General features: G+C 43.9%; 3 protein-coding genes across 4 annotated transcripts in view; 1 reads left to right on the forward strand and 2 right to left on the reverse strand.

Annotated features, from left to right (window-relative positions):
* GLMN (glomulin, FKBP associated protein) overlaps window positions 1-412 on the forward strand; it is a 52,041-nt gene extending 51,629 nt beyond the window's left edge. Inside the window, exons 18-19 of the mRNA XM_068242612.1 lie at window positions 1-53; window positions 150-412. The exon at window positions 1-53 is cut by the window's left edge and continues 30 nt beyond it. Coding sequence (XP_068098713.1) covers window positions 1-53; window positions 150-275 — 179 coding nt within the window. The 3' untranslated portion in view covers window positions 276-412. The remainder of the gene's footprint in view (window positions 54-149) is intronic.
* A 1,076-nt stretch (window positions 413-1,488) lies between these two features.
* Window positions 1,489-31,279, reverse strand: C6H1orf146 (chromosome 6 C1orf146 homolog). Of its 2 annotated transcripts, none has more exons than XM_068242614.1 (6): window positions 31,163-31,279; window positions 27,311-27,392; window positions 21,503-21,596; window positions 7,016-7,184; window positions 3,475-3,553; window positions 1,489-2,034 (listed from the first exon to the last, which is right to left on the reverse strand). In XM_068242614.1, exons 2-6 carry the CDS (start codon window positions 27,377-27,379, stop codon window positions 1,930-1,932), a joined length of 516 nt encoding a protein of 171 aa, XP_068098715.1. In that variant the 5' UTR covers window positions 27,380-27,392; window positions 31,163-31,279; the 3' UTR covers window positions 1,489-1,929. The 2 variants fall into 2 exon arrangements, with proteins under 2 accessions (XP_068098715.1, XP_068098716.1); XM_068242615.1 differs by having other exon boundaries at window positions 31,179-31,277.
* Window positions 31,280-49,452: 18,173 nt separating this feature from the next.
* BTBD8 (BTB domain containing 8) lies at window positions 49,453-184,190 on the reverse strand. The gene is given in 23 exon segments (XM_068239802.1): window positions 49,453-50,076; window positions 50,079-50,162; window positions 50,165-50,375; window positions 50,377-50,456; window positions 50,459-50,479; window positions 58,061-60,130; window positions 65,759-65,889; window positions 81,799-81,886; window positions 95,308-95,950; window positions 108,799-108,860; window positions 109,976-110,105; window positions 128,364-128,501; window positions 135,157-135,339; window positions 147,560-147,662; window positions 149,118-149,206; window positions 153,823-153,919; window positions 159,947-160,027; window positions 168,081-168,170; window positions 170,388-170,505; window positions 174,895-174,921; window positions 177,024-177,235; window positions 180,159-180,341; window positions 183,676-184,190. Coding segments are annotated over 23 exon segments (4,992 nt in total). The 5' UTR covers window positions 183,786-184,190; the 3' UTR covers window positions 49,453-50,035.
* Window positions 184,191-206,236: the final 22,046 nt, after the last annotated feature.

A 206,236-nucleotide genomic window follows, 5' to 3' on the forward strand; every position in this document is an offset into this window, starting at 1 on the left:
TGACTGCCGGGGGCACTAGGTTACCTGACATGACTCCTGAAATGCAGCTTCAGGTATGTACAGCTAGCTGTGCAGCAGTCTGTGATTTGCCCCCCCATCCCTTGTCACTGTGCTTAGCTAAACATCATTAACCATGCTTGACATTTTAGGTTCTACAGTCAGCTATTTTCACATTCGATTTAATGGAAAGCGTCCTCGCCAGAGTTGAAGAGCTCATTGAAGTGAAACTAAAATCTGCGCCAGAGGAGAAAATTGGGTCAAGCAAAGATGTTTAGCGTGTTCTGTTCTATATTTATGAAGATATTTTAGGCCATAAAACATTTACAAGGTGCAGATTTGGTTGATTTTTACTGAACTTGTACAAGCTTTCTGCGATTTTTGCCTGACATTAAATGCAATTTATTATATAAGATTTGTCTGCATGGAGCGCCTTTGTTTTACTGAACAATGAAAGTGAAGTAAAACGTTTTTGCCGATGATGCTAAGTTATGCAGGTGTTTTTAAAGGGAAGCAGAAGTGAGAGACATATGGAGGCTGACCTATTTCCTTTTAAACATTGCACATTGCCTGGCCATCCTGTTGATCCGCTGCCTCTAATGCTTTTAGCCATAGACCCTGAACAAGCATACGGCAGATCAGGTGTTTGACAAAAATCTGACAAGGTTAGCTGCATGCATGCTTCATGTGAGTGACCCTACCAATTCCAGAAAGATAGCCAGGCAACTGGCATGGGTTAAATGGAAATAAATATGGCAGCCTTCTTATTTCTCTCACCTCCAGTTACTTTTAAAGTTCAAACACTGCTTCAGTTTCTAGACTTGCAAATGCTGAAGGCTAAACAAAACTTGTTTAAAAATGGGGGTTAATTACAAAAAAACAAAACTGCTCAACAGGAAAAATAAAGCAAAATTTTGCACAATGTGAAAGCATGCAAGCAAATAAGTATACATCACTTAAAGAGATCCTGTAAGGAATAAAGTGCCCTTACCTCGGGAGGGGGAAGCCTCTGAATACTAATGAAGCTTCCCTCTTCATCTTCGGGGATCCAGCATTGTCAGTCCCCAAAATAGCAGAGCTCAATCGGATTCGCTCTACTGTGCAGGCATGAGTCGCTCGGCTATTTCTGGCACGAGCTTGTATTGCACCTGCGCAGGAGCGCGGATAGGTAAAGGTGAGTTTGTTTTCCATGGGGGGCTCAGCGCATCTCTGTTGGTACCCCTAGACAGCCTGGTGATGTTTTTGTAATCCTAGTATTTTATTTAGTTACAGCTCTGCACCATCACAGTGTTGGAAACCACTGTTTCAACATGGTCACCAGATGGAATTTGTTCTTTCTATTATCTGGTAACCAATCAGATTATTCTTTTCCTTCTCCCATAGTGCTCTGGGAAAATGAAGAGAAGTTTGCTCATTTGAAATCGGCTTTGTGTAGTGTTCAGATAATAAAGCAATGTCACCCAGATCAGTGTTTAGGAAAGGAACAGACCATTTCGTTCTTAACTTTGTTTATTTGTAAAATGGGCTCTCCATTTCAAAGAATGTCTCGATGCAAATACAAAATGCAAGCATTGGGTAAGTAGCTCTTCACATTCTTGAATAACCCTTGTGAAGTAGGACATTTTATTGTCGGCCATTTTGTTATTCTACCAGAAAAGCTACAGAGAGACATGGTTTTACTTGATAGACTGAACTACAACAATCACATTTGATGTGCAGCTGCATGAATTAGATAGAGTCAGCGCTGACCTGTAGTTGAGCTAATGAAGCATGCTGCAGGAATTACGCTGCTGGTGGAAAGCTATTTAGAAAACCACTGGCATGCTGCCAGCCTGTAAATGAATCTGACATTCACTTATTATCTAAGCATGTAACAAACAAAATGACGTATAACGGCAACAGGTAATGACAGTGATTCCAGCAGCCCCGGCATCAGATCTGCTCCAGTGTTTTCCACACTGGACTGTTTTCAGTAATGCGCATCTTAGCCTGACAAAGTCGCTCTTGTATGTTTTCAATGTGGGGTTTGCATGTGGCCTGTAAAAAATAAAGGAATAAAAGATGACCAGAGTTCATATCAAACATGCTTCCCAGTGGGCCGAAATTGAACACTGAGCCTAATGGTGTGTACACACTTGAAAGATAAATGAAAGATATCAGACCAATTTTACCCCCTTCCATGTAGTATGAGATCCATACTCTACACAGTGTTTTCCATTGAGCTGAACTCCCCATCAGATAAAATCTTTGGCAGATGCTGTACACATTAAAAAGATCAGTATCTGCAAAAGATCCGTTCCTGCAAAATGCATTCATAGTCTAGGTTATCTGCAGATCCTCATACACACCTTGTTTAACAGACATTCATCTGCAGATCAGATCCACCAGGATGGATTTTTAGATCTTCAGATGATTGTCAGATATGCAGATGAAGTCTGTTAAACAAGGTGTGTATTAGGATCTGCAGATATCATAGACTATGAATGCATTTTGCCGGAACAAATCTTTTGCAGATACTGATCTTTTGAAAGTGTGCAGCATCTGTGTGTGCAGCATCTTGCAAAGAGTTTTATCTGATGGGGAGTTCAGCTCAATAGAATAGACTGTGTAGAGTATGGCTCTCATACTACATGGAAGGGGGTAAAATTGGTCTGATATCTTTCATTTATCTTTCAAGTGTGTACACACCATAAGGGTGCATACACACCTCCAACTTTGATTGGCCAATCACTGGCCAATTTTACCACCTCCATTTAGTACGAGGGCCTACAGACTAAATACTCTGAACAGATTGTGCAGGTAAAATTGGCCAATGATTGCCCAATAAACATTAAAAAGTGTGTACCAGGCTTTAGTTGCAGCCAACCTCAATGTCTAGTGGCCACCTCCCTCCCTTAAAAGGTTCCCTGGTGTCTAATGGCTCCCTCCCTCCCCTATACAGTTCCCTGGTGTCTAATGACTCCTCCCTCCCCTATACAGTTACCTGGTGTCTAGTGGTCCTTCATTGCCTATACAGTTTCCTGGTGTTGTCTAGTGCTTTCCCGATCCCCATATGGCTTCCCTGGTGATATAGGACTTCACCCCCAATATAGTTTCCCTGATTATCTACAGTGGGCCAAACATAATGCAAAGTAGGGAGTTCACTAGCAGGCCAAATTTGATGGCTTTGCGGGCCAGATGTTGACATCTATGTGCTAGGGCTAGCTATAACCTGACCAAAATGATTACATGCTTCTCTATGAGTTATTGTCCAGATTTGTATATAGTGGGGGAGGCTTATAACCTGTTAAACATTTACCTCTGTGTCCCCATTTGATAGATTCCCTCACATATGCCATGCTGAAAACAGTGGAAATGCTCTATATCTGCATAACATTGGCATCAGCTCAGGATTATTAGCATCTCATTGACCATTCCTAATGCTTACTGTATCTGTTTTACATATTCATATAAAAATGACAGAGATGCTGTACTTGCCTTGGCCACTGTTAACATACTTTTGACAACATCTGCACCGTTATGGGCAGGAATGATTTGCAAATTGCTTCCTAGAAACCTGCAAAATTCATAAATAAGCAGCATTAAAAGTGGACCTCATCTTCTGACACAAGCAGGAAAATGCTGGCTATTGCTGAAGCCAAACGTACACCTCCTAACCCTAACTGATAAGAATAGCTTTCACCTTCCCCATAACCCTTTCTAACATCTAACCCTAGACAGTAAACCTAACCAATTCATTGCCTTTACCTACAGTCCCAAATAAAACCACTGTCTGGTCAAAATCTTCACTGCCAGCATTTCAGTTGTGTAATGACCAAATGCTGCTGTTAATATTATTTGTTCTGCCCCAACAAGGCTCACAGGAAAACATCAAAAGGGAAATTTGGGTCGCAGGGTGAAGATGAAAGATGGTTGACCCGGCTCTAGCTAATCTTTTTCTAAACTACCACCCTACTGATTACCTAATTGTTTTGTCCCCAACATAATTAAAGTTCCAGCTATTGCTAGCGCCCGAATGACACCGCTTTTTATTGGTAATTTGGGTTCCGGCTATTGCCGGCGTCCAAATTACTCAGAGCCACTGTAATTCACATTACGGCCTATGGCAGCCCCCAAATTACCTGGCTCGAGCACAGTAGTCATTTCACAGATGGGTAAGTAATGGTGAGCAGTCATAGGGCTGGGGCACACCGAGCGGCGGTTTGAGCATTTTTGCAGCCGCTGGCGGCTGCGGATATGCTAGGGTAATGTATTTCAATGGGGGTGTGCACACCACAGTGGGAGGCGTTTTGCAGAAACGAATCCTCCCGGGGTGAGGCATTTTTTGGATTGCGGATGCGTTTCTGCCTCAATGTTAAGTATAGGAAAAACGCAAACCGCTCTGAAAAACGGCAGATCAGAGCGGTTTGCCAGGCGGTTTTGTTACAGAAGCTGTTCAGTAACAGCTTTACTGTAACAATATATGAAATATGCTACACTGAAATCCGCAGCAGCAATCCGCAAAACGCCTCATAAAAATAAAAAGCGTTTAAAAATCTGCTGCATTTTGCGGATCTGCTAGCTGGTTTTGGTGTGCACCGGGCCTTATTGTTTCTTGCAGGATTTAGATGGTGAGACATGAAGTTTGTGTAGCACCTATAGGCAGAGTTATACAGTGTCTGAAGACAAGACTGGTAATTTGTGTGTCGGGAACGATCTTTCAATTAGGTGCCGCCTTAGACCGTAATGTCAATTTGTGGCTATGTTGTGACAAGAGATTACATTGAGTGCCAAAGTTTGGCTATTGCACAGATACCTAGGTGCCTGTGTAATAGCCATAGGTGCCTGTAGCCAAACTTTGGCACCCAATGTAGGTTTTGATGCGCTGACTGCGTGCATGTTTGTACTATGCATGTTACAGGGCTAGAGTTAGGACACATACGACAATAGGCTACCTTTACATGGTGAATGTGACTGCACAAGAGACTTTAATCTTGTAACGAAGATCCCAGCTTTTAAATTAGCTGTAGGGACAGCATTGATAGCGGCATGTTTGTGTGTGGAAGTTCATTTTGACTTTGCAGTCATTATTAGTGAATTCCCTCTTGATGCAACTGACTTAGGGCCTGTTCAGACTATCTGCGTATGAAGAATGCGTTTAAAATCAAAGAAACGCAAGTTGAAAAACGCATGCGTTTTTCTTGCGTTCTAATGCGTATTCTATTGCGTTTTGCACACACACGTGACCCAGGGGAAAAAAAAGAATTATGGGAACCGCAGAGGGAAACGGACGCTAAAAACGCAATAGTACGCGTTTTTGATACGCGTCCATAGACTTTCATTGCGTCCGTTTCTATGCGTGACGCACAGAACTGTGTGCAGCAATGCGGATGAGAAACGTATGCGTCTCATACGCATGCATGTGAACTAGCCCATTCAAAAGCATTAGGAGCCGTTTCTATGCGTTTTTGGTACCCAGACACGTTCCCTGAAAAGTCTAGGAACGCACATAGTCTGAACAGGCCCTTACACCAAACCATCAGTAGACTAAAAACCATCAGTAGACTAGTCTAAACTGCTTAGTGAATTGAAGGCTAGTATAATTTATTTTTTTTTTTACGTTTATTTTTGCCGGGGAAGGTAGGTAAGATGCAAGTAATTCTGATGTGCATGCAAAGTAAATGCAAATTGAATGCAGTATGGAATTGGTCCTTTCAGAAATGTAGGGAAGTGCCCACATTTTCCATGCAAGTTAAACTTTTGTGCATCTCATTGACCAGTCTGAGTCACTACTTGTCTCTAAAGCTATAAGTCTGTTCAGTGTTCTCCCCAGAATTTTTTTCCAGCCGGGTGGCATGAAATAGTAGCCGAGTGGCATGAAAAAGCAGCCAGGTGGGGCGAGATGAAAATGCAGGGCAACTCTGCTTACAGCATAGGAGGAGGTGAGCCGATGACAGCCGGGTGGCCACCAAATCTAGCCGGGTGCAGCACCCGGCTAAAAAAGCCTGGGGAGAACACTGCTGTTCATTTATCTCCAGAAGTTGCCAATGTATCATTCTAAGGCTGGATTTACACTGCCCGGGATGAAAACCCGATCCTGTAAAAATGTATGTGTTGCCTGTTTAAACTTATCTGTTTCTTAGTTGCATCTGGTTACGTCTGATCCGTTTTTGCAATGCCACACGCTTGATACCTGTCGCCATGACCTTTGCGTTCCTCCCCTGCCGCCGTTTGAGTACTCTGCATGCTAGAAACGTCAGTATGCCAATCCATGAGCCCCATCAGAGGCATCAGGCTGTCATTGGTTTGCAATGGACCAATGGAATCCTCCATAAGCTCCAGGGAGGATATTCATTGGTCCACTACTTTGTGAACCAATAAGAATCCTCCTTGGGGAGGGACAATGCACATTAGTCTTTTGCAAACCAATGGAAGCCTGATGCTTGTGGTAGGGCTCTGGGAACTGCATACCAACGTTTCTTCTATCAGGGACCAGAATGGTCGGCGGCATCAGCATTGGCGGAGGATCAGAATGGATGGTGGCAGGCGATTATTGTGCAAAACCTACATGGCAACAAGGCTAGTGAGAAAGGACACCTTCAATTCTCATAGGCTAGCATTGATTCCATCACGATTTGCATAATTCAACTGATCCGGGAAAATTATGCAGAACCCAAACTTGTGTTCCACTTGTTGGAACGGAACAAACAGATCCATTCCAAATGGACTGATATGTATGGATCCACTTGGTTTGCATAGGATCCATTCACATCCTTTCCGTAAACTGTAACATTTTCAGTGTCAGTGTGAGAGGAGCCTTAATCGTTTTGCCACATGCTGAAATGATCTTTTGGACGCCTAATTGTATGTTGTGTTTCCTAGAGAAGCTGGTTGAGCTGCTGCAGAAGTCCATGTAGTTATCCTTGCTCTGTATTCATGATTTTCTCTGGCTTCACAGTTGAATGCACTCACACTCAGAGCTGGTCATGTTTACAAGAAGCAAAGCAAATGGAAAGTCAAATGAAATATAAATCTATACCTCAGCTGGATATTGAACATCAGGTGCCATTCCTCCGGTCCGTGGAAATCTGCCACTATCGCCAAGAAGCTGTTGCGATGAACAGATATAAATCGCTTGATTTTATCATCTAGAGTTTCTCTGGGAGTATTAAACAGCTCCTGACTATTAACCAACAAAAAGGCAATACCTAATACAGAAGGGAAAAAAATTGTAAATATAAATGAGATGTGTCTTATGGGACAAAAAGGGGAAGTTCTTCAAAAACCACTTTAAAGATGAACTGTATTTAAAAGAACATTTTTATAATTATTTATGCATTATTTAGTCAGTGGTTTCCCATTATAAATACCTTCCCTGAATTACTTTTTGAATTTCACCACAGATGGTGACATATTTAGTCCTGTCAGGTGATCAGTAGTAGTGATTCCACAAAGCTAATCACCCTAGGCTTAAAGGGAACCTAAACTGAGAAGGATGTGGCATTTTCCTTTTAAAATACTACCAGTTGCCTGACTCTCCTGCTGATCCTGTGTCTCTAATACTTTCAGCCACAGTCCCTGAACAAGCATGCAGATCAGGTACTCTGACTGGAGTCAGACTGGATTAGCTGCATGCTTGTTTTAGGTGTGTGATGCAGCCACTACTGCAGCCAAAGAGATCAGCAGGATAGCCAGGCAACTGGTAATGTTTAAAAGTAAAAATCTATCTCTCACTTCAGGTACCCTTTAACCCCAGTAGGACTATAGGGATACAATCAATACACAGCAATATGTAGATACAAAAAGTGTCTCTGATACTGAAACCAGTAAAATTACCATAATAGTGGGTATCCTGAATAATTTACTGCATTCTACTATATGTCACTACAGTGGATGTCAAAACAGCGCATTTAAGGTTTAGCTGCTCAAATGCCAGGAGGTAGTGCCTTCCAGTTCAACGATATTGCAACCTAGTAGGAGTTTTTGTAACCATATGCGAGTCATCAGCTGACACACAGTGTGGTGTGTGGACCATGCGGTGAAAGATATAAAAGTGTGTTCATGCATGCCTTTTATTGCTTGCGTGACATTCTTACTGTACCTGTTGTGTAGGTACATAATGTAAGATGTGGGCATGAAGCAGAAAGTCAGGATACTAGTCTCTCTTGTAGGTTGAGAGTTAGGGCAGTCTCAACTGAGAGTTTACAATACAAAGTACTCTGTATCTCAAAATATAGAATATCAACAAGTTGAATCTATGGCTTAAAAGATAACTAAATTTCCCTAAAAAGAACCCCAATCATCATAATATCTCTTTATATTTCAACAGAGTAACCAAGCAGCTCAGGGTGACACAAACTACTAGGAATGTATAGGGGGATGAAAGGAACCAAAAAGCCCTCCTACTAAAAAAGCAAAGCTTGGTGTAATTGCCTTCTTAAAACATTTGATATGGGTTTGATATGGCTGCGTAAAACTTAAAGCTATAGGCTTGCTATAAACCAGCGGTTCTGGATGCTTGCTTGGCTTAACAAGGGCGGAAAGGGATAATTTGCATATTTAGTAGGTGTGCATTGTGGGTAACCACAAATGTTCATTTATATTTCAAGTACCGGTATTTCACAAACTACATTTATACAATTTTTTTTTTACTGTATATTTCTTTTAAATTCTAAAATTGCAATCAATTTTTATGATTAAATAGTGGCCCACTAGTTTATTTCAGGCAGCTCCAGCACCAATTTTACAGTTGTAGTTGCTATTTGCGGCTTTATGAAGACATTTTATCCTCTCAGTAGTGGAATTTCTGTAAGATTGTGGTGGGAGAGCTGCCAGGACTCCTTATATAAGATTGAGGACTCATTATATAATATTATCCCCCTGGATAGCACAAAAAAGGACCAAATGCTGAAAATTGTGTCTCTTTATCTCTTTGTATATTATATTCTGAATGGACCGTGTCCTAATTTTGCAATAGGATCCTGTTGCATAGTTACAACTTTAGCAATTACCTCATGGCCTATGCATACTAATCATTATCATCTAAGACTGGCAAGCCAGACAAAGGAGGCTGATGTACTGAGGTGTAATAAAAGCGCCCACATGAATCAGCTGTATAACCTGAAAACACTGAAATATACTGTGTACAGCTGACACCGTCTATCACCATCTCCTGCCCGAGGTGAACATCGATGACTGTCAGGCAAGTGAACTCGTTCACTGCCGACCTGTTGTGAACAGTAAAGTGCACACGTCTCATCTCATCGCTCCTGAACAGAACACCTCTGGTGTTCCATCGAAGACAAAATAACAGAGTGCCAATATGGTTGGTTAGCAAACAGTTCCCACAGGAAGAATTCCCTTAATACAATGGAATAAAAAACAGCAAAATGGACCTTAGAAAAAGACCCTTACAGTACAGTGGAACACAGAACATGGCCTTCAGAACAATCACTCTCACCATATGAAATTCAGAGCAGTACATGGCCTTTAGGACCCTCTAGGGACTGCGATTCAGCAAGTCCCTAATTTTTTTCCCGCGATTGTGATTTTGCTATGCATGCAGTGCTAAAAATCGTTTCGCAGCACGATTGCGCTTGGTAAAAATAGAATCGTGGTAGTGGAAAAAGCCTACCGTGATTCTTATGTTATTTAGCAAACCTAGCAATTTAAAAATCGCTAGCGATTTGCGATTCAGCATCGCAATCGCCACAAGTGGAAAAGGGCCCTAAGAGCAAGGTCCATACACAACTTAATTAAACAGCCAAGCCGAAGCAGCCACGCAAGAACGCCTTGGGTGAGTGCCCAGTGTGTGTACAGCAGCCCCGATACATCGACTACAGATCCAGCATAGTGGATCATCTCACCTGAATGCATCCTGCCCAGGCCGGATTTGTACTCTTTTCTGCCCAAGGCCACTGTCACCAGCCGCCCTCGTTCATAATAGGTAGGGAGATGACCCCTCCCCCTTCCCTCCGGTATAGGTAGCCTGATGACCTCCCTCCAGAATAGGTAGCCAGATGACTCCCTTAGTCCCTCCTTTTCCCATCCCCTTTTCAGTATAGGTAGCCAGCTCACCTTCACGCCGCAGCAGCCATCAGTGTCACTCATTTCTCCACTCCTCTCCAATGCAGAAGCTTCCTCTTCCTTTCCGTCTCCAATGCTGCCCAAGTCCATAGCTGATGGCCACAATGCAAATGTACACAGAGAGCAAGGTGGCTGTTAAACAGGCAGCTAGCAGCGCTAGCCTGATCTCCCTGCATTGCAGCATTTGCAAGCTGCAACAGTTTAGCCTGCTGCTTTGGTGCCCTTGCTCCTTACATAGTTACATAGTTATTTTGGTTGAAAAAAGACATACGTCCATCGAGTTCAACCAGTACAAAGTACAACTCCAGCCTGCTCCCTCACATATCCCTGTTGATCCAGAGGAAGGCGAAAAAACCCTTACAAGGCATGGTCCAATTAGCCCCAAAAGGGAAAAATTCTATACAGACTCCAGATGGCAATAAGATAAAATCCCTGGATCAACATCATTAGGCATCACCTAGTAATTGTAGCCATGGATGCCTTTCAACGCAAGGAAAGCATCTACGCCCCCTTTAAATGCAGGTATAGAGTTTGCATAACTTTTTCCTGTGGCAATGCATTCCACATCTTAATCACTCTTACTGTAAAGAACCCTTTCCTAAATAAATGGCTAAAACGTTTTTCCTCTATGCGCAGATCATGTCCTCTAGTCCTTTGAGAAGGCCTAGGGACAAAAAGCTCATCCGCCAAGCTTTTAAATTGCCCTCTGATGTATTTATACATGTTAATTAGATCCCCTCTAAGGCGTCTTTTCTCTAGACTAAATAAACCTAGTTTATCTAACCTTTCTTGGTAAGCGAGACCTTCCATCCCACGTATCAATTTAGTTGCTCGTCTCTGCACCTGCTCTAAAACTGCAATATCTTTTTTGTAATGTGGTGCCCGGAACGGAATTCCATATTCCAGATGTGGCCTTACTAGAGAGTTAAACAGGGACAATATTATGCTAGCATCTAGAGTTTTTATTTCCCTTTTAATGCATCCCAAAATTTTGTTAGCTTTAGCTGCAGCGGCTTGACATTGAGTACGATTATTTAACTTGTTGTCGATGAGTACACCTAAGTCCTTCTCCAAGTTTGATGTCCCCAACTGTATCCCATTTATTTTGTATGGTGCTAGACCATTGGTACGATCAAAATGCATGACTTTCCATTTTTCAACATTGAATTTCATATGCCATTTATGTGCCCATATAGCCATCCTATCCAGATCCTGTTGCAATATGACACTATCTTCCTGAGAGTTGATGATTCTGCACAATTTTGTATCATCTGCAAAAATAGCAACATTGCTCACTACTGCATCTACTAGGTCATTAATAAATAAATTGAAGAGCACTGGACCCAGAACAGACCCCTGTGGTACCCCACTGCTAACAGTCTCCCATTTTGAGTATGATCCATTGACCACAACTCTTTGTTTTCTGTCCATTAGCCAGTTCCCTATCCATGCACACAGACTCTTCCCCAGTCCTTGCATCCTCAACTTTTGCACCACACTTTTGTGGGGAACAGTGATGAAAGCCTTTGCAAAGTCCAAGTATATCACATCTACAGCATTCCCAATATCCATATTAGCATTCACTACCTCATAAAAGCTGAGCATGTTAGTCAAACAGGACCTGTCTTTAGTAAACCCATGTTGATGCTGAGAAATAAGATTATTTTCTACTATGAAGTCATGTATAGTATCTCTTAGTAACCCCTCAAATAGTTTGCATACAACTGATGTTAAGCTTACAGGTCTATAATTTCCTGGATCTGATTTTTTTGCCCTTCTTAAATAATGGGAAAACGTGGGCTGTACACCAATCCACTGGGACTCTGCCAGCTGAAAGAGAGTCACAAAAGATAAGATAAAGGGGTTTATCTATAACTGAACTTAAAGGTAGCCATACACTGGTCGATGTGCCATTAGATCGACCAGCTGACAGATCCCTATCTGATCGAATCTGATCAGAGAGGGATCGTATGGCTGCCTTTACTGCAAACAGATTGTGAATCGATTTCAGCCTGAAACTGATTCACCATCTGCTGAGCTGCTCCTGCCGCCTGTCCCCCCCCCGTATACATTACCTGACGCTGGCTCCCGGGCATCTTCTTCGCATTGCACGGCTCTGTTCCGGATCCATTACGGCGCTTCCTGTGTTACTCCGTGACCAGGAAGTTCAAATAGAGCGCCCTCTATTAGAACTTCCTGGTCACTGCAGTGACACAGGAAGCGCCGGGATGGATGGAGCCGGAACAGAGCCGTGCAGCACGGAGAAGACGCCCAGGAGCCAGCCTCAGGTAATGTATACCTGATCAGATCGGCCGCCGCTAGCGACGCGCACTTTACCCGCGGACGATCGAGGGTAATTTCCCACACGGCGCGATCGACGGACCGATCCGATTCCGGGAGGGAATCGGATCGGCGGCTGCGTTTACCGCGAACGATTGGCAGCAGATTCGATCCCAGGATCAAATCTGCTGTCGAAACGGCCGGGAATCGAGCCAGTGTATGGCTACCTTAATTCCCTTAGGACCCGAGGATGCATGCCATCCAGGCCAGGTGCCTTGTCTATTTTTAATTTATTTAGTCTTGCCTTCACTTCTTCCTGCGTTAAGTATTTAATATTACAGTTAGAAGATTGAGACTCTTCTGCCTCTGTAATTTGCAACAGTGCTGTTTCCTTTGTGAAGACAGAAGCAAAGAAAGCATTTAATAACTCTGCCTTACCTTGGTCATCCACCATTGAGTTCCCACCCTCATCCTTTAGGAGTCCTATACAGTCAACCTTTCTTTTTTTTAGAGTTGATGTACTTGTAAAACTTTTTGGGGTTAGATTTGATATCCCTAGCGATTTGATTTTCAGCTTCGATCTTTGCCAGCCTAATTTCTTTTTTACAATTTTTATTGCACTGCTTATAATTGCTTAGTGCAGCCTCGGTCCCCTCCTGTTTTAGGACCTTATAGGCATTCCTTTTCCTCTTCATTTTATCTCTAACCTTTCTATTCATCCATAGAGGCCTTTTTTTTATTCCTAGACATTTTGTTTCCATATGGGATATACATACTACAATATTGATTGAGAATAAGTTTAAAAGCTTGCCATTTCCCTTCAGTGTCCTCCCCTTGTAGTACATTATCCCAGTTCACCAAACTTAGTGCCTGCCTAATTTGATTGAACTTTGCTTTTCTAAAATTCATAGTTTTAGTGGTCCCGCTGCCCCGTGGCCTATCAGTCACCAGATCAAACGTTATCATGTTGTGATCACTATTTCCCAAATGTTCTTGAACCTGCACATTTGATACATTATCTGGTCTATTAGAAATGATCAGATCCAGTAACGTATTTCCCCTAGTTGGTTCTGTTACCATTTGAGTCAAGTAATTGTCCTGTAGTGCTGCCAGAAATCTGCTGCTTTTACCAGAATGGGTAGCCTCAATACCCCAGTCAATGTCTGGAAAGTTAAAGTCGCCCATAACCATGACCTCATTTTTACTTGCAGCTTTTTCAATCTGCTGTAGTAATCGCAGTTCTGCAGCTTCATTAATATGAGGTGGTCTGTAGCATACCCCAATAAGCAATTGGCAACTTTTATTTCCACCATGAATATTTACCCAAACGGACTCCACATCTTCGCAATCTTCTTCCATCTCATCAATGAGGAAAGCTGTAAAAGAATTCTTAAAGAGACAAACCCCTCCACCTTTTTCCCTTTTCTATCCCTCCTAAACACATTGTATCCTTTTAAATTAGCTATCCAGTCATGGCTTTCATCCATCCATGTCTCGGTTATTCCCACAATGTCATAGCCTTTGTCATTCAGAATGAACTCTAGTTTGTCTATTTTATTTGCAAGGCTCTGAGCATTGGTTACCATGCACTTTATATTTTTACCACCACATTTACCAATTTTTTTTTACATGAAATGGGCTACTTGAAGTTTTACCAACCTCCTTAATCTTTACACTGTCCCCACCCCCCTCTCCACCCCCCATAATATTAGGCTCCCACTGTCTTTTTACCTTATCTTGTCTACATATTAAGACTTTATCTTCCCGCCTCCCCCCAGATCCTAGTTTAAAATCTCCTCCAACCGTTTAGCCATCTTCTCCCCCAATGCAGCTGCACCCTCCCCATTAAGGTGCAGCCCATCCCTGCTGTAGAACCTGTAGCCGACTGCAAAGTCTGCCCAGTTCTCCAGGAACCCAAACCCTTCCTACACCAATTTCTCAGCCACTTATTCAACTCCCTAAGCTCCTATTGTCTCTCAGATGTAGCACGTGGCACTGGCAGTATTTCAGAGAACACCACCTTGGAGGTCCTTGCTTTATCTCCAAGTACCTGAAAAACATTTTTGAGGACCTTCCATCTCCCACTAACTTTGTCATTGGTGCAAATGTGTACCATGACAGCTGAGTCTTCCCCAGCCCCACCCAATAATGTCAATTCTTTCCGCTACATGCCGAACCCGAGCACCCGGGAGGCAACAGACTGTACGGCATTCACGGTTTCTTCGACAGATTACCCTATCTTTGCGCCTAATAATTGAATCCCCTACCACCAGTACCTGTCTAGCCTTAGTTGCACTCCTATTCCCTTTCTCGTTACAGCAGTCTGCCCCTTGGTTGCTAAGGAGCACATCCTGCTACAGCATTGCTACTCTTGAATCATCCTCCCCAATATTACGCAAACAAGCATACTTATTAGTGAGGGACAACTCGGGACTAGCCTCCCTGCCACTTTTTACCCTACCCCTTCTAACTGCTCCTGTGGTGCCCTAAGTCAAGGCCTAGTGACCTTGTCCGAAATCCGGCCCTGATCCCGCCTCGGTTGTTCCTCTCCCCCGGGCTCCTCCGCCTCCGTCGTGTGCTGCACATTATCCATTTGCTGCTCTCCACTAGCGATGCGTCTGTATAGCCTGTGTCCTGAACCGAGATCATGTCCCGATCCCTGAGGGCGACAGTAGTCGGAAGTGTGTGCGAGGCTTTACAATACAGTGGCATTCCGAACAGCACATAGCCCTCAGAGCAAACATTCTCACAACACAATGTAATACAGAACAGCACACAGTTCTCCGAGCAAGCTCTCTCACAATACAGTGGAATACAGAACAGCACATGACCCTCAGAGCAAGTACTCTCACAATACAATGGAATACAGAACAGCACATGGCACTCAGAGCACATGGCACTCAGAGCAAGCACTCTCACAATACAGTGGAATACAGAACAGCACATGGCAACAGAGCAAGCACTCTCACAATACAATGGAATACAGAACAGCACATAGCAACAGAGCAAGCACTCTCACAATACAGCTGAATACAGAACAGCACACGGCCCTCAAAACAAGTACTCTCACAATACAGTGGAATACAGAACAGCACATGGCACTCAGAGCAAGCACTCTCACAATACAATGGAATACCGAACAGCACATGGCAACAGAGCAAGCACTCTCACAATACAGCTGAATACAGAACAGCACACGGCCCTCAGGGCAAGTACTCTCAAAATACAATGGAATACAGAACAGAACATGGCAACAGAGCAAGCACTCTCACAATACAATGGAATACAGAACAGCACATGGCAACAGAGCAAGCACTCTCACAATACAATGGAATACAGAACAGCACATGGCAACAGAGCAAGCACTCTCACAATACAGTGGAATACAGAACAGCACATGGCCCTCAGAGCAAGCACTCTCACAATACAATGGAATACAGAACAGCACATGGCAACAGAGCAAGCACTCTCACAATACAATGGAATACAGAACAGCACATGGCAACAGAGCAAGCACTCTCATACTACAGTGGAATACAGAACAGCACACGGCCCTCAGAGCAAGTACTCTCACAATACAATGGAATACAGAACAGCACATGGCAACAGAGCAAGCACTCTCACAATACAATGGAATACAGAACAGCACATGGCAACAGAGCAAGCACTCTCACAATACAGTGGAATACAGAACAGCACGTGGCAACAGAGCAAGCACTCTCATACTACAGTGGAATACAGAACAGCACACGGCCCTCAGAGCAAGTACTCTCACAATACAATGGAATACAGAACAGCACATGGCAACAGAGCAAGCTCTCTCACAATACTATGGAATACAGAACAGCACACGGCCCTTGAGAGGAAGCACTCTCACACTACAATGGAATACAGAACAGCACATGGACGGCCCTCAAAGTAAGGACTCAGTACAGTTGACCGCAGAATGACACATGTGGAACAGCTAAAAGTAGCACAAACAAATTTGGGCGCCCACTAGGCAAACTGCAGCTACAAGTAGCGGTGCACAAATTAGCTTGAGAGTTATAGTTAGGTGGGGTGGGTGTGGGAGGGGTTGGGAGGTCAAGCTTAGTTGCCAAGAGGGAGGGTTGTTAAGTTTAGGTGCCACCAGGGGGTCCTATGTGAGAGTAAGGAGAGGTTAGGTCATAGTAAAATATCGGCAGATATAACCGATATTTCACTATTTGAATTAAGTAGTAGAATATCTGTAAAATTACTGATTATCTACTTTCGACTATTTCCTGCAACCTTAAACCCCGCACCCAAATCAGGTTGCGGCACTTCTGAATGTACGTAGCACATAGCCCTCAGGGCAAGCAATCTCGCATTACAATGGGATCCAGCAGTGGCATACCTAGGAAATTTGACACTGCTGATTATTTACAGACAACCTATCCCCCCCTCCCCGCCGCAAAAAAAAAAAAGCCAATTTTTTTCATGGGAGGGTTGACTGGTTGGGGCACCGAGCGTGTTGCTGCAAATTGGGGATTTTGGGGGAAAAAAGGAGTCACATTTTGGGGGAAAAGTAAGACGTCAGCATGTGGACAGAGCTAACCATTATGAATCTCTGTATGCTATACAGTCAGGGCCGGATTTACCATAAGGCACACTAGGCACGTGCCTACAGGCGCCTGATTGGTTAAAGGGCGGGTTTGTGTCATGTCCCCTTTAAATTGAAATTAGTGAAAGTGCAATAGCGGCCGCTCGCGCCCTCATTTACATGACAATGGTGTGGCCGTGGCTGCAACTACAGAGAGGGGCGGGCTGCGGGTGGCTAGTGACAACACATGCACACACACACATTCATTACCCTGCTCTTCCCGCCCACCGGCCGCCGTTTCCATGCCTGCACGCAGCGCTATAACTTGTTTGAACAACAGCTAGCTGCGTGCATAGGCGGTGGGGGGCGGTGAGATTGTCCGTCTGCTGCTGGCTGGGAGTTTGAGGAACCACTGCCCGCCTCGGCTGCACTGCTTACATTACAACTCCGCCCCCCGCCCCGTGTATATTCTATTGGGGGACAGTGAGATGTAGACAGTGTGAGAGCGGTGCCATGGACGGGGGTGTCGGGGAGATGAGAGCAGCGTACACTGTCCTCCGGCTGGCTTTATTTATTTTTTCACTCTAGCCGCCGGGGGTTATAAGGGGAGAAAGTTGCCGAAGTCACTAGAGGGGGAGGGAGGAAGAGGAAGTGGAGCTTGGCCAAATACATAAAGCTCCGTCCCCCCTTCCATTTCTCATCGTGCAGGCAAAGGTAAAGTGACAGGCGAGTGGTGGGGAGAGCAGCAGGGAATGATGTTACATGTGGCTTTAGGATGATTGCTGCACAGCGTGATGGGCTACAGCTCTGCCCTTATCCCCCCTCCCTGTGTCTATTGGTTCAGCCTGTGCCCGGGACTTTTGAAGATGCCATTCCTTCCTGCTCCATGACATCACAGTTACAGGACCAGCGTGCATTTACACAGACTACCTGCATTGCAGCCAGGACATCTGCAGGCAGTTACAGGGACAGTAAGTGGCTAATCTTTTATGCAGAGAGGCTTGGGACCTTTGATTCTCTCCCCCCCCCCCTCCTTTTCCTACCTGAGACTATAATGCTCCCCCCTCCCCTCCTGAACAGTCCCCCCTGCTGAGACAACCCTGTGAAGTTTCCATAGGGTGACAGGCAGCTCTGTCCAGATATCACCTGACCTGATCAGATGTATTTGCTGCTCTGATCAGATCAGGTGACAGCTGGTCAGTGCTGAGGTGTCACTCTGTGAAAACACTGCTGGAGGCCAGGACTAGGTGTAAAATGGGGAGGGGAACCACATGAAAGAGTAAGGGGAAGCATAGGATTGCCTCAGAAGGGGACATGTTTAGAAGGAGGAAGTAATGTAGTCTCTCAGCTACAGATCAGTGAGGGTTAAAGGAAATATGTATTTTAAAGAAAATGCAATCTACTTACCTGTTGCTTCCTCCAGCCCCGGAAAGCTATGTGTCCCTTGCTACAGTTCTGCTCCCAGCTGGTCTCCGCAGGTCCCCTCTGTTGCAGATGCCAACCCAGCGATGTCAGTATCTTCTGCTCCTGCAGGATCACGCTCACGTAGCCGGGAGTGTTCTGTGCAGGAGCAGAAGTGCTGCATCTGCACACAAATCTCCCGGCTACGTGATCACGAGCAGCCGCACACTGGCGCAGAAAATAACGACCTTGCCAGGTCAGCATCTGCAACAGAGGGGACCTTTGGAGACCAGCTGGGAGCAGAACTGTAGCAAGGGACACATAGCTTTCCGGGGCTGGAGGAAGCAACAAGTAAGTACATCGCATTTTCCACATTTTCGTGAATGCCTGATATTTCTTTTAAAGGATATCTTAGTCCTAAACATATCCTCAAATTGTCTGTGTGTGAGGGGAGCTGTACATATTCTTACTGCACCTCCCGTGGGCCGGTGTCTGCCTCCGTTTGCCTATTTTCCTCCCCATTCTAAGGGTCCTGTTGGCACTCTCAAGCCCAGACATACTACACTGTGCATGCGCAGTATGTCCACTTGGGCGCCTTGTGACCGCACTTGCTGGGAACCTCCAAGTGCTTTACGTGCGCACTCTCGCACCAAGACGTACCCGTCGGACAAACTGCGCGTGCACAGCATAGTATGTGAGGGTCACAGGGTGCCGACCAGGACTCTGAACGGGAGGAAAACGGGCAAACGGACGCAGATGCTTGGACACGGGAAACACAGTAAGCACATGCACAACCCCCCCCCCCCCCACACACACACACACACACGGGGCATCAATTTGATGATATGTTTAGGATTAAGGTATCCGTTGAGGACTGATGAGGCGCCTATTATAATAAGTGTCACCTGTAAGGATTGAGCTCAGTCCTTAGTGTGACATCACTTGGATATACCCAAACAGTGTGCTGCTTCCCACAAGCAGACTAATTGCAACCAAATTTGGATCAACTCACAGACCATCCATATTGCTTACCTAAACCTTCCTATAAATAGAATCTACCCATCACTAAAATCTACTCATTAGTACCTGCCTGCAATTAGAAACTGTGTTATGTGTATTAATGCCTTGTGATTAGTATTATCTTCTTGTTGTTGGTAATATCATATATTTGGTAAATTCTGCCTGTCATTGGCAATATCTGCATACTGTTAGTGTTCTCTAATGGCCTTTGGTAATATCTACATTAGTTTTCGTAAGAAAAGGTGGCGTGAGTTGGGGGTGTGGCCTGTGCTGATAGGCGGGGCTTAGGGCGCCAGAACTTCTGTGCCTATAGGCTCCTGAACTGTAAATCCGGCCCTGTATACAGTGCTACAGAAGATGTCAATGCTATATACTGTAAATTCACAATAATAATATGGTAGGACTTAAGACTATGATTATGGTACGGTTAGATTGTGAGCTTCTCTGAGAAAAAACGGGGACATACGAAAGAGGGGGATGCATAGGAGGAGGGGTGGGATAAAGAGGTAGAGGCACAATACAGAGAGCCTGGTGAGACCAGAGAAATGGCAGGAAGGACTCATCAGGACTGCAGACTTCACCAGTGCTGTTTGGCAGGCACATGCTGCTAAAATAAGCCACTTAAATTTGAAGAGGAAAGGGTCGTGGGGGAGGACAACAGGGTGGGAGGGGGCGCTGGAAAAAGAGATAAGATTACCTGCAATCAAGCTAATCTAAATTGCCCAGAGCTTGCTTCTCTTCTCACTACAGAAGTCAGCTGTCAGCAGCTTTATTACTGGCTTCTGCAACAGCAGACTGCCTGTAATGATCTGCTCTGCTGTCTGCACAGGCAGGCAACTTTTTGACCATTTTTCAGATCTGCATGCTGCAAGTCCCTGGAAAGGAGACCTGTTTTCACTCTGCAAGTTTCAGACTTGCTGTTCTGGTGAGGGATTTGCATTCACTCATCTGGTTATTGATAGCTCTGCCTCTTTTGAAGGCTTGCAGTATAAATGCCATTTCCTCCCAGAATTCCCTGCTGGTCATAAAGGTTTGGTTCTGCTGGACTTACCTTGAGTTTCAGCCCCTCTGCTGATTGTTTGCTAATATTGTTAGAGTTGTTATCCTTGGGAGTGCACTAGCATTCCTTCTAGTGCAGTCAGATTGTTAATTATCTGTATGGCCTGGTTCTGTCTTGTCTTATCTGTTGCGATTGCACTTTCTCCAACGGCAGCTGATAGTGAATCACTCTGTTTGTTTGGATCGCATTCGCCCTAGCAGTAGAGGCGGTGAATCTCCCTTGTCTGACTCTTGGAGTATAACCTTAGCTGCGGTTGCTACTGGTTACTCCTGTTTGTCTTGTCTAGCACGAACGCTTGCTGTTGTCTGGGGTGAGGCAACCGATTAGCAAGCGTTCGCGTTATTTGTCTGTCGTCTTTTTTTGTGTTCAATAGTTAGGGTTGGTACGCTTTGTCGCTGTTGCGCTTAACATGCGGCGACCGTGCCTTGAACGCGCTTAACGTGTGGCGACCACGTTTAGCTAGCCCTGTCTGTTCCTTCGTGTTGGATTGCAGTTTGTTAATTGGTTCTGTCTTCATTCATTTTATGATCTGTCTTTACTCAGTCTGGTGTCTCTATTAGCAATCGCCATTCTTGCGATTGCTTTCTCACTTTGGTCTTCGCTGTTGTATGTCAACCGTCGCCGGGTGGCCACTAGATTGGTGGACATACATACATTCTGTCCCTGTGCTCACTCTCTCTCTCTCTTGAGAGAGAGAGAGGCTATCTTGCCCTGTATTGCTTTACTTCGTACAATCTCCATCTGGCATCTGTGGCTGTGCAGAGGGTTTATTCCTCTGCACTCCACAGCTCCACCTGCCGGTTGGAATTCCTCTCTACAGGTGCATTTGCACCAAAGCTAGGTTCCTTTATCTAAACGCTTGTGGAGAGTTTCCGCAGTGTCAGCGCACATGTTGTGCACTGACCACGGAGATAATTCCACATTCGTTACACTGCCCTACATTATGAAATACTCTGAGGATAAATAATCAATAGTCCAGGGCACTCTGGTATTACAACAGCCAGTGCACATGGCTAATAATGACAGGCAACTTCTGAAGCGCTAAACACACTCTGCCACCTCTCCCTGCTAATGTCCCAGCTGCTGCATAGTACACCACCTCTTCTATATTTACTTACCAGAGAGAGGGAAAATGACTGAGGCACTTAGCACAGTTTCCGAAAACCGTATTTTATGCTGTTGGCTTTGCAAAGCAGTGGCTATCTCATGATCCTGTAAGAAGTATCAGATGTTTACTGCACCATTGAAAAATACATGTAAAGCAAAACAGTACACGCCAAAGTTATAGCAACACAGGAGTTAGGGCATTTCTACAACCCTACACCTGTGGCCAGAGCAGCTCTGATATTCCGGAAGGCTCTCCCTGGCCTCCAGCCCTCCTGACTTCAGTGGGTCTCCACTCCCTCAGAGTCAGAAGTGGAGACCCTGTGGATGTTGTGTTGCCCAAGATAGCCCCAGTCCTACCCTTCCTTGTACTTCTCTCTATGGTAAAAGATTGCCTTTGATTGATAGGACTGCTGCTGACACATCCAAATTTTGATTGACTAATGATTAGCCAATGTTACCACCTCCATGTAGTATGAGAGCTTATGAACACAATCTGTTCACAGTACTCCACATCTGTCCCTGATACTACAGAGAATTGGTCAAATTGACCAATCAAAACTGGATGTGAGTATGCATCCTAAAGCCTGGCATACACACCCAATTTTGATCGGCCAATGATCTGCCAGTTTTACCACTCCATGTAGTATGAAGGCCAATCAGAATTTGATGTGTGTACCAAGCTGTACAGTTGCCATGCTGGGAAGCTATGGGACAGACTGACATCACTTGCTAAAGACTTTGTTGCCACAACCGGTCAGAGGGAACCTGAAGACCAAGAAGAAGATGGCTGGAGGCTAGAGGGAACCGTCCTGAGGATTTATGGAAAAACACATATCACTTGAACCAGGTCACGATCCTCCACTTTCCACTGCTGTTTTCACTCTTTTTTTTTTTTTAAACATTTTTCTGTAATCCAAAATGGGCTCTACCCAGGGCTCACAAGAGGACCTGAGCACCAGGCATGCTCAGTTGATCCTTCTGTGCAGGGCCGAATTTACCATAAGGCACTCTACGCACGTGCCTACATATGTGAACCCAGGTCTTGATGATGGAAAGGCGGCCCTTTTCCCACCCCAAGTAACTCTCTCCCTCTTTTCTATGTAGAGTCTTGAGCAGAGTGTAAATGAGCGGTTACTCACCCTGCTCAGCATTTCTCTGGGGCCCCTCCAGCAACATAATACTAAGGGGCACCTGTAGCTACCTACATACACCGGGCAGGGGAAATAGGGGCCAGCCAGAACAATTGTGGTGCAGTTCTGCGGATGTTTGTAGGTCCATGGAGGGCGAAGTCTAAGGTGCCAGGACATCTGTGCCTATAGGCTCCTGTGAGGTAAATCCAGGCCTGCTTCTATGCATTTTGTGGGGAGGTAGCGAGCTTGCAGCAGGCGGGAAACAGGCGTCTCAGAGGCTGAAATGGGCATGCTGCAGGAGTGCCAGTCCAGCAAAGGACTCCCCTTCCGGTTTCATGTATATGTTACGGCCAGAACCCGAAGTTTGGCCACCTCGCGATCTGGCTGGCCACTTTGGGTTCTGGCCGGCCAATGTGCGAAGTGGCCGCTGCGCGGCGGCCAATGTTAGAAATGACATTTATTCCTGAAAGATTCATGTCTTTTCCTGCGGGCAAATGTAACAAAAACGTAGTTAATTGAATGGAATTAAGCCGGCGGCAATGTAACAGATCAAGCCGCCGGCTTCTGCTCTGCCTCCTCGCCTCCCCCCCCCTCTCTCCTACGGGCACCTGGGGGACACGCGTGTCCCCGAGAGTCGTTCGTGGCTGCAGGGAAGCAGAGCGGGGAGGCTGCAGACATCGCTTCTGCCAGTACCCGCTCTGCAGGAGCGAACGGCAGGATTGCCTGCTGCGACGAACGATTCTGGGGGGACACGCATGTCCCCGCCGCCTGCCCAGTATACGAGAGAGGCAGGGGGGAGGAGAGCGAGCTAAAGCCGGCGGCTTGATCTGTTACATTGCTGCGGCTTAAAGAGACTCTGTAACCTCAAAAACATTCCCTGGGGGGTACTCACCTCGGGTGGGTCAAGCCTCCGGATCCTAATGAGGCTTCCCACGCCGTCCTCTGTCCCACGGGGGTCTCGCTGCAGCCCTCCAAACAGCCGGCGACAGACCCGACTGTAAATTCAATATTTACCTTTGCTGGCTCCAGCAGGGGCGCTGTGGCTGCTTTCGGCTCCGAACTACACAGAAATACCAGATCTCAGTTGGGTCCGCTCTACTGCGCAGGCGCCGGAAACTTGCGCCTGCGCAGTAGAGCAGACCCGACGGCGATCGGGTATTTCCGCCTACTTCGGAGCCGACAGCCGTCAGAGCGCCTGCGCAGGAGCCGGGAAGGTAAATATTGACGTCCTCTTTCACGGAGGGCTGCAGCGAGACCCCTGAAGGACGGAGGACGGTGTGGGAAGCCTCATTAGGATCCAGAGGCTTCCCCCACCCGAGGTGAGTACCCCCCAGGGGACGTTTTGACGTTACAGATCCTCTTTAAAGCGGTTTAACACCCAGCATTACAACTTTGCTTTAAAAGATTGCTTACAGCTTAGAAATTATTATGCCAGATTTTTTTTTAAAGGGGAACTGAAGAGAGAGGTATATGGAGGCTGTCATGTTTATTTCCTTTTAAGCAATACCAGTTGCCTGGCAGCCCTGCTGATCCTCTGCCTCTAATACTATTAGCCATAACCCCTGAACAAGCATGCAGCAGATCAGGTGTTTCAGTGGTTCAGACTTATAAGTCTGATCTGACAAGACTAGCTGCATGCTTGTTTCTGGTTTTAATCAGATACTACTGCAGAGAAATAGACCAGCAGGGCTGCCAGGCAACTGATATTGATTAAAAGGAAATAAACATGATAGCCTCCATATACCTCTCTCTTCAGTTCCCCTTTAAAGGATACCACAACTGACATGTGGCATAATGAGATAGACATGGGTATGTACAGTGCCTAGCACACAAATAACTATGCTGTGTTCCTTTTTTTCTTTCTCTGCCTGAAAGAGGTAAATATCAGGTATGTAAGTGGCTGACTCAGTCCTGACTCAGACAGGAAGTGACTACAGTGTGACCTTCATTGATAAGAAATTCCAACTATAAAACACTTTCCTAGAAGAAAATGGCTTCTGAGAGCAAGAAAGAGATAAAAAAGGGGGAAATTCTTATCAGTGAGGGTCACACTGTAGTCACTTCCTGTCTGAGTCAGGACTGAGTCAGCCACTTACATACCTGATATTTACCTCTTTCAGGCAGAGAAAGAAAAAAAGGAACACAGCATAGTTATTTGTGTGCTAGGCACTGTACATACCCATGTCTATCTCACTATGCCACATGTCAGTTGTGGTATCCTTTAAAGGGAACCAGAGAGGAAGCACCCTTGTGTATTTTACCATGTATATCAGTAAGAACATTAGAGAAAACACTTACCATGCTCTCTGTTTCCTCCTCACTGCTAAAAGTGTCTGTTAACAGCAGTCACAAGAATCCCAGACTGAGCAATTAAATCTGGCTTTGCTGGGAATGATTATTGCTGAGTCATTATAGCAAAGCCACAAGGGGGCAGGCTTGGGCTTGAAATAACACCACAGAAGACAGACTTAGCTATAATCTTTCTGTAGCAAAGCTAGACGGAGCAGCCTGACTTCTCAGTCGGGATTTCTTATCAGACGTGATAACAGTCAGATTACACAGAGAACAATGAAACAAAGGGCAGATTAGGTGTTTACTGTCATGTTCCCACTGATTTATAAGGTAAAATACAAGAGGGTGCTTCATCTCTGGTTCTCTTTAAGCAGAAATTCACTGAATGGGTTAAACATGACATTTTAGTGTTGGATTTAACTAGGAATCCGCATCCATTCTTATCTTTAGTTACAAATGTATCTTTGTTTGGAATGCAATTAGACCTCTGAAAAGCCTGCCAGGGAAGCCCTCTTTGTTCTCTCAGAGCAGTGTTTGTTTATTACTTTGTAAATAGATACATTTGTAACTAAACCTAAGCCCGGAGGAGGATTTCTAGCTAAATGCAGCACTAAAATGTCATGTTTAATCCATTCAGTGAATTTCTGCTAAAAAAAAAATCTGGCATAATCGTTTCTAAGCTGTAAGCAATCTTTTAAAGCAAAGTTGAAATGCTGGGTGTTAGACCACTTTAATTCCATACAATTAACTAAGTTTTTGTTACATCTGCCCGCAGGAAAAGACCTTAATCTTTCAGGACTAAATGTCACTTCTAACATTGGCCGCCGCGCAGCGGCCACTTCGCACATTGGCCGGCCAGAACGCAAAGTGGCCAGCCAGATCGCGAAGTGGCCAAACTTCGTGTTCTGGCCGTAGCATATACAAGCTGCTTGTTGGAGATTTCGGGGGGACAATGCAGCCACCTGTGGGGACAGAGAGCGGTGCCAAGGGGACACAGAGGTATATGAATACTGTCAGTACTTACCTCTGTGTCCCATTAACAGACTTCAGTGTGTCTTGGGTTCACAGCAAGCATTATATTTCCCCCCCTACAGACATTGGCATAGGAATTAGAGGTGCGGACGCTGCCACTGCCCACGGGCAATGTATTCAAGACTTTCCTTTAACCCTTTACATTCTCTCTTTTTTTTTAAAGCCAAACAGTTCTAAACATATATTGTACTGGTTAATTTACTAAAGGCATATCCAGTGATCTCCAGTTATGATTCCATAGGAGATCTAGAAAACCTGGACTGGACAGTTTAAAATTGTCAGCTATTTTATGATGAAAAAAAATTAATGCCAGCCCTTGCCCGCACTGGAACCACTGGCGTAGGGTCCGTGGTCGCAACGGTCGCTGTAGCGACTGGGCTCGCCTCCTGAACTGAAGAGGCGGGGAGGGGCCCGGGGGCCTAGACCCCCCAGGTGTTAAAATCCCCGCAGTGACTGGCTCCCGGAGGCAGAGCAGGGCTACGAGAAGATGGCTGCCGAAGCCCTGCACTGGAGACTATTTGTGTCTCCAGTACAGGGCTTCGGGCGCCATCTTCCCGTAGCCCTGCACTCTGCCTGTCAGCGCGGGAGAAACTGGCTGCAGGAGAGGATCGTCGCTAGAGGAGATGCACGGGGGAGGCTGGCTGCACGTCGGGGAACTCACGTCAGAGGCTGGCCAGGTGAGTGAATTTTCTTTTTTATTTGTAGGTTTTTTTCCTGGTGACTGCTCCCCACATAGCGTTTTTTTTCTGGTGACTGCTCCCCACATAGCGTTTTTTTTCTGGTGACTGCTCTCCACATAGCTTTTATTTTCTGGTGAATGCTCCCACATAGCATTTATTTTCTGGCGAATGCTTCCACATAGCGTTTACTTTCTGGCGAATGCTCCCACATAACGATTATTTTCTGGCGAATGCTCCCACATAACGATTATTTTCTGGTGAATGCTCCCACATAGCGATTATTTTCTGGTGAATGCTGCGCACATAATGATTATTATCTGGTGAATGCTGCGCACATAATGATTATTTTCCTTCAGACTGGCATCTTGCTACTAATTGCCCTATTTCCTCTGGGTGCTGCGTATGTTTGCAAATTGAACGTGGCACCCATGCTGCTGGAAAGCTGAATTGATATAGCCATGCCATGCACAGCTATAGGGATTCGGATATGTGTGTGTTGCGGGGGGGGGGGGGGCTGTTATTGCCGGGAGGGGGGGCACATCCAGATTCCACATCAGGGCCCAGAGGTTTGTAGCTACGCCACTGACTGGAACATAGTGGAGGCTGCTGAAACGCTGGCCGGTCTTATGCAGGTGTGATCGACAGTTTAAATGCTTCAATATTAAGCATAGACAGTGAACCCTACCTTCAGAGTGTTACTCAGGATTACAGTTGTGCTCCAGCAGTCAGTCTCCTGTACACTTTGTGCAGCCATTTCTAAACAATTCCTAACCAAGAAGACGTAAAAGTTAGAAACACTAAAAACTATGAAGCTAACAGACACTTGTACAAATCTGATTCCCTCTCAGAATCTGTTTCAGCAGCAACTTCTTACCCTCTGGGAATAGATGTCTTATTTAAAAGGTAGGGCTGCTAGCTCGGATGTCGCGGAACTGAAATTTCCACATTTCCGATCGGAACTTGGAAACCGCAATTCCACGGCAATCCAATTTACTGCAACTTGGTAATTTTAGCCCCATCACATAACTCAGAAGGATTGGACCAATTAGATATTGCAGTAATTTTAGACCAATCACAAGACTGATTTTCCGATTTTTTTTGTCATTTTTTGCATTCTCTGAGGCAAGGAAAAAATAAAAAAAAAAACCTCGGAAATTGGAAAACTGAAATTGGAATTCCCGCAAAATCGAAAATGGGCATTTCCAACCACCCCTAATTAATTACCCTGGCGGTATGATTCTTTCCAGATTTTAGGGTCTAAAAGTGGTGGAATGTTTTGCAGGCTTTTAGACCCTAAAACCGGGGGGGGGGGGGGGGGGGAGAATCACACAGCAGAGAGATCTACAGCAGCCCCAGCACTTACTCACCTCCCTGGGATCTGGTGCTGCAGTTCTCCCTCTGTCCTCTGGTTGGCGCTGTAACCCTATAGTGAGGACGCCGGCTGTCATGACGACAAACGGCAATCTCACCCGAGGGATGCAGAGACTCGGAGGACAGGAAGGAGAATGGCTGCCGGGGTCTGGATCTCCCGGAAGGTGAGTGAAAACACACCCTGCGCGCTATGCCCTACACAGTTCTGCTGGCAGCTACCACGAGTCACACTCGGGATAACCGCACCTGGCTTGTTTTTTCCAACCCGAACCTGACTTATGATAACCACCAAGGAGGTTAAAGAGAAACTGTAACCAAGAATCGAACTTCTTTCCAATCAGTAGCTAATACCCCCTTTCCCATGAGAACTCTTTTCCTTTTTCTCAAACAGATCATCAGGGGGCTCTCTATGGCTGATATTGTGGTAAAATCCATCCCACGCTGTGATGCCAGCACCTAGGTACTGACATCACAATGTGGGAGGCTTGTTGCATTGTGGAAAATAACAGCTGCTTCCAACTGCCAAAAAAGCAGCATCGCCTTCCACAAAGATTACCTGCCAGCCGTAAAGATGATGCCATGTGATACATTTCAGAATGTAAATCAGGAAGAGGAAAGATTTTACAATGTGCAAACACTGACTAAATCTGACTAAATCATTTATAAATAATTATTGTAAAATTAAAAAATTAAAGAGACTCAGAGATGAGTAAAGGGGACGTTTTTTTTTTTTACTTACCTGGGGCTTCCTCCAGCCCCATAAACATGGATGCGTCCCTCGCTGTACTCCCACAATACTCCGTTCAGCTACAATCAACCCCCAGTACTCGGCTCAGTCGGGCTCAGTCAGACTGAGCGACGTCAGCCGGGGGCTTCTGCGTTTGCGCAGAAGGCTCCCTGCTGACCTCACTGAGCCGAATAACAGAGAAGACTGCGGGTTATTGGAGGCACGTGGGAGGAATGGCGAAGGACACATCCATGCTTATGGGGCTGGAGGAAGCCCCGGGTAAGTAAAAAAAAAAAGTATCCTTTACTCATCTCTGGGCCTCTTTAAGCACTTTTTTTCTTTATGTTATTTTCACTGCAAGTCCTCTTTATCTATCTGAGGACCGCCTAACGCCGATGGGCGTGGCGGCAGCTGATTGGCGTCAAGTCCTGGGGCTGCAGTTTCCCAGGAACGGCCACGCGCATGCGCATTAGTTCCCTGCTACTTCACGGAATGTAGTTCCGTGATTAGCCTGCTAGCCGCCGATCGCGACTAGCAGGCTGTTTGTAAACGAAAGAAGAAAGAAATCCCTTGTTTAAAAGCGTACAGCGATGCGGTCCCCGGCAGAGCTGTACGAGATCGGCGATCCCCGGCCTCTGATTGGCCGGGGAGCACCGTCCTCTCATAGGCTGAGACACGGATCGCCCTCCTGTTCCATAAAGATTACGGAGAGGAGGAGGGAAGGGGAGGGAGGAGGGAATGTGGGAGAGCGTCAGAGGCTGAGAAAAAACAAAAAGGGCCACAGCGATCAGGCACCTCAGGCAAGTGGAGAGAATCGGATGTGAAAAACATACTTTCGGTTTTATACATACCCATGTAGAGGTACTAATAAACAGTATGTTATTTTCACACTGCATACCATAACATCCACCCATCCAGGGTTGTTATCTGTAGATGCCATAGCAGAGGACTGGCATACAGTTTGGAGTCATGAAGACTGCCGTGCCCCTTGGATTTGGCCAAGCTATAGACATAACCTTATCATGTGGGTTGTTTCCGGCTGGAAAGCCTTAAAGAGAATCTGTAAATGTAAAAACGTCCCCCGGGGGGGTACTTACCTCTGGAGGGAGAAGCCTCGGGATCCTATCGAGGCTTCCCCTGTCCTCCTCCATCCCACTGTGGCAACGCTAGAAGCCCCCTAACAGCGGACATGTAACAAGTTCGGCTTTTTCTGCCTGAGCCCATCGGAAAGCAGCTGGAACTGGAGAAGGTAAATATTACATTGTCTTTTTAACTCCTATATTCGTTGATGGTGGTCATGTGTTTATCTAATGTGTGAAGCGGATGTATGATGAATTAACCTGCAATTGAGGAGACCTGTGCTGATAGATTTATATATTTTATCTGAACTTTGGACATTGATTGCTCACAGCAGAGGTCTCCTATCAAAAACTTGCTGGCATCGATTGTTTTAACTTTTTTCTTTTCTTCAGGTTTACTTACTGCATGTTATATTATTATGCAGCGTATCACAGGAGCCTTTCTGAGGTGTCCATGTTTTTATAAACAAATCCCTCTGTCCGGTTTAGATTTGGGACACACTGAATTTTGTACTGAATCATTGTGAACGTTGGCTGTGCTGTAAAGCAGTGTAATTTGATGGCAATTATATAAATACAGTGAGAACAGGGGCGTAGCAATAGGGGATGCAGAGGTTGCGACCGCATCGGGGCCCTTGGGCCAGAGGGGCCCCGTAGGGCCCTCCCTGAACTGCAGTATTAGCTCTCTATTGGTCCTGTGCTCATAATAATCACTTCTACAGATACTTTGAATAGTGGTAATCATTAAAGCTGGCCACTAACGGTCCAATTTCTAGTGAAAAATCGTTCGAGCGATCAGAAATTCTGATCGGATTGGTTGTAAATAATCTCCATTGGTGAACACAATCGATTATGAACGAGTGAAAAAAATGTCGCCCGAATGAATTTTCGTCGGACGAAAATTTGGATTTTCTCGGTGGTCGTGATAGATAGGAAGTAAAGATTGGTTAGTTGATGGTGTAGTGAACGATTTTTCGTCCGATCAGAATTTCTGATCGCTCGAACGATTTTTCGCTAGAAATTGGACCGTTAGTGGCCAGCTTTACAAACTGTTCCCCATCCCCTTCTTGCACCTCTGACACTGTAGTTGGCATTGGCAGGTTTTGGTGCGCCGCATCATTTGTTATGAATCGAGTGTTTAAAGGGGCCCCATGTAAAACTTGCATCGGGGCCCACAGCTCCTAAGCTACGCCACTGAGTGAGAACTAAGAAAAAGGCTATACATAAAAGTTAAATCCTGTTAAAGTGAACTTCGGGGGGGCGTGTGCGTTCATTATGGAGTAAGTGGTTTCAAGCCAATAACGTAGTACATTTGCGGCATTCAAAGATACTACCAGTAATCACAAAAGAATAATCTTACTGTAGGAATAGATTACTAGTATGTTATGCTGTTTGGCCAGCCTATTCCTGTCAGCAGTAGAAGCCTTTGTTTCTGTGGTAACCGGAGCTGAGAGCTGCTTCATGATGGTCACATGGTGTCTGTGGGAGGAGACAGAGCCATACCTGTAAACAATCATTCTCAGATCTAATACCCAGTATACACGATGCAGCTTCCCATCACATCAGAGGTTTAAACTGATTATTTCCAAATTGTCCAATCTGCTCCCCAGTCAATAATGGGATGGATTTTGTGAAGTAATGAAAAGAAAATCAATCCCGTTAACAATCGGAAGCAGTATGGGCATATACACATGATGCAACTTCCCGTCGATTACCTGTCAATCTGATGGGAAATTGCATTGTGTGTACATAGCATAGCACTTCTCTTTACAGATTGGTACAGACTGGTAGTACACAGGGATTTTTTTATGCTGTCCACCGTATTCTAGCATATGACTTGAACACTGCCAATGAACCACCAAGCCCTCTCAAGATGGCCATTAACGATACAATGCCCCACATTTATTGTCCAATTCAATTGTTATGATCATTCGAAAACGATTGTTCAGGCCCAATAATGAAAGGAAAACGGCTAACCAATTTGATAAGATTAATGGAATCGATTTGGTTTTCAGATCAATTCCATCAATCTGATCTGATTAATTATCAGGTTTTCTCCCATTAGCAGACCAAAAGTGATCATTTTCGATCAAGAAAAAGAAGATTTGTTATGTAAAAAGGGGCTATTAGCTACTGGTAGGGATGAAGTTCAATCCTCAGTTAAAAATTAGTCTTAGGCTCCCTGCACACTACAAATCCGATTTACGATTAGATTCAGTTTCCGATTTGCAATTCTGATTTTCCCTGAATGCTATTAACCACTTGATGACCCACCCTTTACCCCCCCTTAAGGACCAGCGCTGTGTTTAGTGATCTGTGCTGGGTGGGCTCTGCAGCCCCCAGCACAGATCAGGTAGCAGGCAGAGAGATCAGATTGCCCCCCTTTTTTCCCCACTAGGGGGATGATGTGCTGGGGGGGGGGGGTCCGATCTCTCCTGCCTGCGTGTGGCTGGCGGGGGGGCACCTCAAAACCCCCCTCCGCGGCGAAATTCCCCCCTCCCTCTCCTACCTGCTCCCCCCCGGAGATCGGGGCTGCACAGGACGCTATCCGTCCTGTGCAGCCAGTGACAGGCTGTCCCCTGTCACATGGCGGCGATCCCCTGCCGCTGATTGGCCGGGGATCGCCGATCTGCCTTACGGCGCTGCTGCTCAGCAGCGCCGTACAATGTAAACAAAGCGGATTATTTCCGCTTGTGTTTACATTTAGCCTGCGAGCCGCGATCGGCGGCCCGCAGGCTATTCACGGAGCCCCCCCGCCGTGAATTGACAGGAAGCAGCCGCTCGCGCGAGCGGCTGCTTCCTGATTAATCAGCCTGCAGCTGGCGACACAGTACTGCGTCGCTGGTCCTGCAGCTGCCACTTTGCCGACGCGCGTTATGAGTGCGCGGTCGGCAAGTGGTTAAAATGAACCTTAAGTTGGAAATAAAAAAAAAATATGAGTTTTACTCACCTGGGGCTTCCCTCAGCCCCCTGCAGCTGATCGGTGCCCACGTAGAGTCGCTCTGATGCTCCTGGACCCGCCGGCGGCTACTTCCGGTTTCGCCATCACCGGCCGTCAGGCTGGGAACGCAAGTGATTCTTCGCGTTCCCAGCTACAATAGCACCCCCTATACTGCTATTGCGGCCTTCCTTGCTGCAGGGGGCTGAGGGAAGCCCCAGGTGAGTAAAACTAGTTTTTTATTTCTGACTTAAAGTTACCTTTAAAGCGGACCCAAACCAAACATTTTTTTAATTCAAAATATTTAGTTGCACCACTCTGACACATACAAAGAAAAATAAACACTCCTTCAAGCCTAGGAGCATTTCAGTGCATACTTTTCACCCTTCTCTTTTCATAACTAGGGTTATACAGATGGCAGCCATTAGCAATTCCTCCTTTGCCCGGACACCACCTAATCCACCAGTCTACTGGATTCTGTCCCGGCAATATGAAAGCAAGGGAGGGGTTCCTCCAATAAGGCTACTTACACACTAAGACGTTGCGTTTTAGGGGACGTTATGGTCGCATAACGTGCCCCTAACGCAACGCATGGTGGTGCGGGAGAGGACGTTAGAGTGATCCGCGTTAGGCGGCTCTATCCACATAAGGTCTCCCAGAGTGGCGCTGATTGGCCGGCGGGACCACGTGATGCAGAGCGAGACACTCCGCATCACGTGGTCCCGCCGGCCAATCAGCGGCCGCCAGTGCATATTAAGTAGCCATGTGCGCGGCTACTGTAGCGGCATCTCCCCGCCTCCTCTCCGCCCCCCACTGAGCATGTGCAAACAGTCTAACGTAGAACGCACAGCATGCTGCACTTTCACTACAACATGCAGCGTTACATGTAACGCAACGTGGGCACTGTGAGAAGCCCACTTGTGTTACATTGCTGTGTGTTGGGGGAGCGTTACAGGCTGCACTAACGTGCACCTGTAACGTCCCACTGTGAAAGCAGCCTAAATGTAAAATATTTTATATTTGTCATCATGCAGCTGAAAAAAGGTGGCTATTTATTATTATAATTTAGAAAATAGATTTCTGAAATCTTGTATTTTTAATTTGGGTCCACTTTAACAGAAAAACGCAGCATACAGGAACGATTAAATTTTTTTTTAAATAAATCAGAATCACATGTAAAAAAGATTAAAAATCGGAATCGCGTGCAGGGAGCCTTTTGGTGTGCATACACGGTACAATTAAAAAGTAAAATTTTCCCATTTATTCAACCAAAACTATCAAATAGAGTGAAAATCAAAAACAATTTTTTTTCAAATAGTGGAAAAATAAACCATGATTCATTCAGTTTTTTTGATAAAAATCTGATTTATTGTGAAATTGTATGGTATATTGTATAAGAAAATACTAAGATAAACCAACTTTTTCTTCATATTCGATCGTTTTTAACTATTCGACCAAACAGAATAATTGATCAAATTTCTCTGTTCGGAAAAAAAAAATATGAAAAGAATTGTACCGTGTATGGGCACCATTATAAAAAGTAGGAATAAAGTAGCCTGTCCAATTTCCCATTTTTTTTTATAGCTAGTCTGTTATTTTTTTTTCTACTGGTTCTGTAGATTTGAATGTTAATACTTCAATGGTTTTCAACCTCCTGCTATTCATTACTTAAAGGGACACTTAAGTCAAACAAAAAAAATGAGTTTTACTCACCTGGGGCTTCCAATAGCCCCCTGCAGCTGTCCGGTGCCCTCGCCGTCTCCCTCCGATCCTCCTGGCCCCGCTGGCAGCCACTTCCTGTTTTGGTGACAGGAGCTGACAGGCTGGGGACGCGAGTGATTCTTCGCGTTCCTGGTCACAATAGCGCCATCTATGCTGCTATAGCATATATCATATACCATATAGCAGCATAGAGAGTGCTAATGTGTCTGGGAACACGAAGAATCACTCGCGTCCCCAGCCTGTCAGCTCCTGTCACCAAAACAGGAAGTGGCTGCCAGCGGGGCCAGGAGGATCGGAGGGAGACGGCAAGGGCACCGGACAGCTGCAGGGGGCTATTGGAAGCCCTAGGTGAGTAAAACTCATTTTTTTTGTTTGACTTAAGTGTCCCTTTAAAGGGATACTGTAGGGGGTCGGGGGAAAATGAGCTGAACTTACCCGGGGCTTCTAATGGTCCCCCGCAGACATCCTGTGCCCGCGCAGCCGCTCCCCAATGCTCCGGCCCCGCCTCCGGTTCACTTCTGGAATTTCTGACTTTAAAGTCAGAAAACCACTGCGCCTGCGTTGCCGTGTCCTCGATCCCGCTGATATCATCAAGAGCGCACAGCGCAGGCGCAGTATGGTCTGTGTCCGCGCAGTACACTCCTGGTGACATCAGCGGGAGCGGGGACACGGGCGTGCAGGCGCAGTGGTTTTCTGACTTTAAAGTCAGAAATTCCAGAAGTGAACCGGAGGCGGGGCCAGAGCATTGGGGAGTGGCTGCGCCAACACAGGATGTCTGCGGGGGACCATTAGAAGCCCCTGGTAAGTTCAGCTCATTTTCCCCCGTCCCCCCTACAGTATCCCTTTAAGCATTTGTTACAGCAGGGAGCACCACTTGTCTGTCAGTTTTCTGCACACCGCGTGTGTCTGTATGTGTGAAAACATGCACATTTTATCACAGAAGCTAATGTAATTGATAAAGAAAATGCACACAGTGCTTCACTGCCGTCAATTTTGTTTCTGCGTGGGAATAACGCATTCAGGTGTGGACTAGCCCATTGATTAACATTGGTTCTCCGTTTTCCAGTGCAGAAAACGCAAACAAGAACAGACAAGTGTACTCCCAGCCTGAAAACAGATCTATAGCGCCTGTTTGAATAACTACGTGCAAATGTACAGTATTTGCACATCTAGCTATTAGTTTAAAGAGGACCTCTAGAGTAAATACTACAATCTGGCAGCCTGCAAGTAAAAGAAAGTTATATTTACCCGAGAAGCCTTGAGAAAGGAGGCGGAGCCAGGCACCAGAAGTCGGGTGATGCAGGGACTTAGGGACAGCATCGCGGGACAAGACTTCTCGGGTAAATATAACTTTCTTATACTTGCAGACTGCCGGATTGTAGTATTTACTCTGGAGGTCCTCTTTAAAGGTCCTTTTCCACGAGCAGTTGCAGTGACAAGACTGTCAAACTCTATAGCAGTGAGCAGGTACCACGCAGCAGCAAGCAGTTGTGGGAGAGAGGCATTTCACTACCCATCAACTGCCTGTGGAAAAGAGGCCTCAACAAAATTGTGTGCTATTAGGCCAGTTTTCCATGGATGGCTAAACTGCTCACTTGCTCAGTCCTGCATCAGCAATCCTGATGCACTTGATAAAAGACATGCGCACCTAAAGCTTGCCTCTCTGTGAATCTGATGCTTCAAGCTTTACACTAGACTGAGTACATATGCAGGGCCGGCGCTACCATAGAGGCAAAGGAGGCAGCTGCCCCAGGGCCCCAGAGCTTGTAGGGGCCCCCAGTGGCTACAAGAGGGAAAAAAATTCAAATCGGCCTTATAGTTTTTGAGAAAATCGATTTTAAAGTTTCAAAGGAAAAAAAATACACATTTAAAAACCTGCCGACTTTAATGGTTAATAGCAAATCCACCTTAGATGCTAGAAACCCTAAATTTGCAGCATATGTTAAGGAATAAGAGGAAAAAACAATTTTTCAAAAAGACCTTATAGTTTTTGAGAAAATCGATTTTAAAGTTTTGAAGGAAAAAAGTATACTTTTAAATGCGGTAAATGTCACTTTTAGTAGCAAACCTAACGGTAGTGTAATTTTACATGCATCAAATGAAAGCGCAATACATTTCCTGACGGGGTTTCCTGGGGGTCTATACGCAGCCGCATCGCTTTGTCCAGGGATCGCTATACAGCCGCAATATGGCTGTATGAAGATCCCTGGCATTTTTTCCTATTTTCCCAATTTTTTTTTATGTTTAGAGTGTGGGAATTTAAAAAAAAATAAAAAATGATGTGGGGTCCCCCCTCCTGAAACTTTTCAACCCCTTGTCCCCATACAGGCTGGGATAGCCAGAATGTGGAACTCCGACAGATTGGGACTTCACACCCGGACTATACCAGCTGCAAAAAAGGTCCCCTAATGCCGATTTTTGTTCAGGGGTATATGTTTGGGGGGCCCCCCCAGGTTTATTTTGCCCTGGGGCCCCATTGTTGCTTAAACCGACCCTGTACATATGAAAAGCTGAACTGGTCACCCTCTCTTCAGACATTTTACCTTTGGAGATGTAAGGACACAATGCTTGCGTTCCTAAAGATAAAAACCTGGGCGACTCCTGATGGCAAGCAGCTCAGCAACAGATTCATAGAAAAGTGTGTAAACGTTCATTTCTATTCAGCAACCACTGCAGTAGCTCAGCCAAAGTACGGTATGTGCTTATATAACACTGTAATGTGATTTTGTTGAACTGATTTCAGGCCAAAGGCTCTGGTCCCTTTAACCACTTCACAACTGAGGGGTTTTACCCCTTCAGCATCCAAGCAATTTTCACTTTTCAGCTCTCCTTCCAATTATTTGCCAATAACTTTATCTCTACTTATCAGAATGAAATGTGTTAAATGTGTTTTTTTCATCACTAATTAGGCTTACTTTGGGTGGTACATTATGCCAAGAATTATTTTATTCTAAATGTTTTTTAATGGAAAAATAAGAAAAAATTGAAAAAATCCTTATTTACCAGTTTTGGGCCATTATAATTTTTAAATAATGTATGCTACCGTAATTAAAATCCATGTAATTTATTTGCCCATTTGTACCGGTTATTACACCATTTAAATGATGTCCCTATCACAATGTTTGTTACCAATATTTTATTAGGAAATAAAGATACATTTTTTTCAGTTTTGCATCCATCACTAATAAAAAGCCCATGATTTATAAAGTAACAGTATTATACCCTCTTGACATACATATTAACCACTTGCCGACCGCGCACTCATACCGCGCGTCGGCAAAGTGGCAGCTGCAGGACCAGCGACGCAGTTCTGCGTCGCCGGCTGCAGGCTAATTAATCAGGAAGCAGCCGCTCGCGCGAGCGGCTGCTTCCTGTCAATTCACGGCGGGGGGGGGGGGGGGGGGGGGGCTCCGTGAATAGCCTGCGGGCCGCCGATCGCGGCTCGCAGGCTAAATGTAAACACAAGCGGAAATAATCTGCTTTGTTTACATTGTACGGTGCTGCTGCGCAGCAGCGCCGTAAGGCAGATCGGCGATCCCCGGCCAATCAGAGGCCGGGGATCGCCGCCATGTGACAGGGGACAGCCTGTCACTGGCTGCACAGGACAGATAGTGTCCTGTGCAGCCCAGATCACCAGAGGGGACAGGGAGGAGGGGAATCTCGCCGTGGAGGGGGGCTTTGAGGTGCCCCCCCCCCCCCGCAACACCCATCAGGCAGGAGCGTCAGACCCCCCCAGCACATCATCCCCCTAGTGGAGAAAAAAGGGGGGCGATCTGGTCGCTCTGCCTGCACCCTGATCTGTGCTGAGGGCTGTAGAGCCCACCCAGCACTGATCAGCTAAAACAGCGCTGGTCCTTATGGGGGGGTAAAGGGTGGGTCCTCAAGTGGTTAAAAAAGTTCAGTCCCTAAGAAAAACTATTTATGTATTTTTTATAATTGTAAATTTTTTTATTTTTTTTTTTGCAAAAAAAAAACAAAAAACTTTAGTAACTATTGGGGAGTGTGGGAGGTAAGGGGTTAATTTAAAAAGTAAAAACAGGTCTTTACATCTAAAAGCATTTTTAAAATGCAGTTTTACTATTTGGCCACAAGATGGCCTCAGTCTTTTTTTTATGCGTCCTGTAAGCGAAATATGTGTGCTTACAGGAAGTGTACTGAGGATGGGAAACGTTTATTTATTAGAATGATCGTGCAGCTTCTCATAAAAGGCGCCGATCATTGCTACGGGGACTTAGATCAAGGATTAGGAATTGCTTCCCTAATCATTGATCTCCTGGCGGGCAGATGGCAACATGAACGAGCGCACAAATAAGCGGGAGCGTGTACAGCAGTGGTAGCAGCGGGAGTACGTATATTTACTCCCCTGGGCGGTTAAATGAAGTCTGCAGGGGAGTAGATATACTGTACTGAAGCTGTGAAGTGGTTTTAACCACTTGAGGACCCACCCTTTACCCCCCCCCCCCTTAAGGACCAGCGCTGTTTTAGGTGATCTGTGCTGGGTGGGCTGTGCAGCCCCCAGCACAGATCAGGGTGCAGGCAGAGCGACCAGATCGCCCCCCCTTTTTTCCCCACTAAGGGGATGATGTGCTGGGGGGGGTCTGATCGCTCCTGCCTGATGGGTGTTGCGGGGGGGGGGGCACCTCAAAGCCCCCCTCCGCGGCGACATTCTCCCCCTCCCTCTCCTATCTGTCTCCTCTGGGGATCGGGGCTGCACAGGACGCTATCCGTCCTGTGCAGCCAGTGACGGACTGTCCGCTGTCACACGGCGGCGATCCCCGGCCGCTGATTGGCCGGGGATCGCCGATCTGCCTTACGGCGCTGCTGCACAGCAGCACCGTACAATGTAAACAAAGCGGATTATTTCCGCTTGTGTTTACATTTAGCCTGCGAGCCACCATCGGCGGCCCGCAGGCTATTCACGGAGCCCCCCGCCGTGAATTGACAGGAAGCAGCCGCTCGCGCGAGCGGCTGCTTCCTGATTAATCAGCCTGCAGCTGGCGACGCAGTACTGCGTCGCTGGTCCTGCAGCTGCCACTTTGCCGACGCGCAGTATGAGTGGTTAAAGTGTACCAGAAACAACTAATAATAAAAAGATGTATACATACAGTGGGATGCGAAAGTTTGGGCAACCTTGTTTGTTGTCATGATTTTCCTGTATAAATCGTTGGTTGTTACGATAAAAAATGTCAGTTAAATATATGATCTAGGAGACACACACAGTGATATTTGAGAGGTGAAATGAAGTTTATTGGATTTACAGTGCGCAATAATTGTTTAAACAAAATTAGGCAGGTTCATAAATTTGGGCACCACAAAAAAGAAATGAAATCAGTATTTAGTAGATCCTCCTTTTGCAGAAATTACAGCCTCTAAACGCTTCCTGTAGGTTCCAATGAGAATCTGAATTCCGGTTAAAGGTATTTTGGACCATTCCTCTTTACAAAACATCTCTAGTTCATTCAGGTTTGATGGCTTCTGAGCATGGACAGCTCTAATTTAACTCACACCACAGATTTTCAATTATATTCAGGTCTGGGGACTGAGATGGCCATTCCAGAACGTTATACTTGTTCCTCTGCATGAATGCCTTAGTGGATTTTGAGCAGTGTTTAGGGTCGTTGTCTTGTTGAAAGATCCAGCCACTGCACAGCTTTAGCTTTGTCACTGATTCCTTTACATTGGTCTCCAGAATCTGCTGATTTGGAGTGGAATCCATGCCGTCACTCAACTTTGACAAGATCCCAGTCCCTGCACTGGCCACACAGCCCACAGCATGATGGAACCACCAACATATTTTACTGTAGGTAGCAGGTGTTTTTCTTGGAGTGCTGTGTGATGCTAACGCCCCTTGTTTATGCCCAAATAACTCAATTTGTTTCATCACTCCACAGCACCTTATTTCAAAATGAAGCTGGCTTGTCCAAATGTGCTTTAGCATACCACTCAAGCGGCTCTGTTTATGCTGAGGGCTTTCTCTGCATCACTCTCCCATACACATCTCCTTGTGTAAAGTACGCGGAATGGTTGAACGATGCACAGTGACTCCCTCTGCAGCAAGATGATGTTGTAGGTCTTTGGCGCTAGTCTGTGTGTTGACTGACTGTTCTCACCATTCGTCCTTTTCGGTTTATCTGAGATTTTTCTTGGTCTGCCACTTCGAGCCTTAACTTGAACTGAGCATGTGGTCTTCCATTTTCTCAATATGTTCCTAACTGTGAAACAGACAGCTAAAATATCTGAGACAGCTTTCTGTATCCTACCCCTACACCTTGATAGTGAACAATCTTTGTTTTCAGGTAATTTAAGAGTTGTTTGAGACCTCCATCTTGCTACTCTTCAGAGAAAATTAAAAGTGGAGGGAAACTTACAATTGACCCCCTTAAATACGCTTTCTCATAATTGGATTCATCTGTGTACGTAGGTCAGGGGTAACAGCTTACCAAGCCAATTTGAGTTCCAATAATTAGTTCTAAAGCTTTTTAGAATCAATAAAATGACAACAGTGCCCAAATGTATGCACCTGCCTAATTTTGTTTATACAATTATTGCGCACTTTCCTGTAAATCCAATAAACTTCATTTCACTTCTCAGATAACACTGGGTGCGTCTCCTTTATGATATACTTAACTGACATTTTTTATCATTTCAACCACCGATTTATACAGGAAAATCATGACAATTTACAAGGTTGCCCAAACTTTCGCATCCCACTGTACCTGGGGCTTCCTCCAGCTCCCTTCGCACCAATCGCTCCCATGCCATCTTCCTTTGCCTTCTCCTTCTCCTTTTATCAGCCCCGCAAGTTTGGCCAATTGCAGCCAGTTGGTGTATGCAGTGTGAATGCATGCGCCCATCTCACTCCCGCAGCTGGGAGCATTCTGTGCCTCTGCAGTGCGCTCCCGGCTACAGGAGCACAGCGGGGCGCGCACACACGGCCAGGCTGCGCATGCGCAGTGTGCTCCGACTTGCCAAACGTACGGTGCTTTTAACAAGTGGAGGAAGATGGCGTGGGAGCGATCGTTGCAAAGGGTGCTGGGGGAAGCCCCAGGTATGTATAAATATTTTATTATTAGTCGTCTCAGGGTCACTTTAAGGACCAGAGCCTTTTTTTTTTTCCTTATCACTGTAAGTGGCTCCTTAATCCCGGCTCAGAACACCCTTTGGCACTTTATTCAGCTTAAGGAAGTGGCACAGACTCACAAAACGTGCTTCAGTGCATAATAAAATTAAATTATATGAATTTTCTTCATTTAGGTAAGACACCATTTTTTTTTTCATATTTTACTTGTTTTTAATAAAGTTTTATCACACTTTGGGCACACCTTCTGCTACTGACAAGGTACGGAACTCAGCTGTCTTTAGTTCTGTGCTGGTGGGGATGCATTATTGCATAACATGCGCGGGATTGGGTGGTGTTGAAACTACGCCATGAAAACACAACAAATCCTTCAAACACAAAACCCTGCCTCTTGCTCTCCCCTCAAATTGCCCCCCCCCCCCCCCCCCCTCAAAGGTAATAGTACTCCCCCTTTGGCCCCCTGCAGAGTCTAGCAGAAGCTGAGTGCACGCACATGTCCACCTGGCATGCTGCTTCCTGTGTTCTCCTCTCTAAATCCTTATTGGCGCCCACTCTCCATGACCCGGAAGCATGTACTCACAGACCATGCCGCTAGGTCACAGAGAGGGGCGCCAGTGTAGATGAAGTTAGAAGGACATGGACAGGAGAGAAGCACGCTGGCTGGATAGGTCAGTGCGCTCTGCTGCAGGGATCACTGTAAGCTTAGGGTGGTGGCGGTGGGGCAGTTTGGGTAGAAACACTCCAGAAGATGCCCCTGTTAAGTATTTATTTTGGGTGGGGGGGGGGGGGGGGGAGCTTTGCTCCTGTAAACCTGGGTGTGGCTAATGCTCAGGTGTGGCTATTGAAGCAAAAAATACAGTAATTTGCTGAACAGAGATTTCCGGTATGTTTAGCAAAGTTTCAATCTAAGCAGTTAAGTCGAGCAATACACAGTTGGTTTCCTAAAGTTATCAATACTTCAGTCAGAGCACCAAACTCCTCCACAAATCTCACCTATCAAAAGATTTGGGAAAAATGTATACATTTCTAACAAAATCGCTTTCTTACCAAACCACGGTTCATTTCCTTTCTTCAGCTTCAAAAAGAAATGTATTCGTGTTCATCAATCAAAAATGCAGTATTTGCATACAAACCCACATAGGGGCAATACGTAAATAAATAGAGAACAGACAATTAAATTCAAGAATAAAAATACATAGTAACAACATGAACCAAAGATAAACTATAATACGAAGGTCTTACTACATTTGTATAAGAATGACAAATCTAGAAATAAAAAAAAAAAAGAAAAAGAATGCAGATATGATTTAGGTTTAGGCTATAATTTTCCAACCATGAGATTCAAGGCGTCCAAGTGTTATGAAATTCTCTCATACTGTCTAAAAGGCAGCAACATGTTAAGCTAAAATGTTAGATCATTACAGGACCACTACAGCAAAAAATAATAATAAATAAATAATAAAAAATAGTAAGCAGTTAAAGGTTAAAGAGAAACCGTAACCAAGAATTGAACTTCATCATCCCAATCAGTAGCTGATGACCCCTTTCCCATGAGAAATCTATTCCTTTCCTCAAACAGTTCATCAGGGGGCTCTGTATGGCTGATTTTGTGGTGAAACCCCTCCCACAAATGATGTCAGCATCTCACAGCACTGAGGTAATGATATCACACTGTGGGAGCCTTGTTGCATTGTGGGAAATAACAGCTATTTTCAACTGCCATAAAAGCAAGCAGCATCTCCTCCCAGTGACATCAAATACCAGCAGTAAAAATGTCACCATGTGATACTGTAAATGTCATAATGTAAATCAGGTAGAGGAAAGATTTTACAATGAGCAAACACTGAGAATGAGCAAACATTTATACATAATTATTGTAAAAACAAAGCACTTTATTTCATTATTTCCACTGGAGTTCCGCTTTAAAATCTGACCAAATCAACAGGTTTTGGACTAGTCCATCTCTTTATGGGGAATTTTCAGGGTTTTGTTTTCAAATGCATTCCCTGAATGGCAGTTGCTAAGTCTAACTGCCAGATTAGTGTGCAAGCAAGTAGGGAGGCTGGCTGATATCTTATTGGCAGTTAGACTTAGCAACTGACATTCAGGGAATGCTTTTAAAAATAAAGGAAACCCTGAAAATCCCCCATGAGCAGATGGACTAGTCCAAAACCTGTCGGTTCTTTCAGATTTTAAATGCTAAATTTTTTTCCCCTATCGTTGTCCTTTAACAAGTCAAAAGACATCCCCACTGGTAAGTGTGAAGAGCTCCAACTTTTTTCTTTCTTCAAACTGACATGGGCTTTTATTGCCCGAGAACAGATAGCAGGCATCTTGGCACTTATAGTACAGGCAAGCCATGATTCCTAAAGCTATGCCTGATAAAGAAAACCATCCCCGAATGGGATTTACCACTAGAACTGGGTTATTTCTTCTCTCCATTGGCTTCATCTGGAACCTAACCCTAAAGACTACTTTTCTGGTTGCTATTACTTTGGGCAGATGACTACCAGAGATTCAGGCTCTAGTACATGCATAACAATCAACAACTTTTTATAATTTTATAACAGAGTAGTGTTAAATCCCCTTCTACATTTCTGAAAGTAGTTACCAAACAACATTAGAAATAATGAATGGACTCTTCACATTTCTCATAGACTCAGACCCCCCTGCAATTCACCTATAGATGTTGGGAAAAGTTTGGTTGCGTATCTTTTTGAGTACTAAGCCCTTCCATTCTTCAGAATATCTGTTCATTTTCCCAGCAGAATCCAGAAAAAAAAAAACTCTTCTAGAAACATTTTTCCTGGATCCAAGAGTAATCCGGAGTGCTTACAGAGCCAGAGGTCTTCGATTCCTTCAGCTATCCCTTGAGTTCACTTGCAAGACAACTCTGTGGAGTTCCAATAATACATTATTTATCACTAGTGATCCTAGCACGTGTAAAAACATGCTAGGTATGTCACTAATCCGCTGTGCGCATGCACACCGCGCGCACACGCCCGCCCCTTCTGGCCCCATCCTCCTCCGGCTCTTTGTTTCATTCTTCACTGCTCAGTCTGCCTGTTACCAGCGCTGATAAAATCTCCGACTGAGCATTCAGTCTAGCTTTGCCCCATAATGACTATAGCTGAACTAGTCTTCTGTGATGTTTTTTCAAGCCCAAGCCTGCCCGCTCCTGGCTCTGCTTTCCTGTTACGAGGACACATAGCAGCAAAGTAGAGCCAGGAGGGGGCGGGCTTGGGCTTGAATAGACACCACAGAAGACTGACTCAGCTATAATCATTATGGGGCAAAGCTAGACTGAATGCTCAGTTGGAGATTGAGCAGTGAAAAATGAAACAAAGAGCAGAGTAGGCATTTACTGTCATGTACCCATTAATATATATGGCAACATACATGAGGGTGCTTAGTCTCTGGTTCTCTTTAAGAGAAGGGAGAAAACATTTAGGGTTCAAACAAACCAGTGGCTCCTTCTTGACATTTCTTCTGGTATGTATCTGCATTGCATAGACAAATATCTCAAGAATTATACTTGTTCTTATTGACATATTTGAAATAAGAAATCACTGATAAGAAATTCCAACTATAAAACACTTTCCTAGCAGAAAATGGCTTCTGACAGCAAGAAAGAGATAAAAAGCGGAATTTATCAGTGAGGGTCACACTGTAATCACTTCCTGTCTGAGTCAGGACTGAGTCAGCCATTTACATACCTGATATTTAAACTATTTCAGACAGAGAAAGAAAAAAAAGGAACACAGCATAGTTATTTGTGTGCTTGGTACTGTACATACACATGTCTATCTCATTATGTCACGTCAGTTTGGGTATCCTTTAAAGCCTAGGTTCTCAACGTGTGGTACGCGTACCCCAGGGGGTACTTCTGATGGTTCCAGGGGGTACTCAGGCTTGATATACTTAACCAAGAATAACAAATTTAGAAAATGATAAATCTTATTTAAACAACACCAAGTTAACATTCTAGCTAGTTAAAAGCAATAGTAAATGCTTGGAAATTGTTTAGAACCAATTATCATGTACTACAATCAAATATATATTTGTCAAGGGGTACTTGTGATAATTTTTACTATGCTAGGGGGTACTTGGTGATTACTGGGTTTTAAAAGGGGTACATACCAATAAAATGTTGAGAAACACTGCTTTAAACAAACTTGAACTGCAAATAAACTTATGAGATAATGGTGTATATGGTAAATAGAACATTAGTAACATGGAACAGAGTGTCATGCAGTAGAGTCCTGGTTACCTGCTAACTGCCACTTATGGGGGTGTGCCTATCTCTCACTAATGCAGAGCAGCACGCAGCAGAAAACACTTACCAGAGCTCCAGGTGCCGGTCGTCTTCACTTCTCAGGGAGGAAACTCACTGGCAGGGCAGTTTTCCTCTACACTTTTGCGATTGCCTTTTCCACAAACGTTTAGTTGTGATTGTTCCGCAATTTTTTGTTTGCTTTGGCATATAATGTAATTGTGAGCGCACGCATCATACGGGAAAAACAGATGGAAAATGGTAAATGCAAATGAACGGTCACAACTGCATGGCAACTACTCACTGCCGCCTGGAAACTGCTTCCTTAGCACACAGTTCAACTGCCCATGGAAATGGGCCCTAAAGCAATGAACCAATGATTGTTTTGGTCAATCCAAATTGCAAATGTGTATGAGCCTTAAAGGACCACTATCGCAAAAATAGTAAAATTTAAACTACATCCCCATGAAGAGATGGACTTGTTCAAAACCTGTCGGTTCTGTCAGATTTCTACTACCTACTGTAAGGGACAGCAACATAGTTAAAAAGTAATTTATGGCTCATTTTACTCTGGAAGAAGCATACTCCTTATTCGTATAGGTTTACATGTATCTTAAACTGTGCAATTTTTCACACTAGTGGTCCTTAAAGCTATACATAACACACATGGTAGCAGTCATAATTGACTTTCTCATAACAAAACATGTCCTAGTTTCCAGCTGGTAAAATAGATTGAATTGCCATCACACTTTCTAAAATATCTGGAACACATTATCAGATCTGGCATTATAACACTCCTAAATCAGCATAACAGACGACTTACATCTTCAGAATGGAGTCGCCAATCCTGGCTTCATTATTTCCATAAGAACAGGTGTACTCTAAGGGCCCAACTAATGGCTGAAAGCAAACATGAGCATCAACTTAAAACAATAAGTAAAACAAAAACCTCAGATATTTGCCTAACAAAAGGGATGGCTCTAGATCCCATACCCCTTGACAAATATATATTTGATTGTAGTACATGATAATTGGTTCTAAACAATTTCCAAGCATTTACTATTGCTTTTAACTAGCTAGAATGTTAACTTAGTGTGGTTTAAATAAGATTTATCATTTTCTAAATTTGTTATTCTTGGTTAAGTATATCAAGCCTGAGTACCCCCTGGAACCATCAGAAGTACCCCCTGGGGTACGCGTACCACACGTTGAGAACCTAGGCTTTAAAGGATACCCAAACTGACGTGACATAATGAGATAGACATGTGTATGTACAGTACCAAGCACACAAATAACTATGCTGTGTTCCTTTTTTTCTTTCTCTGTCTGAAATAGTTTAAATATCAGGTATGTAAATGGATGACTCAGTCCTGACTCAGACAGGAAGTGATTACAGTGTGACCCTCACTGATAAATTCCGCTTTTTATCTCTTTCTTGCTGTCAGAAGCCATTTTCTGCTAGGAAAGTGTTTTATAGTTGGAATTTCTTATCAGTGATTTCTTATTTCAAATATGTCAATAAGAACAAGTATAATTCTTGAGATATTTGTCTATGCAATGCAGATACATACCAGAAGAAAAGTCAAGAAGGAGCCACTGGTTTGTTTGAACCCTAAATGTTTTCTCCCTTCTCGCGGTATGGGATCTAGAGCCTTCCCTTTTGTTAGGCAAATATCTGAGGTTTTTGTTTTACTTATTGTTTTTAGTTGTTGCTCATGTTTGCTTTCAGCCATTAGTTGGGCCCTTAGAGTAACCTGTTCTTATGGAAATAATGAAGCCAGGATTGGCGACTCCATTCTGAAGATGTAAGTCGTCTGTTATGCTGATTTAGGAGTGTTATAATGCCAGATCTGATAATGTGTTCCAGATATTTTAGAAAGTGTGATGGCAATTCAATCCATTTTACCAGCTGGAAACTAGGCCCTCTCTCACTGCCCTCATTCCACCGCTGTTCCCTTTTCAAAATTCCAAAATTCATAGAGCATGCGTGAGCACAGACTTGTGCATGTGCAGTATGGATTTGCTCATCTACAGAAGTACTCTGGGGCAGGAGTACTTCTGAAGCCTGCAGGAGGAGTCCTGCAGGGTCCCAAAGAGTTAGTCAACCAAGTCGGTCACATAACTTCATCTGGGTACATCGGTGGAACAAGAGCATGAAAAAAAGAACAGGGGAGGCTCTAAGAGTTCCAGAACCTTCCTTCTTCTTAGGCAAGTATGTAGAGCTTTTACTTTTTTTACTTGCTTCAGGACCAACCAGAAACCTTACCTCACTAAGCAAAAGGAGGTTTCCATCGTTATTCTCATTTTAAAAATTTGACATGTCCACCTGAGGAACCATAGCTGAAGTATATAACATATATTTATGATGGGAATAAGATTGTGAGCCCTTCTGAGGACAGTTAGTGAAAAATACTATATACTGTACTCTAATCTGTAAGCATGGCTACTGCTTGGCTCAGCATTACTATAATGTTCAGAATGCAAAGTGATGGGTTACATGCATGGGCGTAAATAGAAATCTCTGGGCCCACCTGCAAAACCTGAGGGGGGAGGGCCTTGTACACAAGACCATGCTGCACACTGAATAGTGACTGTCTACAAACCTTTGTATAATTCCTTATCAGTGGCTGAGCAGATACAGTCATTAGAACAATTGTGCAGAGAGCAGACAGCTTTTCTCTACGCCACCCTTAGTTGTCAGTCTCTCAGGACAGGAAAATAAACTTTTTTTTCCCCTGGACTGCAATTTACAGTGCCTTTCTAAACAGCTCTGCTCAGGACCCTCCCCAGGATCACCCCACCCTCCTGTCCCCACATCCCTTGCAGGGGTGATTGTTACGCCACTGGGTACAAGCAAAGTACATCTAGACCTTTGGAACTCTGAGCTGCAGGAAATGGCTGGTAAAGCAACTCCAGACAAGGGGATTTAAACATTTTTTTGTTTTGTTTTTACATCAAAAATAAGCTCTGCCAGCATACAAAAGCACTAGGAAAAGATTTTCTTGCAGTTGGGTCATAAAGGAAACCCATCATGCAAAATCATGAAGACCACCATTGATAACACCCTGTAAATGCTGATTCACAGAGCCTGCTGGCTTCAACATGGAGTCAGTAACTCATTTATGTAGAAAAGGTGTAATGACATCACTTGCAGCAAATGTACTCATACTGGGGCGTAACTAGAGGGGAGCAGCCCTTGCGATCGCAGGAGGGCCCAGAGCTGTGAGGGGCCAAAACTACTAACCTTCCTTCCTCTGATTCAGGGACTCTACTTCAGATCAGGTGTTTTTGTGGCTACACTTGTTATGGGTGTGAAGATCATGGAGGCTAAACCTGTTTTATGACCCTTGTAAGATGGGCTCCAAGGCCGTCAAGGGCACCAAGGGGAGGCAAGGAAAGGGTATAACCATTGGGGGCCCCCATAAATCGTAGTTATGCCACTGTATTAATAGTCAGCAATTCAGCAAGTAATAAAGCCACAGTGTCAGTGTGAGAGCTAGATAACTAGTACATTAGTAAGTCAATATGGCAGCCTTTATACTGTATTTGTATTTTGCTCATTTAGTTTTTTTGCGTTTCAAAGAAAAATGTATAATGCACACAGACACCAAACCCAGTGGTAATATCAATTTCATTTTATTTACATTGTCTCCTATTAAGAGCCTCTGAGAAGCAAAGCAATCATCATGTTTATAATATACAGCATTCATACTAAATTCAAATTTTCTCAAGACAAACTCCCCCCCCCCCCCCTTCATTATCAATTATCACACAAATTGGCATGCCCAAGTCTTCCTCAAGCAATAAAGACATGGTCGGTATAAAACGTGCCCTTGGCACAAACTGTTATAATCAACCCAACTATTGTAGTCATCTGGAAAAACTCTGTATCCACTGGAAGAAAAAGAAAGCCAAGGCTTTTCCCCCCTAGAAATATGGGTTTATAGATAGTTTTTAAATTTTATATATATATTATATACACTCTCCTAGTAAAGGAATTTGCATGTTGATATATACTGTCTAGAGAAAACCTCTATATGTTGTGAGGAAATAAAGAACACAACTTTAAGTCTCACTGATAGGACTATAAAGATGTACAGCACTTATAAACCGCTTCTTACAAAATGATCTGACTGCTTATTGATCATTACTCAGTTGTTACCAATAACCAACCCTGGGAAGATTGTTGGAGGAGAACCAAAACAAAACAAAATGCTGGAACTTAGTGATGAGTTTCTAATTCAAGGATAGTCCATTCTCCATGGGGGAAGAACACTCGTCAGGAGAGAAACTAGTCACTGTAACACTTGTAGAATCCTCAAACGGAGATGACAAATCCCCCATGCTTTGCCCTGAGATTTAGAATTCTCTCTAGCTAAAACCAATGTCTGATTGATCAGGTACTGTGCTAGGCTCAGATCCTCAGGGACGGAGTTTATGATGTCAACATCTGATCCGTGATCAGCTAACAGCTGTCTTAGCAGTGTCCAGTCCCTTTCTACAAACTGTTGATCTTCAATCTCAATGTCCAAGATTCTACCTTCGGTCTTCAATGTCTGTTCAAATTCCTTCACCGGGATCCATCTCATATATAGGAGAAAGGGACTTTGGAGGACGATGGTCATACATGCAGGTTTGTGCAATGAGTCATTATCATCTATGTGTCCTGAAATAATTCATAATACTGTACATTGTAAAATAGTTATGCTCTCCCCCCCAGACTCACCCGAAGACGAACATACAGTCATTAAAAACACTGTGGTACATAGACATTTCACAGCACACATATTTTGATTTCTATACAGTGATAAAGATCACGGTTTAGAAATTCAAGTCAAGCAGCAGAATGCCCTAAAGAAGCAAACATCTGAAATTTCTGATACAGAAAATGGGTAAATCATGAATCCATTTACATTATGCAGAGGAGACGGGCACCAAAAGATTGTTGCTGCTCCTCATATTGAAAGTAAACAAAGCATATGACAAATGTGCCAATTGATCACTGAAACTAGATTATGAAAACCTGGCTGAATCATGGCCAGGGAAATGTGACCTTGCCACTGGATTACTATATGGGTATAAACGTAGATAAGCAGCAGGCTAACAATAACTATGGTTTCAGGTGGGATGAATAAATGGCAGGAACTATTAGAAAACACCAGTTACGACCATCTGGGAGCATGAGTTGTGGTGAGTGCAGGTAGTTTCTGTCTTGCCCGACTAGCTGCCGTTGCTGGATTTAGTCCTTTAAGCTAACGTATAGAGATGGTTAATGAGATGCTAATAGTTTTGGGTTATTGTAAAGGCTATATTAATTTGCATTTAATTTGTCCAATTCCAAACTGCAAAAAATTCCATAAAATGTGCATAATTATTAGAATCCTGTTAACCATGTGTATAAACCAGGACTCTGACCATCTCAAATGGTAGGTTTGGTGTGTGAATTCAGAACATCATTACAAATTCACCTCAGCACAATTCAGCACTGAACCTACAGACAGAAAGGGGGAGGCTAGTTCACTTACTTACGCTCCATAGGGCGTTTCATGTGATTCCAAACTTCCTATTCCCAAAGCCAAAAGGGGGAAATAAAAGAGTCACGTGAAACGCACCATGAAGAGCAAGTAAGTAAGCAGTGCTGAAGTAAGGTGCTTGAGTGAATTCAAAATGATTTTCTGAATTTGCACACCGGCACTATCGAACAGTAAATATTGCAGATGTATGTGCAATGGACATCTCTTCAAGCAGCTCGATCCAGTAGCGGCCACCAGACAGGTATTGTAGGACACACACACACACACACACATTCACCACCATCCACACTGTTAAATGGTTGTAGATGGGGTTCTCTTTTCGTTTACTGCAACTAAGCTGACCATTGGCTACTGACATTTCCTGGCATCTCAATGTATATTTCATTTCATATACAACTTTTTTTTTTTACTTTATCATTCTAAAAAGCTGGAAAAATATGGATTCCTTTTTGAGGCTTTCCAACCTCCTTGACAATAAATAAGGGTCATGCCACACAGGAGATTTTATTCAATTAACATACATGCAGCTGTGTATATGCTGGCCATGGCATTTGCTAATGGATGGCCGCATATAACCATCCATGCAAACTGAGCCTTAGTTTCTGCAACTAATATCTGGGACAAACATTAGGAATATCATGACATGCTAGTATATTACTCAATTGGTTTAAATCACATGTTGCAACATTAACACTTTAGGTGTTGAAATGTGATACCTTTATCCAGTCAGAGGTTCTACTCTAGTGGCTCACTGGATTGAGGCATAGTGAGGCTCAAAAGGTTGAACTTGACGGACAAGTGTTTTTTCAAGTGTACTTTTCAAGTAACAAAGCAGGTGTTGCTAATGCAGCATCTTGTTGCTGCAGCTGTAGTGTAATATGTGGTACTGCACTACATAATATTAGCTGCATCTCCTTGCCAGCTTGTCACAGGTACCAAATCTCATGTGGCATGACCCTGGGGGCGAATCTCAACAGGGACAGAACAATAAAAACAGGTAGAGGTTTTAAAACTTGTCCAGTGGCTCTGCATATCTCCTTAACTTCAGTGTCAAGACCTAATTTTACAAATAAAGGTTCAATGTAAAATGTAGCATTGTTACTCAATAGGCAAACAGTTATGGTGATCAAGCAAAGCACTGCAGGTGCTGAAGGCTTTAAGGCAGGTCTTTTAGAAAACAGTAAATTCAATCTCATTTGTTTAGAGTAACACTGGCTGGATTAATTGATTAATATGCGAGTTTCAAAAGGTAATACTTCCTATATATTAAATTAAAGTGAATCAAATAGACAAAAACCTAATTCACTATCGAAGCCAATAAATAGATTATAACAAACCAGATCTAGAGCAAAGTCTACTACTAAAGGGTAATTCCATGGCCGTTCAACATAGTTCTGTACTTGACCTCTCCGATTTTGACCAATTTTTTTTTCCTGTGATCAGTGACACCCCCCCCCCCCCCCCCCCCCCATATTGAATAATTACGATTTGAAGTTTTCAAATTTAAAAAAAAAGAATTTTCAAAAACTTATTTTATTTTTTTCCCCATTATAAAACTTTAAATACCTTTCCAACAAGCTCAAACTGCCATCTGTGCAATGATTTTTGACGAAGCTATGATTTTATTGAAAATTGGTCTACGTCAAAATTGGCCATTTTGACTGAGCCACAGTTCGGCCAAATTTCGGTCAGGGGTCGGTTAGGGGTCACTGATCACAGGAAAAATAGATTTGGTCGAAATCTGAGAGGTCAAGTGCAGAAGTATGTTGAACGGCCATGGAATTAAACTAAACAAAAAGGCTGCGGCACACTAATGGCTTGCACTTTTAGCAATGAGTACTGGAGTTCATCGCCAGTGTTGGTGTTCATGGTATTGAAACCTGAATTCGCCCGTCCCTAACACTTTAGCATCCAAAAATATGGAAAGGGTTAGCACTTCAGATGAGTCATATCAAGCATAACATGAAGCTCAAACAGGTAGACTCCCCCGATCCTGTCCACTCTTCTGGCTGCTGAAGTGTGGTGATGGGTGGATTAAAGTTTCTGAATTTCAATAACCCGAATTCAAACAACAACACTACTCATAACTTTCCATGTTTTGGGCATGGATGACAACTGATGAAGGGCCTGTGCCTGAAACATGCAGTGTGATGGCGTCTAGTACACTTTGCTACTGCAAGCCTTTTGTGTGTCTCCCTTTTCTCTCGTGTTCTCTGAATTTAAGTGACCCTGTCTCGCTAAATATCTATTCTCACTAAATGAGGCTCAGTTGATCCTTGGACAGTGCTGATATTTGGCTGTACTACTTGTTTCAGAAGTCCTGCCATGCCCTCCTACCCCAGCCATGCCTCCTATTCAGCTTTACTGCTAGATCAAGTAGCTGTAACCCACTACAAGGTCACTGTAAATAAATATATATTTTACAAATACATTTTAATTAAGGATATAATAAATAAATATATTAACCATTATGGTTTCTCTTTAAAACATCAAGTCAACTCCCATGTAGAAGTACAGCTATAATTGGGCTATTTTGGTTATACATTTCTGTGGAGCTCCATTGAAAGTAAAGGGTTCTCTGGTAAAGGGCAAAGAATAAAGCCCTGATGGGCATATTGTATTAGTGTTGTGAAAGGAATCTTTCACAACACTAATACAACACTGAAAGGAATCTTACCCAGCTTAAAGTAAATCTTCACCCAGTGGCAAGTTAGCCTGTTTGGACTTGAATGAGTCTTTGCATTTAATACCAACCAGGTCTAACTGCACATGAAAATGTGCAGTCTGGAGGATTTTGCAGACAACCATGACCTAGTAAATAATGAATAGATACTTCTTATTGAGATCCTCTCAAGCCATCATATGCTGCTGGGTGGGTTCTTCTTTAATGAATTATTCTTGCAAGGACAGTGAGAACCCTGATAATGGCTGAAGAACCATATCTAGAAAAATATGTACCCAATGATTCAAACAGCTGGCTCCTACTCCTCCCTAACCTGCTAGATGCAACCTCACAATCCCTGTATTATCCTAAAAGACTGCTTGCTATATCAGTATCTGCATCTGCAGTACACTAATGTCAGGGATGTGGCCGCTAACTCATAAGATCAGCAAAGACACATGGGAAGAAAATGGTGTAGAAAAAGACGCATTCTGATAAACAAGGAGCTGGATTTGATGTTGAGATAGATTTGTGTTTTACTTACAGCAAACCCAAGGTGAAGGGGAGAAGGAGGATGCCATATTTATTTCCTTTTAGATAATACGAATTGCCTGGCTTTCCTGCTGATCCTCTGCCTCTACATAGCCATAGACCCTGAACAAGCATGCAAATCAGATGTATCTGACAAATCGGACAAGTTTAGCTACATGCTTCTTTCAGGTGTGCGATTCAGATGCTGCTGATGTATGAAAGATCGGCAGGATGTCAGGCAACTGATATTGTTTAAAAGGAAATAAATACAACAGCCTCCATATCCCCCTTGCTTAGTATACCAGACCTGGGGCAAGGCAACCTGTGGTAAGCACAGAGGTAAATTCATGCTGGATTCACATACCTCTGTGCATTATTGTTGTTTCCCCCCCCCCCCCCCCCCCCACTACCTTCTTCGTAAACGCTCCTTGAGAAATGTAACTTTTGGTGAAAGTTACATTTTCAGACAGGAAGAGGCAGGCTTGCCTTGATGTTGTTCCCTCTTATCTATATGGGAAGGTGATAAGAGGGAACATTGTGGCAAGCCTGCTACTTCCTGCTACTTCCGTTCTGAAAATTTGACTTAAGCGGCAATTCACAATTTTCAAGGAATGATTATCGGAAAAGGAAGGAGGATAGTGCACATAGGTATGTAGATCCAGCATGAATATACCTCTGTGTTTCTGTTAAGAAGCTTTGCCTCAAGTCAGGTATACTTAAAATAGAAGCTTTTATGATTATCTCTGTAAGATAAACAAAATTCTAAACCTTATGAACAATAAAATCTCTCTATACTACACACACAAGGAAAATGGAATGCATAAAGCAAAAAACTAAATTACACTTATTGACGTATAATACAAATGAAGGTTCAACCAAGTTTAAATAAACCACTACACACGTGCAATTGCAGCTACTTACCTGTAGTGGCTATTACAGGCTTCTACAATGTTCAAGATCATTGACCTGTTCAACAGCCAATACTTCTCAATAAATATGAAAAGCAGAACCATGTTGCAATAAAGTGCATTACCGTAAAAAAAGGAAAATCTTGAACAATTTACAAGTTTGCAGGATGTGCAATTAAAGTGAAAGCATAGAACGCCAAGATGTGCATACAAAATGATGGACATAAAAAAATTACCTGAATCTTGTAACCTGTAACAAGATTTTGACCCATAAAAAACAAAAACAGTTCTGCCATTCTTGCTATACATGTAGAATACAGTGAGAGGGAGTGTTGCAATTGCACCAAAAACTTTTCACTTTATCCATTCCATGCTCCTCCTTAAAAATACATATTTAAAGCCATTTTACTGTTCTAGATCAGCAGCTGTTCTTAAGGCCCTATCTTGGCTTCCCATTTTTTAAACGCATTTGAGAAGTAAATTTCACAAATTATCACTGCACAAAGCTTTAAGCATTGCGTAACTGTAACTAGCTGGTGGCGCCTATCTTGTTCCTCTAGCTCCTTGTCGCGGGCAGATGGGAAGTTGCATCCCCAGCACAGAACTATTTGCCTGACCACACCCAACTCCTCCTGCGCTGAAAGAGACTAAGGTCCCTTCCCCAGAGGTTCCTTACCCAGATAATGGAGCTGGAGGACCCAGTTAGTCAGCCAGACATTTTAAATAAATGTATTACAAGTAGTACTAATGCAATGAACAAAACATTGTGCATCGCTAATCACTGCAAATTTACTTCTTTAAATTGGAACTAGGGCTTTGAACAACTTCTGGCATTACCAAAACACAAAACAGGATGAACGTTTCAAAGACCAACTGAGCCAAATGTAGTTAATGGTCTAACCAATCAAATACTATTACAGTCCCAACAATACTATTTAGAAAAATATTGTGTGCCGGAACATAATTACAACAGATGTTTCATATGAAGTCAAAATACAAAGATGTAAGGCCACCCCTTATAGAGTTATGCATTACTAGATTAAACTGGGGGGTGCTGTGGCCAAATTCTAGAAACCACACTTCATTAAATCTTCACTCTTTTATTCCATACGAAACAAACCCTTGCACAGCAAAAAAAAAAAAAAAAAAACGTTCATGCAAAATTCTGTATCTGTTCCTAAACTAAATGAAAGTAATAAGTTCGCAAAAACAAATATTTCAGTGTAGATAGCAAAATCATATAAAGGCTCCTCTGTTTGTCTGCGGTCAAATACAAACACTGGCAAATGTATAATAATATTGCAGGCAAAAATAATATTTATCAACCGCACTGGTAGCATCCATACATACAGTATATCCAGATGCATAGCCTGATGGAGATACAAGAACACATCTTAACCAACTGGTGCAGCATAAACAGAGGAGACTTTGGATGAAATGCTTGACTACACAGAATCACGCATGTTTTTGTAAGCTATTATTTAGTTGAGGGCCAAATGCAGATCATTGAATGGACTGCATTTTTTTGGCCGTCAGCTTTGCCCTGCAAACATCTTCTGGTTATAAAGATATTGCCTCATTGGAAAACATCAATTTCGAGTGTGCATATTTTTTACTTGCAATATTTATCATGTTACAGGGTTAATGTTAGGACTTGAACTCACAAAGCAGCCAACTTGTGCCTTTTGCAACTACATAGAATAATGCATTCTTTTTATGAACTAATATCTCTGTATAGTTTTGGGACAAATGCTGCATTTTGAATGGACAGTCTTTTTGTGGCTGCAGGTTTGTTTTTAATAAGGTCATATGGAATAAGTCTCTGTGACTGTATGAGAATATGAAGGGTTAAGGAAATGAGTCAAATGAACTCTAGGCATTTGAATTTTTTTTTAAATATTAATAGAACTTCGCTGCTTTTGATTAGTACATGACCACTTATGAAACCAGTCCATATAAAAACTACACTTGGGTATAAGCAGAATTGGGAGCAGGCACCCAGTGAAGATGAGCCTGTTAAAATTGCATTCTGGGAGATGATATGCCAATCCCTGATTTAACAGTACATATGTCATGAGAAGTTATGAGAGCAGCCACTGCTAACCTCCTGAAAAAGCTGGTCACCTGACTGTTAAGCTGATCCTCTGGCTGTAAAGATTTAATTATGTAAACGCGTGGGACACATATGGGGGCAAAGACTGTCAGAACATGATCTGCATACGCATTTCACGTACTTAATTTAGAAAACGTTACTATAAGATATTTATTATAGCCAGAAAACCTTGATCAGGTCATCTTGGCGCCTGATTTGCACCGTGCTGTGCTTGACTTGGGCGCCACCATAGACGTACACAGAAAACCAGCTTCTCAGCTTCCTTTAGGAGGTCAACAATGGCAGATGCCATGTCTTTGTAATGACAGCTGTACTTAAAAGAGCATTAAACCACCGGAGTTAAATGGCATAAAAGTAATTATCCACGTGAGTGTAAAATTCCATAAGTATCTCTGAAATCTTAAAGATCTGCTATATGCTCATTTCTGTACTAGTAGAACACTGCATTGGAAATAAGTAAATTATACAATTCTATTGTGTGATAGCTATTGTTCATTACCTGCAGATAAAGCAGTGTTGGAGCTTTCAGTAGATGGTGCATGGTTGTCTCTGCCTTGATAGTCAAGAAACTGACTCTTACATGCATTACCAGTTTTAGTACAGGAAAACCTTTGTGTATCAGAAGGTGATTCTGTGTACAGATCCAAATGGCATGGCCTTGCCTGAGACTTAAATTCATTTTCAGTAGATGTATAGTAGCCCTTACATGCATCAGATTCTTCAAAGTTCTTGTCAGGCAAGGAATCTTCAAGCACCAGTTGATTTCCACTCATAGGTACATCGTTAGTCTTGTCTGCCATGGGTTCATGGTTTTGAGGACATGCAGGATCATTTCTCTCAAACACATCAGATGGCGTAAGAGGAGCAGACTTTCGCACTTGTGAAGAATGAAGATCTCCTTCATCAGATCCTAGTTCTTCACACTCATCCACAGACAGGAGCACAGATCTCTTAAAACCTTTATTTCCTGTACCCTGCTGAGCTTCATTCTCTGTATCAGCAATATCATCGAAGGCTAAATTAACTATTCCCTGAAAGGGCTGAGGTGCTACATCTTCTACAGCTTTGAGTCCAGCACTTTCGGTTTCTGAACGTTCATCTTCAGTTTCATCAGCTGAAGAGGAAAGGTGTTCCACTTCCTGAGAAAACTGTACACTACTGCAAACTGCTATGTGATTGGAGCTATGTCTGGGCACATCCCTCTGCTGCCATGGCTCCATTTTTCTCCGAGGTACTTCATCGTCACTGGTTGAATTGACTCGGAACAACTCCGTACTCTCTTTTTTAATTTTTACATCAACTCTTAGGCTGCCATCATAACCTTTTAGTTCTTCGGGAGTACTGGTGTCACTACTGCTTCTACCTAGAAAATCATGGCACCGCATAGTGCTACACTTAGAAATTCCTCTTTCATTTGAACCATCATCGTCTTGAGAACCACCAGCATCATAGTCCTCTGACCTTGGCTTGATATCATCAGAAGAGGTACTGGCACTGCCACTTTCTGATTCTGGGCTCTCATGCTCAAGTAACATACCCGAATGTTTATTCCACTGGCCTATGAACTCAAAGTTCTCATGATCCACCGTCTGTAAAATATTCATATCAGCTTGAAAATCAGACAACCGCCTTTCTGAGCAGCTCATAAAATGATCACCACCATTCACAACAGCTTGGCAGTTGGCAGGGCTGCCCTGTGCAGGTAATTCACCAGCATCAGAACTATGTGCTAATCTGCTACTGTTCTCAGAGGACTGGAATAATGACATATCTTCTCTCTCTTTCTGTTTTGGAACTCTTTCAACTTCTTTCACAGAACATAACTCGCTTTCGCTTGAACTGTCAGCGCATTTAGAATTCTCTGAATCACAGACTGTTTTACAGTCTGGCTTCTTTTCGCCCGAAATACTTTGAACGTGCACTTCTCCTGACCCTGCATTGTCAACATTTGCCAGCTTTATTTTATTCGTCACTTCTGTCAAACTATCATTTGAATTAGATGCGTAATGAAGAACAGATGCTGCTGGAAGATACTCTTGGCATTGGCACTGATCTATATTAGGCTTCTGTATTACAGAGTCTTGATTGCCCATTGAGTTTTCCTGAGAATGGTTATGTGCAGTGAATGGCTTGGCCCCTGAAGACTTCTGCTCAGATTTGTCTTCTCCCTCTACCAAATGAGAGGAGGAAGATTGCTTAGCTTCACCTGCATCAGACCCTGGGCTGTGGCTACCGTTTGCAGGCGGGTTATGGCATTTTTTCAGTGCAGCAGGAGAACTCTTTTGAGAGGTCTTCTGGTTTGAGCTCAGTGCTTTAGAACTACCTTGAACTTTGGGTTTGGAGTCCTTATGGTTTGCTGAGACTTTACTGCTACTTAAACTGTTTTTATTTGTTGGCACAGCTGGATGCACCTTTTGCGCTGAAACAAGTGTTGTTTTAGTACCTTTTCTGTGCACCGATGCTTGCTTATCTACAGAAGTAGGCTGGTTTACCAATTTAGTGTCCGTTTTAACATCAGTTTGCTTGGAAGAAGCAGATTTAGGCAAGTCTGATCCATCGCCTGAAACACCTAGAAGGAGACAGTGAGAGGGAAAAGTTGAAACAAGTATCGCCAGCTGCCAAAATTATTTATCATAAGATCTACTTGCAATTGGATCACAAAACAAAATAGATTTCATTTGCACAGTCAATGTATAGTTTGGATAGTCAATGTATAGTTATACAATTATCTAAATGAACAAGTAAAATTTGGTATGTGGTATGGGAAATGTTGGTCTTATTAAAAATAAAACCCTTTCATATCATGCAGCTAAATTCCACAGTGCACAGGCAGCATGCAGAAAGCATGAAAATTATACCATGAGTTAATTACAGGAAGATCCCCTATCCATTTAAAAAGGCCTTAAAGTGAACCTTAAAGTGAACCTCCGGACTAAAAATCGACTCAGCAGCACTGAAAAGGCTTTGTGTTTCTTTAACAGTTTCACAGCATCAGAACTTTGTTTCTCTTATCCAAGCCTCATTTTTAGCTGCACAGAAGAAAACTGCCCGGGCATTTTTCCCCTGATGCTGTGCAAAGCATGATGGGATTTCTGTTGTTGTTCTCCTTCTGCTGTTTTGGTGCAATTTTTTTTTTTTTACAATTTAAATTTGACATTTGAAGCCTAGCGCGTGTAGCTGGGAGGGGTGATCAGGACACAGGACAGTTGGAACTGTGTCTTATGCTCCCTGTCACCTCCTTTCAACCAAAAAGATGGCTGCCCCCATGACAAAGATGGCAGCCCCCATGAATCACAAACATTTGCCTGTTCTTTTAAAACAGGGTGGGTAAAAAATTATATTACCTATCTATTCTAATTAACATGACTAATGTAACTTGATGACAGTATGTTTGTTTAGGCTGAAGTTCCCCTTTAAGTCAGAAAAAAAAATGTTTTACTCACCTGGGGCTTCCACCAGCTCCCTGCAGCAGTCCTGTGCCCTCGCAGCCACTCAATAATCCTCTGGTCCCCCGCTGCCAGCTAGTTTCGTTTTTGCCGACAGGCCCGTCAGGACTGGCCATGCGTAGCTTTTTCCGCATTCCCGACTGTAATTAGCGATATTGTGGGCCCCAACGCGTAGCAAAAATACGCGTTGCCGCATATCTATGTGTTCGTAATGCGGCAACGCGTATTTTTGCACGCGTTGCGGCCCGTAATAGTTACTACGCTAATTACAGTCGGTAATGCGGAAAAAGCTACGCGTGGCCAGTCCTGACGGGCCTGTCGGCAAAAACGAAACTAGCTGGCAGCAGGGGACCAGAGGATTAGTGAGTGGCTGCGAGGGCACAGGACTGCTGCAGGGGGCTGGTAGAAGCCCCAGGTGAGTAAAACTCTTTTTTTCTGACTTAAGTGTCTCTTTAATCCCAGGGCTGTGGAGTCAGTACAAAAATCATCTGACTCAGACTCCCCATATTATGATTCCACAGAATCCGCCTCCCCTAATTTACATATAACAATCTTGTTGATTTAAAGTATGTAACAAGACATTTTGTCACTGCACTGCCAAAGCTTAGGCAGCTATATTAACCACTTTAGTACCAGTGGTCTCTGCCCCCTTAAGGACCAGAGACCGCTGGTACAAGAAACGGCGGAATCCTGACTAATCGCCGCACACACCCGCCGCAAGTCGGGATCCTGGGCCACCCACTCTGCCATCTCTATGACACAGAATTCCTGTGAGCCGGTCAATAGCCGCTTTCATTGGCTCCTGACCCTGCCCATCAATGTAAGCCAATGGGAGCGGTTTACATTGATAGACAGGGTCAGGAGCCAATGAAATTGGCTCCTGACCTGCACACAGGGTCATAGAGCAAGTGAGCTGCGGCGGGGAAACAACACCGAAATCATCGGGAGCGACGAAAGTGGCAAGAATGCACAGTGTCAGTTGATGGAAATCTATGCCCTGCCAGCCAGATAGCCATCAAAACAGGGCGTAGATTTAAATCAGCGCGGTCCGTAAAGCGAAATATAACCCTGCATTTGAACTTTGCTCTAAAACATTATTTACAGCATATTACATGCAGCCAGCATTTTTTTTTTACTAGACCAGCATTGGAAGGGGTACACACAGAGCTTTAAAGTTCCATGGAGAGAAATGCTGCCGCAGCCGAAGTTTAACAAGTGTGGAATGTGACACACTGACTGTGCAGGAGCTCCCGGACACAGAGAGAGAGTGAGTCACATTCCTCACTTGTTACATTGTGTTTACTTAAATGTATCTATCTAAACTTCGGCTGCAGCAGCATTTCTCTCCACGGAACTTTAAAGCTCTGTGTGTAACCCTTCCAATGCTGGTCTAGTAAAAAAAAAAATGCTGGCTGCATGTAATATGCTGTAAATAATGTTTTAGAGCAAAGTTGAAATGCAGGGTTATATTTCGCTTTACGGACCGCGCTGATTTAAATCTACGCCCTGTTTTGATGGCTATCTGGCTGGCAGGGCATAGATTTCCATCAACTGACACTGTGCATTCTTGCCACTTTCGTCGCTGAAATGCAGGGTTATATTCCGCTTTAAGTAGTTAAAGCGAGTCTGAAGCTAAAATAAAAAAACAAAACAGATACTTAAGGAGAGGGAAGGCTCTGGGTCCTATTGAACCTTTGCGGTCCTCTCCTTGTCCCCTTGTTCCAGCAGGGAGTGCGAGTGCTTCTGAAGACTGGCCGCTCCATACTGCGCATGAGCAAACAAGCTCTCTCGTGCAGTCGTGCATGTGCAGTATGGAGCCGCCCATGTTCAGGAGCACTCGCAAAGACTTCTGAAGCCTCCTGTGGTGGAAGATTTGAACAGGAGAGCCAGCGTTCAATTAATTATCCCATTTCTAGCATTATAAACACTTCCTATCTGTATATTAGTATGTAAAACCCCAACTTCCCAGTGATGTCATAGCCTAAGCTTTTAAGCTACGTGGAACTCTCCTCCCAGAGCATTCTGGGAAACCATTACTTCTATTCACTAAAGAGAAAAAAAAAAACTAAAGAGAAAAAAAACCCGAGAGCCCAATATAGTGTAGTATGTCAGGAATGTTGATAAATGGTAAAGTGAGAATAATTATACTCACAAACATGGGTTACCGTCCAGGTAACCACTATAAAGGCAGGTGAGGAGATTAAGCCTGTCCTCACTCAGGGCTAAGAAGTCGCTCTCTGTAGAAGTAGGAAAGTGGAGATGACACTCCCATCCACCAGGAGTGGACGCAATGTATTAGTATGCAGTACAGAGGCGCCAGCAGGATAAAAATTCATAAAAGCTTTAAAATTGCTGGGAGGAAGTGGTGGACTTGCCTCCCAAAAGCAAAACAGACTACCTGTTTTTAAATAAATAACACGTTTATTATACAATACCCCAGTAGGAAATGCAACGCGTTTCGCGGGTCAAGCCCGCTTCATCAGGCAAACAAGGGGTTAACAGGGAATCTGTAGTAGCAGGGTTAGCGCCTCAGTGAGGCGCTAACCCTGCTACTACAGATTCCCTGTTAACCCCTTGTTTGCCTGATGAAGCGGGCTTGACCCGCGAAACGCGTTGCATTTCCTACTGGGGTATTGTATAATAAACGTGTTATTTATTTAAAAACAGGTAGTCTGTTTTGCTTTTGGGAGGCAAGTCCACCACTTCCTCCCAGCAATTTTAAAGCTTTTATGAATTTTTATCCTGCTGGCGCCTCTGTACTGCATACTATTACTTCTATTCAGTTCGGAACACTGAGTATACAAACATTCCACAGACAGCACTCAATATTTTAACCATTGCAAAATGTAAATCAGGGTGAGGAAAGATTTAACAATAGACAAACATGGACTCATTTATAAAGTAATGTCCCCCCCCCCCCCCCATTTTTTTGTATTACGTCATTTTCAGTACAGTTCCTCTTTAAAAGGAAGATGAAGAGAAATAGCACTGCTGCTTTTGCAGCTCTCCATCTCTTAGCTGGAAGTAATTTTACTGTGGAACTCCTGAAACCATCACTGTATTGACTTCTGGGCTCTGATTACAGTAAATTACACTCATTCTTTTGCCCTCTTTGTATGCGGATTCTGTGTATTATTGAAGAATATGAAGAAATAACTAAGATAAATGGATTCATCAGCAGAAATGTAGCCAAAGGTTTAAAAGAGAAGATAAACATGAACCTAACAGACCAAAATTCAGTGGAATGTGTTGGTTTTGAGGCTCTTATCACAATTGCAAAGCAGATCATGTAAAAGTAATGTAAGTGTACGTATGGCAAGCGATGTATTTCACATAATGTCTGCAAGACATTCAGGGAGGAAATATAATCCATTAGAAAGAAAAAAAAAACACATTAAAATTAACTAGTAGCTAAATCACTGCAGACTACCACGTCAAATGTGTACACAACTGTAGCAATACTACCGTGTATGGAGTAAAGGTGTCCTGGAAGCTAGAGCATGACCTATACTTCTTTTAAAGCAGATCCGAGATGAAAAACTAACTATAACAAGTAACTTGTCTATATATCTTATCTAAAGTTTAGATAGTTTACACAGCAAATCTAGCTTCAAATAGCTTCAATAGAATATGATAATTTCTTCCTGTGATGCAATGACAGCAGCCATGTTGTTTGTAAACATTACACAGAGGCAGGCTTATCTGCATCTTGAGCACTCAGCCTGTGAAAAAAACCTAATCCTCCCTCCTCCTCTGAAATCAATGGCTAGTAACACCTCCTCCTCCTCCTGCCCAGACTGAGCTCCCATGAGCCCTTGCTACTGTCTGAAAATGCCTTGGCTCTCTGAAAACCTGTGGGCGTGGCTTGTTTAGTTTATAGGGAATTCGAGTATTAAAACAAACAAAAAAGTATTTGGCTTGAGGACTGCCCTATAAACAAAAGGAAAGGAACCCAATTATGCAATGTGTAAAAGTTCATCTCGGATCCACTTTAACAACTAGGCCAAGGATTTTGCGCCATCTAGGTACAGCAAACCCCATTAACATGTACAATAGCTCCCCATTTTATATGTAGGCCCTTATTCACCACGCACTGGTAAGACTCCCAAACACAGGCAATACATGCCAATTTTACCGGTACTAGCACTGGGGGAACACCGGTCATTAACCCATTAGTGCCATTCGCATTACCAGGTTAACACATGTCGTCTCAACACATGCATTACCCTGGCGACGTGTGTGGTGTTAATGGGTGGTGCTGAAAAGTTACCCCCATTGCCTTATATGCGAGTCAGTGGAGCAGAATGGATGGTGAAGCAGATTTTGGTACTGGCAGTGGAGCGTAAGGATCTTACATTAGTGATCCTACTCCTGCCAGCTGGCTTCCTTCTGTGTCCATGCCCTGCATTCACTGCAACATGGTGTGCAGAGTGTACTACTCAAGAGTACCTGTGTCCCCTGGCTTGTGGAGTGGAGCGTGCAAGTAACGTGTCAGCGGTGCTATGATCAGGTGTTCTTCCTGTGTGGCAATCACTGTCTCATATCTATGATGCCATCTAGTGGCATCTTGAGACACAACTGTATCATTCTTGGGACACATCTGGCTATGTGGAGAAGGAATGACTTGTACTGGGGGCACATCTAGCTACTGTGAAAGGGGGCTATACAGGGGAGGGGGGGGGGGAGAATTTAGTTCACTGTGTACAAGGATTATTCTCAGATTGAAGGATCACACTTCTACAAGAGCTTACCTGGCTTTTTTGTCAGTGCAGCTGGGGCACTCTTTGGCCTTTGCAGAAGAGCACTTCCCATTTTAATCCCCCTCTTTCTATGAAGCTCTGTGTCATTTCCTCCATCAATCGGTAATTTTTTTGCTGAAGCGCTACAAATCGTAACATAAAAAAAGAAAGAAAAAACAAAAAATAAAACAAAACAGAGACAGACAGAAAAAAAGAATAATGCAAACATGGCATTCACAAGTAAAATATTTAAAGAATAAGTTGGGTACCTTCACAGAAAACAGCAACATGTAAATATGTACATCATCCCTTTGTTGTCCCTGAAAGCTAAACACACATCCAGAACTGCTGGAATGCAATGATATGTCAGCTTTTTAATTGTACAAAGGGGTGTGTTTAGTTTTCAGGGACAACAATAAGACGATTTGCATATTCAGCAGTGATGCATTGTGGGCCACCTTATATGCTGCGTGCATGAATGAAGGGCCCGGCTGGATAACAAAATGGCGCCGGTGGATAACGAAATATGATAACGATAAACATCGTTGTCAAACTCTGAACTATTAATACCATTGTAAAAGCAGATGGGAAATAATAACGAATATATATTAAGGTTAAAAATTGTTATGTAATTCAACAATACAGCTTAATCCAACCATACTCTCACACAGAACAATCCCCTGGTGGTGCCTAAAACTAACCACTCCCCTGATGGCGCCTAACCCTAACCACCACCCCCGGGGGTGCCCAACTCTAACCACCCCCCGGTGTTGCCTAAAACTAACTGCCGCCCGGGTGGTGCCTCACCCTAACCACTCCCACTGGTGGTGCCGAACCCTTACCACTACCTCTGCAGAAACACCCTTTTAAACATAGAAACGATAATCTCTTTGATAATGTAAAATCTGTACATACAAACAAAATATGAAAAAAACTATAACGCTGCAAGTTTCTAAAACGATAACATACCGGTACTTCAAAATGTTCTAACGTCAAAGAGGAGAAAAAAAACCCCACATAAGTAGATAAATACTTGCTCTACTTACTCTCAGCATGAGAAATACTGGCCAGTCAGAGAGGAACAGAGGTGTGGGAGGGGAAAACAGGAGGGAAAGAGGCTTCAGGCTGCATTAGTTAAGTCTGAGGGGAAGTAGAGAAGCAAAAAAGGACAACTTCCTTTGTGTGTACCAAATATGAGTAAACTGGGGAATGATCATTTATCAACAAGAAAAGTAATAGTGATTTTAACTTTTGGATTGCCTGGTTAGCATTCTTATAACTTGTTTACCAGATAAAAATAAAGAATCGATTTTTGAGTTTATGCCCGACAGTTACACCTAACTATATTTATTGTGGCGCCTTTTTTTCACCATATCAACGATAATTGCACTAGAGTCTATGGCGGCACCCTTTTCGTCCACCCTCAGCCAGCGCCCTTTTTTCCTGCTACCCATATGCTCACTCCAACCTGAATAATCACAAATATGGTACCTTCTGTTTTAAGAAGGCAAGCTTCTGTCTTGCATATCATTTTAGTAAGGAGGCTTTTTGGTCTCTTTCAGCCCCTTACACACTCGTAGGAGTTCTGATTCACCATGAGCTTGCTGGGCAATCTGTAACTCTGGGTGTTTCAAGTCCTACCCCATAGAGCCATATTAATTCATGCTGTGCACTGAGGAGGATCATCCAATCTGAAACAGTCTGTATGCATGCTGGATTAGTTTGGCTCTGTAATATTAACAGCTGACACCTGATTGCATTCCAGCGGCTGAGTTGCGTTTAGCCATCATGGACAACAAAGAATGATTTGCATATTCAGCAGTGGTGCATTGTGGGACACCTCAGAGCTCACTCCAACCTGAATAATCGCAAATACCTTCTGTTTTAAGAAGGCAAACTTCTGTTTTGAACTGACAAGGGAGGTTAGTTTCACAAGATAAACCACTTTTTCTTTTAAATCTGAAATGCTGTTTAGAGGCAGGAAAGCTATAGCTCTCTCAGATCTCAGGCCCCTGGCATTTCCATATGGAAGCAACTAATTACCCACATTGTGGGTCATCCCAGAAATGTAATAAAGCTGGAACAGATGGCCATCTACTAGTCAGCCTCTGTAATAATGTTTCCAGATACACCTTTCAGCTGCAGTGATATGAATGATATCCTGACCTGTTACTGCATTGTTGTGTATTGATTACATTGCATTTGTTGTAGAATACATTTGACATCCGCACTGTGCTATAAAAGTCACTATACATCACTGACTTTGTTCTGACCAATTGCTCATTTATTAATTCATTTGTTAAATAGAATGAGCTTTATTGAAAGGAAGAAATTAGGATAAGGACGAGGCAAAAGAGGTTCTGAGCTACTTATATGTTGGATGTAATGTACTATTATAGTTCTAGTATTGAAAAACAAATTTACATACTTAAAGGGAACCTTAACTGAACGGGGGTAAAGAGTTTCACTTACCTGGGGCTATTACCAGCCCCCTGCAGCAGTCCTGTGCCCTCGGCGCCGCTCTGGAATCCTCTGGTCCCCCGCTGTCACTTAGTTTCGTTTTTGACGACTCACCAGTCGCCGGCCGCCATGCGTATTATTGGACGCATTCACCAATGCAATTAGCGCTAATGCGGACCGCAACGCGTACAAAAATATGCGTTGCCGCATTCCGCACGCGTAGATATGCAGCAACGCGTATTTTTGTATGCGTTGCGGTCCGCAATAGCGCTAATTGCAGTGGTGAATGCGTCCAATAATACGCATGGCGGCCGGCGACTGGTGAGTCGTCAAAAACAAAACTAAGTGACAGTGGGGGACCAGAGGATTCCAGAGCGGCGCCGAGGGCACAGGACTGCTCCAGGGGGCTGGTAATAGCCCCAGGTAAGTAAAACTCTTTACCCCCCGTTCAGTTAAGGTTCCCTTTAAAGAGAATCTGTACTCTAATATTCTTACACTAAAAAGCATACAGTTCTATTCCTTATTTTCTCCTGTGCTGTTTCTGCCACTCTCTGCTGCAATCCTGGCTTGTAATTAACAGTTTTAGGCAGTGTTTACAAACAAACTAACCAGCTTGTAATAGGCTCACATAAACAGAGTGTGTGAGTCATACAGAGTGTGCAGGGGGCCTGCAGAGGGTGTGTATCGCTCCTATGCAATCACAAGCAGCCCTGCACATTCCACACATTCAAGCCTTAGCCCGACAGACACGACAGAGGAAAGGAGATAAGATTTATTACAGAGACAGTGCAATTAGGAAAGGCTGCAGTAAGCCAGAGCACATTAGAACAGGCATAGGAACTTATAGGATAGAAGAACTAAGGCTGAAAAATGTGTTACAGAGTCTCTTTAAAGAGGAACTCCAGTGAAAATAATGTAATAAAAAAGTGCTTCATTTTTACAATAATTATGTATAGAGGATTTAGTCAGTGTTTGCCCATTGTGAAAGCTTTCCTCTCCCCGATTTACATTCTGACATTTATCACATGGTGACATTTTTACAGCTGGCAGGTGATGTCACTGGAAGTAGCTGCTGATTGCTTTTTTGGCAGTTGGACCCAACTGTAAACCGCGGTTTACCACAATTCAACGAGGTTCACAGACAGGAAACTGCCAGGACTATGGTCCTCACAGTTTCTTGTGGGAGGGGTTTCACCATAATATCAGCCATACAGAGCCCCCTGATCTGTTTGAGAAAAGGTAAAGTTTTATCATGGGAAATGGGGTATCAGCTACTGATTGGGATGAAGTTCAATTTTTGGTTACGGTTTCTCTTTAAAACAGAAGGGATTTGTGATTATTCAGGTTTGAGAGAGCATATTATTATCGATTTATAAAGTGCCAACATGCATCACTGCCGAATATGCAAATCCTCCTCTTTTGGCCCTGAAACTTAAAGCGGACCCAAACCAAACATTTTTTTAATTCAAAATATTTAGTTGCACCACTCTGACACATACAAATATAAATAAACGCTCCTTCAAGCCTATGAGCATTTCAGTGCATGCTTTTCACCCTCCTCTTTGCATAACTAGGGTTATACAGGTGGCAGCCATTAGCAATTCCTCCTTTGCTGGACACCGTCTACTCCACCAGTTTGCCGGATTATTTGCCGGCACTATGAAAGAAAGGGAGGGGTTCCTCCAATAAAAGTAAAATATTTTATATTTGTCATCATGCAGCTGAAAAGAGGCTGCTATTTATTATTATAATTTAGAAAATAGATTTTATTTCTGAAATCTTGTATTTTTTAGTTTAGGTCCACTTTAAACACACTTATAGAACTTCTGGAATGCAATGATGTGTCAGCTTGTTAACATTACAGAGCTACACTAATCCAACATGTATACAGACTGTTTCGGATTGGTGGATCCTCATCAGTGCATGACATGGATTAATATGGCTTTATGGGGTAAGATTTGAAACACCCAGAGTTACAGATTGCCCAGCAAGCTCGTGGAGAACCAGAACTCCTAGGAGTGTGTAAGGGGCAAAAAAGGACCAAAAGGCATTCTTACCAAAAATGCTAAGTAAAACAGAGATTTGCATAGGAGGTGTCCCACAATGCATTACTGCTGAATATGCAAATCGTTCCTTTGTTGTCCCTGAAAGCTAAACACACCTCCAGAACTTCTGGAATGTGATAATGTGTTAGCTTGTTAGTTGCACAGAGGTGTGTTTAGTTTTCCGGGACAATAATGGGACAATTTGCATACTCCGCAGCAATGCATTGTGGGACACCTCATGTGTAAATTTCTGTTTGCATAGTGTTTCTAGTAAGAAGGCTTTTTGGTCCTTTTTAAACCCTTACACACTCTTAGGAGTTCTTGTTGATCATGATATTGCTGGGCAATCTGTAGTTCTAGCATTGTGAGCAAGTACAAGGTAGGTGCAAACAAGGCTTAGTGGTGTAGATGTATGGAAACAGCATTCTTCCTTCTTTTCATTTACCTTCAAAATTTACATTATCAATCAGTGGCTACTTTGCATACTTGTACACAGAAAGCTTCCAAAGGGAAATCTATAGTATTTTTCATTTTTTATGTAGTGGGATTACAACTAAAGATTGGTAATATGATAATATGCAAGTTTTTTGTTTATTTAATCAGGAAAATGCAAAGTAACAGAAATAATACTTTAGAGCTCTGCCTGGCGGGTTGATAGCAAGCTTTCTAAGAAATTACAATAAGCTTAGAAAAACACAAGAAGGGCTGCTCCCCCTTCCCTCCTTTTCAGCAATGTAGAAACACTATCCTTCACCAAGTCTGGGGACTTTGCCTTGGGCTATGGAAGTTTGCATGCTTTCCTCATAATTTTTTTTTTTTTTTTGCTGCATGCCATCTGATTTATTTTCCCCCTGCATGTGAATCAGATGGCAGCCTATCGATGTAACTTGGCTGTGTTCCCTATGCAAATTCACATGCAGGGAAATGCAGCATATCGTCCCTAGCAGAATAGGCCCTTACAGATCTTTTTTGGCTGCACCACTAAAATAATACCCTTCTGCCAAAAATATTACCAGACTGCACACCGAAAACATGAACAATTCTTAATACAGACTGTCCCCTACATAAAAACCACTGGAGTTACAAACGTCTCATACATACAAAGTTGTCTCCATGTACTTAACATACTGTACAGTTTTATTACATATATTTTGTTGATATGAATTGTATAAACTATTGTAAAGAGCGTTAAAAACAACTCAAAATCCAGAATTGTTCATAGGTATTAAAGTAAATTTGTATCTTATGTTCCCTTGTGTATAATACAGGGCTGTGGAGTCGGTACAAAAATCCACCGACTCCGACGTTTAGGATTCCACAGACTCTTCGACTCCAACTCCTCTAATTGGCATATTACAATCTTGTTGACTGAAAGTATGCAACATGAAATTCGTCTCTTAACTGCCAATGCTTAGGAATTTGAAAAGACAACTGAAGTGAGAAGGATATGGAGACTGCCATATGTATTCCCTTTAGTCATAAACTAAAACTAGTCCTTGGTAAGAGTACTTGTAAAAGGTACAGACCGGAACAAAGACCATCTATCAGGCCCTAGGCAATGTAACTGTGGGTACATGTAAGAGTGATGTGCAGGTACTCTGCAGGGGAATGAGGAGATTCTTCCTCTATTACAGTTTTCAAAATTATTCAACCCCCAATGCTGTAAAGGGTTTTAGGGAATTTAGTGTACATTTGTAATTGTGTTCAGAATGAAATCTTACAAGGACTTTTTAAAGAACCAAATGCAACTAAAATGACATCAATTGTTTTTTGTAATACAGTATTAAATTTGTTTTGGGATTTCTTCATTGACACAATTATTCAACCCCTTAACCACTTAAGTACTGTAGTCTTAAAACCTCTTAAACAGAACCTGAAGCGAATAAAATTATTTAAAATAAACACGATGTAACTGAAAATGAATACTACATACTAACCTCAGCGTCAGTTCCTCTCAGAAGCTCACCATCTTCTTCTTACAGTGATCTCTTCCAGTTCTGACAATATTTTGTCAGAACTCATATATACCAGTTGCTGACAGTTATTTATCAGCAGCTGTCAGTTATAACTGAATGTGCAAGGTAATGTCCATGTTCCTCTATGGCTCAAGTGATTGATTACAATTTAACAGTGTACTGACCAGGAAGCGGTTAGGGGGGTAATGGCCATTAAAATAGAGGACGGAAAAATCCATTGATAACAGTGGACAAATGGGATGCAGGAAAAGAGAAACAGACTGAGTAGTATACTACACAGGAGGTAAGTATGACCTGTGTATGGTTATTTTGACTTTTTATTTTCAGTACAGGTTCTCTTGTCATGCCCATTTTTGTTAGCTACCTATACTGAGGCCAACTTTGGGGGGGGGGGGAGGGGAAGCCTACACCTGGCATTAACCGCCGTGTCGCGTTTAGCATGCTACAGTCACTTTTTTTTATGGGGGCGGGGGGGGGGGTGTTTTAATATTCAGCACCGGGGTGTCAAATGCCCTAGGTATGCCACTGGGTATGTATAAAAAAAAAAAAAAAAAAAAACTTTTCTTTTCATCCGTCTCAGGTACCATTTAATTCGTAGTCACCAAACCAAAGAGTGCATACATTTGCATAAATCAGCATCAACGCAGAATTATTTCCATCTCATTCACCATCTTTATTAGTGACATGCTACACATCAGGCTTTATTCTTACAGCATAGATGCAGTGGCTGAATAGAGTACTGGTTAAGAACACCACCTTCGACATGGGAGACCAGAGTTCGACTCCTGGCTAGGTCAAGTAGCTATTCAGTAAGGAGTTCAAGGCAAGACTCCCTAACACTGCAGGGTGGCCTCCTGAGCGCGTCCCAGTGGCTGCAGCTCTTGAGCGCTTTGAGTCCGACAGGAGAAAAGCGCTATATAAATGTTCGGATTATTATTATTATTATTATTATAAGAGATTCCTGTGTACACATCATATAATCTGTACAATCAGACTTTAAAAATACGGGAACTGCTTTACTTGAAGCACCATAAGTAACTAATTTTGATGGTTTATTTCATTTTTGTGGACCAAGCACAGCTATTACTGTATGTATAAATTATTTATGATGACTATTATCTGAGAAATAGAACTTTTTATCATATTTTCTATTTTAATTACAGTTTAAATTCATTAGGAGTCAGAGTCGGTGCATTTTTACTCTGACTCAGACTCCAGGTACCCAAAGAGACTCCGACTCCACAGCCCTGGTAGAATACATGACTTAATTTACAAACAATCTCCCAAAATGGAACCTGTTTGCAAGTGGGGATCACCTGTAATTTACATTAACAGCACAAAAACAAACAAGCAGGCTAAAACCACTAAACAAGCATTCATGTTAAAAGTATAATTATTCGTTAATGCATTAGTAAAGTAATAAACCAAAACAATAGAAAACATTCAATTGTTTAGGCATTTTGCTGCGTCATAAAATAAAATGACTGCTGACTGAGTATAGGAGGCTCATATGTACCACACATCATATTATTAATCCCCACTGATCTTTTTAGGCACGCAAGTGACACGGCAACTGGAACCACGCCAGAATAGTTTTCTTGGCTTTATTAAGATTAGTAGTAATTCTAAAGAACAGAGTAATAGGTGTGGCACATCCCCTTCAGTGAGTGAGGAACACAAATATAACCCTCACAGTCCAGCAGGCCTGCACTAGCTGCACTTGAATCCACTGCCACTGGACGTGTGCTCCGCCAAACAAATGGGGAAAACAGTTCAAACATGAATGAAAGAAAGCAGAAGCGTGCACCTTCCGTCCAGGGTTTTAATCTCAAATCGTGACAGTGGTATAGATCAAAAGTACATTTCAGCGTATCAATGTGCAAAATCCAGCATGATGGGTGAACGTTGATGTGAAGCTTACGTGTCCATCCAGATGGCTGGTCTGTGGGAAGGAGGTGGGTGGGAGGCACTGAGGTGGCGAGCGACGGCCGTTTCGCGTCTCCTGACGCTTGGTCACGCTATGTGCCACTTCCCACAGACCAGCCATCTGGATGGACACGTAAGCTTCACATCAACGTTCACCCATCATGCTGGATTTTGCACATTGATACGCTGAAATGTACTTTTGATCTATACCACTGTCACGATTTGAGATTAAAACCCTGGACGGAAGGTGCACGCTTCTGCTTTCTTTCATTCATGTTTATTAAGATTAGGCCACCAAATTATGAACCGAAAAATAATATCTATGTATATGGCTGTAGTTACATAGTTACATAGTTACATACCAGTAGTTATTTTGGTTGAAAAAAGACATACGTCCATCGAGTTCAACCAGTACAAAGTACAACTCCAGCCCGTCCCCCACATACCCCTGTTGATCCAGAGGAAGGCGAAAAAACCCCCACAAGGCATGGTCCAATTAGCCCCAAAAGGGAAAAATTCCTTCCTGACTCCAGATGGCAATCAGATAAAATCCCTGGATCAACATCATTAGGCATTACCTAGTAATTGTAGCCATGGATGTCTTTCAACGCAAGGAAAGCATCTAAGCCCCCTTTAAATGCAGGTATAGAGTTTGCCATAACGACTTCCTGTGGCAATGCATTCCACATCTTAATCACTCTTACTGTAAAGAACCCTTTCCTAAATAAATGGCTAAAACGGTTTTCCTCCATGCGCAGCTCATGTCCTCTAGTCCTTTGAGAAGGCCTAGGGACAAAACGCTCATCCGCCAAGCTTTTATATTGCCCTCTGATGTATTTATACATGTTAATTAGATCTCCTCTAAGGCGTCTTTTCTCTAGACTAAATAAACCCAGTTTATCTAACCTTTCTTGGTAAGCGAGACCTTCCATCCCACGTATCAATTTTGTAGCTCGTCTCTGCACCTCCTCTAAAACTGCAATATCTTTTTTGTAATGTGGTGCCCAGAACTGAATTCCATATTCCAGATGTGGCCTTACTAGAGAGTTAAACAGGGGCAATATTATGCTAGCATCTCGAGTTTTTATTTCCCTTTTAATGCATCCCAAAATTTTGTTCGCTTTAGCTGCAGCGGCTTGGCATTGAGTACGATTATTTAACTTGTTGTCGATGAGTACTCCTAAGTCCTTCTCCAAGTTTGATGTTCCCAACTGTATCCCATTTATTTTGTATGGTGCTAGACCATTGGTATGACCAAAATGCATGACTTTACATTTGTCAACATTGAATTTCATCTGCCATGTATGTGCCCATATAGCCATCCTATCCAGATCCTGTTGCAATATGACACTATCTTCCTGAGAGTTGATGATTCTGCACAATTTTGTATCATCTGCCAAAATAGCAACATTGCTCACTACTGCATCTACTAGGTCATTAATAAATTGAAGAGCACTGGACCCAGTACAGACCCCTGTGGGACCCCACTGCTAACAGTCTCCCATTTTGAGTACGATCCATTGACCACAACTCTTTGTTTTCTGTCCATTAGCCAGTTTCCTATCCATGCACACAAACTCTTCCCCAGTCCTTGCATCCTCAACTTTTGCACCAGACTTCTGTGGGGAACAGTGTCGAAGGCCTTTGCAAAGTCCAAGTATATCACATCTACAGCATTCCCAATATCCATATTAGCATTCACTACCTCATAAAAGCTGAGCATGTTAGTCAAACAGGACCTGTCTTTAGTAAACCCACGGTGATGCTCAGAAATAAGATTTTTTTCTACTATGAAGTCATGTATAGTATCTCTTAGTAACCCCTCAAATAGTTTGCATACAACTGATGTTAAGCTTACAGGTCTATAATTTCCTGGATCAGATTTTTTGCCCTTCTTTAATAATGGGAAAACGTGGGCTGTACGCCAATCCACTGGGACTCTGCTAGTTGCAAGAGAGTCACAAAAGATAAGATAAAGGGGCTTAGCTATAACTGAACTTAATTCTCTTAGGACCCGAGGATGCATGCCATCCGGGCCAGGTGCCTTGTCTATTTTTAATTTATTTAGTCTTGCCTTTACTTCTTCCTGCGTTAAGTATTTAATATTACAGTTAGAAGATTGAGACTCTTCTGCCTCTGTAATTTGCAACAGTGCTGTTTCCTTTGTGAAGACAGAAGCAAAGAAAGCATTTAATAACTCTGCCTTACCTTGGTCATCCACCATTGAGTTCCCACCCTCATCCTTTAGGATTCCTATACGGTCAACCTTTCTTTTTTTAGAGTTGATGTACTTGTAAAACTTTTTTGGGTTAAATTTGATATCCCTAGCGATTTGATTTTCAGCTTCGATCTTTGCCAGCCTAATTTCTTTTTTACAATTTTTATTGCACTCCTTATAATTGCTTAGTGCAGCCTCAGTCCCCTCCTGTTTTAGGACCTTATAGGCATTCTTTTTCCTCTTCATTTTATCCCTAACCTTTCTATTCATCCATAGAGGCCTTTTTTTATTCCTAGACATTTTGTTTCCATATGGGATATACATACTACAATATTGATTGAGAATACGTTTAAAAGCTTTCTATTTCCCTTCAGTGTCCTTCCCTTGTAGTACATTATCCCAGTTCACCAAACTTAGTGCCTGCCTAATTTGATTGAACTTTGCTTTTCTAAAATTCATAGTTTTAGTGGTCCCGCTGCCCCGTGGCCTATCAGTCACCAGATCAAACGTTATCATGTTGTGATCACTATTTCCCAAATGTTCTTGAACCTGCACATTTGATACATTATCTGGTCTATTAGAAATGATCAGATCCAGTAACGCATTCCCCCTAGTTGGTTCCGTTACCATTTGAGTCAAGTAATTGTCCTGTAGTGCTGCCAGAAATCTGCTGCTTTTACCAGAATGGGTAGCCTCAATACCCCAGTCAATGTCTGGAAAGTTGAAGTCGCCCATAATTATGACCTCATTTTTACTTGCAGCTTTTTCAATCTGCTGTAGTAATCGCAGTTCTGCAGCTTCATTAATAAGAGGTGGTCTGTAGCATACCCCAATAAGCAATTGGCAACTCTTATTTCCACCATGAATATTTACCCAAACGGACTCCACATCTTCGCAATCTTCCTCCATCTCATCGTTGAGGACAGCTGTAAAAGAATTCTTAACAAAGAGACAAACCCCTCCACCTTTTTCCCTGTTCTATCCCTCCTAAACACATTGTATCCTTTTAAATTAGCTATCCAGTCATGGCTTTCATCCATCCATGTCTCGGTTATTCCCACAATGTCATAGCCTTTGTCATTCAGAATGAACTCTAGTTCGTCTATTTTATTTGCAAGGCTCCGAGCATTGGTTACCATGCACTTTATATTTTTACCAACACATTTACCAATTTTGTTTACACGAAATGGGCTACTTGAAGTTTTACCAACCTCCTTAATCTTTACACTGTCCCCACCCCCCTCTCCACCCCCCATAATGTTAGGCTCCCACTGTCTTTTTACCTTATCTTGTCTACATATTGAGACTTTATCCTTCCGCCTCCCCCCAGATCCTAGTTTAAAATCTCCTCCAACCGTTTAGCCATCTTCTCCCCCAATGCAGCTGCACCCTCCCCATTAAGGTGCAGCCCATCCCTGCTGTAGAACCTGTAGCCGACTGCAAAGTCTGCCCAGTTCTCCAGGAACCCAAACCCTTCCTTCCTACACCAATTTCTCAGCCACTTATTTAACTCCCTAAGCTCCCTCTGTCTCTCAGGATGTAGCGCGTGGCACTGGCAGTATTTCAGAGAACACCACCTTGGAGGTCCTTGCTTTAAGTTTATCTCCAAGTACCTGAAAATCATTTTTGAGGACCTTCCATCTCCCACTAACTTTGTCATTGGTGCCAATGTGTACCATGACAGCTGGGTCTTCCCCAGCCTCACCCAATAATCTGTCAATTCTTTCCGCTACATGCCGAACCCGAGCACCCGGGAGGCAACAGACTGTACGGCATTCACGGTTTCTTCGACAGATTACCCTATCTGTGCGCCTAATAATTGAATCCCCTACCACCAGTACCTGTCTAGCCTTAGCTGCACTCCTATTCCCTTTCTCGTTACAGCAGTCTGCCCCTTGGTTGCTAAGGAGCACATCCTGCTGCAGCATTGCTACTCCTGAATCATCCTCCCCAATATTACGCAAACAAGCATACTTATTAGTGAGGGACAACTCGGGACTAGCCTCCCTGCCACTTTTTCCCCTACCCTTACTAACTGTGACCCAACTAGCGGCTACCTCTGCTTCTTGCTCCAGCTTTACTCCACCCACCTCATCTTCACCGATTCCATCCAGTGTCTGGATCGTGAGATCCAAGCTCATCTCCATGTTGTGTATGCGTCTCAGTGTTGCGAGATGCGTATTTAGCTCTGCGACTTCCGCCTCTAACTGAGCAACACGCACACACCCAGGGCAACAGTAAACACCCTCAATCCACTGATCAAGGCATGCATACATGTCACAGGATGTACACTGTACAGCATAGTCCAACATGATGACTATTGTGTGGGGAAATTTTATTTAAAGTAAACTGTGGCGGTAAAAGTTGAAACGGGAGAGGGAGTGAAGTTCGGGAGTGAGTGCAGCTGGGGTGGAAGAGGGGGAGGGGTGGAGGGGGAGTGAGTGAAGTTGGAGTGGAGGAGGGGAAGTGAGTAAGGTTGGGGTGGAGGAGGGGGAGTGAGTAAAGTTGGGGTGGAGGAGGGGGAGTGGAGGAGGGGGAGTGAGTGAAGTTGGAGTGGAGGAGGGGGAGTGAGTGAAGCTGGGGTGGAGTCCTCAAAACTTAAAGACTACACCACAACGTGTTAGCACATCCTAACCAATGCAAAGAACCGCAATATTGTTTAAATTTAAATTTTTATTTTTTTTTACCTGCTTCCTCTCACCTCTCCGTTTGTGCCTGTGTTGTAACGCCTGTTTTTAACACCTATGCCACTTGTGTCGAAGCCACTTAGTGAGCAAGCCACAGACTGAGCAAGCTCAGTACTGAGTCCTGAAGCTGACCAAATACCTCCTGTTACAGCTAATCCCTCCCCCTAGCTAATTACCTGCCTGTTGCAAGCACACTAGAGGAAAAAAATGTACTTTTAAAAACTTTAAAAACTAACACTTGCGGCTAGATATCTGATGAACTGCAATGCACAAGCCTACCAGATATCAAAGCAGCAAAACACAAATTTACAAACAACAGCAATATAATATAATCAGAGCTCACAATTCCCAGCAGTGAAGTGAAACAGCCCTCCACCAAGTAACTGGCAAGCTTTATGAACACAGTACAGCATAAGGCTCCCTGCACACTACAAATCCGTTTTGCGATTCCGATTTTCCCTGAATGCAATCAACAGAAAAACTGAGGAAAAAACGCAGCATGCAGTAACGATTAAAAATCGGAATCGGATGCAGTGTGCAGGGAGCCTAAAACATGCTCAAAAACAGCTATTAACTACTACTAACTTATCCGTTAAAGAAAAATAAAGTAAAGTTTTGTTGTGACTACTTCAGTCATCCAGCTGTGTACTTAAGTATTCCTATTTGTTTTTTATTTGCAATGTTTCCACTTGGATGTTGACATTTCCTTTAGGCTGCTTTCAGAGTGGGACGTTACAAGCGCACGTTAGTGCAGCCTGTAACGCAGCCCAACTCACAGTAATGAAAAATCAATGTGCTGTTCACAGTGCCCACGTTGCGTTACATTGTAACGCTACACGTTGAATGAAAGTGCAGCATGCTGTGCGTTATAGTGGTTTTAGCCGCGTTAGACTGTTTGCACATGCTCAGTAATGTGTTTTTTTTTTATTTACTCGTGCAGGAGAGGAGGAGGGGAGAGTCCGCTATTGTGGCCAGCCACATGGCTAATTAGTATTCACTGCACTGCAGTGTAGTGATGGGAAGTTCTGCTCTTTTCAATGAATCGATTCATTGAAAAAGAGCCGGACTTCCAATCACTACTGTTCAGAATCGATTCATTGAAAAGAGCCAGACTTCCCATCATTAAGTTCAGTCCTGCTGCTCTGCCTCTGAATCGATTCTGAACAGTAGTGATGAGAAGTCCAGCGCTTTTCAATGAATCGATTCATTGAAAAGAGCCAGACTTCCCATCACTACTGCAGTGTTTACTTCCTGGAGCGGCCACTTATTGGCTGGCGGGACCACGTGATGCGGAGTGTTCCGATCACGTGGTCTCCACAGTCATTTTAACGGCGCACTGAGAGCCGCATAACGCGGCTTTATATAGCGTCCACCTTTGCCACCAGCAAGCATTGCGTTAGGGGACGTTATGCAACCTTAACGTCCCCTGCAACGCAACGTCTAAGTCTGAAAGAGCCCTAAGTGAATCAACCCCAAAGTGATTTAAATATACAATCAGGTGCATAGAGTATTAATTGCCCATTTGCATCTAATGTAAACCTTAAAGAAAACATAGCCAGTGATCTCAGCATTTAAAAATGAACATGATCACTTAAAGGAGGGAAAACTGTGCCCTGTATTTGCTTGCCTTAGCATATGTGAGTTCTCCCAGAAGGCTTGCTCTGCTTTTAGCTGTCATTTTACAGTGTAGATTTGGGTGGCATGGTGGATAGTGCTCTTGCCCTGCAGCGTAGGGCCCCCCGTTCTATTCCAGGACACGATCTGCATGGAGTTTGTTTGCTCTTACCAGGTTAGTGTGGGTTTCCTTTCACATGCCAAAAACAAAGATAACTGAAAGTAGTATGAAACTCAGCATTTCTTCTTTGCTCTAAAATATTATTTACAGTATAAAATTTACTACCACAAAAAAATAATAATAATTGTAATAGAACAGCATTCAAACAGTTAAACAGCACTTTCTTATTCAATGGAAAGCTTGCTGCCACATCTAAAGAGGTGATAACATTATCTTTGGTTTACATTTCCTTTGTCTGCTACAATTAGTATACATTCCAAGCTGTAATGAAAAGGAGCTCTCTCTGCTGTAGAAGCAGAGAGCTGAGAATTGATCACTAGATAGGTTTTAATATATAAATACAGCAGCAATAAAATGCAATGGCTGCTTTCAGAGCAGATAAATTGTACTTTGGGAACTTGTAATTTGTAAACAGACAATATTACTTGCGCACAATAACCAAATATGATATTGTATGGGTAATAAAAAGTAGGAAAACATTTAATTGAATGTTATGACATTTTATTGAACTATATCCCACTTTAACTGGATGGATAGATTAGATAGATAGAGAATATGTTTGTGTTTGCTTCTGTGGTACAAGCACTACCTAGTAACATATTTTATCTCACTATAGATTCACCATAATGCCCCCACTATACTAAACTCGGCTGCTCATGGCTGCCTTGGCCAAGAATTGAGGGTTTGTACAGCTGTCCTCCGACCTCGTTTAAGGATCTGGAATGTTGAATCTTTAGAGGTCAGTTTCAGCAACCCTGGAACACACTGTACTCCCCCCTCACTCCACCCACCATACACAGCCCCATCCAGCCCTGCGCCAGCATCCCTTTGCCCACAGAAACAGACATGTTGCTATGCTGTAGCATAGGGACACATCTGTACAGCACTTGAACTGTGACAACCATTGTGTGTGTGTATGCTAGAATGATGTGCATTTGAACAGACCTGCTTGGCTCTCGACTATCAGCTTCATTAATCCTTTTTTTTGCCGATAAACCATTGGATACCTTTGCTGCAGTTTTCGATTTTGCTCCTGTAAAACAAAAAAAACAAAAAAAAAGTCAGCATCATTTACTCTTCTTGTCAAGACATAATACTATGAATGCAGCACAGCTATAAATACAAACATTGACAACTCAAATGCACATTAAAGTGATATTCCCTTTTTAGTGTAAATATCAATTTCTTATATGTGACTACAATGTCTTGAAATATAAATGTAGAGAAAAAAATATCTGCAGTGCATGCAATCTGGTCCCAGGCCGGACACCGAAATACTAGCATCATTCATTCAGACGTGGCGTCTACACAGGAAGTATGGAGTGACACTGCGGCACATCACTGGCCCCAGGCCAGACACTGAAACACTAGCATCATTCAGAGGTGGAGTCTACACAATATGTATGGAGTGACACTGCGGCACATCGCTGGCCCCAGGCCAGACACCGAAAAACTAGCATCAGAGGTTGAGTCTACACAGGAAGTATGGAGAGACACTGCGGCACATCACTGGCCCCAGGCCAGACACAGAAACACTAGCATCATTCAGAGGTGGAGTCTACACAGGAAGTATGGAGAGACACTGCGGCACATCACTGGCCCCAGGCCAGACACCGAAACACTAGCATCATTCAGAGGTGGAGTCTACACAGGAAGTATGGAGTGACACTGCGGCACATCACTGGCCCCAGGCCAGACCCCGAAACACTAGCATCATTCAGAGGTGGAGTCTACACATGAAGTATGAAGAGACACTGTGGCACATCACTGTGGCCCCAGGCCAGACACTGAAACACTAGCATCATTCAGAGGTGGAGTCTACACAGGAAGTATGAAGAGACACTGTGGCACATCACTGGCCCCAGGCCAGACACCGAAACACTAGCATCATTCAGAGGTGGAGTCTACACAGGAAGTATGGAGTGACACTGCGGCACATCACTGGCCCCAGGCCAGACACTGAAACACTAGCATCATTCAGAGGTGGAGTCTACACAATATGTATGGAGTGACACTGCGGCACATCGCTGGCCCCAGGCCAGACACCGAAAAACTAGCATCAGAGGTTGAGTCTACACAGGAAGTATGGAGAGACACTGCGGCACATCACTGGCCCCAGGCCAGACACCGAAAAACTAGCATCAGAGGTGGAGTCTACACAATATGTATGGAGTGACACTGCGGCACATCGCTGGCCCCAGGCCAGACACCGAAAAACTAGCATCAGAGGTGGAGTCTACACAGGAAGTATGAAGAGACACTGCGGCACATCACTGGCCCCAGGCCAGACACCGAAACACTAGCATCATTCAGAGGTGGAGTCGACACAGGAAGTATGGAGTGACACTGCGGCACATCACTGGCCCCAGGCCAGACACCGAAAAACTAGCATCAGAGGTGGAGTCTACACAGGAAGTATGAAGAGACACTGTGGCACATCACTGGCCCCAGGCCAGACACCGAAACACTAGCATCATTCAGAGGTGGAGTCTACACAGGAAGTATGGAGTGACATTGCGGCACATCACTGGCCCCAGGCCAGACACTGAAACACTAGCATCATTCAGAGGTGGAGGAGTCTACACAGGAAGTATGAAGAGACACTGTGACATCACTGGCCCCAGGCCAGACACCGAAACACTGGCATCATTCAGAAGTGGAGTCTACACAGGAAGTATGGAGTGACATTGCGGCACATCACCTGAGGCTGCATTTGTGCACAAACTGCTATGTTAAAGGGAACCTGAAGTGAAAGGTATATAGAGGCTGCTATAATTATTTCCTTTTAAACAAGACTAGCTGTCTGGCTGCCCTGCTGATCCTCTGCCTCTAATACTTTGTCAGAAATACCTGATCTGCTGCATGCTTGTTCAGGATCTGTGGCTTAAACAAAACATAGCTGCATGTATCAGGTGTGTGATTCAAACACTACTGCTGCCGAAGAGATCACCGATTATCCGTACTACACAACCAATTCATTAGATCATACATTTGTCTTGGCTTCAGTGTCTCTTTAAGGCCCACTTTCTATCTACAATGTTTTCAGTCTAGATGGAACCATGATATCTTCGGGAGATCAAAGGTGCCCACAGAGTGCAGAAACAGTCATGAGTTAATGTTAGGGATCGTGGATAAGGATACAAAACTCCCCCAGGGCACAATTGGCACCTGTCTTTTTACTGCATTAATTACCGAGAACTATGAGAAAGCGGATGAATAGTTCAACACAACGGATCACTGGTTTTTCTGTACACTCCTGTCCTGAGGTTAAACGATGTGATAGTTTGTAACTCACAGCTGTTCATTTATAGAACAAATGTGTCAAAAAGCCTAGTGTCAGAAGACTGTCATAATGACAAGTATATCAGTTCCATAAGAAAAAGCCTGCAGCTGCTATGGGTTGGTGCGGTGATGTCTGCATAAATAATACATTTAAAGAACCAGTTTCAAGAGTGATTAGGTTTTAGATCAGGGGTCCTCAAACTTTTTAAACCGGGGGCCAGTTCACGGACCCTCAAACTGCTGGGGGGCCGAATCAGGAGCGTAGCAATAGGGGTTGCAAAGGTTGCGACCGCATCAGGTCCCTTGGACCAGAGGGGCACCAAAGGGCCCACCCTCAACTACAGTTTTAGCTTTCTATTGGTCCTGTGCTCATAATAATCACTTCTATAAATACTTTGAATAGTAGTAAACAAACTGCTCCCCATCCCCTTCTTGCACCTCTGACACTGTAGTTGCTATTGGCAGGTTTTGGTGCGTCGCATCAATTGTTAGGTATAGAGTGCTTGGGGGGGCCCATTTTAAAACTCACACCGGGGCCCACAGCTCCTTAGCTATGCCACTGGGCCGAATCTATCATTTGGTAAGAAAAAAAAACATTTCATAGTACCCATCTTGTTTTTTCCCCAGCTATATGAAAAGATTGATAATACAACATAGGAGACAGGTGTCCAGCACTGCTGTTTTATTTGCATAGTTGTGCATACATCTTGAACTGCTTGCAACAGAAGATAATGGTGCACAAACCTGGTGGCCAGTGGTGTGGTGGGTACAGGGCACTGAATTCCTGAATGCCACCAGGTTTGTGCACCCTTTTCTTCTGTTGCAAGCAGTTCAAGATGTATGCACAACTATGCGAATAAAACAGCAGTGCAGGACACCTGTCTCCTACTGTGTATAAACATCACTTCAACTTGGTCCAAAACAGGCAGTGAGACTCAGCCTCATTAGGGGAAATCACATGTTAGTGCTGATAACCATTCGTTGTTCTCCCACATGTTTAATAAGAGATTGGCCTGCAACTGCCCCCCACTTCAGAGACACCTGTGCTGCACATCTGCTCGTCCCTACCTCCCCTTATGTCCTCTCTACCCGCGCTGTGTTCAGCGTTGTACTCTGCAGTGAAGATATGAGCCACGGGTTGCCATAGTGACGTCAAAATAAGCGGTGACGCGATGTGCCGTGCGGAGCTGGCGCCTCCTTCCCTCACTACTTCATGGAGGAGAGGAAGCATAAGCTCTGCACGGCACATCGCGTCACCGCCCCTTTGGACGTCACCATGGCAACCCGTGGCGGCTGCTATCTTTACTGCAGAGGACGCTGGACGCAGCGCGGTGGGAGGGACGGATGGACAGGAAGATGTAGCACAGGTCTCTGATGTGACGGGGAAGCGAAAACGCAAACCAATATTTTGATTGCGCTGGAGCAGCACAGGGCGGCGGGCCGGTCATTTTGATGTGGGGGGCCGGATTTGGCCCGCGGGCCGTAGTTTGAGGACCCATGTTTTAGATGGTTGTAATATAAATCCAGCCACAGTTTTTAGGTTAAGATGACAGTGGGGCGTTGTATAGGACAATATAATTCATTGGTAATGCAATGCAGTTATATTGTAATGGTACCATCACATTTGCATGTTGGAAGTGTGGTGCGACAGACCCGTCGGGTATAACTCAATGCATGCAGTGCATTTCCGCATAATGAAAGCCTTAAAGAGGAACTACAGTGAAAATAACATAATGAACAAAAGTGCTTAATTTTTACAATAATTATGTATAAATGATTTAGTCAGTGTTCGCCCATTGTAAAATATTTCCTCTCCCTCTATTACATTGACATTTATCACATGGTGACATTTTTACAGCTGGCAGGCAATGTGAGTGGCTGCTGCTTGCTTTTTTGGCAGTTAGAAACAGCTGTTATTTCCCACAGTGCAACAAGGCTCCCACAGTGTGATGTCAGCACCATGGTCCTGACATCACACTGTGGGAGGGGTTTTAACACAATATCAGCCATAAAGAGCCCCCTGATGATCCGTTTGAGAAAAGGGATAGATTTCTCATGTAAAAGGGGGCATCAGCTACTGATTGGGATGAAGTTAAATTCTTGGTCACGGTTTCTCTAACAGTGGCAGTGAAGCATACATTCGATGTACTGTATGCACTGTATGCATAACGTGCAATAAGACTTTTCCCCTCCTTTGCGTTCCAGTTTTTACAGGGAAGGCAGCACACATCACATCAATGTAAACGTAGTCTTAAGGTAAAAATTCTAAAGGGGGGGGGGGGGGGGGGGGGGGGGGGGGGAATGCAGAACTTCATATTTAACTTATGTTGGCACATCAATGATTACATTTCCTGCTGTGATGTAGACTTGTGGAGATTTAGAACCTTTATCAGTATCATGTACAAAATAACAGATAGCAGCTTTCTCTACATAAGGGGTGTCAAACAATCACGTAAGGGGCCAAAATCTAAAACCTGGTCTAAGTCATGGGACAAATGGTTTACGATTTAACATTTCTTTAACAATCTTAAACGGAGAGAAAAGCATCAAGATAAAATGTGGCTCAATTCAAGGTGCTAGCCTTCCCTTCTCCGTAGTCTGTTTGGTAAGGGGAGGTGTACCATATAAGGGCGCGTTAAGATGAAAGGCAGAGTTTTAGATCACACAGAAGACTCCAATCAGGAGCTGTTGGTACCAGCTCTTTGTTTGGAAAAGGTGAAGGAGGGTCCGCGCATTCAATATAGCATTAATAAGACATTTATTCTTCATAGCAGTCTGTGTGTAGTACAAAGTACACAATCATTTCAGTGTTGCTCAAATATAATCTTTATCAACAATGTGTAGAACAGTTTATGTTTAACCACTTAAGAACCACGGGCTTACGCGCCCCCCCCCCCCCCCCCCCCCCAGTGACCAGGCTATTTTTTACAATTAAATGCTCTGCCGCTTCAAAAGCTCGCTGCAGTGCCGTACAACTTAGCCCACAAATTAATCTTGGCTCCCTAGGGGACAGCCAAGAGACAGGGCTGTCCCCAGTACAGCACTGCAGTAGATTGCAGCGCTGTACAACAAAAAGAAACAGCCGCTTCTTTTCTGTTCAGTCTGCTAGCGGCGATCGCCGCTGGCAGACTGTTGATGGAGCTCTGCTAATCTCCTTCCTCTCCTCCTGGGGGAGCCACCTCGTGGCTGCCAATCGGCGTTAGGTGGCGGGAAGGTGGTTAAACCATTGTTCACATTGATAAAGGGGATAGGCTCAGACCTGGAACAATCATTTGATGTGTACTAGGGATCAGAAAAGTAATTTACTTATTTACATTATATTGCATGCGCACATTCTCCTTAGCATTCCTGTGAGTTGCATTTTACAGGAAAGCCAGAGGCCTGGTTCACACTGGAAGGTTACAAAACAGATCAGTGTAAAAAGTGATCCACGAAACCGATCAGTTTTTATTGGGCGTCAGTTTTTGATCCATTCTGTTAAGGCGCAGTCAATGCGTCTCATCAGCCGCTCTGGAATTTTCACAGCCTCCCTAAACTTGCGGTCCACTCGGTGCCAAACTTATCTGTTCGAACGGAGCAATGTGAGCAGATCCTATTAATTAATATAGAACCCATTCACCTCTGTTAGGATCTAGTCCTTTTAGCTCCGCTAAATGGGCCTTTTTTATGCCCCATCACTTCCACCACAAATCTGCTACAAATCTGTGTAGTGAACAGTAACATCAGTTGATTTCCCCCAGTGTTCTGGGGGAGAAGACTGTGTGACATCAAGTCTACACCATAGTGAAGGCAGAAGTATATACACCAATAAACAATATATAATTATAAGAGGCATTCTTGATGCTGAAACCAGGATAATTAATGTAAAATGCTGTGTATTTCAAGTAACAAAATGAATAGGCAAATCCCATGGCAGCTCACTATAGGGTTGATTCACTGTAAAAGCAGCACAGCTTAATATGAGGAGCGCGAGTTGTACGCACGGTAGTACAGCACAGCATGCGCTGGCAACTTATGGGTCCAATGGCTTCATAGGACTTGATCCCCGCATTTTGATTGGCCCAATAGCCTGCCTGTCACTGAGTTGATGCTGCTGCGTGGCCGTGCTTGTTCGGCTACTGCATGGCCGCGTTGATGGCAAAGAAGGTGCACAGCCCTGACGTGGAGGGGGGTGCGCTCGTGCGTGGCATGACAGAGGATGCTGAGGGAAGAGTCAGTAGGATCCTAAGGCTTTCCCTCTCTTTAGGCAATTAGGTTACCTTTAATGCAGGGGTCCCCAACTCCTGGTCTGCGGCCCACTGCCGATCCCATAGTCTGGTCTATTCTCTCTTTCTTTTAGCATGCAGCACCGTGTCAGTAGGTGGCGCTGTTCTCTCATTACAGCATCAGCTGTGCTCCTTCATCCTCTGTAGGGCCCTGATGCTGAGCTGTACAAGTATGGTGCAGCACCACCTGCTGACACTATGCTACATGCTGCTCTGCTTAAAAACTGTCACGGACGGTTGCGGGGCCGCAGGCGCGTCCTGGAACCGCCCGTGAAGAAAAGAACGATCGCACTCGATTCTCTGCATCGATTGCGCTTTAGATCAATAGAACCAAGATTTGATGTGTAGTATCCCTCTGCCTAGAAACAGCTGGGGGATCGGTCTTAGCTGAAGTGAAAGCCTGGGGGGGAGGTGTTAATTAGCTTGGACATATCCCTGTGGAAGGCACAATTCCCCTTTCTGTTCTGAGAACCAGGTGACACCTAGCTGATCTCATGTAGATGTTAATTAACCAAAGGGTGATCAGGATGCCTAGGTGCAGCCAGGCAGGCTACGAATCCTCGGGAGGTCTTGACACCTTGCTCTCTGGTAAAGATCAAAGGGAAGTCAGCTGTTAGCAGCTAGAACACATCCTGAATAACCTGAGTCTCATAGCATAATCCATAACTTCCCAGATCTATCATATTTCTGGGGTTCCTGAGATGGCAGCTTCGCCAAACGTGGGGGAAGTGTAGCATGAGTCCCGATGCTGGTTCTGAGGAAGTTTCAGAACGTTCTGCGGTAAGGACTGCCAGTTAGGCAGTTTGAAAGTGCCCTGATGATACCACAGGGGTCCCACCCCTCATGTCTGGTATCAGGGCGCTGGGTAAATCGAGACAGACCTGAAAATGTTAATAAATCTGCCCTGACCTGTACGGTTCTGTGAGATAGAGCCCATATATGGGTAGATATGATTTATGGTCCCCAGGACAAGGGGAGGGCTCATCTCATCTTCTAGGGGGGTGTGTGGCTCCCCGCCCTCACTCCCTCCTACTGAATCAGGGGCATAAGAATGGCAGAGGAGCCAAACTCAGTGTCCTCCACCCTGAAACATCTTGAACTCATCTATGCCAGCTTGAGGATATGCTGGCATCCACCTGGTCTGAACTCTGAACATTGATTGAAACCCAGAACTCTGATTTTTCCCACAAAAAGGACATCTTTCCAGGAACTAAGTATTTTTCTCCCTTCTTTTATGTTTTATACTGGCTATTACTGTTTTAATAATTGTCTGTATATATTAATTATTTATATTGCTGTGAATAAAAGGACTTCCTCCAAGTCATTCACTGTTCCGCTACCCTGCTTATCAGCACACACAGAACTGATTCCGGGTCTCTGAAGATACGCTACTGTTTGTTTGTTGTTGGCTAGACAGAATACCGTGTGTTTAACCGTTTTATTCGCAGGACTAGTCAGTCAGTAAATCGGGTCCACTGGCCCATACCAGTGGTGGTGGCAGATACCGTGGAATCGTGTGTACGTTGTAATTACCCGTGTCTCACAGGCTCCCTTCTGAGTTGTCTGCGGCTAATTCTTAACGGTTCCTGCGCATTGACTGCGACCAGAGTTCGCACGATCCGTGCGCTGGCACCGTTTAGAAGGCTAAGTGCGGTCAGCCACTAGGGCTCCTGTGACAGTGTTAGGCAGCGGTGGGATCTGTGTTGTGCTGAAAGTATCTAAGATAGCGCTAGCGCTATCAAGAAACGAACTAATTCGTTGGTGTAGCTGGAAGGCAATATATTTTTTATATATACAGAGAGACTGTGTAGCCAGTACCCCTCCCCAAAAGTTTTATTTTATTTGGCGTGAAAAATGTCCGGGAACTACAAGAAAATGTGCCTGGCGGACCTGCAAAATCTTTGCCAAGAGAGGCGCATTGATGTCGGCCGCAAGAAACAAGGGGACCTGGTAACGGAATTGTTTCAATGGGATACCCAGCAACTGCAGGAGCTGGATGTGTCTGCTGAGGTAGACGCTGACCCATCTGACTCAAGGCAAGGGGAACCAGAAACTGAGACTCCTGACCGTACAGAGGTTGTGCATCCTGAGGGCCCTGCATCAACAGTTACGCAGGAGAATGTCAGTGTGGACCCCAATCCCAGAGTTTCTGAAGGTACTCGCCTGGAACCGGCCAGTACTGGACTGTCCGTTTGTGCTGACCCGGTAATGCAGCAGGCATTGCGAAAGCTGATGGAGACTGACCTGGACAAGTACATGCAGTACATGCAAGCGCAGTTGGAGCGCCAATCCGCAGAAGCACGTGAGGCGCGCCAATCTGCAGAACGCCACGCAGAGAGGGATGCCGCTGAGCGAGAACGGGAGCGCCAACGACAGCATGAGCTAAACATGGCAAAAGTGCAACAGGATAGCCGGAGTTCTTCGCCCAACCTCCCTGCGGAAGGAGCTGCACCACCCGTAAGTGCAAAATTTAAATTTGCTAATATTGAAAAAGACACAGACATTGACTTGTTTTTGCGGTCTTTTGAAAAAGCATGCCGTCAGTATCGTCTGTCCCAAGACCAGTGGGTCAGACATCTGACACCTTTGCTGCGCTACAAAGCACTTGATGCCTTCGCAGAATTGCCTGCGGAGAAGGATAATGATTATGCTGCTATAAAAGACGCTATCATTACTAAGTACCAGCTGACGCCAGAAGCCTATCGGAAAAAGTTCAGGGCCTGGCAGAAAAAGTCTTCTGATTCGTACCGAGATGTGGTCAGCAGCTTGCTCACCACACTCCGCCAGTGGACTCGAGGCCTCACCAAAGGGTCTTATGATGTCCTGGAGGACTTGATAGTCCTGGAACAATTGCTGAACATTTGCCCTGCTGATGTACAACAGTTTGTGTTAGAACGCAGGCCGGCTTCAGCCACTGTCGCTGCAGACCTTGCTGAGACTTTTGCAACTACCCGGGTGGCTGATACCCGCAGAACTGTCCCATCCAGCTGGAGAGGAGGTCAGCCCAATACCTCGGCAGACTCTCCTGCCCCTGTGAGCTGTCAGCCACAGAGGCCACCCAGCACAGCTTCTGCGCCCAGGGCTGCAGCGCCTGGAGAGGTCACCTGTCACTACTGCCGCCAGCCCGGACACATGAAATTCGACTGTCCGGAGCGGAGACAGACACCACCAGCACCTGGATCATCTGCATCACCTGTACCGCACCCACAGCAGAGGCAACCCGCCAGCGAACCACAGCCTGGATCATCAGATTTTGTCCTGTTTGCCCGCGGAAAGGAAATCCGCGACCGAACCGACCAGCAGCAACTTGTTAGAGTGAACGGCAAAGTTGTCACCGGATTTCGAGACACCGGAGCTGACATCACGTTAGTTCACTTACACCTTGTGCCAAAGGAGAGCATGAGCTCCAGCCGATCCCTTGCCCTTACTGGAGTAGAGGGCACCCTTTTTCACATAGCCCACGCGAGAGTGAAGCTGGATTGGGGAGGAGGGGTCCACGAAAGGGTTGTTGGGGTTATGAAGGATCTCCCAGTCCCTGTGTTGCTGGGGACTGATTTGGGCAAGCTTGTGTCCTACTATGAACCTGCCACGACCGCCTTGTCGCTCACGGAAGGAGACGGACTCTCCACCCACCACCAGGTACTTTATACACTTGGGGGAGCACCAGGGGGAGGTGGGTTGAATGTGCCCAGTTCAAGGGTACCAGGTTCAATAGTGCCTGCTTCAAAGGCACCTGAGTTTGATGTAGACTGTCTGTTGTGATGATGCTGTAACTGTACCTGAGTTTACTGTACAACCTGTCTGTAATGAAAAAATGTCTATACCGGTCAATGTCATTACTGCATGCAACGATGATTTGAGTAATGTCCGTCTGTGCCATTCTGACAGTGTACCTGTGCTAGCAGTACAGCGCAGCTGCACTGCTCAGAACCCGAGCTCAGAACAGGTGGAGGGGGTTCCGGCCTCCTCCCCCTCCTCTGACCGCAGGGATGAGACCTTTCAGCCGCTGGCCTCGTGTGACATGAGCCAGTTGGCTGAAACTGACAGCGCTGTACTCACAGCAGCACTACAAAGCGACCCAAGCCTGGAGATGCTCAGGCAGCAAGCCGCTGAGCCCCTCGCAGACGGGGCCGCTTTCAAGGTGTACTGGGAAGGTGGGAGACTGTACAGTGAGTCTGTACAGCCCCCTACAGGTAGATCCCACGCGAATACCAAATGGCTTGTGGTCCCGAGTGCGTTCAGGAGACATGTGCTGAAATCCGCACATGGTAATCCTCTGACAGGGCACTCGGGTGTCCGCAAGACACTTGCCGGTATTCGGAACCAGCTTTATTGGCCCCGGATGAACAGGGATGTAGCAAACTACTGCAGGGCATGTGCCGTCTGTCAGGAGCTGGGAAGGTCCAGGGATTCCCGCGGGGTTCCCTTAGGTCCACAGCCACTTAGCAGGGGAACCCTGCGTGGGCTGGCTGTTGACCTAACCAACCCACTGCCCGTTGTCAGCAGTCCCGGCAGACACCACGTCCGACTGCAGTGGCGCAAACGCCCTGTCCAGAACGGTCCATGTCGGGTCAACCCTGAGGGTAGCAGACCGCGACCGGTCCCGGGGGAACCGAGCCACAGGCTCCAATAGGTTTTCCCGCCGTACCGGCAACTCGAGGCCCGTCAGCCAGGTTAGCGGCGCCGACACACATCTTGCGGATGTGTGGCTAAGCCGCAGACAAGGGGGAGGGCTGTCACGGACGGTTGCGGGGCCGCAGGCGCGTCCTGGAACCGCCCGTGAAGAAAAGAACGATCGCACTCGATTCCCTGCATCGATTGCGCTTTAGATCAATAGAACCAAGATTTGATGTGTAGTATCCCTCTGCCTAGGAACAGCTGGGGGATCTGTCTTAGCTGAAGTGAAAGCCTGGGGGGGAGGTGTCAATTAGCATGGACATATTCCTGTGGAAGGCACAATTCCCCTTTCTGTTCTGGGAACCAGGTGACACCTAGCTGATCTCATGTAGATGTTAATTAACCAAAGGGTGATCAGGATGCCTAGGTGCAGCCAGGCAGGCTACGAATCCTCGGGAGGTCTTGACACCTTGCTCTCTGGTAAAGATCAAAGGGAAGTCAGCTGTTAGCAGCTAGAACACATCCTGAATAACCTGAGTCTCATAGCATAATCCATAACTTCCCAGATCTGTCATATTTCTGGGGTTCCTGAGATGGCAGCTTCGCCAAACGTGGGGGAAGTGTAGCATGAGTCCCGATGCTGGTTCTGAGGAAGTTTCAGAACGTTCTGCGGTAAGGACTGCCAGTTAGGCAGTTTGAAAGTGCCCTGATGATACCACAGGGGTCCCACCCCTCATGTCTGGTATCAGGGCGCTGGGTAAATCGAGACAGACCTGAAAATGTTAATAAATCTGCCCTGACCTGTACGGTTCTGTGAGATAGAGCCCATATATGGGTAGATATGATTTATGGTCCCCAGGACAAGGGGAGGGCTCATCTCATCTTCTAAGGGGGGGGGGGGGGGGGTGGCTCCTCGCCCTCACTCCCTCCTACTGAATCAGGGGCATAAGAATGGCAGAGGAGCCAAACTCAGTGTCCTCCACCCTGAAACATCTTGAACTCATCTATGCCAGCTTGAGGATATGCTGGCATCCACCTGGTCTGAACTCTGAACTTTGATTGAAACCCAGAACTCTGATTTTTCCCACAAAAAGGACATCTTTCCAGGAACTAAGTATTTTTCTCCCTTCTTTTATTTTTTATACTGGCTATTACTGTTTTAATAATTGTTGATTTTAATAATTGTCTGTATATATTAATTATTTATATTGCTGTGAATAAAAGACTTCCTCCAAGTCATTCACTGTTCCGCTACCCTGCTTATCAGCACACACAGAACTGATCCCGGGTCTCTGAAGATACGCTACTGTTTGTTTGTTGTTGGCAAGACAGAATACCGTGTGTTTAACCGTTTTATTCGCAGGACTAGTCAGTCAGTAAATCGGGTCCACTGGCCCATACCAGTGGTGGTGGCAGATACCGTGGAATCGTGTGTACGTTGTAATTACCCGTGTCTCACAGGCTCCCTTCTGAGTTGTCTGCGGCTAATTCTTAACGGTTCCTGCGCATTGACTGCGACCAGAGTTCGCACGATCCGTGCGCTGGCACCGTTTAGAAGGCTAAGTGCGGTCAGCCACTAGGGCTCCTGTGACAGTGTTAGGCAGCGGAAGAGGTCAGACCGGCGGACCTGGTCATAAGGCTGACATCTAGCTACCTAACCTGGGACAGGGGCTACCGAATACTGGGGGAATATCTGTGCCTATATGAGGATGCTCTGGATCGCAATGGTTTTCCACGCGGCCGCACCATAGCCCCGGTCCCTGTCCAATCAGCCAAACACCCCCCTCGCCCATCCAATCCCTGAAGCAATGTGTGGACTGGAAAGCGGTCCACAGGTCAAAAAAAGTTGGGGACTCCTGCTTTAATGGGTCTGGATGGCACCTTTTCTGATCCCAATCTTACTTTATCAAAGACCCAAGGTGGCCAGCAAGGGAGACTAAATTTGTTATCTAGCCCAGTTTCATGATAATCCTTTTCTGGGGTAATCTGACCCGAAGCAGCTTTGACAGATTATTTTTAAGATGTGGACCCCTCTGTCATTGAACAACAGCAACATTTACGCATACTAATTTCCTCTTTACAAGAGATTATATTTACGTCTGTGCCTGCTAAAATCTAGCGAAATTGAGTTTGCCATATGATGTGGGAATTTATCACTGTTCAATCGAATTCCAATCAGACAGGGATCAATCAGCTATAATCAACCAATGTATGTTTAGCTTAAAGATGAGATTCATCAACAAGATAGTGGAAAAACCAGAAGATCTTATGGTTGGGCGAGGTTTCTCACCTGCTGCTAAATCTTTGGAATGATCTAGGTTGCTTTTCAAGGTTTTATTCAACTGTGGCGAGCCCACTGTGGAACTTGAATGACCATCTGCTATCTGGTCATGGTTCTGCTCACCAGGAGATGGACTTGAATTTGAAAGGGCTCCATTGCAGTTTGTAGATTTGATACTTGGCATAGTACTTTTCACAGGAGAAGCAGGATCTTTACCAGTTTTTTTCAGGGTCTTTACTTTTGGTGGTGGATTAACAGTCCCATTTGTTGCTTTGGGCCTAGCCCCTGTTCTTCCAGAGGATGCAGGCTTTGAAGAACTGGTAGAATCACCTTTGGAAGCGCAGCTTTCAGTCTTTGCATGGTCATTATTTTCAGATTTGGTCTTCACAATGATTTTTGGTCTGGCCACAGTCGTCTTTTCTGTTTGTTTTACATCTTTAGCTAACTTGGTGGTCGATTTCTTCACATCCTTTCCTTTTACATCATCATCTTTCCCCTTTCCAGAGGAACTTCTGGTTAAATTTGTTGTATGACCAGAAGCACCCAATGAATCAGATTTCATCTTCCTCCGATCAAGCAAGTGACTGTCTGAAGATCTTTTCGTTTCTGCTAATTGGGTGTCTTTAGAGTTCACAATTTTAGGCCGATTTTGCTGCAAGGAAAAAGAAAGATACAACATGTATTTATTATATCTATTATAATTGTTTTTTGTTTGTTTGTTTTTCAAAGTGAATTTAGAAAACACACAGCAAGCATAACATTTTGAAAGATTCCCATTAAAATTTAAATAAAACCAGTGAGAGGGATGGTGCACACCAGAGCGGTTCTGGATCGTTTTTTTAAAACGCTTGCAGGGGGAAAACTGCTTGGCTAATGTATTTCAATGGGATGGTGTACACCAGAGCGGCTCGTTTTTTCCACAAACGCAAACTCGGGGGCTGCAGCATTTTTTAGATTTCTGAGGCGTTTTTGCCTCAATGTTAAAGTATAGGAAAGTGGAAAACCGCTCTGAAAAACGCTAGATCAGAGCGGTTTTCCAGGCGTTTTTGTTACAGAAGCTGTTCAGTAACAGCTTTACTGTAACAAAATATGACATCTGCTACACAAAAACACTCCAAAAAGTGCTGGTCAGGTTTAGAAAACCTCTCTATACATGCCTAGGAGTCGCTCTGAAAATCTGCTTCAAAAACCTCTAGCGTTTTGCGGATCTGTTAGAGGTTTTTGGTGTGCACTGGGCCTTAGTTGGGAGTATGGGTGGAAAATACAATAAGGAGCTGAATGTTTTTCACATATAAGGTAAAAAGAAATAGGAAGATGTGTAGTGGGAGGAAACCAGTGAGAGGCAAGAAGTATAAAGAAAACGTGACAGAGAAAGGCAAAAAGGTGTTGCTGTGTGTATTTCGGCAACATTTATGGCGTGGGCCTTGCAAGTACATCAGTAGCGACACCATCAATAATGTAAAAAAAGAGACATGAGGTAAAGAGAAACAGTCAGGAATGGAAAAATAAAAAAAATAAAAAAAATGGGCATTTTTATTAAAAAAAAAATAAATAAAAATAGTAAAAAAAAAAAAAAAAAAAAAAAAAAAACATCGGGGGAGCGATCAGACCCCACCAACAGAGAGCTCTGAAGAAAATGGGGGGGGGGGGGGGGGGGGGAAATCACTTGTGTGCTGAGTTGTGCAGCCCTGCAGCTTGGCCTTAAGCTGCAGTGGCCCAATTTATGAAAAATGGCCTGGTCCTTAGGGGGGTTTAACACCGCGGTCCTCAAGTGGTTAAAGGACATCTGAAATGAGGAGAATATGGAGGCTGACATATTTATTTCCTTTTAAACAATACCAGCTGCCTGGAAGCCCTGTTGGTCTGTCTGGCTGCAGTGGTGTCTGAATCCCTCAAGAAACAAGCATGCAGCTAATCTTGTCAAATCTGACAATAATATCAGAAACACCTGATCTGCTGCATGCTTGTTCAGGGTCTATGGCTAAAAGTGTTAGAGGCACAGGACCAGCAGGGCAGCCAGGCAACTGGTATTACTTAAAGGGAAGGAGGTAAAAAAAATAAAAATCAATATCCACTTACCTGGGGCTTCCTCCAGCCCGTGGCAGGCAGGAGGTGCCCTCGCCGCCGCTCTGCAGGCTCCCGGTGGTCTCCGGTGGCCGACCTCCTGCCTGCCACGGGCTGGAGGAAGCCCCAGGTAAGTGGATATTGATTTTTATTTTTTTTACCCCCCTCCCTGAACCTTCCCTTTAAAGAAAACCTGTATTGAGAAAAACCTCCCCTGGGGGGTACTCGCCTCGGGAGGGAGAAGCCTCCGGATCCTCGGTTCCACAGCGGCGGAAATAAAGCTCCCCAAACAGCTGGGATGTAAATATTTACCTTTCCGGCTCCAGCACAGGCGCAGTATCGGCTCTCCGCCTCAGAGATAGGCGGAAATAGCCAATCGCTGTCAGGCCACTCTACTGCGCAGGCGCAAGTCTCCAGCGCAGTAGAGCGGATCCGACGGAGATCGGCTATTTTCGCCTATCTCCGTGTGCGGAAAGCCGCAACAGCGCCCCCACTGGATCCAGGAAAGGTAAATAAATCACCGCTTGTCAGGTTTGTCGAGGGAGGATTCCGGGACACTTCGGGGGAGCCAGCGCTGGACTGCCTGCAGCTACAGGGGAGGGGAAAGCCTCATTGGGACCCTGAGGCTTCCCCCTCCCGAGGTAAGTACCTCCCAGGGGAACTTTGTTAGAGGTTCTCTTTAAAAGGAAAGAAATATGGCAGCCTCTATATCCCTCTCACTTCAGTTGTCCTTTAAGTAATGTGGCGGTCAGTGGAAAATAATGCCACCTTTCAATTTAGTCACCACTTTTGCGGCAATGACCCCTTTACTGTTATTTAACCATAGGCTCTCTTCCCCCTTTTGTATTTTGGAATGTTACACATTTATTCATAGAGGTACAGACTAACCAGCAAGCTCATGGTGAACAAGAACTCATTGGAGTGTGTAAGGGGCTACAATGGTCCTAAAAGCCCCCTTACTAAAATACTAAGGAAAACAAGAGTTTGCTTTCTTAAAACAAAAATAATTTGCGATAATTCAGGTTGGAGTGAGCTTGAGATGTCTCCCAGTGCATCACTGCTGAATACATGAAAATTAACCATTGTTGCCCTTAGAAGCTACACAACTCCAGAGCCGCTGGAATGCAATGATGTGTCAGCTTGTTAATTTGTACAGAGCTAGAATAATCAAACATGCATACAGACTGTTTCGGATTGTTTGATCCTCATCAGTGCATGGCATGGATTAATTTGGCTGTATGGAATGCCACGCACTGATGAGGATCAAACAATCCGAAACATTCTGTATGCATGTTGGATTATTATGGCTCCGTACAACTTAACAAGCTGACACATCATTGCATTCCAGCGGTTCTGGAGGTGTGTTTAGCTTCTAAGGGTACAATGGTTAATTTGCATATATTCAGCAGTGTTGCTCTGGGAGACATCTCAAGCTCACTCCAACCTGAATTATCGCAAATTCTTTCTGTTTTAAGAAAGCAAACTCTTGTTTTACATTTATTCATATTCATTTAGTCACTGTTATTACCAATTCTGTACTTTGTACAGATTCTGTATTTTGTACTAACTCTGCATTTTGTATATTGGTGTATATTATTGGCTGTATTATTTTGTACCCCTAGTTTGTTTCTTACTTTGTACATCGACGCAGAATATGTTGGCGCTTAATTAATCAATAATAATATGTAACTGCCAATTGCAAATGGAGCAAGAGGACCCAAGCAATGTAAATGGGAAGGTGAACTAGAGCTTTACAAATCACTTAAAACGCTCTTTAAACCAGCCATGATTTACAGGAAATAACTCTTAGCATACTTTTCTATAGTCAGTAGCAATATTAAATTATTTCAACAAATACTACTCTGGTCTAGTTTCATGCAATATTGCCCCCAAATGCTTTGCTTGGAGTCCAATAGAGAGGCAAGGAGACAACTAGTAATGCTAGCTAAACAGATAATAAAAATGGCACTAGCCCAGCTTTCATGGCATTCTTTTCTGCAGAGCGAGTTAAGCTACCCCGATCCATCTTACACTATAAACCTGGGATGGCACAAGTTATCTATAGGATTTTATGCAATTAAAATGGAATTAACTTGGTTTTAATTACATTTAAATGGATGTTAGGACACAGAATAGGTCAGCAATCACTTGCATGTTTTGATCAATGGGCATTTAATTAATACACCCTAACTTGCACACAGCAAGAGCAGCAATCTGATGTTAATAAACGAGAGACGGAAACCCACCAATGTCAGCAGTCGATAAATTAACAAGCTTTACGTTTATCATAACGGGGTCCCTTAGTCACATGGAGAACTATTAAAAAAAAAAAACTCACTTAATCTGCACTATATCTATTTTAAGAAGTCCAATCTGAATGAATGAATGAATACATTAAGGGCCTTTTTCCACTACCCTGCAATTTGCGATTGGATTCTCATCGCAAATCGCAAGGTACATTAAACTAATGGAAACTGCAGCAGCAATTTCCATTAGTGCCACCCGATTGTGATGCGATTTTGGTCAAAATGCAATCATCATCCTCCTGCCGCGTTTTGGATGCGATTGAGCTGTACTATACTGAGTATAGTAGCTCAATCGCATGGTGGAAATTGAAACGCGATTGAGATCACATTTCATAGTGGAAAAGAGCCCTAAGGCTAGGTTCATAGTGGTAAGTTGCAGAACACGTGTTACAGGTAGTCCTTGGTTAACGAACGAGATAGGGACTGTAGGTTCATTCTTAACCTGAATCTGTGAATCTGTTCTTAAGTCGGAACACTGTGCCATCCCTGCCCCCTGTACCTCCTCTGTGCCCCCTTGTGCCTTCAGTGTCCCCTTCTGTGTCACCTCTGCCTACTGTACTTGCTTATACAAGTTTAAAACCCATTTTTTCTTGTAAGTCGGGCATTCCTAAGTCGGGGACGACCTGTATAATAAAAACTGCACTGCAATGGAGACAGGACAGACTGTAATAGAAAGCCTGCATGCAGTGTTAGAATAATGTGATCCGTTACTGTAAACAGACTCACAGAATTGTATGGGCAGTGAGTTGACATGCAGAAATATTCTGCAACTCAACTGCCTCTTTTTTTTTTTTTTTTTTTTTACTTTTATAACTGCACTATCAGGATTGCTAAACACATACAAAACAACATTCAGAACAAGTAATCAAGGTAGTGCCAGGCACGCACATCTTTTATCAAAAGCTATAAACATATTACTGAATACAAGATTTGTAAAACTCAGGCTAAGTTCACAGTGGGACGTTAAAGTCGCACGTTAAAACAACATTTAACGCAGAATAACTCACTGCAATGAAAAATTAATGCCCTGTTCACAGTGCACACGTTGCGTTGGTGTCTAACGCTGCACGTTAAGTAAAAGTACTGCATGCAGTGCGTTATACACGTTATTAGCTGCGTTGGACTGTTTGCACATGCTCAGTAATGACTTGGAAGCATACTTTTCATTGCCTGTATTTTTTACTGTATCTGCTGTATGCGACGGTAACGATGCGTTGCCACTTTTTGGGTGCGTTGCGCTGTAAGCTTGCGGTGCGACTTTAACGTGGCATCAAAACGCAACGTCCCACTGTGAATCTAGCCTAAAACTACGGTCATCTACACATTTGGTGAGTCACATTCCATATGGGCGAGAGCACTTGAGTGGTAGATGCATTTTGAAAGTCACAAATGGATGTTGAAGCGAAGCTTTAAACAGTGCTGCTGCTGCTATATCTACCATGGGTCTGTCCGAGTGTAAAGGAAGAATAGTAAACAAAGATGTGGCGGATTTATAAAAATGGCTAGTGCTAAAACTAAACCCTACCACTAATGTCTGTCAAAGTAATTCAAAGCCTGATGGTTAGTATACAAAATAATTTCACTTTCAAAGGTATGTGGAGGCAATACCTAATTTAATAAGGCTCACTGCTGCCAGCAGTGTAAGATGTGATTATGGATGTGTGTTAACATGTTCCTAAAAAACATTTCTTTGCATTTTATAACACATACATTTCTGCAAATTAGCTTAGGAAATTGCAGATTGCTCTAAAAAAGGCAAACTAACTAATTTAATGCATATTTTCAAGTATCTACCCATATCATGAAACTGCACAATATTGCACCATAACCTACAGCAGGTAGTTCATAAAAAATGAAAAGAAAAGCAAAATGTGCTGAGCTACATTACCTGCAGAAATAAATTAGAATTACTACAGGAAATACATTTTTGCCTTTTTACAGGAATTCGGTTTTATTATTGTAAATCTAACTATCTATAAACAACCAGGACAATTATGTGAACATGCAAATCTCTATGGGAAATGGGTGTCTTATGCTGGGAATACACGATTAGATTTTTCAGCATATTTATTGTCCAATCGATTTTCCGATGGTTTTTCTGATCGATTTCCATTCACTTCTATGAGAAATTGATCAGAAAAATGATCAAAAATCAGATCGGACATGTTGGAAATTATCTATCGAACCATCTATCTGCCAAAAAATCTCATGGTATATTCCCACAGCATTAACAAATGTACTTTAAATTCCCCACTCAGGTACAATTTTGCATTGCATTTAATGAGACATTGAAGCGAAAAAAAAAATTATGATATAATGATTTGTATGTGCAGTACAGCTAAGAAATAAAATATTAGGAGCAGAGACATAAGTGAAAAACTCCAGTTATCTATGCAAGAGCCATTGAGCTCCACGACTTTCAAAAGCTCTGTCTTCTGAAGCTTGTTATCTCAATTGTCAGTAACTGTGTCAATAGTTCACTGGCCTGCTCTGTAAAATCATTTAGAATGCTGAGTAGTGTGTAAGCTGCAAATATTAGAGAATGATGCAAGGTTATAAAAAACACTATATACCGGAAAATAAAAATATGAGACTATTTTCTTTGCTACAAATGTTCTAGTAATTTTCCGTACTAGACAACCAATTTTTTTATATCATAATTTTTTTGCTTCAGTGTCTCTTTAAAAAGGAACCCAAGGTGAGAGGGTCATGGAGGCTGACATTATTATTGTTTATTTCCTTTTATTTCCTGGCTGTCCTGCTGATCACCTGCCTCGAATACTTTAACCTCCCTGGCATTCAGTTTCTGCATGATTTCTGTGCAAAAAGTGATCCAATTAAGTATCAAACTTTTTTCCTGTAACTTACCAAAATGTGTCAAGCAAGGGTCTAGTATACATTTTGAGTTTAATAAAAGCTTAAAGCACAAAACCTAAACTAAATTTCAAAATTTCTCCCAAAAATCTCTGATTTACACTTCCAAGCTGCAGCTGCTCAACCTGCGCTAATGGGAATGTAAAGGTGGCCATACATCTAGCGATGATGGGCAGATTCGACCTAGAGACAAATCTCTCTAATCGAATTCTAATATATTGCCCCCGTTTAACTCTCTAGTAAGGCCACATCTGGAATATGGAATTCAGTTCTGGGCACCACATTACAAAAAAGATATTGCAGTTTTAGAGCAGGTTCAGAGACGAGCAACAAAATTGATACGTGGGATGGAAGGTCTCACTTACCAAGAAAGGTTAGATAAACTGGGTTTTTTTTGTCTAGAGAAAAGACGCCTTAGAGGGGATCTAATTAACATGTATAAATACATCAGAGGGCAATATAAAAGCTTGGCGGATGAGCGTTTTGTCCCTAGGCCTTCTCAAAGGACTAGAGGACATGATCTGCGCATGGAGGAAAAACGTTTTAGCCATTTATTTAGGAAAGGGTTCTTTACAGTAAGAGTGATTAAGATGTGGAATGCATTGCCACAGGAAGTCATTATGGCAAACTCTATGCCTGCATTTAAAGGGGGCTTAGATGTGTTCCTTGCGTTGAAAGACATCCATGGCTACAATTACTAGGTAATGCCTAATGATGTTGATCCAGGGATTTTATCTGATTGCCATCTGGAGTCGGGAAGGAATTTTTACCTTTTGGGGCTAATTGGACCATGCCTTGTAAGGGTTTTTTCGCCTTCCTCTGGATCAACAGGGATATGTGAGGGAGCAGGCTGGAGTCGTACTTTGTACTGGTTGAACTCGATGGACGTATGTCTTTTTTCAACCAAAATAACTATGCAACTATATAGTCAGCTGCCCATAACTCCGCAGGCCGATTCCCGATCGATTTAAACATGAAATCGCTTGGGAATCAGTTACGTCTGTTGCCTGGCAACTGCCCCCGCCCCCCATGTATAAAATGTACCCCCGGTGTGTGCATTTATACATTACCTTTCCTGTATCGCTCACCACGTGGTGCCCATGTAGCCCCCAGGCAGCCAGGACTAGGTGCCCCAGTATAGGCTAGGTAGGTACAGATGTCTCCCAGTATAGGCTAGCTAGGTACAGGTGTCCCCAGTACAGGCTAGCCAAGTACAGGTGGCCCCCAGTGTAGGCTAAGTAGGTGCAGGTGCCACACAGTATAGGCTAGCTAGGTACAAGTGTCCCCCAGTATAGGCTAGCTAGGTGCAGGTGTCCCCCAGTATAGGCTAGCTAGGTGCAGGTGTCCCCCAGTCAAGGCTAGCTATGTGCAGGTGTCCCCCAGTCAAGGCTAGCTAGGTGCAGGTGTCCCCCAGTCAAGGCTAGCTAGGTGCAGGTGTCCCCCAGTATAGGCTAGCTAGGTGCAGGTGTCCCCCAGTATAGGCTAGCTAGGTGCAGGTGTCCCCCAGTATAAGCTAGCTAGGTGCAGGTGTCCCCCAGTATAGGCTAGCTAGGTGCAGGTGTCCCCCAGTATAGGCTAGCTAGGTGCAGGTGTCCCCCAGTATAGGCTAGCTAGGTGCAGGTGTCCCCCAGTATAGGCTAGCTAGGTGCAGGTGTCCCCCAGTATAAGCTAGCTAGGTGCAGGTGTCCCCCAGTATAAGCTAGCTAGGTGCAGGTGTCCCCCAGTATAGGCTAGCTAGGTGCAGGTGTCCCCCAGTCAAGGCTAGCTAGGTGCAGGTGTCCCCCAGTCAAGGCTAGCTAGGTGCAGGTGTCCCCCAGTATAGGCTAGCTAGGTGCAGGTGTCCCCCAGTATAAGCTAGCTAGGTGCAGGTGTCCCCCAGTATAGGCTAGCTAGGTGCAGGTGTCCCCCAGTATAGGCTAGCTAGGTGCAGGTGTCCCCCAGTATAGGCTAGCTAGGTGCAGGTGTCCCCCAGTATAGGCTAGCTAGGTGCAGGTGTCCCCCAGTATAGGTTAGCTAGGTACAGGTGTCCCTGTAGTGGATGAATCACACACTAGAAACAAGCATGCAGCTAATCCAGTCTGACTTCAGTCAGAGCTCTTGATCTGCTTGTTGAGGGGTTGTGACTAAAAGTATTAGATACACAGGATCAGCAGGAGAGAGTTAGGCAACTGGTATTATTTTAAAATGAAAAATCCATATCCTTCTCAGTTTAGGCTCCCTTTAATGTAGTCTCTTTATGATCCTCACACCATTTTTGAGCTGCTTACATGCACACTTCCACTGGTCAAATGGGGCCCTTAGCCATTCACCAAGCTACTCTGGTGTACTAATCCCCCCATGAAACTGGTGCCCTAGCCACTGCGGTCCCCTCCCCATAGATCCTGGGGTTAATCTGATCCCAAACAGTCCCCTCATCACTGGACTTCCACATAAGAAGCATGGGGGAAGCTTCAGCACTATCCATAAGCTTTCCTCTACTGAGGTATCTTAACTTTTATGAAAAAATATCCCTTCAGGTTCATGTAAAAGGACAACTAAAGTGAGAAGAGTATGGAGGCTGCCATATTAATTTCCTCTTAAAGTGACACTGAAGCGAAGAAAAAAAACAAAAAAACAAAACAAAAACTTATGACATAATGAATTGTATGTGTAGTCTCATTTTATTTTCAGTTAAATAGCGTTTTTTTTTATAACATTGCATCATTCTCTAATATTTGCAGTTTACACACTACACTCAGCATTTTAAAAGATTTCACAGAGCAGAGCTAATGACCTTTTCAACTTTCCTCTGTTGTAAACTTTACACAAACAAAATACAGTGAGAGACAGTTGAAATAAAAGCTTCAGAAGACAGAGCTCTCTGCGACTTTGCAAGTCGCAGAGCTCAGATAAGCTCTTTTGCATAGATAACAACTGAAGTTTCAGTTAACTCTTCCTGTACTGGAAACAAAACGAGACTCGCATCTGTGCTGCTAATATTGTATTTCTTAGCTGTAATACACATACAAATCATATCAAGTTTATTTTAACTTCAGATTCCCTTTAAACAATACCAGTTATCTGGCAGCCCTGTTGATCTATTTGGCTGCTGTAGTGTCTGAAAAACACAAGGAACAAGCATGCAGTTAATCTTGTCAGATCTAACAATAATGTAAGATACGCCTCATCTGCTGCATGCTTGTTCAGGGGTTATGGCTAAAAGCATTAGAGGTAAAGTATCAGCGGGGGGTGCTAGGCAACTGGTATTGCTTAAAAAGAAAATAATATGTCAGCCTCCACATACCTCTCCTTATAGTTGTCCTTTAAGATTTCATGCAAGAGCTTCTTGCATGCCTTAGGGCCCATTTCCACTGGCTGTGTTTGCACTAGGTTTGTGTTTTTTTAAAAGCATATTTCAATGAGAAGTGCTCAAGAAAAGGCAAATACAGCCAGTGGAAATGGGCCTAAGGGCCCATTCACACTAGAGCGTTTTGCCGTGATTTCGGCAAAACGCTTAAACGCTAGCGCTTTTTAAAAGCGCTAGCGTAACGAAACCCTATGGGCCCGTTCTTATTTGGGCGATTTGCGCTAATCGGCGCAAATCACCCAGAAAAGGGCAAAAACGCAAACGCGTCGTCTGCACCATTTTCAGGCGATTTCAGTGCTATAGAAGCGCTAAATGCGATCGCGGCAAAATCGCAAAAGTGTTCAGTGATTTTTCCGCATGAAATCTCGGAAAAATCACTCCTGCAAAACGCCGGAAAAAAATCTCCGGCGTTTTGCATTTCTAAGTGTGAATGGGGCCTTAAAGTTTACCCGAGATGGTACATTCTTACCTGGGGCTTCCTCCAGATCCATCTGGTCCGTGGGCTGCCCCGCCTTTACAAAAATGGACTGATTGAAGAGAAAAACTAAGTGTATTTGTTTTTTAATTTATTTATTTTTTTAGCAAGAAGAAACAAATGTACTATTTTTTTTTATCTATTAGCCCACAGTGGGAAATTCTGATCAATTTCAAGGAAAAATAGTTTATGGTGGTGTGATTTGAGTTTTCAAACAATACAAATAAAGGACCACTATTACAAAAAACATTGTAAAACTTAAAATCCATACATATAAAATGTATATTTCACCCAGAGTAAAATGCACAATAAATCACGTTTGCCCACATTGCTGTCGCTTACAGTAGGAAGTAAAAATCTGACATATCTGACAGGTTTTGGACTAGCCCATTTCCTCATAAAAGATTTTCAGTATTACCGTTTTATTCTTTACAAAAAAGCACTCCCTGGAAAAGATCCATACAGAGATATCAGCCTGCTTAGACAAAGTAACTCCAGCTAAGCAAGTGCTTTTGTAAATAAACAACTCCATGGCCTAGTGCACACCAGAGCGGTTCGGCTGCGGTTTGCGATCCGCTTGCGGCTGCGGATACGCTTGGGTAATGAATTTCAATGGGCTGGTGCACACCAGAGCGGGAGGCGTTTTGCTGAAACGCATACTCCCGGGCTGCTGCAGATTTTGGATTGCAGATGCGTTTCTGCCTCAATGTTAAGTATAGGAAAAACGCAAACCGCTCTGAAAAACGGCACTTCAGAGCGGTTTGCCAGGCGTTTTTTGTTACAGTGGCTGTTCAGTAACAGCTTTACTGTAACAATACATGAAATCTACTACACCAAAAACGCTTCCCAAAACCGCAAAACGCTAGCTGAAACGCTGCAGAAAAAGAAAAAGAGTTTCAAAATCTGCTAGCATTTTGCGGATCTGCTAGCGGTTTTTGGTGTGCACCAGGCCCATGAGGAGAATGACTAATCCAAAACGTGACAGATCTGTCAGATTTGGACCATCTACTACAAGTGACAGCGACATAGGAGAAAAGTGATTTATTGCACATTTTACTTGGGTGACATGTACATGTATGAATTTTAACATTTTTTTTTTTTTTTTTTTGCAATAGTTATCCTATAAGAAAATTGATTGAATTTAAAAGATCTAAAGGAAAAAAAAAAAAGAAACAAAATATATGGTATATGACCACCTTAAAAGTGTAAATCATATAAAAATAATCAAAGAAGCACAAATCATAAAGCCAGTTGTAATTACCAACCAGTTTTCCCAATCATTTCCATTCCCTACATGAGAGGAAGCTTCCAGGATAAATTTGCCATTGGGTACAGAGTATTATTATTATTATTTATTATTATTAAGTATTTATATAGCGCCGACATATTACGCAGCGCTGTACAATGTGTATATATATAGTCTTGTCACTAACTGTCCCTCAAAGGAGCTCACAATCTAATCCCTACCATTGCCATATGTCTATATTATGTAGTGTAAGTACTGTAGTCTAGGGCCAATTTTAGAGGGAGCCAATTAACTTATCCGTATGTTTTTGGAATGTGGGAGGAAACCGGAGGGCCCGGAGGAAACCCACACAGACACGGAGTGAACATACAAACTCTTTGCAGATAGTGCCCTGGCTGGGATTCGAACCAGGGACCCAGCGCTGCAAGGCGAGAGAGCTAACCACTACGCCACCGTGCTGCCCAGTGCTTTCCTTTGCATTTCTGCCTGACTCCTAAGCCTACCTGCAATGTTACCTGGAGGCCAGTGTCAGGTTGTGGCAGTAGGAAGGGATGCAGCCAGCACGTCATTAATAGAGCAGAAAATCCAGAAATGCCCTGGAGTACTACAATGTCCTTTCTAATACACTGGCTGCGCTGCCTTCTTCAGCATGAATCAAAAACTTGCTCCCGGCTGCTTGGAGGCACAAATGATGTTTATGTATGGGAGCTTTTTTATAGAACAGCCATAATAATCTGGGGACAGTCTGTACGAATCAGGAAGCTTTGTTAGTCTAACCTACAGGATCAAATTCTGAAAAATAAAAGGAATTTAAAGATGTATTCTATAAAGAAGCTTCCAAAGGTTGTGTATGTACATGATAGCCATTTATCCTTCACATAATTCTAGAAGCGTTACATAACCTGTGCGATTATGAATGATCAGCACAAATTTCCATCTGTACCTTGTCATCACATAACAAAGACTTCCCCCCTCCATACAATAATCCTTCATTGACCTTTTATTTTATATAAATTCTCTGATCTCATTCTCAATTCTAAGGAATCATTTTGTCCAGTGAAAATTATGTATGGATAGCTTTGTTTGTGTGATATGAAGATACCAAATACATTTGTTTTTATTATTTTAACTTCATCTAAAACAGGATATAAAAAAAACTGAAGGGGGGGGGGGGGGGAATCATATTTACCTGGGAACTAGTGAACGTGGGTTTCTTAGCAAGTCTTCGATCATCCCCTTTATCAAAGGCAGCTGCAGGGTAAAACAACCATACAGGTTAATAATATCTTTGGGAGGTAACAAGCTAACAAAGAGCAATAGAGAAGCCACAGATAAACTGTAACATAACTATACAACATCATCAGACAAAAAAATGGGATCTGTATGATGTCTCCCCTCACCAAGCATAACCTCTATGTAGCAGTAGTGCTGCTGGAAATCGGTGGGAACATTATGCACCTGTGTTTCCACACAATGCTGGGCTGCAGATGATTTTCCTCAGCAGAGGAGTCTGGGAGCCAGCATCAGCAGCCACTGCAGCAAGAGTGCTTTACTACACTAGATTAGTGGGTAAGATTTCTTCTGGGAAATATGTGCATACACGGAAGTGCTAACATGGGAGGGCTGATTTATGAAGAAAGCTTTTCCTAATGAGCGTGACATGTAAATAATTTAAAATTAAAGCAGCTTTAAAAGCATTTCTGAAAAATAAAGTCTGAATCACGCCGGTGTATTATGTGCTATGATAAACAACAGCTATGCATTACATAGATTACAACATGCGTGCACAGGATTGTGTCCAGGGGCTGAAATTCTATCCATGTAAAATCAGAACTGCACAGTGATCTATTTACATTACAATGAAGATGAGAGGCCACTACTAGCTTGTACTTGAGGTGCATGAGCCACCATTCAGAATACATTTACACAGCACTGGCTAGATATACACATGGCAATATCACTGCACCTGGAAGGGTTACAGCATCTGAAAACAGCAGTTCCATTCATGGCTGTAAAAATGGGCGATTTTGCGGATGCTTCATATGCTTGGATTATGCACAGGCTCCCATTCCTCCATGCTAGTACTAATGTGCAAAACACTATATACATTTACAAAGGGATAACCAGCTGGCAGGCAGATGATACCACTTTGATCAGGAGGCAGATAATTACTGCAGCCTGTGATTCCCAGCGACTGTATGCAAACAAACATGAAAATGATGGCAAACAATGCTCATGCTTGCTATATGTATAAGAGAAATGTAATGCAATCGATAATCAACAACTAAACTGGACCTTACAGTCGCATCATTAGAAGCACAATGCAGCCATGAAAACACCTGTATAGAGAGAGAAAGGAGACGTACCTGCTTGGATTTGGTCCTGATCGCTTGGCCTCATCAATTTCCAGCCCTGTGTGTGCCGTACAGCATAAAAGGACTGGACCAGGAAGCTCCACAGCTTATCACGTAGAGCCTGGATCTTGCACGTAAAAACCTGTGTTGAAGTAACAAATCAGCAGCTGTTCAGAGGAACATTTCTATGGCAACCAGTCATTATATTCCTCTCTCTCTCTCTTCCCGAATCTACTTACTCCCTAAGCAATGTCAGTGATGTCATCACACAGACTGTATGACTGCCTGCTGGAGAGAGAGAGCTTTACGAATGGCTTTCAGTTCTGCAGCGTTAGATTAGACAAGCCGTGTGAAGGTGAAGCTGCTTTGTGACAGACGGCAGAAAAACGCCATCTTAAACAAACATGCTGACTGACTTCTTTGCAGTCAGCTGGCACAATGACACCAGCAAAGGGTGTCTGGGGAGCAATTGTGAATGTGATTAAGCAAGGCAGCATTTGTTTGTTTCATGTGTGATACTGCAGGCTGGCTGGCTACGCCTTCTCATCATGTTTGCATAGTAAACACAGCAGCACAGAGATGTCACGTTACACATTTAAAAAGGAAGATGCTGGATTTATTTATATTGATACTTTCACAAAGCGGCTGATCTAATGCCCTGCGTTACAACTGTATGTTCACATCTGCCAGTGCAGGTCATTTGATTTAATGTGATCAGAGTAGTAAGACAGTCTTGTTCTAATGGCTTTCCATAAATCCCATAATCCCTTTACTTGGTGAGGCCTTGGGACTGCAATGCAATTTGTTCCAGTGCTGCAGTCATAGTAGTCTTGCTCCAGTGCAGAGCTGTTTAGCATGCCTCTGCAGAGCCAGTAGTGGTCATGCTCTGCAAACCCCCTTAAAAGGGAACGCTTTCAATTGCTTTGCTCAACAGCAGCCATGTCATTCTTTGCCTCATGAGAAATATACTGGCAGTTCAGATTATAATGCTATGCCACAGCAAAGAACAGGTGACTCACAAATTATGTGGCTCACCCAGATAGGTTTACCTTCACGTACCAGCCTAATACCACAGCTGTTATCATAAAGGGAGCCTTATCTAATGCAGTCAGAAACACACAGCTGTTGTCCTATCTAATGAAACTGCAGGTTCCTGCGTCAGTGTTTGCCAAAAGCCTTACAGCACAGGCGGGAAGGCACGCGCAATATGGGTGGGCGGGCATGCATGGCACTGTGCAACCTAGCACCCATTATTAAATGGGCCTCATGACTAGTTTTGTATATCATTCATGATGCAGAGAATTCAAAGTCAAACTAAATATCCCAAACTTCCACGGTTTGCAGCTTGCAAATTAGACAATGAGCGCTTCCATCAAGTATGAATTTCTTTAGGTCTGCTGCCCCCTTTTTCTATACACTATATTAGACTAGCCCGTGATGTAAAGCATGCACAAATGTCTGGGCATTCAGACAAGATTCCCCGCAGCCCCCTATCGCGTAATCTGTATCTTAAAAACTTTAGCAGCTTTGAAATCCTCAGAACTGGTGTATAACAAAACTGGAGTATAAATGTAACATGCATATTGTTTATGTTGTATGAAAATTGGTTGTTGATAATAAGTAGGATTGAGCTCGAATTTCGTCACTTGCATTTTTACCGGACTTTTTATTTTTGCAAAACAAAGATTGTTCCGCAAGATACAAATTTTCGTGAGTATTTGATTTTTTTTTTAAATTTTTTTTTTTTTTTTAAACTTTGGTTTTTACATCCATTGTCTTGAATGTACAGTATATGGTAGAAATGTGTTCTCAAATGCACATCCATAAACTTTTGTGCACCTGTGCAAAAATGTGTTCTCATGCCCTTCAACTCCTAAGGAAGCATTCTGAAAAAACATATGGGCTACTCTAGAAGCCCATGCTCCATCCCTTTCTGCAGACCTTTCGATTTGATGGCTTTTTTGAGGGGTGGGTACCCTATCTGGCACATCATGAACCTTCAACAAATGCTTAACAATAATAATAACAACAATAACAATAATATAACCCATCCTTTTCCCTGGTTATGCCCAATACAAACCTTTATTCCAGCTGCGTATATGCCTACTGTTAACATCAGGCCCAGATTTAGCTCACAGGAGCCTATAGGCACAAATGTCTTGGCACCTTAGATTTCGCTCTCCATGAACCTCCAACCCCCCCACTAAACCGCACCGCAAGTGTGCTGGCTGTCCCAGCTGTCACTTCTCCCTTACTTTCCTTGCCTGTCTTGGGTAGCTACCGGTGCCCCTTAGTTAGCCAGATGTACCCTCAATATTAAGTAGCTAGAGGTGCCCCTGACAGAAGGGAGATCTCATCAGTGGAATGCCAAGAACAGAGTGAGTAACCTCTCATCAGGACTATGCAAAGGGAAGGAGGGAGGGAGGAACTCAGGGAGGGAAGTGAGCCGCCTTTACATCATCAAGCACCTGTAGGCAAGTGCCTATAGTGCCTTATGATAAATCCAGCCCTGGTTAACATGTAAACCCTCCCAAGATAACACTTATCTCTCACCTAAAAGCCCCATCTACACGATACGATTCTTTGTACGATTCCATTACGATTCTATTTATGATCCGATTAAATCCGACATGTCCGATCATGATTCGATTCAATTCGATTTGCCATTGTTTTGCAAAGGCAAATCGAATTGCATCGAATCGAATCATGATCGGACATGTCGGATTTAATCGGATCGTAAATAGAATCGTAATTGAATCGTACAAAGAATCGTATAGTGTAGATGGGGCTTAACTCATCTACAATTGGGTCAATAATGTTAGGCTTGCAGTAACATGAACTTACACTTTGTGCACCTAAATATCCAACCCAAATTTCTATAATTCTCAATATGATTGTTAAAAAGGTTTAGATTATATGACAGGATAACACTTATGAAAGGTTAAAAATTCAGAACAAAAACATATCTATTTATAATTAGGTTTAGATTTGTTAGGAGACGCTGGAAAAATAAACTGCTTTAAGTGAATTGCTTCAACTATTCTCAAGATCAACTGTGGCCGCTATATTAATGAACCCAACCTGCAGCGACTTCCCCATGGCAGCAGCCCTGTCATAGATCATCTACTGCTGGATTTGTCTGCACTGCAGTCTAGGCTGTACAAAGAGTCGCCTTTTAGTTGTGCCTTTCAAATGACACTGTACAAAAACAATGACTGCTTCAGTGGAGCCCTGGGCCCTGTTATGGCAGGAATCATGCTAATCATAGGACCAGCATGCCACAGCATCAGTCAGGTATACAGTGACACCACAATTGGAATCATACGGGCTCAGTGGTTCTCCTCAGGTCAGGCAGGCTATATTTGCTCTATGAATACATAGGTGAGGCATAACTATAAAAGGATTGGAACTACAACAAAAAGGATTGCCTGACCTTTGTATGCTGATAATGACAAACTAAAAGTTATGCTGGGAATACACCATGAGTTTTTTCGGCAGATAGATGGCTCAACAGATAATTTCTGAAAAGTCCAAACTGATTTCGATAGTTTTTCTGTTCGATTCTCTCATAGAAGTGAATGGAAATTGATCAGAAAAATGATCGAAAAAACGATAGGAAAGTAAATCTGCCCGAAAAAAAACAAATTCCCAGCATTAAACTCCTGGTGCAAATGTTTAAGCTAGGTGCACATGCTCATGAGTGTCACCTGTCAAGATCAGGCTTAATCTTTCAGGCAACACTATGGTGTAGCAGCTGTATACAGACATATCCCACGCTATAGCTGAGGGATGTGTCTGCGTCTATGGAGAAAGGAGGCGGGACAACGGCACAGCGAATGATGGGGAGGCTTTTGTCGGGCAGAATGAGGAGGAGAAGAACAATGGAATCGGGCTTTACTGCCGCTAAAGAGCCAAGAGTACTACCTGTTCATAAGCTAGATTCTGAGCAGAGATGGTCTTGAACCTCAGCCAATTGTTACCGTGTCTCCCCTAAAGTAAGACATCCCCTGAGAATAAGCCCTAGCAGGAATTCCTAGCATGCTTGAAATATTATACATCCCCCAAATGTAAGCCCTACCTGGAAGCAGCTCACATAACAAAAGTAAGTCACGCTCAATACAAAGCTTGGATACAGGAGAGCAGCAGGATAATGTGAGTTCTACAGTCCTGTATATGTTTCAGGCAATTTGTGTTTTTGTTGGAGCCAGCGCTCCTAATCTGTGGTGATAAGCATCAGCAGCACTTCACCTCTTCCCAGGACACACCGCTTACCCTATTCATAGTTCTGGGAAGCAGTATATACATTTTGTATAGGAAAACTACCAGCGTTTCCCCCCAAAATAAGACATCCTCTGAAAATAAGCCCTAGCACATCTTTTGGAGCAAAAAATGAGTATAAGACAGTGTCTTATTTTTGGGGAAACACAGTATCTAGCATGTGTGCATAGCTTGCATAGACTTGTGTAGCACTCACTGGCAATTCTTGCTTTGTGTATAAGCACCTTGATGCATAGATGTCAAATAACTAACTACCTAGTTAGGAGCCGGGATGAGAGAGAACATCCTGCAGTGTATGGGAGGCGAGAGAAAGGCATGCAGGGGTTAACTCACCTGGCCACCACCTGCATTCTATGCTGCGTTCCATCTTCTTACACTTCTGCCTTCTAAGCTGCAATTTCTGCTCTGAAGGCGTAAGTGTAAGGAGATGGAATGCATTGGAATGAAGGCAGTGGCCAGGTGAGTTAACCCCTCGCATACCTTGCTTTCCTCTCCTGCACACTGCAGAACAGTCTCGCTTTTTGCAAGAATCTTCTCCCACATTCCTAGTTAGGAGTCCCTCAGCAGCCACATCATGCTGCACACACTTTTGCTATTGCCTCAGACAGTTGTCAGTGCTCTACCTCATTGTAGCCCGATGATATAGAGCCAAGCAGAAGCTTTGCCACCAGAATCCTCTATTTGTTCTTTTATTCAGATCATGATGTAACTATTTTATAGCTAGATTATTAGCTGTCAGACGGCGCATTTAGATCTCTGCTTGGATTTGGATTGATTGACAATGCATACTACATGTAAACCCATTTTGGTGAAGGAGTTTAAATCATTTTCAGGAAAGCCTAAAGTAAAACACAATTATACATTTAATCACAGATTCTCTGTAGATTCAAATAGCAACTACAAACAATTAGGCCATAAAACCCCCTGTAAAACAGCTGATGTAGATTTGTTATTCCAATGTCCCTCCATTTAATAAACAGCTAGTATTAGAAGGCATTGCTGCACAACTGAAATTCCATATCACATATTGTCATTAAAAGTCCAATTAAAATTCAAGATGTTTCCATGAGCAACTTGTTACAATCTTCATATAAAAGACACAGATGTTCCACCACCACACCTGATGTAAATTAACTCACCAGAACAAAAGGACCTATATGTAGGTCAGCATACACCTTGGAACACTAGGCTGTCCCCACCACACTAGCTTAACCGGTAACAACAGATTTCAGCTATAGTATTACCTTTACAATACAAAACCAGATATCAGATTTTGTAGAGATAGGAGCGGCCGGGCACATCCAGTAAAAAAAGACCTTTATTTGAAAATGCATTAAAAGTCGGTGCATACAAACAAGGCAACAGTCAGCCAGAAGAGAGAGGGGCAAGCATGTAACCTCCTATCTCTACAGCATCTGACTTGGTGGAACTATTTTGGGCTTTGAGCACTCCGGAGTGACCCAGGCAAGTGGTCCTGTGCACCTCTTTCTCTATTTCCAGATATCAGATTTCGTAGACATAAATCCGCATAGAACGGGCTCTTCCGTTTTTTTCAAGCGGTAGCCATACTAAATGCAAAACCCTGCTAGAGCTGCTAGGACTTGAAAGTAATCAGCACAGAACTGTAAATTAACAATTCTCACATTGCTTACTGCCACTACACTTGCATAATGTCCTTGACTTGTAATTTACACACGGTCTGTCCTTGTATTGTTTTTGTTTGTGTTAAAGTGAATGTGTACCACTTTAAAAATAAAAAAGTCAGATACTCACATAAGGAGAGGGAAGGCTCGGTCCTAATGAGCCTTCCCTCTCCTCTCCTGGTGCACGGTCCCACGCAGGATCCCCCATAGCAGTATTTGACCAGTTCGGTCAAATACTGCCACCGCCACCGAAGGGAGGTTTCGGAAGCCTTCGGGAGCACTCGGGCTTCCGAAGACTGGCCGCTACATACTACGCATGCGCGAGCGCCCCTCTATGACGCACTCGCGCGTGCGTAGTATGGAGCTGCCAGTCTTCGGAAGCCCGAGTGCTCCCGAAGACCTCCGAAGTCCCTGCGGCGGCGGCGGACACGAACGGGGGAGCCAGCGCAGCACCGAGGGCACCCGGGAGAGGAGAGGTAAGGCTCATTAGGACCGAGCCTTCCCTCTCCTTAGGTGAGTATCTGACTTTTATTTTTAAAGTGGTACCCATTGGCTTTAAGCAACTGCCAAAACAAATTCCTTGTAGGTGCAAACTTACTTGGCGAAATAAAATGGATTCTGATTGTGATTGAGCACTGGCTGGCTCTGTAGGTTTTCCTCTATGTGGCTGAGGCACTACAGCCTTCAGGACACCGCTGGAACCGCTCTAATCCCCTTCTCCTCGTATTGCAAGCTCTCACTTCCGCAAAAGGTGGATCAGCGCAACACCAGGCTGCCTCCGAATGGCCTCCAATCAGAGATGCGCTGAGCCCCCCCAGAAACTACAAACGCACCTTGAACCCAAACAGAAGCTCTGCATATACACCAAAAGCATCGCTGTTAAGTGGGAGCAGCTGACCAAAAACAAAATAAATTAGTACATAGCAAGGAAATGAACAGCGCTACTTAAAAACAGGCAAGTGCCTACCTGCAAAAGAGTGCGAGCCCCACTTGTGGGATATAATACACACCGAGCATACACATGACCTGTCTACCACTGGAGGAGGATGTTAGTTTCCTGTAACAGCTTGCATGCAACCTATTAAGTACTCGTCCCTCCCACTGCGAAGAAGTCGATCCTCCATGGGAGGGGCCTAACACTAACTAAATCCTAACCTATGTAGAATATATATATATATATATATATATATATATATATATATATATATATATATATATATATATATATATATATATATATATATATATATATATATACACACACATATATAAAATTGCTGCAGTATTGTGAATTTTAAACTTGTTTCTTTCCAGTCTTCACAGTATCTACAACCTTGACATTTCAGAGAGGCTTCTAGCATAACAAGAACGTTTTAGTTTCTGTAACTAAAATAATCTTATAACTATCACCGCCTTGAATATGCTGAGATGTCTCAGAGCAATATTTTAAAAAGTCCTCTAACTTTACAGTTTACAATGAAATTTTGCATAGAACATTAAAACTTAAAACATACACTTATGACAGCTTTTCCTGCATACATAAAACCGCTAGAATTCTGATACAGGGAATGGAAGAGAAGCAAATCAACAATTTTTCTGGAACAAACATCAGATGGTCAGCCAGAACATTCACTAAGGTGTCTTTCACACGGGAAGCTGATGGTGGTGAATTCACTGCCCTTCGCCTGCTCCCATGCCCTTAGTACTGGCTGTGAAGAGGTGCTCCCCTGCCATGGAGTCACATCTGAGTGCAGCCGTGCTCAGAGGCAACATGTTTTAGTTTTTCTGCAGCAGCTGGGTAACAAATACTGCCCTTTGGCTCCATTTTCATTACACCCAAATGGTGCTTGTGGATGGCAGCTGGTAGGGGCCTTACAATCTTATCTGTCAAAACCCTTATGTCTGTATGGGCTTTTATGGAAACAGGGCTAAGGGCTCTTTCACATCAGAGCTTGCGTTGGAGAACGCTCAAAGCATACGTTTTGTTGTATGCGTTTTAATGCGTTTTGATATGCGTTGCACTGCAGTGAGTGTGCGTTACAGCACATAGGAAAACGCAGGTAATTTTTTTTTCTTTTTAGTTTTCAAATTTTTACATTGTTACTCTGTTGCATTCTGGGACTGATTGCCTGTGTTAACGGTTTAAAAACGCGCATAGTGTGCGTTTTACATTGACTAACATTGTAACGCATAAAGCTAGCGCCGGCCGAAAAACTGCGCCTGGGTGCAGTGTAACGCAACGCACAAAAACGCTGCGTTATATGTGAAAGCTAAAATTGTGAAAGCTAAAATGAAAGTCTATGGACTTTCATTTTACCTTGGGTAACGCAAACTTTACCCGTTGCGTTGAAACGCAGAAAATCTGCCCTAATGTGAAAGAGCCCTAATAGATTTTAGGTTTTCCTCAGTCCCTGAATCTCTAATCCATTGTGACAGAAGTGTAAACATCAGAGAGATATACAGCACAGACAGACTGCAGAAAATAACAATGCTGTGCCATTTTCCACAAAGCATCCTGAATAAAAATGCCATGCTAGGTACAGTATATACTGTATGATACAGAGTCCAGAGCACATTAGATGCGCTGCATGTCGTCTCTGGTAGATAACAGGAGGGGTGGACACTTCACCACCTATGTAAAATGGCAGTGTTAACCAATGCTAGCTGTGCTGAGTGTTTAAGGTAAGGTTTATATGGGATTTAACACTTCTTGCAGATTTTACAACCGTGGGAGCACTACAAAAATACATGATATTTTGCCCATGAGAAAGGCCGCTGCTACTTTAGTCTTGGTTCACACAGGCTTTCAGAAGTGTCGCGTTTAGCCGATGCTAAGCGATTCTCTGATAATGAGCAGTGAAGCGGTTGGCAGCAGTTCCCGTTTTTGGTAAACGTGATGGGTTTTGACCCCCATGGGGTGAAACGGGAGCACTGCACTTAGCAGATCCTGGACACTGCATGTAGTGTCCAGAATGAAACAAGATAAGGGGTGTTGGCAGGATCAAGTGCAGCATTGCACGAATGACAGGAAAAACCGGTACCAGCATTTAAAAAATGCAGTCCATTCATTTAGATTATCGCCAGTTCAACGCCTGTGTGATACTAGCCCCTACACTTGTGTTTCAATTTTGAATCAACCTTGTAGTACAAATAATAAATTCTACTTTACTGTCCCCGGAGTCCTACTTTATCCATGCATTTGTAACATGGACACTTGCATCTAATCACAAATGATTATTGCTTAAACAATTTAAATTCCATTAACATCTAGGTATTAAATCAACAGATGCAGTTATGATTACATTGTACCTCATTACATTCAATGCTGACATTTCTTGAATGTATAAATTAGATTTCCTTTTGACAGTTTCAAAAGAAAAATGTATACAATTAAAAACACAAACAATGGTTGCAATGTAACCCACAGATTGCGCATTACAATTCTCACACCCTCTATCTAATCTTATGGGCCCTCTCAGATGCGTTAGGTTTAACTAAGGTAAAAGGATAAACATGACTGATTTCTGATTGCCATAGCAACACAGCTCATCAACATCTGTCATTTTTCTTCTTCAGTTGTACATTAACGCTGCAGCAAGAAATCACAATTTTAGAGTCTCCTTGTTACTTCTGGATGCATAGCTTGGAATGCAATCTAACTAAATTATTAGGCCTATAGCAATGCACAATGGCACATAAATAGTGCAAAGCAGGTGCTAAAGGGCATGTTTACAGTATGACTACTGCTCTCACAAAATGGCTGTTATACTGGGAATACACGGGTCGTTTCTGGCGCTCGATTCTGCGCCCAATCGTTTTTGCTTGATTCCCACTCAATTCTCTTATCTTCCGCTCCTTTTTCTTATCTTTTTCAATTCACTTCAATGACAAATTGAGCGGCAAACTGCGATCGGACATGTCGGAAATGATCTAACAGTGTATTCCCAGCATTAGGGTTCATGCTTGTAGGCATACAATATTTGTGCTCACACAGACTACAAATCCAAAATCAATAAACCGGCACTGTTAATCCAATTATCCCCGTCACAGAGTTAAAGTAGGATTACCATAAAAGCAACAATAAAAATTGCGCGAAGAGCTTAATACTTGTTTTTTAAACACACTGCCAGTTTGTTCAGCACTCTACCGCAACGTGCCAATCACAAGGGTATAATGCTGGGTACACACAATGCGATTTGCCGCTTGATCAGCGGGGTCGATCGATTATTTCCGACATGTTCGATCGGGTTTCGATTGATACAGCCGTCAATTTTGCATACTTAACATGCAAAATAGTGGGCTGTATCGATTGAAACCCGATCGAACATGTTGGAAATAATCAATCCCAATGATTGAGCGGGAGATCACATCGTGTGTACCCAGCATAAGAGAACACACCAGACTCTACCCCTTTGTGAATTCCCTCACCCAGGGGCTTCTTATCTCATAGAGCATCAATAGTGTAGTCTCTGTTTGTTAATGAACTCCTGGCATCAACCACCCATAAAGGGTGCAGATAAAAGGCTTTATTTATTTTAACCATACTACGCACACAATAAGCGGACCTGAATTCAGATCTTCCTCACTGCACTAAACAGATAAGCAACAGCATAATAACCTTTAGGGCCCTTTTCCACCAGCGCGTTTGCGCTGGCTGAATCGCAAAACCGCAAACCGCTAGCGATTTTACAATCGCTACGGTTTGCTTTTTAACATAGGAATCGCGGTAGGTCATTTCCACTACCGCGATTCGTTTTTTACTTGATCGCGATCGCGCCGCGGAGCGACTTTTGCCGCGATTTTGCTATGCAGTGCATAGCATAGCAAAATCGCGGCCGCAAACGTCGGGAAAACGGCGGAATTGCGATTCAGCAATCGCTAGCGTTCAGCGCGAACGCTAGCGACTGCTAGTGGAAAAGGGCCCTTACAGAAAAGCATTTTTTCTTACACCCGATACAAATCCTGCAATACAGCTGCAGTTTGTCTGCTTCCTGCTTTCAAACTTCATGAAGCAGACATAGGATTAACATCCTGTGTTGAACAATTAGCTCTCTGCCGTGGCAGCAAGCTGACTCAAATTACAATTTAGTCCCAGATGATGGGGAATTAGACAGGCTAAACTATCTAAATACATACAGGGTGCATTTCTACACAGTTTCCTTCTGTCCTGTGCAAGAGTTCAGGTCCACTTTAAGCACTATGTGCAATTTTTATTGCTGCTTTTAAGGTAATCCCACTTTACCTATGTGACAGGGGATAATTGGATTAAGAGCGCAGTATGATAGATTTTGGATTTGGAGAAGCAAGGACAAGGTGACTTTGGTGGGAACTGTGAGCCCCTAGATTTCCTAATCTCTGGTCTATTGCAGCACACAGTCTTTCCTACAGACCACAGCCACTTTGTTCAGGTTTGTATTTGTAACAGTTGGGTGTAGCAACTCCAGGGTCTGATTATTTGGTGATCTGCAGAATCACCAATAATGCAGACGCTTTACCTGATTATGTGTGATCTGCAGAATCACCAATAATACCAGTATAGCAACACAAAGAGCTGAGTGTGTAGTGTTTGGTGCAACCGTAACTTTAATAGTTTTATGAGACCTCACCAGAGGGGCTGGTGAGGTACTATCGGTACACTGACCGTGTAATAGGGTTCAAGCTCCAGCAAGCTGGAGATACAATACTGGAGAGACCGAATCTCCCGGTGAGCGGGTGACTCAGAGTGTACTGCAGCCTAGGAGTAGGGGATACAAACAGTATTGCACTAATGATCGCCTGAGAAGCAGGCGATTCAGACTGAACTGCAGCCTAGGAGCAGAAAACGCAAACCGTACTGCACTAAAGAATAACTTCACCAGAGGAGCTGGTGAAGCTAGCACCTCACCAGTGGCGAGAGCCCACTGGTGAGTAGAATGGTCTGACAGGCAAGGTTCGGCAACAGAGAGGTAAGTATCGGTACAGAATCGTGAGGCAGGAGAGTAATCAGTTATCAGGCAGAGGTTCAGCAGCAGAGAGGTAAGTATCGGTACAGAATCGTGAGGCAGGAGAGGAGTCGGTAATCAGGCAAAGGTTCAGCAACTTTAAGGCAGATAGGCAGAAGTACAGAATCAGAAAGCGAGATCAGAGTCAGAGTTTAGCCAACAGTCATACACAGGTAATCAGTACAATATCAACAATATCCTAGTCTAGGTGTGAAGTCCTCGATATCAACACCTGGGATCTAGTCTAAGGTCTGAGCGCTAACACACGAGGTATTCACGACAACAGACAACCTCTGAATGAAGCCCGGAGGCTTAAGAAGCAGAGGAGACCTCACTGGCACGCCCCCTTGCGCACAGTCAATCCTGGGCGCCGTGAGTCTCCTCTGCGATCAGCTGACCAGCAGGTCAGCTGACCGGCTTCCTCCCAGCATAAAGGATCGTCTGTGCGCATGCCCGCGCGAGACAGTGACCCCCCTACCAAATTTCTGTTCTGTCCTCGGCGTCCTGGACGCCGGGAGGACGGGTGGCGGCATGGAGGCAGCCGCAGCTGCCTCGTCTGTTACAGTATTCTAATTTGCTCTAACTTTAACTACAGAAATACAAATAGAAAATATCCCAATCATTGGGAGAGAACATCAGATATATATATCTTATGGAGAAGCATCGCTTGACAGCTCAGGGTACCAGAGCAATAACCAAAAGTAAAGTCACTGATGTGGGGTACGATAATCAAGAAAATGCTTATAAATATGGTCCTCAAAAGACTCCAGAGCAGGGGTGCCCACACTTTTTCGGCTCGCAAGCTACTTTAAAATTCGCAGAGGCCAGGAGATCTACCAACATTTCAAATACTGAACTTAGCATTAATAATGCTGGTATATTACTATACAAGTCTTGTATAGTCATATAACAACATTATAAATGCTAAGTTTAGCATGGGTCGACCACAAAATGCAATCTCATTGGCAGAAGATTTCCCCACACATGCAATCTCATTGGCAGAAGATTTCCCCACAAATGCAATCTCGTTGGCAGAAGATTTCCCCACAAATGCAATCTCGTTGGCAGAAGATTTCCCCACAAATGCAATCTCGTTGGCAGAAGATTTCCCCACAAATGCAATCTCGTTGGCAGAAGATTTCCCCACAAATGCAATCTCATTGGCAGAAGATTTCCCCACAAATGCAATCTCATTGGCAGAAGATTTCCCCACAAATGCAATCTCATTGGCGGAAGATTTCCCCACACATGCAATCTCATTGGCAGAGGATTTCCCCACAAATGCAATCTCATTGGCAGAGGATTTCCCTACAAATGCAATCTCATTGGCAGAGGATTTCCCCACAAATGCAATCTCATTGGCAGAAGATTTCCCCACAAATGCAATCTCATTGGCAGAAGATTTCCCCACAAATGCAAGCTCGTTGGCAGAAGATTTCCCCACAAATGCAATCTCGTTGGCGGAAGATTTCCCCACAAATGCAATCTCATTGGCAGAGGATTTCCCCACAAATGCAATCTCATTGGCAGAGGATTTCCCCACAAATGCAATCTCATTGGCAGAAGATTTCCCCACAAATGCAATCTCGTTGGCAGAAGATTTCCCCACAAATGCAATCTCATTGGCAGAGGATTTCCCCACAAATGCAATCTCATTGGCAGAGGATTTCCCTACAAATGCAATCTCATGGGCAGAGGATTTCCCCACAAATGCAATCTCATTGGCAGAAGATTTCCCCACAAATGCAATCTCATTGGCAGAAGATTTCCCCACAAATGCAAGCTCGTTGGCAGAAGATTTCCCCACAAATGCAATCTCGTTGGCGGAAGATTTCCCCACAAATGCAATCTCATTGGCAGAAGATTTCCCCACAAATGCAATCTCATTGGCGGAAGATTTCCCCACAAATGCAATCTCATTGGCAGAAGATTTCCCCACAAATGCAATCTCATTGGCAGAAGATTTCCCCACAAATGCAATCTCATTGGCAGAAGATTTCCCCACAAATGCAATCTCATTGGCAGATTTCCCCACAAATGCAATCTCATTGGCAGATTTCCCCACAAATGCACCCCCACACAGTGACATTATCCCCCCTCCCCACCCCAGCATATTTGGCAGCAATCCTTCCCTCAACTAGGGGTGCCCACATTAAGCTCAGTTAAATCCCCTGCCACCCCCCAATGCATCCCCAACCCTCTCTCCCTCCCCTCCTCTCCGCATGGCTTCTATGGATAATAACTAAATCCCCTTCCCCCTGCAGCCCCACAGTAAACTAATTGGCCCCGACCTGCAGCGCGACCCGACCCACCAGCACCATAATTCTAGTCCCCACCTTTGCAGCAATGCAATTCCTCCGCTCTCCAGTCTCCAGTCCAGTCCTTCCAAAGATGGATGCGGTGGTTGATAGAAGCCCGCAGGACCTGGGGGAGGCGTGGCCACAACGCTTGACCATCACACAGGAGGGAGAGAAGACGCTCACAATTGGCTCCTCTCCACCTCCAGCCACGCCTCTCTTTTTAGCCGCGCCTCTCCCATCAGCGCTGCTTCGCTCGGAAGCAGATTCTGACAGCCGCAGCACGACACAGAGAACACGCGCGGCTATATTTAACAAGACGCGGCCAAGAGGCCGCTATCTACCAAATAGGCGGTCGCGATCTACCGGTAGATCGCGATCGACCTATTGAGCACCCCTGCTCCAGAGTGTTTCAGGTGAAAGAGTTGCAGAGACGGAGAAAGACAATGGGGAAGAGGATTGGTAATAGACCAGCACTAAGGTTGATATTATTTGATTGATTATGCTGTTGGTATGCATGAATCATGTCACAATGGCCCCAACCCTGCTTCATCAGATGTCACCTAAATCTTCAGCGATGTCCCCGAGCACATAATTTGTCTCCTCGCCCCACCTGCTGGAAAATGTGCGCTCATTCCTCCTCCCCTCCATAGCAACAGATGCACTGCCAACCTCTCGGCAAGTTTGTACAGCACTTGGCCTAAACTGTTGCCCAACAGATAGAATCCCGTCCAGTGGTGGGGCAATAGGGGAGGCAGAGGTTGCGACCACATCAGGGCCCCTGGACAACAGCGGCCCACTAGGGGCCCTCCATCCATCTTATTGGCTTTTCATTGGTGCTCTGCTGGTAATTAACACCTCTATATGGCACTGCAGAATGGTGATCCTTAAACTGTTTTCTTACTCGGATTACGCCTCTCATACACAGCAGCTGCTCTTGGTAGGGATTGGGGCTCAATATAAAAAACCAAACAAAAAAAACCCTCACACTGGGCTCCAAGCTCCTTAGTTACACCACTGATCCCATCCCTGCAGATGACAGTACCCATACATATGTATGAGGCTTAAGACAGTAAGGAACACTTCCAGGCTCTTTATGACTGCAATAAATGGTATGGTGCTTTCTAGTTGCATGCATGTGTTCTTCAATGGACAGTTACAGTCACCAACGCTGCTGTAACTTCCTATAGGAGCTAAAATCTTTCACACCCTTAACAGTTAATGAATAGCACATTCAAAACTTGGCAATCAATTCATTTGCACTGAATATTTTACAGTTACAGATCTTAGCATCATAAGGCAACAAAGCATTCTATTTATTTATAAGGGCAAACATATTGCACAGTGCTAGACAAAAAAACAGGTTGCAGACATCAACAAATAAGTTAAAGATGACACTAGATCATAACAAGAATACAAGATCATGCAGCACAGGAGAATGGTATGAGTGGTACGAGTATGAGGCAAAGTTGTGCAGACAGTGGAGTGATGGTCTTAAAGACCAGGGGCCATATGCAATTCACTTTTTCACCTGAGTTTTCCTAGGTGATATTTTGAAGCTAGTCAATAAAATGCGTTTTAAACCACCAGCAAGCAATAAAAAATACTCAAAATACTTTTGATAGTACCTTTTCTCCTATTTTTGGTACTTTTTCCTTTGCAAATTGCTGAACACTTATTCTAAATTGAAGATGAAAAATGATCTCCTAGGAGAAAAGCCAGGTGAAAAAGTTTATTGCATATGGCCCCAGGTAGTTCAAGTCAGTCAATAGAATGGTTTTATGATGCATGATCAAGTAGGATACACAAGGAAGGGGAGGACTCTGCCAAAGGTTTACAATGTAAAGGGAGGGGGGTAGGGACACACTAGGTGGGGGAACAATGAATGGGTACTCGGAAGAGAGAGTTAGGGCATAGGCGAGGGAGGGAAGGCCAACAAGTACATTTTGAGTGCTTGCTTAAAAATGTGGAAGGAGGGGGAAGTCTAATAGGGGGCTGAAGGGGGTTGCAGAGAATCAGAGCAGCCTAAAAGAATTCCTGGAGTTGCGCATAATGCAAGGGGTGGTCAGGTGTACATCATTGGAGGATTGCGGTGGGCGGACAGGTGCTTACATGTGGACGAGTTCAGAAAAGTAGGTCGGGCATGATTTGTGGATGGATTAGTAGGTTAAACACAGTAGCTTTACCCGGATTCTGAATGGGATAGGAAAGCCAATGGAAGGATTTAGAGGGAAGCTACAGAGGCTGTGTGGTGGGAGAAATGAATAATTTTGGTTGCCGCATTCATGATGCACTGAAAGGTGGGGCCGATTCGGATCATAGGGAGGTCAGACAGAAGATCACAAATCTTGTTATTTGTTGTTTATGTACATGATGGAGCACATTACAAGAGGGTAGAGTGACGTGGGCATATTAACAGGATATTGTACACAGCAGAGAAAGGCAGCGCTATTCAGGACAAACGGTCTTCCAAATGACTTGCTGCATGAGTGTGCAGAGCCTACTTATAGGCAACATGCACACCCTGCATTCAAATCAGATGCACCAAATTAACATTGTTGAAGGCTATTGGTTTTCATAATAGTTTGCATGCAAATTACGAAGTACTTGACCCTCCCACCACAATGAGGTTATCCTCTGCAGGAGGGGCCCTACCTCTAACTTGATTAAAAATATGCATATGCATAACCTGGGTGCAACTAGAAATAAAGTTTAGGAACAGGATAAGCAATACAAAAGTTTGCCTTATTAAAACAGAAGGAATTTGCGATAATTCAGGTTGGAGTGAGCATATGATGTCTCCCACGATGCATCACTGGAGTCCGGAGCACGCCATGTGGAGGGGACACCGGGCACACATTCGGACCATAAGAGACGCACTGACTCCCCACACCACAATACATATCTCCCAACTTTTTGACATAAAAGAGGGACACTTTAGCCACACCCCTAATCATGCCACTGGTATGGGGGGAATGATTAGGGGGGGGGGGGTGTCAAAAAGTTGGAAGGTACGTATTGTGGTTGAATTTAAACCTAATTAGAACTGAAAAACTCTGCAGTAAAATTATACTGCAGATAACTTGTATTTGTATATAAACCACTGTTTAAACCACTGTACCTTATGTGGGGGGACAGGCCATAGCAGCCACCCCTAGTCACCCATAAACATTTTGTAAGAAAAATATGTTTTAATGGACTCTAAACTTTATTCCCATCCTTTAAATTGATATATTTCTTAATTTCAAATATGAAGGTGAAAGAACCAGGATAGAAAGGACCAGTGTGGTTTGAAAATATTTTTGTTACAAAATTTTTATGGCAAGTCAAACCACACTGGTCCTTTCTATCCTGGTTCATTTTCCTTCATATAAACGTTTGAAATTAATAAATCAATTTAAAGGATGGGAATAAAGTTTATTAGAGTCAATTAAATGCATTTTTCAGTAGATAAACATAATGACACAAATCTGTACATCGGTCCTAAAAGAGGGACAAATGAGGAAGAAAGAGGGACAGAGGGATTGGGTTCCCAAAGAGGGACAGTTGGGAGCTATGCCAATAGTTGGGATTCCATCTGCCATGGCAAGCAGGTAAGGAGTAGAGTGAAGCAGACTGTTTAGGGCACCTTTTCTAGCCCCTTCCTCAGGCCATAGAGGGGAGCAGAGCAATCCAGGGAGCAGTAAGAAGTGCAGGACTGTTTAAAGGGACACTTAAGTCAAACAAAAAAAATAAGTTTTAGTCACCTGGGGCTTCCAATAGCCCGCTGCAGCTGTCCGGTGCCCTCGCCATCTCCCTCTGATCCTCCTCGCCCCGCCGGCTGCCACTTCCTGTTTCGGTGACAGGAGCTGACAGGCTGGGGACGCGAGTGATTCTTCGCGTTCCTGGCCACAATAGCGCCATCTATGCTGCTATAGCATATATCATGTACCATATAGCAGAATAGAGGGTGCTAATGTGTCTGGGAACGCGAAGAATCACTCGCGCCCCCAGCCTGTCAGCCCCTGTCACCGAAACAGGAAGTGGCTGCCGGCGGGGCCAGGAGGATCGGAGGGAGACAGCGAGGGCACCGGACAGCTGCAGGGGGCTATTGGAAGCCCTAGGTGAGTAAAACTCGTTTTTTTTGTTTGAGTTAAGTGTCCCTTTAAGATTGACTTCATTATGGCTTTTATTGTAATAAAAAAAGCACAAGTACACTTACCATGTCCTTTTCCAATGCTAAATTTAATAATTCATCCAGTGCAATAAACAGAGATGATCCATTTTCAATTGAAATACTTTTTTCTATTTCATTAAAAATTTGTTCTAAAAGGTAAGATCGGCTGCTCATCCCCTGGGCCTGCAATGCACAAGAAGAAATGCAGAACTGTTACTTTACTTCTGATTACAGAAACATAATACACCTAGGACAAAACAGCAGCAAGCACTAAGAATGGTATTACTGCTGAGCGGAAACTTTATCGACAAGTACAAAGAGGAACAAGTACAGAACATATTTCTGCTTATACTGGTGAGTACTAATGTTTGCTGTACACTGACATAGGATACTTGGCCATGGAAAGAACTAGGTAACTGTAGTGCCTTCAGCTGAGAAGATTCTCAATTGGTTAGTCTGTTTTTTAGGGCAATCTACATTAATGTGTGAAGTACAGTAACCAAACACACTAAAATGAACACATTCTGTATATGGGAACATTTGTCTCAATTCACAAAGATCAGGTATATTTTGTACTGGCTTCAGAATGCTCGATAAACATTCAGCAGTAGTGATGGTCAATGAGATGCAAATAATTTAGAGTTGTGTCAGCATTATGAAAATTTTGCATGCAAATTTGTGCAGCTTGAAAATTGACCAATCGAGTTTTACCTTAGCAGGATTTGATTGGTTCATTTTCAAGTTGCATGAATTTGCAGATGAAAAACTCCACTAGTCAATTTTCAAACGGCATAAATCTGCATACAAAATCTGCATAATCCTGCAACAACTCAAAATTATTTGCATCTCATTGATCATCACTATTCAGCAGAGATCCCCTGACGGGACTAAAAACATTGCAACTTGTGAAAAATTTTAGAATGTACATCAAGGTGAGAAAAAGGTGTTACCAGGGTCGGACTGGGACACTAATGGCCCACCGGGAGAGTTTCAGCTTGGGGACCACCCCCACCCCATCCCCCCTGCGGCACATTTTGAGATCACATATGCATGTACTCCAGAAATTTAACACTATATAAATACATCAATTGGTAGGACATTAGATTATGGTAGTGTGAGAGATCGCGGAAAAGCCGCCGCATGTGCTACTGAGCAGGCGGCTGATTCCGCAACCAGTGCGGCGGTTTGCACGCGGAAGCGTGTGTTTGGTAGCAGGGTAGAACGCGGAAAAGCCGCCGCATGCAACAACAGTAAGGCGGCTGGTTCCGCGTCCAGCGCGGCGGTTTGCACACGGCAGCGTGTGTCGTGTGGCTGAGTCGGTTAGTGCACATAGGCTTAGGAATACACGCGCGCGCGCTGAGAGGCAGAATTCTTATACTAAGCAGGAAGAGTCAGCTGACCACACCGATCAGCTGACTCCAGAGCAGGATACTATTGGTTGAGCAATTAGGGGTGGTGCTGGAGAGCACTACTCCATATATAGTTCCTGCTGGTCACTTGCAAGTTGTCTGCCGTTGCGATCACTACGTGGAAGCACTCAGACCTAGTCAGATCCTCAGTGTGTTTGAAACAGGTGGACCTGGGAATTCACACCTAGCCAGATTATTTGAATTGTATTCTGTTTATGCTTAAGATAGTTCCAGGGTGTAGAGACCAAGGACCTCACACCCAGCTTAGGGAACTGTGTTATCATCTGTGTTATACCTCAAGCTAGTTCCAGGGTGTAGAGACCAAGGACCTCACACCCAGCTTAGGGAACTGTGTTATCATCTGTGTTATACCTCAAGCTAGTTCCAGGGTGTGGAGACCAAGGACCTCGCACCCAGCTTAGGGAACTGTACTACCATCTGTGTTATCTTTCAGACTAGTTCCAGGGTGCTGAGACTACGGACCTCGCACCCAGTCTAGGGAACTGTATTATCATCTGTGTATACTTCAGACTAGTTCCGGGGTGCTGAGACCAAGGACCTCGCACCCAGATTAGGCATTGTTTGATATAGGTTATGACTTCTAGCTTTTCTGACTACTCCTCTGTCTTCTGATTCGGTACCTCGCATATCTGATATTCCGTTGCCAGACCCTGCTTGACTTGGATACCGAATCAGCCTTCTGTCTTTGTACTTTATCTGTCAGTGTGTTGCTGACCCGGCGTGCCCGACCTCGAGAGCTATCTCTCCCCTTAAGAGCTAGTCTCCAGATCAGATAGTGACATCCACCTTAGGTGTCACTCACTCTCTGGCCCTTCCTGTCTCCAGCCTGACTCCTCCCCTTGGAGAGCCTCAAGCTGCTGGAAGGTTCCTGTGCTCCCAGAGCAGTGTCTCTTTGTTGTCTATTATCACCTGCTCAGCAGGTGCATTACTCAAAGTACTACTGTTGCACCAAACACTCACATACCAAAAGGTGTCCAGAGGTTAGCAATATATCTGTATTATCAGTGATTCTGCAGATCATCAATAATCAGGTATATATCTGCATTCTTGGTGATACTGCAGATCACCAATAATCAGATTCTCTCTGCGTGCGGACACCGATCGTTACAGGTAGGGAATAGATTGTGACCACTTCTGAGGACAGTCCAGGGAGACAGACGTGCGCCGCATCAAAAAAAAGAGTGGGTGTCACCATGCACTGGAACATTAAAAAGTGGTCATGATGGGTCATTGGCAAATCTAAAAATACACAAAATAACAAAAAAATACACAAAATAAGTAGCGGTGCTATTGACAGAGAGTGGCTCTGCCCAGATAAACTTAAAGTGAACCTCCGGACTAAAAATCTACTTAGCAGAACTGAAAAGGCTTGGTGTTTCTTTAACAGTTTCATAGCATCAGAACTTTGTTTTTCTTACCAAACCATAATTTTTAGCTGCATTTTTAGTTTAGCTCCACCCATTAAAGAAAAAAAGCCCGGGCTTTTTTTCCCTGATGCTGTGCAGAGCATGATGGGATTTCCTATGTTGTTGTTTACGTTGGCTAGCAACTGGGAGAGGTGCTCAGGACAGAGGACAGTTGGAATTGTGATCTGTTTCATGCTGAAATCGATTCACAATCTGTTTGCAGTAAAGGCAGCCATACGATCCCTCTCGGATCAGATTCGATCAGAGAGGGATCTATCTGTTGGTCGAATCTGATGGCAAATCGACCAGTTTATGGCCACCTTTAGAGTATGCAGGGCCTGAGGCGAAAGTCATATGAAGGGCCTAGAGCCTGAGTATAGTTGCCCCCAGTATAGGTAGCCAGCTATAAGTGTCCCCTGCACAGGTAATTAGATATAGGTGTCCCCAGTATAGGTAGCCAGGTAGTTGTCCCCAGTTTAGGTGGCCAGGTCGATAGGTGTCCCCAGTTTACATAGCCAGGTGTATAGGTGTCCCCAGTAAAGAGTATCCAGGTCTATAGGTGTCCCCAGTTTAGCCAGGTCTATAGGTGTCCCCAGTTTAGCCAGGTCTATAGGTGTCCCCAGTTTAGCCAGGTCTATAGGTGTCCCCAGTTTAGCCAGGTCTATAGGTGTCCCCAGTTTAGCCAGGTCTATAGGTGTCCCCAGTTTAGCCAGGACCATAGGTGTCCAGCCTGGAAGGAGGGACAGCGCCGAGCACAGAGCAATGGGGAGGGGGCAGTCTCCACCCCCTCCTCACCTGGGACCCCCCCTTCGCCGCTCCTCCTTCCAAGCTAGAATGTGCAGCGCAGCGAGCAACAACTTACTACTGTCTACCTGCATCCCGCTCTACCTTCTGCTGATCTGGTCTTCTTGCTCGTCCAATCATGCTCTCACAGGAAGCACAGTGAGAGCGTGATTGGACAAGCAAGAAGACCAGACCAGAGGCAGGCAGAGCGGGATCATGCAGATAGTAGTAAATAGTAAGTTGTTGCCCGCTCGCTGCCGCTGCTCATTCTAGCTTGGAGGGGAAAGCGGCGAAGGTGGGCCCACAGGTGAGGAGGGGGAGGGGGACTGTCCCTCCCTCCCCGCTGCTCTGTGCCCGCTGCTGCTCCTCCTTCCTGCGCTGTGCCCCCTCTTGCAGTGCTCGGGGCCCCCGGGGGGGCCACTAAAAGGGAGGCCTACCGGGCAGAATCCCGAGATACCGCCGGCTCTGTCCGACGCTGGGTGTTACAATGGACAAACACTGACTAAACAATTTATGAATGAATATTGTAAAAACAAAAAAATAAAATAAACAATTTTATTAATGACATTATTTTCACTATAGTTCCTCTTTAAGCATTTTTCCTTACTTTATCAAATTCGTTTTTTAGCACGCGTCTTAAAAATTCCCCAAAAATCTGTACCAAAAGCCATTATACCACAAAAAATTGTGATGGCAAATACAAAGCAATGCAAATTTTCTCTTTTTCCACTTAGCGTTTTCATCCCTTTCAGCTTCATTTCAATGCAATAATTAATTTTTATTGTGCTATTGTCCAATGATTCGTTGCTTAGGAAAAAAATGTTTTAATTAATAACAGGGAAATTGCATGCAGGATTTGGTATGCAATGTTCTTGTGCTCCTATTAACTTTAACCAAAACACAAATGTAAGAAAAAAATACAAGCTGCAATAATTGGAGAAAATTCAGATCACATCAGTGGAAAATGGGCACGCTAAGTGCGGGGCCTGAATGTTGGATGGAAATGTGTACAGTGGAAAACAGCCCCAATATAATGTTTGTTTTGCTTCAATTAACTTTGAGAAGGACATGTGAGAAACCTGAGCATGTTTTCTCTTGCTCTCAGAAACTAGTAACATTTTAACAGCTTTTTTTTTTATTCCCATCTTATTAAAGGTAGGTTTGTATAAAAACATGGAATGTAAGATTTACCAAGTTGGTCCAAAGCTCAATGGTGGGTACGGTGGTACTATTTTAGAATCTAAGGATTGGTTTCCCACCATAAAAAAAGCATTATGCCATTTTTATAAAAATGTATGCAGCTTTAATAACAGACCAATTGAAGGAGACCGAGGTGGCATTTGAAACCAAGGAAAAAAGAAAGTAAAAGGGATCATCAAACCAATCCAATCAAATCCAAATCATCAACTGCTGTTTAATACTTCGTTAACAACTTGTTCATTAAACAGCTAGAGGCTTTGATTGGCTATGTTCCTGTTGCTTACAGCACTGGTTTTGGTCTCTTCTCAGTATCTCCTTTAGGACTGGTTCACATGGGTGTTAAACATGGCAGTTGCAGCGTCCAAGTGCAGTCCATTCAAATGAGTGGAAATCGCTCTTTAGGCCGCATTCACATTACAAAAACACAGATGGCAATGCGTGCAGAATGCAACGCATGCGAACGCACGCCATCCGCGTTTGTGTGCATTGCGTGGCTGATCCCATCACTGAAAAGTGAATGGGACAGCCACGCCTTGCTGCAAAAAATGCGTGCAGCATGCGTTCCCGGACCTTACAGGTCCGGAACACATGCAGTGTGAACATCAGACAGTGCACTCTATGCACTGTCTGATGTCGTGCGTGTCGGCCTCCCGCACGCATTTCCAAAACTCAGCTGGAAACGCGTGCAGTGTGAACGGGGCCTTAAAGGACACCTGAGGTGAGAGGGATATGGAGGCGGCCATATTTCCTTGTAAACAATGCCAATTGCCTGGCAGCCCTGCTGATCTTCTGGCATAAGTAGTGCCGGAGTCAAAACCCTGGAATAAGCATATGGCTAATCTAGGAAAATTTGAGTCAGCTGAATCAGAGGACCTGATCTGCTGCATGCTTGTTCAGGGTCTATGGCTAAAAGTATTAGAGACACATAGGAACAGGAGGACTGCCAGGCAAATGGTATTGTTTAAAATGAAATAAAATATGTCAGCCTCCATATCCCTTTCACCTCAGGTTTCCTTTAAACGACAGTTCTAGCTTTTCCGTTCATTCACGTAAATGCCATGGTAGATCCCTTTGTCTGGTCCTGGAGGCTCTGTGTAGCATCCAGGATCAGCTACGTTTGGCACTTTTGTGTCTCCCTAGTTGTGCTATAAACCCCTCAAGATGGAACGAAAGCTGAGGGTCACTGCTTAAAGCTTCTCTACTCGTTTGAAGAAAAAAGTTTCTAGCATCGCCTGAGTGAGACGCAGCCAGAAGCACATGTTACCGGCTCCAAGTCTTTACAAAAGTACTCCCTGGGAAGGATCTCCACAAAGATGCAGACCGGCCTTCCTATTGGCTTGCATACTATTTTGGCAGTTGGGACAGCGCAATTGCCTTTCAAGTAAGCCCTTTTGTAAATAAAAAAAGCAAACCCAGAGAATATTCCATGTGTCAGATTTTTACTACCTACTGTATGTGCCAACAACCCAGGGAAAAATAAAAATGTATAGCGACACACATATTATGATAGGACCACTAGCTTCAAAAATTGTAACATTTAAATGTATGCAAGATTCTATGGGAAACTAATGCCCCACATGAAAGGCTCTGTCTAAATGATGATGGATCGGGGGAGGGGGGGGGGGGGTGTTAGGGCTAAATACTCATCTTATCCATCATCTTCAGGTCAGAGGAGATGCTCCACCCCCTCCTCAGCAGTACGGTAGCGGACAGGTTTCTGAAAACTGCAGAAGCTCTTCGGAGACCTCTGTTTGTGTGGCCGCAGCCTGCCCCCAACTTAGCAGCCACCAATCAGGCCACAGCTGCAGAGCTGGGGGCAGGCTTTGGCCACACAGGTGGGCTTGGCCAGAGTCTCAGCAGCCAGTTTGAAAAAAACAAAAACTGCCGGGGCCCAAATTCAAGGGGAGCGGATCACCTGCCTGAAGGGATAAGGGCCCCAATCCTCATTTTGACAGAGCCTGTCATGACCGGTTCTATCAATATTACCACAGATACAAACGTTGACATAAAGATAGTTACCTGCAACAAATGTGCAAAGCTTTCAGTTCTTATGATTTCGAGGAAGTTTGTCACCATAAATCTCACAGATGATTCTTGGAGTTCAGATGCTAAACTCCTCACCCTTTCTGTGGACTTCACAGCAGGAAGGCCACTGATCAGCCTGTCACTTTCCATCAGCAGAAATGCAGCATTCCTGTAGGACTGGAGAACAAAGGTTATTGTGTCAGGGAGAACAGATAGGGGATTCTGAATGCTTTATAAAAGGAAATCACCCAGCCATGCTAGGTTTATTCACAGCACTGGAGTTTGGTTCGGAAGAGAAAAGCTCCTGATTGTATTCACTGTCTGCTCACTGCACAGACTGTGACGTTATAAATGGATAATTGGGGATGTCTGTCACCGCACAGACTGTGCCAGACGGATTAAAGTGATCCTCCTGACACAATGCACTGCTATTAACGCCTCTTAACCATGTTTATATATTTTTTATGTACATCCTGCTGTAGTTCTAAGCTAAGATTATACAGACGGCACACTGAGCAAACAGCACTGACTTGAAGCATAGTAAAGAGATAATATTTTATCCGCATATTCTATTATGACAGGGTACTTCAAGGATTACGGTTACTGCTGAGCTTTGCTCTCTGGAAAGGTATGAAGAGTTGGGGCTGGTTCAGACGGACGCTTGCGCAGCGTTTACCGCAAGCGTTCGGAACGTCGCGATAAACGATCCCATTCAAGTGAATGGGAGTGTTTACACCGAGCTTTTGCGCGCGTTTGCACGATCGCGGCGTTCAGGTCGATTTTTGCGAGCGTTCGAGCTGCTCCTGGAAGCGACATGTAGCTTCCAGGGGGCGGCCAACCGCGGCGGCTAATGTCCCCCTAGGGGAACAAAAAACGCGACCGCATCAGAACGAGACGCGAAGGCTACTGAAAGCCTGACCGCGCAGCCGCCGCAATGCCCCCAGACGCGAAGCCACGCAGACGTCCGTCTGAACCAGCCCTAACAAACGGAGTTCCATGACTGGAAATTGTAGCAATAGAACTCCTGGCACTAAATTCAAACCACACAGGTGAGGGGAAACTGTATACTTACCCCCTAGTGAGTGTCCCTTTATTTCCCAGGCTTCTCTTTATTGATTAACATTTCCCTCCCCTCTAAAATAACTAATATGCCCTGCTCATTTCAGGCACTAGCACATTACATGCTACCTATTTACCAGGAAGCTGCATGGCAAATAGGCCTGAAGATTCTCAGTCGCCTGTCAAAGGGTGAAAGCGGCATGGAGGAAGATGAAGGGCCCCATGGAAAAAGAGCCATTTACTAGGAAACGGGTGTGTGTAAACGAAAAAAAGTTTACAACCCTCTGTAAGTATAACAGCATATCTTGGTCAAGATTTTAAGGATGCCACATTGCCAATGTGCTAGGACTCAATTGCTTATTGGAGGTCATTTTGGATCCTGCTGCATGTTGATGCTAAGATCTTACACCCCCAAAAGCTGATCTATATACCTCTTGTTTAGAGGGAAAAGGCGTGAGTGAGGGCTGAATGGGGTGTGCCAGTCAATTACCCGATGGTCTGTTATATGTGAAGAAAAAAAGTTTTTGGTTCACAGGTGGAATGGTGATGGGACTCTGATCTTTTGCAGTACTACCCCATGCATATTTTTTGTCTAGTGCACACCAAGCGGTTTTGGTAGCGTTTTTAGAACCGCTTGCGGATGTGGAAACGCTTGGGTAATGTATTTCAATGGGCTGGTGCACACCAGAGCGGTAGGAGTTTTGCAAAAAACACATACTCCCGGGCTGCAGCATTTCTTGGATTTCAGAGGAGTTTCTGCCTCCAATGTTAAGTATAGGAAAACCGCAAAACGCTTGATAAAACGCCATGTCAGAGCGGTTTTCCAGGCGTTTGTTACAGTAGCTGTTCAGTAACAGCTTTACTGTAACAATATCTGTAATCTGCTACACAAAAAACGCTACACAAAACGCTTCATGATAAGAAAAAAAAAGCTTCAAAAACCGCTAGCGTTTTGCAGATCTGCTAGCGGTTTTTTGGTGTGCACTAGGCCTTTAAATGAAATGTCTGATCCTGAATGATATCTGTTGGTCTTTGCGTCATTTGAAATCGGCTTGGGAGCTTGAAGCTTGGTGAACTTTATAAATGAATTTAGTTGGCGAAGTATTTTTCATCACACTCCTTATCTTTAAAGGAAACCAAAGATGGTGTGTAACAAAAGTATTCTACTTACACGGGGCTTCCTCCCGCAGTCCTCCGCTTAGTGCAATTAGCCCTGGTAACTGGCTCAGTCGGGGTCTTCTGCGCGGTATGTATAAAAAAAAAAAAATCTCTGTTTCACACAGTCTCTGGTACACTTTAAGGCTGCTTCCACACAGGGACGTTACAGGCGCACGTTAGTGCGCCTGTAACGCTCCCCCAACGCACAGCAATGTAACACAAGTGGGCTGTTCACACAGCCCACGTTGCGTTACATGTAACGCTGCACGTTGTGGGGAAAGTGCAGCATGCTACGGCGTTAGAGCGGCTATAGCCGCGTTAGACTGTTTGCACATGCGCAGTGGGGGGCGGAGAGGAGGCGGGGAGAGCCAGCTACAGTAGTCACGCACATGGCTACTTAATATTCACTGCACTGGCGGCCGCTGATTGGCCGGCGGGACCATGTGATGCGGAGTGTCTCGCTCCGCATCACGTGGTCCCGCCGGCCAATCAGCGCCACTCTGGGAGACCTTATAGGGATAGAGCCGCCTAACGCGGCTCACTCTACCGTCCTCTCTTGCAGCACCATACGATGCGTTAGGTGCACGTTATGCGACCTTAACGTGGCACCTAATGCAACGTCTTGGTCTGCAAGTAGCCTAAGAGACTGTGCTGTAACCAATTTAACTGATTCTCTTAACACGGTAATGTTTTTTAGCACACAAATTAAGCTTACAAAAGTCAGACTTTTCTCCACTCTATATCAAAAGCATGTACCATAATTTGCTGATGTTGGAAAATTTTCCCACTTTCTGTCTGGACAGGAAATGACAGTAAATAAGTTCAAAAATCGTTCTAACCTCTGTTATCACATTATCCAAAACTAAAGTATCCAGTTCCTGAAATTGGCAATTAAATTCACGGTTTGATTTTGGATAGACACAGTCCTTTTTGCGTGATACTGTCTCTATGTGAGTTAGCAGGACAGGATTTTGTTAGTGCTCTAACTTTTGTGTAGGGGTGAAACATCTCTGCACTAAAAATGTAAGTGACAAAATGGCTCCTTCAGAATTACAAACTTCTATTAGAGTACACATAAGCTGGGACTAGAGTTGTGCTGCAAATAGTAAAATATTGGTAATTGTAATACTTGTAATACTAATATTTTGGTGTATACTACCCTAAACCTAAGCTTTCCTACCCCTTTGTAGATGAGCTTAGGATTAGGCATCCAGAACATTTGGTTGAAACCATTAAAAGCTATGTAGTAGCCTATCAGCTACTTGCGACACCCAAAAGACCTCTTGGATGCTCGATTGCAGTGCTCAAGTGACCTGATCCACATCTATTGGGCCTTTGCTTTGCTAACCCTGAGCTCTTTTTCCAGATCTTTCTGCCAAGCCGGAGCATGGTTTTCCTACAGCTTGGATGGGTGGAGCACCTCTTCCTACCTATAGAGAATCCCCCTTTTCTCAGGTTCTTTGCAACTATGACGAAGTGCACATTGTAGGCCCGATACACACCAGTTGATCCTGTAGATGATTAGGTCTTCTGTGTCCATTTGCTTTAAATAAATGGTACCAACCTTTACTACTCCACAGAGGCTGCGGATATCTTCGTTCCTATTTTCATACAACTCTGTAGCATCTGCACATTAGAGTGTCAACACTCTTTTTGCAGCCATTATTATTACACTCAGGCAGAGATTCTTAGTTTTCACACTAATCTCAAAGTCTACATTGTAAGAGAGAAATAGTATTTGGCAACTCATTCCCTCCTAGATACCTCAGACCAAATGAGAGAAGAAACATGCAGTTACAACTGTTCAGTATTCCACCATTGTTCTACCACTTGAATGCAGGCAGGTTCATTGAAATCCCTGCCAAAATGTGCTCCACTTTTCTATATATCCCTCACCTGCTTTTCATACTTATGAATGAACAAAACTGGGACAAGTTAATTGGCTGATATAACAGACTTCCATTACATAAATTAATTAGTTATGGCTCAGGTTAATTCACTCAGCACGCTAGTGCTAAATGTGTTCAGGCGTGAAATGGGACAGATTATTTTAAAGAATGAGTTGTATAAACATGGTTATTGGTGTATTTACATATTGCTGTACACGCCACAAGCAAATCTGACATAAATGCTCAGAGACAGCACAGCCAGTTTGTTCTCTCTTCTCTTTCCTCTAATCCACAGACTACCTACTTGTTAAGTCTCGTTTCCATTGGCGCAGTGCGATTCCAGTGCGATTTTGCATGCGGATGCGTTTTTCCATGCAATTTCGCATGCGTTTTGTGCCCAAGCGTTTTTAACCATGTCAATGCTGGTGTGCTTTTTACATTACATTGTATGTGATTTGCACACTGCTTTGTGGTGTACGAATTCTGATGGCTCTGCCGTGCAGATTTTTTCTGCACAGAAAACGCCAAGAAATCCTGACAAGTGGAAACAGTCCCATCCACTTGTATTGGTTATGCGAATCTGCATGCAGAAAACGCATGCAGATTCGCTCTAGTGGAAACGGGCCCTAAATCAAAACTGTTATTTTTATATTTTGTACAAAGGGTTTTTGTGTACATTTTTCATGTTCTCTATTGTTTATGTCTTTGTATGTGTACTTTATTTACTGCTTAGACTGGGCATAGAAGGTACGTTTATGCGCTGGAATAGAGCCAGCGGCTCGATGGCGGCGCGTCACTGTGCGGACCGATTCCCGCTTGGCCCCGCGGGCACTTCCTTATCAGCGCTTCGTTTTTGCCCATTGTCCGCCCGCGGGGATCGAGCCGGGAATCAAACCACGCGGTGATCGGACACGCGCATAATTATCAATCGAGCCATCAGCGGCTCGCTTGATAAGAAAAAAACGTACCGTCTATGCCCAGCATTAGAGCCCTTGCTTCAAAACACAAAGACCTATATTTTACCTTTTGGTGTGATTTACCTTCTTAAAACAGAAGGAAACTTGCAATAATTCAGCTTTAAGTTAACATTTGTGGTTACCCACAATTCACCACTACTGAATATGCAAATTATCTCTTTATGACCCTGTAGCCAGGCTAGCATCCAGAACCGCAGGTGTATAGCAAGCCTATAGCTTTACATTTTACAAAGCCACATCAACCCCATATGCAGACAGCCTGTTTTTGGATAATTTACCTTTTCTAAACCCCCAATTGTGAATTGCTGCCCCACTGGGCTGTGCCTGTGATTCTCACCAATTGTGAATTGCTGCCCCACTGGGCTGTGCCTGCGATTCTCACAAATTTTGAATTGCTGCCCTACTGGGCTGTGCCTGCGATTCTCACCAATTGTGAATTGCTGCCCTACTGGGCTGTGCCTGTGATTCTCACCAATTGTGAATTGCTGCTCCACTGGGCTGTGCTTGTGATTCTCACCAATTGTGAATTGCTGCCCCACTGGGCTGTGCCTGTGATTCTCACCAATTGTGAATTGCTGCCCCACTGGGTTGTGCCTGTGATTCTCACCAATTGTGAATAAGTGCCCCACTGGGCTGTGCCTGTGATTCTCACCAATTGTGAATAAGTGCCCCACTGGGCTGTGCCTGTGATTCTCGCTAATTGTGAATAACTGTCCCACTGGGCTGTGCCTGTGATTCTCACCAATTGTGAATAGCTGCCCCACTGGGCTGTGCCTGTGATTCTCACCAATTATGAATAACTGCCCCACTGGGCTGTGCCTGTGATTCTCACCAATTGTGAATTGCTGCCCCACTGGGCTGTGCCTATGATTCTCGCCAATTGTGAATAACTGCCCCACTGGGCTGTGCCTGTGATTCTCGCCAATTGTGAAAGGCTGCCCCACTGGGCTGTGCCTGTGATTCTCACCAATTGTGAATTGCTGCCCTACTGGGCTGTGCCTGTGATTCTCGCCAATTGTGAAAGGCTGCCCCACTGGGCTGTGCCTGTGATTCTCACCAATTGTGAATTGCTGCCCTACTGGGCTGTGCCTGTGATTCTCACCAATTGTGAATAACTGCCCCACTGGGCTGTGCCTGTGATTTTCAGTCATTGTTAAGTGCTGCTCAGTATTGGTAGCACATTTTAGCCATAAGAATGGACATTTGAACTTTTCATTCTACATTAATATTACCATAGGTCTCCATTACAATTTAGAAAAAGAAAAAAAACAACAAGGCTCAATCAACACTACAGAGTAATAACTAAATGTATCTACTGTAGAGTCAAAAAGCATTAGAACCCTATAGAAATAAGGCAAGATTTACTGTAGCACATTAGAAGACATGTCAGTCATCTGATGACATTGGTTTAAACAAGTGGGGTGAAGGGAATGAATTGTGATCCTAGAGGCACTGACCTACATAAAGTCATGTGAAGTCACAAAATGAATCACTGAATTAGCAACCCATTTTATATTTGGTTTAAATAGATTAAAAATGAGTTAATCAAATAAACAACACAGCTGGGACAGAAGCGTAGCTTACAATTAGCAATGCAGCATTCCCTTTTTGATAGATATTTCAAACACGCGGCATTGCCTTAGATCTCCACATAAAAAAAAAGGCACATAAAGGATTAGCTGGTGTTTATAAATGCAGGGCATATCTTTCATATCGTTTCAGCAAGATTTATGCGGAAGGCCACCCGTGCCCAATTTTTTTTTTTTGGATTAATCAAAAGTGTTTATTGAAAAAAAATCGCAATGTTACAGCACATTACAGTGTCCCAAAGAGGACAAAATTACATCATATCACATCCGTTGCAAGAATGTACAGTAATGTTATACGCATATGGTAAGATATGATGCATAATATGACGCAAAACGCAAGGTGTAGGTGAGTAATAGGACACAGAATTCTAACATCAAAAGACTGTAAAAAATACAAGCACAGATATCTTAAACCACATAACGACCACCTAACGCCGATAGGCGGCGGCTGGTCGTTTGTGGTTTTACATGGAAACCATGTCAGTTCACGGAGGGTGTCTCCGTGAACAGCCTGCGAGCCTCCGATCGCGGCTCGCAGGCTAATTGTAAACACGCGGGTAAGAAATCCCCGCTGTTTACATCATACGGCGCGGCTGCGCAGCAGCGCCGTAAAGGAGATCGGCGATCCCCGGCCTCTGATTGACCGAGGATCGCCGGCATCTCAGAGGCGGCGCAGGACGGATCGCCGTCCTGTGTCGCCCATGGAGCGAAGGGGAGGGAGGGAAGGAGTGGGAGGGAGGAATAGCACTGCGGAGGGGGGCTTTGAGGAGCCCCCCCGCTTGGCCACACGGAGCGGCGGCGATCAGACCCCCCCCCCCCCAGCAGGTCATCGCCCTAGTGGGAGAAAAAAAAAAAAGGGGGGGTTGGGGAGTCTTGTCACCCTGCCTCACTGCTGATCTGTGCTGTGGGCTGGAGAGCCCACGCAGCACAGATCAGCAAAAAAACAGCCCGGTCCTTAAGTGGTTAAAATATAAAGGGCTTCAACACAAATGGGGGTTTGTTAGATAACTGTCCCAAATCTCATGAAATTTACTAAGGTAGCAGCTGTGTTTTAATTACGCACTCCCTGTACATATACTGTATACTTCCCCCCTCTTGTTTCCACGCCATTCCTTTAGATTGTAAGCTCGCAAGGGCAGGGCTCTCACCCTTTTGTGTCATGGAATGTTATTAATTTAATTGCTTGCACTCTGTTAGAGATTTATACATTTTAGTCATCATGTTAAATTTGCTATTGTAATCAGCAGTTCTGTATTTTGTATCAGTGTTTATATTTGATGTACAGTGGGTTGCAAAAGTATTTGGCCCCCTTGAAGTTTTCCACATTGTCACATTACTGCAACAAACATGAATCAATTTTATTGGAATTCCACGTGAAAGACCAATACAAAGTGGTGTACATGTGAGAAGTGGATCGAAAATCATACATCATTCCAAACATTTTTTACAAATAAATAACTGCAAAGTGGGGTGTGCGTAATTATTCGGCCCCCTGAGTCAATACTTTGTAGAACCACCTTTTGCTGCAATTACAGCTGCCAGTCTTTTAGGGTATGTCTCTACCAGCTTTGCACATCTAGAGACTGAAATCCTTGCCCATTCTTCTTTGCAAAACAGATCCAGCTCAGTCAGATTAGATGGACAGCGTTTGTGAACAGCAGTTTTCAGATCTTGCCACAGATTCTCGATTGGATTTAGGTCTGGACTTTGACTGGGCCATTCTAACACATGGATAGGTTTTGTTTTAAACCATTCCACTGTTGCCCTGGCTTTATGTTTAGGGTCATTGTCCTGCTGGAAGGTGAACCTCCGCCCAAGTCTTTTGAAGTCTCCAAGAGGTTTTCTTCCAAGTTTGCCCTGTATTTGGCTCCATCCATCTTCCCATCAACTCTGACCAGCTTCCCTGTCCCTGCTGAAGAGATGCACCCCCCGAGCATGATGCTGCCACCACCATATTTGACAGTGGGGATGGTGTGTTCAGAGTGATGTGCAGTGTTAGTTTTCTGCCACACATAGCGTTTTGCATTTTGGCCAAAAAGTTCGATTTTTGTCTCAACTGACCAGAGCACCTTCTTCCACATGGTTGCTGTGTCCCCCACATGGCTTGTGGCAAACTGCAAACGGGACTTCTTATGCTTTCTGTTAACAATGCCTTTCTTCTTGCCACTCTTCCATAAAGGCCAACTTTGTACAGTGCATGACTAATAGTTGTCCTATGGACAGTCTCCCACCTGAGCTGTAGGTCTCTGCAGCTCGTCCAGAGTCACCATGGGCCTCTTGACTGCATTTCTGATCAGCGCTCTCCTTGTTCGGCCTGTGAGTTTAGGTGAATGGCCTGGTCCATTTCTGAATGATCGCTTGAACAGTACTCCTTGGGATGTTCAAGGCTTTTGAAATCTTTTTGTAGCCTAAGCCTGCTTTAAATTTCTCAAAAACTTGATCCCTGACCTGTCTTGTGTGTTCTTTGGACTTCACTGTGTCGTTGCTCCCAATATTCTCTTAGACAACCTCTGAGGCCCTCACAGAGCAGCTGTATTTGTACTGACATTAGATTACACACAGGCGCACTCTATTTAGTCATTAGCACTCATCAGGTAATGTCTATAGGCAACTGACTGCACTTAGATCAAAGGGAGCTGAATAATTATGCACACACCACTTTGCAGTTATTTATTTGCAAAAAATGTTTGGAATCATGTATGATTTTTGTTCCACTTCTCATGTGTACACCACTTTGTGTTGGTCTTTCATGCGGAATTCCAATAAAATTGATTCATGTTTGTGGCAGTAATATGACAAAATGTCGAAAACTTCAATTGGGCCAAATACTTTTGCAACCCACCGTATATCATTGTCTGTATCATTATGTATCCCTTGTTTGTTTTCTTACATTGTACAGCGCCACGGAATATGTTGGCGCTTTATAAATAAATAATTTCTTCTCACCTTTGACTTCCAGTCCTCCAAGATAGGACAAATTGGGGACAACCACGTAACGGCTATGCATTGTTTAGCAGCGAAAAAGGGTATTTTTAATAAAAGTTGTATCAGATTGGGGAATGACTTCTTAAGTAATATTTAAAACAGCCCATGGCATCCTCCAAGAACTTGACTATTTGTTTCTAAAGTCAGCAACAGGAAGGGTTGTAAGAAGGAAGGGTTAGGGGCGGAGCACTTTGGGCATAGTGGAGGCAGAGGGGGAAAGTTTAGAAAGATAGGATGGAGTGAGACGGTGTTCAATTTAATGTTATAATCCCTCATCTTAAAGTACACCTGTAACAAAAAAACAAAACCAGCCCCTTTGGGGTACTTACCTCGGGAGGGGGAAGCCTTATGATCCTAATGAGGCTTCCCCTGTCCTCTGTAGCCTTGAAGAACAAGTGCTTGCTCTCTGAAAATTCCCCCAACAAGCACTGATAAGCACTACACAGACGCAGCAGTGCGCGCCAATATTTATCTTCCCTCGCTCCAGCGCTGGTGCAGTAGAGGCTTTTCGATGGGCTCCGGTGGAAATAGCAGAGCCTGATCGAGTCCACTCTACTGCGCAGGCGTGAGTTGCCTGCGCAGTACAGCGGACCAGATCGGGCTCGGCTACTGCGCTGGATCGCAGTAGGTAAATATTTACTGTGACATTTGAGGGCATTCCAGCACTGGATGCCCAAGGCTACAGAGGATGGGGAAAGCCTCATTAGGATCTAGAGGCTTCTCCCCTACTGAGGCAAGTACCCCATAGGGCTTGTTTTTTTCATTTCTGGTTTCCTTTAAAGAGACTCTGTAACAAAATTTTAAGCCTTATTTCTTCTATTCTATAAGTTCCTATACCTGTTCTAATGTGGTCTGTCTTACTGCAGCCTTTCCTACTTGCACTGTCTCTGTAATAAATCTTATCTCCTTTCCTCTGTCATGTCTATCGGGCGGAGGCTGGAATGTGTGGAATGTGCAGCACTGCTTGTCATTGGCAGAAGCTTTACACACACCCTCCAAGCTCTGCATGAGTCACACAGTAAGCTAGTTCTCAGCCTATGATACTGTGGTTAGAAGCCAGTCTTTTGTTTGTAAACACTGCCTAAAACTGTTCATTACAAACCAGGATTGCAGCAGAAAGTGGCAGAAACAGCACAGAGGGGCACAGGAGAGAATAAGGAATAAAATGGTATGCTTTTTATTGTAAGAATATTAGAGTACAGATTCTCTTTAAGGAGGTGGATAAAAACCTCTGTTCACCAGTGCAATAACAATAATGCCTGGCTGGTACATGCGTTACCAGATACTGGGGGAACCAAGAAATCAGGGCTGTGGAGTCGGAGTCGGAGTCATGGAGTCGGAGTCGTGAAGTCAGGCAATTTTGGGTGCCTGGAGTCGGGAAAAAATGCACCGACTCCGACTCCTAATGAATTTGTAACTGTAATTAAAATAGAAAATATGATAAAATGTTCTATTTCTCAGATAATAGTCATTAAAAATAATGTATATATATATATATATATATATATACAGTATATATACAGTAATAGCTGTGCTTAGTCCACAAAAATGAAATAAACCAATCAAAATTAGTTACTTGCACTGCTTCAAAAAAAGCAGTCCCCGTATTTTTAAGGACAGATATACATATCTGATTGTGACTGTATATATGATGTGTACACAGGAACGTCTTATATATACTAAATAACATCTATGCTGTAAGAATAAAGCCTGATGTGTAGCTGTGTCACTAGTAGAGATGGTCAACGAGATGGAAATAATTCTGCATTGATGCTGATTTATGCAAATGTATGCACTCCCTTTGCTGATGAAATCAAATAATTTGATATGTTATTAAAATTTTGGTTTGGTGACTACAAATTAAAGGGTAACTGAGACGGATGAAAAGTAAAGTTTTATACATACCTGGGGCTTCCTCCAGCCCCCTTCAGGCTAATCAGTCCCTCACTGTCCTCCACCACCCGGATCTTCTGCTATGAGTCCTGGTAATTCAGCCAGTCAGCGCTGTCCGGCCGCATGCCGCTCCCACAGCCAGGAACATTCTGCACCTGCGCAATACTGCTGCACAGGTGTAGTATGCTCCTGGCGGCAGAGTGTGTGCATGCGCACTACGCCTGACTGGCTCAAGTACCTGGACTCATAGCAGAAGATCCAGGTGGTGGAGGAGGACGAGGGACTGATTATCCTGAAGGCGGCTGGAGGAGGCCCCAGGTATGTATAAAACTTTAATTTCATCTGTCTCAGGTTTACTTTGTTACACAGTAGTACTATACTCTACATATGCACTCCCCACAGAGCTGCAGGGAATCCACTGAGAATGCTGCGCACATTGAACACAGAGGTGTTGTCTGTTTACAATTTCCTCCTTCCCCTGCAGAGTACCTGCACATCATTCTTACATGTACCCACACTTACATTGCCTAGGGCCTGATAGATGCTCTTTGTTCCGGTTTGTACCTTTTTACAAGTACTCTTACCAAGGACTAGTTTTAGTCTAAAGGGAATAAATATAGTAGTCTACATATCCTTCTCACTTCAGTTGTTTTGTAAAATTCCTAAGCGTTGGCAGTTAAGAGACGAATTTCATGTTACATACTTTTAATCAACAAAATTGTAATATGCAAATTAGAGGAGTCGGAGTCGTGGAGTCGGTGGAATCCTAAACTGAGGAGTCGGAGTCGGTGGATTTTTGGACCGACTCCACAGCCCTGCAAGAAATAATGAACTCATTTATACTTACAAGTGACTGAAGCAAGGCAGAAAGACAGCGCCTCTGTAGATCTGTGGGCAAGCTGGCAAAACTTCTTTCAGACCAACTTTTCACAAAATACTTCTCCATCCACCTAAAAAAAGCAGAGAAGGTTTAAAAATAAATAAATAAAATCAAGCAAATAATCCACGGGTCTGATTTATTAATGCTCTACAGGCAGACCTGTTCCTCAATTAGGAAAAAGATATTGGATTGTGCATAAATGAAAGAAAAAGTGCCCAACACCCTAGATGGCACATCAGGAATTTACCAAGTGACTCCCAGCCATCACTATAGAGCTTCATGCTCCAGACAAGGGCTGCAGAAATCACCACATGGCTGGTAATGTCACTTTTCAAACATGGTCTTTATCAATGCCATGTAAAAGGAAAAAAAATTCCAACCGATACGAACGGACCGAAAATGTATTTTTTTTTTTAAAAAAAAGAACTTGTGGTTTTTAGGAGACAGATCCACAAAATAACTAAACCAACTTGCCAAAAAAAAAAAAAAAAAAAGTAAAATACTAGTCAGTAAAAGCTGTAAAAACCAAAAAAAAAACCAAAACCCTACCTCTGCAGAAAGCAGAAGTTTTCCACAATATACCAAAATTAATAAAAAAAAAAAAAAAAAAAAAAAAAAAAAAGGGAGGGAAGAAGGAGAGATCCACAAAATGCCTAAAACCACTTTGCTTTATTGGAACATCAAGATATCAAAGCAGGTCAGCTGATTTTTGCTGCTGGTTGTTGGCGACCTACCGGTAAGTCCTAAGAGCCCAGTCCAGAAAGGGAATTGCAAAAAAGACGATCAGAATAGCCTGGCAATTGTGTTCACAATTTTGCATTGCGAAGTTCTGCGATTTTGCCACAACTGTGTTTTGCAATTCTCATTCATCTCATTCATTTCAGTGAATGGGAATTTAATTGTAGTTGCCTGGAAAATGCTGCATGCATCATGTATGCAATTGGAGGAAATTGCAATTGTGTGAGTAATCACAGAGGATTACATGTGTTACAGCGCTTTGCTGATCGCCGGCAGTAAGCACAGTGCAAAACGTTGCCAGAAAGCTCCAGGTGTGAATGTGGCCTGAACTAAGCTGAACTACAAAAAGGCACTGACACTTCTAAACTGTCCACACCACAACAGGGGTAACACCAACATAAATCTGGCTGGGGCGGAATCCAAAATGAACAATACCAGAGTATAAGAAAAACAATGCAAAATTAAAAAAGAATACAAGCGGTATTTGCTTGTAGTGGAAACGGGCCTTAAATTAATGCATTAGTTTGCAAAGAATACTCATGTGCAGTTACAGAACAACTACAACTTGCCTTTTATCCATACAAATAATCCAAGTAAAAAAAAAAAAAAAAAAAAAAAAAAAAAACCACACATGGTGGCTGATTTTCACAATAGCTTTACACGCTTTCTTCTATCATTAGAACTAGACTCTGTATTCATTGCTAGGAGCATACAAAACCGCAAAAGCAAGATGCAAACACAGCCATAAACGTAATGCTAAACATATGTAAATGGTATGTGTACTTACCTCATACATGAGGTGTATAATGGCTCATCCCCCACAGTATAAGCAATAGAGAGGCATTCCAACACAGACTGCTGCATCCCCACTACAGGCTGCAAGAGAAGAAAATGGACGATTCCTTGATACAGACACTACAAATACATCAATCATATCCTCTATTATTTCTTCTGTAGATGTTCATGAAATAGAAAACAGCAAAAATCAATACTTTAGATTATCTGCAGTAAGTGTTTTGTTCCCCGGACTGGTTCACCAAGGGTTTGTGTGAAGAATCTCATCCCACAAGTTTTATTTCAGAAACAGAATTATTGTCAGGAAGAAACAAAAGGCCATCTATAGTTTGAAAAGGCTGACACTCCTACGGTGATGTTTACTAGACGGGCAAAGATCAGACCATGCAGATGCCAGCTCCATCTTTACACACTATTACAGCAGAAACAATGGGAGTCTACCAGCTTCAGGGCTGTCTTTACTTTACTGTTTACCACCTCACAAGTTTGGAACAAGCACACAGCCACTAAGGCCTCAATCACACTATGCAGGATGTAAGGGCCAGACTCACAGGAGAGTGTTCAGCTGCGGTTTAGAGTCACCAGCGATTCCAAAAGTGCTAGGCCAGTGAAAATGAATGCAAGTGGGTCCACAAAAGTGACTTATTTCCCCAAATCGCAACTGCGAGTCCTGCAGCAGTTTTAGAATGACTGCAATCCAATACAAAGTATAGGATCGGAATAGGAAAATCACTATTTTGCAGCGATTTTGCAGCAATTTTAATATGGAGAAACAAAGTAAAAAATAAATAAAAAAAAAGCGGAAATTGCGATCCCCATACAAAATGTCATTACAGTTGCATCACAAAGCACACTTAAATCACCCAAAATAGCTCTGTAAAACGGTGCAAAAAAAAAAAAAAAAAAGAAAGAAAATATATATATACCTCAACCAATATTGAAAGATGAAACAGGTTCAAACAAGGAGGAGTAAAAAGGACTTTTTAGGGAGCATTCTGAGTAAAATCTTGAAAAGAAGGCAATTTTGGGCAGAAGCAATATCAATTTCTAATAGACTATTGCATTTTATACCTGCCATGTGGAATATAAGAATATCCTATTTTTGTTGCCATAGATAAACAATTCTGTCATGTAGCAAGTGTGGCCTTAAAATGTCTTCTGAGGCGATACAACAAAACAACAACATAGATCGGGGAGGACAAACTAACTTGTAGGCCCCAAAAGGGTCTTAAATTAAATTTGACAAAGGGGTTGGAGCAGTATAGGTAGCCAAAGTGCCCCTCCCTTTTACTGGAAGCCAAATGTGCCCCTAGTCTTAAGGCTCATACACACATCAGACCATAGTCTTTGGAAAATGAAAGCTCACAGACCAATTTTACCCCCTTCCATGTAGTATGAGAGCCATACCTACACAGTCTAGTCTATGGAGCTGAACTCCCCATCAGAACAAAATCTTTGCAAGATGCTGCACACACAGATGCTGTACAGACACAAAAGATCAGTATCTGCAAAAGATCTGTTCCTGCAAATTGCATTCATAGTCTATGATATCTGCAGATCATCATACACACCTTGTTTAATTGACATTCATCTGCAGATCAGACAATCATCTGCAGATCTGAAAATCCATCCTGGTGGATCTGATCTGCAGATGAATGTCTGTTAAACAAGGTGTGTATGGGGATCTGCAGATATCATAGACTATGAATGCATTTTGAAGGAACGGATCTTTTGCAGGAACAGATCTTTTGCAGATACTGATCTTTTGAATGTCTACAGCATCTTTGTGTGCAGCTTCTTGCAAAGATTTCTGTCTGAGGGGGAGTTCAGCTCCATAGAATAGACTGTGTAGGTATGGCTCTCATACTACATGGAAGGGGGTAAAATTGGTCTGTGATCTTTCATTTTCAAAAGACTATGGTCTGATGTGTGTATGTGGCCTTAGTTTGGGCCTGAGGTCAGGTAGCCAATGAGCCAGGTTTGCTCCCTGGTATAGATAGCAAGATATGCCTCCAGTATTAGGCAGCACCCACCTCAGTTTAGGTAACCAGGTGTGCCCCCAGTATTAGGCAGCCCCTTCCCCAGTATAAAGTAGTCAGGTGTGCCCCCAGTATAAGTAGCCAGGTGTGCCCCCAGTATTAGGCAGCTCCCTCCCAAGTTTAGGTAGCCAGTTGTGCTTCCAGTACTAGGCAGCCCCCTCCACAATGTAGGTAGCCACGTGTGCCCCCAGTATTAGGCAGCCCCCTCCCAAGTGTAGGTAGCCAGGTTTGCCCCCAGTATTAGGCAGCCCTCTCCCCAGTGTAGGTAGCAAGGTGTTTCCCCAGTATTGGGCAGCCCCTTCACCACTGTAGGTAGCCAGATGTGCCTCCAGTACTAGGCAGCCCCATCCTCAGTGTAGGTAGCCAGGTGTGCCCCCAGTATTAGCATACTTCCCAACTTTTTGAGATGAGAAAGAGGGACACTTAAGCCACACCCCTGATCACGCCCCCATCACAACCCTAGTCACGCATACCATAAAGAGTTCATAAGAAAAATATGTTTTATAATTCAAACCACACTGGTCCTCTCTATCCTGGTTAATTTTCCTTCGTATTAACATTTTAAAATTAGTAATATATCAATTTAAAGCATGGGAATAAAGTTTTTTTTAAGTACAGAAATACATACTGTATATTTACATAGAAAGAGGGACAAAGTCCTGAAAGAGGGACAAATGAGGAGGAAAGAGAGACAGGGCTCCCAAAGAGGGACTGTCCCCACAAAAGAGGGACAGTTGGCAGCATGGTATTAGGCAGCCCCCTCCCCAGTTAAGGTTGCCAGGTGTGCCCCCAGTATTAGGCAGCCCCCTCCCCGGTATAGGTAGAATATGACTCTCCCATCTCTATGCAGTTGTTCCTTGCCTGCTCTCAGCTTCCAGAACCGCTCTCCCTTCAGCAGTGCAACCAGCGCTCTCACTATGGCCACAGCTTGGTCACTTTTCATGTGACCAGCTGGCACGTACTGGCTGTAGTCATGGAGATGGGGCACTGGACACACAGCTGCAGGCAGATCGGCACCAAGTGCAGTTGAGGTACCGCATTTACAGTCTGCTTGTGACTTTGCATAAAAGAGGGAGTGAAGAGGTGGCAGGAGGGAGAAAAGAGGAAAGAATGCACAGCAGCTGTAAATCCTGCCCTTGTATCGGCGGGCCAGATTAAAGAATACTAAAACAGGCCTGATACAGCAGCAGGTTGTACTTTGCCCATGACTCTCTTTCCTCCTAATAAAACATTTTATAGAATCACCTCTGGCTAAGCACCCCTTTCCAGTCACAAGATAAATATGAAAAAATAATGGGTTAATCAGGGACAAGTAAATTCATTCGCACAATTGGAGGTTGATGTACTAAGCTGCGCTGCTATAGCAGAAAGAGTTAAAATCAGCAGCGCGAGTTAAGAAATCAACATGCGCACGCTACGCACGGCAGTGCACGTAGCATGCGCTCCTATGTTACCCACGCTACTTTCAAGTACCGGCACTCCTTTGATCTGCTGCGAGATGTGAAAGAACGCAACTGCGGTACTTAATCAGCGCATAGTAATGGATCACGGGTTCTTCACATCTCTCGGCAGATCAAAGGAGCACCAGGTACTTGAAAGCAGCGCAGGTAACATAGGAGCACACGCTATCCGCAGTAGTGTTTGTAGCGTGCACTCCTACCTGTGTTGATTTCGTAACCTGCGCTGCTACAGTAGCGCAGCTTCGTGCATCAGCCCTTTAGTCACAAATCGACCCCTTTCTATAGTGGTGAGAGACATTAGGAATGTCTGTGGAAGGTGCTTTAACCTGTGCAAAGCACATCTGGGCGATGGCAGGACGATAAATCTCTAGTGAGAGTGTTAAGGTAGCCACACACAATACAATAAAAAGATTCGATTTTCCTGTTTTCTGATAAAAATTATCAGTTGTACAGAAAAATGTAAAGTTATTTCTTTTTCAAGCAAAAAATGTGATCAAAATTCCAGTAGGGAATAGTGAAAAATTCTGATCAATCTTTTAAGAAGATTGATTGGTGTAGGATAGATTGTCAATTAATTTATGGACCAAAGCAATTTTTTTCAGAGTTTTACATTTTTTTCCCCATAAATCGGGGAGAAATGTAACGTGTGCAAGACATTGATCAGATGTTTCAAAAGTTACAATCAATCAGAAAAATCAATAGCCAATTCTCAAATTTAAAAACCGACAAACAAAATTTTTTTCAAAAAGTTGTATGTTGCATGGCTACTTTTAGCTAGACTTAGTTAGCCTCTAAAGTACCTTAGCTAAAAATGTCCCGACTTGGCGTAGGGGGTGTGTCATGGGGGTTAAATACTCCTTCCTCCAGGAAGGTGATCGCTTCACCCTCTCGGAGAATGAACCTTAGCGATTTTTTTCTAAAATGGCCGCCGAGGCTCTGTCTACACCTATCTGCATTGCTACAGCCCGCTCCCAGCTCGGTGGCGTCTAATTGGTGGCTGCTGAGCTGGGGCATAAGTGGTCTTGTAGAGGTGAAGGACCCACTCTGAAGAGTAATGTATATCCTGTAGTTGTTCACATGATGATGATGATGGTACCCTTAAGGAAAGCTGTAAAGACGCACAGCAAAAAGGGAGGGGAGGGCTAATGTCACTTTCAAATAATTAATAGTTTGCCTTAATTCAAAGCACAAGTTGTACCTTCATAAAGAATTTGCAGTAGTCTCTTTTCAAAACATGGATAGCAACTTCTCTCAGCCCTTCCATCCCATACATGTCAGCAATAGAAAGAATCTGGCTGCAAGCGAAATTAAAGCATAGTTAAAATGTTAGATTACGGTCAATAAGAAGAGAGAAGAATATAGATCAGCAATAAAGCATTCATCCTTCTTACACTAAACCAAAAAAAATTATATTGAGACGTTCTCCTGGCGGACTCAAAGCACCAAAGCTGCAGCCACTTAAGGCTGGTTGACTCTACCAGCCCTTTTTAAGCGCAAGTGATTTGAAAAGCTCTTGCTAATGCAACGCTATGTGTGATTTTAAAAATAAATAAATAAGATAAAATCACATCACCTAAGTGAGAACACACACACATAACATTAACAAGAGCTATTTTTTAAAGCTTTTAAATTAGCAAAAAGCTCTTGCAGTGTGAACCAGCCCTAAGGGCACGGTCAGTAGCAGTGTTAGGGAGTCTTGCCCAAGGTCTCCTACTGAATAGGTGCTGACTAACTGAACAGGACGAGCCAAAATTAGAACCCTGGTTGCCTGTGTCAGAGGCAGAGCCCTTACCCAGAGCACTATCCAGCCACCCCTATATTACATCACATAAACCGTGGACCTGAACTCTTCCTCTCTGCTCTAAAAGAGACGCAACAGTATAATAACCTTTAAAGAAAAAAATTATTTGTTACAGCTGATTCAAATGCCGCAATAAATCTGTAGTGTGTCTACTTCCCACTTTCACGGAAGCAAATACTATATTGTTAACATCCTGTATTTACCAATTAGCTGCTCTGCAGTGGCAGAAAAGATTCCCGAGCTGACATGGCTGAGAGATCAAATTACAGTCGTGAGATAAGGGGGAATAAGTTTTTTTTTTTATACTGGACTGGAATATTGCATACTACATAAAAAAAGAAGTTTTCCTTACATGATCTGTCTTAGCGGATACCGTATAGACACACATGGATATGGAGTCCCACGCATAAGCCTACTCCCCTACTTTTGGACTAAAAATTGGCCAAAGCTATAACCGACGAAAGAATGATCTCACAACGTGCTGCTGAAGCCCCCCCTTGCAGAGCGTGCATTAGAATGTACTGGCAGATGCGGAGTGCGATTTGAAGCATGCTACAGTCCTTGATCCAGTTCCCATAACTCCCCAGCAGCTTCTGAATTGTTTGATAGAGCTCCAAGCTCAACGTCATGTGACTGCTAGTGGCTAGTTTAGAAGTTACCGTGTAGATGCGTGGAAGCAAGCTGGGGCGAGGACAAGTAGATGCAGATGATGCAGTACGCTCAAACGCCAGCCCTGCAAACGTCACCCACGGTATATTATCAACCCCTCCCAATTTACATCCAAAATTTGGGCATCAAAAAGCTGTCCTACCTTGCCTGTATGGATAACAGTAGATAAAGAACAATATTCAGTCTAACTGCTGAGATAGGTGTAAAAAGCTTATGGCCTACACTGAAGCACGAGTAGCACTTGGACAGGGGACATCTTTGTGGCTTCAGTATGACCACATGTGGTACAGTTAAAGAATGGTTTTATGTATTTCTTGAACTCTGCAATTTTTTTCATCATAAATCTCACAAAAGCCATCAGGTCCTGGTGCCTTTTGCATGCTAATGGAACATCTTTATTATAAAGAGGTCATTTACTTAGATTTCTCAATTTAGTAGAGAACTACTTCTAGATAGCTGGTTATTGCTTGATAATAATGATAATGATTAGGGTGGTCGTGTCATCCCAGTTTTCAGTAATGATTTTGAAAACTAATGTATATTTGCTTTGGGTAGCTTCCCTCTTATTAGTAATACTCCATTAATAGATGCCTGGTTGCTAAGCTTGGCTGCCGGCCACCGGTCTGGTTTGTTTGAACATTCTGGGCTTCATCCAGTGGACGCTCTTAAAATTTACATTAAAATTAAATGAATGCATAAGAAATGGATAAATTCTCTTAACAATTCCAAAATGGCTCATTAAAGTGATTTTATAGCAGTGCCCGTTATGTAGATAAACAATATTTTTTGTTACATTACAAGGTTAGGTTATTGTTTTATTGTAAAACAGTATAATCCCATTATAATAAAAACTGTGATATAGTAAACATTTAGTTATAGTAAACTACCTCTCCAGGTCCCGGCCAATCTCCATTATAAAGTCTATGGGAGCAATGCCTGGTATAGTAAACTGATATAATAAAACTTAATGCACGCAAGCCTGCTGCACACTCTTCTCTACAATTCTGGCCGCTCAGTGTTACAACTTATAGCGAGTGGCTTGATCTATTCTATCTGCTCCTTGCTGGAACACAAATGCAGAGCACCTATCTGTGGGACAGCTTAAGCCACTAGCCACCGCAGCGCTGAGTGTCCTCCCTGCTAGCGCGCCAGCTCTTTGACTACATCTCCTTGCGTGGCCTTCCCCCTCTTCCACTTTCAACAACAACAGTAAAGCTGCGCAGGTGTTCCCAGTCGGCCAGAACGCCGCTCTCACTATACCACAAGTGAGGCGGCTAATGTGACTGATGTTCAGGGACACTGGGCGCATAGTTAGCTGAGTTGCTCTGCATTCTGCCTCCTCCTTTACTCTCCATTCCTATACTCCTCACACCTTACATCAATCCACCCCCATATTGGGAGGACTACAAGTACAATCCAGCCCGGCCATCCTATTTAGGAGGATCAGCACGGAGCTATTTGTGGAGTACGGAGTATCCTGTGGACCTAAGGAGACACTTTGCGGAGGAAGGTGACATCCATAGCCTGCGTCCCACGGCTGTTGGAGGGATGAAAGCCTCATCACTGTCCAATCCATATGGGCAAGTCAGCCACTGAGAGGTGAGAACACTCCACGGAGATGCCTTTTTATTATGTCTTATTGAAATGGAGTGTGCACTTCCCCTTTTATTGCTTCACATGATTGTTTAACTGTGGTTATAAAATTGACTAGCAGCAATTTTACTTCATACCGCTCTCAACATCATACATTCCTCCTGATGTGTGTATATTAGAGTAGGGACAACACCGCATTAAAAAAAAAACAACAAAAAAAACGCTGTATTTTGGGTCTAATGTATTATATGCAATGTGCAATAAGTATTTAAGTGCATGCTGTGCTGTGATTTTAAAAGAAACTCTTGTTATTGGGTTTTTAAGCATTTACAGTAAAATCCCATTATAGTAAACTTCAAGGGACCAGGAAAAGTAGTTTGTTATATCAAAAGTTTACTATATCAGAATTGGTCATACATTGGATATTTATACAGACATTTGCTGGGACCTAGGGAAGGAGTTTACTAGATCCAGAGGTTTACTATGAGATTCTACTGTATTTAGTGTTTATATATCGCTAACATCTTTTGCAAGGCTTTTCATCCTATACAGTCTTGTCACTAGCTGACACTCATAGGGGCTCACAATCTAATCCCTACCATACTCATAGATCACTATAATAGTCTAATGTTGGGGGTACATGGTACGTTTCTGTACCGTGTATCGAGCAGCTGATGCCGGGAGCTGATAATATTCAGCAGGTCCGATGAACCCGCTCAATCCCCGCCCAGTCGATCCCAGCTGGCGGACAATAGAGCGGCTGATAAGGAGCGCCGGCGGGGACGAGCGGGGATTGATGCGCAGGGACCCGCTGGCTCGATACCGGCCCATTATCGCGCCGTGTATGCCCAGCATTAGGCCAATCTGTGTAAAGCCAATTCAATTATCTGTATTATTTGGAATGTGGGAGGTAAACTGAGTGCTCAGAGCAAACACAGGGAGACCACAAACTCCATGCAGATAGTGGAATCTCTTTATAAAAGCCATCCAATCTAGTCTACAGTTCTGTTTAAAGCATGCATTTATAGTGGCATGCTGTGCATTAACTGTGTTAAGCACGCTTTTACAGTGGCAGTGAAGCATGTTTTTATTGTGCTGTATGCTTCACTGGATAAAAGTAGCAAAGTAGAATGAACTTCCGGAAGATCCGGAGGAGTGATCATAGTTGTACTGTGTATAGTTGGTGCAGCTCTCAATTTCCGTGCAGGACGGCTAGGATATATGAAGACAAAAGTAGGAGGAAGCGCACTCAGTGTGTGAATTATGAAAAGTGGCCAGCCGACTATAGAATGATCTCACCTCGGTGTAGTGCTGGTTAGCCCGTATGGGTGTACCAGATCGCAGGCTTTGTCCCTTTGAGCCAGAGACCAGGCTAGTGGCAGTCAGGATTCCTTCGTTCCTCTCCTCTCGCAGCTGTGGATAGCAGCACTCGTCTTGCAGTCACCAGCGTTCTGCACTATGCAGGTGCTCAATGGCCATGGCGGGCGATAATTGTATGAGTATATTCCCTTTTGTGGAGGGATCAGTGTGCAAGCTGTCTTCCACCTTCCAGCGCAAGCGGTACATGCACTCTGCCATGGCCATTGAGCATAGTGCAGAATGCTGGTAATTGCATGGCAAGTGGTGCTATCCACAGCTGCGAGAGGAGAGGAACAAAGGAATCCAGACTGCCACTAGCCTGGTCCCTGGCTCAAAAAGGGACAAAGCCTGCAAGCTGGTACACCCATACGGGCTAACCAGCACTACACCGAGGTGAGATCATTCTACGGTCGGCTGGCCACTTTTCATAATTCACACACTGAGTGCGCTCACTGGATAAAAGTGCACTTTCACTGTATGAAAGTAACACATGGTGTGACTTTTCTGCAGCACAACCTGCACAGTGTTCTTTAATAAGAAATGTAACTAAAGGAAGTTCAGTTGTTTTACAATTTATTAAACGTAAATAAACAAGCTAGAAAAAAAAAAAAAATATATATAGTGTAACACCCTCCCCCCCCCCCCAAAAAAAACAAAAAAAACAAAAAGGGAAGCTGGTAGAACTCAGGACTGCTGAGCTGGCAAATGGGGGTTTCCACCATCTTAAACCTCTGCACTCGTATTTTTGAAATCCCACAGGCAAGTTGGCTTTCAAGCCACATATTAGTGGTAGGGCCCTTTTCGACGTGCAGGGACCTCATCACGGTGAAAGGGTCTAGTACGGCATGTCTTTGCATGTAAAGCATTTTGGAGTTTGGAAGCGAATATCCTCCATTAGGGCAGTGGAATGCAAATAATGCAGATAGAGCAACTGAAGGTACAATTTTGCAAAGTTGTTTTCATTCATTACAAGAATTCCACCTAGCAAGTGTAGTTGAGGGTCTCCCTTAAAATATGAGGCGATAGTGGGGTCAGTTCAGACCTTGCATAAATTGGTACTGCAGTTTGAATGCACATACTGTGTCTTCAAATTGCTGACTAGCTTCTGCGGACTATTCAAAAAGGTAGGTGCTGCTTGGAAGTTATCCCTTACCTTTATATGCCTGCATGTGGGGGGAGGTTTTGTGAGTGATCTCCCTAGTGGTGGGAGAGCAGTTTGTGGGCTGTCTGCACCGCTCCTGACAACCCCCCCCCCACACACACACACACACACAGTGTAGAATGCAGAGTGTGTTCCTCGTCAATGTGAGTGCCCAGGACCCCGCCTGGTTTGCACTTCCTACATTCTTAACATTACTAGCCCAAATAATTCTTGACATCAAGGGTACTCTGCAAGCAAAGAACTCTAGTGTGTAGTGGAAGAGCAACTACCTTCAAACCTGTAGGAGTACCGGTAAGTCCTGGGACTGTCGCATAGTGGAATGTGAAAGCCTCTTTTAAACACCTGAGAGGAATATGAAGGCTGCCATACTACTTTCCTTTTAAACAATGCACATTGCCTGGATGTTCCTCTACTTCTAATACTTTTAGTCACAGACCCTGAACAAATGATGCAAATCAGTTGTTTGACTGCTTTTGCTGCATGCTTGTTTCAGGTGTGTGATTCAGGCACTACTGATGCATGAAAAGATTAACAGGATGCCAGGCAACCAGTATTGTTGAAAAGAAAAGAAATATGGCAGCTTCTATATACCTCTCATTTCAGATGTCCTTTAACCTGCAGACCTTGGGAAATGAAAGTCACAGTTGGTTTTAGTAAACGGTACTGCACCTTATGGGCATTCCGCTCATTCTGATTACATAAGTGCCCTTACACAGCTGATATAAAGAAATGACTTACCCTGCATCAGTGCTTTTAGGAAGATCCACAATCCCTCCATAAATAAAATGCATGACAACTGTCATATCTGATTGTTTCACACTGGAAAATAAACATATTCCAACATCAGAAGAGAAGTGGTTAAATGGTATGAAACTCTGCATTTCTTCTTTGCTTAAACTGATTATTTACAGCATAAAATCTACTGCCACAAAAAAAAATTGTAGTGGTAGAGAGCTTTGAAATGATCACTAAATGGATTTTAATATATAAATACGGCAGCTATGCAAAAAAATTCGATGGCAGCTTTCAAGACAGATAAACTGTACTTTGAGAACTTTTAATTTGTAAACAGACAACATTACTTGTGCACAAAAGCAAACATGATAACTGTATGGGTAACAAAAAGTAGGTAAACACAGTTTTATTGGAAAACACATTTTTATTGAATGCTACGTCAGAGTTTTATTCCACTTTAATATAGAGATGTTAGCCTTGTACATCAGTTCATTAAAATGCACTTCACTGGCACAAAAGCTAACACCAGGAGGACATGTTCTATGCCGCTTTCATAGAAGGTTCGCACATTTCATGTTTTGTCAGCAAAATGACACAGCTGCCATCTTGCCTTCTTACAGGAGGGCTTCATACAAATTAAAATGTCCTTATGAAATAGCCTCACTGTACAGTATTACAAAAATATTAATGCAGCTAAAACACAATGTACTAGAATAAGGCTACTTACACACTAAGACGTTGCGTTTTAGGGGACATTATGGTCGCATAATGTGCCCCTAACGCAACGCATGGTGGTGCGGGAGAGGACGTTAGAGTGAGCCGCGTTAGGCGGCTCAATCTGCATAAGGTCTCCCAGAGTGGCGCCGCTTGGCCGGCGGGACCACGTGATGCGGAGCGAGACACTCCGCATCACGTGGTCCCGCCGGCCAATCAGCAGCCGCCAGTGCAGTGCATATTAAGTAGCCATGTGCGCAGCTACTGTAGCGGCATCTCCCCGCCAACTGAGCATGTGCAAACAGTCTAACGCAGAACGCACAGCATGCTGCACTTGCACTACAACGTGCAGCGTTACATGTAACGCAACGTGGGCACTGTGAACAGCCCACTTGTCTTACATTGCTGTGCGTTGGGGGAGCGTTACAGGCTGCACTAACGTGCACCTGTAACGTCCCACTGTGAAAGCAGCCTAAATAAAGACATTTTATCTAGAGATCAAGTTGCAAAAGTAGTTAACCTCTTGACGACCAGCTAACGCAGATTGGCTTAAACTGGTTGTCTGTGGGTTTCCATGGAAACGGCCGTTCCATGTCAGTTCACAGAGGGTGTCTACGTGAACTGCCGACGAGCCTCCGATCGCAGCTCGCAGGCGAAATGTAAACACGCGGGGAAGAAATCCCGGGAGTTTACACTGCACGGCACTGCAGCAGCGCCGTAAAGGAGATCGGCGATCCCCGGCCTCTGATAGGCCTGGGATCACCGCCGTCTGATAGGCTGAAGCCTATCAGAGGCGGTACAGGACGTATCGCCGTCCTGTACCGCCTACAGAGCCAGGGAGAGGGAGGGAAGGAGAGGGAAGGGGGAATAGCGCTGCGGAGGGGGGCTTTGAGGAGCCCCCCCCCCCCCGCAAGGCACAGCAGAGCGGCGGCAATCAGACCCCCCAGCAGGACATCCCCCTAGTGGGGGAAAAAGGGGGGGGGGGGGGGGGGGGGGGAGTCTGATCGCCCTGCCTGCAATACGATCTGTGCTGGGGGCTGAAGAGCCCACCCAGCGCAGATCAATAGGAATCCACTTGCTCGGCAAGGGGGTAAAGGACAACTGTAGTGAGAGGTATATGGAGGCTGCAATATTTAATTCCTTTTGAAAACAATATAGGGGCCCATACACTGGTCGATTTTAGCCATCTATTGACGGCCTATTCGACGGTTTTGATCGAATCAGCTAGAAAATCGATGCAGCGCAAAGCATGATCGATCGATTTTCGGGCAAAATCTGGGTCTATCGGCTACTGGCAGGCGATCGATGGCCCATAGGGTTGCAATGGATCGAATGGTGCAACACTGCATTTCGATCGAATCTCAATAGATTTCATTCTGAAATCTATTGAAATTCGATTCCTACTGTGTGGCACACATCAGATACATTCCTGTTAGATTCGACCTGAAAGGCATCTGACAGAAATCTGGTGGTTGAATCTGTTGCAAATCTATAAGTGTATGGCCACCTTATCAGTTGCCTGGCTATCCTGCTGATCCTCTGTTTCTGAAGGCAGCCAAACTCTGGTCGATTGCCACCAGATCGACCAGCAGATAGATCCCTCTGATCGAATCTGATCAAAGAGGGATCTATTGGCGGCCTACACTGCAAACATATTTTGAATCGATTTCACTATGAAACCGATTCACACTCTGTGGAGCTGCCGCTGCCGATGCCCCCTCCCCCCCTGCATACATTGTCTGATCCGGCCGGCGTGAATCCCCCGGTCTCCGCTGTCTCTTCTCCGCTCAGGGCTCCAGCTTTACTTTACTTCCTGTCGGGGGAAGTTTAAACAGTAGAAGGCGCTCTACTGCTTAAACTTCCTGTCGGGACAGGAAGTAAGTGAAGCCAGCCGGAGCCCAGTGCAGAGAAGGGACCGCGGTGACACACGCCGGCGGAACAGGTGATGTATTGCCGCTAGCGTCGGTCGTCGGACATTCGAACATCACTATCGATGCACTCCCAACCCGCCGGCAATTGAGCGAAATTTTCCGCGCGGACAGATCGTCGGGAATGATCGATTTCGGATGGAAATCGATCAGCGTTTGCGCAACGATTTCACAGCAGATTCAACCACAGTGATTGAATCTGCTGTATATCGGCAGGAAATCGTGTAAGTGTATGGGCCCCTTAATACTTTTAGCCATAGACCCTGAGCAAGCATGTAGATCAGACCATGTGTTTCTGACATTATTGTCAGAACTGACAAGATTAGCTGCATGCTTTTTTCTGGTGTTATTCAGACACTACAGCAGCCGGGCTAGATCACTAGATTAGCAGGGCTGCCAGGCAACTGGCATTGCTTAAAAGGAAATAAATATGGCAGCCTCCATATCCCTGTCACTACAGTTGTCCTTTAAGTTGCCTTGAAAAGACATTTTTCCATACAAGTTAATCTGGCTTTTAGTACACGTGAACTTTACATAATGCTTTATTTTTTATTTTTTATCTTTTTTTAAATTACATTTTATTAACATATGGAAACTGTCCTGGGCCAAGGCACTATCCCATATTCCATGTGTGGTCCTATCTGAATGGTTAGAGCAGGGAGCAAAGAGTGGACTCTCTCCAAAGGAACACAGGATTAACTGGATGGTGTCGTTTTCTGAAGAAACCACATGTTGGCTTTGTGTCTGATTGGCTGTGTGTAGCTCTGCTCACCTTTCCCAAATTTTAACCCTAGTCTCACTCTGGCTTTAAAACTGAGAATTACAGCGGTTTACATTTTCTCATTGAAGTCAATAGGGAAAATCTGGGTTGTTGTTTTTTTTAGCTCTGCCTACTCTTTTGGATCCCCAAAAAGTGACAGAATTTTTCAGCTTCACCCCATGACTAAGTGACCCAAGTTTGGAGAGTGTAACTTTAAAGCTGTATGAGTGGCAAAAGTTTCAAATTTTCCAATAAAAGTCTATGGGAAAAAAAATGGGGTTTTTGGGGGCCGCCATAGGGGCGGGGAGGGGGGGGGGGAAGATTGCTGAACAGAGCACAAGCAACAAGTGTGCACAGTTTCATAATTGTACTTCTAAAACTCTGGTAGGAGTAGCGTATAGAAAATTGCTAAATATTCATTGGCCGTTGGTAGCTCTGCCCACTTTTGGATGCGCCCCCCCCATACATATTTTTATTTGGGGTGACTAACAATATGTGGTTGGAGTATGGGGAGTGTAGCTTCAAAACTGTACGAGTGGCAGCGATCTGAAAAATTTCCCTGTCAAAGTCAATATGAAAAAAAGGGGTGTTCGGTGCATGTATGATCCTACCTGAATGGTTATCAAAGCAGGGAGCAAAGAGTGGGCTCTCTCCAAAGGAACACAGGATTAATCAATTACTAGCCTTAATTCTTCCTCATGAAACTAATGTTACACTTTATTTAGTATTAGCTGAAGACTCATAGTCCGGGTATGTATGTGGTTGTGGTTCGGTCCAGCCACTTTTTTTTAACCCTGACACACGGTCACTCAATGACCAAGTTTGTGAGCTTTGGGGTCCTTGGCATCAATAATGTGAGAATGGAAGCAGTTTATCAGAGACAAATCTGATTGGCAGTTTGTTGCTCCACCCCTTTTCTAAATTTGAACCACAGGTACCCAATGACCGACTATAGCAGGTTTGAGGCCTCTGCCCTTAACAGTGCAAGAATGGAAGAGATTTAAATATTCCACTTGTAAATTCAATAGGGGAATTTTCCTGAATATTAATTATAGTCATCAATTGTGCCAAGTTTGGGAACCCTGTCATTAACAGTCCAAGAATGGCTGCTGCTTACATTTCTCCCTTTAAAATGAATGGCTGAAAGTTGATTGGCTGTTTTATGCTACGCCCACTTGCCCTGACTTTTTAACTTCGGTCATCAAGTGACCAACTGTGCCAAGCTTGTGGAATTTTCATACTGACACAAATGAGTGAAATGTGATTGGCGGCAGAGCCGGATTAAGTCTAAATGGGGCCCTAAGCAAAGTAACTGATTTGGGCCGCCCCATCATGTCGTAATAGAAGAAAATGCAGCTGCACAGCAGCTTGGGCCCCCCCATCATGTCGTAATCAGAAGATGCAGCTGCACAGCAACATGCCGCACACACCGGGGCAGCCGAGCTACTGGTTGCTACGGGCAACAGCCCGCTTTCCTCTGTGGGTGCACAATGCAGGGAATAGCAGCGGCAAAATGCAGAGTGAGAGATGAATGGCTGGGTCACCCCTGTGAAGAGGGCACCAGATATCACAGCAGCAGCACTTTCCCCCAGCATCTCCAGCCTGGCAATAGCAGAAAGCTCTGGCCCCGGCCAAACCGGAAGCCGTTCCCCAGACAGAATTACATAACCACCCCCACCTCCGAACAACCGATTTCCTCCCAAACTAGACAGCCACCATGCAGCCTTCATCCCAGTGAATACGATAGTCCAGCAGAGAAGGCAGCCGCAGCGGGGGAGAATGACGGCACCAGACTCACATTCACCTATTGCGATCCAAGCAATAGAGGTCCCGTCATCCGGAGCCCATCTGTCTCCTCTAGAGTGCTGCTGCTCTGTTACTACTACTATTACTACTTCCTACTTCCTGTCTGATCTGAGAATCAGGAAGTTCAGAGCGAGTGGCTGCACTGTAGAAGAGACAGATGGGTTTCAGATGACGGGATCTCTATCGCTTGGATCATGGATAGGTGAGTGAGCGTTTGCCATCTGCTGCTATCATTCTTGCTGCAGCTGTGGTTCTCTGTGGGAAGGGAGGGAGGAGTGGGCAGTGGCAGAACGCACAGTAGCAGGAGGGGGACCTAGGAGGAGAGCCTGGCTCTGAAGACAATCAGCAGCGCACGGCAGCATTTGACAAGACAAGACAAATAACATTTATATCGTGCTTTTCTCCTGGCGGACTCAAAGTGCCAGAGCTGCAGCCACTACGACGCACCCTATAGGCAATAGCAGTGTTAGAGATACTTGCCTAAGGTCTCCAACTGAATAGGTGCTGGCTTACTGAACAAGCAGAGCAGAGATTCGAACCCTGGTCTCCTGTGTCAGAGGCAGAGACCTTAAAGGGACTCCGAGCAGTGCCTGTGGGTATGCCTTTAAGGATACCCACAACTAATTAATTACATCCTCACACCTACAAGCATGATGTTTGTAATTCTATCCCCCTAGGTTCCTTATATTTCATTGCATTGTGCTGAATCGAGCTGCCGACTTTGGAGAAAGTCGTCCTGTGGCCGCGATTTCGATCGCGAAAATAGCGAAAACTAAAAGGCATAGGGCGGCCGTTTATATATCATTGGAAAGAGGAGAAAGAAAGAGAGCTTTAAAATGATATGCATCTTTCCATAGTTACTGCACTGCTCAGAGTCCCTTTAACCATTATACCATCCAGCCACCGCTGACAGGATGGCGAGGGCTGGTTTATGTGCTGATGGGGCCCCTTTGACTCTGAATGGGGCCCCAAGTGACTGCTTTTGTTGCCTGGTCGGTAATCCGGCCCTGATTGGCGGTCTGTTGTCTCCACCCAAATGTGAGAAGGGGGGGGGGGGGGTTGAAGGGTTAAGAGACCCCAAGAACATATCTTCCCAGGTAGTAAGGGTTCTTCTGTATACCAGGTTTATACATCACTTACATATGCCGCACTCCTTAACAGAATATATAATTTGGTCACAAACTGTTCCTTATAGTGCCCATACAATTTTTTTTCATCCAATCTTACCATTTCTATGTAGTATAAGGGTAAATTAAGTAAATGTACTGAAAGGATAATTTAGGCAGTTACCTTATATTGCATTGAAATTTTAAGATTGGGTGAAAAAAAAAATTGTACCATGTATGGGCACCATTAGAGAGGTTTACAATCTAATCCCTTCTTGTAGGGCAGATCAAGTAACAGTCAGCAGGTGGACGTATCAGCAAATCAAGGTGCAATGGTAGGTAAAGCTGACCATACACGTTTAGATATGGAATGCAGACCAATCTTTTCCTGATCTGAGGGAGATCAGAGAGAGTGTTCAACCAATGCAGAGATGCATTTTAATTAAACTTAGGCCATAGCTGTAGAGTAGCTGTCGAATATTCTTACAGGAGATATGAGATATCTATCTATCTATCTATCTTACGGCCAGAACCCCAAGTGTGGCCACGCGTTCTGGCCGGTCAATGTGCAAAGCCAATGTTAGAAATGGAATGTTTCCTTTTAAGATTAATGTATTATCTTGGCCGTCTCTGGCCAAATGTAGCAAAAGTTAGTCAATTTAATGAAATGAAGCCAGCGGCAATGTAACGGATGAAGCCGCTGGCTTCAGCTCTCTCGCTCTCCTCCCCCCTGCCTCTCTCTCTCCCATGGGCAGCCGGCAGGGACACGCGTGTCCCCGAGAGTCGTTCGTGGCTGCAGGAAAGCAGAGCGGGGAGGCTGCAGACATTGCTTCTGCCAGCACCTGCTCTGCAGGGACGAACAGCAGGATTGCCTGCTGCGACGAACGACTCTTGGAGACACGCCAGCTGCCAGTATTGGGGAGGAGAGCAGGCAGGGGGTGGGGGGTGGGGGTAGGTCAGGAGAGAGAGCTGAAGCCGGCGGCTTCATCCGTTACATTGCCGCCGGCTTCATTTCATTAAATTAACTAACATTTGCTACATTTGGCCAGAGACGGCCAAGAAAATACATTAATCTTAACAGGAATCATTCCATTTCTAACATTGGCCACATTGACCAGCCAGAACCCGAAGTGGCCGGCCAGAACGCGAAGTGGTCACACTTCGGGTTCTGGCCGTAACATATGTAAAAGATTCATGTGTACACATCAGATATGCAGTCACAATCAGATATGTATAGCGGACTTTAAAAATACGGGGACTGCTTTATTGCAGCAGCACAAATAACGTGTTGACTAAGCACTGCCATTTCTATACATCTATCTTTTTTATTCTATTTTCACTTCTTCGCAGTTCAAATTTATTAAGAGTCAGAGTTGGTGCATTTTTTTTTCCACAACTCCGACTCCAGGTACTAAAAAATTGCTCCGACTCCAAAGCCCTGAGTAATGGTACAATTTTTTCATCAGATGCAATCTTTCAATTCGATTATTACAATCTAAATTGTACAGAAAACTGCACAGTGTGTGCCAAAAATATTTTCAAAACGATTCTATGGTTAATTGGATCAGAAAATTGAATCGGTCCGAAAATTGGATTTTACGATCGAATTGGAAGAGAGAAAATGACCTATTCGACTAGTTTATGGGAACAATTAATGATTACCTTCTGATTACTTTTGATCCTAAAAATTGCGTTTTATCAGGCATCTGATGAAAAAAAAAGAATTGTACTGTTAACGGACACCATAAAAGTGACTGGATGGTTTTAAAGATCCACCAATCTGCATCTAAAAGTATAAAAAGACACCTTGAAGACTGACTTACTTATGAATCTGAATGAGGTCTCGTGAGGTCTCCACCCAGCACCCACTCAGCATAGCAGAGAAATAACTGGACCGTGCACAGAGAATAGCCCTAAAATATTTAAAGCAGACAACAATTGTATGAAAAGAAAAAAATTACTGTTTTATGAGGCAAACAACATTTTAAATTACCCATACATCCTATTATAAAAAGGTAAGGTGAACATCATTAAAATCTGGACACCAGAAAGTCAAAGCACGATACCTGGGACACCAGATGGAAGGACCCTGGAAAGCCAGAACAAACCCTTGAGTTCTATGGAAAGCAAGAACCGGCCACAGGGGACTGAAGAGCTAGTACTCTGCCATGGAGGACCCTGGAGAGCCAGAACCCTGCCATGGGGGACTCTGCAAAGCCAGAACCCCACCACAGGTGGGGCCCTGGAGAGTCAAAACCTGCCGCTGGGAACCCTGGAGAGCCATAACCCTGCCACAGGGGGACCCCGGAGAAGAAGAACCCCACCACAGGGGGACCCAGAAGAGCCAGAAACCCGCCACAGGGGGACCCTGGAGAGCCAGAACCCCGCCACAGGGGGACCCTGGAGAGCCACAGGGGGACTCTGGAGAGCCAGAACCCCGCCACGGGAGACCCTGGAGAGCCACAGGGGGACTCTGGAGAGCCAGAAAACGCTACAGAAGATTCTGGAAAGCCTGAATCTATTGTATTAAATGACTCATACATCCCATTACATAGGGTGAAGCGAACGTTTTTAAAAACTGGACACCAAATTCAAAGCACGCTACCTGGGAGACAGAACACGCTATAGGATACTATGCAAAGCCAGAATGTATTACTGGAGCTACAGAGACACTGCAACACTGTAGCATATTATGAAGGGGGCATTGTAATTCTGAAACACTTTGGCTATCATTCATAGAAGTGCTGTCGGTAAATGAAATCCGTGCAGGGAAACACCGCTGTTGGTATTTCAGCCTTCTGGGTGGTCATTCATAAAAACGTTGCCTGTTGCGGTAGGAGTGCGGAGATATCCCACTGTAGGCTGTCGGTAGGCATGCGGAAACAGGAGAAGCTGGCCGAGTCCCTCCATGCGGTGTTCTCTCTGCTGCTGCTTGGGAGGTCTGTCCCATTCACTTACATGTACTCCGCATGCCTATCGCTACATCCAGGGGAGCGGTAATCCCCGTCCACATACCGCCTGCGTTAGTTTTTATGAATGGATATTTTGTTACATTTCCGCATGGAATCACCGCATAATGCAGTAATTTATCGCTCTGCTCAGGGAAAGTCCGCTTCGCATGCGGAAACAGCCTTTATGAATACACATTTTGCTTGGTGGTCGGTAAAGTCTGCTGTTTTTAGCATTTCCGCATGCGAGAACGCTTTATGAATGATAGCCTTTGTGGGATGTGCACTAACATATTGGGAATAAACCATGTATGGCACTGGAGGGCCCCCACAGAGATGCACACTCTACACACACTGCAATGCAATCCTTCTTAGTACACATACATGCATTTTCATATAGGTAAACATTTGTACCATATATGTTTATGCAAGTGAGAAAGCAGCAGCCAGTGAAAGTAACAGCCTAGGCATGTTCTAAGCACTCTTCCTCTATGTGTACTTGCAGGATTGTTTTTTAAAATGACTTTATTCTGATGTAAGCTTTCTTCCCAAAATTGTGAACTGTTCATTACAGACAGTAATGAGCTGGATAAATAAAACTGTGATAAACCGAATCGCTCTGGTGCAGATCGCTACTGAGAGAAGAGCTTGTTGCAGCCCAGAATTGGGGAAAAAGGGCAAATGGTAGTTTGTAAGAACTCTTTCACACCAGAGCTGATTTCTGGCGTTTTGAAGCAAAGTCAGTACTTTGCGTTAACCAAGGTAAAATGAAAGTCCATAGACTTTCATTTTACCTTTCACATCCAACACTGCATTTTGGCGCACTGCTGTACGACTTAGCTGGGAGCTTTTAATCGTCCAGCACCGGCGTTTTCCCGTTGGGTGAATTAGAACTACCGCCGCTAATCAGTGTTGCACCGCAACATCCCGAAGTCCACGCCACATATAACACTTGCAGGAAATCGGCTCCTGCAAGCGTTATGTAATGTGAAAGAGCCTGAACAGCTCACTTCTACAGTAAGCAAGGAAAAAAAAAATCAATTGGAGACAAAATAGCAACATAAACAGTGCAGGCAAGTAGGCAAGTCTGTGTGTCATTTTTTTAAAGCACACTACAGGTGTGCCTATGTATTGCAATGTGTGGAAACAGAGTAGTTTATGAAATTCAGCAGTCACCAGTACCTGTGCGAGTGAAAACATTTGTCTTCTAGTTGAATAAGGACATCAGTGCATTGACAATTCTTGTATAGAGACAGCAAGGCCCTGCCAAGGTCAGATGGAGGTTCGCTGTCAAACTCATCTGTAACCAATATAAAAAAACAACAAAATCAGCCATGTTTGTAGCATGACAATGATCTACTTGAAGTCCTGTAACAGTAGATGAATTTGTGTGCTCTAGCAGTGCAACGTGACATTCTCCAAGTAGCCAAGACTTCACCGTCAAGTTAGGTAGGGAAGGTTTGAGATCTTACATGCCCACACTAGCAGTATTTCAAAATGTACCACTTTAGGACCTGACGGCATCAGGGTTGCCAGATCATCCCTTTAAATACTGACATATCTAAGTTATGCAGGTTCTGGGGCTACCTTACACATAATTATGTGAAATTAAGTGTAAAGAATATTGTAATTAGTGCCTAAACTGCATTTAAGTAGTCACAAGATCTGTAAGATGCATATATAATTAGAGGTATGAGTTGGACCAATAAAGCAAATATGACAAATATTACGCTATATGGGTGGTGTGGATTGACTACCAGTCCTCTTCTGAATACCTGCTGCATATGAGCCAAGCACTTTAAGGTTAGATTCAGGAAATCTAGAACCGCTGGTGTTGTCCAAGTTGTTAAAGTTAATTGCTTTTATATTTAATGCGTTTGTTGCATACATTATTTTATTACGCAAGTTAGGGCCCCGACACCCCGGAGAGCGTTTTGTTTGTTTGTTTTTTTAGCAACGAAAACAACTCGCCAAATGCTCTCCAGTGTGTCAGGGCCCTATGACTGTGTATAAATGACATACGCAGGTTTCCTATATACATAGGACTGAGAGTTTTTTCTGGAACAGTTATACACCTGGGCGATATAAGGCAGTTATGGAAAACAGCCTTTATTTATAAATGGTGATATAATGTACTGAAGCACACATGTACATAGGTATATTGTGATGGTTGTATTAACGAATGTAACTACTTGTATAGGTTGATATGCGGCTTATGTGTATGACCCAATCGATAAATGTAAAAAAAAAAAAAAAAAAGGAGGATAAGTTGGCGACACCGGATAGCATTGGCTTTAGGATGCCAGATAGTTCATCCCACTTTGCTCTTCCTGTCAAGATGTCGCCCTTTATACCTTCCTCTGCAGCCCCTCCCTGATCAAAGAGAGAGTTGACCTGTTATTTGCTAATCTGGGCACTGATTTGGAGGAACAACAGCTGTTCTGCAGCACAGTGATGGGCAGCACTACACATGGCTCACATGTATTCCTGTACATTTGCTTTGCAGAAGGAACCTCACTGTTTACTTTTAGCCATCCGTCTAAATATACAAATCCACCAATAAACTACATCCACATGTCATTGGGAAAGAATGGCTTTGCTGTCATTCTAGCATGGAACATCCTTCACACAGCCACACATAAAATGTAGAGTCAGCAACATTGATTAGGGTCTCTCTGCTAATCTCTATAGTGAAATACTGGAGACCAGCCAGCTATTAAACAGCAACCACAATGGAAGGGATGGAGGGGGAAATGGGAAAAATAGCTCCTATGTTTTGTTGCGTCACAGGACATTCCAGCAAGTCAATCGATGCTACTCTAAAAGAAAAAAAAATAATGGGCCCAATCAAATTCACTCTTTTGCCAAAGTTTTCTCCTAGAGGATACTTTTACTCCATATCAGTAAAATGCCCTTTAAAAGTAAACCTGAGATAAAAAAAAAAAAAAAAACAAAAAAAAAACCTATACATACTTCCTCATGCCCCCTTCAGGCTAATCGGTCCCCTCCCTTCCTCCTAGAGCCTCCTGTAGATGTCCCATTATCTTTGCCAGTCGGGGAATACTGCACATGCACAGCCCAGCCATGCGCCCGGCCGCCAGAAGTGTTCTGCACCTGTGCAGTACTACAGCGCAGGCACAGAACGTTCCCAGCCTCGGGAGCATGATGGGGGAGGGCGCGCAGCCAGACTACCCCTGCACCGACTGGTGAAGATAATGGGGCATCTACCGGAGGATCTAGGCAGAGGAGGACGGCGAGGAACCGATTAGCCTGAAGGGGCTGGAGGAAGCCCCAGGTATGTATATTTTTTTTTATTTCTGTCATCTCAGGTACACCTTAAGCCACCAGCAAGCAAGAAAATACTGAAGATAATTATGACAACACCTTTTTTACTTGCTTTTTGGTACTTTAATTGCAGAGCGCTTAAAAGCCATTTTAAATAGAACATGAAAATTAGGAGAAAAAAAAAACAAAAAACTAAAACCTTTTGAAATAGAAAAAAAAATAGTCAATTAATCCAAGAAAAAAATTCGAATGTTCTCTCGTTTATTAAAAAGATAGCTGAACTAACCAGATGACCTATACAATGAACTCATGAATTTCCCCAATAGTGCTCTTCTAAGCCATAAGTTATTAATGCAATGTTAGTACAGCGTTAGCTGTTGCCAGGAAATACTTTGTACTGTAGCTGTATGTAAATAACGGGGTTCTGTCTCTACTTATTTCCCTAAAGGAACAAAATCTATAATGTGACATATCTGCATTATTAAACAGCGACTACATTGAAAAGTGGCTGTGAAGAAAGATTTTAAAGCAAAGTTTGAAAGTAAAGTTGTCCTTTAAGCGTTACTGTCACAGCAGCACTGTTTTATTAGCAGCAAACTCTGTGAAGGATTCTTAGTACAATTACTCAGATAAGGGGAAGTTTAAAAGCTCAGGGGAAGTTGCTATGTAGAAGCAAATGAAAAATGAATAAAACATACATTACAAGCACAAGAAGCATTCTTCATGGCAATGTAACCACTAGGGCACAATTTCACTGGAACTTTGCTTATCAAGCACAGCAAGGCAATTAATAAAACAAATTTCTCCTCAAAATAACGATCTTTGCGTAAAATATTTCCTGCCAGATTGTATCAAAGCCTATTTTAAAAATAAAGTAGGTTGGATTATTTTAATAAGGAGGTCATATTTTCAGGGCTGTGGAGTCGGTCCAAAAATCCACCGACTCCTCAGTTTAGGATTCCATCGACTCCATGACTCAGACTCCTCTAATTTGCATATTACAATTTTGTTGATTAAAAGTATGTAACATGAAATTCGTCTCTTAACTGCCAACGCTTAGGAATTTTACAAGACAACTGAAGTGAGAAGGATATGTAGACTACTATATTTATTCCCTTTAGACTAAAACTAGTCCTTAAGAGTACTTGTAAAAGGTACAAACCGGAACAAAGAACATCTATCAGGCCCTAGGCAATGTAAGTGTGGGTACATGTAAGAATGATGTGTAGGTACTCTGCAGGGGAAGGAGGAGATTGTAAACAGACAACACCTCTGTGTTCAATGTGCACAGCATTCTCAGTGGATTCCCTGCAGCTCTGTGGGGAGTGCATATGTAGAGTATAGTACTACTGTGTAACAAAGTAAACCTGAGACAGATTGAATTAAAGTTTTATACATACCTGGGGCTTCCTCCAGCCGCCTTCAGGATAATCAGTCCCTCGTTGTCCTCCTCCACCACCTGGATCTTCTGCTATGAGTCCAGGTACTTGAGCCAGTCAGGCGTAGTGCGCATGCACACACTCCGCCGCCAGAAGCATACTACACCTGTGCAGCACTATTGCGCAGGTGCAGAATGTTCCTGGCTGTGGGAGCGGCATGCGGCCGGACAGCGCTGACTGGCTGAATTACCAGGACTCATAGCAGAAGATCCGGGTGGTGGAGGACAGCGAGGGACTGATTAGCCTGAAGGGGGCTGGAGGAAGCCCCAGGTATGTATAAAACTTTACTTTTCATCCATCTCAGTTACCCTTTAATTTGTAGTCACCAAACCAAATTTTAATAACATATCAAATTATTTGATTTCATGAGCAAAGGGAGTGCATACATTTGCATAAATCAGCATCAATGCAGTATTATTTCCATCTCGTTGACCATCTCTATTAGTGACACAGCTACACATCAGGCTTTATTCTTACAGCATAGATGTTATTTAGTATATATAAGAGATTCCTGTGTACACATCATATATAGTCACAATCAGATATGTATATCTGACCTTAAAAATACAAGGACTGCTTTAGTGAAGCAGCACAAGTAACTAATTTTGATTGGTTTATTTCATTTTTGTGGGCTAAGCACAGCTATTACTGTATATATACTGTATATATACATTATTTTTAATGACTATTATCTGAGAAATAGAACATATCATATTTTCTATTTTAATTAAAGTTACAAATTCATTAGGAGTCGGTGCATTTTTTTCCTGACTCCGACTCCAGGCACCCAAAATTGCCCGACTCCACGACTCCGACTCCACAGCCCTGCATATTTTATTACTTGTGAAATTAAAGCAAACACGAACTGATAAACACTTTACTTTTGAAATAACTAATTTTGTAAAATATACACACACACACACACACACATACATACATATATATATCTCAATGAAGTCTCATACCTATTTTCAATTTAAGGGGCTCACCTCCTGGAAAAAAATAAAATATTGCAATTATGCTATAGATAGCCATCGCACCAAAAAAATCGTGCCGCAGAAAGTAATGTTGCTGTTTTTTGCAGATGATATAAAATTGTGCAGAATTGTTAACGCGGAGGAAGATAGTGACATATTGAAGAAGGTTCTGAATAGGATGGCTATATATGGGCACATAAATGGCAGATAAAATTCAATGTTGAAAAATGTCAAGTCATGCATTTTGGTCGTACCATTGGTCTAATGCCATAAAAAATACATTTGATACAGATAGAAATATCAAACTTGGAAAAGAGGGACTTAGAAGTACTCATCGACAAGAAGTAAAAGAAAAAAAAATCATATTTAATGCCAAGCTGCTGCAGCTAAAGCAAATTAAAATGGAAATACAAACTCGGGATGCTAGCATAATGGTGCACCTGTTTAACTCTCTAGAAAGGCCACATCTGGAATATGGAATCCAGTTCTGGGCGCCGCATTACAGGAGGGACACTGCAGTTTTAGGCTGGTTTCACAGTGGGACGTTAAAGTCCCACGTTACAGCAGCCAGTAACGCAGCCTAACTCACAGCACTGTAAAATCAATTGTGCTGTTCACAGTGCCCACGTTGCGTTACATAGTAACGCAGCACGTTTAAACAAAGTGCTGCATGCTGTACGTTATACTGGGCTAAGCAGCGTAAGACTGCTTGCACATGCCCAGTAATGTTGGAGGAGGAGGTCTCCCCTCCTCCTCCTCCGCAGCCAGCCACATGGCTAATTAATATTCACTGCACTGTGATGACTCGTGGTGGGACTGTAGTGTTGTCCGGATCATGAACGAATCGTTCATTTGATCCGGATCTTTTTTGAGAGTCGAATCATCCGGATCATCACAATGAAAGATTCGGTTCACAGTGGATGTCTGTCTGGAAGAAACAGGAACATACAGAATGTACAGTGCAGGGAAAGTCCTGTCCTGCTAGTCATTTCACCCAGTCTGCTTCCCTAGTAAAAGGATTCAAATGATTCGGTTCAAAGATCCGGATCTTTTCAATGATCCGATTCAAATGATCCGAATCATGAAAAAGATCCGGACTTCCTATCACTAACCTGGAGCGGCTGCTTTGAGAGCTGCATAACGCAGCTCAATCTGACGTCCAACTTCAACACCACCATAGGTTGCGTTAGGGGCACGTTATGCGACCATAACGTCCCCTAAAACGCAACGTCTTGGTGTGTAAGTAGCCTAAGAGCAGGTGCAGAGAAGAGAAATTCCATTAATGGGATAGAAGGTCTCACTTACCAGGAAAGTAAGGTTAGATAAACCGGGCTTATTTGGTGTGGAGAAGAGACGCCCTAGAAATTTACATAACGTATAAATACATAAAAAGGCAATATAAAAGCTTTACAGATTAGCTTTTTGTCCCTAGGCTTGTGCAAAGGACTAGGGGACATGATCTGCTCATCGAGGGAAAAAGTTTTAGCCATTTATTTAGGAAAGGGTTCTTCACCAACAAGAGTGATTAAAATGTGGAATGCATTACTAAACGTAGTAGTTAGGGAAAATTCTATATCTGCGTTTAATAGGGGCTTAGATGCTTTCTTTGCGTTAAAAGACATCCATGGTTATAATTCCTAGGTAATTTGGTGGTATTGATCCAGGGATTTTATCTGATCACCATCTGGAGTCGGGAAGGAATTGTTTTCCTTTTGGGGCTGAATGGACCATGCCTTTTAAGGGCTGTTTGCGCCTTCCTCTGGATCAACATAGATATGGGAGTGCGCAAGCTTCTGTTGTACCTTATTTCCTGGCTGAACTTGATGGTAGTATGTCTTTTGTTTCAACCCAAGTAAATATGTAACTTACAGGTATCAAAGTCTGGAAAACACTGAATGTGATTTGTAGTGGAAAGGGGCTCAAACTGGAAATACATTACTCCTGGTACTGAGTTGTGTGACACAGCCAAGATAGTTATAGACTATAGAGCCTCTTCACATTCTCTGCATGGTCAGCATTAGGAACATATGACATGCCACAGCACTGGTTATACACTGCAGATGAAGGAAATGGATGGAAATGACAAATGTGGGTAACACGAGTCAGCAGGTTTTTACCATCAAAGTTGTGGTTTTCCTCAGGTGGCACACTTTGATCCGAGGAACTGTGGATGGAGTTATCAGTGATTTCCTCAGTAGGTTGCATCCCACCCTGCAGGTTACTACATTCATCATCATGGCAATCCAGATTTGGTACAGACTGGTCACTTATCACCTGAAGAATATGGTCTTCCATCTCTTTAGCACTCCAAAGGGAACCATAGACAACCCTGAGGGAAAAGGAATAGTAAAACGTTGTCAAGCTATGAGAGCAGGCTTGCCTAGTTATGTTTATGCAGCTGATAACATGAAGATAAACTGTACACGGCGAGATGAAGGTGCACTGCAGGGAACACCACATACTTCATTTACTATGTAAAGTAAGGCTTTAACACCAGCTGAAAAAAACAAAAAAAACAATATTGTCTTTAGACACTGCCGACCTAATGGAGATGGTGCACATTATTTGATATTCTGCTTTGATATAATGCTATGGTGAATCCACTAGGGACAATATTTAAAAAACAAACAAACCTGAAAACCTAAAAAAAAAAAAAAAAAAAAAAAAAAAAACACCTTTTATTCTCTAAAATTTTGTATAACTGGCTGCTACAATTTATTCAAGAAAGTTGTTCCCACTGTAGGTTTTACCTCCCACAATCTTAGATCAAAAGGATCTAGTAACTTGGTCACCCCTCGAGTCCACCTCAAAACCTTTGGAGACAGAGCCTTCTGTCATGCTGCTCATACACTTTGGAACTCCGTGCCACACCCAATCAGGACATCTCCATCCCTGGAAGTATTTAAAGAGAACCAGAGATGAAGCAACCTCATGTATTTTACCTTATAAATCAGTGGGAACATGACAGTAAACACCTAATCTGCTCTTTGTTACATTGTTCTCTGTTTAATTTGCCTGTTATCACCTCTAAGATAAGAATCCCGACTAAGCAGTCGGTCTGGCTTTGCTACAGAATAATTATAGCTGAGACTGTGTTCTTTGCTGTCTTCAAGTCCAAGCCTGCCCCCTGCTGGCTTTGCTCAGGAATCATTATAGCTGAGTCATTATAGCAAAGCCAGAATCAATGCTCAGTCCGGGATTCTTATCTCAGCTAGATAACAGACACTTTTAGCAGTGAGGATGGAACAGAGAGCATGGTAAATGTTTTCTCTAATGTTCCCACTGATTTCTATGGTAAAATACACAAGGGTGCTTCGTCTCTGGTTCACTTTAAGTCCAAACTGAAAAGCCACCTGTTTAGCATGGCATTTATGAACACCTGTCTATTTCCTCTGTAACACAGCCTGCAACCCTGTATTCAGACAGATCTATGTGCTTTGAGTCTTACAGGAGCAAAGAGCTTTACAAATGTTATTGTATTTTGTATGTTTTAAACTGAAAAACTGTCCCCTTCTTTTTAGCTCTGACTAAAATGTCAGTGTATTAGACCAGATGTCTGACAAAGGTACAGGATCTTCTCAAAAAATTAGCATATTGTGATAAAGTTCATTATTTTCTGTAATGTACTGATAAACATTAGACTTTCATATATTTTAGATTCAAATACACACAACTGAAGTAGTTCAAACCTTTTATTGTTTTAATATTGATGATTTTGGCATACAGCTCATGAAAACCCAAATTTCCTATCTCAAAAAATTAGCATATTTCATCCGACCAATGAAAGAAAAAAAAGTGTTTTTAAAACAAAAAAAGTCAACCTTCAAATATTTATGTTCAGTTATGCACTCAATACTTGGTCGGGAATCCTTTTGCAGAAATAACTGCTTCAATGCGGCGTGGCATGGAGACAATCAGCTTGTGGCACTGCTCAGGTGTTATGTAGGGCCCAGGATGCTTCGATAGCGGCCTTAAGCTCATCCAGAGTGTTGGGTCTTGCGTCTCTCAACTTTCTCTTCACAATATCCCACAGATTCTCTATGGGGTTCAGGTCAGGAGAGTTGGCAGGCCAATTGAGCACAGTAATACCATGGTCAGTAAACCATTTACGAGTGGTTTTGGCACTGTGAGCAGGTGCCAGGTCGTGCTGAAAAATGAAATCTTCATCTCCATAAAGCTTTTCAGCAGAAGGAAGCATGAAGTGCTCCAAAATCTCCTGATAGCTAGCTGCAGTGACACTGCCCTTGATAAAACACAGTGGACCAACACCAGCAGCTGACATGGCACCCCAGACTATCACTGACTGTGGGTACTTGCCACTGGACTTCAGGCATTTTGGCATTTCCCTCTCTCCAGTCTTCCTCCAGACTCTGGCACCTTGATCTCCTAATGACATGTAAAAGTTGCTTTCATCCGAAAAAAGTACTTTGGACCACTGAGCAACAGTCCAGTGCTGCTTCTTTATAGCCCAGGTCAGGCACTTCTGCCGCTGTTTCTGGTTCAAAAGTGGGTTCATGCTTCCATCTGCTGAAAAGCTTTATGAAGATGAAGATTTCATTTTTCAGCACGACCTGGCACCTGCTCACAGTGCCAAAACCACTGGTAAATGGTTTACTGACCATGGTATTACTGTGCTCAATTGGCCTGCCAACTCTCCTGACCTGAACCCCATAGAGAATCTGTGGGATATTGTGAAGAGGAAGTTGAGAGACGCAAGACCCAACACTCTGGATGAGCTTAAGGCCGCTATCAAAGCATTCTGGTCCTCCATAACACCTGAGCAGTGCCACAGGCTGATTGCCTCTATGCCACACCGCATTGAAGCAGTCATTTCTGCAAAAAGAATTCCCGACCAAGTATTGAGTGCATAACTGAACATAATTATTTGAAGGTTGAGTTTTTTTGTTTTAAAAACACTTTTCTTTTATTGGTCGGATGAAATATGCTAATTTTTTGAGATAGGAAATTTGGGTTTTCATGAGCTGTATGCCAAAATCATCAATATTAAAACAATAAAAGGCTTGAACTACTTCAGTTGTGTGTATTTGAATCTAAAATATATGAAAGTCTAATGTTTATCAGTACATTACAGAAAATAATGAACTTTATCACAATATGCTAATTTTTTGAGAAGATCCTGTAATGGTGAGGAACGGTTTCATTTACAACAAGGAGAAAAAATCCAATTATAAACTGAACAATAACATCTTACGCTGAACAATCTTCCAGAGGTGTGACAAGGTAACACTTACTTTAGAAATCCTTGTATTTCCGATGGCTCCACATGCTGCACAGCGAGAGTGTCCTCGGTGGCCTGCTGAGTAACAAATTTGTAGAATTTTGGAGCTCTTGCCAGAAGAATTGACTTGTGTACTTTAAATGTTGTCTGTCCAACGTAGAGAGTGAGATCAGTGTGGATCTCCTCATGTAAAAGCCTGCATAATACATTAGTAACATGGTTACTTCGCATTAGGAGGCAGCATACTTGATGAGATGCAAAGAGACATTTAAAAACATACCTGTATCAAAGCCAAACTTTACAATACTACTTCCACGGTTAAAATATTGAACGTATACAAAGAATTCCTATGTCAGCTACAGGACTAGATTGTAATTCTCTCATCTACCCCGTAGGGCAGTGATGGCTAACCTTGGCACTCCAGCTGTGGTGGAACTACAAGTCCCATGAGGCATTGCAATACCCTGACAGCTCTAAGCATAACTCGGGGAGGCAGAGGCATGATGGGATTTGTAGTTTTGTCACAGCTGGAGTGCCAAGGTTAGCCATCACTGCCGTAGGGCCTCTGAGGAGGCTGTCAGGCACCTGCCAAAACTGTTGTGTGTAAATGCACTGAGCATTGAGGTGGCGTACACTTAAACCACTTACCAAAAACTGCAAGCAGCACCTTTGAAAGCCAGATCTGGCAATTCACAAAGACCAATCACAAACTCGTCCATGAACGCTTATTAATTCCATCAGATGAAACACCTTAAACAATAGAATCTCCAACTATCCATTTGCAGGAACCAGCCTAAATTCCTTCCTTTCACCGAGTAGTGAAATCCAAAGCTCTCAAGGCTTGTACTCCAACTTCAGTGACTAGTTAGTATATAAACTATGGTCAGTGAAAGATGATACAGATCCTTGACGCTCTCAAACATCCATCCTGTGCCCTCGTAGTCACTCACTGCTGCTCCAGTCCCCCACCTAGTTTTGTTTTTGCCGACCTCGGGGACGGTGGGCCTCATTGCGTACATTTTTACGCATTCCCGCTGGTGCAGGAACATTAACACATACATTTTTACGCATTGGTGGTTCAATGCGTAAAATTTTTGCATTGAACCACCAACGCGTAAAAATGTATGTGTTAATGTTCCTGCACCAGCGGGAATGCGTAAAAATGTACGCAATGCGGCCCGCCGACCTCGAGGTCGCCAAAAACAAAACTAGCTGGTGGCGGGGGACAGGAGCAGCAGTGAGTGACTACAAGGGCACAGGATGGCTGCATCGGGCTAGTAGAAGCCCCAGGTAAGTGAAACTTTTTTTTTTTTGCCTGATAATTCCTTTAAGCTTGCCCAAGGGTTTACATGAATATGCAAGTCTTGGGAGAAGTAATTTTAGGTCTTGATCCCAACAAACCTCATAGGTCCAGGGCTGAAGAGTCAGAGCAATTTTTGGGTACCTGGAGTCAGTGGTTTTATAAACTGAGGAGTTGGATGATTTTTGCAAGGGCTATGTAGTCTGAATAATTTTGGTTACCTAGGGCCGGAGTCGGTGGTTTCATACCAGTTGGAGTCGGATGATTTTTGTACCAACCTGCATAGGTCTATCAATTTTATTTTAAATTACACTCAATGGGTTTGATTTACTAATACCATATTTAGAGACTACCATTCAAGGGCAGTAATACACCCTGTAAGCACATACAAGGACTGCTGCCTGGCAGGGAAATGGACTTTATCCCTTGAGCAACAGTGCAGGGCCGACCTTGAACAGATGGGTTGCTAACCTGTAGGCAAACTAGTGATGCAAGTGATGCAAGTTGCTATGGAGGGGAAAATGGAGGGCCAAAAGAGCCATGCACAAACGGAGCAGACAGGGCAAGTAAGAGAACAATGCCCTCAACCAGGGCTTGGATGAGATTACAATTCTGAACTGTGCATGCACAAGTTTCGAACTGCACATGCACAGTGAAAGAAAGGGCGGTGCTAATCTAGTTTATAGGGCCCAGCAGAAAATCTCAGAGGGAGCAGTTCTCCAATCACAGGACCCTCTACAGCAGGCCTGGGCAAACTTTACGAGGCCCCGGGCCGCATGCTGCAGAGACAACGGCCACATTCCTAAAATTCTTCCCCTCCTCCCTCCCTGCAGACTCATGAGAGGGTGATAAGCGGGGGTTAACACTCACCTGATCGCCAATTCCAGCGCCGCGTCTCTATGGCTACAGTTGAGGTGAAGTTTAATCCAACGCCTATCGCCCACTAGCAACTCTGCAGGTGCATGGGCCGTAGTTTGCCCAACACTGCTCTACAGCATGAAGCAGTTCGATTGGCTGAAAAATGTGGGTGCAGTTTACTACAACCTATCTGAAACCTAGCAGATTGTCCAGCCAATCACATTAGCTGAATTTTCCTATGAGGTTTCCTACTGGGTCCTATAAACTAGCCACGAAAGCGCTTGTGGACAATCGCTTACTTTTGCTGTGCATGCTTGGTACAGAATTTGCACCTGCGCAGTTCTGAATCATGAGGCACCAGTATTCGTAGGAGGGATTGGGGAACAGGAGGAACCATGGCGCCAGCCTACTTTAGGGGGACCCAGCAGGAAACCTCATAGAGAAATTCAACTGATGTGATTGGTTAAACAACACACTCTCGGATTTGCTAGGTTTCCAAAAGGTTGTAGTAAACTACTCCTTGTGCTGTAATAGGGTACTGTGGTTGGAGAACTGCCCCTGTGAGGTTTTCTGCTGGGTCCCCTAAAATAGACTAGCCCCCGTACAACAAGCAGCACCATGGGCTTCTTTCAAGTTCTCTTCCCCTGATTCTGAGGTACTTTATACTATATAGTCACAAGGATGCTGACTGCAAAATGGGAAACAGATTGTACAAAAAACTGACCTTATTGTTATTTAGTATTTATATAGTTCCAACATCTTCCACAGCGAGAGAAAGTGAGAGTGTGTGTGTTCATGTCACTAATTGTCCCTCAGAGAAGCTCACAATCTGATCCCTTCCTGGTAGTCTAGGGTCATTATTATTTATTTTATGGGTAAGCCAATTAACTTATCGGTTTGTACTCAGGGTGTGGGAGGAAAGACAGAGTGCCTAGAGAAAACCCATGCAGACACAAGAAGTACATACACGCTCTGTGCATGCCGTGGGATTTGAACCAGGGACTCAACGCCGCAAGGTGAGAGTGCTATCCACTATGCTACCCACTAATCTATCAGTCCGTTTCCTACTGATCAGGAAAGTTTGCTTTCTTAAAACAAAAAGTATTTGCAATAATGCAGGTTGGAGTTAGCTCTGAAATGTCTCCCAGTGCATCACTGCTGAAATATGCAAATTAACCATTGTTGCCCTTAGAAGCTAAACACACCTCCAGATCCACTGGAATGCAATGGTGTGTCAGCTGTTAATTGTACAGAGCCACAATAATCCAACATGCATAGACTGTTTCAGACTGGTGTACTGCACACTGGAACTGATCAGAGACTATATGCAACCAAGGAAACCTGAACTTAATAAAATACACCTAGACCTTACCTGAGCATATCCCTGGACAGCTGCCCACAAAGCACATCGCTAAGCCTTCGTTGTTCAGCTGCTTCCTTTGCACGGAAGGCCTTCACCTCTCCCTGAGGAGCAGTTGCCATTGTCACAGCCTGGAACTTGGAAACATTACATCAGAGGCACTTCAAGGACCATTCAGCCATAGCTTATTCACAGACAGCTGGACAGGAAGCTAAAGCTACTTCTATGACCACATCATCTCCACCTTCCACCTATTAGCAGCAGTGTGCCGGGGAGGCAGCTGTACCAGTGTGCTTGGCAGCTGTGTGCCAGGGGAGGCCGTTGTACCAGTGTGCTTGGCAGTTGCCTAGGCAACCACACAGCGTTACTGCTCCATGGTTAGTGAGCGGCCAAATATAGGAAAGAAAGTCTCCTCGCCGTATATGCAATAAGAAATGGGGACACCGCTGCAGCCACCTGCACTTCGGACTTTGTTTACCAGCCAAAATTCCTGCCAGTGTACCACCAGGCTGCATGAGGTCATAGCCGGAAGTAACGCCCCTAAACAAGGAGGCTGGCCAATGGAAAACGGCTCTCCAGCCGGCCTTGTAATCCCATTGGCTGGATGAGAGCAGCTGGCTATGAGGGCGGGAAAGTAGCGTTCCCAGAGCACCGGGCGGCAGCTACCCTAATTACTGTCGTAAATGGGAATCAATCGTCATGAGGACTCGTAAAGCGCAGGCAAAGCGACTTGTATCTGATCAGTCTGGAAACTGGACGCTGAAATAAACGGTGTGATGATCGTGGGCTCTATTCATAAAACCTTCCGGCAAGTTTTCCGCTCAAAACAGCGGACTTTCCCGACCATTTAGCAAAGTGGGCATTCAAAAAAGCTGTTCCCGCATGAAAATCTACAATCCCCCAGCAGAGCGAGAAATTTCCGCCTTCTCCAGTGTTTTTCTAGATTTATCTAGAAAAAAGTAACAAAATGGCCATTCATAAAGATTAGAGGAAGCGGTATGTGGACGGGAAATACCGCTTCCTCTGATTTTGCGGATTACATACAAGTGAATGGGACAGACCTCCCAGAGAGAGCAGTGCACGGAGGGACTCTGCCGGCTGAAGTGTTTCCGCATGCCTTCCGACAGCTTACCGCCAGCTTTCAGCGGGAGATCTCCGCTCTTGCATCGCAGCTTTCAAGATTTCTTTGAATGACCACCCAGAAGTGTAAAATACCGCTGCGGTATTTTCCCTCCAGGAGTTTTCTCGCAACAACTTTTTTATGAATAGAGCCCCCTGTGTGAAATTCTACCGATAGTATAGACCAGGGATTTCAAACTCAAATACAAAGTGAGCCGAAATTGAGCTCTGGGACCAAGTCACGGGCCAACCTCAATATCTAGTGGCCACCTCTCCCTTATACAGTTCCCTGGAGTCTAATAGCCCCCCTCCATCACCTATACAGTTCCCTAGTGTCTAGTGCCACCCTCCTTCCCCTATACACTTCCCTGCTGTCTAGTAGCCCTCCTCCCACATCTATACAGTTCCCTGGTGTTTTATTGGTTCTCCCTCCCCTATACAATTCCCTAATGTTTAGTGGTACTCCTTTTTCCTATACATTTGCCCGGTGTCTAGTGGCCCCCTCCCTCTCCTATACAGTTCCCTGGTGGCCCCCTCCCTCTTCTATACAGTAGTGCTTTTCCCCACCCCATATGGTTTACCTGGTAATCTAGGGCTTACCCTCCAATTTAGCTTCTCTGGTGGTCCTAAGAGGGCCAAACATAATGCAAACAGGAGAAACCTCCTGAGGGCCAAATCTGATAGCTCCGAGAGGCCAGATTTGGGCCATTTGGCCCATGGGCCGGAGTGTGACATGTATGGTATAGACCGTGAGGGACACAGCCAACAGTGGGACCCTATTCAGAACACTGCACTGTGCACTTTAGGAGGCCCGCTACAGTTCTCCATGAGGTCCTCAGTGGATTCACTCATCGTCAGACAGTCCCAGGAGGGAAACAGTAAATTCGGGCGCCTGAGGCTAGTGGACAAATCGGGCGCCGCCATTCACTCCTATAATAAACATCGTTTAATGGGCGCCCGATAGGAAAAAAGGGCGCCGGTGAAAAATAACGTTTTAAAAGCGGCGCCCGGAGAATTAATGTTTTATTACTGCTTCTCATGATTACACATTATTTAATGATTTATACATTTTAAATATTATTATTAAACGAAAAACAGTACAATATTTTTTTTCAAACATTATTTTTAAACGAAAAACAGTACATTTTTTTTTTTATATTATTTTTAAACGAAAAAACCAACAGGGGGGTCTTAGGTTTAGGCACCAACAGGGGGGTCTTAGGTTTAGGCATCAACAGGGGGGGTCTTAGGTTTAGGCACCAACAGGGGGTCTTAGGTTTAGGCACCAAAAGGGGGGTCTTAGGTTTAGGCACCAACAGGGGGGTCTTAGGTTTAGGCACCAACAGGGGGGTCTTAGGTTTAGGCACCAACAGGGGGGTCTTAGGTTTAGGCACCAACAGGGGGGTCTTAGGTTTAGGCACTAACAGGGGGGTCTAGGGGTTAGGGGTAGGTACAGGGAGGGTTACTTAGGCACCAACAGGGGGGGTCTTAGGTTTAGGCATCAACAGGGGGGTCTAGGGGTTAGGGGTAGGTACAGGGAGGGTTACTTAGTAATTTTTTTTTTTAACGTTATTATACGTTTCAGTATTTAAACGAAAGATTAACGTTTTTACAATTGCCGATTTAATGCATATTATTTAATGATTTATAACTTTAAAAACCATTAATTTTAAACGAAATATAGTACAATACATTTTTAAACGTTATCCATGCTTATCGTTAAAAACCCGGCGCCCTTTTTTCCCAGCGCCCCTTTTTAACGTACGCCCCAGGAGACCCATAGCTCCCAACTGTCCCTTTTTCGGAGGGACAGTCCCTTTTTGGGAGCCCTGTCCCTCTTTCCTCCTTATTTGTCCCTCTTTAAGGACTTTGTCCCTCTTTCTATGTAAATATATATATTTTTATACTAAAATGTGTTTGATTGACTCTAAACTTTATTCCCAACCTTTAAATTGATAAATTACTAATTTTAAAATGTTACTATAAAGAAAATGAACCAGGAGAGAAAGGACCAGTGCGGTCTGAATTATAAAACATCATATTTTTCTTATGAAATAATTTATGGTATGCGTGACTAGAGGCATGGTGAGGGCGTGGCTAGGGGTGTGTCTTAAGTGTCCCTTTTTCTCATCTCAAAAAGTTGGGAGGTATGAGACCTGAGATTGCAGGTACACACCATGTAATCTCTCATCAGATGGATGGGTCAAATCGATCATTTCTGACAGGTCCGATCTGATTTCTTAACTTTTTTTTGATCAATTTTGTACAGAACTGATCGGAAAAACAATCAGAAAAACGTTCACAAATCAGATTGGACTTGTCGGAAGTTATCAATTCAACCTGCCCATCTGATGGGAAATTGCATGGTGTGTACCAGGCATAAGGGCCATTGTTCCAACATTACAGCATACTAACCAGATTTTACAGCCCAAAGTGAAGCGGGCGAAGGTCCTGCTATGCAATATTCACTATCCAAGTGCAGTGGTGTAGCTGAGGAGCTATGGGCCCTGGTGCAAGGTTTGCATTGGGCCCCCCAAGCGCTCTATACATAACAATTGATACGGTACAACAAAACCTTCCAAGGACAACCACAGTGTCACTTGCGTTGCACTCACTTCCCGTTTCGAAAGGTGCAGAGACGAACAACAAAATTAATAAAAAGGGATGGAAGGTCTCGCTTACCAGGAAAGGTTAGATAAACTGGGTTTATTTAATCTAGAGAAAAGACGCCTTAAAGAGACTCTGTAACATTAAAAAGATCCCCTGGGGGGTACTCACCTCGGGTGGGGGAAGCCTCCGGATCCTAATGAGGCTTCCCACGCCGTCCTCTGTCCCACGGGGGTCTCACCGCAGCCCTCCGAACAGCCGGCGACTGTGCCGACTGTCAGTTCAATATTTACCTTTGCTGGCTCCAGCGGGGGCGCTGTGGCGGCTTTCCGTTCCGAACTACATGGAAATACCCGATCTCATTCGGGTCCGCTCTACTGCGCAGGCGCAGGAAACTTGCGCCTGCGCAGTAGAGCAGACCCGACGGCGATCGGGTATTTCCGTGTAGTTAGGAGCCGACAGCCGTCAGAGCGCCTGCGCAGGAGCCAGGAAGGTAAATATTGACGTCACCACTGCCCGGACTCCACGGAGAGCTGCAGCGAGACCCCTGACGGATGGAGGACGGCGTGGGAAGCCTCATTAGGATCCGGAGGCTTCCCCCACCTGAGGTGAGTACCCCCCAGGGGATCTTTTCATGTTACAGTTCCTCTTTAAGGCTCATACACACATTATTTATTTATTTATTGTATTTATAAAGCGCCAACATATTACACAGCGCTGGACATTAGTTTAGGTTACAGACAATATTTAGGGGTGACATACAGCAAAATGACTACATGAATACAAGAAAGACCACAGTATGAGTACAAGGTAATGCTTAGTCACAGGAGGGGAGCATGGAGCTTAGGCAAGTTAGGTTCACTCAGATGCATAGCATGGGTTCACAGTAATGGAGGTGCATGATCAGGTAGGACACAAAAGGAGGAGGACTCTGCCTAAAGGCTTACAATCTAGAGGGAGAGGTAAGGACAAGAAAGGTAGGGGACCAGAGTTCAGCTGTGGGTTTAGAGCACTTGTGAGGGGTAGTAGGCCAGAGTGAAAAGGTGAGTTTTGAGGGCTTTCTTGAAGATGTTGAAGGAGGGGGCTGCCCTAATGGGTGGAGGTAGGGAGTTCCATAGTGTTGGCGCAGCTCTTTAGAAGTCCTGGAGGCGTGCATGGAACTGGGTGATGCGGGGGGCAGTTAGGCGAAGTTCATTGGAAGTGCGGAGTGAGCGGCTAGGTGTGTACCTCTGAGTAAGATCCATAGACCATAGTCTTTGGAAAATGAAAGATCACAGACCAATTTTACCCCCTTCCATGTAGTATGAGAGCCATACCTACACAGTTTATTCTATGGAGCTGAAATCCCCATCAGACAGAAATCTTTGCAAGATGCTGCACACAAAGATGCTGTAGACATTCAAAAGATCAGTATCTGCAAAAGATCTGTTCCTGCAAAAGATCCGTTCCTGCAAAATGCATTCATAGTCTATGATATCTTCAGATCCTCATACACACCTTGTTTAACAGACATTTATCTGCAGATCAGATCCACCAGGATGGATTTTCAGATCTGCAGATGATTGTCTGATCTGCAGATGAATGTCAGTTAAACAAGGTGTGTATGATGATCTGCAGATCTCATAGACTATGAGTGCAATTTGCAGGAACGGATCTTTGGCAGGAACAAATCTTTTGCAGATACTGATCTTGTGTGTCTGTACAGCATCTGTGTGTGCAGCATCTTGCAAAGATTTTTTTCTGATGGGGAGTTTAGCTCCTTAGAAAAGACTGTGAAGGTATGGCTCTCATACTACATGGAAGGGGGTAAAATTGGTCTGTGATCTTTCATTTTCAAAAGACTATGGTCTGATGTGTGTATGTGGCCATAGATGGGATCTAATTCACATGTATAAATGCACATCAGAGGGCAATATATAAGCTTGGCAGATGAGCTTTTTGTCCCTAGGCCTTCACAAAGGACTAGAGGACATGATCTGCGCATGGAGGAAAAACGCTTCAGCCATTTATTTAGGAAAGGGTTCTTTACAGTAAGCGTGATTAAGATGTGAAATGCATTGCCACATGGAGTAGTTATGGCAAATTCTATATCTGCATTTAAAGGGGGCTTAGATGCTTTCCTTGAATTGAAAGACATCCATGGCTATAATTACTAGGTAATGCCCAGTGATGTTGATCCAGGGATTTTATCTGATTGCCATCTGGTGTCGGGAAGGAATTTTTTTCCCTTTTGGGGCTAATTGGACCATGCCTTGTAAGGGTTTTTTGCCTTCCTCTGGATCACCAGGGATATGTGAGGGAGCAGGCTGGTGTTGTACTTTGTTTTCTGGTTGAACTCAATGGACGTATGTCTTTTTTCAACCCAAATAACTATGTAAATACGGAAGTGCGTGGAAGTGTATTGTTAAAAGGGTTCTCTTGCATGTTTAAAAAAGCAAAAACTGACACTTACCTTCGGCTTCTACCGGCCCCCTGCAGCTGTCATGTCCTGCCCCGTCCTACGATCTCCCGGTCCCCGCCACTGGCACCGGCCTAATTATTCATCTAACTAGACGAATAGAACTGCGGCTGCGCGGCCGTGGCTGCTCCCACGCCCGTCAATGGAAGGTTGCTGCACAGAAGCAGTACGAAGTTTTCTTGTACTGCGCAGTAAGCTCCCGATGACGCGCGTGGGAGCGAACATGTGTGCGGCCAAGGCCTCGCCGCCGCAGTTTTATTCGTCTAGTTAGACGAATAATTAGATCGTTGCCAGAGGCAGGGGAACGGAAGACCGTAGGAGACAGCATGAGACATGGTAGCTGCAGGGGGCAGATAGAAGCCCCAGGTAAGTGTCAGTTTTTGCTTTTTTAAACATACAAGAGAACCCGTTTAAAATACGCTTCTGCGCATTCACGCCGCTACGCTACCATCAACACTTTGAAAAACCCCTACGTTGCCATAGACTTACACGACTTCCGGTCTGCCACAGGAGCCGCACGGCAAAGTAGGTATGTGCTCATGTTAGATAGGGCCCTTCCGGTGCAGCATACCGCACCGTGGGTAGTATGGACTACCCCATAGACTTTCATTAGGCTGCAGTGGGGTGCGGTAAAATGACCACACTGCTCCAGTGTGAAAGGGCCCTAAGGGTTGGCAAGTGCTGTACGCTATCTAAATGTAGATTGTTGTATATGGAAAAAAGAAATAGGTCATAAGAAATTCATAATGGAATTCGGGATTTGGAGATTTAAAGTCTATATTTGAATAAAAGTAAAAAAAAATTTTAGTTTGTTTTTAAATCTTTTTATTGATTTTTTAAATGTTGTTTGTTCATGGAAAAATAAGACACCCCCTGAAAATATTTTTGCTGTATGTCACCCCTAAATATTTTATGTATCCCTATTTATTGTCCAGTGCTGCGTAATATGTTGGCGCTTTATAAATACAATAAATAAATAATAAATAAATAAGCAGGGCTGTGGAGTCGGTCCAAAAATCCACCGACTCCGACTCCTCAGTTTAGGATTCCTCCGACTCCGACTCCACGACTCCGACTCCTCTAATTTGCATATTACAATTTTGTTGATTAAAAGTATGTAACATGAAATTCGTCTCTTAACTGCCAACGCTTAGGAATTTTACAAGACAACTGAAGTGAGAAGGATATGTAGACTACTATATTTATTCCCTTTAGACTAAAACTAGTCCTTGGTAAGAGTACTTGTAAAAGGTACAAACCGGAACAAAGAACATCTATCAGGCCCTAGGCAATGTAAGTGTGGGTACATGTAAGAATGATGTGCAGGTACTCTGCAGGGGAATGAGGAGATTGTAAACAGACAACACCTCTGTGTTCAATGTGGACAGCATTCTCAGTGGATTCCCTGCAGCTCGGTGGGGAGTGCATATGTAGAGTATAGTACTACTGTGTAACAAAGTAAACCTGAGACAGATGAAATTAAAGTTTTATACATACCTGGGGCTTCCTCCAGCCACCTTCAGGATAATCAGTCCCTCGATGTCCTCCTCCACCACCTGGATCTTCTGCTATGAGTCCAGGTACTTGAGCCAGTCAGGCGTAGTGCGCATGCACACACTCCACCGCCAGGAGCATACTACACCTGTGCAGCACTATTGCGCAGGTGCAGAATGTTCCTGGCTGTGGGAGCGGCATGCGGCCGGACAGCGCTGACTGGCTGAATTACCAGGACTCATAGCAGAAGATCCGGGTAGTGGAGGACAGCGAGGGACTGATTAGCCTGAAGGGGGCTGGAGGAAACCCCAGGTATGTATAAAACTTTACTTTTCATCCGTTTCAGTTACCCTTTAATTTGTAGTCACCAAACCAAATTTTAATAACATAACACATTATTTGATTTCATCAGCAAAGGGAGTGCATACATTTGCATAAATCAGCATCAATGCAGAATTATTTCCATCTCGTTGACCATCTCTATTAGTGACACAGCTACACATCAGGCTTTATACTTACAGCATAGATGTTATTTAGTATATATAAGAGATTCCTGTGTACACATCATATATACAGTCACAATCAGATATGTATATCTGACCTTAAAAATACGGGGACTGCTTTATTGAAGCAGCACAAGTAACTAATTTTGACTGGTTTATTTCATTTTTGTGGACTAAGCACAGCTATTACTGTATATATACTGTATATATACATTATTTTTAATGACTATTTTCTGAGAAATAGAACATTTTATCATATTTTCTATTTTAATTACAGTTACAAATTCATTAGGAGTCGGAGTCGGTGCATTTTTTCCCGACTCCAACTCCAGGCACCCAAAATTGCCCGACTCCACGACTCCGACTCCACAGCCCTGCAAATAAGCCCATCTTTTGGAGCAAAAATGAATATAAGACCCTGTCTTATTTTTAGGGAAGCACGGTAGTAAGGCAGGGTTCAGACCTGAATGCATGCAAAAATCCAGATTCGATGTTACAACCAACGTAAGTCAATAGGCTCATTCAGATCCAATGTGTTTTTTCGCATGCAGGAAACAAACAATGTACAATCTGCAGAATACTTTGGCACACCATGTGCATTTTCTCATTAACAATCATTTAGCTACTGTGGCAAAACACGCACGTTGTAACGCAGATGAATGTGCATTGTGGCCGAATACTCACGTGTGAAAAAAGTGTGCATTTTCTAGAAAGACAAGGGTGGACCCGCTCTACAGCTGTGTACACACACTAGATGAAACTCGTCCTAGGTGGCCGATAACAAATGCCTCTGCCGAGACTGTACCGTGTGTACAGCAGCCCTCAATCCCCCTCAGCCTCTCTGCCAGAGATCAGCCTGGTGGATTGATTCGGCTGAGGGCATTGTTCTCCCTCTCATCCCGCCAACCACGTGACGTCACTTCTGTGCCGTTACACCGGCCCTCTTCCCCCTGCATAGCAATAGAACACTTTGCTAGCCTATACCGATCCCTGCCTGGCGACATGCCTCATACATGTGTATGAGGGTAACCTGTGCTGTTTGGTATCATCATGTGTTTGAAGGACCTCTGTCGCGAAAATCTTAAAATTTAAAATACATGTAAACATATACAAATAAGAAGTACGTTTCTTTTCAGAGTAAAATGAGCCATAAATTACTTTTCTTCTATGTTGCTGTCACTTACTGTAAGTAGTAGAAATCTGACATTACTGACAGATTTTGGACTAGCCCATCTTCTCATGGGGGTTCTCAGGGTTTTCTTTATTTTTAAAAGCATTTAGTGAATGGCAGTTGCTCCTTCCAACTGCCAAAAAAGTGTGCAGCAAACAGGGAGGCTGGCCAGCATCTTTCTTTTTCAGGGAATGTCTTTATAAAGCATAAAGGCCATTCTGAGAATCCCACATGAAGAGATGTACTAGCTCAAAACCTGTCGGTAATGTCATATTTCTATGACATGACAAAACCTGTCGGTAATGTCATATTTCTACTACCTTCTATAAGTGACAGCAACATAGGAGAGAAGTAATGTATGGCTCATTTTACTCTGGAACACATTCCTGGAACTGAAAAAAGACCTAAAGAAACTTTATGGTATCATCCTGATTCAAAACTCCTTGCTTTTACTCATGGCTAACACGGTACAACACTTTACTGCTTTTACTCTAGAAGAAATGTACTTCCTATTTGTATGTGTTTTAAATTTGAAGATTTTCGCGACAGTTCCTCTTTAAGAATGAAAATGGACGAAAAACAAAACGGACAAATATGTCTGAGGAGTAGGGATAATCAATGAGATGCAAATTGTTACGAAATTATGCAAATGTCAATGCAAATGAATGCAGTTTTAAAATGGACCAATCAGTTTAAACCCAGGTTTAAATGGATTGGTCCATTGTCAAGCTGCACACATTGAACAATTTGCATAGCTGTGATCATCCCTACTAAAGAGATCAGCAAAACAATTATAGACAAGCATGTTAAAGCAATGTAAAGTGAAGAAAAAAAACAAAACTGATACTGTACATACCTAAGGAGAAGGAACATTCTGGGTCCTATAGAGCCTTCCCATTCCTCTCATGGTCCCCTTGTTCCAGCAGTGTAACCTCCGTTTGAATCCCCCGCTGTGGGAGGCTTTGGAAGTCTTCGGGAGCTCGATTGCTTCTGAAGATGGGTGGCACTGTACTGCGCATCCGTAAGTGAATAAGCGCGCTCACGCATGCACAGTATGGAGCAGCCTGTCTTCAGGAGCACTCGCACCCCTGAGGACTTCAGAAGGCTCCTGTGGCTGCACAGAGCAGTATTTGACTGATCAGTCAAATACTGCTACCGGAGTGACAGCGCTGGAACGAGGGGACCCTGAGAGGAGACAGAAGGCTCTTTAGGACCCAGAGCCAGGCCCGCCATCAGGGGGGGACATCCGTGACTCCCGTCACGGGCCCCGGCCCTGCAGGGGGGCCCCATCCCCGCCGCGGCCCTGCCGGGTGCCGCTCAACCCCCCCTGACCGCTTCTCCCTCCCTCCCTCCATCCCTCTAGCCGCCGCCGCCGCCTCCGCCTAGTCAGACCCCGATCAGGCGGCGACAATAGTGCGGGCGCTAGGACCCAGCGCCCGCACTGATATGCGGAAGTGACGTCACTTCCGCATATAGAGCGGGTGCGTCCAGCGCCCGCTCTGGTCGGGTCGCCGCTGATCTTGAGGTCTGACGCTGGGCAGCACTCACTGGCAAGGTAGGGGAGGCAGCGACGACGGCGGCGGCGGCGGCGGCTGGGGGGGGGGCGGCTCCCTGTCACTCGCTCACTAGCTAAAGGGCCTCCCTGTCACTCACTCCCTAAAGGGCCTCCCTGTCACTCACTCACTACTTAAAGGGCCTCCCTGTCACTCACTCACTACCTATAGGGCCTCCCTGTCACTCACCCACTACTTAAAGGGCCTCCCTGTCACTCACTCCCTAAAGGGCCTCCCTGTCACTCACTCACTAGCTAAAGGGCCTCCCTGCCACTCACTCACTACTTAAAGGGCCTCCTTGTCACTCACTCACTACTTGAAGGGCCTCCCTGTCACTCACTCACTACCTAAAGGGCCTCCCTGTCACTCACTCCCTAAAGGGCCTCCCTGTCACTCACTCACTACCTAAAGGGCCTCCCTGTCACTCACTCACTCCCTAAAGGGCCTCCCTGTCACTCACTTCCTAAAGGGCCTCCCTGTCACTCACTCACTAGTTAAAGGGTCTCCCTGTCACTCACTCACTACTTAAAGGGCCTCCCTGTCACTCACTCACTACTTGAAGGGCCTCCCTGTCACTCACTCACTACCTAAAGGGCCTCCCTGTCACTCACTCCCTAAAGGGGCTCCCTGTCACTCACTCACTACCTAAAGGGCCTCCCTGTCACTCACTCACTACTTAAAGGGCCTCCCTGTCACTCACTCACTCCCTAAAGGGCCTCCCTGTCACTCAATCACTCCCTAAAGGGCCTCCCTGTCACTCACTCACTCACTCCCTAAAGGGCCTCCCTGTCACTCACTCACTAGCTAAAGGGCCTCCCTGTCACTCACTCACTACTTGAAGGGCCTCCCTGTCACTCACTCACTACTTGAAGGGCCTCCCTGTCACTCACTCACTACCTAAAGGGCCTCCCTGTCACTCACTCCCTAAAGGGCCTCCCTGTCACTCACTCACTCAAGGGCCTCCCTGTCACTCACTCACTCCCTAAAGGGCCTCCCTGTCACTCACTCACTAGCTAAAGGGCCTCCCTGTCACTCACTCACTAGCTAAAGGGCCTCCCTGTCACTCACTCACTAGCTAAAGGGCCTCCCTGTCACTCACTCACTAGCTAAAGGGGCTCCCTGTCACTCACTCACTAGCTAAAGGGGCTCCCTGTCACTCACTCACTACCTAAAGAGGCTCCCTGTCACTCACTCACTACCTAAAAGGGCTCCCTGTCACTCACTGCCTAAAGGGCTCCATGTCACTCACTACCTAACCTGGGGGTCCCTGTCAGAATCCAGGTGAGAGGTGTCTACCATAATAAGGGGGCATTCTGCCTATTTATGTGAAATGCTGTCTATTTATGTGCCTCATGACTGCTGAATTTGTCTTGTTGGGGGCCTAATGATTGAATTTTTACTTGTTGGGGGCCTCATGATTTGTTGGGAGCCTCAAGATTGCTGAATTTGTCTTGTTGTGGGCCTCATGATTTGTTGGGGGCCTCATGATTGCTGAATTTGTCTTGTTGGGGGTCTCACGAATGCTGAATTTGTCTTGTTGGGGGCCTCATGATTGCTGAATTTGTCTTGTTGGGGGCTTCATGATTGCTGAATTTGTCTTGTTGGGGGCCTCATGATTGCTGAATTTGTCTTGTTGGGGGCCTCATGGTTTGTTGGGGGCCTCATGATTGCTAACTGCGAGACTATGGGAAAATCTGAATCATTACCATATGAGACAATAGCATTAAACCTACTTTTTTAGCTTTTTTAAACAGAAAATAAAACTGGGAGGTTCTAAAAAAATGATGGAGCACTTCCTCCTTCCGGCTTGAAGGAGGAAGTGCTCGATATCGAGGCTTGCAACGCGTCCATTCAGACACTTGCACCTCGTTGAAACGCTGGGTGGAGATCGGCGTTCTGGGTAATTAACCCCGCCGCATCTAGCCGCTCAGCTGTGGCAATTAGAGCTAACTTGAATCACGAGTATCCACCGTGGTTATTCGTGATTAATTTGTGGACAGCAAGCCTCCAACTAGCTCTGCCAACATGTAATGGCTACACACATTTCTCAGTTTGTGGGGGGGGGGGGGGGCCCGGACTGATGATTTGTGAGGGGCCCCAAAATTTCTGATGGCGGCCCTGCCCAGAGCCTTCCCTTTCCTTAGGTAAGTATCTGTTTTGTTTTTTTCCTTCACTTTACATTTAGTTTAAAATAGATGAAAGGACAATAAAAATGTAATCTGGGCTTTAATATTAATTTTTGTAAAATTATACTTTTTTCTGCTGTAACAGCACAGCAGGCATATGGTGGTGCTGATGCGCTGCAATGATGGAGTGCTTACTCAGGTTTAATATACTGCACAGATCATCACTTGTCTTATCTTTCTTGTCAAAAAACCTAATTGTAATTGCAAGAGGGAGTCTCTGCCTGGACATACTGTACATTCAGGTGGATTTGCAGTATCACTACATTTTAGGTCACATTCACAGTGGGACTTTGCGGTTTAATGCAACGTTAAAGCCGCAACAGGTCTGCGTTAAGAGGTAATGCACTGAAGGCAGTGAGTTACCACAACGCAACTTTTCAACGCGACTTTAATGTCGCACTGTGAGCAGCCCATAGGATTAGCATTGCAGTGCAATAGCTGCGTTATAAGACTTTATAACGCAGCTCCGCAACGTGGCACTGTGAATGCGACCTAAAGCAAACTGTCTGCAAATGGGGCCCTGATTAATATTACAATATGTTTTCTTGAATAATTATGACCCAACAGCCCTAGTAACTGCAGTGACCAAAGCCCCATTTTAAAGCAAATTAGATTAGTGCATTGTCACTGCAGCTATGCTATTATAATTTATTTTTTTTACAAATTTAGGAAAAATAGCTTAAAGCGTACCTGAAGCAGGGTAAGAAAAATAAAATTGCTAAGAAAAATAAGATTGATACTACCTTAGTAAGGTGGACTATCCAGAGGCTTTCTCGATTGTCTTGTGGCCCACCAGTCCAGCCCAGTGTCTCACTTAAAGGGAACCTCAACTGAGAGGGATATGGGTGTTTCCCTTTAAACAATGCCAGTTGCCTGACAGTCCTGCTGTTCTCTTTGGCTGAATCAAACACCTGAAACAAGCATGCAGCTAATCCAGTCTGACTTCAGTCAGAGCACCTGATATGCATGCTTGTTGAGGGGCTGTGGCTAAATGTATTAGAGACACAGGATCAGCAGGAGAGTCAGGCAACTGGTATTATTTTAAAAGGAAAAATCCATATCCTTCTCAGTTTAGGTTCCCTTTAAGGCAGATTCCTGAAGTTAAACCTGGATAAAACAGAACTCCTAATTTTCCCACCTCTTGCAGTCTCACCTCCCATGGACATCTATGTCACCATCAAGGGTACAATCATATGCCCAGCCGCAAACACTTGCACACACTCGCTGCCTGGATGTCACCCTTGACCCGCGTTCTTCTTCACCTCAGCACATCCAAACCATTGGTAGGGCCTGTAATCTCAATATACACAATATATCCAAGATCCACCCCTTCCTTACCCCGGACACTGCCAAACTCCTTGTCCATGCCATCTTTATCTCCAGCCTGGACTACTGTAACACCCTCCTGTCAGGCCTCCCTCTAAACCATATTGCTCCCCTACAATCCATCATGAACACAGCAGCCAGACTAATCTACTCCTTCCACCGTTCTGTCTCCACGACTCCCCTATGCAAAGCCCTCCACTAGCTCCCGATCCGCTTCATAATAATACTCAAAAAATCTATGTCTGGCCTACCAATCTATATACAAGTCCTGCCCGACCTACATCTCAAACCTGGTCAGCAGATACACACCTGTCCGCCCACTTCGCTCCTCCAACGACCTCCTCATAACCACCCCATGTATCTTGCACTGTGAAGCGTGACTACAGGACTTCACTGGAGCTGTCCCCATCCTGTGGAACTCTCTCCCACTGCCCATCAGGCTTACCCCTTCCTTCAACACCTTTAAACAAGCCCTCAAAACTCACCTCTTCAAGAAGGCCTACCCCACCTCGCTGATGCCCTAACACTCTCTGCCAAGAACCTCTTTATGCAGCTCTCCTCCTATCATGTCATCATCACCCCCTCCCTTTAGATTGTAAGCAGAAAAGTGTGGACTTGTATTATTGGGACTACTGCTCCAGTGTATGATCTGGGATTGTGTGTCGTTACCTGTATTGTGTTGTCTGTGAACCCTATTATCATTGTCTGTAACCTTATTTATTGTCCAACGCTGCGTAATATGTTGGCGCTATATAAATCCAATGAATAATAATAATAATTTGACAAGAGCTTGTGCTTTTGTGGCTGTGCACCCATTTGTGTATGAGCCTAACCATACTGTGTACAAGGGGTACATACATCCAAGACTAAATATGTAGGAACCCAAATAGAATGAATTACGGCATGCTAAAAATAATTACTAAGGTACAGAGAGGAAATAGAAGGCTCAACCCCAAAAATAAGTCAGGCAGAAATGAGACACCCAAAAATGTTATTTTAGCATTTGACGTGTTTTTCATAGAAATAATGCCACTTCTTCAGGTCAATGCCATCAATATACAGGGTTACACCAGGGGCACCTATTAGCTACTTACATTCAATATCTTGGTTTCATTGTACTTTAATCAATATTATTTGGGTACCCCCAGTCTTATGTAGTCTTACTAAGTTTCTGATTGGCTGCTCTGGAAACCTACTAGACTTCTGCTCCAGTTTTCATTGCTGACGTGTTTTGTAAGTTAGCCTCAAGATATTTTTCTACTCTGTCCCTGGCCCAGCTGAAGAACTCAAGAAAATATACAGTAGATCTATAATAAACTATCATTCATCAACATAAAAAGTGAATTTTGTTAATCAGAAATACATGGTTTCATTATTCCACCACATAGACATGTCAGTTTCATTTCAGAGTGATGGATTGTTCAAAATGTCAGAAAAACAAAGTAAATGTCAACAATTATAGAGATTCAATTAATTTTTATTACAAGATTAATGATCAGATTTTAAATAAAACATTTCAGCAGTCCTGTAGGACACAAAGTGCAGAGAATACAGAGTACATCTGATTGTATCTTTATTGGGGTCATTGACAAAGTCATGCACCATTCACTTACACTCTACTATTAAAAGCAAAGTCCCCCATTGCGTTATTTGTGAAGAAATCTAAGCTTGATGCTTTCTTTCCTGTATCATATTCATGGCATAAACCGCTGCGTAGAAAAGAAGGTTTCATTTAGCTGACAAGGGCATGAAGAAAATTATTGAAGATCCCAGAGTGCACAGTGTGAGCACTACAGAGTAAAGCAATTGCCTGCTTCAGTAAGCCCACCAGGTCTCCTAGCAAATTGCTGTGTGATAAGTCTGGGCTAAACAGTGGCTGTGCTGACCATGAGGATGCTTTATAGGAAACACTTACAAAGGAAATGCATACCTCAGCTCTAATGATCTAGTTTTCATTTGAAATTTGCATTCATTAAAGTAAAGCTACCTTCAGACATCTGAGGTCACTCATACTTAAAGAGACTCTGTAACAAAATTTTCAGCCTTATTTCTTCTATCCTATAAGGGCTCTTTCACACTAGAGGCTGCGGTAGAAAAGGCTGAAAGTCAGCCTTTTGCTTAACGCCAATACATAGCGTTTTCAAAGCGTTTTACAGCTCATATGAAAACGTCCTTTTTTTTTTTTTCTATAAAAATAAGTGAACAAGTCAGCTGTAAAACGCTTTGAAAACGCTGAAGTTGGCGTTTCCATTGACTATCATTGAAACTCCAACAGCCAACTACGGCTGTAAACAGCCCTGAAAAAGCTCCTGGGAGCGTTGAAACGCAACACTCCAAAACGCCGAGTTAGATGTGAAAGGTAAAATGAAAGTCTATGGACTTTCATTTTACCTTAGAAAACGCCAACTTCGGCTGTGGCGTTAAAACGCCGATAAAGTCCTCTGGTGTGAAAGGGCCCTAAGTTCCTATGCCTGATCTAATGTGGTCTGGATTACTGCAGCCTTTCCTAGTTGCACAGTGGCTTTATTATCTCTGTTATATGATCTAATCTTCTTTCCTCTGACGGCTTAGTCGGGCTCAGGCACTCAGGCAGGAATGTGCAGCCCTGCTTGTGATAGGATAGACGCTATACACACTACTCTCAGCCTATCACATGCTGGTTAGAGGCCATGTCTTTTGTTTGTAAACACTGCCTAAAACTGGCAATTACAAGCCAGGATTGCAGCAGGGAGTGGCAGAAACAGCACAGAGGGGCACAGGAGAACATAATAAATAAAATGCTATGCTTTTTATTGTAAGAATTTTAGAGTACAGATTCTCTTTAAAGGACAACTGAAACGAAAGGTATATGGAGGCTGCCATATTTATTTCCTTTTAAAGAGTAACTGACGGGCGTAAAATCAAAAATCAAGTCATTATTTTTTGGGGGTAAACAATTAATAAGGATGCTAAGCAGGCAATCCAAAAGTTAAAAATGAATCTTATTCTTCTCCATAAAACATCATTCCCCAGTTTCCCTGGCTCTTACTTGGTACATCTGCTGCACAAAGGAAGTTGCAGGGCATGATGGATTTTCATTTTTCCTTCTTTACTTTCCACTCCCACACCTCTGATTGGCCAGTATTTCTCAATGCACTTTCTACTACAGACCTGGGTGGGAGTGTCTGAAGACTGGGAGGGGGGCGGGCAATGATACACAAACAGAATAAGGGAGGAAATTATGTCAGGATTGGCTTCAAGATAGACACAGACAAAATGGAAAATCCTAAGAAGGGTTTTCTCTTTTTTTTTACTATAGAAAAATCACTAAAATCAAAATGTGGACAGTGCAATATATATGTTATGTAAGTAGAGCAAGTATTTCTCTACTTATATATGTGTTGTTGTTTTTCTGAGATAGTATGATTGACAGCTCCACTTTAAGCAATACCAGTTGCCTGGCTAGCTTGCTGATCCTTTGCCTCTAATGGCCTGTACCCACCTTGCGGATCGGATCTTTAAGATCCCCGACTCCCGCGCAAAGTACTTGAAGTCTTGTTCACGCCGGTCGAATAACGTTGCATGATGTCGCACATACCCACCGGCCGGAAGATGGATCAGGGAGCACTCGTCGTCGAGTCAGAAGCTTTATACTTTTAACCATAGCCCCTGAACAAGCATGCAGCAGATCAGATGTTCCTGACATTATTTGATTCTGCTGTGATTCAGACACTACTGCAGCCAAATAAATAGATCAGCAGGGCTGCCAGACAACTGGTATTCTTTCATAGGAAATAAACATGGCAGCATCCATATTCTTCTCACTTCAGTTGTCCTTTAAGGTGGCCACACGTTACAATTTTTCTGTTTAATTTTATCCCATTTTATCTTAAACCTTCCCTGGGCCACAGTATGTGATAAGTGGCTGCACCGTCATCAAACCGTACAAAGCTAACTTCAGCAGGGGTGCAATCAATATTAGATTAGATCTATGCTGCGATCTGACATCAAGTGATTCAAGGTGGCAAGCAGGTTAACAATCAATGCCAGGGAGATATTGACAGTTTATGTGACCCAATAGTGTGTGGCTACCTTCACAGCTGGAACCAGCTTATTGGAGCAGCAAATTAGCAAGGCTTTCCAATTTGGCCAGTGGTGTCCCTTCCAGGATTGGAACATGCCTGCATGAAACCCACAAAAACATGGAGCCTCAAGTTCATGCTGATCCCCACTCTATAGTTCCCCAGATAGCTTTTACCACTCTTATAGAGTCAAAAAAACAAACCCGTATGGATACTTTTTTCTAGGGAAAAGTAATGACAGCAGTTAGTGATCCATTACTGTATTCAAATGAGTGGCGCTGCAGATTACCAATTTAGGGGATTTACAGTACTGACATTCAAGCATTGATTCCAAGCAACCAAACTATAACTTCCCATTTATAAACATGGTGCTATAAAATGGCAATCTTATATTTAAAACTGGAGAAAAAACCTGGCACTATGAAGTCAGATATCCCCTCATTATAATAGGCCCACTAGAGCTGAGTAGTCAGTCTGTGGTTGACTTTCTAGCACACAAGCTGGCCTGATGAGAGTGCAAGTAATCTCAGATATAACCACACTATCAAAAGAGTAAATCTATAAATCTGTTTATTGCTAACAGAGTAGATAGTGAAATATGGATACTGGGCCTAAGAGGAGACCCAAGCTAGGTATCCCTGGCTTACTAGAGGAAACTAACGATATCCATCCATGGGGTAGACTGCAAAATAACAGCTTCCTCATATCCTTAGAGAAGAAAAGACCGGGTATCAGACACAAGATAAATATGGTAGAGAAATGTATCCTCTTTAAAGAAAAACCTGTAAAGTTGTTATCGCTAGTGTATAAGTTTATCCACGGGGTAGCAACAGAGAAATTGTCCTCATGCCAGAAAAAATGGGAAAGAGATCTGGGGGTTACCTGGCGAAAGGAAGAGTGGCATAAGATCTTCCAACTAGTTTGGAAATATCCAAATCGTAAACTGCAACTCATCCAATATAAAATCTTGACCAGATGGTATCTTACTCCGGCTAGGATGGCTAAATTCACCAGAGATGGAGTGTATGGGTGTTGGAAGTTTAATCAGGGAGGAAGTGACAAGATCTATATGTGGTGGAGCTGCCCACAGGTGAACAGGTTCTGGCAAATGATTGAAGGGTTCTGGAGTAGATATATGCAAAAAGCTGTACATATTTGATGCTTTGAAGCAGTGTTTGGGGTCATAGAAAATTAACAGAACAGATAATTGAAAGAGCTGAGAGAAATTGGGAGCTTGGTGGCCCGTAATATCTTAGCTAAAAGATGGAAAGATAAGGAATCAATAGACCTGTCGATGTGGTTTTCAGGGATGTGCCACTTTTGGGAGGAGGATTGCACTGCAGGTAGTGTGGTCAGTCTCATAGAGACTAATCCACACTGCAGCGCGGGAACGATGCACCATGTGTTAAGGGAGCCTAAAGGATTACCAAGCTTGGGGGAAAAAAATCAGACTTAGTTATCTTGGGCTTCTTCCAGCCCCCTGAAGTCTATCAGGTCCGTCGCTGTAGTTCAAATGCTCTCCAGGGTGCCGTTGTGCACTCCTGAAGATCCGTCTACTGCACATGCGCGGGCCCATCCATGTGCCTCCTCAATCACAGTCCTATAACCGGGAGCCTTCTATGCATGGGCAGTTTAACTCTTTGTGAACTGCACAAGATAGAATGCTCCAGGCCATGGGAGCGCAATTCAGGAGGCACCCGGACAGGCCCCTGCATGCGAATAGCCTCCAACACGGATCATTCTGAGTTGCCAGCTGCACCATGGAGAAGATTAGAACTAGAGAGAGGGACCTAACAGACTGCAGGGGGCTGGAAAGATCCCCAGGTAAGTAAATCTGATCCCCCCCACACACACACCTTTAGCTCGGTATTCCTTCAATAAGTGTCTGTGAGAATGTTATGTAAAATTTTGGCTTTGCTGGGGAAAATGCATAATTTTCTCTAGGTCAGCTATAGGTATAGCTAGTGTTTTTGAAAGCCAATACAGGGTCTTATGCTGGGAATACATGCAGGGCCGGATTTAGGCCAAGGCCAGCCTAGGCCATGGCCTAGGGCACCACAGGAGGAAGGGCACCAAAGCAGCAGGCTAAACTGGTGCAGCATTTGCAAGCTTGCAAATGCTGCAATGCAGGGAGATCAGGCGTGTGCAGTAGCCACCTTGCTCTCTGTGCACGTTTGCATTGTGACCGGTGGCTATGGACTTGAACAGCATTGGAGACAGAAAGGATGAAAAAGCTTCTGCACTGGAGACTAGCGGAGTGACACTGATGGCTGCTGTGGTGTAAAGGCGAGCTGGCTACCTATACTGAAGAGGGGGGGGAGGGGGGATTAAGGGAGTCATCTGGCTACCTATACTGGAGGTAAAGAGGGAGGAGTCATCTGGCTATCTATATCCGGGGGGGGGGGGTTATCAGGCTACCTATACTAAAGGGAAGGGGGGAGGGGGTCATCTCATTACCTATACTGAAGGGGGGTGGCTGGTGACAGTGGCCTAGGGCGGTAACGAGTACAAATCCGGCCCTGAATACATGGTCCGTTTTTGAGGTGATTAGATGGCTTGATAGATAATTTCCAACATGTCCGATCTCCTGTTCGATCGTTTTGCTGCTCGATTCCTGATAGAAGTGAATGGAAAAAGATAAGAAAAACGAGCAGAAGATAAGAGAATCAAGCGGAGAATCGAGCGGCAAAATCGATCAAGCGGAGAATCAGGTGGAAAAAACAAACCGTGTATGCCCACCATTACTTGCTTCTAGGGATGAGCAAAATTATTTATGGCAGGTTGACAAGATTTTCACCGAACTTCCGGTCAAATCTTGAGAATCTCATGAAACAGTTTTGTGAAACTGGCATTTTAACTCTGACACTAACTAATATAAATGTTTTCCCTAAACAAGTGCAGGTGTGGTTGTGTCATACAATGCCAGGGTTAATAGAAGCAGCATCAATTGGCATATTGCTGGCATCATCACAAAATACATTGCAGAGTAAAAATTGGCATTTTTAAATTTTCCTTTGTGAAAAGCATGTCAAAATTGAAATGAAAGTACGTGGCAAAATTGACTGTCTATCTGGCAAGAATCTGGCTGAGCAAGATTGCCTATTGCTATCTGACTGTTAGCATATTTGCATGGGGTAAATAGTTTATACGAGCCCTAATGTGTGCTTCCAATGAAGTATGATGCCCAGGATGTTTTCTCGCTGTGTTATGCATGTAATTGAGAATTCCTGTTTTTGTACAGAGTTAGTAATGAGTGTCTCAGGGTTCTGCAATGTGTACAGAGTTCAAGTGAATGGATTCATATTCCAGCCTGAGTTGTAACTTGCGCCATCCCCTTTCTTACCTCCCTATGTTGCTTCTAGTTTTGAAATGTTGCCATGTGATGTTGAAAAGACTACCTGTAGTGGGCAATGTACCTAGTAAAGTAGAGTCCCGGTTATCCGAAACGCAACTAACTAGAGTCCAACCAACCTGGACAAATCACCAGCAGTACTCACATTGGTAAAGGCAAACTTCTTAGGCTGTTTATGGGCTTTGCTGTGCTTAAAGGACAACCGAGGTAACATGTGACATGATGAGATAGACATGTGCACGTATAGTGCCAAGCACAAAAATAAGTAGGCTGTGTTCCTGTTTTCTTTCTCTGCCTGAAAGAGTTAAACATCATGTATGCAAGTGACAGATTCTATCCAGGTCGGGACTGGGTCGGACTGGGTCATAGTATAGCATAACCCTCACTGATAAGTAATTAGAGCTATAAAATACTTTCCTGTCAGTAAAGGGCTTCCTGGAGTAGGAAAGAGATGATAAATGGTCAATAATTCATAGATTTTAGCTCTAGCATACTTCAATGAAGGTGTTATTGAGCAGAGACAATGAAACAGTAAAAACTAGATTTAACCTCCTTAGCGGTCTGGACGAGCTCAGCTCGTCCATTACCGCCGGAGGGTGACGCTCAGGCCCTGCTGGGCCGATTTGCTCAAATAAAAAGGAGCACACGCAGCTGACACTTTGCCAGCCGCGTGTGCTACCTGATCGCCGCCGCAGCGCGGCGATCCGCCGCGTGCAGCGGCGAAAGAGGGTCCCCCCAGCCGC

This window comes from Hyperolius riggenbachi, chromosome 6 (genome assembly GCF_040937935.1).
Source record: "Hyperolius riggenbachi isolate aHypRig1 chromosome 6, aHypRig1.pri, whole genome shotgun sequence".
Classification (NCBI taxonomy): domain Eukaryota; kingdom Metazoa; phylum Chordata; class Amphibia; order Anura; family Hyperoliidae; genus Hyperolius; species Hyperolius riggenbachi.

Excerpts from the sequence above, each read along its gene's own strand:
- C6H1orf146 (XM_068242614.1), bottom strand. The coding sequence starts at position 27,379 with ATGGCTGCACAAAGTGTACAGGAGACTGACTGCTGGAGCACAACTGTA. Across the intron at positions 7,185-21,502 it reads AGTCATTTTCCCTCTCTCTG|GTATTGCCTTTTTGTTGGTT; the intron begins GTAAGTAAATAT and ends CTTCTGTATTAG. Across the intron at positions 2,035-3,474 it reads GTATGTTAACAGTGGCCAAG|GCCACATGCAAACCCCACAT; the intron begins GCAAGTACAGCA and ends TATTTTTTACAG.